Here is a 288,358-nt window from a genome sequence, read left to right on the forward strand (position 1 = left end):
CAGCCTCAACAAATCTATGCCAAAGAACACAAGGGCCAGGAGCCTAGATTAACACACATTTCTCTACTCACTCCAATAAGGAGGCAGAAGGTACAATTTGAGCTACAGTATGTCTGGCATTGCTGTCTCAGGGCCATTTAATTATCTGGGACCCTTGTTACCTGAAGAGTGGAACATTAATTTTCATGAATGGTTGGAAGAATGAACGGAATGTATTAATTAGACAACAAGTTAAGAGTTATTTGGAGGTCATTTGGGATGCCAAAGAGTGAGATCATCCCATGAACTATCAAGCTCTGCTACTGTTCTCCAATACACATCCAAGAATGTACTTGTCAACTTTCCCTCCATATCTCATTACCATTCGTCTTTTGTTTCCCGGAGGTAAAATAACAAGATGACAGAGCCTTGTGATAATTAATGACCTGGTCCAGATAAAGAATGTGATTGCTTCTATAGATATGGTGCATATGTATATATGTCTATGATTGTGTACGTCCTTAGGTAAAGCAGAGAGCAGTGGCTGAATCTTGAGAGAAGATAACACAGACTTCATTAACCATGAAGATTACCTTTCTTCTGATACTTTCTCTAGCAAACTGTTGCTTCTTTTTTGGTAAGACACCTTCACATTGTAGCACTATGTTAAAGTCTCCATAACCAATGACCACTTTATAAGGGGTAGTGGGAGAAATGACATTTTACTGCTGTTTCATTTTTAGGTTTTGTTTCCATCATGTTGTGATTGACATTTCCATTTGTAAGTTACCTTGATCTTGATTTAAGCATAGGAAAAGAAATGTCAAAAGGGGGAGGAGGTTGGGAGAAGCCTATGGCCTAGTAACCACCAGCTTGCATGGGTTTGAATTCACTTAAGCATAGCTGTCAACTTTCCCCTTTTTGCGGGAAATTCCCTTATTCCAGCGCCGTTTCCCAATGCAAAAAAAGGAAGGTTGACAGCTCTGCACTTCAGTTAGTCATCTGTAATGTTTGTCCCAGAGATTTCAGTGGGTCTACTCTAAGCATAGCTAAGTCTGGATCCAACCCAAGATCTCCCCAAGATCTCTCATTGGTAGTGTTTTGAAATGCTTTTTTGAATTGTTTTTCAGGTACTGAAGCTTCAGGAAGGAAGGTCAGTGCATATTTTGTTTAAAAATAGCTTTTATTTCCTTGTTTAACAACCAAATTGTGCTCACATTCTGCACATTAAACTGTCCAGGAATGCATTTTTATATTTCCTTATTTATAAAAGCTATAATAAATGCCCCCAGCAGATGTAAAAAGGAATTAGTAAGGGAAAAGGCCTTTTTAATTTTAGGGGCATGTTTAGTTCTGACTCTTAGTGGATTTTTAAATAGACTGTCTTTAAATGATTCCTTATGCTTTCCCGCTGTGTATTGAACCCAGACTATTTTTGATATAGACAGCTGGGATACAAGTTATGGAATTTTTAGAAAGAGAAGAGTGTTTCTATACTTGTGTGACTGTAGCTGTGGGTGGGGAAACCTCTGGCCCTTGGCTTAATTTCATGCAAACCCACAAAGATTGGGTGACAGGAGGAGGCAGAACACTGCAATGCTGCACACTACCCCCACAATAGGCTTTGGTCCTGCACACATAGGTCTCTGCTTGCTGTGTACAGAATACTGCTTAAGAGCTGTACAGCAGCATTCTTTTTACATTTCTAAAGGAAACAGCATTTTGGACTTCCCTTTATACAACCTATATTGTCATCTGGCCACCCAGGGTGCAGATAACCATGCATGCTGTTGTGGTTGATTTGTCCAAGGGTTTTCTAATGAGGGTAGAGATTCTCATTATCTGGAATACCAACTCATAAAGTGTTTTCTTTTGATTAGCTTCTCTAGAAGGGCAGTTTCCCATATGGCTTGATACCAGTGGCCCGTGTTCACTCCTGACTGGACGTGTCCTGACTGGACGTGTCCCTCCAGTGTCTAGTAATGATGTTCCTGGCTGCTGAGAGTAGGTGGCTTATGATTTATCGCCTTTTACAAGGACACCTTATCTGTCCCTCCCGCCTCATTTCACCTGGCCAACAAAAGGCTTACCGGTAACTTGCTGAGTTAGTATTGTCAAGCTGCATTTGTTTCCACCCTCTGGATTATATATTTATTTATAGGTTGACTGCAGCAGGTATCCGCAGCCACCACCTGGTGATTGCCCACAAGAACACAGGCCTGTGTGTGGCACTGATGGTATAACCTATGCCCATGTATGCATCTTGTGTGCACATATCTGGTAAGTCCAACATGATAAGAAACTACTTCTAAGACAACTGTGAAATACCATGCGCACACTCTACAGCAGACTTTTTCAGCCTTTCGTTATTGTTTATATTGATGATGGTCTTGCTAATATAGTTTTATATGGTGAAATGCCTTGGAAATAATAGGATCGAAAGCTGGGGGAGAAATATATACCGGTATGTGTGTGTTTCTTCCAGCACTTTCTTTACGCCACTTTAGTAATACACACAGCAACTCGAAGTACGTTATCCCCATCAGGATATTAGAGCCCCAGACTTTTGGTGGTCATTATAAATCATTCCTCTGCTATTACAGGGCAACTGGAGTTCAAATTGGCATACGGCACAGAGGAGAATGCAACTCACAAGGTATGTCCAATTCTTAATGTTGATATTTTAAAGCTGAAGTTAACTCAGTATAGCATAAATTCTCACTGAAAGATGATGACTGCAAAACAACAGCTCCTGTGCACCACATCTAACCATTTGCCTAGTACATAATGAGATTCTAAGTTCTTAATATTATTGATTTGGGAAGTGGTATTTGTAGAAGTCAGAAAATTTGCTATATTGTAACAAACAATACAATCCTAGGTATGCTTATGCAGAAATAAGTCTCAATTAGTCCAATGAGAGTTGCCTCTACACCCCAAAATGCATATTTTTGCAGCTAGGTCTACCGTTATTTGCATACAGTTAGAAAAGTGGCTGAAAGTATAAACATGCAAAGTTGTTTGGCTTCTTGACATTTTCTGCTGTCCCATAATCCAAATAAAGAGCTAGTTGATTTCCTATTTTCTTTTCTTCTAGGTTAAGCTGTAGAAGAGCAGGTGTTAATAAGAATGGACAGTATTCCAAAAACAAGGAGTTCGCTATTACAATACTTCTTGGCTCAATTCTGCTTGTCCAAAGGCCTTTATTAAACACAATAAAATAAAAGCAGAAACCTCTCCTCTTTTACCAGCACACCCATACTTATACACGCACCACGCAAATCAAATCCAGGGAGTCTCTGCCTTTCACACCTCTGTGCCAGTTCAGACTCTCAGCAGGCCAAATACCTTCTGTAGCCAGTGGTGCAATGGGCCAATGCAATGCATCACCCTTCACCAAGCATGTATACATGTGTGATGTGGGTGCTCCACAATAGGTCCAAACACATGTAAGCTGGATTGACACCCCCCCCTTTGTTCTCCCCAATGTTTCCGGAGGTTACATTCCATGGGTTGTATCAATTGCTAGTCATAATGAGAGTAGACCCAGAAAAATTAATAAAGGTAAAGGGACCCCTGACCATTAGGTCGAGTCGCGGACGACTCTGGGGTTGTGGCACTCATCTCGCTTTATTGGCAGAGGGAGCCGGCGTACAGTTTCCGGGTCATGTGGCCAGGATGACAAAGCCGCTTCTGGCAAACCAGAGCAGTGCATGGAAACGCCATTTACCTTCCCGCCAGAGCGGTACCTATTTATCTACTTGCACTTTGACCTGCTTTCGAACTGCTAAGTTGGCAGGAGCAGGGGCCGAGCAATGGGAGCTCACCCTGTGCGGGGATTTGAACCGCCAACCTTCTGATCGTTCTACTCGAGTAGAAGTTAGCTAGATACAACTCCGTTTGTGAATTGCTTTTACACATCACCTTATGCACACACAACCTTCCCCCTGCCATGCAAAAATGAGCTATAGTTGGATTGTTATCTATCATTTGTCAGTTTGCAGAGGCCCAAAGCAAGGGTCAGCCCTTCAGTACAAGGAAGAGAAGAGAGGACAGTTTTTACCCACTGTCCAATGTAACTGCCTGAAGCAATGAGATACTATCCAGGAAGGATCTAATTAATAGATAAAAGACAAGGTCATAGGAAGAAAGGTAAACTAGTTCCAGAAAGTTCCTAGTTGTACTGTACATCTTTCCCCAAGGGGTGGAGTTGGGGTAGATGCTACTCTTTCTCCTGTTGTTTTGAACTACCTTTTTGAACTATGACCCATCCGTTCCTCGAGAAACAAGCATGACACAGCAGAGGCCAAACAAAACAGAGGTATCAGAGATATAGAAAAGGTAAAGGGACACAGTCAAAATAACTGTAGAAACCTGAAATTCACCATTAGTCACTATAATCTATTGACACAGAGTGCTGTCACTCTGCCCCCTTGAACCTCTTACTGCCTTTGCGTAAGAAGTCTGAAAAACAGTTCACTTTTAGACCAGCAGTATTAATAAGGACTGCAATGGTGTATGATTCCTACCTTCTTCTAACTCTATGAAAAAGACAGTGGAATGAATACTGGAGATCTGCCGCACACCAAATGGTGATTCTGGCTACAATACTATGCATATTTTTACCTGGGAGAATGTTCCATTGAAATCAATGGGGCTTACCTCTGAGTAGATATGAATAGGACTGCACAGTCAAGGAGAGTAGGAAGAAAGTCTTTTTGAAATGATGTAATTTTATTAAAGACATGTATTGTCACATTTATTCAGTTAATGCAGACTAGACTACCATTTGCTGCTTTATGCAGAGATGCAAAGCCCAGCCCCAGGATACCCTTAAGCCTTTTCCCACCACCACATTGCAGTGGCCATCAGCTACAGCTCAGACTCACCACCAGAGCAGTACTCTGATGGTGGAAACAAGTACAGAACAGATCAAACCAAAAGAAACACTACCCTGGGCATACCTCTCCCAAACCACATACAGGAGTCAGCAGCCCAGGATGAAGATAGTATTAAAGCACCTGCCTCTACTCACCCTAATGTGGAGGTAAACCTACAATCTGAGCTGGGAAAGAATCACAGAGCTTAAAGTTTTGTGCATGCATGTATGTGCATGTGTAACATCTACATCTGGCATTGCTGTCTCGGGGCCATTTAGTACAATTAAACAAATTGGGGAACTATGTAATCCAAGGTGTCTTCAGACAGGGGCATACTCCAACAGTTGATTTAAGGAGACCTGTAGACAATAATTATTTCCTTACAAAAGAAACTGATCACGGAGAATTGCATATCCCCAAACTATGCCCCCCCCCCAATCTTCCTGGCAAGTGAAAGGCACATAATTTGCAATTAAAGGCCTCCTGTCACAGAGAGGTGCCACTTGGAAGAGGCCATCTGAGCAGACTGGATAAACACGGCTGCGATCTCTTCAGCCAGCCAGCCAGCCAACCCCCAGCGCACTGTGCATCAGCGGCTTCTGCGGGGCGACTCAGTGGTCCTTAAAGTTCGCCTGCCTCTTCTCCACGAAGGCGCTCATCCCTTCTTTCCTGTCGTCTGTGGCGAAGGTGGCATGGAACAGCCTCTTCTCTGCCTTATTGCCCTCAGCCAGAGTCATCTCGAAGGCCGCATTCACCGCCTCCTTGGCCATGGCCGCCACCAGCTTGGAGTTCCTGGCGATCTTCTCGCCGCATCCGACGGCTTCGTCCAGCAGCTTGTCCACGGGGCAGACCCTGCTGACCAGGCCGGCCGCCTTGGCCTCTTGCGCCGAGATGCGCTCGCCGGTGAGGATCATCTCCATGGCCAGGGACTTGCCCACGGCCCGGGTCAGCCTCTGCGTGCCGCCGGCGCCGGGGATGGTGCCCAGCAGGATCTCGGGCTGCCCGAACTGCGCCTTCTCGCCGGCGTAGATGATGTCGCACATCATGGCCAGCTCGCAGCCTCCGCCGAGCGCGTAGCCGTTGACCGCGGCGATGACGGGCTTCCTGACCGTGGAGACCCGGTTCCAGTGCGCCAGGAAGTTCCCCGCGTAGCACTCCTGGAAGGTGCGGCCCTGCATCTCCTTGATGTCCGCGCCGGCCGCGAACGCCTTCTCGCTGCCCGTGATGACCACGGCGCCCACGCCAGGGTCCCGCTCCAGGGCGTCCAGCGCCTCGCCCACCTCGGCCATCAGCCCGTCGCACAGCGCGTTCAGGGCCTGCGGGCGGTTCAGGCGGATCACCGCCACGCTCTGCGCCGAGCCGCGCTTCTCCACCACGATGTACTGGAACTGAGGCGCCGCCGCCGCCGCCAGGAAGCGACGGGGAGGCCTCCGCGCGGCAGCTGCCGAGGGCAGGAGAGGCAGGCGGAGGCGGCGGAGGGCGCAGGCGGCGGCCATGCTGGCAGGGCAAAAGGTAAGGGCAAGAGGAGCCCCAGTCAATGTGGTCTTTCAGGAAGATTTCCGGTCTCCGCACGGCGGAAATCCGCCATTGGAGTGGCAAGGGTGGTGGAAACGCGTGTGTGAATGGATTGAGGAGGAGGGTTAGAAAGAAAAAGAAAGGTGGGGAGAGGGAGGGCAGGGTCAGAGGCTCCCCTTCCTTGCACTGCATTGAAAGCGTCCCTAGAATTGTACAGTTGGAAGGGGGTTTCCCCAGGGTCATCTAGTCCCACCCCCCGCAATGCAGGAATCTCCGCTAAAGCATGCTTGACACTACAGGTGACCATTTTGTTGTTTAGTCGTGTCCGACTCTTCCTGACCCCAGGGACCAGAGCACGCCAAGCACTCCTGTCTTCTCCACTGCTTCCCGCAGTCAAACCACTTAGCCTCTACTTAAAAACCTCCAAGGAAGGAAAGTCTACCACCTCGCGAGGAAGTCGGTTCCACCGTCTTGCCGCCAGAAAGTTCTTCCTGATGTTTAGTCGGAATCTCCTTTCTCCCCAGCCCAGCCCGCGCCGCGAATGGAGCGTTTCGATCGAAGCCGGGAGTGACGGTATCTGAGCTCTCTTGTTTTTCTTCACCTCCCTTTGCGGGCGCGAGAGGGAGGGAGGGAGGGAGGGAGCACACGAGCCTCCGGAAATGCCCGACGGCTGAACAGGAAGCGGAAGCGCCGCGCAGCGCTGGGAGGAAGTGTCTCCAGCTGGAGCGGCTCCTCGGATCAGAACCCCAATAACGGGGGGTGGCCGGGCAGGTGAGAGGCTGCTGCGGTGGGTTGTCTCTGGCGGGTCTCTAAGTCCCTGCGCTGAAGGGAGCGCGGAGAGCTGGGCGGGCAGCGGCCGCCGCTGACACAGCCGCCTCCGAGTCCCGCGGGGTCTGTGTTTGAACCACGCACTTTCCCCGACCCCCTTTCCCCCACTACGTAGCTGAATAGGAGGGATGTTTGCGCGTGTCTGTGAGTGTGCGCGTGTTTGTGGCACTTTTAAATACACGGCCCAGGCTGGCTTTCCTCTCCTCGGCCTGCGGCTCTGCGGTCCGTCTGTAGCTTCCTTCCCACCATGTTTACTCGGGAAGAAATGCCATTGTTTTTATGTGGGAGGCTGGCCTTTTTACTCGAGAAGAAATCGGCTGCTTTTGCCGAAAAAAAAACAGAGGCGAAGAGAAGGTATTCGCTTTGTCTCTCTCTTTCCCCAACCCTCACCGTCTTGCTCTTAGGGGTTCCTGTTTCATCTCTTTCGTTTCTAGTGCATTGCTCTCGCTGACTCTCCCCACGCTCCACTCCTTTTTAACGTTTCTTGGAGCAGGGGACTGATGTTGCTGGACTTGCTGGGGCTGATGGGAGATGTAGTCCTACGTTCTCCAGGCTGTCATCACATTCATTATCCCTGTCACACAGAATCTCTGCTATTAATAGGAATGGTGGCCTGGATTTTCAATTTCCTTTTGCATAACAGAAGTGAAAACTAGTCAATGAATTCATTGGACCAGGACTGAAAAGGGAATGGAAAAGCCTGAAAACCTGTGTAAAACATTCCATATTTAAAACCTGACTCAAGACTTTCAGTGCTTATGCTTTTCCAGTTTGCTGCAGCTAGAGACACTGCAACCACATAATTTCTGACAGGCAGGTTCTCTGAATCTCATTATATAAAGATGTGTTTTGGTTCTCTTTCAGATGCCTGACACCATGCATGTTAGTTTTATAGTACCATAGAATATTGTTCTTTTAAACTTGTTTTTCAGAAGTTGACTGCTGAAGAAATTGCAATTAGCAAAAAAATAAAATAAAATTGGGGGGGGGGGGTATATAAGAAGTCCCAGCTGGAGTCTGTTTATTTATTTTATGGAAGTTATACCCTGCTTGTTTGTAGGAAGCCTCAATTTACTATTTGGCTTCTGCTAACTCTGGGATTTCTTTAGTCCTTATTTCTCACTGAGAGATTTTATATATGAAAGAGGTCATAATCTATATTTCCCCCCTGAAATAAATTTATATTTACTATTTATTTTTATTTGTTTTTGTTTTTTTTACTAAATTTCATGTTTATGACAGGTCTTGACTTGAATTTCTGTATGATAGATACTTATAGTCTCCTGTGTCACCATTTTCTCCTGCAGTTTCGCTGTATCTGCCTACCAGCCCTGATCCCTTTAATCAGCAGACATCACCATCATGGGGCCTAGGCGGAAAAATGTAAAAGTATGTTCCACAAGCAGGGGAGGACCCATATGTGTTAAAACTGCTGATCTGAAGGACTATATGAACCAACTTTCACATGAAGTGCTTTGTCATATTTTCAGGTGGGTTGGAAGATAATGTTCTGTTTTTGATGTTGCATTTAATTCACTGTAGTACCTGAGGACAAAGATCAGATTATCTGTTCGATCCTGAAAGTGAAATATGCCTTTAATTTAGCTTTCTCAGATTAACCTTCTCCCTGTATAAAGCGGACCAGTTTCTTCAGACTTATTGCTGGTATTTTTTGGAAATGCTTATGCACATGAGCAATTAGAAATAATAATTTGCAAGATCTGTTATGCTGTACCTGTGATTGGTTGGTGCAGACCATATATCTTTTTTACATTGATTTAGCATTAAGGAGCTGCTTTATGTTTTGTTGCCAGATGAAATTGGTCTTTGCCTTTATATTGTTCAGCTGAAAGGGCTCCCAGAGTTACTTACAAATCCATTTAAAAAGATGACAGTCCCTGCCCTCCTCATCCCTTTTTCCTTTGGTGTTGTGCCTTTTAGATTATTATTAGATTAGATTATTAATCTAGTATTATTTTTAGTACAACAGTAAGTGACTCTGGGAGCCTTTTCAGATGAACATGGGAAGGAAAAAAGCAGTCTCTGTCTCTAGTTATTAAAGTTAAAGTTCTTCTAATGAGCAACCAGAGTGGAAACAGTTCAGGCAACCTAGTGGAATGGCTGGTGCTAGGTGACAATTGAGGGAAGATTTTCTCCACCTAGAGGCTATTTTGAGTGGCTAGGGGCCTATTAGGATGGTCCACTCTCAGAAACTGATAGATCCAATGGGTTTCTGGATGGTTCTGGGTGATTTTTGATCCTGTGAGCCCTCTCCTGCTTTGTGGAGCCTCTTTGACTCCCTTATATACTCCAGAGCTTAGGGCAAGGAAGAGGTGGATTGAACGTGAGTGGAGGAAAACTCTGGTCAAATGCAATTGAACACTGGTGAGGGCTCATCATCGAGGCTACCTAGTGACAATGAAGGCTGCCTTCATCATGGAGGGCTTTCTTGATGGTGCTGCCTGCCTTGTAGAGCACCCTTCCAACAGATGTCAAGGAGACAAGTAACTATACAACCTTTAGAAGACATCCGAAGGCAGCCCTGTTTAGGGAAGTTTAATGTTTTATTCTGTTTTTATATATGTTGGAAACTGCCCAGAGTGGCTGGGGCAACCCAGTCCGATGGGCCTGGTACTACTATTGCAAATACTACTATTACGAATATTACTATTACGACAACTACTATTTTTTAAAAAAATTGTCATGTGGGTCTCAGTTAGACTGACCAAGGTGGAGTTTCAAGTCCTAATGTTCAGAATCAAAAGAGCTAGCCCCCTAAATCATGAAAGTTGGATGTAGCAATCATAGATTTGAAAGTATTGTGAATGGGAGGTGCTTGCTATTTGCATTCCTGTAAGTATAGAGAAATGCTTATAGCTTAGCTGGTTAGAGCGTGGTGCTGATATTGCCAAGTTTGGAGGTTTGATCCCCATATGGGACAGCTGCACATTCCTGCATTGCAGGGGGTTGTCCTTTCCAGCTCTATAATTCTATGAGATTTATTTTGACAAACTGATATATTTTTTATTCTAATAAATCATCCAATTTAATTTTCTGATGAAGTGAATGGTATTAGCTGCAGTTGTATTATTTCCAGTCAAACTATATTAAACTGAGTGCCTTGCCCAGGCATAGGCAAACTCGGCCCTTCAGATGTTTTGGGACTACAACTCCCATGATCCCTAGCTAACAGGACCAGTGGTCAGGGATGATGGGAATTGTAGTCTCAAAACATCTGGAGGGCCAAGTTTGCCTATGCCTGGCCTTGCTTGTTTGATAGCCATACATTATTTCATATATTATTTCAAAGTGCAAGTAGATAAATAGGTCTGGCGGGAAGGTAAATGGCATTTCTGTGCACTGCTCTGGTTCACCAGAAGTGGCTTAGTCATGCTGGCCACATGACCCGGAAGCTGTCTGCAGACAAACGCCGGCTCCTTCGGCCTATAGAACAAGATGAGCGCCGCAACCCCAGAGTCGTCCGCGACTGGACCTAATGGTCAGGGGTACCTTTACCTTTATAGTTTTAATACAATTTTAATACTGTTTTAATACAATAGAACTTGCATCCATTGCTGAATTTATTATGCGCTATGAGTGTGTGTGGATGTGTATAGCAGCATCCAGATTGTCATCTGTTGTAACAGCAGAGGAAAGAAAGAAACCATTTGAGAATTAATCCTATCTTTTCTTCTCCCACTCTCCTTCTGAAGGTATCTTCCCCTGCAAGATATCATGTGCATGGAATGCCTCTCTCGGAAGTTAAAGGAAGCAGTCACCCTATATTTGAGAGTGGTGAAGGTTGTGGATCTCTGCGCAGGCCGCTGGTGGGAATATATGCCCACTGGTGAGTGTTGCTCTTAATCAGGGTGGTGATGCACTGCAGTATATCTTATGCTTTTAAATTTATAACTGTTACAAGCCATTGTTTTTAAAAAGCATTTCATGGAGTCTACATTTCTATAGCACTTTTTGCATGCACCATGGCTTTATGGAGTATTTTCTCAGGACCCCTTCCAGTGCTAGCAACTGTTTCTATTCATAGGAGTGCATCCTCAAGCCACTCCTTTGATAAGAATTGGAGCAGCAGAAGGACTTTTACCCATCTTCAGTTCAGAAGGAGGCATGGCAGAAGTCCCTCTGATGCCTTTTTTGTCATTCCCTTTTGTGACTTGCAGGTGCACTCTGATGGACAATATGGCAATATCAGATGTGACCCTTCCTTGTTCTCACCACAACCTTATGCAAGGTGATGCTATACCTCCCATTTTGCAGCTGGGGAACTGGGGCCAAGAGTGAGTGACTTGCCCAAGACTATCCGTTGAATTTGCTTTGGACAATCCCTCTGCCAAAGATTGTTAGATAAAGTTATGGAATTAAAAACTTCTGCAAACCCTACATGTGCATGCACTGAAGTTTGCCTCTGTGGCTGTGCTTATTCCCCCACCCCATGGTATTAAAAGGTAAAAGTAAAGGTACCCTGACCATTAGGTCCAGTCGCGGATGACTTGGGTTGCGGCGCTCATCTCGCTCTATAGGCCGAGGGAGCCGGTGTTTGTCCGCAGACAGCTTCCGGGTCATGAACAGGCATAGGTAAACTCCGGCCCTCCAGATATTTGGGACTACAATTCACATCACCCCTGACCACTGGTCCTTTTAGCTAGGGATTATGGGAATTGTAGTCCCAAACATCTGGACGGCCAGAGTTTGCCTATGCCTGATCTAGAACAATTTTTTTTCCAAATGTTTGTGCACCAAGATTTCTAGAACTGAGAGATTAAAAATGGAGGCCTTCCTCTTTCCTTTGTATAGGTTTCATTTTAAAGGAAATCATAATAGCAGTACAGAATAAGGAGCCACCAATAAAACATGCCAAAAATATAAAAACACATTATCAAGGGGGGGAAAGGTGTAGATTTAGAGCAATATATGTCACATTTTATTCTCCACTGATGAGATCAGTAATGGCAGATAAGCTTCTCTTAAATATCTTGTCTATTATTACCAATCCTCTGCCTTATGTACCAGTGTGTTTTGGTGTGTTTTTAGTTGAGCACTTGGTTCAAGAAGGGCAACAGTGAGGCACAGGAGGCTTGGCCATGTCCCATGTGAACGTTGTGTATAGCCTAAACTATGCACTGAGTCCTCTTTAAGACAGTGCTTTTGTTGGACAAAGCAGTGAAGAGATTATTGAAAACAGAACATTTGAAACCACTGACTTAGACAATGGAAAATACAAAAGAAGACGTGTTTTCTGCATGTCAAAATACTGTGTAGTTGCTATGATATCTCTCAAAAGCCATTCCTTACATGATTTATATAATTAAAGGAGGAACGTTTATTTCCTGTTCTAAACCTACTGATGGTGAAATAGCTTACATCCCCCCCAATGATTGTAAAGTACAACCAGTATTTAAAACGCCTAATAAAAATTTAGTTGCTGTTTTTTGGATGCACGTAGAAACAAGAGGAAGATCATCTTGAGCCAGGAAGGTTGGGGACAGTTATAATAGTCCAAAGTAAGAAAATAGGGTACCCATCTTTAAAAGGGGAAATGAGAATGGCTGAAAGAATGAAGGGACAGATGGCCTTGGTTTGTTAGCAAGAAAAATGAGTCAAACAGTGTATTATGAGTACATGAGCAGTAACACAATGTGCTCAATTACAAAAGGGGGAGGTGGGGAAGCCAACATATATTTGTGCCGAAAGGATTGTAAAAAAAAAGTTGGCATAACTTAGTCAAAGCATTTTAGTCCCCTCATACTCTGCAAATTAAGCGTCTCCAGTTTAAATCCATAGTGGGGGAAATGCATAACTTTAGCTGGATCATATCCAAACTAGATTCCACCTTTTTGAGTACTCTTATTTCTGTCAAACTTACTAATCAACCATACTGTCTTCTTGTATGTACTCCAATTTTTGTTGTCTAAGCAGTGGAGTACTACTTTTGTAGTTCTTTAGCCTTGCCTTTGAGCTCTAGAATAACAAAATTAAGTATATGGTTCCTCTTTTTGCGTTAGTCCCACGTAAGGGTGGTGATGCATGCAGGGTAAAATAAAACAAAGAAAGCAACACAAATCCTTATATGTGGATTGAAAACGGCACCATCCGTCTTCCTTGCACAACTATACTTCTCTTCTTCCTCAGAGATAAAATATGTGTCATCTTCTCAGGATTCACAGATTCCAGCTTCCTGACCTTGCTGAAGAAAATGCCAGATATTGAGCAGCTATATGGGCTTCACCCCAGGCACCTGGACAGGCGCAGAGTTCGTGGTTATGAAGCTTTCAGCATTCCAGGAGTTCTAGAAGCCCTGCAGGCTTGCCCAAATCTACTAGTAGGTGTTGTGTATCCAAAATCTAAGCATACATATTCAAATGGCAGTTGCCATCCTTGGTCATACTTGGAGGGCGTGAGGGGATGGATATGGTTATACAAAACAGCAGATGGTGCTGTATCTCATGGATTTTGTTCAGTTCCATTCAGTTATATCTATGTATCATATTATTAGCTACAGCAACTGAATTTTAGATTCAGCTATTACTCAGCTGTGCTTTTAATTAAATCTGGAATTCTGTCCTTAAAACCCAACTATTGCAAACAGATGGGCCAGAAATTATGTGACTGGAAAATTGTGTAAAAATAGTTATTCATATAATCACTTATTTTTGTTTGCACAATATGTGGATTATATGCAGAACGAGGGGTGGGGCGGGAAGGTCCAGTAACTGAATACAGGTGATAGAGTGAATTGGTAGCTTCAGAATTGTCATGTTAAAAAGGTTTATCTTTCATCTATGAGACCTATGCATATCCTACTACATTAAAAACAACCAGATTCTCTTGCCTTCTGTAGCAGCTACTGATTTTGACATTGGAAATCAGGGTCTATTTTCCATTGTGAAATTCCACCTATATAAAACTTTTGAAGTCTTTTCTTTGAGGGATTTATCTGTACTTCAATACTTAGGCTTTAAAAAAAAGTTGAAGTATTCCTTCAAACCTTTTGTGAAGTTTCGAAATACTTCCTCTAATTGGATGAATTTCTTTGTGTGTTTTTTTAGCACTTTGTGTTTTTTTAGCATTCGTAAACTTAATTGATGTTAAGATATTCTAGTTACATGTTTTTATTCTTAGTTGCCTGGGATTTATGGAAAGGTAGGTGTATCAATCACTAGCAAATAAAAGTAAATTTTAGAATTTTAGATCTATTCCAGTGTAAGGTAGGCATGAATTATTACAACAGCATAACTAAGAAATGCATGTGTCAATTCAGTTCATTTTTTACTGCTGCTTACATGAATTGAAATAGTATTGAAGATTATTTTTGCTACTAATAGTTACTTGAGAGAGAGAAAGAGCGAGCACTTATGCTAATGATTCGGGATTTCCTATCATTCTATACTTTTTTTTTTTTTTACTTTTTTACTTTAGGGTGTTGAAACTTCCCACTTGGAACTGGTAGAAGCCATTTGGACATACATGCCACAAGTTCACATCCTTGGAAAATTTCGAAATCGCAATGGTGCCTTCCCAATTCCACCTGAAAATAAACTAAAAATACCAATAGGAGCTAAAATTCAGACATTGCACTTAGTAGGTAAGCATTGTAGCGAAATACTTCCAGTGGATACATCATGACTGAAAAGCTGTGAAATCAGAAAGTGCAGTTATTTCACTTCATTGTGCTGAATTCTCAGCTTGAACAATGTTTCATTTGCTTTAGAGTACTAGTCTGCAGGTATTGCTGCACACACCCCTACAAAAATTAAGCCTTTAAGTGTTTGTCCTTGAAGTGTCTGTTTTTTGGACCTGACATGCTGCTTTTTTCCTTGTATTTTAGGAGTTAATGTACCTGACATTCCTTGCATCCCAATGCTGAGGCACCTGTACCTGAAGTGGGTGAGGCTTACTAAACCACAGCCATTTAAAGATTTCCTTTGCATCAGTTTACGCACTTTTGTCATGAGAAATTGTGCAGGTAAAAGAGCATAAGGTTCTTTTCTCGAATTTATATTGGGAGGGGAGGGTATGCTTCTCATTTACTAACAGTGAATGTGGATCTGTGATCAAAGTAAGTTTGAATAAGGAAATAGCAAGTAACTTGCTTAACGACCAAATGACTATTTAGTCAGTTCAGTGTTGTGAGGATTGAACTGCAGTGGTACCTTGGGTTACAAACGCTTTGGGTTACAGACACCGCTAACCTGGAAGTAGTACCTTGGGTTAAGAACTTTACCTCAGGATGAGAACAGAAATCGCGTGGCAGCAGCGGGAGGCCCCATTAGCTAAAGTGGTACCTCAGGTTAAGAACGGTTTCAGGTTACGAACGGACCTCCGGAAGGAATTAAGTTCTTAACCAGAGGTACCACTGTACGTCTTTGCTGGCAATTCTATCCAATATGTTTTCCAGGTGTGTTGTTGCTTTCAACATGGAAATTCCTATAGTACTTCTGCAGCAATACAGAACTATAGCACTGTAAATCTGTTCATATAGGCATTTTCTGCATTCTCTTTTCAGTATTAGTGAGCAAACCATTTCCTCACTTGAGTACAAGGTTTGAAAAGTCATCTGTGAGCAATATAACAATGTTGCTGCTGTACATAAAAATGCCTACCAAGCCCTTCACTAGTGAATGCTGACTGTTGGAATATTTCTGTCTTTTGTAGGACCCACAAACTCGTTGAAGTATGTCCCCTTGGTCACAGGATTGGCTTCTGCCCGAAATCTGGAACATCTAGAATTAGTTCGAGTTCCCTTCCTTGGGGGTCTTATTCAGCATGTTGTAGAAGACAGCTGGAGATCTGGTATGCAGTCTCTTCCTTGGAATTGAGAGTAGAATACCATTTACAGAATTTGTTCTTTGAAACCAACTTCTGACAGTATTTACTTTTCTAAGACTTTGTGGTGGTGGTGTGTGAAAGCAAGTGAAGGTAATAGGTAAATTTAGATCTTTCTCTTTAAAGTTTAAACCAATAATTGGCTTTCACGATGCTGGATACTTTGCCTTAGACTACATGAGAGACTAAGAACTTGTTCACTCATGGCCCCAGCATGTACATTCACCATGCTGTAGGTGATGCTAGCCTTAGCTTGTGCACAAACACACCATTTTCTGTGAACCAAAGCCTCCATTGATACTCAGCTAGATTCTTCTCATGCATTCCATCCATTGTGAAAAGAAGCATTGTGGGTGTCAAATGTCTGCTGTGTTTGAAAGTGCTGTAACAGGGCTTTATTGTTGAGATATTTACCATGCTAGAAAAGGCGGTGGGGAAGTCCTTCTTCACACCACTGAATGGCCTGTGGAGGTTGCAGACAACACATTTGCTGCCATTTAATTAATTGCTCTTGGGAGAAAAATTATATACTTGCAAACATTTGAGAATTTGTGTCCTTTTTTTAACTCCCATGTATGCAGCTCAGAAATAAAGATAGTAACAGCTGCTTCCCAATCTGCATCCATGATGAAAAGAGACACATCATTCCATTCAGATATTGCAGAGCACACAGGGTTTTTTTTTAATCCTGACTTGTATAAGTCATACTCAGTGTAGCCCCATTGAAATTAATGGATTTAAGTTATCCAGGTCCAGCCATTTCATCTGGTCTGTTGTGAGTGTGTTGTAATTGGATACAAGTATTGAGATTAATTCTGTTCAATAAATAGTAATGTGTTGAAGCAAGTTTAAGTTGGTTTCTTTGGTTAGGCTATCCTTTATAGACAAGGAGTGGTGGAGCCTATATTGAGAAGAAACCGTAGAGTTTTGCTTTTGTTTCTAAATACACTGTGCACATAATTCTTCCAAGGAGGCTTAGTATTGATACTCAAATATAGTGAACTCCTCTTCTTAACTATCAACAGGGGGCTTTAGAAATTTGCACACTATAGTTCTGGGAGCCTGCAAGAATGCTCTGGAAGTGGACCTTGGCTACCTCATCATAACTGCTGCACGAAGGTACTTGAATCATTTCAGCAGTCTTTCTCATTTTAATTTTATTTGCCAGTGAGTCACCATTATGTTTATACATGGAAGCCATATTGATAGACCTTTGCATACTAATGTTAGTGAATTCTGTGCACTGCTTTTAATTCTGCAATACCTTATTTTTCATCATAGCTTATTTTAAAGAATCCTCACAATATTGCACTGGCTGCCCACTTGTTGATGAGCCAAATTCAAGGTGCTAATAATGACATAAAGCCATAAGCAATTTAATATTTGAAGGTGCGTTTCCTTCCACATCAACTTGCCTATGTGCCTGGATCAGCTGAGGAGGCTGTTTGGGTTGCTCTGCAGCTAATGGAAATCTGTTGTGCAACAACCAAGGGAAGGGCCTTCTCTGCCATGGTGCCTTGAGTATGGAACATCAGACCTGTGACTGACAACTGGCCCTTAGGAGTTTTCAGTGCTAGCTATGGATCCATTGATATTATCAGGATTTTATTAAGATATTAATTTTTGTCAGGGATGTGGTATTGGTGTTGCTTTTGCTGCTATTTTATCTGTTCCTAGTTTTTTTAAGATTCATTGACAATTGTGGCTTTAAGCCAATTTTATGGTACACTGCCTGAGATTGCTCTCACAGTGAAGGGCATATTCTTCTTGCAAGTTACAAACAATGTAAGTATTGTCTCCTATGTGAATGTGCATATTCTGTGCCTGGAAATATTTGTTAGTCTACGCTTTTCTCATTTTGTTTCATCTCTTTTCAGGTTGCATGAAGTACGAATCCAGCCTTCCCTAACCAAAGATGGAGTATTCTCTGCACTAAAGATGGCAGAATTGGAGTTTCCACAATTTGAAACACTACATCTGGGATACGTTGATGAGTTTTTGCTGCAGTGTATGAAATCCTTCAATTTTTCTTTGGGTTATCTATCAGATGTTAGGGTAGATCTGGATGTTATCTGCCTAGATCGGGGGTGAGCTAACCTTTCACCTTCCAGATGTGAGTTGTAGTCCAACAGCATCATATCTGATTATTGGCCATGCTGACTAGGACAGATGGGAGGCCAATAAATCTGGAGGGCCACTGGTTCCCACCCACAGGTTCCCATCCCTGGTCTATATGCTTCTAATCTTAGAGAGGCCTGCTGCTGTATGATACATCCTTGTGTAATGCATGAGCAGCCTCTAGTTCCCTGCTGATGCTTTTCCATGATGACACCTGCAGATGTCTTACATAGGGAACCTTGACTAAAATAGCTTGTGCAAATATGGCCATGTGGGCACTGGATTTTGTGTTGTCATCTGTTGGTGGTATGGAAACAATCCACATTCTTCAGTATTCTCATGTGAGAATTAAACCTTGGTGTGGAGTCAGTAGTGCAAGAAAACGCTATGATAGTGACGTGCACTATTTCAAGTCAAAATTGGAAGGCAGCTCTTTTTCCAGCCAGCAATTGCTATCCCTCCCTCCTTTTCTTTCTGCCTATTGCATATGAACTGTCCCTCTTCCCAGAAGAGAAGTGAATAAGTGTGCAAGTGCAGAGGAAATAATCACAGCAAGTATTGGCATTTCTCCAGCCATAGAAATACAGGGGAGGATTGTGGCTCCTGCCTCAAGGCTGCTGCTCTTTCTGATTTGCCAGGAGACAGGGACAAACATTTTGACCAGTGCTAGTCTAGGACTGGCACAAGCAAGACTTCAGGAGCAGGAAGGGACGTGTATTTGCCACTTGCCTGCTCACTTGACATTCATCCCAGGCAAGCAGCAACTGTAAATATCCTAAGTCTCTGGAGATGTTTTATGTTGATAGGTGTGATGGGAAGTCGTTTGGAATGTCATTATTACTTCATACCTGCTCCCTTGCACACCCTTGCACACCCAGCCCTGCAATCTGTACCCATTATATCCCTTATTGGCGGGGGGCACAACTAGACATGCTGATTCCCTATAAAGCAAGGGGCAGGGAGATTGCATTGGTAATTCTGATTGATAAGGTTTTTACTTAAAACAAGTGAAAGGCAAAATAAAGGCTGTAACTTTTATAGACCAATGATGGGTGCTCAGTCACTTTATTTCAGCTTTAGGCTCATATAAAACAAAACTAAGACAAATACACACACACAGTTAAATTTAAAAATTAATGACAATGAAAGCCTTAATAAAGATACAAGATTAAATGTGGAAATTATAAGGAAAAATGATGGGTGAATTTGCAACCTTTTGAAGCACTTTGATTTTTAATGGCTTCACTTTACCTGCTTTACTGTTCCCATTGTTTGTATCCAGCAGATAAACTCAAGCACTCATTACTATAACTGTAGCCAGTCCCCAGACTGAATTGCTGTAGAGAATTATGGAAAGAGCAAGTTGCTATTTTTTTCTGTTCTCTTTCCCCCAACCCCAGGTAAAATGATTAATGCGGACCTCGTGAAATATGGCTTGGCTGACGTGGTTGAAAATCCAGGCATCATCACAGACATTGGAATGAAAGCGGTGAATGAAGTGTTCTCTTCCATTAAGTACCTTGTTATATACAACTGTCCACATCTGCACAATCCAAGCAGTTGGATCACAGGTATTGTGCGCACAAGAACACATCTGGTTAAGGGGTTAAAGCACTTTAGCAAACGAAATGCAGCCCCTACTTAATTAAATTGACCACTGTTGGTGATTATTACACTTCTCTGATAGACACCTTTAAGTTTAAGTTCCAGTATGACTTCAGAGTTTAAGCAGGTGGCAACCAGAGATGGGGCCTTAACTGTGTTACCCTAACTGCACACCCTTTCCTGAGATGTTTTGTTTGACACCATCTCTCTTGGCTTTTGATGAAAATTCAGAGTGGTATCATTTATTTTTTTTGAGCTTTCGGTAAGCCAATTTGAATATTCTTTCAGAGAATTGCTGCCATTTTTTTTTTAAAAAAAACCCTTTATTGAAGTTCATTGGTATCATACACAATGTTAAATTCACACGTACAAGTACAAAGAAAGAAAAATAATCTTAAATAAATTTAACGTTAAAGATTAATTTAGACTTAAACGTTCTCTTTCCACATAAATTCTAACTAAACTAAAATAGAATACGATAACATAGAATAAAATAACATAAAATAAAATAAATTTCCCATCATTTTCCGATGTACGTTAATTAACATAATAGTGAATGTACCGATTATTACCTTACTCTTAATATATTTTCTAAAGCTTTCTTACAACAATCACACCTTTTTTCCTTATTTCTCAATATTTTATATTCACAAGGGTCATTCAAATGGTGCCATATTACTTTTTTTTTAACATATCCCATTCTGCCGCTTTTAATTGGCTGCATACTAGATGTCTTGATCTTGTTTTGGTGATGATGATGATTTGATAAATTGTATTGGGGTGTGTTGAGGTAAAAAGGCAGAGTGCCACTATTATAAAGAAATCCGTACTTCCTGGGTATTCTAATACGTTCACATGCTATGGGGGTTCTCCATCTACTCCACCTGCAAGCCACCAGAAATTGTGTACCCTAAAACTTTTGAGATCCCTAGAAGTACAGTGGTACCTCAGGTTACAGACACTTCAGGTTACAGACTCCGCTAACTCAGAAATAACACTTCAGATTAAGAACTTTGCTTCAGGATAAGAACAGAAATCGTGCTCTGGCAGCGCAGCGGCAGCGGGAGGTCCCATTAGCTAAAGTGGTGCTTCAGGTTAAGAACAGTTTCAGGTTAAGAACGGACCTCCAGAACGAATTAAGTTCTTGACCCGAGGTACCACTGTAATCAGTATAAAGGGGAATGCCCCTTTGTTACTGACTAAAATTTCAAGTTTAGCCAGCAGATTTTAATGGGTGGGATCCATTAAAGTATATTCTGTTGGGCTCATAAAGGGGACCTTTCATGAACAGAAGCTCCTACCAGAATGATTCCACCCATTAAAACCTACTGATTAAATGAAATCTTGGGCAGTCAACAAAATTATTTCCTTTCCCTATTTTATTTCCCTTCTAAGAGCTAATTGACTGTGTGTTACACCTCCAGTCTCTAAGAAATGGAGTTCAGTTGTTGTCTATACCAAAATTAAGAGAATACATTTTCAGTTAGGAAGCTAAATTCTTTTGGGCCAGAGTGACAGTTTCTGTTCTGTCTTAGCAACCAAATTCAAAAGGCTAGATTTTATTAGTTTTTTTTGCCATTCTAAGTAGACAAAGGACCTCAGTTAAGAATGGATGCATCAGAATAACCAGGAAGTATACCTTTTTTAGAATGGTGATGATTCTAAATTGAAACTTAGAACTTTAAGTGGGGAATGGTTAAGCAGATTTTAGGTAAGAAATCTGTTAATTAAGTTCATTTATTTCCCTCACTCTCCCCACCCTGCAATAGATCATTCAAGATGGACTCGGCTATTTGATCTCACCTTGGTGAGATGCCATGCAATAAAACTAGACTCATTTAGTCAGTTTATTGAGTTACTGCCAAGCCTGGAGTTTATCTCTCTGGACCAGATGTTCCGGGAACCTCCCAAGGTAAAGTGTTTTTGTTTTTTTAAAGGGTACAGCAGTCCAGAGAGACAGTAGCTTGAGGAAGTTGCTGAGAGCCCCAGCGCCTCCTGCGACATTCGTTTAGAGGGGAGCACGCCATTTCTGTCGCCCCAGTTGCGCGGGGGGGGGGGGGTGGTGGTAAAAAGGAGACAGGGGAGGAGATGCTTGGGGATGCCGAAATTCCTTTGTTGGGGTCACATCCAGAAACCGGCACTCCCGGATTCTGCTAGTGACTAGGACGGTCACGTTTTTCTGTTTCTCCACACTGTAAATAGTCTGCACCAATAAACTGTTAAAAGACAGTTGGGACTCTGAAACTAATGTAACACTAATGTCTCAACAAATGAAACTGATCTATAGAAAATGTAACTTGAAAAAAGAGACATTGCATACTTTGTAAACCAAGAAATCTTTAATAAAATACATTAAAAAAACAATAAGATAAAATAAATGTGAGCAGTGACGGGTACGGCTTTTGTCTTGAAATATAAATGAGCAACAGCAAGGGATTTGGGGAAGTAGAGTGAGAGCTGAAGGCCCCAAAGGACGGAGAAGTAGAGGAAGCAGAAGGCAAGGCAAAGCCAACTACAGAGAAAAGTTGTAGCCATCACTCTTACAAAATTTTATTCACTTGCTTTGCAGTCATGTGCATGTTTACTCAGAAGTAAGTCCCACTGCATTAATGTGGCTTACTGTCTAGTAAGTAGGGTTGCATCCTTAGCTACAAACCAACTTCATGTCCCCTCTTGTATTTCCCCACCATTATGTATTCACCTCCATAAATAGAATAATTTACACAATAGATTTCTGCAAAAGCATGTTGTACTTCCTTGTCTTAATAGTGTGATGACTCTCAACACCTTCCTAATGTTACCTGTAGTGTTCTGTCTCTTCATCTTGAACCAATGGTAACTAGAAAGGTAGCGTTGTATAGCTCACAATATCATTGTAGACTTGTACATCACAACCTTACTGGTTTGGCTCATGGGAAGTGTTCACTTGTCTCAGGGCAGGAGCTTTGAAATGGCCGTGCAGAGATTAGGAGCAGCTGGCAGTGTGGAATTGCTTGCTTCAAATCTCTTTGTTTAAGAAGCAGTAAACTGTGGTGTATGTATCGTGGAAGATATTGCTGATTTCAAACTGTGTCTTGTTTTGGAGCCTCTTGCCAGTTGCTGTCAACAATTTTTACTGCATTTCAGGGTTGTGCTCGTGTAGGTCTTAGTGCAGGCACTGGGATTGGTGTTTCCTCTGCTTTGGTCAGCAATCAGAACTCCAACAATGAAAACGACAACAATAATAATCACCAGAACAATAACGCCAATATACACCATAACAACCACCAGCAACCAAATGACCAGAACGAGGAGAACGAGCTGCGACAGGAGGAGCAGGTGGAAGAACAGCAGATTGCAGCAGAGGGTAAATGCAGGAAACAGTTGTATTTGTTTGTTTTTAGTACAGGGCCAATAAATTGGTCGGCATCCATCTGTCTTGGGAGATAATGGAAGAGGGCGCCTTTGGGGGTGAAGTCAAACCATTGGAGAGTTACAGCAACTGCTGTGTCGGCAGAGCATAGCTGTCAACTTTTCCCTTTTCTTGCGAGGAATCCTATTCGGAATAAGGCAATTTCCCTTTTAAAAAGGGGAAAGTTGACAGCTATGCAGCAGAGACCAATATGGAAGTCATTATTTTTTTCAGATGAAGGCATCCGCTTGTGCTGATGCAGGTGTACCATGGTGTTTCTTCTTTCTGCACTGCTCTCAGCAGTCATTTCCCCTCTGGTCACTGCTGTGGGTACCTGACCTGATGGATTGTCTCCAGGCGCTGCGGACTATTACTGGTTTATTGACCAATAAAGAACACATTAACATCTCCAATTGATATTAGAGCTATTAATGTTCACAATTATATTTCCTAAGTATCTGAGCAACGCCTAACACTTCCATTGCCATAAAATGCTATAAAGCTATTCATTTTGATCTGGCATTAATAACACTTTTCTCATTTCTAGTCAGTATAATGTTGCCACAGCAGGAGGACTTAAAACCAGTTAATGGTATTTTCTTCCTATTAAACAGCTCTAAAGTGACTTAATGCTCCTGGCATAACAACCACCATAAATATTATACAGTTAAATTAGTAGTTTCAGTTTTCATTCATCGGCTTAAATTCACTTCCTTCTTTTGGCATGAAGGCCCCCATTTTCTGTCTGAGAATGATTTCTGTAAAGGGCAGAGTCCTCATCAAAAGCTACAATATAGAAATGGATCTAAATGCCTTTCACATTAGTGGAGATCTGTCTTGTTAAGTTTCTCGGGCAAAGACAGATGCTCCTCCATAGTAGCAGCGCTTTGGAGCCTTCCTAAGATTGTCATGCAATTATGTGTGACTAGCTTCTGCCTCCTTAATAAAGAATGGTGTCTTCATCCTCCTTATCTCAGTCATTCTTATCTCTCTTTGCAGCACTGAATGAAATGGAGGAGGTGGCACAGGAAGATGGAGTGGCTATGGCAGAGAGCCGCAGTGAAGCCTCTGCAACTAATCAGGCACTTCTTCCCATGGAAGTTGATGAAGAACAAGCAGGTAACTTGTCAGGATCTCTCCCATCCATTTGCAGGCTTCATTGACTTACAAAAAAAAGTTTGTTTGTTGCTAAGAGATATCAATAGCATTTATTTTAGAATTAATAATGCAAACTACCGTATTTTTCGCTCCATAGGACGCTCCGGACCATAGGGCGCACCTCATTTTTAGAGGAGGAAACAAGAAAATAAATATTTTTCTGGTTTTCCTCCTCTAAAAGCCCTGTTTTGTTTTTTGTTTTGTTTTTGAGGATCAGCTAAAAGTTTTGCAGCTTTTTTTGCAAAGGGAAAAGCCCTGGGGTTTGGGGTTTTTTTTGGGGGGGGGGGGGAGGATCAGCTAAAGGTTTTGCTGCTGTTTTTGCAAAGGCAAAAGGCCTTTTTTGAGAATCAGCTAAAAGTTTTGCAGCTTTTTTGCAAAGGGAAAAGCCCTAGGGGTTTTTTTGTTTTTGTTTTTGTTTTGAGGATCAGCTAAAGGTTTTGCAGCTTTTTTTGCAAAGGGGGAAAAGCAAAGAGGAAAAGCCCCATTTTTATGGGGTTTAACTCACATTTCTGAAAAATCTTAAGGAAAGGGAGCCATTTCTACTGTTTTCAGACAGATAATCTAATCAGCCAGTCACATGTCCTGGGGAAACAAACAACCTCCCTCTGCAGCACATTCAACAAAGGAGGGCGGGGCTGAAAGGGAGCCGGGGACTCTTATCTCTCTCCCGATCTCCTGCTGATCAGCTGCTGAGCGGGGTCCTTTCAACACTCCCTTTTCTCTTTGTAAAATAAAAAGCACAATCTGCTTTTGGCCCCTGGGCAATTCAGCTCCAGGGACCACCATTCGCTCCATAAGACGCACAGGTATTTCCCTTACTTTTTAGGAGGAAAAAAGTGCGTCTTATGGAGCAAAAAATACGGTATTTAAGAACTGTGAAGTCAGTGAACTTCAGTAATTCTATAGCCTAAAATTAACCACAGTATTTAGCATTTATGGTAATTTCTTGGATGCGATGCAAAAAGTGTTTCGTACACATCATCTCAGAAATCTTGAGCACACTTCCGCTAGGTAAGCCACTATTATTACCTCCATATTGCAGATATAGTGGCCAATAGTGATTTACCTAAGGCCAAATAATCAAGGCAAGATTTGAACTATAGATTTGCAAGCTCCGACTAGCTCTACTCTAATGCCAAGACATTCTTTGTTGATTGATAAGTTTGCAGTGCAGGTGATTGGGGTTCTTGCATGTATTACCTGACATTTATACTTTTGTGTAATTAATAACTTGTGAGTGCTTAAGATGATATGCTGTGTCTTGAGTTGCCTTGGTTGCACGTGGTCTCATGGCCAGTGTTCCTCTCTTTGCAACCTTTTAATAGCATCATAGAGAGGGAGCCCCCAATAGGAGAAGCTGAATTGGTATTAGCAAATTGTACTAATCACCCAAGCAGCTTGTTCTCAGTCACTTATTTTACAGCACATTAGATAACTTTGTACACAGGATCAAAGTCGACCTGATCTGGGAGACTTGGGGTATGTCTCCAAACAGTTTCTGTTTTCAACTCATGCATTTAATTGTGGCGGGGGAAGAGACTCAGACTCTTTCATCTAGGGTGTTTACTCAATCAGAATTGCACCTCCACCATGTCGGTAGCTGTTTTTCCTTCAGGGCTAAACTGATGATGGCCCAGTATGGTTTCCTCTGCAGGGGGAAGAGTAGCCAGGAGGGGGCAGGTTTTGATCACGGTAATATCCTGTGAATACAGTGTTCAGCAGTGCTTCCTGTGCTCCAGTCTGATTTGGAGCTCTTTACAGATGCATTGAAGTCAAACCAAGAATAGTTGTGAAACAGTTCATATGCTTCCATGCTGCTTCTGGTTTGGCCCCGAAAGTCTCTAGGATAGTTGTTGTGTGGTTAATTTCTTGTTTTTAAAAAGTTCCATTTGCAATGTGTGTTCTAATCATAAGCGGCTATATTTGCTAGGTAGGAAAATACCAATTTGATCCCACAGTAGGCCATGGGCTTACTTCCACCCAGTGCTTCTCTGTTGGGTAAATGCTAAGGGGATATAAATGAGATTAGGTACCTCATTTGTTTGCCATTCTCTTACAAATTCATCCTTACTTTAATTCGCTAACTTGCTTTTTCTCAAGAAGTTGGAGATGGTTCCATTTTGCTGCCCAATATCAACAGTGCGGAAATTAGTATCACCAGCTTCAGAGCTACCTCTTCATACATCACCGCACTGCCAATATTTCCCAGATCTATTTCCAGTTTAGGGAATAAGAAATTCTAAAACTGAGCTCTTGCCATCATCCTGAAGTTTGTACAGCTAGATAAAATTTAGTGTTTGAGCACACAGTTGTGTGCGTGCTTCAAATTTTGGGAAGTGTTTCAGCTTTGATTCTGGCTGTGTCCAGACCCTTCTCCTTGCCTTCATTCTGTTACATATCATTTCTCCTCAGTTTCTACCTTTGATCTACATAATGCTCTCCCCCCCCCCTGCTTCTTGAGGGCCCTATTCTGTACAGAGATGCCTGTACACATGTGGCGCCTTAACCAAGAAGAGGTGGTTGTCTTAAAGCCCACCTCTAATTGTAAACATCTTTGCTGCTGTGAGATACCTTGTGGCTTTAATTTTTCTTTGTTTTTTTCCATGTTTGTACAAGAAGCAGTAAGCACCTAGGGCAATAGCCAGCACTAAGTGGCCCTTCTGCCACCCACACATACAAATATTCATCTGCTCCTGAGGGTCTCCTAACTTTCTGGAGCAGATTTGGAGGGGGAGTGTAGAAGGATTGCAGGGGGGAGGGCAATTTTTTTTGTCAATTGAGTCAGTTTGGCTGGTGGATGGACTGTTGGATTTCATCCCTAGTCTCAGTACACTGCCTGCAGTTTATAAAGCACACCGTGCTTTCTAATCGCAGTGCAGATTGGTGGGTTGTAATGTAGGCTGATCAAATTGGTGGGGAAGGGGCTAATAAAGTGAGAGGAGAAGGTCACAGCATAACACTAAGAATAACTCCAGATCCAAACACAACGGAGTACATGTTGTGTTTTGTTTGTTATTTTCTACTCTGTTGTGCATTGTTGGTGTTTGAGGGGAACTGTGAAGAGTAACCTAGCCAGGTGTATGGGTGCAGAAGCTCCTTAAGTATGCCAACTAACCATGTAAAAAACAACTACTTTGGATGCATGTTTTGAAGGAGTAAGTTGCTCAGTCCAGGTGAATTAAAGCACCATGGTCTCTGGAAAGCATGCTAGTTTGTTGCTGAACTTTCTTTTCTTTTCCAGGGCCCAGTGGCCTTCAGCCAAATGTAAAGCTAGCACCTATTACTGTCCACGACTCAGACAGTGAAGATGAGGATGAGAATACAGCCACCTCAAGATCCTGTATTACAAATAGCATTGCACAAAATTACTCAGATGGAGAGGAGAGAGTCAGAGATTCGGTGGAAATCCGGGAGCCCTCAGGTGAGAATTTTTGCTTCTTCATACATGTCGTAATAATATTCCTTGTTGTGTTACAAAGCACAAAATGCACAAACAAGTTTTCTATGTAATGTGGTTCACAGTGGTTGTGGTCCAACTTTAGAAAGATAGATAGATTTCCCTCGTGTCCATTTCTGTTGTTCTTTCCATATTTCTGCAGATCAGCTGCAAGAGTGATGCCTTCTTACATGACGGTGGTGTAGTTGCCACCAAAACTGCTTGTGTGAGGTAGCTCTGCTGTAACTGAAGAAGGCTACTTGGTATTCATAGTCCCTTTGATCACAGTTATTGGGTGGTTGCCATCAATTGGATTGTGGTTCAATTTGTACTTCCAGATTGTACAACAGTTTGATTCTGGTTTGTGTTCTGTTGTTGGACTATGCCACAGTCCCCCAAGTTCATACATAATGAGGAATTGAATTCTAAAGTGAATTGCAGTCCTTTTTGCATGTAGGCTTATTCAGAATTGGCTGAACGACTTCAAAGTCTTTGGATGAAAACTTCCACATGCTTTGCTAAGATTCGACAGGCTAAGCATATGTAATGTATTTCTCTAGCAGATTCCAGCAGATCCCTGAGGGATTTGATCCCAGTTACCTTTATTTCTTCACGGCTTGTGTCTTGCACAGCCTCCCTGCAACCTAAAATGGGGGCAAGGCACATCAGCAAAATAAGGGGCAGGAAGCCAGGATACTGTAGACATTTTACTGTTCCACAAGCCGTACCTTCTGGTCAAAAAGTATGTCAGTGTAAACTTGAGGGGTAAGAGCATCAGGGGTGGTTGGGTGAGCTATCAACATATCTTTTGAACACCTTAGTCCAGGAAGAAAGGAAATTATTTGAAAACTAAGATTCTCATAAATAAAGGGCAGGGCTGTAAATGTTTCTTGTTAACTAGGTAGCTACTGTAAGAAGAAATTGTTTTTCAGTCGTTCAGTCATGTCCAACTCTTCGTGACCCCATGGACCAGAGCACGCCAGGCACCCCTATCATCCACTGCCTCCCGCAGTTTGGCCAAACTCATGCCAGTTGCTTCAAGAACACTGTCCAACCATCTTATCCTCTGTCGTCCCCTTCTCCTTGTGCCCTCCATCTTTCCCAACATCAGGGTCTTTTCCTGAAAGAAGAAATTAGGTGCAACTAACTTAATTTGAGCCTATTAAGCAGCTTGACTATGTGCAGTACAGTGGGTCAGATTCAACTAAGTAGTGCCACCAGTGGAAGTGTGCACAAGGACTTCTGCTAGCACAAAAGACTTCCCCATTCCTTCCACCCTGCTTCCAGTTAGCCCTGGGCAGGGAAGGAACCCCCAGAACCATAGGCAAGGAGAGAAGACAGCAGTAGACAGCTTGTGCTGACTGAGTCTGCTTAGAGCTACGTTGAATTCCTCCGAATATGTTTAAACATACAGATTCAAGGTGTGAACCTCTAGTAAGTGAAGTAACTCAACACATCTGCACAATATCTTATCCTGCTTGGAATAATGTTGCAACAGTTGCAGCAGGTGTCTCACCAGTTTGTCTGCGGTGTGTTGATAACTAACGGTGTGCGTTTACATGACTTTCTATCACTTCGTAGCTCTCTTCCCTTTTGCCCCCTGTTGTTGTTGCAGTGAGCGGTAAAGGCAAAGCTCCGCTGCGAAAGAGGTGCAATGCCAGCCGGGTCAAACTGTTTCTTTCTGAGGAGAGCAGCTGCGAGAAAGGCTGTCAGGTCACCAGTGAGCAAATTAAAGCGGACATGAAAGCGGCCAGTGATGTGACAGCGGAAAGGAACAAAAGCAAGGATTGTTACCCTGGTTGTGGCGGTACTGGGCCTCCGGGGGCCTCAGACACCGCAGCGTCTCCAAGCCCAGATGGTATGAAAACGGCTGATAGCTGCAGCGAGGCCCCCTCCACAGCAACAGAGGACTCCGGGAAGTGTTTCTGCAAGAGTGAAAGCTCCAGCGAGAGGGACAGTGAGGAGAAGCCATTGTGCTCCAGGTGTTCGTGCTATGTGCCCCAGAATCAGCAAAGGAGGACTAATGGCGTCTCAGGTGGTGAATGCCCATCTACCAGTGGAGCTTGTGGTATGAATGGGCCAAATGTGAGAGGGGCGGAATTCTCCCTAAGAACATTACCGAACTGTGGCTCTTCAGGAGAGGCCAGCAATGGGAGGACTAATGAGAGAGTCTGTGGGACTGCTAATGAGGAACGGAGCCCTCCTTCACAGCAAGGGAGATACGAAATGGAATATAATGAAGATTACCCTCGCAGGCCTCTCACGAGAGCCAGAAGCAGACTTTCCCATGTGCCTCTGGTGTCTCAGTCAGGTATGGTTTCATTTATCCAAGTTTTGCATCAGAGCAGTGCACTATTGTCAAAGAAGGCGAGGATCAGCCACATTGTAATGTCAGAGCAGAAATGCCATTTTCTCTCTGTTGTTCTTGTGTTGGTTTGTTTTAGGTGTTGATAGTTGAGCACTGGCTCTTTGAGAGAGTTTTTTTGTGGGGGGAGGATTCCTTGAAATACAAATACTTATAATCTGATTTGAAGCCTGCTTTCAAAATGAAAGCTTATTGATAGCTACTTGGTGAAGAGTGACCGGATTCTGTGACCTTGTAAAACTTGTCACCACACCTAAATCATATTGTTTCTGGTATATGTTTTTTCTAAGTGTAGAGCAGTTCTATGCTTGGTTCAGTCATCCAGGCTCTGGGATGCAGAACAAGTCCAAGTCTTCCTTCCAGTGCTTGAGCTGGAGACTTGGAGTGTTGCTGAGTGTAAGCAGAGAGCAGAAAGAAACTTCTGGCTTGGAACTGCATGAGAACAGTGCAGGTGCCACATTTATAGCTGCTTCCAGGAAGTTTTTACAAATACCTCCCAGTTAGGCGTTCTTTCCAGGAATCAGGGCTTAACTGGTATTTCACCCATGAGAGGGAGCAACCTTCTGCTGAGGCTTTGTTTGGCACATAAATGGTAGGTTCAGCAGACTTGTTACCCAACTCAGATTACAAAAATATATATTTACATAAAACATGGTTAAAATAATTGCAAGAAATTTAGGAACATATTCATTGAGAGCAGTGCAAAAGTCATATATTCTAGAACAGCTTTATAAAAAATAATAATTACTTCTCTCTCTGTTCCATTTCTCCTATAATCGCAAGGTAATTTAACTCCAAGCAAAATTAAATCAAAAGGATCTCTATTCCTTAACCTGATTAAAGGCAGGACTGGTTAAGACTCGCTCCTAAATGTGTGCTCGTCAAAAACCCGTTAGATACCAGGAAAGCATTCATTTTCAGTCGTTCCTATCAGAAGAGACATTTTTCTTGCTGCATACTTGTTCTCAGAACAGTTTCCCTTAAACATAGCAACACCAGATACTTCCAATTCAAGGTGATTCATTCCGGTTCGGGAGATCATCAACTAAGGTCAGACTCTTTCACCCAGAAGGCCAGACTCTTTCGCAAGACACCAGTTGAGTGATGCTATCAACCAGATTGGCTCAGAGGATGGCTCCCGCTGTCACATAGGCATGGTTGCTTTTTCTCTGCGCCTGCTGAGGAGGTGGAGCTTCAGCCACCCAGCAGGCAGAGACTGAGCTGGAAGGGGATAGAGAAAGCTTGTCCCTTACGATTGCCCTGAGGTTCCAGCTTCCTGGTAGAGGCAGAGAAAGCTTTTGTTGCTCCATACAGCTCTGAGCAGAAGAGGAATGGCGGAAGGTGCATTGACATGACCCAGCAGGCAAAAAGGCAGGGAAAACTAACGCACTTCTGCTACCCATCACCAGCTTTTAAGCTGGAGAGAGTAATGGCCATAGGCTTTGGTTTGTGCCAGATCTCATGCTACCTTTCAGAGATGCAGCTTAAGTTTGGGAGCAAGATCCTGCCACTTAGGGTATCCAGGTGGCCTCAAATAACTTGTTGTCACTTGTTGACCCTGATCATATTGATGTTCATATGTGTGCAAAGCAATTGGGAAGATAATGTTGCATTTCTGCTTCTGCTTACTGCAGCGATAGGCCTACATTCATCCCCAGTTAACATTTTGTTGACCTTTGGGGCACATTCTACCATACCAACACAACTACATATGTGTACCTTTAAGCAATAGTGCATGTTTACTAATGTGAATTAATTATCCTGTAATGCATTTTGTCTACCCACTTTGAATGATTGATGGGTGGAGTTTCCCGTTGTTGTTGACGACATGTAATATGGCAATCCCACTGCATGTTTTGTTTAAAAGTAACAGCATAAGCACATGTTTACTTGTGTTCATTCTGCCTCCATAGTCTAAGGCTTCCCTTCATTTTACCCTCCAAAATTCAAGTGCTTATTTGGTGAGGCACCTCTTGCTTTCACAGGTCTTTGGTTTGTTTTCCAAGAGTAAAATTACTTCGGGGGAGTGGGAAGAATTAAGAAATTATCAATTTCATATTCTTTGCTTTAAGTACTTTGAATTATAGTTGTTCAAATAATTTATTTTGTTCAGCATCGGTACCTGAAATATTGAGATTTGCTCCTTTTCTCAAAGCGTCGAAAGAATCACTGCTGTTTTATATGGTGGGAGGGAAAGGGTGATGTCACCTAAAGAAAAATCTTGGTGACTAAAACTGAAAAACAAAAACAAAAAACCAACCTCACTTGGTTTAGTGACTATTTAATGATTGTTTGCCATTTAATGATTAAGGTCTATTAATTTTATTACAACATAAGCTAGAGGTTTCCCTATTCAGAATATTTTCTTACATGTTGTCTGTAATTCTGAGAGAGCCAACACTGTGCCCTCCAAATGTTGTTGGGCCCCAGCTCCCATTAGCTTTGATTATTGTGGTTGATGGGGGATGATAGTCCCCCAACATGTGGAGGGTTTTTATTTATTTATTTTTTAAAGAAATGCAAATGAAATTTATGCTTTGATATCATTCTGCACTTCTTTTAACTTAACATTTATTAAAATATTTAACAAATGAAGACTGTAAAAACTGAGGTTGCTGATGGCTGAATTTTAGTGAATTAAATATTCACTAGAACTATCTAGTTTCCTTGTTGAGATCTCTTTGGACAGAATCCATCAAAACGTTGTTTTTTCTTCTCCATAACATATTAAGTAAAACAACCCTAATCATTCAAAGCTATACCAAATCAAGATAAAAGTGGCTGTATTCCTCTGAGCATCTTTTTCTTTTTCACCTATTGAATTTGTTTCATGTAATATTCCAATTATAAGACTTGTTTTTGAATGGTGTGTGTCTGTAACCAAAGTGCTTCTTTTACTGACATTTTTCTGGCCATCTTGTCCTGCAGGTGCCCAGCAGACTTCAACAAGGCTGAGCCAAAGGCAAACAGAGAAATAGACTTTAACAAAATAATAATAATAATAATAAACATTTATTCAAAAGTTACAATACATTTTCAATCAATATATCCCCTCTACAGACACCTCTGTGATGATGGTGGCATTAAAATATCCTGTTCTTCTACAATAAAAGAGAAAAAGGGAGACATGATGCACAGCATATCATCAGCCGTGTCCCATGCCCAAGTTTTCCTATTGAAGTTACACTTATCAAAAGTTACTCAGCGAAATTATTGCCCAAGTATATTTCCTATGTGCTTCCTTATTACCCAAAGGAAGGATACCGTACATTGTAATTCTAAGGAAATTAGGAATCCTAAATGATTAACTCTTCACTGAACCGTGTTTCTGTGGTTGTTATTTTTAAGTAGGGTAGTCCCTCCCCCGCCCCCGCCTCCCCACTCCTGGGGTGCTAAAAGTACAATGACTTCCCCAAGCACTGCAATTCTCAAACCTTTCTTCTTCTTCCTTGCTGTATGCAGGCGGGAAGATGATTTTTATACCGCATGTCCCCTTCTCTTGTCTGTTTCAGTGAGCAGAGCTCTTGTAAATGTCAGTTCCCTGCAGGTGTGCAGACCCAGGGTAAATATGCATTGGACGTGAATCTAAACAGAAAGAGCACATAGGTCCTAATACCGAACTTTCCCTTCTCAGCTGTGCCCCTTTCACACCATCCAACCACTTTAAAACACATTTGTTGTTTATATTTTGTTTAATGGTTTTCTATATGACCTTTCAACAATTTCTGAAAAAAATACACTGAGGAACTAAGTCTTTTCATGTCTTCATCTAAACAACTATTTAGACAAAAAATTTATTTTTGTAATCTGCTGGCCTACTAAGGCTTTGTATTTCCCTGCAGTGGTGGGAGTAGTTTCAGATTGATATAAGTAGATGATTCAAAGCTAGAGGCTGGAGCTAGAGTTTAGATAAGCAGAAGTCATCTAACAAGATGCTCCCACTGGCAGTAGGGTGGGAGGCATCTTTGTTCTGAGGGCTCTTATTCCTTGCCCCCCCCCCCAGAAACTGTTCTGGATACTTGGGGGACCCTTTAAAATGAGCCTTTGTTCACAGAGGGGCAGATCTGAACCCATCCTTAAAGGTTTAACACCATTTGTTTTGGCTGTTGTAAGTCCTACCACTACCTGAACCTCAGCCTGTTTCCCTTTGGTGTAAGTTCCACTGAGCCCAGAAAGGCTTGTGTCCTGGTAAATATGCTTCACGTTACAGTCCTAGAGCAATTCCAAAATCCACATTAGGGCAAGACATTCATTAGTTCAGTCCAAATGCCATGAAGTACTGTGCAAGTTTTTGTGTTCTCCAGGACCTCTTTATCAAACCTAAGATAGTTAAACATATATTTATTTGGATTTTATATATGTATAGATATAGATATAGATGATATAGATATATAGATAAACACACACACAATACAATACAATACAATACAATACAATACAATACAATACAATACAATACAATATACAAGTGTATCAAATGTATTCAGTATAAAGTAAACTGAAAATAACAATGATTACTAAACACTGCAGGCCAGCTACCTCCCAAGACCCTCATTAATCTAAGAAACCCTTCAGAATGACTCTGCTGTTACAGCTGTTCACCAATAAGAAATGTCCAATCTTTTATTCATTTGTTTTTGTTCCCAGAAGCGACCAAACCAAAGCCCAAGCATTCAGTGAAGCGAAAACGGACGGCCGACAAGTCCACAAGCACCAGCGATCCTGTGATTGAGGATGACCACATCCAGGTAAGGCCTTTTTGAGCCCCAAGCTGGAAACCTGTGCCATCTTACTGACAGCCTAGATGGATGAATGCCCCTAAACGCTGTAGAAAATGTTTTGGTTCAAGGTATACTCTGCAATTGACTGTATTTTTTTAAAAGGGCATTGTCAAACTGAAAAATCACATTCTGTCTTAAGGGAATAGCAAGCAAATTCTTTGGTTTCATTTCAACAGAATTTACTGTCAGTTCTTTGTGTGCAGTGCATATCTTGCTTGTAGTCTGCGCATCTTTGCTGCTGAAGACCAGCAGGCAAGGAGGAAGAAGTCCCTCTAGTAGAATGGAATATCAGGTGGTCCCTTTAACCATCCTGCTTGAGTGCTGTCAAATATTTCCACATCATTATGTTATGATGTTGCTCACACTCTGCAGATGATGTTAGTTGCCCTGATTTCACCACCATAGGTAAATGTTTTGTTTGTCTGTATGTGTGTGGTTCATGTAATGGTCTTTAATTTTGAAAATAATTTCTCCAGGTTCTTACACTGAAATCAAAAAACCTTGTTGGGATCACTTTGACAAATTGTGGCATAACAGATCTGGTGCTGAAAGACTGTCCTAAAATGATGTTTATTCACGGTATGTATACTTTGATTGTTGACATCTGGGAAACTTGTGTAAATTTTCATCAGCCTTGGGACATCTCCAGCTGCACCACAGGGTTTCTTGTTTAATTTTCTGAACATAATGGACTCTAGCCATTGTGTCCCTCTGCTCACAGAAAGCTCTTCAATCTAGCAGAGGCTTCTATGAATGGAAGGAGGTGGGGAGAGATATTTTCACTGTTTGTTGCCTTCCTTCTGCTCTCCCCCGAGGGGAAAATTCTGATCCAGTGGGTTGGGGAACTCAAATAGCATGGGTGGTAGTGCAACGGGAGAAAGGGAAAATTGCAACAACCACTTCCCTCCCCTGGAGCAAAGAGCCTTTCACAAACCAAGAGAGATAGTTGGATACAACCGTATCCATTTCACCAGCTATATTCCATGCTGTAACCCATGTGTTGGTAACCTTGAAGTTGGGTTACTGTAACACATTCAGTGGTTGCTCTAGGACCAGGTTTGGAAGCTCCAGCTGGTGCTGAATGCAGCAAGGAGGCACCTGGCCAACAATATATGACATCATTGTTAAAACAGTTGCAGCTGCTGCCCATCTGCTACAGGGCCAGGTTCAAGGTCCTTGTATTAATTTACAAAGCCCTGAACAACTGTGGTCCAAGCTACCTTATATCTTAGCTCAGTCACTGAAATCATCTGCAGGAGCCTTGTTGATCGTTCCCCGATTTGGTGAAGCTCATTTGACAACAACAAGAAACTGTGCCTGTAGTGTCATTGGCCTGGTATTGTGGCATACTCTGCCAACAGAGATTCAGCAGGTGCCTTCTGTGCCAACTTATAAATGCCTGCTGACAACCTTTCTATTCCATCAGGCTTATGCAGGCATTTAAGAATACATCTTTCCACAATAGTGAACTGATTTTCACTTTTTGATAGTGTATGGTTTTGTGTATGATTGTTGTAATCGTCTCTGATATTTTTAATGAATATCAATTTTTTTAAAAAAAACAAAAACAAAACCAAATGCTTAAGTAATGATTGCTGTTAAGCTTCCACACTCTATTTCCTGATGGGGTTATGATTTTGGGATAGGAGTTGTAGTGCTATAATCAGTGGTGCTTCTGGATTCCTGGCAGCTTCATTTCCCAACTTAATGGGCTAAAGGGTCTCTTTCTTTTCCTTTTTTCTGGGCCACCAGAATTTTTCTGTATAACGATAGAACAGGGAGGTGGAAAAGATGAGAGCAGTGAAGACATAAGGCATGCTTAGATTAAAAAGTTAGTCATACTCACTTTTTATGCTTTTAGTTTTTATTTCCTATTTTTACCGTAGGAAAGCAAATAAATGCAAATTAATATTTTATTGTTGCTAAATGCATACAATTTGGCAATAAGACAACACAGCCTTTCCAGCATTTTGTAATGTGGTAGATTGTCTGTGGCCATATGTATGGCTAAACCTAAATACCCACATATATTATCTTATGGTCTTCACAATTTTCTTGTCCTGGAATATGTAGCCACCAGATGCCGCGTACTTAAGCACTTGAAGGTAGAGAATGCGCCAATTGTCAATCGATTTGACTATGCTCAGTGCAAGAAATTAAACATGGATCAGGTACTGGATCAGATACTGCGGATACCACCAGAGAGAAACCGGATCATTTACCTTCGTCCAATGCAGCAGGTATTCAGATGGATTTCATTTACTTAAAACTGTTTGTATTCTTTGACATCTGAGTCATCCCCCCCCCCCTTTTTAATGAGAGATTTGCAAGTGTGACGTTAAGAAGGCTGGCCTTCAATGCCACGTCTAACTTGGTTGTATGCAGTGGTGTTGCATTATCAGAAAGCAATTCTGCACCAAGTTTTTCTTAATCCTCACTACTCTGATAAGCTTTCAGTTGCACCCCATAAAAGCTGCTCCTGAGGGTTAGGAACTGCTTCAGTACCAAATGGGATAAGGTGCAGAAGTATTGGGGATAAATGAAAATCAGGTGTCCTGATAAGTCTGCTTTTTGTAAGTGTTGGCAGAGCTTTGTTGGAAAACATGTATATCTCTTCATCATATACATGCTATTTTGTTCCTCGCAGCTTTCTCAAAAGAGAAGTATGGCATATTTTATCAGGAAACTAGGAGTGATGATAGGACACAGCTTGTAGATGTCACTGTACTTTCTTCTTTTATTTTGGTTATATTCCATGTTGTGCCTTCCCCCCCACAGGTTGACACACTGACGCTAGAACAGAAGATATTTAGTGGTCCCTACCCATACCACATCTGTGTAATTCATGAATTTAGTAACCCTCCAAATGTTCGTAACAAAGTGCGCATTCGCAGCTGGATGGACACAATAGCAAACATTAATCAGTAAGTCTCTCTCTGAATAGAACTGTAATGGATAAATATATATCTGTGAGTCAGAAAGGTGCTATGCTTCTCTCCCCCCCACCACTCCAAGGATGTTGTTGGATTCCAACTTCCATCAGCCCCAGCCAACATAACCAACAGTCAGAGATTTATGGGAGTTTTATTCAAGCAAGAACTGCAGGTACCCTTCCCCAGCTTAGTGTGACGTAGACATCATTGCTTTTTGGGAATCGTTTAAAAGCTGGTGGTGTTTTGAAACATTGGCGTATTCATTGTATTTTTCTTGTGTGAATGCAGTGATTCATCTTAAGTTTTATTCCGCCTAATCCTCATAGCTATAAGGGGTCTTCCTTATGAGCCAGTGGAATGAGAGTAGGTTCAAGTCCAATAACCGTTATCCTCATTATATTATCACAGCCTTGTAAGTTACTCCACACACACACACACACCCAAGGTATTAGCCTGTTTTTTATTCTTAGGAGGGCCTGCGTTTGGATGTACAGAACACTCCGTCCCTCCTTTGTCTGCCTCTCTTATGAGTGAGAAGCAGGCATGGGAAACATTCTGAAGGCTAGAAATGAGTGATTCCTCCCTCTTCCACAAGCCCATTTGGGTTCTATCTCGATCACACAGAAAAGAGCTTCACCTACTGCATACCCAACACATAAAAACCAAGCATGCTGATGGCAAAGCACATATTGCTTTGTCCCTTCTCCGCCGTCTCCCTGTGTTTCTATGCTGGACATGCAGTGGGGGTGTCCTGCTCAGGAACTAAGCAGAGGAGTTAGAGAATGGCTTTTCCATTTGCCACTGGCTTACTGTATTTCTTTGCTACGTGTGCAGGAGGTTTGTCTGCTGAGTGTTTAGCAAAGAAATACAGAATACTGGCAACAGAAGGAAGGCACGCTCTGTCCTCTGCTACCTTGCTTTCTGTGCTGGGATATTCAGGAGGGAGCGTCACTTTCTGGGGCTGGAGGGAGATGAAGTGCTTCCACCAGCATCCTGCTTGGTTTCTCCGCTGGGCATTATTAATCTGTGTTCCCGCTTGCACCCCAGTGAGTAAAGTGTAACCAGCGAGAAGGACCAGAGGCTCAAGATTGTAGCAGAAGCAAATTAAATGGTTTATTGATCCAAAATGCTCAACATGGGAACAGTAGAGAATTAACATTGCAGGTCTGCAGTACAGAAATAACAAAACATGAATTCAGGCAGTAGGAGAGTCAGAGATAGGAAGTTAATATGAACCAGCAAAAGAATGGCATTGACAAAGCAATCAGTCAGAGCAATTTGAAAGCCATCCTAAGCCTATAACTCTTTGCAGCTCAGATTGATGTGTTTGGTTTTTTATTGTTGTTGTTTTTAAACCCTTCTAAGTTTCCTGATCATTGAAAAACTCCTTAGCATTGCAGAGTAAAGTCCATAACCATCAATGCAGTGCTGAGGGTGCAGGGGAGGAGAGGGTGAATAAAAGATCCTTTTTGCAAACCAGAACAGCAAAAAGGAGGCAAGACAGGAAGCAGGGAATAAAGCTAGGAAATAAAAACAAATAAGTGAAATGTAAGGCATTCTGGAAGTGAGTCTGAATAGAGATAGGGTCAACTTTTTTCACCATTTATGTAATTTTGGGTACTGAGTCAGCAAGTGGATTTGTAGATTATTCAGTCTTTCATGGGTGCCCCACAGTTCTTCTGCTGTAAAGTGTCACTGTTGTCATCTGTCTTGGTTTATTATTACTGCTGTAGGGCTCTCAGAATCCAGTGGTTCCTTGGGCCTAACAGATCCCAGATTTACAGGTGGGGAGGATGCAAAGTACCCTCCTCCACACACAGCATAGAAATGCAGTGGTCTGCCAGAGGAGGAGTTAATCTCTTTTTTGGTACCCCTACTGTGAAATTCCAGGTCACCTATGGTGACCAGCCAAGTAGTTAAAAACAAAACTGTATTATAACGTCTCTTTCTCAGACAGAATTCCATATTTCAGATATTCCATATTTCTCAGATAGAATTCCATGCTTACTCATATTTGTTGTTCTTGTTTTCTCCCCCTCTAGAGAGCTTATTAAATATGAGTTCTTCCCTGAAGCCACGCGAACAGAAGATGACCTGAAAAAATATACAAAGTACCCCTGGGGGAGAGACATGTACACATTAGAAGGTGAGCCTTATGGGGACATTTATATTCTGTTTCTCAAGAAAATACTTGTTTGAGTTCCAACAGATATCGGGGTAGTTGAAGTCTCCCATATATTTATTTATTATTTTTAAATTTCTATTCCACCCTTCATGCAAGGATCACAGGGCAGTTTACAATATAATAACACAAAATACATCACATCATAACGAACAAAAACTATGACATCCCCCGATGCAGCTTAAAATGCCATAGATTGTTAAATTAGCCAAAGGCCTTGAAGAAGAGGAATGTTTTTGCCTGGCACCTAAAGATATGTAACAATGCACCTGTCACTCAGACTCATACATAAGATGGATTGAGTAACTTTATTCAAAACTGCATTACACTCTAGAACTCAGATAAGTAGGATGCAAAATCAGCTCAGTCAGTGCTGTGAATCAAGTACCTAAATTGGCAGAACAGCAAAAATTCTGCGCACTCTTTGGCATGAAAAACCCCATAAAGTAGGATAGCATTGTATTTGTTGCATGAACGAGTAAAAAATACACCAGATAAGCAATTGTTTTAAAGCTTATAATTGCTACTGATTATTTTTCATATTGGCTATTGTCTCTCTCCTTTTTGAATGTTTGGTAGTCTGCTCTAGGAAGGCACCATCCAAGTCCTTGGGTGTCTGTAGCAGTAAGGTCACTGTTCTCTCTCCTACCATTTTTACCCCATATACTCTCAATCTGCCTTCCATGCTCCAGGTTATGGATTTCTTCACAAGTGAACACATCCTTTACATATAATGCTCCTCCTTCTCCTTCCTGTTTAATCTGTTCCTTTTGAGCAGGTTATACCCCTCAGTTTCTACATCATCTCATGTGTGATGGTCAGGTGTGTACAGAGGTGGCAGGCCCAGTGGGTGCTCTCAATCTATCCACCTCAATGCACAGATCTTACCACTGATCAAATACATGCACACAGCTTGTTCCCCAGACTGACATTAAAGGCAGTTGTAGGTTGAACAGGGGGGATTACATGAAGCAGCATGAAAATGTCCTTACTTTCTTTCCAATTGCCTTTGCCATAGGTGTTGTGGATGGCGCCCCATACTCTATGATAACGGATTTCCCCTGGTTGAGGTCACTCAGAACAGCTGAGCCTAATGGCTACGCCAGATACGACTTTGAGGATGATGAAAAAAGTAAGTGAATGCAAATATCTTTACTGATGTAGAACATTTGTGCTGCCCATCTGCTCAAAACATGCCCAAAGCAGTGCCCACCTTTGACATGCAGTAAAGCTTCATTGAAATTAGTGGCTGTCTGAGAGAAGGCCTTGTGTTCCTCCTTGTTCATTCAGATCTGGGAGTGAAGCTTTGCTCTCTATTCCAGCAAGTCAGCAGTTACATTTTGCTTGGGCTCAGGGCAGGCTCTGGAATGCACTAAGGTATGGAAGGCAAGTTGTCAGCATGAGGTGAAGACAATTTTATTTAGAAGGCTATTTCCTAATTGCTGAGTAAGGTAAGGTTATATACGGCAAGGGTGGGGAACCTTTTTTCATATGGAGGGCCATATTTCTAGGCAACCTTCCATGGGCCACATACCAGTGGTGGAATAGTTAATGCAAATCTTATCATTGTACAGTAGACTTGTTTTATACATACCGCTCCCTGTCCACCATAAATGCAAGCAAGAGCCAATTAGAGCTCAAGGACACATTCCAGCTAGGCAGAAAACGTGCAAGGAGGACTGGCGAGGTTAGACGACCTCGAGATCCTTTCTAGTTCTATTGTTCTCCAATTCTGTGGCAAACAATACTAAAGCAATGAAGCTCAGTCATGAGAGAAAGCAGGTTAAAAAGTGTTGCAGTATGTGCTTGGGTGAAAAGAGAGGACAGTCTGAGATTGTTACTATAGCAACTGGAGTGACCTTGAGATTACAGTTACAGAGCCCACAAGGAATGGAACTTAGATCTAAAGGAACTGGCTCTGAAAAAAGGAAAGGCTCTGTTTCCTTAACTCTTCAGGAACAAATGGAGAAATTGGCTGCAAGCGTGGCAGAAATTGCAGAAGGCCTGAAAAGTGTCACCGAAGGGCTGAAGCAAACACAAGAATCGGTCAATGCTATTGGTGCATCAGTGAATACAACAGTTAACTCTGCAATAGAAAAGCTCCAAGTGGATATTAAGGCCGATATTAAAGCCTCCACCCAAACGTTAGAAAAATCGATTGGCCAAATTGAGGAAAACGTAAGAAAGAACAGAGACGAAATTAATAAAATTGGGCAGGAGGTGACCACGTTAAAAAAGGACTCGGAGGAAATTAAAGTGGTCAGAGAAAAAATAAAAAAGGTGGAGGAAAAATTGGACAATTTGGATTTGGAGCAGATCGAAAATATTGGAACACGACAGAGGACTGTGGAAGAGTCTCTTGCTTTTCTGCAATTACATCAGAGAGAAGGAAACCTAAGAATAAGGGGTCTTCCAGAATTGGAGGGGGAAGACCTGAAAGCCTATATTGTGGAACTATTCTCGACTTTTTGGGAGTTAGAAGAGGTAAACGTCTCAGCACGCATAGTGAAGGCCTTCAGATTTGGACCAAGAGGTTCCAGAGGAAAGAAAAGCACTAAAACAGTCAGTGACTGTTTGATTGTGCTACACGATAGACACGACAGAGACTACTTTCTGGATTTACACTATAGAAACAACCTGGTGGTACAGCAGAATAAAGTAATTTTTTACAAGGATATCCCCAGATTCTTTTTAGATAAAAGAGCTCCCTATAACGACCTGGTGACGGAGCTAAGAAGAAGAAAAATCTCCTTCAGTTGGGAATTTCCAGAAGGCCTGGCATTCACGTTTGAAGGGAAAAAGATAAGAATAAGGTCCTTGGCGGATAAGCAAAAGTTTTTGGACAAGCATCTGGAACATTTCAAAGGAACTCCATTGGATCCAGCACAGCTTTACAAGTTTCCAGAAGTATTCCCACCACCGCCGGGACCACCAGGACCAAGCCAAGATCCAGAACAAGATAAGAAAGGACAGGCAACTGGAGGAGAGGAATAAACAAAGAAATGGCGCTCAAGTTAATGACTTGGAACGTTCGGGGATTAAATCAGAGACCAAAGAGACGCAGAGTGTTTTACAGCATAGAAAAGAAGAATTTGGATATAATATGTCTACAGGAAACCCACATAGTTCGGCGTCATAGAAGATTGCTACAGAACAAAAAATTAGGCCAAGAGTTCATATCATCGGATAAGGTCAAGAAGAGAGGAGTAGTGATTTATGCAAAGGAGAAATATAGCCCAAGACAGCTATTTAAAGATGAAGAAGGGAGATACATCGCAATTGAAATTAATGCACAAGGCGAAAAATTTTTAATTCTGGGACTCTATGCACCAAATGATGGAAAGTCGATTTTTTACAAAAAAATCCATGATTTGCTGTTGGATTATTTGGACTATAAGGTAGTTTGCCTTGGAGACTTTAATGGGGCAGTTTCCACATTAATGGACAGATCTCAAAGAACAAAATTAACAAATGATGGGAAACTCCCAAAGACCTTTTTTGAAATGGTGGACAATTTGAACTTGGTAGATTCTTGGAGATTAAAAAATCCCACAGAAACAGAGGCAACGTACTTCAGCGAATCTCAGCAGTCATGGTCGAGGATAGATTATATCTGGATCTCGAATGAATTGGCTCCAAAATTACAAAAAGCAGAAATCGGTCCTAAAACGCTTTCAGACCATAATCCGGTACAGGTAAACCTAAAAATGATTTCCAAGGATTCTTTCAGGTGGAGAATGGATGATGCATTGATGAGAGATACCAAGCTAGTAGAAAGAGCGGCGAAAAAGATGAAAGAATATTTTCAAATTAATTGGAATTCAGATGTGGAGAAAAGGATTGCCTGGGATGCAAGTAAGGCGGTAATGAGAGGATTCCTCATTAGTGAAAAGGCAAAAAAGAAGAAACAACAAAGTGTAGAGATGGAGAGACTGTTGAAATTAATCAAAGAAAAGGAAAAAGAACTAAGAGGACATCCCAGATGTGTTAAAATTCAAAAAGAAATCAAATACTTGCAATCCCAATACGCGAATATTATGAATCAAGACATCGAATGGAAAGTGAAAATGATGAAACAAAGAACATTTGAATCGGCAAATAAATGTGGAAAACTACTAGCTTGGCAATTAAAGAAAAGACAAAAGGCAAATGTCATCAGTAAACTGGTAGTAAATGGAAAAAATGTAGAGAAACCGGAGGAAATCAGATGGTGCTTTCAGAGATTCTATAAACAACTGTACAAGGAGGAGAAGATAGATGAAGTAGAGATAGACCGATTTCTGGAGAAGAACGGATTGCAAAAGGTCCCAGAGGAAAAACTAACAACTCTCAACCACCCAATAACGACACAAGAAATAGAAGATGCAATAAACAACATGCAACTGGGGAAGGCTCCAGGACCGGATGGATTAACAGCAAAATATTACAAGACATTGAAAGACTGGCTATCACAGCCGTTAAGAGAAATTTGCAATAGAATACTAGAAGGAGATAGGGCACCAGAGACGTGGAAAGAAGCCTTTATCACACTGATCTTAAAACCAGATACTGATAAGACTCTAATGAAAAACTATCGTCCAATATCCCTTTTGAATGTGGATTATAAAATCTTTGCAAATGTTTTGGCTACAAGGTTGAAAAGAGTGTTGAAAGATCATATACATAGAGACCAAGCAGGTTTCTTGCCAGGAAGGCAAATAAGTAATAATACGAGAATCATTGTGGACATTTTAGAAAAACTGGAGAGAGACATAAACACAGATGCAGCACTATTGTTTGTTGATGCAGAGAAAGCTTTTGATAAAGTATCCTGGACATTTATGAAAAAGAATTTGGAAAAGATGGGAGTTGGAGAAAAATTTTTAAATGGCATAAAGGCCATTTACACAGAACAAAGAGCAAAAGTTATTGTAAACAGTGTGATATCGGAGGAGATTGAAGTAGAGAAAGGAACAAGACAAGGGTGCCCTATCTCCCCTTTACTCTTTATTACGGTCCTGGAAGTCCTTCTGAATATGATTCGGAAAGATAAACAGACAAAAGGAATTAAAGTGGGAGAGAAGGAATACAAATTACGTGCCTTCGCGGACGATCTGATGCTATCCCTGCAAGAACCAGAAGGCAGTGTCCCCAGAGCCTTGGAATTAATTGAACAATTTGGACTTGTAGCTGGCTTCAAATTAAACAAGCAGAAAACCAAAGTTTTAGGTAAAAATATGAGTGCAGAACAGATCCAAAGAATTCAAGAAGCCACAGGCCTCAATTTTGTTAAATCTGTAAAATATCTAGGTATCAATCTCACAAATAAGAACTTGAACCTGTATAAGGACAATTATGAAAAACTGTGGATGGAGATAAAAAAAGATATGGAGATCTGGACAAGACTTAAACTGTCGTTAATGGGAAGAATAGCAGTGGTTAAAATGAATGTCCTACCAAGGATGCTGTTTTTATTCCAAGCCATACCAATTTTGGACAAACTAGACTGTTTCAAAAAATGGCAAAAGGACCTATCGAAATTTATATGGCAGGGCAAAAAGCCAAGAATAAAATTTAAGATTTTAACAGACTCTAAAGACAGAGGAGGCTTTGCCCTGCCGGACTTAAGGCTTTATTTTGAAGCTGCGGCCTTTTGCTGGTTAAAGGATTGGTTTAAACTAGAGAACGTTGATGTGTTGGACTTGGAGGGACACGATAATATGTTTGGTTGGCATGCATACCTTTGGTATGACAAGGCTAAAATCCACAGAACTTTTAAGTCTCATATTGTGAGAAAATCCCTATATCAGGTTTGGACTAGATACAAAGACTTGTTTGAGAGAAAGACTCCTAGATGGATCTCTCCAGTGGAGGCCAAGGCATATAAGAGACCGAATATGTCTGCAAACTGGTTAAGATATATGGACATATTGCAGCAGGAAGGGGACTCCTTTAAGCTAAAAAGCTATGATCAAGTAAAAAGCCAGGTCCCCGACTGGCTGCACTATTATCAGGTTTATGAAACATTTAAAATGGACAAAAAAGTTGGTTTTCAAGTAGAAAAATCAAAACTGGAAACAGAACTGATAGAATCGAACTTCAAAAACCTTTCCAAAATGTATAATCTTCTGCTAGAGTGGCATACAAAAGATGAACTGGTTAAATCTTCAATGATAGATTGGGCAAAAGATGTCGGACATAATATTATGATGGATGACTGGGAGAGATTGTGGCAAAAAGGTATTAAATTTACTGCTTGTCATGGTTTAAGAGAAAATATAATGAAAATGGTTTATAGATGGTACTTGACACCAGTTAAGATTGCTAAGATGAACACCAAAATGTCAGATGTATGTTGGAAATGTAAACATGCGAAAGGTACCTTTTTTCATATGTGGTGGTTGTGCCCAGTGGTAAGTGCCTTCTGGGACAAGATTTACAATGAGCTTAAGAAGGTAATGAAAGTTACCTTTTGTAAGAAACCAGAGGCATTTCTCCTGAGCATAACCAATGAAGAGATACCCAGTCAGGATAGAGTGTTTTTTATGTATGCCACAACAGCAGCTAGAATTTTACTGGCAAGAACATGGAAAGGTGAAGAGATACCAACGGTGGAGGAATGGCAGATGAAGATGATGGAATACATGGAACTCGCAGAACTGACCGTCAGAGTCCGAGACCAGAGGGAGGGGAAGGCGTCGCAGGAGTGGAAAAAATTCAAAGATTATTTGGTTAAATCAGTTAAACTAAATATTTGAGCAGAATTAAACAGAACATCGGCTTTGGTAGATATGTGTTAGATATGAATGGTAAGAGGAATTGTTGTTATGTGAAAGATGTATGTGTCAAAATATGTTAAGATAGGTTGTTAAGATAAGATACATAGTTATTGAGATATTTGACTAAGTGAAAGCTAAGTATATTAAAATTTGGGTAAAAGTGAATTGAATAATATATAAAGCTACCTTGAAGAAGTATATGTTTTTTGAAGACAGTGGAGGGAACGGGGGAAGTCCCCAAACAGAGAAGTTAGAAACAAGAAATATTCAAAGAAAGATATTGGTTAAGGTTTGTATATGTTATTTTTATGTCTTTATTGTTGTTATTGTTTTGAATGTTGATTATGTTTATTGTTGATTATGTTTAATGTTTATTGTGTTTTTATTGATGTTAATGCTATGTGTTGTTGTTGTATTTTGTTCTCTTTTTTCTATTGGAAAATAATAAAATCTTATAAAAAAAAAAAAAAAAGAGAGGACAGTCACGCATGCCCTGTTGACAGCAGTTGCTTCAAATGAGGGGAAAGTTTATGTTAAAGTCGGTGTTGTGGACCAGGGTCACCAGCATGGTGTTCATGGCAGCAAGGTTCCCTCTCTCCCCTTCCCCACCGAAACTTGGCTTGAAAGAAGCACTCTGTTGTACCCAGCAGAAGAGGCTCTGGTGTCCACAATGCTTATTCCAGTTTTCTCCAAAAAGATGGTGACCCCTGTGCACTATTAGGCTGAATGCAATAGCCATATATATATATATTTTCATTTCTTTGTATTGCTTACACTTCAGTTTGAATGTTTGATGCTTATGCCTGAGAAAATACTCCTTGCTTTTTAAAAGCGGATATAAATTCCATGGATAATTCCTTTTGCTTCTATTTTCTTTTTCTCTATTTATATTTTTAGCTACTATTTATGCTCCCCGAAGGAAAGGACAGCTATCGGCTGACATCTGCATGGAAACCATAGGGGAAGAGATCTCTGAGCACCGTCAAATGAAGAAAGGTGTCTTCCAGAGGGTGGTAGCCATTTTCATCCATTACTGTGATGTCAATGGGGAGCCTGTAGAGGATGATTACATCTGATGGGATCAGGATGCAGCCTTCTAGCCCTTCTTTCCTTTTGTCTGGCGTTGCCAGCAAAGAAAGCAAGTGGATTCCTTCCACTTACCTTAGTGCACTGAGAGGTCTTGGAACTTGTGTCCTTCACAATTGCCCCAATGCCTACTGGGACAGAGTTTGTAGCAAATGTATAATGAGAAGTTGCATTGTACACTGAGGACTCCATGTAGAAAAAAAAATCTTCCTGAAGTTGACTTTATTTCATATGTTTATATTAAGAAATGTAATTTAAAGTTCCATTTTAATGAAGGCAACTAATTATGGCAAGGGAGAAAAGTTTGAATTTTTTTTAGCTCATTTTATTCATAGCAGTATTTTTTGTTTGCCACGGGCAACTTTCCATATGCTACGTTTGGGAGTCACAGGATTCTTTTAATCTGTGCCTTTTTTCCCCTCTTGAGTATCCTTAAGAATCCATTCTGAGTAAATCTGTTGAACAGTCTTTGAGTCTCATGCATTTTTCACTGGGAACTAAATCAGAGGTGCTAAACCAGTTCAAGTGACAGAAGTGGGCAGGGCATGACCTATAGGAAACAGTCAGATTAAATGCAGACACACAAACTGAGAACTTTATCTGATTTCAAAAAGTTTGTGGGCCAGAGTGCAAGATAAAGCAATGCATTCAAAAATGGTTTCTGTTGCAGTTTCCTCCTTCAAGATACACTGCCTTCCTAAAAAGATGCAAATACACTTGATAAAAAAATGTTGGCTAGCTTTTTATTGTATAGAATGGCAAGAAAAGAGATGGGACTCGCCTTCCAATCCCATTGTTGATATTCTATTCTGTGAATAAAAAAAAACCCTCAGAATGTCATAAACCCTGACCCTGAAGATGGAAATTATAGAGCAGTGCATCATCTTTTGTCTCAGTAGCCTTGAGATACCAGATTATGTGAGCATTCTGGGTATTTGCATAAATAAGATTGGCAGTTATGTGGAGTTATTTATTGACACAGGAAGGTTATATAATCAAGGTTGAAGTAAAAGATCCAGCCGTTTAGTAGTAATTGGATATGAACACATTTCCTGTTCAGCAAATGGCTGGAATCTAATCTTATTTCTTCTGTTTTGTGCATCTCTAGAGAGCTTATCTCCCTGCATTTTGCTGAAAGCTGTGTTTTGTGCATTAATTAATGTGTCTGAGTGAATGGATATGAAATGCAAGAGGAAAGGCCGTACAATCAAGGTTGTGTGTTCTTTGGAAGCACAGAATTCAGCACCCTGAAAATCTCCCACTTCCATGGATTTTATTTTCTTGGTGCATGCATTCATATTTAGAAGACCTTCACCCCACTGCAATTTTGAGAATGAGAAGCACCCATTCTCAAATTACAACTTCCTAACAGGGCTTTGCAGAGCCACACCTTCAGCCCTGCTGCTTATGGCAACCACAGCAGAAGGTGTGGGGCAGGACAGTTGGGCAACAGTCACATTGCCCCAACCCCCTCCCTCAGGACATCCAGTTTAAAGCTTTGCACTAGCTCCTAGCAGCAGAGATCCCACCAGCAGATAGAAAGAGGGGAAATAGAGCTGGATGGAGGGACAAAGTGCGATGCAGTCCATAAAATTAAGTAATCAAAAGAGTTAATGCAACAATATTAACCTCATTACATTTAAACAATAAAATTGGCCTTGGAGAATAGCTCCCATTGCCTGCAATACCAATTTGAACTCCAGGAACCATTATGAAAGGATATTTTCAAAGCTTATTTAAAGATCATAGCGAGTGTCTGCCTAACTATTCCCCAGGATAGAATTCCATCAGGAAGGAGCCATCACAAAGATGACCCCTTTTCTTGGACCAAGTACCCAAATAGATTTTCCTGCTGGGCATCTCATTGGGTCCTCCAGTATAGAGCTGAACATATAGGTGAAGACAGTTCTATTTAAGGCTTTAAAAGTAATCACCAAGTTCTAAAGATGTGGAACTTGAATAGCTACTGACTTTTGGTCTCTCCTCCCCTGAGGAGCCCCCCCCCCAACGCAACTAGTGCTGGAGCTTTGAATTAAAAGAGTTCCATCAATTCGAATGAGCTGAGAGAGGGTAGGTCATTACAGTGAATCAATTCTATTAGTTCCTAAGGGTTGAGGATCTTTAAACTGCATATATTCTGCTACACATCTACTGGCAGATTAAATAACCCAGTTTGCAAGATTTGTGGGCCTGTATCCCTCAGCACACAGGGATGCGGGTGGCGCTGTGGGTTAAACCACAGAGCCTAGGGCTTGCTGATCAGAAGGTCAGTGGTTCAAATCCCCATGACGGGGTGAGCTCCCATTGCTTGGTCCCAGCTCCTTCCCACCTAGCAGTTCGAAAGCACGTCAAAGTGCAAGTACAGTGGCACCTCAGGTTTGCACCCCAAACAGTGCGCGAACTGCGCAGAACGCTTCTGTGTATGCGCGGATCGCACGGACCTGTGCAGAAAGCATCCGTGTTGCACTTCCGGGGTAGCAGAGTACGCAACCCGAACGTACGTAACATGGAGCGTGCACAATGGGTATGACTGTAGATAAATAGGTACCGCTTCGGCAGGAAGGTAAGCAGTGTTTCTGTGCGCTACTCTGGTTCACCAGAAGCTGCTTAGTCATGCTCGCCACATGACCCAGAAGCTGTACGCCGGCTCCCTCAGCCAGTAACACGAGATGAGCGCCACAACCCCAGAGTCGGACACGACTGGACCTAATGGTCAGGAGTCCCTTTACCTTTTTATCCCTCAGCACACATAAAACAGCTTTGCACATTTCTGATGGAATTTGTTGAGTCACTCCTAAAGCCAGCAGATTTCCAGTACTGTACAGTCCTGTTACAAATAGTTTCTAATTGGATGGGCTGACATTGTGTTGAGGAATAAAGAACTAGATCAGCCTGTATTTACAAGTTCAGTGGAAATCAACTCTTAAAGCCAACATATGTTCCAGACACTGTGAGGCTATACAATAGCAATTAGTTTTCCAGACCCACTGGGTGTTGATGAGACAACATGCAAAGGACATGGTGAGGATGTGTCTATTCAGATAGTCATTTGGTACATATGGTGTGCAACTGCTTGATGGTCTCTCAATTCTGGGCTGAGGTTTAGCAGTTGCTAAAATTAACTTAGAATTCAGAGTCTTAACATTTCTGCCACAGAGGGTAGATTCTATGGATGTGGTAGCTCTCATGTCTGGCTTTGATAGGCTGAACTGACTGCAAGCTGACAAAAATTAGGGGCTAGAAATCTACACTCTTAACCACTGATTGCAGTGGATGGACACACTGTCTCACCATACTGAGAGAGACTAAAAAGATGCTTACCTGAACACATTTACAGGTATATTTAGACTGATGTGTCTCCAATCTTCACAGCAATTTCATGTTTATCTGCACAGCAATAAATAGATACAGATTTATCAGGTACTTTCCTTCTATCTGGAAAGAGCCTTTTTACCTCTTCAAATGCAATGCTTCCCTGGTCTACCAGATTATGCCTATTGACATACCTATTGGCACACTTAAGAACTCAAAAAGGTTAGTGAGAGAGAACTTACATTTTAAGAAGCCATGTCGATTCTCAGTTGAGAGTTGAGTGATGTGAGCTAGAAGCTGGAAGTAGCTGGCTGGGAAGGCAGAGAGACAAAGTGATGCTTGATTTCTGTTGGAATTCAAGGCTGCAGCTATGGGAAAAGCGAGACCCTATAGGGGTGTTGTTGCTGTGATCCCCTTAGTTGTAGGCTCAGGTGGTATATATGTGTAAATATATAATAGAATAATAGAATTGCAAAGTTGGAAGGGACCTTGAATGTCATCTAGTTCTAGTCCAACCCCCTGCAATGCAGGAATCATGACCCTGTGTGCTTTACCAACTGAGCTGTCTACAAAGATACCACATTCTCTGCTGTACCTCATTCCAAAGGAAACACAAACCCTGGAAAAGTGCCTGGAACCCCAGCAATTTTGCATCATTTGGGAGAGTGGGGGTGGCATGCAACAGTTTGGGCATGCAACAGTATTAATGTGTAAGTATTTTTATGTATCAAGTTCTTAAAGAAATGGGAGTGCCTGATCACCTCATCCGTCTCCTGAGAAATCTCTATGTGGGACAAGAAGCTACAGTTAGAACTGGATATGGAATAACTGATTGGTTCAAAATTGGGAAAGGAGTACGACAAGGCTGTATATTGTCTCCCTGCTTATTTAACTTATATGCAGAATTCATCATGCGAAAGGCTGGGCTGGATGAATCCCAAACCGGAATTAGGATTGCCGGAAAAAATATCAACAACCTCTGATATGCTGATGATACAACCTTGATGGCAGAAAGTGAGGAGGAATTGAAGAACCTTTTAATGAGGGTGAAAGAGGAAAGCGCAAAATATGGTCTGAAGCTCAACATCAAAAAAACTAAGATCATGGCCACTGGTCCCATCACCTCCTGGCAAATAGAAGGGGAAGAAATTGAGGCAGATGCTGTCTAGGTTTGTCATTGCTTTCCTCCCAAGAAGCAGGCGCCTTTTAATTTTGTGACTGCTGTCACCATCTGCAGTGATCATGGAACCCAAGAAAGCAAAATCTCTCACTGCCTCCATTTCTTCATTTCAGCTTCTAAATACAACCCCCAATAGGTGAAGAAGATCATATATGAGCATTAGTGGTAACTAACTGGAACAGTTCTGAGGATTACCCTGTTTCTCCTAAAATAAGACATAGCCATAAAATAAGCCATAGCAGGATTTCTATGCATTTACGAAATATAAGCCGTTCCCCAAAAATAAGCCATACCCCGAAAATAAGCCATAGTGACGTGGTACCTCCCATTAAAACAGCCTGGAGAGGCGTGGCTATGCAGCGTACTGATGCGACACGGTTAAAATAAGACATCCCCTGAAAATAAGCCATACAGTATTTTGTTGAGCGAAAAAAAATATAAGACGGTGTCTTATTTTAGGAGAAACACGGTATCTGTCTGCATAATCTATTCCCTTTCAAATTGTCAATGGAATTCAAGCCTCAGTAAACTAAGAATGCAGTCTGCTTGATTTACCCTTTAACCTTCTGTTTAAAACTCTTCATAAATATGTTGCGAGAGAGCAGAATCCTGCATTCCAGCTACAACAGGGATATCTGCAAAACATTCCTGACATGATTGAAAGTTTTATCATTACAAATCTCTCCCTGGTACATAACTTTGTTAAAACTAATGGATCTCCAAGAATAAACATAAAGGGTTTCATGTTTTTGTCCAATTGCATAAGAAGTCTCAAACGTAGCCAGAAACTCATCTTGGTATCCAGACAAAATAAATTATAAAAAAAATCCATCTGTCAGTGCACTGCCCTGTTCCACCCCTAGATGTAGCTGCATTACAAAACTTAAATCACTTACCTGCTTTGGCTTTTTGGTTTTAAAATATATAAAACTGAACAAAAATAACAGAATACTAAAGTTAGCTACAGGATCACATTTTTTTTCTTGGAGCCGTACTAGAAAAACACTTTATTTTTATTTCGTCAAAGATGTTTGCCTGTAATGCTGTAATCCTGACCAGTTTGCTCAGAAGCAAGTCCTATTGAATTCAGTGGACCTTATTGCTAGGTAAATGGGGTTAGGACTAATACCTTTAGTAAGAATGTAGTGTGTACATGCATATATGTCTAGGTTCTTTCAAATGCTTACAGGTAGGTTTCGGGGCATTTGTGTGTGTGTGTGTGTGCCTGAAAGATGATTGTTGGAACCTATACACTGTATTTATTTGCTGGGTCCATCATTGGGAGTAACTCCTGTGAATTCATGTAAAAACCCTAACTGCCAAGCATTCATGGAGTGAAAATAAGCAGGCAAGGAAGCCCGTGCTGAAGTATTAAATTTGATTTTGCTTTGTTTCTCTGTCACACTCGTGGCTCTCAGAGCTTAGGTGGAGAGATTATATTTTCAGTTTCATGCTTTGCAGCTGAAAGCTTGGTTAGTAAACATACTTTGGTGTCTTGTATTATACTTCCTGAACAGTGTGCTGCAGTTATTGCATCAAATTTGTTATCTACCAAATAATGTTCATGGGTATGCACAGCAGAACCACGTCACTGGTAGGAAATGTATCATCAGAGAGCTGAGTGGGCAGGTAAGATAAATCCTGCATTTGGGGAAAAGTACAACCTAAAATTCCCCATCTCTCCAGAAACCATTATTAGGAAAATCACAGCAAGGCTGGCAGAGTTGTGGTGTTATCAGCCAGTCTTTATCACCACTGATTGATTGTGAAACCTCTAACTCTAAACTCTCAAATGCGGAGTTACTGAAAGGCAGACAGCAAGGATGTAAGAACTAGCCTCAGGGGTGCCTCTTTCCAGCCTGTTTGCCTTCCAATGGTCCATTTAGCTGTAGCAGGAACGCCCACAGCAGATTTTGGCATTACAGAGGATTAGGGAATTGGCTGGGAGGAGGTTGTGTGCCATTAGGCATCCCTCCCATGCATGTCCTCCCAGCTCAGTTTCCTTCCAACTTAGAAGGCAATAAGAGTACATTCCTCCAATTGCTCTTCACATGGCAGGCCCAGTATTCAAAGGGGTGGTCCCAGCTCCATGGAGCCAAGGAGGGTGGGTAGAAGGAGCAAACGAACCCTTTCCTTTGCAATGTCCTCCTCCTCCCACACTGCAAAATATTTTCAGTACATTCAGTAATTGACATCTTGTCTCCATTCAATGTCACCCAAAATCTACTACCCATCACAGTACATCTGATGTACATCTGGATCCTTATCTCCCCAGCCCTGGAGGACCAAATCTGACAGGTCTGCTGTGCTTTGAAACCCCTGGGACTTCAAAACGCTGGGTTGTTTGAAAGCCCTTTTGCAAACAGCCCTATACTGCTCTTTGAACGTCCCCAAGCTGGTTCTTGTGGTTCAAAGAGAAGCATGGGGCTGTTTGATGTTGCAGGGCAGATGACCAGTATTAAGAGTCTAAGGGCCAAAGTTCCTTAAAGTTCCACCTGACTCCTTATGCTTCACTTTTATCACTTAGAGCTCAACCATGCCTAGAAAGCACGGGGCAAATGAAAAACCTCTCGGACCAATGCATTCTATGCATGGGATAAGCAGAAGTGTGAACAAGCCCTGATATCTGCTGATGGGACACTTCTGGTGGTCACCTGTAATATATATGGCTGGCCTTCACTGGAGAAATACCTACCAGTAGAGGTTCAGCAGGAACACTCCCTGACTTCCTTTAGACATCTTCTGAAAACTGCCTTATTTAGACAGGCCTTCACAATACAGATTTAAAAATCAGATAGCAAGTGATGGGAATGACCCCTTGAGACCCCAGAAAACTGCTACCAGTTAAGAGCAGACAATACTGGGCTAGAAAAACACCTGGTGCAATGCAGCTTCCTAGGTTGCTGACTCTGTACACATAATATTGTTAGGCTCATGCTGCTGGAAGTGAGGGATAACAAACTAAGAACATATAGATTTGAAATACAGCAGATTTCAAAGGTGATCTGAGAAGACTTATTAAGACCCACTTTTTTCAAGTTACAAGATGCTTAACCCAGTGTCCACAGAATTGTTCTAACACGCTCAGTTGCCCTGTGGACGTGTTGGGCCTTTCCATTGTTTGCACTGTACCTTTTGAGGTTTTCGTTCTGTGCTGGTGCCTTCCCTTCTTTCATTCTGTAGCAAGATTGGAGCCACAACTTCCTGGGTCACAGAGGCCAGACATGAAACTTGTTTACTATGTGCCTGGAAAGCAAACTGAACAAAAATGAAAGTTGCATTATTTGGTCTCAGAAGCAGTGCCAGATTTTAGGAGGCCTCCGATTAAATACCTGGGGGGGGGGCGCACTACCACCTTGGCACTTCTGGTAGACCCCCCCCCCCATAACTTTTAGTGGATGCTGCTGCAGCTGTTCTTTTCCTGATTGTTACTGCCCATCTTCCAATTGCCATCATAATCCCATTTCTCTTTCTTACCTTTTGAGGAGGGTTGTGGGGTTGATCTTCACCCAAATGCCACTGCCATCACCTGCCATCTCACCACTCCCATCACTCCTGTGGGTAGTGGGTGGATGGTCTGCTAGCTAGAGCAGGTGAGCAGCAAGGGAAGGTGCCTGCCAGCAGCAAGTATGCAGAAGCCCATCACCATTTTAAATATTTTCTGAAGATGAGAGTGGAAGTGGGCTCAGCTACTAAAATGGCAACTTTAGGGATGTGGGACGAATGAAGACACTCAAATAGCAAGAGGTCTACTTGCTATATGCTCCACAGTCCTCCTAGGTACTACCTTTGGGACTGTGGAGCCAAAGTGGATGTAATTACTGCCAGTCTCATCATACAGTAAGTGTGGTTGGGTGCATATTTGGCACTTCCTAGCATGCTACAGCTCGTGGCTATGTGTCCTTCACAACTGCCACCTGTCTGCCAGTTGTCTGAGCCCTGAGCTACGTGTGCAAGATGTATCTATGCCCCTAATGCGGCTAACATAACCTGTATTCCGCCTTCAGGCTGGTCAGTCTTCCTGTAATTCTTCTGGCTTGCAGCAGAGAAACTAAAAATAGTTCTTTTCAGGATAACAAGACAAATGTGTGATCTTCCTAAACTCTGCCTGGAAATTATCAGTTGAGGAAGGGACCAGTCAATGAGCTAAAGCCTTATTTAACTATTAAGCTAAGTTGACAGATCAAAACACTTTCACAGATTCCTACGGAATGACTATTTACAAGCACTAGAAGATTCTGTAGCCATCTTTGGCGTTCTGCTATCTCTATTGTAATTACGTTCAACAAATGCCATGCATCTGCTAAATTTTTCCAACGCCTGACTGCTGTCACAGTTCTGTTTTATGGATTGTGCTTGCAGCATTAAAAATATGCTTATTGTGTCTAGTACATAAAAAAACATAGTGCTATCCCTTGATCACTTCAGCCAACACCCTTACAGTTAAGCAGCTCCATCTGGGGTGAGGGAGGACACATCAAAAGCTTTTGCCTGATCAGACTTTTTATCAATAGCCTTGGGCTCATTCATGCATTATAACTAGAGTCTACTCAGCAGTAAGCAAGAAGTATTTCAAAGAAGTGAAGTGACATTTTGTCCTAGCTCTAGAGAAACTTACATATTGGTTTTGTGTCTGTATCTGTCTCTCCTTTGCTGGATCATGTATTTGTATGATCTTCTAGCATACAAACTGTAACTGGAGAAATGCAAAAAAACCATGACTAGACTTGCCACTGGTGAGGACACCACCCTTATGAAGAAGAGCCAAAGAGGTTGGTACTTTCAGTTTAGAAAAAAGACAACTAAAAGGAAGAAAACAATCATTAATAGTGATGGGAAGTGGATAGACTGAATGGGCTTTCTCTTAAGACTACACGTTTTAGCTCTCTCAATGAAATTAATTGGCAATGAGCTCCGGGTTGATAAAAGAAAGCTCTTCGTACATTGCTTAATTAACTCATGCAATGCATTACCACAGGATGTGTGATGGCTCTAGCTTTGATAGCTTACAAAACAAAAACAAAAAACCACACACAAGTTCATGCTAAATGATCAACAAATAATATTGAGAGATAAATGGAACCTCTCTATTTCAACAAAGTATAAGGCTGAACACCAGATCCCAAAGACAAGCTAACCGTCACCACCACAATCTAAGGCACAAACAACAGGGGGTTGGTTAGCAGCAATACCTCCAGTTGTGGAGTGCGTGCGAACATTTGCAGAGTACCTTTAAAATCAACATCCCCACATATCAGGACTTCATATGGTTAACACTGCTGGAACTGTGTACTATATGCATGACTTCTGACAATTGTACAGTGTGCCAGGTTTTAAGTATATGATTCCCCTTCAAAATTAATAGCTTTGAAAGCATGTATTTCAACACTGAATTATATTCCTCATCTCTTCATTCCCAAATACTAGTTCAAAAAAAATTTCTGTTTTATGGCACACCATTAGACTGGCCGCCTGGTGCACAAAAACTGTGGCAGTCACTTAGCTGAAACTCTCACATAAGCCCGGCAATCTCTGTCAGCTTGTACCCCTGGCATTTGAGAAGCGCATATCCATTTATTGCTTTGCATCTTCCAGACAGGGCTGATCAACTTCTAATTGAAGTGTATGACCTCTCCTCTGCACTCCTGTTCAAATCGTCTGCTTTATATGCATGTCTTCTGTCTGTGAAATGCATTTATTAGATTTCCTTTTACCGTGATTTAGAAATGAACAGAGTTTACTGAGAATGGTGCAGTCAGTGCTTCTGTACAGTATCTTAACAGGTGCCTGTTATTTCCACGAAATGAAGAGCTAGGGTGTTTGTCGCAAATCACATGTAGGAACATAAAATCTAGGAGGCATTGTTACAAACTCCTGTAAAAATCAGTGCTGGCATTTCAGTTTATCACCACAGCATCCAACATATTTGCTTTTTCAATGGGATTCATTGTTTTTCAGTTTATCCCTATAGAGAATGGACCATGAGAAGAAACAGATCACCCTGAACAGTTGCTATAGCTGGGAAGAGTTTTGAAGAAGGACCAACACTTGTCAATAAAACACTGCTTTATTCAACAGGAAATCATGTCCTCCAAATATGTCAGATAAAGGAGTCTGCACTTGTTCACAATAACATAATTCAGCCAAGCTTACATATGAGCTCTCAGTGACACAAATCCCAGACTCAATTTTTAATGAAATCTTGTTTTCAGATTATTGGACAGAGTATACATTTTTTTTAAAACCATACAGGTAGTTTTTAGACATTCATCCAACCAGTGCTTTCCCCCCTAAAATAAATGTTTAGGGGTACTCTCATTTTCCTACTCATATTGAAATACTGCCCCTCAATGAGGCCAAACTTAGATTCACAAAATGTTTAGAGGTATGCGTACCCCTGCGTACCCCCCAGAAAAAAGCACTGCATCCAGCCATGTAAGAGCTGCATTATCTCTAAGCAAGGCTGCTTGGGTAGGTCTTTCTCATGGAATCTATACCTGCTCCTGGAATGGTGCTCATTCCATGAGAAAGATGCAAGTGAGTATCGCCTCTTCACATGGTTTGGTCATTTAAACGTTACCCCAGTCACACAGGAGCTCCTTGTGAATAAGTGGCTTTCATGTGGTTGGGAGGAGTAAGAATATTTCCATGAAAGGTGAGGATGGCTAGATTTCCTGATGAAAACAATATGCTGGCTGTCATCTGACAAAGACAGGGTGCAGGGCAGCAGAATAAAGGCTAACTTCCAGAATTGCCCATAGAGGTAGAGGGGCAGGCAAAGGATGATGTGGTGGTAGTGGCAGCTTCCCCTCAAAAACAAAACAGCATGGGCTGGTCTTGTGGGGTGGGGGTGGAGAGGAAGGTTAAAATGTAAATTTGGCAGCTGATATGTCATTGTTCCAGGTTCTCTAGTTTCTGCGGAGCAGGACAAGTATGAAAGAAGTGAGTCACTCAATCTCAACACAGGGCCACACGGATGGCCCATTTTAGCTCCTCTGGCTTTAAACACTGGTGAGATCATGCAGTCTATTTTTCTCTGGGGTTCATAAAGCTCATGCACCTGCTCACTTCCCTTTGGGTATGGCAGCACACAACAGTGAGCATGCAAAATATCCAAAGGATTTCTCCCCACCCCCAGCTGGGTTACGTTAATCTGTAAAGCTAGTTGCACAGGCTGGTTAGAGCCTACCCAGCAGAATGAAGTACGCTTTGCACATGTGTACAGCAGAGACTGGGCACACTAAAATAGCACTCTAAATCTCCATAGTTTGGGGCCAGCTGCACAAGCAACAAGAGTCTGCAGAGCAACACCAGGGTCAAAAGCCATAGATTCATCCTCTCAACAAGAGTAGACCAATGAAATGTCCTTTGAATTGCATTTGTTTTGTTATAAAAACTGTCTTTTCCTCCTCCTTTTAAAACAGTGAATAGCTGTCACATGGCAACAGAAAAATAAAACTGTTATTTAAATAAAAAAAACACAAAAAACACTAATGAAAATGTTTTAGCTCCTAAACTCAGAAGACGTCCATGGGAAAATAAAAATTCCCTTAAAATAATAATAAATAATGTTTTTCTCCTATACACTTAAAAAATATATCTGTACATAATTATACAATGTAACAAAATACCTGTTGTCCAGAGCAAGGTTGTCATTTTTAGCTTAGATCTTCAGTAAAGGAGAATACAGAACCATGCTTGGATCTGCACATTTCTCTTGATGTGAAAATCAAACTCCCAGAGTCCTTCGGTCTACAGCAAAGCTGATAAACATAACATGCAAAGAAAAGCGGAGCTACCACTAATAAGGAAAGTAGTAACATCTGCATGCAGGAAACTGCTGACATAAGCATGGCTGACATCCTTTTGAGGGACAGTTGCACAGGGAAAATATCTGAAGTTCCAATAAAGCATTAGAAAAGAAAAAAAAAACCTGCAGAGGTGCTAGGGGTCTCAAACCCGGACCTCCAGCAGGCTCCAACATCTTGCCACCAAGTCGGCATCTCTACTGAAGGAGTTGTGGGTACCACATAAACAGCATTACTGGTCCCACCAGCTGACACAGCACCTAGGCAGCTGTCCCAGCCTAGGGAGCCAATGAAGCTTTGCCTGGCTCAATACAGCTTTAGTCCTGGGACCTCCTCATCATTCTGAACAACCCGTCTCCTACCAAGATGGCCATTCCAGAATGCATATTTACTTGTCCCACCCTTCTCACGCAAGCAGCAGCTGTTGGCACTGCAACTGCCTCTAGTGCCTTCTTCCCTGTCTTACATTATGTACTGGATACCCACCTGGGTGCCTGCCTACTCCCTAACTGAGGGCTCTGCTCCTGTTACTTCCTGGGGTCATCAGCAAATCCTGATAAACCCAGAGATACACAAGTAGCTACTGGTCCATCACACACAGTCCCTGAGCCACAGAGCCAGCTTTTGGCAAAATGGGGCAAGTAAATGAGTCAGTCAGTTTTCCAAACACATTCTTCAGCTATAAAGGGTGGTCGAATGTACATGCACGTCAAGATGGCACTTAGTGAACTATTACAGGTGAGTTATTCCTTTCTTAAGAGTTCTGCCTCCTGGCCCACTCTTCCTTCGTAGCAGCACTGCCCAAAGTTTGTCCAGATGAAGATCTCATTGACAACATGTGAGGGGGCAGATGGAGACATCTTAGTGATACATTCTGTGACTCTTCATCGTTTAATCTTCATATTGTGCACAGTAGATCAGTTTGGTGGGAGCTGCAGGACTTCATACCGCAATCAGTTCCATATCCCTAGGCCACAACGTAGTTCTCCTTGGGCTATTCGTGCTCCTCAATATATTTTGGCCAGGAGACATACTAGGGTGGGGGAACATGCATAGCGTGACTGCCACTTTTCTTCTTGCACAGCTGGGGGAGTACATTTCTTGAGTAAAAGCTCACAATTAAAAAGAGCTGAGAAAAATAGTATCAGTTCCTTGTTTCTTTTTGGTTAAGCAAAAGTGTGGTTTGATATTAGCACTTCAAGTCAAATTCTGGGAGAAGATTCATATTGTTGCCACATAACAATACAAAAGAGAGACAGAGACAGAGAGATGTGTACGGACACATCTGTTAAAGCAAATGCAAGAACCATCAAGCATGTTGCTTGCTGTTTGTGCACCACATGCAAAGCACTATGACTTTTCCAGGCATCACTCCGCAGCAACAAAAACAAAAAAAAAGGATCTCCTTCCTTCTCTCTGCAGACTCTGCCTAATCCTTCCGGCTGGTAAGCACATCCTTGCTGTTGGTGCTGATGTCAAATCAGTACAGGAGAGCACTATGACAATGCAGACAACATTGATCTGGCATTAGGTTCCTGGTGCACCATCATCTTGCAACTGTCCTGCACGGCAGATCACATTCTGAGACCTTAGTCAGAAGCAGGACTCTTGGGATTCTGGGTCATTATGGATCGGAAGCTTATCATGTTCCTGGGGTTGCCCATTGTACAAGACTGTATACCTACAGAAAAGGAGGAAGGGAGGGAAAGACCACATCAGAACAAGTGCAAGGAATGCCAGGGGTGGGGAGAGCCTTTCTGAAATGCCTAAGCAGGGTGTCTCTTAACAAGCTACATTTGAGGGGGGGGGAGCCATGACTGGTTAAAGCGATATAAAAGTGCTTTAACTGTATCATGTGGATGTGACCTAAACTACTTGGATGTGGAGAATGACTTTAATTTGAAATGTAGTGACTAAAAGGAAAACCAAGTATTTCTAGTTATCCTGCATCATTTGGATACGCAATTATCAGAAGCAGTTAGCAGATTAGCAAAAATATTTATCCTATTTAGTACAAACACAAACTTTCACACTCTCCTATATAGACAACTTGTGGACATATCACCTCAAAGGATCGGACCCATAAGGGAACCCACCTTAATAATATTGTCCTTGCAATTTGGCCAGTTCCAAAATTTAATAGCAGCACTTTTTACAAGCCAGCTCTGCTTGGTATGCCACATTTTGGGAGGCTGATACAAGCTCTCTGGTGCACTGCCCAGTCTGACTGGGGCAGTTCTGAAATATGATGGCCATTTGTTGTGGGAAGATACTCCAAACTGAGCCCAGAGTTCTACTCCTGCACCAACACAACATCACATGCTGATTTTCTATTGGGAAGGAGGTAGCAATCAGGCTTAATCTAGACACCTCTTTCTGCTATCAGTACACAAACCAAGATGGAAGCAGTGCAGTGTTGATCCTCTATTTTCTGGTGGTTGGAGAGAAAAGCACCCAAACAGTACAGGTATCACCAGCCACACAGATACATCACTTACAAGTTAAACAAGAGAGGGAGGGAATGGCTTAAAGGCATATGGGTACTTTCTGCTAACCTGTAGGTAAAAACGTAACTAAGGATACTTCAAGTTTTAACTAGATAGTCTGCTACCCAGCTCCTGAATTCGAACTGGGGCTCTGGGGAAACTCATGGGACAGAAGGTGCAAGATATAATTTAAAAAAGAAATCTAGAAAAAAGTTGGTGTCAAGTATTATGGCTCGATAATCTTCCTGGCTCACATTTTCTTAAGGTTCAAATATACAACTCTAGAAATCAGTTCCACCTGGCTGCTACAATTTTAAATAACATCCACCGTTTTTCACACTTCCCATCTTGCTAAACCCACTTTACCTTGGTTATATGAAAAAGAGAAAGTAAATAATCCCCAATTCTAATGATTCAGGCTTACAGTTAGCAATTGCTTAGGAGCCCAGACTAGGCTATTTTAGTAGATGTGTTGCTTTGAAATAAGCCTTTCACCATCTGTTCAGCTCTATAATTACAAATGCAAACAACATAATTCACAATTGCATCATAAGAACACAAAGCAGAGAGATTAGGATGACTATGTTTGTTATTGCATGCTGTGAAGCATCTGTTTCTCTATCATTTTAGGGCACAGGTGGGAAGCAAGCCCTGTTGAGAATAGCCTCTGTTTTTTTATGACCAGTCAGTAGTTCACACTGGAAGGTTTAGATGTAGAAGTAGTTGCTGGATGCAGCTGATTTGACACAATTATATGCACATCAGTTAGTGAACATGAGGCACTTTAAGACTTGTACAGTACATCAAGGAACATGGCTCATGTGCTCCTTCTAACCCCATCCAAGGGAATCACCCACTAACAGCACCTCAGTCTTATCAGGATAAAGGTTCAGTTTATTGGCTCTCATCCAGTTCATTACCGATGCCAAACATTGGCCTAGCACAGGCATAGGCAAACTCGGTCCTCCAGATGTTTGAGGACTACAGCTCCCATCATCCCTAGCTAACAGGACCAGTGGTCAGGGATGATGGGAATTGTAGTCTCAAAACATCCGGAGGGCCGAGTTTACCTATGCCTGGCCTAGCACACCCAGTGCCACACCCGCAGGTATAAAGGAGAAATCAACATATCATCAAAACGTATCATCAACATACTGCTGACAATTATTTTTATGCTGATGCTGATGGTGCTCTTCTTACCAAATAACTTGAAGTGACTCACGTTAAAACAAAATTAAAAAGAACAACAGAAGCTTAAAAACACAGCAATACAAGTAGAAGGGTAAACAAATGCACAAGAAAGTCCTGTAGTGGCTTCATGTAGATGTTGAACAGCACTGAGCCCTATGGCAACCCCACATTGAAAGCAGCATGGAGCCGAACAACCCCAAGTACCCTCTGGAGATAGCCATCCAAGCAGGAAGAATCACAAAGGGGATTTGCGTGCAGGAGATCCCAGGTTCAATCATGCTTTGATCTTTTAAAAACTGAATTTCAGGATGTTTTAACCTAATCCCAACCCTCCACTGCCAAGTTATCTAAGAGCTCTCTTTTTACCTGCAATCCCAAGGTTCTATGATCTACAAGGTTTCGGAGAAGAGAAAGACACATTTATTATGAAAAGAAAATGTACGTTTTGACTTCCTCTGCTCTGTAATGAGAAAGAAAAACCTTTATTAAATATATTTCCTCATCTTCTTCCGCTGCTGAAAGTTTACTGAACCTTTTAGTAAACCTTTGGCAGAAAAAAAGAAAGTGGAAGAACAGACATAATTAATATTAAGTCTTACTTTGTTGTGACAGAGTAGAGGAAATCAAAATGTACTGCTTTTAATCAATCTCTCTCTCTCCCCCCTCCTTTTGAACCAGAGCAGCCTGAGACTAGTGTTTTTTGCACGGTGCACTGTGGAAAGCTTGGACCTGCTAAAGTATGTGACTCATAGGAGTCTAAGAACAACTTTCAAAAATTGTCAGAAATAATTTAGCCACATGGGCTTTAAAAACTGGACAAAAGAGAAGCGTGAAAAATCATTTTGCAATACCTCCCCCTCACAGTTTCTTCTCTAGCTCAGTCTTAGGCATAAGGTCTCTCCACCCCCAAAATTAAAAAGCTGTGTGCGTGCACAGGGAAGCAAATACCTGTATGCATGACCGCTAGAGGGGAGGAGTACTCAGATCCATGGGACATAGAGTCAGGTAATTTTTAAAAACAAAGTACCATCTATTTTTTAGATTTAAAAATAAAGCCAGGAGCCAATAATTACAGGGAAAGTTGGCTAAATTCAGCTTTTCAAAAGTCTTTCTCACAATTCTAAGACGTAGTACCAAGGTAGAATTTTAGGAAGCAGTAACTTTAGCATCACAGTCAAAACCGTGATGGTTCAAAGGGCTATTTTGCGTGGTCTTTTATTTATCTCACTTTTTCCCATTACCTAATGCAGTCATTAAATCTGCTTATCAGAGGGTCAGAGATTACTTAGTAGTTTATCTTGCCTTACTTTATCCCAGAAACGGAAATAGCTGTGGAATTACGGCTGTTACTCTACAGTCTTGAGACATTTCAGCAATCGACAATAGAAATAGTTCTTTCCGGAGCTGCTTTATTTTAAAAATGAGACAATCCTCCCATAGCTCTAAATTGCTGCAGCATAACAAAACCCATAAGCATTAGAATACACTTCTGTCAATTTCAAATACTTTGTGTCATCACAGATAGCTTGATGCAGTATTAGTTATAGCATGAAGCTGGTTTCAAATACAGAGGTTTTTATGAGAATTTCTCAGAGCTCACAACCTCCTGTTGAGCATGAATCATCACAGAAAGCTCTCTCTGGGAAATAGCAACATGATCAAGCTCTGACGACTACCACTTCTGGTTTCTGTTATTTTTTGTGCTCACTTAACTCCCATCAAAGCAATAAAATGGAGGACATTCTGTGAGTCTGCAGTCCCTTAATGGTACACAGCCCGCCCACCTCTCTACAGAGTTCGGTGGGGGGAAGTTTCCACTGATCACCAGTAATTACTAGTTTGTGGTTCTGGTGCTGAGTCACCCAACAGCACATTTGCCCTTATTAGTCAAGGCAGCTCCCAGCTGTTATACAGCAGCAGGCTGTGAACAAGAACTAGTCCAAAAGTAGTCAACATAGTGCCCTCCAGATGTTGTTCAGCAATAACTCCCATTCTCCCTGATCATGGGCCAAGCTGGGTGGAGCAGATGGGAAATGGAGCCCAACAACAACTGGAAGGGCACCACGCTGGCTACCCCTGATCTAATTCTTTAGAACCTCTTGATGACGTGCTTCAATTGATGCCATTGTCTTTCCCAGAAAGGGCTGGCCTTGCCATGAGGTAATGTGAGGCAACTGCCTCAGGTGGCAGGATCCAAGGAGGCAGCAGATGTGGGCTCCAAGGAATGCATCAATTGCTTCTGTTGCTGCCACAATAGCTGTAGCACACTCCTTGGCGGCTGAATCTGCCACTTCCTTGTTTGCCCCTCCCCATGGCGGCTCTACAGTGGCCTCTTGGTGAATAGGAGGTGCTGCTGGTTTCTTCCCACCCTGCTTCCTGATGTAATCTTTATTCCGCCCCATTGTTTCTGATGCAACCCTTCTTCCCTGGCAGAAGGGAGGGGTGCCATTTTGTGGTTTGCTTCAGGTGTCAAAATGTATTGGGCCAGTCCTGTCCCCAGAGATTAGATTCAGAGTCATTCACAAGCACCCAACTGGCACTGTCCTAGTTAGGTTCCTGTGAGGAATAGCTGTGTTTTTCAAGAATGCATTCAGCACTCTTTTTACTCCAAACAGGCAAACAGGTTGGATCTCACCTCTTTGGGTGTGGGAGGATGAGGCCATAAGTACAAAGTGGAGGTACTGACTCGCTCAGAAAAAGAAATGTTCAAAACTCATATGCTTATGTGAACTCATCCTAACATTTGCAGTCTTAGGCTGGAAAAGCGTCCAGATGCTTCAGGAGGCTATGAAGAGAGCATGGATAGCCAGCTCTTTCAGAATGTGTTAAAAACCAGCTCCTTGCATATTTGCTGAGAAGCGGGAAGAAAAGAAAAACTGCTTTCTTAGTGACTTACCCTCTCAAAAGTGGCTTATCCACTCAAAAAGTGGGTGAGTAGGAAAGAACACACGTTTATATTCCTGGGGAAAACAGCCGTTTTGTTTGTTTTGCTTGCTGAGTGAAAATATACCATTACCTGATGGGATTTAAAATTGCCACAGTCTTTGTTCCTCAGGAAAATACCGGGTATCCTCAAGAAAAAATCTGTCTCAGTAGCTCACATTTCATTTGTAGGTTTTTATCAATGTTGGTGATTCCAGCGTTAGATTTGAACTTGCTCATTGTGGTCAATCTAACTTTTCCATCTTGGCCAACAGTACTCAGCCTCCTGATCTTCCATAAATTTACAGAGTCTTTCTAGCTTATTTCCCAATTTTATACCTGTATATTATTATTTTATTTCCTAATTTATTCTAAGAAATGGAACGTTAAAGATAACGCTGACAGTAATTTTTCAAACACATGTGTCTAGTAGGACTTGACAACCCCTCCTCCACACACCAGTTTCCCCAAAACATGGACAATGAGAGATATTCTGTTTCTTTCGGGGGGGGGGGGGGGAGAGAAATTTCTCTGAAATTTTCTGGGGCTAGTTGCCCTTAAAATATTGTGGCCTGCCAGGAAATGTGTCCAGCAGAAAGAGAGCCCTGTGCACAGAGTGGAACCTTTTTTAAAATTAAAGCCAAAAAGAGTGGTGGGGGTGAAGGAAAACCCTTTGCCACATTATAAGGCTAAGTAAGATAAGCTGACAGCTCCCTCTCAGACATTTCAGAGACATCCTCCCACCCCGCCACACTCCTCACCACCTGAATAATCTTCTAGGATCCAAAGAATGGACCAAAAGCATAGTGTAGTAAGATGAACAGGAGAATTGAGTTAAGTCAGAGAAATCCTTGGAGACAGGGGGAAATACAGGAGAGAGAAAAAAATCATGGCCAACAACTCTCCTTTTAGGCTAGTAATGGGTTTCTCCTCATTGGGAGGCAACTGCCCTGAATGGAATATGAATCCCACTTGTCTAGTTTGGATGCTGCTCTTGTCTAAGCAAAAACAAAAAAACCCAGCACTTGTGTGTCTGCTGAGGGACATGGCTGTGAAAGCTCATTTAAGTTGCTTAGTAGAGGTCAGGAACTTGCTGCTCTCACTGCATCCATCGCAGTAATCATTACTTGAGCTGGGCAGTTTAAGCATGAAGGGGAAAGAGATTTCTCTGCACCTCCACCTGCTCTCTCACCTAGAGAAGAAGCAGGGGGCTTCCACTCTGTCTTTTCCACTTCCTTAAAACTACATTTTTTGTGGAGTGGTTCTGCCTTCTGCATCTTCAAGCAGGCTACTGAGCTGCAGCGTATGCCATTTGTGCACAGCTCCTGTTCACTGCGGTGCAGTGTGGAAAACTGTTCCCCTGATTCCCCCCCCCCCCCGCAATCCTTTTAATGGCACCTGCCAAGATACAATGTCTATGGGAGCTGTCTGACTCCAATGCCCCTTCCCTGTGGAAATCAACATTCTCAGGTTGGGAGCCGATAGCTCTCAACTGATCACTGAACACATACAAACCACACCAAAAGACAAAAGAACACTACTAAGGGCATTTACACCTGCAGAAAGAGTGCTACCCTGACTCTTTTTTAAAAGTTGGACACTCTGGTCTGCGAAAAGATGGAAGAGCCACAGAAGGTCCACAACTGGGTGCACATTGTGGATGTCCTGCAAAATGTGGGTGGACCAAGCATGGCTGTTGTGGAGTGAAAGCCTTGCGTGGAAAGCACTTCATCCAAGGCTATGAAATTATGATTTATTTTTTTAATGGCACGATGTTAAGGATTCTGTCTTCAACAGTTTGTCTATAAAAAGAATCCATTGTAATAAGTTTTGTTATTGTTACTTTTTTAACAGTGCAGAAAGTTCAGGAGTACTGAAGCAACCTCCTTCCCCCGCAAAGAAACTTGGTTCAAAACTTTGTTCCCTGATCATTTTAAATACATTATCTCCCCTGCAGCCCTAGGTCCTAACCCTAGACAGCTTTCCTGCCCTTTTCGTTTTGTATCTGCATGAGGTTTTAACGCCAAACCAACACCTACCCCTTCTCTCAGAAGCTGCGTTGTGTTTTGCTGCTGACAACTTCGTTCATCACATTCTGATTGTTAACAGTCATTCCGTAACATCACACCGCCAACCATTGTCACAGGCCTCGTTGCCAGAAGTGAAATAAAATACAGATTCATAACAAGCCTAATTAGGAGAGTAATAATAGGTTTTGTGCAGCCTTCTACTGCCTTAGAAATTACACCCTTTCCCAGGAGGAGGAATTTACCGCTACCCACATATATAATGTGGAATAATCTCACAATATGTTTAGTTAAGCTAAAGCAAGCTGGTTTAATTCTGTAAATACTACATGTTATCAAAGAATGAAACCAGGGTAAATAAACATTCTCAACAATAAGTATTACAAAACTGACATAACCGAGCTTTTCATTTCCTGAAAATTAAAACTTATTTTGTAAAGTGTTTCCTGAATCTTTCTGCTACTGGTAATCAAAAGAACAAGGGTTTTTGCTATACCGGATCACTGCTATAGCACTCTGCCTTCAAAACTGGGCAATTATATAAGCAAGCAAGGCTCGATGGCAATAACTATTCCTGGTTGTTTGTTTTACAGGTATCCTGTGTCTGACCAGCTGAAAACCTAACCAGAAGCAGGCCGCATGTCAACATTTTCTTATAGGTCTAACTTGCAACATCTCTGACATGGTTCATTCCAATATTGATGTATGTTGCTTGGATGAGAGTAGCCAAGTTAGCGTAGGGTTGCGAACAAGTGTGATGGCAAATTATTATTCTTTTCCATGCACCTATTGAAATATTTGGAAAATAACTGTGTGTTATTTTCAACACACAGTTTCCTGATAGACATCCAAATCAGCACATAGCCAGAAATTACAGGTGTCTGACTCTTAAGTGCCCTAAGAGTCCAACAAGCAGATGATAATAACATAGCAAACCTAGAACTAAGTTACAGTGTTCCTCAAGCTTATCAAGTTGCATCAAGTTGTTAAATACTCCGGTTGTCAAAACAAACAGAAGCTGAAGGTGAGCTGAACCCTTTAATTAAGAAATGCTACTTCAACAACTCCCTGTAATTGAAGCAGATGAGACTGTGTTTATTACACCAATACAAATTATGATTATTAGCTCAGTGGTGCAAAAAAAAATTCAGTGACCCATTCCAAGACAGTCAGCGGTCTAATAATAATTTTTTTAAAAAATCTTTTAAAAAGGACAGTATGCTTCATGTTACTAATCCTTTAGGCAATGGCTTTGAGCAACTTACACTTGAACCTAAGGGCTATATTGTTAATACAAAGAAGCATTTTAAACTAAAATAAGTCCCCCCCTCCAATGAACACAATAAGGAGCAACCAGATACCCAGCTAATCTTTTTAAAACCCAGTTGCCATGGTTGCATTCACAATCAAGATGCTCACACATTCCAAAAGTGCCTGTCTTTGAGACTGATATAATGCTAAAGCTTGGTGAATTTTTAAAAAAGTATTAGAGGATAGATCTGCATAGCATCCCTTCATGCAGAAGATGTATTCAACATTTATTCCAAGCTATGCTTGGATAGCTACCAAATGAATCATATACTTTGCAAATCTGGTAGCATCTGAAGGGTTTCCTGAGAATGAGGAATCCCAATACAGACTTGGACCTGATATAAGATGGGACTTCCATTATGGACCATTCTGCAATTTGCTGAGCTGCAATTACAACCACCTATTAAACAAAAAGTTTGTTTGATGGAAAACTGCTACACAATAGCTTAGACAATTTCTTTAAGTCATGCAACTCAGTTCATGATCAAGTAATTTGTTAAGCAATTAGTAACTTTAAGCTTTCTATAAGATAGGAGCGATAGGATCTGGCAAATGAGCAGAGGGAGGAGTTTTTTTTAAGGGGGTGAGGCACCTTGATCCACGCTGTCACTTGCTTTATTTCACATAGTGACGGCATTTTGAGCATGGCTCTGAAGATAACTAATAATAATAATAATAATAATAATAATAATAATAATAATAATAATTTATTATTTCTACCCAACCCATCTGGCTGGGTTTCCCCAGTCACTCTGGGTGGCTTCCAGCAAAATACAATAATTCATCAAATATTAAAAGCTTCCCCTAAACAGGGCTGCCTTCAGATATCTTCTAAAAGTCAGATAGTTGTTTATTTCTTTGACATCTGTGGGAGGGCATTCCACAGGGTGGGCGCCACTGTGGTTTTAGCCATCAGTATATTTCAAATGGGAGACAGCTATTCTTCAGGCACTCTAGTCCCAAGCAACATTCTGAATTGTGTCCCAAAACAAACTGTTATCCAGCACGGGTTCTTGAAGATCTGGCAAACTACGGTCTGCGATGCTTCAGCCAGTTGCATTTTGTACCAGTTGTAGGTTTCTGGATACCGGTAATTTTCAAAGTCAGTTCCACACCAAAAACACTGCAGTAGTACAGTGAGGTGTTCCCAGGGCTTGGATTCCTGTAGCCTTGGTTTTCTTCTTTTTTCTTTTCAGTAATAAGAACTTCACTTGGGAAGATAAGAACAGCCGGGTCTGATGAAATCGTAAGTCACAGCTAATGTAGGCACTTACTATCAAATAGCCCTCATAAACTCTAATGTGTAATTTTAGGAGTTGATAACACAGACTTCCATTTAAAAACCAGGAAATTTAAAATGAACCATACAACCATTTCAAGTTTTCAAAGATGTATGTTTAAAAAACAAAACCCCCAAACTACAAGTATAACATTGTGTCAAAATAGCTGCCAGTTTTAATTTTTGAGAGAGGCTCTCAGATAGGTAATAAACAGGAAACCACATTTCCTGAAATCACAGAGGAACAAATCCAATGTACTGCTAAGGTGATTGTTCTGTGAGTGCAAGCATTTCTGCATGCCTGGCTGAATTATCTCTCCTCCCTCCACAAGGTGTTCTGGAGGTTCTCCTGATCCCCCAAGCCAATGTGAGGCGGGCAGGCATGCATGGGGGGAAGCCCCACTGCCCTACTGGAATTCCTTACGTGCACAACTGCTAGTGGAACTAGTTAGCTGAATCCAGCCTTAACGTTGTTGTTCAGTCGTTCAGTCGTGTCTGACTCTTCGTGACCCCATGGACCAGAGCACGCCAGGCACGCCTATCCTTCACTGCCTCCCGCAGTTTGGCCAAACTCATGTTAGTAGCTTCGAGAACACTGTCCAACCATCTCATCCTCTGTCGTCCCCTTCTCCTTGGGCCCTCCATCTTTCCCAACATCAGGGTCTTTTCTAGGGAGTCTTCTCTTCTCATGAGGTGGCCAAAGTACTGGAGCCTCAACTTCAGGATCTGTCCTTCTAGTGAGCACTCAGGGCTGATTTCTTTGAGAATGGATAGGTTTGATCTTCTTGCAGTCCATGGGACTCTCAAGAGTCTCCTCCAGCACCATAATTCAAAAGCATCAATTCTTCGGCAATCAGCCTTAACAGTTTCCTTTAATAATAATAAAAACACCTTACACTCATAAGTTTACCATTTCAGAGATTCCTTTCTACTTTTTGCCTTTTCAAGGATCATAGACAGGTTTTCAAATCTTCTCCACTGCCCCAAATGTAAGAACTTTGAAGGTGAAATACAGAATCCTAGATTCAATTGGTTTCATTTTTACAGCACTGTAAGCTATTGTGGGACAAACACATTCCAACTGCTTTTAGGAGCATTCACACAGGGAAATGGCTTGAAACAGTTTCAGAAAGTGCCTGTAGAAGACATGTCACTTTAGCCAGGCAACTTAATTTGCTGTGGAGCTCTTTTGTTTGAGAGACTGGAATTCTAAGTAATTTAAAGGAACACGTCCATAGTGCTTGTTGAGAAAACTAGATAGAGCCACCCACCTATAGAAGCAAATACTTTTCTCTTAATTTGAAGGGTAGCAATGAGTCCTCTTTTACTGGACCATGTTTATGTTAGTCCTGTCTTTTACTTGTATAGCTGTGTTTTTTTGGTTTCTTACTTGGTTGTTTTTAATTACTTTTAATTGCTTTTGGTGTAAGTTGCCCTGTGGCAAGTGATTAACAAATAGAATGGAATAGAATGGAATAAATAAATAAATATGCTGAGGAAGATCATGTAGGAGGTACAATTTGTACCACTTGAAGTGTGATTATAACATATATTTCTTCCGAACAGCAAAACATATTTTTCAGGGTGGGGATGTGGAGAATGGGATGCTCAGTCTAAATCTTATGTCGTGTTTATAACCTTTTGAAAATAAGAAATAAATGGGAACTTGGCCTATCCTGAAATGAAGCCATTTTGGACATGCCAGTTCCTTCGTGTGGTGATTTTTCCATCCTCCCAGATAATGAATAATTCCATCGCTGACACCCCCTTGTTGCTTCACTGCATTGTACATTCATCTAAATACTTCACTAAAATTAATCTTTGCTGATCTTTTCAAAGTCTCAACATAAGATTTATTGGAATATGTCAGGACTCGGCATGTGCTAAAATAAATGTGACCTTTAAACTAATATTTGGGTTTCTTCCCATCATGGCAGCAATCCTAGTTTTGATATTTTTCACCTTTTCCTTTAGTCATAAAACATTTTCCACCAGGCATGAGAATCAAACTCAGATTGCAAGTCCCTCAACTGGCCGTTGAAAAGCTCAGTTTGGAAATGGAAGGAATAATGAATCCCCCAAATTAGGACTGTGTTAGGGATCCATGTGTGACATAGAGATCTCGCCATTTTGTTGCATAATAGGAAGGGAAAGTCATTAACAAAGCACTGTGACATACTGCAGCTATTACTTGAATTTGATTTTCATGGGCAAAGAAAAGTCTAAAGGAAAGGACACGTGATGCTTTCCCGCATTTAGGGGCCCTCAGAACAGCACAGTTCATTTCATTCTCAGGCACTACTAGCATCACAGTTTGGTGTTAAGCTGTTGTGACATTTGACAAATGCCCCACAGTGGACCTCTTGGGAATCTGTGTTTATTTCTTAATGCCACCTACCTAATAAACCAGGCATAGGCAAACTCCGGCCCTCCAGATGTTTGGGACTACAATTCCCATCACCCCTAGCTAATAGGACCAGTGGTCAGGAATGATGGGAATTGTAGTCACAAACATCTAGAGGGCCGGAGTTTACCTATGCCTGTAATAAACTATTGTTTCAAATGCAAAGTCATCTTTTGTTTATAGCTAAGAAAAAAAGAAACAATGAATTATTATTGTGATCAGCCATCTTAAAAAACAGTGAATAATTTGGGTCTTCTTTTACTATCAGGGGAGCTATTAGCCCATTCATTTGATCTTTGATGTGATTAAATTCCAACATTCAAAGATTTACATGAGCAATTTAAACTTTATTATCTCTGTGGCTGCCTTACTGTTCCATCTTCAAATGGTTTAGAATTGCACATTAATCCCTTGTTCTGTAGATATCTCTGGAGGGTCTTTTCCATGCAATAGCACTTAGCTTTGTGAGATAATAACTGTGTGTAATCATAAAATCTTCATAGCCATCAATAGAACAGTTTGCCATAATGTTAAACAAGATTTTCCAATGGCTTGAGCCAATTTAATAATATACCAGTATAATAATATACTCCTGAATATTTTTACTACCGGGGTCAGTTCAAATGTCAAAATCAAAGACTTTTGTTATGTTTGATCATTTATTTAAGCCATCAGATGTGCATACTCAAAGTATCAACCTGGCCAGACAAAAAAAGAAAAGAGAAACTTCTCAAAATTTAAAAGTATTTAAAAACATTATGCAAGACCTTACCATGATTAATTGCTGCGGTTTTAAGTAAATTCTCATTTAATTCCAATAAGAAACCATGAAGTAGTAACATGTGGATCAACTGGAAATATGGCAGAAGCTACTGTGTAACTGGGACTCTTAAAGTCAGTCTGACCACTATCTGTATTAATGCAATATTTTTCATCCTCCTTTTATTTTAGGCTATAAAATCTTCGATGGAAGGCCCTCCTCTATTTGTATTTTTACTGATGTCCTTATTGATATTGATAATATTTATATAAAGTAAAAATAATCAGTAAGTCAGCTGCATCAGTTTAACTTATATTCTTTTAAAACAGAGTTGGATAACATGCTAAGCCAAACCATGGCTTAGTCCAGCACAGCAGCAAAACAGCAGGGGAGGAGCAAAGTGCCTGTGATCTTTTCAGGAGACTGGATGTTTGCTCATAAGGACTAAGTCCTTAGCACTTACCATATGCCAGCAAGCAGTACATCTCTTAGCCTAAACTAGCAAACAGGGTAATCACTAAGACAGAATAGGATCAATACAGGTACCCCATTTTAAGTTCCTTGGAGGGAAAGTGGGACAAAAACATGACTGGAAAAGAAAGAAGAGCAGGAATTCCAGTGGTCAGGAGCAGTGTTTCAATTACCTTGCCTAGATATTCACTCTCAGTACAATCATTGCACATATATTAATCCACATTAGGTATCTAACTTCACTTAAACTTTATATGGATTGTAATTACCAAGAGCAATCACTGCTTAAGTATACAGAAGTGATATACAGTAATACCTTGGATCCCAAACGCCTTGGTACTCGGACGTTTTGACTTCCAAACGCAGCAAACCAGGAAGTGAGTGTTCCTGTTTGTGAACTTTCTTTGGACCCCAAATGTCCGATGGAGCTTCTGTGGCTTCTGGTTGGCTGCAGGAGCTCCCCACTGCCAATTAGAAGCTGTGCTTTGGTTTCTGAACGTTTTGGAAGTCGAATGGATTTCCGGAACGGATTCCATTCGACTTCCAAGGTACGACTGTATATGTATCTTGGAGCCAGGGAGGTGGGCAGAGCCAAGTGGAAAACAATGGCTCAGAGAGCACAGTCACTCTTCTACAAATCATACAGCAACCTGTCAGCAGAACCCAATTTACTTTCTGCTCACCTGTACTCCAGAATACATTGAAATACTGGGAAGAACTGAATGTTGTGATGTTGCAAACATTCCACCGGCAAAAGCATTTCTGCTTGCTTGCTGGTACAATCTCCCCTCTGCTCTCCTCATGTGCAGTTCTGGGGGTTCTCCTGACACTTCAGAGTGGATTTTGGGGAGGCAGAAAACCCCAAGCTCAAGTCCTTACATGGGCTTCTGCTAGTGGGACAAGTTAGTTGAATCTGGCCCATTTTGTTCTTGTGTATAGGACATCCCTTGGGGATGTAGAATATCTCCAAGGTCAATATCAGCATGCCATCTTCTCATAGCAGGAGGGCAAGCTACATCCAATACTTCCTGCCTTTGAAAGGAAACTGTGCCTGTGCATTAAATGTGAAAAGAGCAGAAAGATAGAATGAACCAAAATGTCACTAAATTCCCATGATGTTCTTTACATGAAACCTATAGTAAACATCAGTACAATAGAATTTCTTCAAAAGCAGACAGAGTATTTGCCTGGCAAAACAGCATGCTCAGGGGGGCTTGCATGGTGAAGCCTGATACGTTGTGCACGGTGCACACTGCATTTAACATGTGTGCTCTTTGACAGTGTGACAGCATCTCTGATGGTGTGACAGTGCTGCACACCAGGCTGCCTTCAGTTCACTGCATCTTTTTTTGTATGAGGTAAAAGTTTTCCAAGGTTCAGTAGTCAATGCTTTTAGAATAAATACCCCTTAGGTACTTCACACAACATTTACTGTCACCAAAGCTTTCTCGGTGTAGTTGATGATTAAACACAGCAGCAAAGAGCTGGCATGTACATGAGAACAATTTCCTAGACAAAATTAGCTTCCATGCAGGCAAATGTGCATCAGACAGCAACTAACGAGTACTTTCAGTGAACTGCAGAAGATCCTCTAGAGGGATAAAAAATACAGTATATATATCAAAGCTATGTCTCTGAAGCCTCTAAAATTCTAATGCAGAAATGAAGTGGGGTTCTCTCTCTCTCTCTCTTCCCTTTGAAGTCTGCTCTGGGATACTTGAGTCATGTTGTGTTTTTCTCTAGAACTCCATGTAAGATAACAATTAGGGAGACCAACAAACAATTAGGTAGGTAGTGTTGTGATATCAGTACAAGCCGAGCTGCAAGAAGCGAGGCACCTGACTTAAGAGTCATGTTTCACACTGTGGGAAATCCAACAATCATTCCACACATGTGATGTCATTGTAATCCTGTTGTATTCCTTGTTTTCAGTTTTGCATCAGGAGATGCAAGACGCTTTAATAGACAGCTCTGAAATAATGAGCTGGCTACGCAGACATTCTGCTCTTTATCTACAATAAAGTAGGTTTTAGCCAAAAGGCTTGTGTGTGTTGTTTTCAAGCTGGGAACAACCGCATATTACAATTGTGCCCCTGGACTCCAGAAGCCAGAGGGCACGGAAGGCTTCGTCCGCCTTGGGGTCAGTCTCTCAACTTGCCCCCACGGGAAGTTTTCATAACAGGTAGACCTGACCAGTGGCAGACCTTGGGATCTCAAATTTCAGTAGTGCCCTGTGAGTCTCTGAAAGTTCCTCCAATCAGCTAACTTCCTTTGAGCCCAGATATAATATGGTCTGCCACAACATAACATGCCAATGACTTCACAAGTGATATAAAGCTTCGCTAACTATATGCTAGCTCCTTACAATACTACCATAGCATACACTGACTATTGCCATCAGATCAAGGCCTGCTCCATACTCCCTCTTTGTGGTGAGCAAAATAATTCTCAGCCACATGCAAGGCTTTTACTGAAATCATTCAACATTTGGGAATGGCTTCCAAGTGAGCTCAAAACCAAGTTCCTCAAAGGAATGTGGAAGAGGTTGCAAAATACATTTTGCATGGCCTTTGGCAATTAAAAGGAAAATTATGGCCATGAGATGTATTTTTCAGTGGTTGCTGTACTACAGCTCCCATCATCCCTGACCACTGGCCATGCTAGTTGGGGTTGATGGGACTTGTAGTCCAAAACATCTGGAAGGCACCAAGTTCAGGAAACCTGGTTTAAACCATGTTGAGTATGCACATGTCTCACATCAGGGCTGGGAAACCCATGGCTCTGCAGATGTAGGACTCCTACTGCCATCAGTTTCAACCAGCATGGCCAATGGTAATCACCAAGAAGGCTACAATTTCCCCTGCCTTATATAAATATACCTTATGCTTCCCTCACTCCATATTTTATTGTGTTTTTAACTGACTTGGTATTGAAGTGCAACTGTGAATTCCTCTTAATTTCAGAGCAGCCACCCCCCCTCCATCATTTCATTGGCAACCTTCATGCTGAGAAAGTTAACAGCCTCTAATTTGGATATTTACATGAGAATTTATTCAGAGAACTTGGAGAGAATGTGTGTGTTACTGAACAGACTGTTCCAGATATACATCTTTATGAATCAGTTTGTCACAGCTGTATCTTTGAGCCAATGAGAGTCATCTGCATTGCTCACTTCCATCCTCTGTTGTAAATCACTTTGCCTAATTAGTTCCAATTAAGTGCTTCAGGCAATCTCTTGATCTCAGTCATTTTCTTCATTTAATTGTAGTAACACATTGTGCTATCCTTAGGATCAGCACTTTTCACAGTATTTTAATCCAGCAGCTAAAGGGGTTAACTGGCCTGCAGGGTATACAGAAGGACATGATAGGAACCTCTGCCCTCCTGTCAGCCTCAAGTAATTAATAATAATTAATTGTTCTTCATACAAAAAATATTTCTACAGATACAGATGCATTAAGATATGGGGGAAATGGCTTTAGTTTTCCTCACTATAACACTGACACTTCTGTCTCATTTTTCAATGTTCCCTTCACATTGCAGTGCTTGTGTTATGGAATTGTGGATTTTTGACAGGTATACTGACATGTCACACTAGATTTCATTCACATCAGTGGGAATGCTGTGACACAACAATCAACACTGGACAACATCATCACCCTCTTACCCTTTCCACATATAGAATCATAGAATTGTAGAGTTGGAAGAGACCCTCTGGTTAGATTATCTAGTCCCACCCCTTGCAATGTAGGAATATGCAGCTGTCCCATATGGGGATTAAACCTGCAACCTTGGTGTTATCAGCACCACACTATAACCAACTGAGCTATCCAGGGTGCTTCTGTTTCTCCTTTGATTCCTGTATAAAAACAACAGAAAACCCCACTTGGTTTTCTGAGTTAAGGTGGCAGCATTTTTTTTTCATGGAATCAAATAACATGGAAATGAACACTTTAAATGCACCATATTCCATTGGTTTTCTTAAAGTGGCTTTTGCATTATGTGAAACTGTAAATATAATGTTGAAATCACAGTTAGGGAAACATCAGAGAAATGGAATGAAGTGTTGCGTGAACACAGCCAATGACATGCAGGTCCGGGGAGGTATTCTCTAATGATTCCCATCAGCACAAGAAATTCTGTTCGTACAACAAGACTTCCCACCCATGCCCTCCATACCATCTACTCTCAAACCTGCTCCAGATGGTTGAGGGGAAATCTAGAGCAGATTTAGGGGTTCACAAGGAAGGGGGGGGAATATTCCACTGTGGAAGCAGAAATCCTTGCACTGATGGAACTTTCGTCTCAGTGGATTCCATCCACTAACGTTAGACATAATACAAATTGCACCCATGTTGTAAGGACTTCATCCTCACACATTCATGAAATCACCACCATTGAATGCTACAAGAATGACCAATTCATTACTCTTCTTATTCTGTAAAAATGACCATGTTCACTGATTTTATAGAAGCTAATGGCTTCAGAGTAAAACAGAAACAAAACCCAATGCACATAAGCAGATTTACCCAAACACGCTATTTTCAAAAAGCACAAATTTGAGATGTGTGTATACAGAACAAGCATGGTGAGTCAAGCTAATAAACTAATAATAAATAATCCCTCACTGCAGGGGTAAAATAAAACACACATTCTTTGCAAGAGCTTCCATCTGTGTTGGAGGAAACACATTCTAGATCAATTTATACTGGTGAAAATATCGTGTAACTTCATTGACATTAGACCACCTCACTGCTATCTCTGACAGTTTGGCGAATGTTAGGTGCACACTACCAACGAAACAAAACCTTTGTCTGGAATTCATTTACGGACTACCACAGCATTGGATGATAATCACTACATTTTAGGTACAACATCCTCACCAATGTATCCATCTTGATAGTTAAAATTAGTCTAGGTGAAGACATTTCTTGTAGAGAACTCACAGTAAAACAGGCTTGATCATAATTAGGCCTGGCAGGAGCAGACTGTCAACAAATGCAAGAAGAACAAAGTGACATATATCTGCCTGCAGCTGTTACAGATGCTGCAGGAAGACATTAAACTGGAAACTGCACTATTTGATTGATGCCTTGAGGCAATGCTCAGGTAATTATTGAAGTAAACAGGGTCAGCACTACAATGGCTGCTTTGATACAAATTGCTGTACCCTTGTATTTTTGAGCGGGCTGAAGATTTTTGATCACACACTAAAAGAAAGGGAAAAGTAAGAAAACAAGTAGTAGGGAAAGGCCCAACAGACTGGCCAAACATGAAGACAGAATTGGCTCTCAGTTGAAAAGGGCGAGTCAAAATTGCCATAAAGAACTAAAGGAGGTTTGAAATCACCTACTGCATTTTATCCCCTGGAGATGTGAAACTTTTATATACAAAGAAATAAAGAAAATGTCTGTTTTATATGTATGTGACTTAAACATCTTTTTATTACATTTAATCAGGAAATGTAATGCCTATACAAGTGAACAAAGAGAGCAACGTGCTAGATGAACAGAGAACTCAAAAATAAATTATGTCTGACACTGAATTAGAGAGAGTGACTTGGAGAAGAGCAGAGAAAAGTTTGCTCTACACCATGGGTAGGCAAACTAAGGCCCGGGGGCTGAATCTGGCCCATTCGCCTTCTAAATCTGGCCCGCGGATGGTCCGGGAATCAGCGTGTTTTTACATGAGTAGAATGTGTCCTTTTATTTAAAATGTATCTCTGGGTTATTTATGGTGCCTGCCTGGTGTTTTTACATGAATAGAATGTATGATTTTATTTAAAATGCATCTTTGGGTTATTTGTGGGGCATAGGAATTAGTTCTTTCCCCCCCCCCCCAATATAGTCCGGCCCCCCACAAGGTCTGAGGGACAGTGGACCGGCCCCCTGCTGAAAAAGTTTGCTGACCCCTGCTCTACATACTCTTGGATGTACAATATGATAGGTCACAATCAACAGCACAGAATGCAAGGAGTCACAGGTTTGAGCAAAGGAGGAAAACTTATTCCAACTCAATTTGCCTATTACAAACAACGTATCTTAAGGGCCAAAAGCACAGGTCTTTTGCATCTACCATTATAACCAGATTGTTTTAAAACTGGAGATGCCAGGAATTGAACCTGGAACCATCTTCATGTAAAATAGGAACATTAGCACTAAGCAACAGGCCCTCCACACCAAGTTAGAGGAGTCTTAGGGAAAAGTGGTCTTTGTTTCACCATGTTCTCTGTATCATTCCCTCTTTCATTACTACATTCTTTTGTCGTGTTATTTTTCTGCATTTACAGCACAAATTATGGGTATGCATGCAGATCTTGAAGGAAATATTTCAAGTCATACCGAAAAGCAGATTTGCTCTGTAGCTTTATTTGAAAGAAATCCATTAAACACCTGCACATGTGTGTGCTAAACATACATCACTATAGAAATACACCATTCATTCAAGCAAACAACCTGCTGGTTATTTGTTTTTATTTCAGTCATTTTATCATTGAGCTGCTGCTCAATGTCTTGTCTGCATGATCAATTTGTTGACATATACTTGGATTTATTGCAGGTGAGAACATTCTTGGAGCATATCCTCTAAAGCTTAACATAGCATTCAAGTTCACTTTAGAATTCAATACACAGTAATTTATGAAGGCAGTTCAGTTGACCCAAAGCCCTTACAGATCTAAATGCTGCTTTTCTGGTACATATGGCAGTACCATTCAAAGAGCTATGACAATTTATACTGTTTATAGCTCTGAAAATGGCGCTGCCATCTGCACCATGATTCGCCAGGAAGGCAGAGTTCAACAGGTGGACAGTCGTTTGGTCTGCCGATCTAGCATGCTAAGTTTGTAGCTATCACCCCAGGAACCGGACTGAAAACAAAACAAGCACAACATGGATTGGACAGAAAACCTTCTAGCTTCCAACTCTGAGAAAGTTCATTTTCCAAATTTGTATTATTAGTTGCTGGAGAAAATTCTATTTTGTTGGTCACAAGGTAGTATCCCAGTAGTCAATAATTTCTCATACACCACCATTTAGCCAGTAAGAAGCTTCACAGAGGTAGAACAAGTTCTTCTCTTTTTAGATGCATCGTAACAGAAGAGGAAAAGAGTATTTGCTTGTATGATGTCCTGTTTGCAGATATATCCTCTTTGCTTCAATGCAGTGTAAAACACTCAATTTTCATGACAATGTTTGGCCAGCATACACATTGGACAATGATTCACAAAAGCATTCCTGTGCTTCTCCACTTCAGTATCTCCTTAAGATGCCCCTCTTTGCTCTGGCTTTTGACACCTGAGTTGTATACTTTTAGAACCCATTTTGTCTTTGTCTTTGTGATTGTAAATTGTTTTTAACATTGTGTTTTAATAGTTGTACCCCACCCTGAGACTTTAGGGTGAAGGGTGGTAGTAAAACAAACAAAGAAATACAGTGGTACCTTGGGTTACATAAGCTTCAGGTTACATACTCCGCTAACCCAGAAATAACGCTTCAGGTTAAGAACTTTGCTTCAGGATAAGAACAGAAATCGTGCTCTGGCGGTGCAGTGGCAGTGGGAAGCCCCATTAGCTAAAGTGGTGCTTCAGGTTAAGAACAGTTTCAGGTTAAGAATGGAGCTCCGGAACGAATTAAGTACGTAACCAGAGGTACCACTGTAATAATTTGCTTTCATTCTTTGTGTTACATTGTATGCTGTGCCATGTGGCTGCTTGTTAACAGGCAGGGGTGTATTGTTGGGCCCTGACTCCACAAGCATTGCCACGTAGAACCAATGCCACTGCTGCTAACAACATCCTAGTTATTCTTTGTACTGGTGTACTGCTAAATCTCCCAGAACAAGGGCTTCTTTCCTTGGCTATGTGAATCCCAAATAAAATGCACCTGTATATAAGAGGCGGCTAGCAACAAGAAAACTTTCCTTCCTAAAATAGTCACAGTGGTTGAGTTGGGCTAGCTATGTGTACTTCAAGTTGAAAAAAAATGCAATTTAAATCCTGAAGTAAGCAAAGTTGGATTCTGCATAGCATATATATGCTGCAAAAGTGATACATATTTTGATGCATTTTATTTAGCACAATTTATTTTGCTCCATGAAGAAGAACAGAGAGCAATGCATGGCATACCAAAGACTGGCTCTTAGGAATGGAAATCCTATTGAGTTCCCCCCTGATTCTTCTGAGATTTAAATCAGACATTTCCAGCAGTCCAAGCATATTGCAGAGTAAGTTACCTCTTACGCCTTTTTGTTTTGTTTTTAAGCTGTGGCCTCAGGATGCTGAGTTCTGTGCTCACTTACCCAGTTTTGCACTTTTCAATGCTAAAGCAGAATGATTCATGGAATATACACAGCCTTGGCCTTAATGGACACACCAGAAAATGCACGAAAGAGGAGAGAACAGAAAAAATGCACTTCTTTTTGACACATTATAGATGCCCATATCCATTACTGAAATAAATGTGCAGAATTTCAGCTTGTTTCAGGCCATTCATCATTGACACAATTTCCCTCCTTGGATCTGGGCTTCATTTGAGCCAAGGGAGATATTTAAAAATAAATAAATGCCCCCATATACCACTGAGGAGCCAATGTGAGACTGCTATAACTGCACATAACTGGGATGAGGGAAAAGGTGGGACGTAAATGCAATAAATAAATAAATACACAAATACCCACGGGTCCAGCTGCTCAGGGTGGGGAGAGGAGAGGGGTGCCAGCTCCAGGTGAGAGAGTTCAGTGGATCCCAGACCAGCTCAGCACTGCCCCCTCCTCTCCCTCTGCTAGTGAAGAGCCCAGCAGCATGTCTCCTGCCTGCCCCTCTCGGAGGTGGAAGGTGGTGATCAGTACCAGAGTGATGCTTGCAGAGGAAGGGACACCACTCAATCCAGCACCCTGACCCCACCCCCACCCAAAGTGTGGCATAAGGGGATCTTGGGTTGCTCTGTAAATAGTGGAATAGTGAATTCATTTGCTACAGGAAATTCTGGGGTAGAGCCATGTGATCCTTATCTTGGAAGCCCCCCAAATAACCTAGGAAAGTTACTGAGATAACATTAAATATTGTTCCCTGTGCACACCCTGCCACCTGTTTGCACTAAAGTCCACGCTTCAATATTATTTTCAAATAGCCTTATAAAATGAATCTCAAGTCCCCTCATATTTCATTTTCCCTTCAGACCAGTTTGATGGAGATTTGCCTTTTGAACATACACAAAATAATAATAATAAATATCCAAGATCAAACTAAATGCTGTGTTTTGTTTATAAATAAATAAATAGCATTAGTTCCCTGCAGAATTTGATTAATCTTATCTGCAGTGAGTGGGCTTGATTACCTTTAATGAATTGCTCGGCAGAAACACAGTCAAACTAGTCCTCATAGTCATTTTTGCAACCTGTACCTGCAAAATAACCTAACATTTTGCAGACCACAACTTCCCGCTTTCCAGCCTGTCAGAGTTAATCATTTCATCACAATTGGTACCTCAGTACAGTTAATTCCCTTCTAAGATGAATCACTCATTTCTAATATTGCCTTAGCAACATGAACGTATTTTTATGTTGGAGTCTAATCAAAGCTGTGACTGAAGACTTGACAAATATGGCCTGTCCTTGTCATTGGCAAATTGCAGACTATGTTCTTGGTTGAACTCTTAGCATCCCACTAAGATGTTTCAACAGGAAAATAACAAGTAGATGAGCACAACACGTCTGGCAGGGTTATGGCAGCTACAAGGTCACAGAGTTTCAACTGAAAGAAAGAAATGCCTTCTGAAATTGGCGATAGTTTTAGTTGTTATAAACGGAACATCTTTTGACTGCCGTTCGCCATCTGTTAATGCTACGTCAATGCAAAGGCCTGGGCTTAAAGTCCCTGTTGTCGGCATACCTAAAATGGAATTTCACACACCTTATATTACAGCTTTGTAGCATAATAACTCATTGGTGGCTACCGGCTAAAGAAATATTCACTCATATCATAGGCAGCCAATGCCATGCCTCCCCCCCCCCCAGAGCCCTAGCCAGGATGGCCAGTGGTCAGAGATCATGTTGGGTACCTCTGGGATTTTGCTGCTTTTAACTGGAGTTCAAATCATGAGTTCAAGCCATCATCAGATAGCTTCAAAAACTATTGTTTATGGTTTCAGGAAGAAACAATAAAGAAGACACTTGCTAACTTCCCACTTAGCTCCGCATGGATCTTTCGCACAAAAATGCATGAATTTTGCATATTCTCGTCATTTATTTTAACATGTACTGATCAATGGGCGTAAGGTAGCATAAATTTTTGTAGCTTATCTTCAAAGCCTCTGAAAACAGTAACATTTAAACTACAAACTGAGACATGCAGATATAGTGGCAGCTTGGAATGAAAAGTAATAATAGTGCGCTCCCCTGCTTGAGTCATTTTGGACAGTTTACTCCAGCCTGAGAAAATGTTCCTTTAAAATACACACAAGGTATTATGTGGACAAAGCTGACCCCATAAAAGGAAATCCTGTATTGAGAATGTCTGTTAAGTGCTTTCCATCTTCCTCCTTAATGAGTTCGTCTTTTTTCAGTAAACTTTTTATTTAAGTGCTCTTTGTCACACAGCATGGGCTGCTAAGATTTTCTTAAACATCAGGGTCAAATAAAAACAACTTTCTTCCACAAGGAGCTGGGTTGATATTTGCCAATAAACATTTTTGCCCATGTACATGAACCTTAGTCATTTTATCAGACTTAGATTCTGTGCTCACTTGCATTATCTTGAGCTCAGAATTCCTGGGCCTTCTTGTAGCCTTTTGTTATGCTCCAGTCCTTGTTTGTAAAGTCAAGACTAAGAAAGTAGGTGGGAACTCATCAGGAGGTAAGTGCAAATGGGTTCAGGGAACTCCTTGAAGCCTTGTCTAGGAGAAATATGCAAAACTGAGGACAATATTAGAGTAGTCCCATAATTTACTTCCTTCCAAAATAATTTTTCAGTAATTCCCTTCTTGAAATACTGAGGTTTAGGATTCTTAACAAAAAGGGGGGGGGTGTGCATAATATAAGCAGGCAAGCATTTGGCGGGGGGGGGGGTGTATTCCAAGCTCTGCATTTTAGATTTCAGAATGAAGAATACAGTACTGTATTTTTTTCCTGAATATAAGGAAGGCACTACTCCTGGCAGCAACATTTAAATAATATTTTGTGAGTCTTAACTACCAGGTTCATTCCCTAAGACATGGGTTGACAAGCAAGATATTAAGGGAAGGATGACATCCTGGGTTGTCCTAACCGTTTGTTCTGCTTTGTGATAAAATTCTTTTAAAATCTTCTTTTGCACATCTATAGATCACCATGCACAACAATATTTGGTCCCTATCACTGTACTTGGCAACAATAATAGCCAGCTCAGAACACTCAGTATAAAATGTGCCGCCCGTCCTTTGGGCTACAAGAAAATGGCACACTCCATAATCAACTGCAAATTCCTTTCACTGAGCCTCCCTTTCTATTAACTTTCTTAACACCCCCAGTGTTTAGGGACAAGCATTCTGAAGAAAAGTGCCAGGTGAGTCAGCCGCCGCCACCTTTATTTACCCATTCTAGCATTTCTCCAGAATGCCTCAGGACCCAGGCCCATGCCTGCCACTGAAGCCCCATCTCCCAATCCATTGCCCCCCCCCCATAAAATTGCTGGGGCCCAACAGGGGGGCTTGGAGTGGTCACTGTAGTGCCCCTTGTTTATGGCTCTTCAGTCCTGTAACTATCTGTGAGACATTGAACAAGAGGAAGTTCTAGGACGTCCATTAAAATGAATAAATACACACATACATATACGGACACACGTGAACACAGAAACATGTAATAAAATAAAAGACTTACAGGATATGTTCAGGGTTAGACAGGAACTGGTCTATTGCAGAACAGCAGGAGGAACTTGGAGATAGTGGAACAGCCACTTTTAGTGCAGGAGGGAGGGAAGGACAGACACAGTGGGACAAGGGAAGAAAGGAAAGAAAAACACAAATTATCACCATTACCCGTCAATTAAATTCCTATTTAAACATGCCTAAGCAATGTGAAAGGTGTGAGTACTGCCAGCACCGTGCCAATGCATCTACCTTAGAACAGAAACATTAATAATGTTATTTAATACAATGTGCCATCTGGTTCATTACTGTTAACACCTTACGTCATTCAAATAATGCTTGTATATTTTCTCTTCTGTAGGAGCTCATGTCTGACCATCACCAACAACCTCCATATCTGATCCCTAGTATGGATTTGCTTTTGGGTGATATGGTAAGGTTATTTAAGATATATAAGAATGCTCCAGTGTAATTGTTCACATTACCTAGGTACAACAATGAATGAAATCCACACCACACAATTGCTTCTGGATACCTGGAACCCACCTTTAAGATAATTGATGGATATTTTTCAAATAGGCTTCATGGTGTTTAGTCCATCTGTAGTGGTTTTACTCTCCTCTCCACTTATCCAATCCTCCCAATTACCGGCAGAACTTAGATAAGGAAGGCGAGAATTTTTTTTTCTTTTCGCTTGGCAATACAAGAATAAAAAAGGTAAAGCTGCCACCACCTCCCTTTTTCCGGGTAACCAAATAGGAGTCCAGGGAAGAGAAATCCTATTACAGTGGTACCTCGCTAGACGAATGCCTCGCTAGACGAAAAACTCGCTAGACGAAAGGCATTCCCTAGCGAAAGGGTGCTTCACTTGATCAAGTTATGCAAGCTCTAAGTAAATAAATATGAAATTAAAAATCACTTCCAATTTAAGACATGATACAATAATAATAATAACAATAATTTATTATTTATACCCTGCCCATCTGGCTGGGTTTCCCCAGCCACTCTTGGCGGCTTTCAACTGAATATTAAAAACAATACAGCATCAAGCATTAAAAGCTTCCCTAAACAGGGAAGGTTAGGATAAGGACTCAGTCAAAAATACACTGGTAAAGCCAAAAGGAAATTCTTTTGAATTCTCATCACGTCTGGCATTTCTGCTGTTAACGGTGTTTCATTTTTTAAGCTGTTTTAATCTTATTTTTGGTTTTAAATTTTACGTAGTCAGCATGGGGAGGTGAGGAAAACTGACCAACTGAGCTGCTTCAGCAAACCCCAGTGTCAATCAAATAAGCTCTAAATATAAATACTAATCTGTGATATTTTTTGATAATGTGTTCAGATTAAGGAATGCCAGCAGGTGATTTATGAAGCAACAGGGGAGAGATACACATTATTTTGTGGTGTGTGGAACTGCAGCAGACAAGAAGAGCTTTGAACTCATTTTGACAATAGACATGATGGCAAGCTACAATAAACTGCCTAATATGCAGCACAGAGAAGAGAAATGCCCCCATAAATGGCATTCTATCTCCCACAATTATGGAGTCTGATGGCATATAGATTAGACTCCATTCCTCATTTGAAGTTAGAGGCAACTGTATGAATGTAGGAGGATAAAAGAAAAACAGAGGATGAGGTCAGAAACTTACTCATCTTGTACAGAGTCCTGTCTGAAATAGAATCCCATAAAAGCTATTTAAGGCAAGGGAGATATGTGAGGAGCTACAAAGCAGATATGGGTATATTGCTTACACAATGTGTGGGCTGCTTTCTTGTTTTAAAAATACAAGATAAATCCCATAATTGCTTCTGTAGAAGTTGAGCCTTTTAAATGAAGGAAAGATGTAGCAAGAACTATCAGGATGTCCCCCTTTCACTTCTGTTTTCTCTCTTAATTCCTTCTCTGGGTGACACTCCCCACTTAAATGTAGTGGTATTTAGTTGTAGGAAAGTGTTGCATAGGACAGAGGTTTCACAACACTGCAAAAAAAAAAAATGCACCTCTGTTTTCATGTCCTTGGAGGAGTGTTTTAGGCAACTCATATTTTGTCTAACGGCAGATCCAAACTGACCTACTGGAATAAAGATGGACAGATTTTATACCTGCACAATTCACTCTACAGAAACTAACTGCTTTAACTATGCCAACCCAAGAATATGAAGCTGCCTAAAATTATCAACAGAGGTATGCAATTCAATAAGTTGCCTGTTTCACCCAAGAGACATAATTTGCATAGAGTGTAAAATGATTCCTCCTAAATATAACTTCTACATTATTTTATAAGATGCCTTTTGAGTTTCGTTCTGAATCCTTTGACATCCACACCTAACACCATTGCCTTCTGCAAAAATAAAAATAATAATATTCATGCTGGAATACCATGACTTTTTCCTTCCACTGTGTGATTAAATCACAGAAAGTTGATGATTGCACAACAATGGCATTGGCCTATGCAAGATGCTGGATATACAACTATTCATATCATTACAACTAAGTTCAGGGATTGTCTTGAAGCACTCCAGCAACCTGTCTCCTGGAGTTCTTTTAAGTCTCTAAAACCAGAGTGACATTGCAAGTCAAATTGGTTCCATTTTTAATTTAATACTCAGTTGTTGCTTTGTATAATCCAAGTAGCTCTTAAGGATACTTTTCTGTCATGAAAATAGGGCAGAACTGTGCTTTATTTTGTACCTAGGGAAAATGGAAAACTGTCTTGAGATAGAACAGCAATTGCTATTGTAGCTGCCATGTGATCAAAGGCAGGCTCTAGACTAGCAAATGGGATCTCAATAATGCTAAAGTGATATCATTTCCCACTCACCCCCCCCCCAGTGCCTGCACTATTTTTGATATAGTTGGGCCTTAAATTTTAACAAATCTATTAAAGAAGAAGAAAGAAATACAATTTCCCCCAGAAATGTTCTGCAGTCAAATATCTGGGCATATGGATAATGCAAAATCTGAGTAACTTATTAAAATATAACCACTGGAAATGATTCCATGAAGATAGAAATGAACTTAAATCATTGGGCACAACTAAATATATCGTGGTTGGGGAAGATGGTCATTTTAAAATGATATTAGCAAAAGAGGGTAGACAGTTTTACAATTACTTTGCTGGAAAACCAAGCCTTTTCATCAAGTAGTGGTGCAATAAAGTGCAAGGCAAACCCTATAGATTGGGGAAATTATGAAATCAATGTTCATAATTTAATGAAGTACTGTAACTAGTATTAGTGGGGGTTGCTATTTGCGAGTGGGTTGGTATTTTTTTCTTCTTGTTATTTTATGTTGCTGTTATGTTTATTTAAAAACAGACCCCAAATACATATATTAAAAATAGCACTTCATCAAGAATCTTCCCGAATTTCTTTTCAGAAAACTCTGGGGAAAGAACCAAAAGACACTTTTGGTAACACTGTGTTTGTAAGCAGCTTTCGTAACAGCTTGAGAGATGAGAATGAAAATGGATGAGCCCTTTATGTGAAATTACGCAACCATCTCATTGTAAAAGCAGCTGCTGAAAGCATTTGCCAGCTTTTTGATGGGGGGGCATGTACATTGTCAGGAGCTCTGCTACGTCAGAAAAGGCTTAGAAGTAGAAAAGGTCGCAAACTGAATACAGGCATAGTCCACCAGATATTTAAAAATAGACTTTGAATGAAGCAAAACAGTTTGTGTTCTGTAGGATAAGAAAAACAAGTTCCTGGAAAAGCGTTTCTTCAGGTAACCTAGTCCTATGAGATGCTGCATTGTGATAGTGCTCCATAGTATTGAATAGTAAGTTTCTTTCTGAGGGTTGGGGGGGGGGACTTTAAATATTCAGAGAGATAACGGTCATTAAGGAAGAAAACAGAGAATCAGTGTGAATCTTCTTGAACTGACTTTCCAGACATCACCAATCCCTTCAGCTCCCAATTTGTTTAACAGGATGAACTACCACATTATATCAGGAAGATGAACCACCAAGATGCTCCCCCCCCCAACAACATGAACTGGGCAGTGGCAGACTTTGTTCTACAGGCCAGCCACAGCTCTGCAACAAGGACGCCATTTCTGACCTTTGGGATCCTGAAAAGGAAACATTTAACACCACTTTGCTCCATTTTTTCCTGCAGCTGTGGAATAACTAATGAGTCATTTTGTGTTCCCTCATCAGAAAATTATCTCATAGCAAAGCCTTATTGAACACAAAGTCTTTTGTTGCTTTCTGATTATTGTTCCTTACTGATGTTAACAATTCCAGCTAGAAAACAAAAGTTCTCAAAGTGTTGTTCTCTCTGACACCCCACCTGCACTAAATCATACAGCAACACTAAAACTATCTCTCTCATTCTGTTCCTCCTCCCTCCCTCCCTGCCCACAGTTTCAATCCTGTGATGGAGACTTCAAGGCTTGCACCAAGAATGTCAAGAGCTACCATGGACTGCTCCTGTCTGTGATTGGTAGGCAAAATGAATACACTGTACTAATCAGACTGGATATAAATAGTAAATAAGGAAACTCTTCACTTGATCAACCTTTGGCTTGGTGCACTTCTCAAGGCAAACTGTTGACCTGAAAGAATCTGGGCTGGAGAGTATACCTTCCTGTTCTGGATTGAGTAATTGCTTCCCATTGCCCAAGCCTGGAATTAATATCCTGAGGTTGCTGGATATAGATTGCTATTGTGTGTTCCTTAATAAAAAACTAAACTGCATTCACAATTAGGCTGGTTGCCTGGGGCACTTTGTTGTTGTTCAGTCGTGTCCGACTCTTCGTGACCCCATGGACCAGAGCACGCCAGGCACCCCTATCCTCCACTGCCTCCCGCAGTTTGGCCAAACTCATGCCAGTCGCTTTGAGAACACTGTCCAACCATCTCATCCTCTGTCATCCCCTTCTCCTTGTGCCCTCCATCTTTCCCAACATCAGGGTCTTTTCCAGGGAGTCTTCTCTTCTCATGAGGTGGCCAAAGTACTGGAGCCTCAACTTCAGGATCTGCCCTTCCAGTGAGCACTCGGGGCTGATTTCTTTAAGGATGGATATGTTTGATCTTTTTGTAGTCCATGGGACTCTCAACAGTCTCCTCCAGCACCATAATTCAAAAGCATCAATTCTTCAGCGATCAGCCTTCTTTATGGTCCAGCTCTCGCTTCCATACATTACTACTGGGAAAACCATAGCTTTAACTATACGGACCTTTGTCGACCATATTTTGCGCTCTCCTCTTTCACCCTCATTAAAAGGTTCTTTAATTCCTCCTCACTTTCTGCCATCAAGGTTGTGTCATCAGCATATGTGAGGTTGTTGATATTTCTTCCGGTAATCTTAATTCCGGTTTGGGATTCATCCAGTCCAGCCTTTTGCATGATGAATTCTGCATATAAGTTAAATAAGCAGGGAGACAATATACAGCCTTGTCGTACTCCTTTCCCAATTTTGAACCAATCAGTTGTTCCATATCCAGTTCTAACTGTAGCTTCTTGTCCCACATAGAGATTTCTCAGGAGACAAATGAAGTGATCCGGCACTCACATTTCTTTAAGAACTTGCCATAGTTTGCTGTGGTCGACACAGTCAAATGCTTTTGCGTAGTCAATGAAGCAGAAGTAGATGTTTTTCTGGAACTCTCTAGCTTTCTCCATAATCCAGCACATGTTTGCAATTTGGTCCTGGTTCCTCTGCCCCTTTGAAATCCAGCTTGCACTTCTGGGAGTTCTCGGTCCACATACTGCTTAAGCCTGCCTTGTAGAATTTTAAGCATAACCTTGCTAGCGTGTGAAATGAGTGCAATTGTGCGGTAGTTAGAGCATTCTTTGGCACTGCCCTTCTTTGGGATTGGGATATAGACTGATCTTCTCCAATCCTCTGGCCACTGCTGCGTTTTCCAACCTTGCTGGCCTATTGAGTGTAGCACCTTAACAGCATCGTCCTTCAAAATTTTAAATAATTCAGCTGGAATATCGTCACTGGCCTTGTTATTAGCCGTGCTTTCTAAGGCCCATTTGACTTCACTCTCCAGGATGTCTGGCTGGGGCACTAGGACTAATAAAAACTGTATGCCTCTCTTGTCTTCTGCTGCCATCTATTTTTTGTTGTTGTTGTCACCTGTCTCAAGAGACAATGGTGTGCACCTCCAGGGCTGAAGTCAAGCTGCTGGAGAATCACAGTGCTGGCTGTGGAGACTGGAAACTCGTAGCTGATGCCTCCCACGTCATTTGTGCTATGTTTGCAGTACCAAAGTGATCTCCCTGGGGCGCACGCCTGGGCAGTGCATATGGAGGTCCTTGGCTGCCTAGACAACAAGACCTACCCCGTGCCGTCTCAGCCTCGCTTGTTACTGTGGTCCAAAGGAAAGCAGACACAGAGGATCAGTTTCAGGAGCAAATGACATTTGGCACCAGCTTAGCTGCAGGACTTGCTGGAAGATGCAGCACAAGATGCAGTCCAACTGTCTTCTGGACTCCACTCTGGATTTGTGTAGCGTTTATGCCTTAACCATCTACTAAAAGCTGAGATACTCATACAGCTGAATGATGACATTTTAAAAAATAGCATCACCAGTGACTGCTACTATGAACTGGCCAGGTTAGTACTATGCAAATCCTACTCTGCATAGAAATTGATACCATGATTCCATGGCCTTTTGGATATCACTTTTTGTGGGGAGCAGAGTCTTATGGGGGGGGGCCCTCAGGCCAGAGAGGAGACAGTTTCTTTATCAGCTGGCAGGTAGAAGTCAGACAGGCTGCTGGTGCAGAGGAAACTTGGTGGCCTCCATTCGTGACAAAATGGCCAGATTTAAGAAAGGCAGTAGATTTGGGAGCTGTGCATCAGTCAGCAACCCTGGGATGGCCCCTCTAATGTTGTATGACTTCCTAGACCAGGAGTATTAAGGGCTGTGGCATGTGTATCCCAGTTGGAATTACTTTTAGCTCCTCCTCTGACCATCAGGCCCAGGGTTGCACCAGGAACTCCAGTCCAACTCACAAGGTTCTCAAGTTTAATCACTGTGGCACCTGATAATGCTCGGAAGAGCAGCTATCATATGCTTGACCTGTCTTCCTCATTCAAGAGTGACTGCAATGGAAAATCCAAGGGTATTTGAAAAGTCCAACATTACCTATCATGCTATGATAATGGTTCAATATTTGCAATCCCAACAGATTTTCCAGGTGGCATGACATCTGATGTAACTACTAGACAAATAATACCTTCCTTTATCTAATTAAGCAGCTTGAACATAAGGTGAGGTTGGTTGATGTGTCTCTTCATTACAGAGGAGAACAGTAGGAACAGAGGGAAAATCTGAACAGGTTTCTAACATTCAACATGAACAAATATTGATCTTGCATGTTAGACAGAAAGTTATCCCTTTGATGTCCGGAGCCAACCAAATTGGACAAACAGTAGAAAGAAGATCTGAGCACCTAAGATCAAGGTCCCCACTTTGTATGAAGCTCTTCACCTAACAGTGATCAAATTGTCTTTGATTCTCATTCTCCAGATTCTCATGGTACTAAACTAACATTGTACAAATTTTGTGCTAAGACCTCTGAGGTACTAAGACATGTGAATACAATGAATAATGCAAAATATATATAACTGTTACTCAAATGAAAGGCCATGTGGGGGGAAACGATGGATTTTATACCATCCAGTGGCTATAAAGGTAAAGGTAAAGGTAAAGGGACCCCTGACCATTAGGTCAAGTCATGTCCGACTCGGGTTGCGGCGCTCTTCTCGCGTTACTGGCCGAGGGAGCCGGCATACAGCTTCCGGGTCATGTGGTCAGCATGACTAAGCCGCTTCTGGCAAACCAGAGCAGCGCACGGAAATGCTGTTTACCTTCCCACCGGAGAGGTACCTATTTATCTACTTGCACTTTGATGTGCTTTCAAACTGCTAGGTGGGCAGGAGCAGGGACCAAGCAACGGGAGCTCACCCCGCCGCGGGGATTGGAACCGCCGACCTTCTGATCAGCAAGCCCTAGGCTCTGTGGTTTAACTGTTACTCAAATATAACTGTTACTCAAATGAAAGGTCGTGGGGGGGGGAAGCAAGGATGGATTTAATACTATCCAGTGGCTATGCTGGTGGCTAAAAAGCATTCAGATGCTATCAGATTAGAAATCCTGAAAACACAGATAAAGTTTTAATTTATCAGCAAAGACTTCTTGCTAATTAAAAATTTCGATTCAAGGTAGCAGACATTGAATAAGGGTTATTACCATTATTGCCAGTCCAGGAGAATGTGAATGTGCTGCCTGATAAGGAGGCAATGTTTCTGCTGACAGAAGTGCTTCATGCTTCATCTCATACCATCATACTATTCTTACACTTCAGTGACTGGAAGGAGAACATTCTGTTATGTTCTTAAAGAAAATTCATGAACACTAAGACTATAAAAAGCTATCAGTCATGATAGCTACATACTACATCCAGAATCAGAGCCAGCTGCTGGGGTACACCAGTGAGAGAGGGCTTGTGGGGTTTCCAGAGTTATTCGGTTGGCTGCAGTGAGATGATGATGGACTAGATAGGCCTTTGGCCTGAGGCAGCAGGGCTTCCTTAGGAAAGGAAAAAGAATATTACAGAAGAATCACAACCCACCCTGAAGGATTTTGTGAACTGGGAAAGCAAAATAGAGATGGCTAGTAACTGCCAAATATGGATGCAGGCAAGCCACTGGGAGCAAGCATAGCTGCCTGCATCTCATCTGTGAGGGAAGCATTAATGGATCACCTGGGAAATTGTTGCCAATGGGCTTCAGCGACCCATAAGGACATTATATTCCTATTATGTGCCAACGCTCCAAAACTGCAGAATGCAAAAATTAATTCATTATGCAAGCTGCTTGGGCAAAGCATATTGAAATAGGAAACAGCCATGCATATGAAACAGCAGAGATATTTAATTTGCTGAAACAATATTTAATTTAAGTTACTTAGCATGCATACTCAAGTCAGAAATACAATTGTCACAGGACTGACAATTACACTGAAACCAAATTGTGGACATCCGGTGCAACCTTAAGCAGCAAGGTCATTGTTTTTCATTAACCTTCAAAACAATGACTCTGTTTTGGAAGGCCTAAAGAGAGATGCCATGCTGTCATACACCTTTACTCCTCACACTAGCCCACTGTGTGGCATACCCAGAGTCCTGTTACTGTAGGTAGGGTGGCACAGGGGAAATATGACCAGGATCTCTCCATGCATGGTGGTAGTAGATTTCAAAGGTACAGGGCAGAGCTTGCAATTGTGCCCTGGCAATCCAATTTATACTTGCTCTTTTCCCAACTAAAACAACAGTGGCCTCTGTCAAAATTGTAGAGGCAGGTTATTAATTGAGTTGCACACTTTTGTTCTTCTCTCAGTTTTTAAAAACAATATATCACTAACAAGCAACCCATGACAAATAGAAAAACAAAATATTAAGCACCAAACATTAAATTGTCAAACTAAGGTGGGGTGAGGGTCTTGAATTGCTGGCATCTGAATTTCAGCACTTCAGCCTCCTGCTGGAGAGCCACAAGAACAGCCTTATTCTAAAGATAGGCATCTTTTCTGTTTCCAAGCAATCTCTGCCTCCAGGTTGGTCAGCTCTATATAAAAGAGCCCACAATACACCTGGGAGAAATTGTCATGCCAAAAGCAGTTCCTAAAATGCAGACTGGCTCACACAGTCTCTGATACTGACTTGACTCTTAAGTTCAGCTCATACCTGTGTTAAAAGGTAAAGGTAAAGGGATTCCTGACCATTAGGTCCAGTCATGTCCGACTCTAGGGTTGTGGTGCTCATCTCGCGTTACTGGCCGAGGGAGCCGGTGTACAGCGCCACCTGGGTCCCTTCCATACCTGCATTACTGCTTGCTAATTCTACCAAGGGCAGATTCACACCACACATTTAATGCACATTTAAAGTTACATGACTTCTCCCAAAGAATCGTGGCAGCTGTAGTTTCCCCATCACAGAGCTGTAATACCCAGCACTTTTAGCAAACTAAGTTCCAGGATTCTTTGCAGGAAGTTGTGTGTGTGAATAATTATGTTACGGATCTGTGCTAAGCCTTGGCTTCTGGTTTGTTGTGGTTTGCCCCACAGACCAATCCAGCATTCTCTTTCTTAGGCTTCCGGGCTACACCTGGCTCAGACACTGACAGCTCTTTCATGCTGCCTATGTCCCAGCGTAGCAATAACAATTTAAAAGAAAGTTGAATGCATCAGCATGCCAGTGGATTCCAGGCTCAAGGTGTCCTGGATGTAAATATATTCATCTTCAGAGTCAACACCACACACAAGGAAGGCTTTATCTCAAATCTTATAACAAAAGGTTTCAGCGTTCAATGTTATCTCTCTCTTCCAGTGTAGACTCCTACTAGAATACATTTAACTTACTGTTGGTATTTTGAAGCTCTAACTCCCATTTGCTACCGATCCTTCTACATTCTCCCATTGTAGAAGATAAACATCTTGATTTTATTCAGTACAACTATAAGTGGTTCTCTCCTTTGCAGGATTTATAACTCTTGCTACTGAAACTTTCAAAGCTGGGTAACTGCAGCTCTCTTCTGAATACTGTGCAACACTGAATGTTAGTGCCCTGCAGCCATAGGTTGGGATGCTCACAGGAGCCTGATTATCCACACTGTCAGAGCATCCAAATGCATAGGAACTGACAGATACAGATGAGTATAATTTGTAAATGGTACACACTGAGGATATTACTCCAGGCACTAAAAGGAATGTAGACTGCTAAAGGCAACAGAAGGAAGTTTTGTTAAGAAGTGTGGATTCATTCATCACTGTGACTGAAGGTAAAACACGTACTAATACACAGCTAGAATACATCTGGTTGGCCACTGTGAGAACAGGATGCTGGACTAGATGGGCCATGGGCCTATGTGGAAGTCTTAAGATATTGTAGGCTAAGGTTTCTACTTCCTGCTGGTAACTTGTTCTTCGTGCAATAGTCACATGGAAGTAGGGTTGGCATCAGCACCTGCCACCCTAGAGCATTTGCCAGGGCCTTGGCACCCTTTACAGGGCTCCCCAGCACTTATTCCCATCCTGACCATAGCTGTCAAGTCTCCCTTTTTTGCGGAAACTCCCTTATTCCAAGCCGTTTCCCGCAGCTATCCCTTATTGTTGATATCCCTTAAATTTCCCTTATTTCCGGGAAGGAGAGTTGGAGTCTGGGGACTCCTTGGGTCCCTGCCTTTCTCAGCCCTGCCTGCCTGCCTGCCTGCCTGCCTACCTACCTACCTACCTACCTCCCTCACAGGACTGTTGTGGGGATTAAATGAGGACTAGGACCAGGGAGCTCCTTGGAGAAAAAGGTGGAATATAAATACCTTATAACAAACAGACAGATATATAAAGAAGAAGATAAAATAGACGAATGTTTCTCCACAACAGGTGCTCCGATTCAGCATTGCTGCCCCGAACTGGAGGCAGAGCAGAGCCAACCTGGCCAGAAGCCATCAGTGGTCCTCTCCTCCTGCATGAATTTGCCTAATCCTTTTCTAAAGCCATCCAAGTTGGTGGCCATCGCTGCTCCCTGTGGCAGGGAGTTCCAGAGGTTAACTGTGTGCTGCGTGAATAAGTGCTTTCTTTTCTATGCCCTGATTTCTCTTTCCTGGTGTAAATTAATTTGTTGCCTGGGGGGGATTACCACAGCGTGGACTGTCCCTGAGAACTGTAGGCGGTCCCCAGGACAGGTGAGGGTGCTGATCCCTTATTTTCAAATCCGAAACTTGACAGCTATGATCGTGACAGTTAAGAGCTACCATGTCAAAATCCCTGCAATATCCCAGAGCGCCCAACACAGTGCTATTCCAGTGCATTTCAAAACATTTGATTTTTTTCCAAATTCAATTGCAATCAGATGGGCCCATAAAGGGCATCATCAAACCTGGAGTCAGCCCTATACACAAGAGTAATTTCATGATTGTGCCTCTAAGGAAATCATTCCAAAACGTTCCCCGCATAGTCAAAAGTTACATGAAAAAAGCTAACAGAGAGGTTGGTGAGTATATCACACCTACTCAGCAAATGCAATTATCACAGCAGCTTTATGAATTTCCTTCATATAAGAAGATTTAGTAAGGCTCATTAATATGTTAATAGACATTCCAAATACTGGAAGGATCAAAGGTGTTAAGATTAAAACAAATCTCAAGGTGATAAACCTTATACATAACACTTCATTGTTAAACCATTTCTAAAAACAACTTTAACACAATTATCACAAGGACAGCAAGATGCCATAGCCGTAGATAATGGGATACCACAATTAAATTCGCTGAACTTCCAGACAGAGTCAAAGTACTTGTACTCTTGTGATTATTTTTTGCCTCAGTAATTGCAACAGTCTTTTATACTCAAGAAATAATTAAAATGAAACTGGATGTATTTTATACATTGAAGGTATTCAGCTTTAGTGCAATTAAACAACTCAGTCAATTTTTCCTGCTTTGATTCTTGAGACATCCAAGAGTGCCTCCCACTACTACCTGCACCTATACACTGATTCCTGCAGGCGCTACTGCCTTGGCCCTGTAATGGCTGGACTTAAAACAGCAGCACATGCCATTTGGGTTAATGATCTGTCATCAATGCGATGCAGCTTGATGGTGTTTATATAATGAAAATTCAGGCTTCACGTCTCCTATTGATCCAGCAGCCACAATAGCATGCTTGACTGTTGTATCTGCAACATTCATGCTGGATCAGATATCCAAGATGCCTGATCTTTAAATGTAAAGCAGAAGAGTTTGGAAGACTAACACAATGCTTGACAGTGAGAGCATTTCTGAAAATAATAAGAAAGAGGGCCAGACATTAAAAACAGCAGCAAACATGAAAGGGAAAGAGACAGAGATCATTGCTAAGGCAGTCAGACAGGTTCTCCACTAGCCTTTTATGTCCTGCTGTGTGCTTTCTCATCTGCCTCTATTTACATTTTCCCCCTCCTAGTGGTGGAGGGGGGGAGGGAACCACTCAGGGTTCACTTCCCTGACAAGGACACCTGCTGCTTGAGAAACCTCAGGACGCACGTAGGTAGGAGCAATGATGATAAAATTACATCTACAGCAAGCAGTTCACATATATTTCAGCAAGAGAGGGGTGACATATTAGATGTTTATACCTTTAGAGCTGCCTAGGTTTTAAGCTTTACAGCTTTTGAAAATGCACAAACGCTCTTTGTAGGAGTGTTGACAATGCTCTTAAGGCGTCTCTGTATTCTAACTGTTAATCTGCAAGAAGATCAAACCTATGCATTCTTAAGGAAATCAGCCCCGAGTGCTCACTGGAAGGACAGATCCTGAAGCTGAGGCTCCAATACTTTGGCCACCTCATGAGAAGAGAAGACTCCCTGGAAAAGACCCTGATGTTGGGAAAGATTGAGGGCACAAGGAGAAGGGGACGACAGAGGACGAGATGGTTGGACAGTGTTCTTGAAGCTACCAACATGAGTCCGACCAAACTGCGGGAGGCAGTGGAAGACAGGAGTGCCTGGCGTGCTCTGGTCCATGGGGTCACGAAGATTCAGACACGACTAAACAACAACAACAATCTGTCAAAGGCAAAGCAATATTGAACTACTGTATATGGAATATACTGTATATCAAATCAAATAAATGGTCAGTTCAAGATCATTGAGTAATGTTTTTCTGTCAATGGCCCATTCCAAAGATATTCTGGACTAGGTCTTAAATACCAGAAATTATATAGCTGTTTCTCAACTTCAGACAGCAGTTGGGGGCTCACATCACTGAATGTTCTTCCAGACAAGCACATTCTCCCTTCACATAGCTGACTAGCTTGCAAGGACAGGAGTTCTAGCCTAATATTTCCAGCACACTTTATACATGCATGGGTATTTATTTTTAATGGAAGAAAATCCAATCATGTGAGCCCTCACCAGGAGTCTGGAGTGGCCGCAAACTCAAACCATCTTTCCCTCATCATAAACTACAGGCTGCCATCTCTCTCCCCTCATGTACCAATGTATGCATCCAGGCATGGTTCCATAAAAGCTTAGTATATCACAGTATTTCAAGTTTCTAATTTTTAAAAAATCTTCAATCAATTTTGCATATATTTTTTTAAAAAAAGTCCTTAAGAATTTCACCAGGATTTAGTACACATTTCCACCAATACATTTTTGCAGTTTTCACAATACTATGCATTTCTGTCTGTTATTTTCACTAACAAATGCATTTACATACATACTTTCCCCTAATATACACATGTTTTGGTTGGGGAATTGCATCATAAAATTTGGAATGTGAATTTCAAAAAGATAACTTTGTTTTGATTCAGAAATAGAGGATTTCTCCTGGCCCTAGGTATCTTCTGTGACTGGCTGGAGTTGCAGACAGCTGTGAAGCTAAGACACAAAATATAGCAATATGCCCAGTATCCTGGAGACACCGACCAATACTGGCAAAACACCTTGTCAAAACAAAAGCAAAAGTGCAAGACAGCTCATTAAAGTAATTCCAGCTTTCTTTTCGTTTCTTATGATGTCTGTTTAATTATCTCTGAAGTTCAGTTCTGGGATTTTAAAATGCATTTTCAAAGTAGAAGTTAATGAAGGTTAAATTCTAAGTAAGTGGGCCTTTGTACCGATTCATTTTGAAATTAAGATGGATAATTAAGAAATCAGGTAGCTTGTGGTGCTGCTGAATTCTTCCTTCCCTTTATCATAACAGCATTTGCTGAGAGATATCTGTACAATATGTTTCCATTAATCTGTAGATACTACCCATACCGCTTTTAGCCTCTTTCATCACCTGCCTCCACCTTAGCCTCTCTTTTGAAGTTCTTGCTTTTTCAGCAAAAGGGCCATGAAAATACATTCAGTTCCCACAGTGGAAAGTCAACATGGAAGCTGAATTTTGGTTGAAGCATAGGCATTTCTTCTGCCTTGAATGGGACAATCAGCACTCAGCATGCAAGTTTGTCTGCCCATGGCAGCATTTGTCCTGATGAAAATAGTTTGTTGCATGCTGCTAACCAAATGTTGGGTTCAGATTGCCATGCATCTCTCCCCAGGGGAAAGATTATTCCTTCATGTGTATTTCCCGTGTTCAGTGTGCTGCCATTGCCCAATATTTTATGTCGGTATTGACTACAAGAAAAATTAAAACACATATTTGTGAACACGAACGTCACATAAGAACAAAGAAATCACAGGCTCTAATAGTAAAATTCTTTTCTTGCATGTAAGCATGATGAGGAATCCCCACAATTTTGCCGTGTAGAGTGAGTACAAACCTCGGGGGAAGAATTGTATAAACAGCTAAAAATTAGAGAAGTATTTTGGAAACGTAAGTTAGGTACTTTGTTACCAAATGGTTGAAATTAAAATATGGACTGGAAAAGGACAACATATACTGTTTCATGTATTGATTTACTTAATACATATTTCTAGCTATTGCTTGTGAGTTTTTGGCTGTGTAAAAAATATTGGGATGGCATGCATTGTATGTACATATATGTTTGCTATGCACTGGAGTTTTAGCTTAAATCCACACACAACATATTAAATATGGACAGAATGAAACTCACTAGTAGTAATATCAGTATTGCATCAGTTTTAAATAACTAAGCACTTCATTCTAGTTTAGATCAGGTGAACTATTATTAATAAGAGATATAAAATAGGCTTATATTTGAGGATGGACTCATAACAGGATACACACACACACACACACGAAATTAGGAGATAATAGTTTACCTTTCAGTTTTTAAAGAATTTACATTGTAATGATTTAATGATATTCTTACAGGGGCTTGCATACTGCTGAATTGCAAGAGATTTACACATTCTTGCATATTGAACCTGCAGCAGCACTATATGCTACATAAGCAAGCCCAAAAATTGTATTGTGGTGAGATTGGAAGATTGTTTTCATGTTACTTAAAAGTACTTTAAATTTTTCAGAGCTGAAATGTGTTTGGTTTGGCAAATGCAGCTTTTGTAATCAATGCATCACAAGGATTTGGACAATATCTTTGGAAATGTTGTAAAACCATGCAAGGTCAACCTGCTATTAATGCATATTCTATTGACTTTTAGCCAAACATTGCTTTTAACAGAGTTCTACGGTAGCATACATGCGCTAAAGAAACATATTAAGTTCATTTGACTTCATTTGTTTATTTGTATTTCCTATGTTCTGCCCAAGCAATGGTATTATCCAGCTACAGTACATTTAAAACAAAAAAGGTCATTGAAAAAGAGATGCAATTTGCACTCATAATCTGTGGCACAAAGATTAATGTTTTTATATCTAGTTCCTTCTCCTGTTAAGGTACAAATTGGGGTCAAACTGTGAGCACACCCTCCCCAGCAATTCATTCCAGTTATCTGTAGCTGAACAAAAGAGGGTTTCTTTCAATGCCAGTTTTACCTTTTTTCTTATTCAGCAGTAAATTTAAGATGCTGACTTCACTAAAGACCAGGACCCACTTCTGTCAACAGTGAAAGAACATGTTTTCCACAGTCCTGGGCTGAGAACTCAGAAATATGAAAATACCAAAGGCTTTCCTCCAACCTGTAGTACTATTTATAAACCAAATGACTATTTTATGTAATGCAGAGTCATTGCGGACCCACTTGCAGTGACCTCTCCCCCAGGGAGCAAGGCCTAACCTATGAAGGTGAACAAACTGGACATGACTCGCCACTCCAGGGGGACAGGCTCGCCTTGGACTTTATTGAGTGGGAATGGACCTCCTGATTATCAAGAGAAATGTGTGTAAGTTCCTCAGCAATGGCACCTGGACAGGTTATTTAGAGTCAACATCCACCATACCCCTGGCGGTACACCTGAGACGCCCACTGTCTCCACCATAGCCTACTACCTGAGGACCCTAGCCAGTTCTATATCTGGCTGAGTTGGCTTAAAAACCGCCATCATATGTATTTTATGTATATTTTAATGAACTGAATGTAGCATGGGGGCGTGCAGAGTGTGTATATGTGCTTAGCTTTTTTTATTAGTTGCTATGTGGGGGGAGGGGCATGGCCTAATGCCAAGGCTGGGTTGTGAGGGCCAGTTGGCTGCTCAATGCTCCCTCACTCACCCACCTACTGTGGCATTGCCAGCCAGATAAAGAGGCCTCCTGTGCCCAGCTTTGGGAAGAAGGCAGCAGGGCTCCAAGATCCTGTCAGCAGTGCTCCTCCTTCCCTAAGCTGGGCAAATACTTCCTGAGCTTGGGGGGAAAGGTGTGATGCTCTAACAGGGTCCAAGAGCCCTCCTTCCTCGCAAAAAGGTGGTGGTACTATGTATTGTTGAGTACCTCCAGGAAAAAACACACTGACTTTACCAGTTAAAAGGATGTGATTTAAAGCCCATGATTTTCATAATGTGGTACTGTTTTGGTGATGATACTAATTAAGAATTAAAAATATGAGTTATGTATGTGCTTTGATACGTAAACAAACAAACCTTTATTAACTGGTCCACCAAGACCCCAACAATTTTCAAGTGGTCTTCAAAAAAAGAAGTTTGAGAGCTACCAGCCTAGAGTTTGTTTTTTACTTAGTTGGAGAGCAAAATCCAACAAGACTACCGGTAAATGTAATGAAGTCTTCCCCACCGAAGTATCAATTTAAAAGCTCTTGAGAGAGAGAGAGAGAGAGAGAGAGAGAGAGAGAGAGAGAGAGAGAGAGAGAGAGAAAGCATACACAACAAAGCAATGCATAGTGATATTTGCAGGCAAGGATTTGAAGAAGAGTTGAGAAAATGAATAAGAGTTGAGAGAATGTAGCAAATGAATGCAAATGCCATTGCTTTGACAAATATATGAATGTTACATGAAAGCAAAATACATGAATTTAATTAAGTACTTGAAACTTCTAATGTTTTCAGTCCTCTAAAGAAACTCTTCTATGTTCAAACTGAGGAAATCAGGCAAGCTGTTTTCTATTGTACAGAGATGTTCACCATTAGGATATACGAAAGGAAACATACCCATGACCTTTGATTCCTTGCAAAGATGGAAGCCTCATTTTCCTCTGTCACTCCTAAACTGCATGCATTATAGTTTGATGAAAACTGAAGCTTGTAACTTAAGGTTTTGGAAGCTACAGATAATTCCTTTCTCTATGCTGGGCTGCATGTATGTAGACCACCACACCCACTCTGGCAACACTAATAACTCACTACAGCTCTGTGGAAAGCAGGATTCAAATGTTATGCTTTTTTTTTACATATTTAATATATATATATATCCAGTTTTTCTATTTTGAAATATCAAAAGTGCATTAATAAATCCATAGACATCTGCAACTGGAACAATCCCAAAGTAGTTAAGAACAAATAGATCACAAAAAGTAGCAGCTAAATTATAGATCGCTTCAGTCATAAGCGAAAACAAAATGAAAAAGTATTAATACCAAGCCAGAATGTTGGTGCCTCGCAAAGCCGACTGGGGAGGAAATTCCAGAAACATGGAACCATCACTGAAAAAGTATTATCTGTGGTTTCCAACCACCACTGACAAGAGCATCCAAAGGGGAGCTTCCAAAAGCACATTTTTGAGGCCAGGGCAAGTTGATATAGGAGCTGGTGATCATTTGCTTAGTATACCACTGCACAGAATCTGTGCACCTGTGTACATGGTGTGATGTTTCAACTGGCCTTCACTTACATTTCTGAGATACCACAACATTGTGCACTAAATAGCTCCGCATGAGAGGAGGAAATTCCCTCATTAAAAATGCCTCATTAAAAATGTTGGCGTTGGCTTTTTGGCATAAACAGTGTAGCACTGCTACAGAAACTGTTTGGGGCTGTTTTATCTGCTATATAATTAATTGCTTCTTACTCCCAGATTTGTTGGTGAAGGAAAACAGCAGAAAAGCTTACACAACAAATGCAGGTCCCATTGTACTCAGTAAGGAAGTAGGAAATGTATGTCGCAGTTATCCACTGGGCTCCAGGTTTAGTTTGTTCACCTCGACAAATCCACCCATTCCATCCATCAGCTGCCCTTTCTAGCTATGTAAACCAAGAACACACTTCCACTATCACTGGCATTCTGGGAGATAGATAAATTAAGCAAGATGCAGGCTCCAAACAACAGAGTAACATCATTTGAGAAATATTTCTACCTTCCTTACAAACACATTTAAAGTTTGTGATAAATAACTAGTGTGGCAGCTTTGAGGGCCAGCAAATTGGAAATCCAAGGAAATGGAAAATGAAAGAGCCGCCTTTGAAATACTGTCCAGCACTAGGAAAGACAATTTAGGGTGAGTGCAAGGTATCCTTAGCTGAACTGGTAAGCTCCCTTCCTACAGAGCTCTATTTTTTTTTTTTGATGGCTAGGAAGAATTTTCCCGAAAATATAATGAATGATTTTATTCTGCCTCTGGAGACTTTCTTCTCCAGGGCTCAGTTTAATGTTGGGTGGGGGGGGGGGAGAAATGTAAAAATTGGAGAGAAGATTAAAGGAAAGCCATATGAAGAGAACAAGGTATTTCTGGTGAACTGTAGCCCTTGAAAGAAGCTTGTCAATTACATCAGAGAGCAACAGGAGGATATATTTTAAAGCTGATTGCCCCATGTCATCAAATGACACCAGTAATAGATGAATAAAATCACAACAAAAAAACTATGAGGATATCAATATACATCTCAGCCTCACGTTTTTGCTTTGTCTGATTTGATGGTGAAAACTGTATTGGTGAGAATTTACAAAGTGAAAACAAGAAATGCTTGTCTGTTACACACTATTTTTTCTCTTAATTACCCCAATATTTTTGTGCAGGTTAACCCTGCTTTGTCGTGGATGTTTAAACCTTGACATTGCCTTCAAATAACAAGAGTTAAGGTTTGCGCCCTTTGCCTGCTAGCTAATCCAAGGCACCAGAAAACCCCAAATCAGTTCAGAATTTAACAACTGAACACAGAATTTTACTTTACAGCCCTAGTAGTACTACACAACCGGTGAAAGCAAGCAGTTCATTGTGCTTTAATGCAATTAATAAAATTCCACTAGTGGCCAGTCAAGCTGCAAATACGAAAGGTCTGATCCAGCCAAAGTTAAGCACCTTCACATTCTATTAATTTCAATGTGAAAGTCAATGTGGTAGTCAGAATTGTCAAATTTAAACACATCAGTAATAATGGAAATTTCAAACAAAGCTGGGGGATAAATAGGCTGGTATCAATTCACAAAAAGACAGTAAGCTGGATACAGCTAATTATAGGCCAGCTGGCTTCCTTTGATGTTGACTCCAAACTGCATGAATCCTAGAACTGTAGAGTTCAAAGGGACCATCAGGGTCATCTGGTCCAACTCCCTGCAATGCAGGAATCTCATGCTCTACCAACTGAGCTATCCTAGCACTCCTTATCTTTCTTTTAAAAATGAACCCTGGGCTGAGCAGAACTCTCTTCTGGTTAAAAAGCAGACTGGATTTAACTTCGACCACTCTACTCTAGGGAACTGATTTTTCCAGAGTAATTAGTTCATGAATATCAACATATAAATGCAGACACTGTTTAATACTTATTGATCTGTCTTCTGCATTTGACTCTATTATTTGGCAGTAGACACCTTGGATAAATATTGGTATGTCTACTTTTGGTAAAGGGCCTGCGTACACATACATATGCAAAAGTTATGTAACCTTTAGTTTTCAGATAGGATAGCTACGTTAGTCTGCTGCTGCAGCAGCAGCAACAACAACAACAAAGTGTCTTGTGGCACCTTAAAGGAGTAGGAAATCTATTTTGGCAGTGGACAGGTACACATGTGGGTGTAGACATGAAGCAAGAGGAATTCCTGTTGTATACATAGGGTCTTTCTCCAATACTGCAGGAGACTCTTGTGGAGGTCCCAGCTGTCAATGCCGATTAAAACCAATTAAAATTTAGCCTAGTGTATCAAAGCTAGATTGCAAGGTAACACTTAAAACTCCATGGTACCACACATGCACAGAGAATTTGGCATATATGTGGAATGAAAATACAAAATACTTCAAGCAATTTAAACAGATAATGAAAAGGTATATAGAACCCAAAAGTAACAACACCTGCTAATATGAAGTGCAATAGTTGAAATGTTGTGAGATATTGAACTAAGTGATTGTAACAGCTGCTCATAAGGAAATATGGAGGAAAACAGGATTTTAGCAGAATTACCCAAAGTGAGAGACAGGCAGCAGGGAAGAATATTGGTCTGAAATCTGTTTCATTATAGGATGCTATCATAAAATGTATATTGAAGGCCAAGCTACTTTCTGCCATTTACGTAGGAGGCAAAGCTAATACAAAGGAACCTAAAATCATAGCAGTCAAGAAAATTATGGCTCTGACTCACATAGAGCTTTTTAAAGGTCACTTTAAAAACAGTGGGGCACCAGATTGACACCAAGTGGTCTTATTTTTTCAAACACCCCTCACAGCAACGCTTGTCTATTCCCCTACTTTGTTTTGGGATGTTGCTTTGCGTTGCTACATTTAATGCTTTGCTTCAGGCAAAGCATTACTGAATGGGTTAAGGTACCCTGCAATAAATCTTAGCAAGGGCTTTCTTAGCTCCGATCACATTAAATCAGCCAGTAGGAGAGAGAAAAGAAAGCACATCTTCACATAAGCACAAGATTTAAAGAATTCCGTGTCATAGTAAATGGCTATGGTTACTAGCTTCTATGGCTTTTCTGGGCTGGCATGTTTGCTATCGGTCAATCCCTGAGTCCAATCCCTATAGCACCTTTTTCCTCTGTGGAGACCCTGGACTTATCATCATCTTTCAGGGGCCATAAGAGACTGCCACTCTTGCCCTCAACACACACAAACCCAGCATATTCCTGATAATATTGTAACGTAGTGCAGATTCGAAAGTTGTTTTGTGTGCCAGTTGCATGTGGAATAAAGTAATTAGCAAATACATTGAAAAGATGGCTTTTAAGAGAGATTCAGTGGGTAGGTCTTAACAACTGTAAGACAGGTTGGCTTGATTAAACCTCCAGGTTCAAAGGCAATAAACCTCTCATCACCAGCTGGAGAAATTTGCCAACATTCGCAAATAATCAGGCACTATTGGACTGTGAGGAACCTATGGCCCTCCATGTATTGTTGGACTACAACTCCCATCAGTCCCACCCATCAAGGACTAATGGTCAAGTACAATGAGAGCTGTAATCCAATAACATCTGAAGTTTTCTAGGTTCCCCATAAAGTAAAGGTAAAGGTACCCCTGACTGTTAGGTCCAGTTGCAGATGACTCTGGGGTTGTGCGCTCATCTCGCTCTATAGGCCGAGGGAGCCGGCATTTGTCCACAGACAGCTTCTGGGTCATGTGGCCAGCATGACTAAACTGCTTCTGGCGAACCAGAGCAGTACATGGAAATGTTGTTTATCTTCCCGCCAGAGTGGTACCTATTTATCTACTTGCATTTTTACGTACTTTCAAACTGCTAGGTGGGCAGGAGCTGGGACCGAACAACAGGAGCTCACCCCGCCGCGGGGATTCAAACCGTCGACCTACTGATCAGCAAGCCCTAGGCTCTGTGGTTTAGACCACAGCACCACCCACGTCCCCATACAGGGTGGATAAAAATCAATGATTTTGTTTTAAAAAAATCGGATTTTTTAAATTTAAATTGGTTTTTTTAATTTAAATTGGATTTTTTTAAAATAAAATGCTTTTTGGGGAAAATATATTACCATCCAAAGGTTATTCAATCATGAAATAAAGATTAGTTTTTTAATTAAGTAGAATAAGGCTGTATATGTTTAATTTTTTGGTAAATAAATTCCATTAATCCATTCACAATGTCATTTATGCTCTTCCAGAGGTTTTTGTAAGATTATTGGGAAGTTTCTCTGCCTACAAGATATTATCACAGATGCTTGGTTTACTTTTGCAGTTCTCAAAACTGAATTTGACTCAGCAGAGATCACATGCCTCTTCTTCACAGCAAAAATGTTATAACATGAACAGAGTTGAGAAAAAGACCTTAATCCTATTGTTCTACAAACCTATGAATACAGAATCAACCCCTTCAGTGTTAAGTTTCAATAAGTTCAGTGAACAGAATAGAAACAATATTTTTCTGATTGTTTGGAGTGGAATGGATCTAATAAATCTATTTGAATTGTTATTATTAAGGTAATGATTATTTTTCTCCTTCCTAAGTACAACAGAAAAGTTGTCCAAATATGAATCATTAACCTATTAAACTGGGGGGGGGGAACTAATATGAAAAGTTGTTATTCTAAAAATCTTCATCTACTTGCATATTAAAGTTATACCAGCAAGAATTTTTAGAAAACTGTGATTTAAATCAAGCCTTACTGACCAGTGATTTAAATTGTGATTTAAATCAGTTTGATTTAAATCAAATCCACCCTGTCCCCATACCTGGCCTAACTGAACTTTAAGACAAGGTGTTCCATGCATTAATCCATTTTCACACTACAGAATAGGTCTAGCTACATGTGGAATTCCATTGTCCTTCCAGTTTGTAGGAAAAATTCACCGGCATTATGTGCTCTACTGACAAGGAAGGAGCAGCAAAGGTCTTCCTGTCTCATTGGATCGTAGGTATCTTGCTTTTGATAATTTTGCACAGCTAGAAGAAGTTACTCTTGACTACTGGCAGTTTCTCTTTTGTGGGTTTAGGGGTGAGTGGATGCTTGCAATTCTCCAGACTGGAATTGAATCTAAGCAGAAGAATTCAGGAACTTGCATTCCTCCCTTTGAATCAAGATTTTATGACTTCTGAGACTGAAGCTAAATATGTTTGCCAGCACCTATATAGTTATTTGCAGTGTAAGTACTGTATACATATACTAGATAGCATTATAATTCTTATATTTAACTGTTTCAGCTTGGTTTCTTGTTGTGATTCCTAGAGAAATAAATCCTGCAAAATTTAGTAAAAGTCCTTATCAAAAGCTTTCTTGTTGTTCAGATAAAAGACATGGTGTGTTTAAATTGATGCATCTTGACTTGAGTGCGATGGAAACTCATGTTTCATTACACTCATTGCTTCACGAGCCTGCTGCTTAGAGCTAGAAGGAACTGAAACCTAAACCTATCATTAGTAATTGTAAAATACAGGAATCAATCTAAACTAAGATGAGTAGTTATGTATGGAATGCATTCAATCATGCCCTTCAGCATAGTGCTGCTTATGATTTAAGTGTCCAAATATTTATATATAATAAATTCATAATGGCTGCACAGATTTCCCAATTTGCACAGATGTATCATTCTTCTCGCTCTATGTTCTCTTCTGTAGCTGTGGATGAAATTTGTTTTGAAAACAGCAGATATCAAAGAATAAATTACTGCTTATTGAAATAAATCTATATTTCATGGCCGGAGGTATTCATGCTTCCGAATACCAGTTGCTGGAAACTGCAGCAGGGGAGAGTGCTCCTGTGCTTGGGTCCCGCTTGCAGGTTCCCCCGCAGGTATCTGATTGGCCACTGTGAGAACAAGACATTGGCCTGGACAGGTCATTGGCCTGATCCAACAGACTCATCTTATATAGCTGATTGGCGGCTGAGTTATTTCATCAGAGCATGACACAAAAAGGCATTGGCAGTCGCTGACTACATTTGACCCCTGGATAAAAAGACTTGGTTTTGCTTCTTTGGGAAGTCTTTCATGAGCGCTGAGAGCATGAAAGTGTTTCCAAATTTTGTCACAAGTCTCAGTCCACAGCACATCTCATTAGTTACTGTTTGGGGCTCCCATTTGTGTGTGTGTGTGTGTGTGTGTGTGTGTGTGTGTGCAGGATCTTCCATCAGCCCCACCCAACTTGGGAAATTGCCAGACCTCTGGCGCTGCCGCCATGGTGAAAAGCAGATCCCACGATAGCAGATGCCAGCCATGCAGTTAATTAAGGATAATCTGGGAGTAATTATGCTTGCAAGCTCCCCCCACCCTGGGTTGGGGAGGGGAGAGCTTTCAGTCGCAGATTGTCCAATAACTGCCTCTCACTCCGATGGAATGCGGGGTCAGGGATGCAGAGTGCATAGCACTGCATGTACTGGAAACTCTCTAATGCGGTTGCCATGAGCGGAGGTACTTCTGTTTCTTTTAAGATGGATATGAATTTGGACTTAAGAAACAGACATGCTCTGGATGAAGGAGAAAGATAACCTGCTAAATGAATCAGCCACCGAGTGCCAAGGTTTTGATCTGGAAAGGGCTCTCGTTGTAATTGGATTGCTATGTAAGCGAAGGGGACTCTTTGTTCTCCTTTTTCATTATATTTGCTATGCTATGATTTGGCAAGCCTTCACTGAAGAAGTAATTAATTAATTACTAATGGAATGAAATTATTAATGTGTCAGGGAACTGTCCCTGACGCAGCGCAAGGTGGTGGAAGGGCTCTCCGGATGCTACAGAGAGCCCCAGTCCCACCTGGCCAGCAGCACCTCCTCTGGCAGCGAAAGGAGTGGCGAAACATCCAGCGAGGAGGGGGATGTTTCTCAGGGGAAAGGGAGTCGAGGCTCTGGGGATGCAAGAGAGACCCAACACTCCCACAGTCCCGAGGGCGATACAGGGGGAAAGCAACTTCCATCACCCCAAAGGCGTCGTGGGGTGAAACGAAAGGATGGAAGGCGGGGTTTTCGTATCCCTAAGCTCTTTTGTTGGGGTCAGAACCGGAAGGGGCCATTCCCGGATTCTGACACCGCTTGATACAGACATGAACTTTTTAGCTCTGCACTGTACATAGTCTTCACAATAAAAGCATAAAAGGAAACAGCGGAGTCCTGCCTGCTTACTCATGAGCAACTAACCGAGAACTTTACATAATGGATTGCAACTATATATGGAATGCATGAGGGATTCAACAAGAACTTTATAATTTTCTTTACTTGAATAAATAGGCTGTGTGAAATACTGTCATGATTTGTGACACTGCCTACTAAAGATTTATTATAGATTTGGCGAGACACCAGCTAGTTAGAAGATTGGAAATGATCAAAAGACGACAAATGCTGGAAGTATGCCAGGAGTCACGGCTGGACGCTGGAATACTTTCTGTTTTGGAAAGGCAAAATGGAGAAGTTGTGGCATAATGAGAACTGAGTCCTTGAAGGAGGGGTAATGTTGAAGAGGACTGATTGCTTACAACATGAAGGAAAGGATGAATGTATTTAATGAAGGAAAAAATAAACAAACAAAATGTGTTCATGAACAATATCATAAGAAAATCACTGTTTAGAATTTGGCTAAAATATAAAAGATATTTTGAACCGAAAACACCTTGGTGGCTATCCCCCCCTGTAGATCGTGAGTGTTAAAAAACGAAATATGGACTTAATTTGGCCAACTTATAAAAATTTGTTAGAAGAAAAAGAAGGTGAATTAAAATTAAAGGAATACGATGTAATTAAGAACTACCTAAGTAGTTGGTTACAGTATTTTCAAATTAAGCAGAGATTTAATCAAGATAAAAAAAATTGGATTTGTGAAAGGAAAATCAAAATTTCCACACAGAAAACTACAGGATATAAATTCCCTTTGCAAGTTAATGGATATGGATTTGTAAAATACGAATGAAAGTCATCACACCAGTGGCTGCTAAAATAAAGGATTAAGATCGAAAATATTGTATTTGGACTAATTAAGAGAATTGGAGCAGGACCAAGGAATAACATCAACTCCTGATAACCGGAACACGGGAAAGTCATTCAAAAACGTTGAATTCAGAACTGATTAATTGGGTCTTTTGATTTTATTATGATTTGGTATGATTTGGTGTTGTATTAACGTGGCCTCCATTGGAATGTTATCAATGAAAAATTAATAAAAATTACTTTTAAAAAAACAACTTGGGAAATTGCCAGGGATTATGGAAATTGTAGTCCAGAAACTTCTGGAGGACGCTGTTGCTCTTCCCTTTTGTAGATCATTAGCCAAGCTCTTTCTTCAGGGTTTTTTTCTCTCCACCAATGTATCCATGTGCACTTTTCTCTTTTCATCTGACAATATATTTTACTAGGAGATAATCCTGTCTACTTTATAAACCCATTGCAAGATATCACATGTAATCACATTTGTTAGCTGGCAGGTCTACAGATAAAAGCAGAAGAAATGAAGAACTTGAATCCACAATTCCAAGAGGAAGAGAAAGCATGTGTGTTTGGGAGACACATGAAGATTAGCAAAGAACAAGAGACAGAAGAGACTTGAAATATGACAAAAACACAGGCCTGAACATACCTTAAACAAAATCAAACAAGAATTGTCACTATATATGTCAATCTCAATCTGCTAAGAAGTCTCATACTTTAACTTCATATTCTCTCTCTCTCTCTCTCTCTCTCTCTCTCTCCAACCTGAATGTGAGAAATCCCAAAATGAAAGTCATAAACTCTGCTGCTAACACTGTCTAGACAAAAAAATAAAAATAGAATGCCCCTTTCTTCCACTAGAAACATAACTTAGAAAGGAAGACAAATTCAGAAAAGTACATGTCACTTAATACACCTTTCATTGTGGATGACTCAGCAGCACAGTGTTCTTACAATGCTGACAAAATCAACATTGTGAGGTGTTGTGTTGTTGTTTTTGACACAGAGATCAGCATAGCTAGAGAGACCTTTACATTTTTGCCAATCCCTTAATGGTGTGTCTCCCCTGGTTGTGAGTCATCATCATGACTTCCAGGTGGCCACAAGCACTGGAAGTCATAACACATGCAATTTTAAACTTCAACACACAGTTTGGACATATTATGATGAGCCCTTGAGGAAAAGGGAATCCATGCTTTTGCTCCCAAGATTTGCTTCTTGTCTTATTCCAATGACACCTTTGGGGGGAAAAAATGTATTCTGCTATTTGACTCCCCACCCACACTTGCCCCAGCCCCCACAGTTTTAAGTAAGCAGAGTGGATCACAGATCACAATTAGACCAGTCTCTATTATCAATCCCCAAGAAAAATTTACAACCACACAGGGACCTAACAAACACCTTCTTCATCAGTTCAGGAAGCTGAGAAAACCAAAACATAATTGCTCTCTGATGAAGCAGTGTGCACAGCAGGCATTCCTGAGCAGCTATGTTCGATCGTTAAAGAGTCTCCAGCTGGGAGGAGGATGGATGGAAGCCTGCATGATGAAGCAAGCTTTTCCGCTGTTCAGTGGAGTTTAATCTTAGTGCCTCAGCATTTCCCAATTTAATATAAACAAGCCGAAGATACACAATCTACTCTGTTCCTTTGAAAGTTTTATGCCTTAGCCATCATAGCAACTAATGTTAAGTAAAAAAAATTAAGGTCATGAGCCCAAATATTTGCAGGAAGGTTGACAACCTGTAGGTAACCCGACAAACCAGGAATAACCCTTTTGTTATCTCAGTGACAGTAAGAAATCCCCATGCCCGTGATCATTGAGATCAGGTGTCCCAATGCACACCCCCCCCCCATGGAACCTGCCCCAGCCAGCTAGGGCCCGCTCCCAGGGCAGCCCTGTCCCTCTCCCCCTAAAAACGAATTAACTTATACAAATTTACTAATTTAGAAAAGACTAGACTTAGAGCACTGAGTCGTGGAACTGCGCTTCAGGGCATCATTCCCGATGTCATTCTTCTTCCTTGTAATAATTTTGCACTGGATTAGCTGTTTCTACACTGAGTCTACCAGACATTTTTTGTACAGCTCTGGTTAATCTTTGCTACTTGTTTTGGGAGATTTTACTTATCACATATCAGAACTGTTCCTTGTTATTTTTACACAGAGCTAGGTATTTCTTAAGCTTTGGCCTATTGACAGTTTCAGATAGATTTAACTTTCATAGGTTACTCTTCCTTTCTCCTTCCTTCCTTCCTTTTTTTTTTTTTAAATCAGGCTTCACTTTTACTTTTGAACATTTTTCTTTGATTTTTACTTGAACTAGACATAGAAACATATATGTCCAGATAACATATATTTTATACATGGTTAAAACTCTTTGGTTGTTCTGAGCATCTGATTGATGTGTTCTTTGCTGTTTCTTCTGGGAAACTGTACTGGATTTTTAAGTGATGTGTTGCTTCTTATGGTCACTGACCCACGTTTAACCATGGATGAAGAAAAGGTGGGCTATACATGTGACGGTAGCCAATGGGTCTCAAACTCTCAATGAGTTAGAGACTTTCCTTGCATGCAAAGACAGGCTCTGGTGGATTAAGTGGATGAGAGCAATAATGGGTCCAACAGTTGAAGGTGGTTTCTGCATGGCTGTAGAGGGAAGTGTGGGGTAGGTGGGGCTCATCAACCTGGAAAGGTAGACCATCTAGAAGAAGGAAAACTTTGACTCTAAACCTCCACTACCTTGCAGAATATAGTGATAAAGCGGGATATCAAATCCAAACTCTTCTTCTTCTCCTCCTCCTTCCAGCAACTCCTACTGCCAAACGTATTACTCTGCTTTCCTTTGGGCCACATCAGCAAGAACAAGAGGAGGATCTTGTCTTCTGGGCAGTACAGGACCTGCATTTATATTGCCCAGGCTTGTGCCCTGGAGAGGTCACTTCGGTGCTGCTATCACAGCAAAAACAACGTGGGAGGCAGCAGTTATTACCAGTCTCTGCAACCATAGCAGGTGCTGTGAATCTCCAGCAGTTTGACTTCACCCCTGAAGGTGCATTCCATTGTCTCTCAAGATAGACAGATACCAACAACAAATAAATAATCACTAGTAAAACATTCAGTATTGTTCAATACCTGCTGCTCAACTTGGTGTGAGCTTTAAACAAAAGGCCTTACTCATTGCCTCCACAAAAACATCGTTATGCATCCTATAGCAACACATCAGCCAGGAAAAATACTGACTTGGTGTTTACAAAGTAAATGATTCAAATTGATATCTGTAAAATAATTCCTTAGGATCAAAACATTTTGATTGATTCCTTTGGAATCCCATTGTGGCATACATATTAGCCCATGCTGAGACTAGACAGTGGCACTGCACCATGTCTCTGATTGGTGCCAAACGAATTTGCAAGGAATTTAATCTTGGCAGGACAATCAACTTTAGTATTAACAAAATGCACATTAGTCAAGTACATGCAGGTGAACCATGTTACTAGATGAGATAACTCTGGTATCTGTGGAGACATTCCTTTCCCTTGACACTTTCTCTTTTCACAATACTCCTCTGCACTCATATGTTCCCCCTTTCCTCCTGTGCTCCACCACGAAGCTCCATTTATAGATCCCCTTCGCAGGATACCTCTTTCATACCTGTTGCCATACTGAGAACACCGAGGAAGATTTGAGTGAGGGAATGTCCATGGCTAACCCACTGAAATGTGCACATGCCAGCTCTTCTAAATCAGGCCATAGCCCTGACTACTTCAGTACCAAAAATCCTTCCCCGCTCCCCATATAGTGGATGAAAACAGAATTATCCTTGCTTTTTTCTCAACCCAGTTTTGAACAACCACTCACCTTAGCACATGTGTAGATCCATTTATAGTAGTAGTGGAACAAGGGACTGTTTGCCCTAAGATGGAAGGCCTTCGGTATCGTTCATCACCACAACACAGGATGATGAGGAAGGCACGTCTGAAAGACTTGTTCAAGAATGCATAAAGGAAGGGATTCAATCCTGAATTGATGTATCCCAGCCACAAAAAAGCAGTCCATATCTTTGCAGGAACTGCATAATCTATGAAAGGGTCTATTACATTTGTGATGAAGAATGGTGCCCAGCATAAACAGAAACACCCCATGATTATACAGAGGGTCTTGGCTGCTTTAGTTTCAGTCTTCATACGGTGAGTGCTGTGCTGGTCAGGGTGGTGTGGCCTCCCATCTGCTGGGGCCCCTGCACGCTGAAGACTCTGTATCTGATGAGCATGCTCCCTGGCTGTAATGTATATCCGGTAGTAGGCTAGCACCATTAGCAGAAATGGAATGTAGAAGGCAACCACAGAGCAGGTGATAGCATAGGGCTTGTTGACCATAAATATGCAGTAAGTTGAGTTGGACATACTGTTGAACTGCTTTTTCTCTACCTGAGGGAGTTGAACAAAAAAAGCAAAGAAAGACAAGGACATATTATAGCTTCTCTGATCATTAGTTGTCTTCTCTTTGCTTCATTTGCCCATGTGTGGAATGAAAAACAACACTGATGAGAGAATCTGGAACTTTCTCCACCAACCCTTGTACCTATTTCTCATTTCCCAGTTATTCTGTGTCTTTTTCGTAACCGGGTCGGAACTCCCTGCCTATTGACACCAGGCAGGCACCCTAACTATACTCTTTTCAGTACCTGATAAAAACATTTTTGTTTAGGCAAGCCTATCCAGACACGTAAAATGTTGGCGTGTGTTTTAATCTGGTGTTTAGCTCATCATTGATTTTAAACATTTTTGAATGTTTAAAGTACTTGTTTTAAACTTTTTTTAATGATCATTTTATTGCTTTATTCTGTTTGTAAACCACTTCTATATTTCATTACAATCAAATGGTAAATAAATATTGGGAAATAAAATTAATAAATATAGTTATGAATTGACCTATTGAATATTTTTTTCTCCATTTCTATTATCTTCCTTGAATGTTTTATGTTTATCATAAAGGTAAAGTAAAGGGACCCCATGTTTATCATACATTGAAGGAAACGTTGTTTATTCTCTGACATTTAAATATCAGGATGAGTAGCAATTCAAAATATAATGGAATCTTTTTTGGGATGGACAATTACACAATGCCCAAATCTGATTGTTATTGCTGAATCAATGCCCATACTGCAGATACTATATTGCATGTGTGTGTATAGAAGCATAGTAGAGGAACGAAGGAATGTTAAATACTGATAGGCTGCTAAAGAAAATAATTCCATCAGTGGAATCTTACAGAAATGTGGCACCAAGCCTATTGCAATGGTTGTGACTGCTTGACTTCATAGAACATTCCTCTGCCTGCCCATCATTCCCTGCTAGCACTGATTGTGAAAGGCAGGGTGATGAAAAACCCCATCTCATTCTTGACAGCTGTAGTAGTTGCATGGTTGTAAATTTAATGGAGCATGAACTGAGAGCAGTTTTCAGAAAGTATCAGGTCTGAGTCTCATGGAAAGAGTTGCCAACAGTCCCTCATGCTAGGCTGACAGCAAGCTTCCTAGATGGTAAGGAGGATCAATTTAAAGAACTGTTATTATGAAGGGTGGCATGTTGTCAATGCACAGAAGTAAAAACAACACTCACTGGAAGGAAGTCAATGGAAGGGGGGTGGAAATAGATAGAAGTAGAAAAGATTATTTCACAACATGTTAGCCAATGGGTTCTGAAGGTATCATGGATGTCACTGTGATCTGTCAATCACCCAGTATCCCTGTCAGACCACAGCAGATATTCACATAGCTGTCAACCTTCCTTTTTCTTGCACTGGGAAACAGCCATAACAGTGCTGGAATAAGGGAATTTTCCACAAAAAAGGGAAAGTTGACAGCTATGGATATTCAGAGTGAGCGTGTAATCATTAATGTCTCCTTCAAGGACTTTCATGGAATTGTAGAGTTGGAAGGGACCCCAGGGGTCATCTAGTCGGGGTACCCTCCACTATTTGGCCTAAATCTTAGCATGCAAAGTGCTCCTCTCACTACACACTTAAATATTTCCTTTACCTTCTTCCTAATGGTTCAGAATGTCCAACTTTATGTCCCACAGCCCAATAAAAAGCTTCTAAATCCAGACATTATGTACTTCGGCAACATGACTAGTTCTCTGTTGCCTTTGTGAACCTGACCCACTGGGCTGAGAGGATCCAAGGTTATGAGAGGATTCCAGATTATGCTTCCAGATAAGGGGGATATATCTGTTAGGGTAGACTTAAATCTATATTTTGAAAATCAGGGTAATACTAAAAAAATGTGGGTGGAAATAAAGATCTGGGTGGCTGCTTTTCTTACTAAAATGCCACTTTGAAAAGCAGAAATCTGGAAGATAAAAGGGAGGGGAAAGCGCTGACTAGCCTTTCTATTGCTTTTCTGAAGTAACTGTCCTGCAGATACGCTTTTCCCTATGAATTCCAGACAGGCATTTACCTTTGCAAGCACACACCTGGAATTCCACATAGCACCATATATATGTAGAAGTGATTCAGAGGGAGCCACTATAGAAAAGTGATGATCAGAAGAAGGGTTAAGCAATCCCTCCCTACAGCACTTAGCTGCTTCAAATTGCTTGCTCTCAAAACTACTTCTAACTAACAAACAAAAGTGCTCCATCAGCGTTTTGCTAGATTCATGCAATATTTATTTCAGCCCTAAAAAGTTGTGAATGAAGTACAGATCATCAATCACTTTGTAATGACTCAGTGCAAGGGACTGAATGAAATGCAACTTTACAGGAACTTCCATTTCTAGGATTCTATGAGCAAGACTTCATTCTCTTTAAATTCACAGTAATGTTATTTCACAGAATCACAGGATATTTTTGGAGGCTATCTAGAACCAACTCTGTCAACTTTAGCTACGAGTGGAACAAGTGAATTGAGCGAATGATAAAATATTCAGATCACAAATGGAAAAGAATAGTGATGAATCCGAGAGTTTGCACGAAGGTTAGAGTCATTTCAGTAAAATAAAATGGCAGACGGGGTTCAGATTTCCAAGGGAAGGTGATAAATCCCTAGGCACAGCAGCCAACACTATGACAGAAGTGAAATTGCCTTTCTGACCCTAAGTTTGGTAATATAAATGGTCTGGAAGCAATTTTGAACTTCTCTTTCAATCTTCTTGGGTGAAACTGTATGCTGTTTAAAGAGATGAGGGATTTGGGTCAATACAAGACCTGCTCATACAGAATTTAACTTCACACCAGACAACTAGGTTCTACTCACCAAGTCCATGATGCCAATGCTATTCCAGCCTTGCATTATAGGGAGAAAAGAAATAAACATTGGGATTACCCAGCAGCCACCCAGCATTAGAGCAATGCGCAGTGGTGTCATCTTATTCCTATAAACCAGTGGCTGGCAGCAGATAGCATAGTACCTGGAAGAGGAAAGAAAATAGAATTAATGGAAACAAGGGACCAACCAGTCCCATCTTTTCAAATCTGTGAAAGCACTGGCTTCCAGCAATTTGCTGAGAAGCACAGGGGAGCAAGTCTAATGCTTCTCTCATCTGTGCAGAAATATGTGAAATTGTACAATCCTTAAGATCCTGGCTATTCTTATTATTAAGTATTATTATTAATACAGTATCATCAGTGTACACAGCACTGTGCGATAAAACTGATGTAAAAGCTAAGGCTCACATATAGCCAACCTGTGTACAGAAGACAGCTTAGCATTAAAACTGTTAATATTTGGTAAACTGAGAAACAGCTGTCATTATTTGAAGAACAGGAAAGCAAGATTCTGAGGAGGATTCTAATGACCCTTGCATCTGACACAGATTTCCCCTCCTGCTGATATTTATGCTAATGAGCTGAAAGGTCTGCACAGGTGGTCACGTACTAGTAGACTATATCCAACAATAAGCACAGCTTCTTAGTATTTATGGATAGATAGGAAAAGCAGATAAAGCTGAGTAGCCTTTTTAGTAGGGAGCCAGGAAAAATCCTAATGTATCATACTAACTTTTAAGCGGGAAGAAAGTAACCGTTCTCTCTCTTTTTTTTTTTTACATTTTTACCAATTTTGACAATAATTTCTATGCTATTTCATTTAAAACACAAGTAATACTATGTCATCTTGATAATATCTTAAAACAGCTTTTTCTAATGTCTATAAATTATAGATTACTATAACTTGTTCAAATGCACATTCATTTTCTAACAGAATGTTGAACATTTTTATGGAACATTTATTTTGCTTATTGCCAAAACCGTTTCTTAGTCATTCTTCCAATTTCCCCTTTATAAGAACAGTTAATTTTGTCCAATAGTTAATTTTTTTCCATGTCTGAAGAGACCCCTACTGGAGAGTGCTGGATAAAGCTGGCTGCTGTGCTAGCAGAAATGGGCATTTTGCAGAGAATATTTATGCAGAATATAGAGTGTTTTCTCTTTGCATCAAGAGAGGAAAGGAACATGATTAGATATAGAAAGAGAAATGAAAGGACAGCAAATTCCCCTGACAATTAACACATTGAATCAGAAGTAGCAAAATGATATAGGAATATTTCCAGATGATATTGAATTAACCACAATGAAGGAGACAGTTCAGCCAGGCAGTTCTGCTACACAGGTTTATCAATTTTTATCATTTGCAGCTGACAGTATCACTTTTGGTTAAACAAAGTATTAAGCAATAGTTAATTCTATGAAAGGGACATCTTGAGATTTGAACCTTCTTGCTGCTTAAATTTCATTATTTGTATGTCTCCATTCATGTCTATCCTCATTCACAAACCTACAAAATGCACACTCACACACATCAAGAACAGACTTCCAGCCACAGAATGTGCTCTCCTTCTCTCCCCTGCCTTGCGACACCCCCTGCCATGCACACTAGGAATGTCAGAAGATTTCATTGCAGACTACTGTGAACGCCCCCCCCACACACACACACACAGAGAGAGAGAGAGAGAGAGAGAGAGAGAGAGGCCCCAATCTGTTCCACTGAACCAGTCCTTGGAACGGACCACAGATCTGTGAACTAAACCTTTCTGACAGCTGGTTAGACCATGGTACTTATGAGATGATCTGAAGGCTTACCGGTACTCTGTTTTTCTTCTTCTAATTTTAACACTGCAAAGCTGCTTGGGGCAGCATCAATGTGTCATTTGCTGCATAACTGTGCATACTTAGACATCCACATTCAGAACCAGGATGGAAAGGACTGCAATAGGATTTCTCCATCCCTATCATACACCCTTTAAATCTGCTCCAGAGGGTTAGGGGATCAGAGGAAAGTGTTGATGCACAAGCAGAAGTCAACTCTTGCAGCACTGAATATAGCCCCAGGGTGCACTAGGTGTACACAAGCCCATTGGAGAACCAAGGAGCTCCCTATATTTCTATCTGGAATGGTTTAATAAATTTCCTACAAATACCTGGGAAAAGTTATAAATTAACGTCCACATTAAAAATCATGTTCAGACAAGTTATTGAACCATACTGCTGCTATTACTACTTGCTCTCTAGTGGTTTTTTAAAAAGAGAGTTGATGAGCTGTTGTTTTAAGGATTACACCATTTTATGAATTTTATATATCCTTATTTGATTTTGTAAAACCTGCCCTATGGCATATGGAAAGGGAGATATATAGATAATATAAATAAAGTGAAAGATTAAAAAATATATTTATTTTACCCCGAAGGATCAAATACGCTTCTATATTCTCACATGCTGCCCACTTACAAGAAGCAAGAAATTCCAATGGCAGCACATTCTAGATTTTAGTTGCCTCTGTAGGGAAGTGCACTGAATATTTATGGCATTTTAAAACACTTGCTTTAATTACAAATATACAAGTAGAGGCAAGTAGGATGCACTCCTACCAGGCAGCAGGTTCGCTACATCCCCATCAGATCACCAGAGATAGATGGTACAGTGGTACCTTGGGTCACATACGCTTCAGGTTACATACTCCACTAACCCAGAAATAAAGATTCAGGTTAAGAACTTTGCTTCAGGATAAGAACAGAAATCATGCTCTGGCAGAGCAGTGGCAGCGGGAGGTCCCATTAGCTAAAGTGGTGCTTCAGGTTAAGAACGGACCTCCGGAACGAATTAAGTATGTAACCAGAGGTACCACTGTACTGTCTCAGCCTTAAAACTGCATGCATGCACACACAAGCATCCACACCCTCACCTGCCCTGCCTTTAGCCTGGGAGCTTCCACAAACCTCAACAGCTATCCCATTAAACACACAGCATGGCCAATGGTCAGTGATAATGGGAGCTGTAGTCTAAAAATATCTGTAGGGCACCACAATGGCTATCTCTGCCATAAACCTACGTTTCCCATCTCCCCATATAGTGTACTACCAAAAGGGGGATTGGACAAATTCATGGAGGAAAAGGCTATTGACAGTTACAAGTCATGCTAGATAGCTACACACCATCTTCAGGGTCAGAGAAAGCATCTTTCTGAATACCAGTTACTGGGGCACAACAATGGAAAAGAGTTCTACTGCCCTCAAACTCTGCTTGTTGGCTCCCTGGAGGCATCCAGGAAGCAGGTTGCTCAACTATGTTCTTAACAATGTGCCAAATAAAAGAAACTACTAATACTCCTAATTAACTAAAGACAGTGCCCCACACCCATTCTTCAAACAAGATCTATTTCAGATGAAACTGCTCAACAGAGCTAAATTAGTCTAACGAGGAATACAAATAAATGTACTGCCAAGTGAAAACAAACAAAGTAAGAGTTCCACGAAGACTTTGGAGAAGGTGGCGGCAATAGTAGCAAATAGAAAAGGGAAAGAGAACACATTTCAAATACTTTTTTTTTAAAAAAAAAAAAAGATTCATAACGTGCCTTGCATGCCTCAGATTATGCCTCAGCCATCTGTTCTGTTGTTTGTTCTTGTGTGGGCTCCCCCCCCCCCCAGTTCACAAGCTCAGCAATCAACGCATTAGGTCTACTTTCTATAAATCCAAGATATTTTGCATTGTAGTCTTGAGCACTACAGAGGAAGGCTTCTAAAGCAACATACTGCATTTATTACCTGCATGAACAGGTTACATTTAGATACTTTGGTCTCAATCCCATTTCTTTCCTCAAAAACTCTCGCTTCCTTTTCTTCAACAGTTCTCCTTCATTACCTCTGAACAGGCATGTTTTAAGGGGAACTGAGTTTATTTGTGGCTGTGTAGAGAACTGAACATTAACAGGACGCTTCGTCACATTTTATCTGTTTTAATTCCAGCCACTGAAAAGCCTTCTTGGTTCTTTTTCATTTGAACAGAGCTTTAGCAGGATTGCCCAGAATGGAAGGAGCAGCAGCAAGCAGGGACTGATTAACACAGTTGCAAAGCCAATCCTTAAAAAAGAATGATTCATGTGGTATTGCAAAGGCTATACTGTACAGTGTTAAGAAATCTCAGTTTTTGCAATTACATTCATTGGTAGTTTGAAAGTTGTCTACTACTAAGAAATACATGCACTGTCTTTCTAGGCTCATTATCTCAAACATTAGAGTCACTTCTGAATATTTTGGGCCTGATCATTTCCTATTCAAGACATAAGACTCATGTGCAAGTAGCTCTTCAGATGACTCATCAGACCCTCCTCTTTGTGTGGACACATTGCATCAGGGCAATCCAGGCAACAGGGAGTCTCTGTGTGCTTCCCATATTCCCATCTATGCACTCATAGAAGTTGGTAGGGGATTCTCCCAAAGACAGAGCAGTTTTCTCTCTGCTATTTTCACAGCATCAGTAAGCACATGAGCAGTGGCTTCAAGGCAATCTGTAGACTTGGAGGTGGGCCTATTCAAGTACCTCCCATTTTCCAAACTCTGCATCTTGAGTAATTACCACTGTGTTTTGAAGGGAAGTCTGCTCTAAATGGGAATATGTAAAATACACAGAGGCTCCCTATTGCTTGGAATGTCTTGATGCAATGTGTCCATATATCTAACAACAATACCAATAACATACCAAAGGTTAGAACCTAAGAATGTCAGAGTTTATTGTTGCAAAAATAGGGATAAATATGAAAGTAGAAAATGAAAAGATTGATTATGCAGGCAATGTACAAATTTGACAGGCATTCTTAGGGTTAATTCAAGAGACAGTTGAGAGAAAAGGATCCCAGCACCTAATGTGACAAGGGGAAAGCAAAAGACCCAAGTGGACATCTGTGGAACTGAGTTAAATGAGTAATAACATCTCCCTTCGCAACGAGGCGAAACCTAGCTTGGATTGCAGTTCTAAGTACTCTAGATCATTATACCTCAGCTCTGCATCTGAGATATAAAAGGCAATGGCACCCTACAAAACTAATAAAGGTATTTCCTCACCTGAAAAATTAGGGCCATGCCCACACCATACACTGTATACTTAAAACATGCATATGCCATTTTAACAGTCATGGAGAACTCTGGGAACAACAATAGGTTAAGAGTGCTGGAAACTGTAGTTCTGTGAGGTCAGCACCCTCAACAAACTACAGTTTTCAGGATTCTTAGGAGGAAGTCATCACTATTAAAGTAGTATAAAAGTGCTTTAACTGCATGGTGTGTGTATGACCTAGAAAAGACAGTACTGAGTTTATGCAGAATGCTTTTGAACCTCACAACCAAAGTATATCAGCCATATGAACATAAGAACATCTCTGTGGGATCAGACCGAAGGCGTATCTAGTCCAGTATCTTGTTAGCCCCCAGGGCCTAACCAGATGCCTATAGATCTCCAACTCTTCTTGTAAATGTGATGCATAAGCATTCATAGATGGCAGTAATAATATTCATATCTTACTATATAATGTTTTTGTAAGAAAAATAAGCTGTCACATTGCAGTTCATGTGGCCACCAACAGGTGGCCATGCAAACTGTAACATGACAGCAGCAGGTGCAGTAAGTGAGCAAAGCAAGCAGCCAGGCTAGTGGCACAAGTGGGCAGGCTGTAAGAGCAAGCGAGCAAGTGGGCAGGCAGGTGGCCCAGGCAGGACTTCCCATGTTGCCATTGTCACCATCTCCCTGCCTGTTTGTGTGCACACACAACAGGGTAATGGAAGCCTGGGATCTGAATGAGTGGGTGATCCAGTTAGGCAAGTGAGCGAGCAGTCTGCCCTGCCACACTTAGGACAGTGTTTCTAAAGTTCATTAATTTGAGCTCCTTCTTCTACACTTACTTCACCATCTCCCTCAGTCTACCCAACCTGCCAATCATAACCCCTTTTCAGACATGACTGTGGCTTCATCGGGCATGCAGAGGTGGTGAGAATAGCACAACACAAGGGAAGTTTTTCCCCCTGCACAACCAAATATGATTCATCCAGGCATCTAAGACATAGATATCACTGGCACTGCACTAGACCTGACAGCAAAGTTCTGCATGAACAGAAGCTGTGACCAGGTGTCACATGGAACCTGTTGTCTCCTGGGGATTCTCTGGACAGAAGAACTTCTACACTTTACCCTTTCTACCATGCTAACACTTGTTCCCTTACAGGCTTCTGCCATCAAGAGTTCTCACCTTAGATCCTGCCTTTTCGAATTATTTTACAGGAACGCATATCTTTCTGCAACGCTCACAATGCCTAAATGTTAGCATTCTCTTTGGGAAGAGGGTTCTGTTTGTGACTTTAGATATAGGCAGGAGGTGTTGATTTATGGTAATGTATTGTATCTATGCTCATTGCTGCCTTTGCAAAACCCTCAAGGCTGCAGCTAGTGGAGGAATGAGGCAGGCTGCTCAGGTGAGGCAGCAGCTAAGTACGAATTAGTCTTATAAGCAGAGGACAAGATGCAAAAAACAGTGTATTGTTTAGAATAGACCAGGAAACCTACAAAGCCAACACCACATTTTTTTCACACTGCTGACCTTCTATGCATCATCTACTCCACCCCGGAATGTGCCATAGCAACAAAATAAAAATAAATCTCTACTATATCTTTTTTTGAGGTGTGGCAACACACATGGTGTTTCAGGATGCAGGGGTGCATACAGAAAGTAAACTGTTGTATTTTAATTTTAATGCAAGCAAAAGGTATTGGTTTTTATTAGTTCTCTTTTTGCAGAATGGTGGCTTATTTCAACAGTTGAACCAATCTACACAGAGAGCAGCATGCATCACGTATCATCTTGATAAGGTCCTCACTGCTGCAGAACTTATGCAGGACTGGACATTAAATTGAACAGGCTCTTTCAGTCCACACTGCACCATATGATTACTTTTTTATTTATTTTTAAAGGAGACGCTTGATTATGACTCTTCCTAATCAAAGCTAGGGAGACTGGCAGAAATTCTAGGACCTAGAAGTCCAGAATCTGCCACAAATATCTGCATCTGACTAAGTAGTGTGAACAGAACACAGATGTTAGGGCAAAATTGTCTAAAGCTTTCAGAATTGACTGTTTTACAAAAAGGGGGGGGATACCAATGATCCAGTCACAAGCACAAATAATCCAGCCATAGTAAGAGTTAGCATTAAATAAATATAACAGAATTATTGCAAGCAACACTAATTTGTGCTCTAAGTTCTTTAATATTAAAAGAAAATCCCAATGTATCCCAACAATTATTTCTTCCATAATCTTTCACAAAGTCTGGGAAACTCTACTCTTCTGACATTGCAATGCTAGGAACTTTCAAATATGTAGGGAGATGCCACCATACTCTGACGTCCAGGGTGTCTTCTGCTTGGGACCTCTCTAACCCAGCATGTAAATTAAAAGTGCTAGGACTAGTAAACAGGAGCAGAAAGTGAAAGGACAAACTTTTGGCAGAGACACTTTCCTTTAATTCCTACCCCATTTACTGACCTAGTATGTATCTTAGGTCCTCACCAGCCATTAAGTCTTTTCCATCAGCAGAAAATGATGGGAGGTTCTGCCACTAATAGAAGCCATCAGGTCAGCTCCTGTCAGTGGATGTGTGAGAGCCCAGATGGCCAGCACTAATGAAATGAAGCTCTCTATAATTTAAGAGGTAAGCCATTAATCAGTTAATCACACAGTCTAATGGAGTAATGGCTTCTGCCCTGATTATCATGAATCCAATATTCCCTATATGGGGACAAATGGACTCAGAATGTTTAATATGCCTATGTTTACAGTGCTAAACAGAAGTTACATATATTACCATCTAGACTGTCAAGAGTATGGGGCATTTATTGAATTACCAAAGGATCCTATCAGATTATAACGGTTACAAAACATTCAAAGGGAAAAAAAATATTTCACAGGTAGCTAGGAAGAACAGTCATGTTATATGACTTGTACTGACAGCTGCTTTTGTACTACTGCCTGCAATGCTCCATTGGCAATGTTACCTTTGATCTGTTGTAGTTATTTTCAGGATTTATCTGTGTAACTATTCTGTCTTTGCTGTGTGACATTCCACAATGCATATACTTTGTGGATTCTAGCACCATCCATAGAGTTTTGAGTGATTCTATCAAGGACCTCATGCATCGTGTCTCATTTGTTCCACCTTGTACAGAAATGAAGGGTGTGTGTGTGTGTTTCTTTACTGAAAAAATTACAGGGAGATTCCTCTGCCCCTTGCTGCTAGGTCTAAGGACAACAGAATAAATGTATATGTATAAATGTATAATATTTCCAATATTGCTTTAGCAACAGAGCCCTAAAAGAAACTTGGTGCAGCCTCTTTTTATCTTATGCTGCAAATTTTAGATCCATTTTACTATTTATTTATTTTAGAACTTTTTTATTATACTGCACTTTTTTATTTGTACTTCTATTCTTTTTAGTCTATTGATTTGTTTGACTTACTTCAATAAAAAATATTTTTAAAAGAACAGTTTCACTACTAAAGAGTTAATGATAGGAACAAAGATAACTTCACTGGGAGACAGGAAGCACTTTGGAAGTGGTGAGCTGAGGAAATAGTTTTACTCGAAGCCATTATTTATGATTGACGTCTATATTAAAAAATAAAAAAAACCCAGACCGGTACAAGAAACATGAAGACCAAAACAGAAAGACTTTCCCCATAATGCACACTTTTATGTGAAGAATGAAAAAGCAGAAATGATCACACATTCCAGGGTGCAAGTAGCAAGGACATCACCGGAGGAGTTGTCTTAACAAATAAGAACCACGAATTTCAATTACATAGTTCGGTGGCTAAGATGAGCTCGATTACCAGTTAAAATTGCTTATCATCTGTAACTGACTTTACAGATAATTATAAAAGAAAACTCTTACAATCCACCCACGTTAGATCACAAGCAACATTTCTTAAAGTGGGGTGGGAAGAAGTAAATTTAAGAACATAGGAAGAACCTGCTGGATCAGGCCAATGGCCCATCTAGTCCAGCATCCTGTTCTCAAAGTGACCAACCAGTTGCTTGTGGGAAACCTGCAAGCAGGACCCGAGCGCAAGAGTCCTCATCCCTCCTGCAGTTTCCAGCAACTGGTTTTCAGAAGCTGTGGAGGCAGAGCATAACCACCATGGCTAATGGCCATTGACAGCTCTCTACACCGTGATCTAGTTCTCTTTTTGAAGCCATCTAAGTTGGTGGTCATCATTGCTTCCTGTGGGAGTGAGTTCCATATTTTAACTATGCGCTATGTGATGAATAATAATTTAGTTTTACTATTAAAGAATCCCATGATGTTCAAAGTATCAATTCTGGTTTAAAGTAAACGATGATTATTCTAATAAGCCAGATTTGTAGCAACATATGTTTCAAGTTAACTTGTTAAGAAATTAAAGAATCCCTGCTTCAAATACAATGACAATTCAGGATTCTTCAAATGTGAAAGTAAACTCCGGTCAAATCCTTTCAGCTGCATAGGAAGAATGAGGAAGAGGGGAGCATTAAAGGCTGATGCTTTGCTCAGATTTGTCCTCTTAGTATGTATTGATAAACCACAATTTAGTGCTAACACAGTCACTCTTTGGTGAAGTAAATATACACATCCATTCTTACATAATATATCCAAGAGGGGAATCCCCAGTCTGCAGGCCAGATATGGCCCACAGCCAGATTCCATCTGTTTTTCTGGGTTTCCTCCCATCCACCAGCTGTTCAGCAGAGAGCAGCCAAAGAGGAAATGAAACTTTCCTCTGCAAGAAGATCAAAGTGGGGTGGGATATGTTTCAGCAGAGACATAAACCTGTAACTTAGTCGCTGATCTGTGATCGTAATAATAAAGATGGATTGACTGACATAAACATGTGTTCCTTGCAAATAATGCAAAGAGTATGTATACATTTTGAAACTTTGTGCATACAATTTTTGGGATCCCAGTGCATTTTTGAAGTTAAGGCATTGAATAGGTGTGGTCTGCTCACACACTGATCTGAAATCCAACTTTTAACATCTTTCCACTGGAGATGTCCAGTAATAAGCCAAAGAAAGATTCCCCAGCTCTGTTCTAGATACTTGAAAATAAGATATTTGAGATAAGCCCTGGCACACATGAAACCTTGTATATAGGATATATTTACATGCCTTTAATTCAATGGTTTTCCTGAAGGAACACGTGAAATTTAACCAGATAAACTTGAAAACAGCAGCATTTTATTTTATGTACCTTTTTTATCCTACCTGTCTAATGAGATACAGCAGAGGTGGAAAATTGATGCTGTTGTGAGGAGGACATCAAGAGAAGTGCGGACTAAACAGAACGTTCTTCCATAAATCCAGTTATCTTGAACCAGCTCAATGGCTCCAAATGGCATCACCAGAACTGATACCAGCAAGTCAGCAAAGGCAAGTGAGACTATGAAATAATTGGTCTTGATTTTCCTGCAAGGAACACAAATGTATTGATTCAGAAAGACATCATCAAGATGACAATTTGTAGGACAGTGTTGCCTTCTGCATTTTAAAACATCCATCCCTTTTTATTTTATCACTCTGTAAATCAAGTGCCCATGTTGAGTATGTAAATTCCTCATGGGGCACACCCTTCTGTTCAGACCAGAGATAGTCCAGGAGATAGTCGAATGTGTGCACCAGCCTCTTTATCCACATATAGATCTCAAATTCACAAAGTAGTAGCTTTTCATTAGCAATTAAAATCCCCACCTGCATTTGTTGATTTGCTATCACTCATGGTGAGCAACAATCTTTCAAAGACATTAACATGCATACATATTGGACATGTGATGCTTCAGTGGTGAGGGACCTTAGCGGGGATGCTGCCAGAAGTTGATTTGATGTTTTCTTTCGAGCTGTTTCCACTGAAGAGACAAGCAGCTGCTCAGTTAGAAAAGTGCCTTGTCTTTTTGACGCAGTAGGAACTACTGCACAGAAAAACAAAACAAAAAAGCTCTTGCTGGGAATGTAGTTCCCCCTTATGCATGCACAACACATCTTTTGTTTAGGTTTAAAGATGTGAACTTAAAAATTCTGCTGCTCCTGCCAATCCAATCCAAATCTTTATTACAGTCACAGGCCAGCATAAGATAAAAGCAGCTACTTTGAAGAAGCCCTTATTTCATTATAGCTTCTGCAGTAATATACCAGTATGTATATTTATACATATGTATATTTAAAGAACTTGCCATATACTGACCATAATACATGTTAACATCAAGATATGAATCAACACTGTAGGCAAAATGGTACTCACATGCAGAGCCAGAAAACAAAGGTCACATAAGCTTGTATGACCAATTATGCTGCTATCATACTGATTCATTAATGTCATTAAAGGCCTTTAAATAACAGGTTGTGCCTCTTCAACAATTTACACAGTCAGATTGCCATTAATATCTACTACTTCCTGATATATGGTCAAATAAGCCTAAAATAAATAAATAAAAATGTGACATATCTAGTAAACTATACATTTAGAGATGTGGAAATTGATTGTGAAATGTGAATGGATGCACTGCTTAAATGTAGCATTTAATTTTTTTCTAATTAATCATACTTTCCATTGTCAAATAAACCCAAAGCACTGCCCTTTCAGGGCAGAAGTCCTGAATCCATTCCATGTCTAATATTCATTCCTGGCATAATTGCACAGTCTGTTACCCATGTCTGTTCTCCATCATCTGCTCTGCTCATTGGAGCTGGGAAATCCACAATGTCATTACAATCAATACATGATGTAGATTTTTAGTGCATATCAAGGAGAAAGAAAACCTGGCAAGAAATTGCTATTTTTGGCAGTGTTTCCTTGTCTCTTGTTACATGTAGCTTCTGCCCTAAAAGTGCAGTGTTAGTCACTTTGGAATTATTTGGCGATTTATGTGTTTTGATGATGCAAATTCTAGAAATGCGGGCACTAGATAATAAAATGATTAATCAACTGCAATATAAATTCTAACTTTGACACTACAGGCAATCAAAATTTGACATTACACTAATAAGCTTGGATGAAAAAAAAAACAGTGAGAATGTTCTTTTACCACATTGTTTATGTTCACAGCTATTTTCACATTTGTCTCTTTGCCCTGGAGATTCAAATATCCCACCCTTGAAAAGCTCATTCTGCCGAAGAGATTGATAATAACATATGCATGGACTCACCTGAGTTGCCTGTCTCTGCATACAGCCACCATCACCAGAAGATTTCCCAGGATAGCCATAAGAATAACAGCAGAAATAAAGGTGAGCAGTGCAATCTTCTCTGCCACGCCAAATCCCTCATTTGAGCTATAAAGGGGAAAAAATATGGGGTACTTCTTGAAAATAGAAGACTGGCAGCTTGAGAGTGACTTGGTTATTTTGAATCCATATGTCAAATTCCATTTTTCAGCCCACAGTAGCCTTAACTGATTTACTGACCCTTCCCCTCAACAATGGGAATACTGTAGATTACAATTAAACAGCTCAGGACCAATCTATTTATGTGACAGGGCGTACACTGGCCGCAATATTAGACTTGCACCTGTAACTTTGGGAAGCAGCCTGATCTGTTCCAGAGCCACTCCGTGTCTTTCCAATTTGACCCACTATTTAGTGTTAAATTATATCTGTTGAAAAACAAAGCTCTGTTTTCTTCCCATTCACTATAATGGGGAATCTAAAAACTGATCAATCTCAATCTAATACCCCCTTTTTGCAAAAGTGGGTGAAATTTGCAGGCATAGCAGTTCCTGACCAGTGGATTAAGTCTGCCAAATTGTAGGCAGATACATCAAGGGATTTCCATGGAAGGTTAAATTTGATGTTTTTTTTTAAGGTTCCAATTTTCTGCCAAACTCAGTGGCAACTTGCAGGCACAGCCAAATTTCAGAATAGCAACTTCTGTGTCCTGCAAGGACAGATTTTACCATTTTAGGGTGGGTGCATAAGAAGTACTATGGGCTGTGGGTGGAAAACATTGGGGAGCATTGATATACAGTGGTACCTCAGTTTAATAACAGCTCTGTTCACGAACTATTTGGTATACGAACTCCACAACATCAGAAGTAGTGTTTGCGAACTTTACCTCAGTCTAAGAACGGACCATAAAGAAGACTGATCACCGAAGAATTGATGCTTTTGAATTATGGTGCTGGAGGAGACTCTTGAGAGTCCCATGGACTGCAAGATCAAACTTATCCATCCTTAAAGAAATCAGCCCTGAGTGCTCACTGGAAGGGCAGATCCTGAAATTGAGGCTCCAGTACTTTGGCCACCTCATGAGAAGAGAAGACTCCCTGGAAAAGACCCTGATGTTGGGAAAGATGGAGGGCACAAGAAGAAGGGGACGACAGAGGATGAGATGGTTGGACAGTGTTCTTGAAGCGACTGGCATGAGTTTGGCCAAAGTGCAGGAGGCAGTGGAGGATAGGGGTGCCTGGCGTGCTCTGGTCCATGGGGTCATGAAGAGTCGGACACAACTGAACGACTGAACAACAACAAGAAGAAGAATGGAATCCGAATGGTGGAAGGGCACCGGCAGCGGGAGGCCTCATTAGGGAAAGCCTCAGTTTAAGAACGGACTTCCAGTTTTGATTAAGTTCGTAAACCAAGGTACCACTGTATTTAGATATTAAACCATTTATCATATAAAATGGATCTATCAAATTCTGGATCTTTCTCAATCCAGCTTGCTCTTCATTGATAACAGAATTTTTGTTGTCCCAAAGCTACAACTTTTGGGAAAGGAACTAGACATATAAGTTGGAAGCTACATTCAGAAGACTCATATGCCACCCCAATTTATTTCTGTAGTGTACACACACAGCAACCACTTTGGCTTCGCAGAGGAAAAAAATTTGAAGCTTGTGGATTAGACAGACAGTTACAATATGGATTGTGGGGGTGATGTTCAAGGCACAAGAAATGAAAATAGTCATCTCCCCTCTATTTATGCTCCTGGCTTTTTCTCCTCTCTTCAGCAGCATCAGAAACCAATATAAATACTGAGTCTATGTACTGCTGCAGGCAGAATGCTGGACTTGGAGCTGTGGTTCAAGTCTCTGACACACAAAGTTCACTTAAATGGCCATGGGCAGCCTCACACTTTTGTTACAGGGATAAAATGAGCTAACCCCAAGGGAGTCAACCTGAGCTCTCTAGAGGAAGGCAGAAAGTCAGGGATTCAAACAAGATAAATAATTTGAGACGAAGTTGGAGACAACATAGCTAAGATGGCAGCAGTTGCAGTGCAAAAATGGTTTCAAAAAATAAGATTTAATGGGTAGAATTTGCTCAGAGTTTGCTTGTCATACCTGAAAGCCAGGAAGGAACTTCTTCTCAGAGAGTTTGACTTTCTCTGTGATGTTCTATACTTAAGAGCCCTACCATTCTTGACTAACCACAGTCTTCAAGCTCCCCCCACCCTCTGCTAATATGCATCCATTACTAACATGAATGCAGAAAAGAAAGCAGAAAAGATTAATTTAGAATTCATGTGGGTAGCCTGACCAATACACATTTCACATTTACGGTATACCACAATCCATCTGAAGCAAGCACCACTTCAAGTCTTACGTTTGAAAGTACTCTTAAATTGGATTGTCTGGACAACTTGCCCTGCAGGCACATTCTTTGCAGTTCAGCTGTTTTCTGCTTTGGGGCCTGAGATACTACAAAACATTCTGTCCAGAGAGTTAGTGAGCAGAAATTCTTGAGGCAAGAGGCTGGAGTTGATAGCCTTCTGGTCTCTCACAGTCAAGGAGAAACTTAATTCAAACTGTGCTCTCTACTTCTAGGCGATCTAATATTGCTTGCTTGGGTAAGCAGGAGAGAAAGAGAGCGAGAGAAGTCGCATGCTGCAGGAATAAAGTCACCTTGACAAGGAAGAAGAGGGGAAACGCAACACAGAATGCCACTTGATCCTGTGAAAGGAGATGGAAACCCTATTCAAGGTCTGCTACCTTGCACCAGAACTATATCAAATACCAGATCTCCTTCACTAGGAGGAAATTGGGAGATATTAATCCATAATGGCAGGGTAGGTGCTGCTAAATTATTAATCAACACTGAATTTAATAAAGGTTTGAAACGGTTAGAAAATGATGACTTTTGCTTTATACGTTGAAGAAAATGCATATGTGTATCTGCGCTCTAGGATTTATTGTGGATGAAGGGCCAGCTATAAATATGACTGATAAATGCTATATCTGAAATAGATTTCCTAATGCTAATAAAAAAAATAATCCTTGAGATATCTTTAATGACTCTTGCTTCTCTGCTTCCTCCCTCTTCTCAAAATGTTCATAGATCCCAAATTGCTCAGTGAGCCATTCATAAACAGATTATGAGCAGGCTTTCACAACAACAATGCTAGCTAACATTCTGAGAATGGGTTGTATCCAATGAAATCATCCCATCAGTGCAAGGAGTTCTCCCACTCTTTGCATGCCCACCCCAATCTGTACTGGGAGTTTCCCCAACCCTCAGGAGCAGATTTGGAGGGCATAGGGAGAGAACTTACAGGATAACTTCATTGGATATAACCTATTATATTTGCTCACTGTGTCCCATTAATGTAAAGTCCATTTCATTTAAAGTGGTCAGAAGAGAAACTAACTTTACAACATGCTCCAATATTTCTATCACTTCATCTATAGGACATAATTACGTAACAGGGTTTTGTTTTGTTTTTGTCTCTTCAACAGGCAGCCTGACTCATACTGGCAAGCAACTTATGCAACACTGCAGTGTAACAGGATAATTTTCCAGACAGAAAGGCAGTTGAGGTCCATATGATAGCTTAGATTAATATCCTGGGAGTTTAAATGCAGAGCAAAAGCCTACCACACTGCAAGGGGCTAGTGTAGTGTGCCTGAGAATACAGACTTTGGACCCCAGAGAGCCTAATCCAATAACCATCGCTGTTAGGACCAAGGATTTATTTTATATTTACTTACAAGAATGATGGAAAACGCACAACTTTTCCAGCTCACAGAATAAAAGGGGAATTTACAGTGAACAACCAAGTAATTGTAGCTACTAAACCCTCAAAGTAGTAATTCAGAAGTGTAATTTTATTAATTCTCTAATAATTGGATAACAGTTTAGTTAATTCGGTAACTATTTTAACTAATACACAATATGTCTTGTATCTATGCTGCCTAACATACATTTGCATTTAATGGCTGGTATCTATCAGCAGAGGGATTGGCCAAAACAAAGATGGACCCTGCAGTCAGTGTCACACACACACACACACAGAGAGAGAGAGAGAGAGAGAGAGAGAGAGGTGCACACACACACACTTTTTTCTGCCAATCAGAGGGAGCACAGACATCTATTTCACACACACCCCAGCTCAGCACTGAGTGAGATTCCTCTCCACCCAGTACTATGATGGAGAGGAGCATTCAACTCTCCCTCCTCTTGCACACTGCCACTGCAAGCAAGCCAGGGCGCTTCTGAAACAGGAAGGATTCACTGAGTAACATGCAAGAGGCAAAAGAGGTACCATCACAGATTTTGCCAACACTGCTATCAGTGGTTTACCAGGCTTACTTCTGCTCAAAGGTAGCAGGATCACGTTCCCAGACATAATTGAAACAGTCCACAAAGAATGGGCAAATCAGGGAATGGGTTACCTTAATTTTTCTGTCAGGATCTCATTGCATCTTTAACACAGTGGCTGGTTTTAGGGTAGCATGACCAGTTTGGCTGCATTGGGCACTGCGCTGCAGGGGGCGCCACAACAATTCTGTAGATCTGAGCACAAGAGGCAGGGGGTGGGTGCCGAATTTTAACGTTGCACAGGGCACTGCAGAAATTTGAGAGCCCCCAAAGCCACTGCTTTAACAGGTAACAAAAGATGAACAGTTGCCACTTTATACATCCCTGTATCTACATGATGGGTTAGCAGATGAACTTTTTTGCCCATTAAATAAGTTAACAAGGTTAAGCCATTGTTAAATAAAATACATACATACATACATATATATATATATATATATATATATATATATATATATATATATATAATCTCCTTGGTACAGATTTTATAATGTGGAACTCCCAATAAAAGTTGCCAACAGCACAAACATTTTCTCTATTAGAGGCTTCAGCTTCAAACATCCTACAGTTAAGCCTGTGTCAAAACTTCAGCAATGAAAATAATGAGTAAGGGTTCCCTTCTGGAAAAAAAAAGTGTACTTAATTAGGCAGATCTGTCTACTGAGCATGGTACAACTTCAGCAAGAGGTAATTACAGCTTCAGCAAGTAATGCACTAGTGGCTGATCAGGCTGCAACCTTGTGGCAAGTTGTCTGCTTCAGTCAGAGCTGCTGACAAGCATTAGTAGTTCCAGTCCAACTTTTTGACACTCACTGAAAAGCTTAGTTTCGGGTCACTGCCTCTTGGTCAGCTAATGAAACGAGTGGGTCTGTTTTTGGCAAATACATTAACTTGACTTGGGCATAATTCAGTGGCTACAGTTAGCTCAACCATTTTCTCCTCCAGTGTTATCTTAGAAACGTGACCAGAACAGTTAGTCATTCAAGTCCTGTTTACAACTAAACTGGATACATTTTACCATACAGTCAAACCTTGGTTGTCAAACATAATCTGTTCTGGAAGCCCGTTCGGCTTCCGAAACGTTCGACAACCGAGGCGCGGCTTCCAATTGGTTGAAGGAGCTTCCTACACTCAAGCGGTAGCCGTATTGGACGTTCGACCTCCGAAAAACCTTTGAAAACCGGGACATTACCTCTGGGTTTTTGTTGTTCAGGAGCCGAAACGTTCCAAAACGGAGCCATTCAGGAACCGAGGTTTGACTGTAACTACAAACTCAGAACCACTCTTTCAAAACTTCAACCTGTTACTGAATTTCTTATGTTTCTGCACAAACCACACCAAATGAAAAAAGCTGTGGTCCACATTTTTACTTTTACTTTTTTTTTACTTAGGCAAAGAAGGCATTCATTTTTTCATATTAATGCAGAAAATAATTGCAAAGTATACGGGAAGTATATCTATTCAATTTCTTTGAAACTGGAATGAAGCTTGGGGAGAGGTTTTCAGCACTTGGGGAAAGAAACATAATGGGCAGGTTCATAAATCATTCCTGGCTTCATAATGCATGGTTTATGAAGCTGGCAATGAGAATCAGGCAGGGCCAGGTACTCCTCACTCTCCACTCCTCTCCCATTACACACCAACTTCAGTGTGAAGATCCTGTTTTGTATTATATGTCAGCCAACAAACTAGGAAAATAAACCAGAATTATGCCTTATCACTATCCTTATGCTTCTCAACTATGGTGCACTTCACACACAAAGCTAAGCCAAACCATGGCTTAGTGAGACTGAGCAAATGTGCAGGTTCCTGGAGAAAAGTTTTAAGATGTTTTGTTCTGTCTCCTGTTGTCATCGAGGCCATGTCAAAACTTGGGCTCATGGTTTATTTTCCCCAAACCGCAAACAGTAAGCCACACAGCAAACCTTGGCTACAGTTTGTGGCTTGTCCGAAACAAGATAAACTCTGAGCACGGGTTCAGACACAAAACTAAGCCAAAGTATGGATTAACTAGAATAATATGGTGGCAGCAGGACCAGAGGAGGAGCACCTCTCTGAGACCTCTGGGTATAGGGCAGTATATGAATTCTAAAAATAAATAAATAAAAATAAATAAATAAATAAAAATAAAAAATAAAATAATAATAATAATAATACAGCCATGATCCTCTTAGGACATACATGGATGTTTCCCCAAAGTCATGGTTTAGCTTAGTATTTCATCTGAACGAGGTCCCCCCCCCCCCACAGTCTGAAATATCTAAACACTGGCAAAAAATAATAAAAAATACTGGTTTTAACTAGCAGGACAATCCTTGTGATCTTACTGTAAAACAAATGCCCAATAATAGTGAAATATTACTCAATGTCTAGCCTGGAGAAAAAGGAAGGTATTGAAACCAATTACATCCTCAGCCCAATTTTCTGGAGTTTCTAGTTTTGATTTTATAGTGTATATTTCTAGTTATCATAACACTGATGTCATCTGTACTCAGTAGCGAAGGAACTGGTATCATGATAACTTAATCTGCATTACAACAGCTCACTGAAAAGGAAGAAGAAAACAGTGTCGATTTAGATCCCATCTGATGTGAATTACTCAGAGCTAAAGGGCACAAGGTAATTTTTCCTTTTTGGAAATTCAAAGAATTCTTCCACTTATTGTTCGTGATAGCTCTGCAGATGGCTGCTGCACAGCTAGGGAAGGTTAGGTACTTGCCAAACACACAAGTTGGGGGGGGGGGTTGATGGTGCCAGTTTTGCTAAAATGATAAAAAAGGAGGGGGCGGTCCTTTTAAAAACTGGTTTTGTGACTACAGGTTTGTTCTTTGTAAGCAATTTAAAAGCAGCCAGAATCAAAGACTGTGTTGATCTGATGTTCCAATTTGAGAAAATGGAGCACACTAGCAATATTCATTTGTGAAACAAAATTTCATGCTTCATGTTGATCATCACTGCAAAGCAGCACACCTTGGAATACCAGTCATTGGGGAACAACAACAGGAGGGGCTATTGCCCTCATACTCTGCTTGTGGGCTTCCTGGCGGCATCTGGTTGGTTGCTGGGGAAAACAGAATGCTGGACTGGATAAGCCATTGGTCTGACCCAGCAGGACTCTTGTGTTCTTAGAAGGAGCATCAGAGGATAAACTATAGCAGTGAGTTTGGCAGATCATTAAAACAGGAGAAAGGGAATTGGACTCAATCATGTTTCAACGCGGGTGGCACTGTGGTCTAAACCACTGAGCCTCTTGGCCTTGCCGATCAGAAGGTCGGCGGTTCGAATCCCCGTGATGGGGTGAGCTCCCGTTGTTCGGTCCCAGCTCCTGCCCACCTAGCAGTTCGAAAGCACATCAAAGTGCAAGTAGATAAATAGGTACCGCTCTGGTGGGAAGGTAAACAGTGTTTCCGTGCGCTGCTCTGGTTCGCCAGAAGCGGCTTAGTCATGCTGGCCACATGACCCGGAAGCTGTGTGCCAGCTCCCTCGGCCAGTAAAGCAAGATGAGTGCTGCAACCCCAGAGTCGTCTGCGACTGGACCTAATGGTCAGGGGTACCTTTACCTTTAACTTTATGTTTCAAAGGTAACTTGATGAAATAAGGTTGATTCAAAATATTTTCCAAAATCCTTAAAGGGAGGCCTGACTTGAACTAGTCAGTAGAGAGCATCAATGCTTTATGAATATCTGATATTTTGATAATTGGCGAGAACTGTCTCAAACCACCACAGGCTCTCAGGCTGCATGGAGTCACAGGCATAGCGTCACACAATTTCTCTCTCTTTACCCTGGCTCAGTTTGATCAGTATACTACCCAACTGTGGACATTTCCGTTATCTAGCACATTGTAAAGCGTACAATATCTTTTCCCAGTTGATATCTATTTTTCTAGACAGGATCAACCGCACTGACAAGTTCAGAAAACTCAGTCTAAGTGGAAATCAAGTTAATGTAGTTATATTCTCTTGTGCCATCCATTTTAAATTTTGGAGAAAACAAAAAGTGAGTTCTGCATGAAATCCTGACCACCCCCACCCCCACAGTGAGAGAAAGAGAGATCATTAAAAGATTTACACTGTTGACAATGGAGATCTACAAGGCATCAATGAACTACCGGTATTTAGAAGGATGGCAAGGCATCAAGGAACTATTTCAAAAGAAAAGGAAAACATACGCAGTAAGAGGAAGAATCACAGGCATAATAGCCACAGCCAAATAGAGAAGGAAATACTAAAATAAAACAATGATACAAATTGTAGGGTTTGGGGTTGGGTTTTTTTAAGCACAGCATTTATACTCACTTGTGCAAAACAAATTCCACTTACTAAACAAATAAAGGAGAGTAGGCTACTGGCTGGATTGCAAGGGCCTTTCCCATTCATTTAAAATCCACTTCCTGCAATGTCTGAATTACAGGGTAACGTTAAGTTATTTCTTCATCCAAAAACAGTGTTTTATCAGTTAATTGCTTGCTTAGAGAACTGTGGGAAATTCAAGTACTGTTAAGAGATATGACATAGTCATTAATCTTATTTCAATGCCAAGAAGTTGGGTGAAGGTATCTAAACAGGAGCCAGTTTGACTGGTTTTGTGTTTGATTAAAAGCAAGGAGAAATTGTTTCATTATGTGATCTGGATGTCAGCCTGTGGATTCTTGCCTACATAAATATTATCATTTTCAGACTCATTTATAAACACTTTTGCAAGATATTCAATGTTGCGTTATGGCAACTGTTCTGTCAGAGCAAACTTTTCACCTCGCCAGGTAGAATGATCCTCCTTTCCTTCTCATCTAAGTCCATTATTTCAGTGGGTCTACCCTCTTAGTTGCAGAGCACATCTAGTTTAGAATCTGAGGCCTGAGATGGTAAACCTTGGTCTGAGCTGTGCAATGTCAGACTTCAGGCTAGGGGGCTCACATAGTTGAATGCTCCTCCACACACACATATAAAACCTTCCATACAGAAAATGAGGTGTCAGGAAGGTGGGCCACAGCTAGGTTTCCTATCCAATAGAATGTGGAAATATTTTCTTTTGTATGGAAAACCATACATTCATATGAACCCTAGCCTGCAACAGTGCACAGGTTTACCATATCAAACAGAAATAAGACAGAGGATGTTACTATCGCTCTTTAGCTGCATTCCTTCTGGAGAATAAATCACTGAGGCACCACAATAACTGTTAGTGCAAAGGATGATTAAAATAAAATTAGAAGGATTGAACTGCCAGATGGTGGTAGAAGAAACTGTCAAGAAAATATTGTGCTTCTGGTTGACCCCAAGGCATTTCATCAAAGGAGAACAGACTATGGTGCTGCTATTAATCTAAACTTGTGAAAAAGGACAAATCATGTCACCAGATAGAAAGCGGATTCAAAAGCTTAAAATTATGTGGATATCTTGTCATGTAGAAATTAATGCACAGAGAGGGAGCGAAATCACGCATGCACCTTCCATGCATGGACTAAGCCTGTTCACAAGGATGGATCAATGCCTGGATGCTGGGAACAAGACTAGTGGGCTCAATCTTGCTCCTCCATGCCTTGTTTCTACACTGCATAAACAACTAACATAGCTAAATTTATACAAATACTGCACCAATTGGGACTCTGGGAAATAAGGGCAGAAACATAACCATTTGCACAGGGCACATAAATCACCTTTCACTAGGCAATCTGAAGATAGGTTTACAATAAGTAGATAACAATGAAGAATTGCATTTTTTCTTTTGAAATACCAGGCAAATAGTGCTAACATTTATACTTAAAACAGGATACATTTGAACAAAGATTCTTATTCAGTTCTACCTCTCATAACAAAGGAGGACAAAAAGTATCACAGTGTAAGTCCCCTATTTCCTGTTTTCTCCCACCTAAAATAAAGTATAGTATAGTTGGATGCCTCCAATGCAAATTAGGTGTGTGTGTGTATGTGTGTGTGTTCTGTGGTTGATATGACCATGATGGTCACAACAGCAACAATAAATAAACTACAATCTAAAATAGCTGAACTAATATAAGCTATATGCATTAATGATGCTGGTCAAGCAAACAGCTGCCTCACTCCTGGAAATCTGCAGTCCTAGTTAGATGATAGCTGTTATGCTTGAAGCAATTAGTATATTTACATCATTCTAGTGACATAAGCAGCATGATGTTCTCATATTGTTCACACATGGCTATTTACATACTGTTATGAGAAAATGGCTGTGTAAAGGTGGAACTGAACATACCAGCTGGGTAAGGGAATTGAGAAGGAAGGAGAGACTGATTGTTAGCAGCACAAACTTTCAAAATATTCTTAGGCAAACCAATTCCAACCAGAAAGGGCTCGTCCCTTGAGTAATGCCTAGAATTCGGGGCCTGCCCTCTTTTACTAGCACAGACAGGAAAGGATGCCTGCCAGTGAACTGCATTTTGCAAGCAGTTCGTAAGTTCATCTGCACTATTTGCTTCCAGTTGCAGTTGGCGAGGCAGACATTGTCACTACTGCAGTAACTGTGAAGACAAGTTTCCCAAGGTGAAGATGGAAGAAGGGAGAAGTTGAGTCATAAATTCATGGGACTGTTAGGGAGCAAAATACAGACCAGACAGTCATGCATGTATAAACAGTCATGGGAATTACATGGTAATCCCTCACAAACAATTTATTGGGAAGGTGTAAGGAACACCAGACATCAAAATCCTTTCAAAGGACGTAAGCAAAATGCATTAAACAAACAAACAAAATGCAATAATGCAGTAGAGCTGCCTTCCTCAACCTGGTGTCCTCCAGATGTTTTGGTCTCCAAATCCCATCTGTTTCAGCCAATAGTCAGGGATGATGGGGATTGTAGTTCAAGACATCTGGAGGGCTCCAGGTTGGGGAAGACTGCAGTAGAGGCTGCTAACAGAACGAGATAGTCTTTTATTTTACAATTTGTGGTTGTATCTCCATTTGATACTGAGATAATATATACAGCTTCTCTTCATTAATACATATACTCTCTCACTCCACTCACCAAGAGAGAGAGAAAGAAAATCTCACTTTGACCAAGAAAAGTAGGCTCAACTTTGTCACACTTTGACAACTTAGGGAAAATCCTCCCCAAACTGCTTCAGATATTGGAACTCTTAGTTTAGCATCTCCTTCCCACTCATTGTCTTACCGAATTGCTTTCTTTACTCCCACAAACATGCATTTGCCATAGCCAACTGTTTTGCACTATTGGCCCATTCCTTATTTTCTATGCATCTCAGTAAGATTTAACCATCATGTCCCATAATCACTCTGCTGCTGTATTGAAGAGGAGGCCAATTGTAAATATTATGATCCCAACAGAGGCCAGTCAAAATCATCATCCCACACTCTGCTTCATGAGGCAAATGCAACAATCTTTCTCTTACTATGTGCTTTTCCCTGGTAGCAGAGGCGCAGTAAGCCTGCAAAGGTCAGGGCTGGAGGGAAACATGGAAAGAAGTAATAAAGGCCAATTTAAACAAGCCAATTTGGAGTTCAATAGGCCACAACTTCATTTATTACAGATATATTATGGTCTTGGCTTAGGCATTGGGTGTGTATCCTGAATCAACCAACCCAATCTGCTGGTTGATTGTTCCTAGTGGGTTAATTCCAGGTTAAGGACCGCCCCATGACACACAGCAAATAGAGGCAGTCCCTCCAGGACACTGCTGGTGAAGGGTCTGGGGACTGCTCACTGTCCACCCCAATTTAGGTATTTGGACAGAGGCACCTCCACTGGATCCCTTTAATGTGATACCCTAGTTCTTTGAAGCAGGAAATGAAGTAGGGGCTTCGGCCTACCACTTATGCCTAGACTAAGGATGCAATAAAATGTCTTATCCACCAACCAGCTGTGACAATTTCTACAAAGTAGGCAAAACCCACAGACAGGACCAATTAGTTTGAAGGCAAATTCCCCCCTAGCCCTGAATACAGAGACCAGATATATCCACAGCAAGGTCAAAGAATAGGCCCTACCCGCTCACCTTTGAGTGGGGGCACACAACCACATTATCAAGAGAGCGAAGGTGGGGAAGGCTGAAGCTGCTATAGTTATAGCCCATCGAGAGGATACCAGGTTGGAAGGAAAATGCCCTACACCAACCCCCAAACCTCTTCTTTAGGAACAGATATCATGTCTCCTAAATAAGATGCAAATTAAGTAAGCCATACGGACGAAGCAATTGCAGCCTTTCTGAAATTGTCACAATAATCCTGGGTATCAGGTAGTGACACATGGCTCTGTGTCAGTATATCACCATGGAGAGGCAGACGGAACTGTGTTCAACCTGTACTGTGTTCTGATGAACAATACAGTTGGACAATACAAAATAGTTGGTTTCTAAACCAACTTCCAAGTGAACAAGAACCCAGTTGTATGCCTCACAAAGATACTCCCAAAATCAGCATGTTGCCATGCTCTTGCCAAGTCTTCCATTAGCAACAGTGGAAGTGAGAACCAGTTTCGTTCCCCATAACTCAAGTCTGGGAATTCATCCAGGGAACATTAAAAGTTGGATACAGCTATCTGTGTTTGTCCCACACCAAAACTGTTAATGAGAAAAGTACACAGAACAGATCTCTTGCTAGCCAAATCAACAAACATATAAGACTGCTTGCTTATTTGTTCAACATGCCCAGTGAAGAATGTGTCTGATTGGGCATAGCTGATACACTTTCTAAAGCAACAGTGGGGAGTTCTGCTGTAATCTGATACAATCTGGAATGTGTGGGTTGGCAGAATTTTCACTTTTGTTATGAAGGAGGGAAGAACTAGTAACGACACCTCCACACCAGAACTTGTTTAACTGTAGTGTGCCCATTAGCCATTTTTATCACACTAGGAAATAATGATTAATAGATGTTAACTTCTCTCCCCACCACCACCACCCAAACTGTATGTGGGGGATGCTTGTGAGGAGAATAAAGATAGGAAGAAATAATAATACCACTGATTGTGTTTTGCTCTGCAGTTAAGAGACATGGTGTGGATTCATTAGTTCAGAGTTGTTCTTGCGTACCTTGCTGCAATATTTGAGAATTTGGCAGTGTGCAGCCTGCTGTGCTATACAATTGTAAGAACAGGTTTTCAAAGACTGATCTGTAATCTGGAAAGTCAGTCCCTTGTGATTTGAATTTCCCAATGCACACCTAAGAACACCATCCTAAAATGCTCTCAATCTTTATAGAAGTCACATGCCAAAGGTGTGATTATATTTCACTACAACAGACATTGACATTTAAGACAAAAACAGCACAGTTAGGCTGATAATTTCAGAGATTTGCCCAGAGTGTCACTTCCAACACACAACGCCCAGTGGTCAGGGATGGTGCACAGTGTAGTCCCAGCAACATCTGGAGGACTACTGATTCCCTGCCTGTGTTAAAAATGTCTGTTATATCTAAAAAAAAACATTGCCAATTCCATACACACTGGCCCAGACATACACTCTCCAAAGTGCTATGAGGCATGTATTACTGCTCCTTAAATCTTCTCAAACTTGGATTTTAATCTGAGGCAAAGAAAAATCTCAGCTCCCATCATCCAATACCCTAAATGCCTTCCCTCCTTTCCCTGCCATTCTGCCATCCTACTTACCAGTGGCAGTGCTCTAGCAACAGTTGTAGCAAGCCATGAAGAGAAGACTCTGCCCACCCTTCTCTTGAGCACCAGACCACAAGGCTTTGTACAGTCCCCTGCACTATAAAGTTTTCACAACATTGCAGGAGCACTTGATAAAAATTCAGAACCCTGGCATACTGCAAGGCCTTGAATGTCGACACACAGTAGAACACTGTGTACCATAAACTAGAGCAGGCACGGCCAAACTTGGCCCTCCAGATGTTTTGGGACTACAACTCCCATCACCCCTAGCTAACAGGACCAGTAGTCAGTATTATAAAAATTATAAAAATTCGGGGGAGAGCCTTAGTAGGGCTCCCCTCCTCTCAGGAGCACTTATGAATAAATAGAGACAATACAGAATATCCCAAAGCAATGCGATAGCCCTTTATTAGAAACTGCTGCAGCAGGGTGTCTTGCAAGCAAAAGACCTCCAACAAAGGCGCGCAAGCTCCTATATAGACTTTTGAAATTGCCCCCCTCCAGCTCAAGACCACCCCTCCATACATTAGAATTGCATCACAAATTGGGAGGGTCTGGTAGCAGTGATCTGAGCATCTTGGACCCTGCCCCCATGTCTCCTCTTGCCCTCCACCAAAACCCATCAAGTGAAACAAAAGATATTTACATTTCCCTATTTCCCAGCCAAGTTAATCACACCCTTTTGTCTGGCACTCAGGTATCAGGATGCCAGAGATTATCACTCAGGCAGAGGGCTGCTGAGTAGCTGGAGGGGCAACCCCCCCTTTTGTTCCTGAGACAAAGAAATACTTGATCAGTTGGGAGTAAAAAATGGAGTGAGGCCTGTCTTCCTGTGCTGTTTTTCAGACATGTGGCCTTATTTGTTTTGGTACATTAATAACAATTATTATATATAAATAAAATACCTTAAAATTCTTACAACATCAGGGATGATGGGAATTGTAGTCCCAAAACATCTGGAGGGTCTTGTTTGGCCATGCCTGAACTAGAGAGTGTTGGAAGCCACCAAGAATGGCTCAGACAACCCAACCAGATGGCCAGGGTATAAATAATAAAATTATTACTGTTTTCAAGTCACTCAGATCCCTCCTCAAATTGATCCGAAACTTTATTATTGGACATGTCCTTTTCTGTCATACTGATGTGTATAAACAATCTAATAATTAGGATAAATTTCAATTAGAAGTGGGTTAATAATTTGAATTATGCTTGCTACATAAATATACTAAAATGCACTGTGGGGCATTCCAGATTTGTTTCCAGTCTCAGATCCGAATGTCACCTTGGTTAGTGCCAATCAACAGGAACATATTTCAGTTTTTGCAAGTGGAAATACCGCCTAGCTTAGGAGACCCAAGCTTGCTGCAACTTAACTGTCTGAGCTGCAAATTAACAATAAGGTAAAATAAAATTCTGTTTCCAAGGCCCACATCAAACATTAATACCCCCCTCCTTGCAGATAATAAACTGGGGTAAATTGCCAGGTGAGCATAAGGCGGATGCTAAGTTGAAGCTCCTGTACCAAGCAAGCAAAGATATTGTTATTAGCACATCCCACACATTATTTTTAAAAGCATATAATCGCTCCTCTTAATCACTCCTATTTAAAGACTTGCAATCTGAAAGGCATTTTGGCTTTTTCTCCAATTCCTGCAACACATGGTATAGGAATATGCAACCAACAAAGGGCAAAAGCTCAACCTAAATTAACCAGTTACAACTCACAAGAGGTTTGGCAAACACTGGTCTATGCAACAATGTACTGTATATCTACCAAAACATATGCATGGAAACAAATTTCAACAACAACAACAACAACAAGAAACCTCAACCACGGGCCCAGGTTTTCAGAAATTATTAAACTGAGTGAGATGGATAGCTTGTAAAATCAAATACAGTACAAATAAGCATAATTACAACTGTTGCTTTTTACTAAAGCATCACTGGAATTTTGAGATAATCTAATTTTTAAAATTCATCCTTAGTATGATACTACCTTTATATAGTTCCAGTGGAAACTTGGACTGAAAATCTAAAATGGACCTACTTATGAATAAACCTCATTGAACATGCATGAGATCTTGCCTGCAAGTCTCAGCATTGTTCCACAGAAGAACCCAGCAATCTAGGTACTCAGGAGTTGGTTGTAGTAAACATTAGAGCACCTCACTGATGAAGTGGAATGATATAAAGAGTATTTATTGTAATAAAAAAAACCTGTATTACAGGACTTTTTCTTTTTTTTAACTTGTGTCACAATAGACAAAAGGGCATTTTTCTCTGATATACTACTTCAAGTAGCAAATGTTCTTTTGTTCTGTAGGGATCCTCCAATTCCACATCAGACATAATATTTCCTCTCCCTTTCATACCTCACATTCTTTATTATAAAGTACACCAATACATGTAAAAAAAGAACAAAGCCTTGTAGCGTGCACTGCTATTATGCTGAGTTGCTAAGCAACAAGTGGTCCATTTTGAGGCTAAATGAAGGACTGCTGAAGCAATCAGAATTGTAAATCTAGATGGGACCTGAAGATCAGTGAACCCAAGGAACACACCCTTCCAACACAATGCCCCAAACACCTCTAGTGGGCTAATTGTTTTTTTTATATATATAGTGTTATCAGTGGGAATGGTCTTTCAAGAGTATAAGACAAGTTATCTGCAACTCAACAAAGGGGAGAAAGAGAAAAGAGTGAGCTTGTTTCAGTTCTAAATTTGCATTTGGTTACAGTAGGTAATGGTGACTATTAAGGAATTATTACAAAGGCTTAATGGATACGGTAGGTTTGGAGGACATGTTTGACGGAAGCAAGAGAAGCAGTACCACATGGATTTTCAGGGTTAAGACATCTTATTTAACCTATGCACGTGCTTTTCACATGAAGCCTCTCTATTCTAAGTGTATAAAAATCATATCTACAATATCTGTACTGCACTACTCTGTAAACTGAATATGTACTAGACAAATGAAATAAATGACTGGGGGCTCTTGCCACAACTAGCTCTAAATTGAACCCAGCTTGTACACCAAACAGCACCGCTAAATTAGGGATGCACATGTTCAAACTACTTTAATATTCACAGGTGCCTCAAGTGATCTGCAAGTTTTATATCTTCCTTCACCATTGACACAGTCTTCTATTCAATTCACCAGCCCCCTCCAAAACTGAAATATTAATTTCAGTGACGTCAGTATCACTGGTCTATTTCTTGTGCTAATCTGGCACTCTCATTTATCACTGTAGGTGGTACTTACGTTTTATGTAATTACAAAACCTCTTGCCATTTAATGATTTATACTAAACTCTACATTACTTGACATATAGGAGTCTATAGTTCATTACTGTTTTCTGACCTCATTGAAAGAGTCTCTGATCAAAGCCCCTTCTTCATTACTTCTAAATTATCTGTTTTTCCTAGGATCCCATTAAAGACATATTAATGCAGTTCAATTTAGCACTTTTTTCTGCTGGTGTTTTCACTAGTTGCTTGCTGTTATCGGTCTGTATTGATAATAGCAATAATTTCACCACTTCTGCATTCCTAAGGAGCTGTTCCTTACGGGACAAAGAATATGTGGGATGAGTAATGGGACATTTTACTTACTGACATTACTAAATGAAGTGGTGAAAAGTGCACTGAAGGGTGATGAAGACTAGACTTTAAAAAGAATGCTCCAAGAAACCTCCCTCCACCCCAAAAAGATGTCACAGCATAACTTGAAACATATTGCAGTGACTGAAAGATGTATAAAAGAAGGGGGATATTTGGTCTACTGTGCCAGAGATAAATGTGCAGAAAGAGACAAATTTCCCTTGTGCTTTTCTCACCGAAGGTCTTAATTTTGCCTGTCCATCAATCATGTTGCCTGGCTCCTGTGGATTATGAGGAGAGAATAAGTCACGGCTTCCCAAAGTGAACAGGTGCCATCTCAGAAAAGACAGAGGTGGCAGGTACAGTGCTGAAGGAAGATATACTTGGTATTTGAAGTAGCACCACAATCCTGGACTGGTGCATCCAAGTGAAAAGGGACTGGCAGGAAGATTGAACACAACTCAGGAGCTTCAAGAGAGGATCTAGTATGTCCAGGCCATACTATGGACTTGAGAACTGGAGATCTTGTGGGATGGTCCTTTGAGGGCATTTCCCAGATACAAATGACAGACAGTTGCCTGAATAAGTTGAGTGAACAATGGAGGTTCTTCACTATCCCATTAGAGGACGGTGTCTCATATCCAGTGATTTTTTTCTTTAAAAAACGTTTAGGGGTTTTCCTACTCATATTGAAATACTGCCCCTCAGTGAGGCCAAACTTAGGTTCACAAAATGTTTAGGGGTATGCGTAGCCCTGCATCCCCCCAGGAAAAAAAGCACTGCTCATATCAATGGACAGCTTGTACATTTGCCCTTTGTGACCAGTCCTGTGACAGATCACCTTCAGGCAAAATGGGAGCTCTGAGTCAGGTTACTAGGAAAACACTCAAAATGGTTGGGAAACATTCTCCATTGGCAATATAGGACTTCCAGCATCTTAATCTTTTCAGGAGCTCTTTGTTTGGATGTCACCTGACTATATAAACTTTCCACTGTTTGTAATGCTTTTCCACAGCTCTGTTAAGATTACTAGAAGATATGTCTGGGATTCAGCAAAGTGAAACCCCTGAAAGACTATGGAAACAGGGCATGTGAACAAAAATGCTTTCTCGCCATATCTGGCAATGCTGCACATTTCATTTTCTAATGATTGGTTAAAACCCAGTCTGATGTTGGGATGCTTTTGCCTAAGTGCACTGGATCCTATCATCAGAGCTGTCACTCATTTCTGCACGTGCACAATATGGGCGCTTCAGTCTAATTGCTCATTCTGTAAACCAGCTGCCCAATTTACATGCAGACAGATCCACACTGGATTCTAAAATGTCACAAATGCACACAGATGTGGTAAACACAAAGGCATATTAAATTGTCTAAAAATCATCAAGTTGGTTCATAAATTTTCTTCTTTTGTCCCTCTTAATGTCATATTAATCTCCATTATTTGTACTTGTAAGCTATTAATGCTATTTTGGGCTCCTTTATGTTTAACTCTCTCTTTTAAAGTTCTCTTTTGTGAAGATGTTTAAGATATGGAAAAGCTGTTTTCACAACTATTTTAATCTGCCCTATAGATTTTACAAGTATCTTGTTTTAAGTTAGAGAAAGGCAAATGTATACAGACTACATCTATGCAAGTTTAACACCACTCAAACATTGGTAACATTATATTGCTGTCTTACCATCATTCTTGACAACTGAGCAACTCAAAAAGTTTTTAATAAGGTAAGAAGCACATACACATAACAGGCAGCTAGAATATAAGCCCAAGGCTGGTCCATGTAATACTAAATTATAATTTAGCATTATGCCCAAGACAGGCCATTGGAATATCTGCATTCTGTTTTAAACCAATCACAGTTTGTTGTTTCATCTGAACTGAGAACTCTTGGTGGTTTAAAATGTGGTTTATTGAAATAAGTCAGGATAAGCCACAGTTTGATCGTGGCTTGTTTCAATTAACCAAGTATACCATACTTTTGTAATCACTAATACAGCAATGCTACCAAAAAATGTAACAAAAAATTAATCTTGTTAGCAGACTAAACAGATCTAGCCTGACACAAAAGAGTATTTACATAGATTAACTGCAATTATTTTTTAATTTCCAGAAACCCAGAAAGATAGATAAGGAGAGGGAAATCATGTTAACAGAAATATTCTCCATGACCCCCATAGTCATGAAAACTGGAGACTGCTTTTCCCTCCTGTCCCATAGAATAGAAAAGGAACAAGATGTGAAAAGGGAGCTGTCTACCTGTGCCAGTCCAATAAACAAACTACTCCCGCAGAGATCTCACAGTAATCTAATAGGATTGTCTAATATTCCTGGCATAGCAAACTCTAAATTAATTATGTACAGCTGGACATATTACTTTTTCAGTTACAAATTTGACCTACTTATATTTCAAAACAGATTTTTGAACACATTTGCAAAGGACAGAGAAGAAATAAACCCTATAGCCAAGATGATGTTGAAGCTAACAAAACAGTAGGAGGTTACAGGTGGGTAGCCGTGTTGGTCTGCCATAGTAAAAACAAACAAACAAAAAAATTCTTTCCAGTAGCACCTTAGAGACCAACTAAGTTTGTACTTTGGCCACCTCATGAGAAGAGAAGACTCCCTGGAAAAGACCCTGATGTTGGGAAAGATGGAGGGCACAAGGAGAAGGGGACGACAGAGGATGAGATGGTTGGACAGTATTCTCGAAGCTACTAACATGAGTTTGGCCAAACTGCGGGAGGCAGTGAAGGATAGGCGTGCCTGGCGTGCTCTGGTCCATGGGGTCACGAAGAGTCGGACACGACTGAACGACTGAACAACAACAAGTTTGTTCTTGGTATGAGCTTTCGTGTGCATGCACACTTCTTCAGAAACAGTAGGAGTAGAATTTTAGTGGCCTATATTTTACTTCATACAGACATCAAATCACTATGGGTAGTGCCCAATTGTGGTATCCTATTTCTACAATGGTCTTCCACTTGTGCAAATGGGGCTTCCCCTTACTCTCCTCTTCTTGCAGCACACCCACACCCACACCACAAAACCTGCTATTGAGGGCAGGGGATCCTCCAGATCAGATTTTGGGAACACATGGGGAGGGAGAAAAGATGGAAACTTCTGTTATCTGTTAGAGCAGGCACCCCCAAACTTCGGCCCTCCAGATGTTTGGACTACAGTTCCCATCATCCCTGACCACTGGTCCTGTTAGCTAGGGATCATGGGAGTTGTAGGCCAAAACATTTGGAGGGCCGCAGTTTGGGGGTGCCTGTGTTAGAGCAAAGCTGGCTTTTGCCCTATGTGGAGCAAACTCCTTGGACTAAGAACTGCACTACAGAGAGGTAACAGGTTATTATTTTCTCCCTTTTTTATAAGATCTGAATTTCTCTTAAGATTTGAGAGCACTTACCTGATGCCAAAATTTGTACTCATTGTTTAGAAAGATTCAGCAGTCATGTCTTTTCTTAATGAATAATTGTCTCTCAGAGTAATTGCAGAAAAACTGCACCATATCAGGAAGATCTTCTAACGGTTGTTTCCTTAAACCAAATCTAATCTGATGCACTTCAGTCTAATAACCAGAATACCAATGCTATTCATTTGTTCATTGGAACTACCACATTTAGTGGAAAGAACTGAGGAATAGAAGAGGAAGTAGGACTGGTTCACCCAGTTCATTAAATCTGTTGTATGACACAGTTGGAGAAAAAACTTTCCTGTGAAATCTCTGTTTGTGTTATCTCCAGATTGCAAACTTGCATGTTTAAGTTTCCCTTGTGTGAGTCATTAATGAATCTTTGTGAAGCTGAAACTTATTTCTAGATTTAAAAAATATATATGATGACTTCCACATAGGGATCAGAAAAGAAATTCAATTCAGTTTGGATTTAAAGGTTTCACACTTTCTGAAACAATATGTAAACCAGAACACATTCAGTCTTCAGAATTCACACTTCTTTGAATTTGGCACTGCAGTTTTCCAGGCAATCATGTGTACAAAAATGCATTATATCCAGGACAATGTGCATTAAAATGCTATATTATTGAAAAGAACATACAAATGCACTGTATTAGGAAAAATGCTTCGGAAGCATGTGTGCATTAGGCAAAATTGCAAATAAAAATGTGCATAAAGGGAAATCTGCACTAAAAGCTCATGAATTTTCTTGAGGGGTTTTTTTTTTGAAAAAAAATTCACAAACTTGTAAAATTGTGGAGACTGAATTAAGACTGAAAAAACAAGCGAGAGAAATCCAAATGGACATATTTGCCATCCCTGCTTACCAGACCCATCTGTACTAACAGGACCTCAACTTGTCTCCTAGAACGCAGAGAAAATTGCCATATTACCCAGACTTGTAGTGCTTCCAGTACAGTGTCTAGACTGGAAACATTGCGTTTATAATTAATTGTAGTCCTGGCATAGCTCTGATTAGTAACCCATGTTTTACATATTTGGTATCCAAAATCATTGTGATATCATTATGATATCCATTTTTTTAAAAGTTTGATCTAAAACTGGCTTGCTTCTCACTTTTCAAGTAGATATTTGTTTTTACATATAAATAATAGTGTGATTCAGAGCTCATGACGAAACACATGTTCTTACTTGAACCATTTTATTTTATTTAAAGGAGTTTCAGTCTCATCTTTATAATTTGTATATCTAGAGAGTGTGAGGCTAAAAAGGACGTGGGCTGTCCACAGGCTTAAGGTTCTATGACACCATGGGACCCCGCCCTAACCTCTGGAGGCACTAACCAAACCCTCAGCCAGGCCAAATAGATGAAGCATTTTTGCTGGTCTGGGTTGCTTTTGCAACTATTGAGGGCAGTTCTCAAGAGAAATGCTAAAAGCTGAGTGCTGGATGTTTTCAGCCAATAGCATCAATATATTTTGCTCCAGTTCCTAGCTATCTTTATATAGCTTTTACAAAAGTTCATAATGGTATATAAATCAAAACTAAATCAAAACTAGCCTGCTCTCTCTGCTTTTCAGCTCAACTTTTCTGTATATTTTATTTTTAGCATCAAACCTGTGTCGATGCCATTAATACAAAACCTAAGTATCTGTCCTGATTTGTTTTTTCACAAACACCTGTTCTGCTGCCACAGTGTAACCAATCCATTTCAAGAGTGTGTCCTTATGGTTGTTAAGTAAGCAGTTAAAGCAATTAAGGCTCATTCAGTTTTAGAGCATTATAATTGAAAAATGATTCAAGAGAACCCATTACCAGTACAAGGGTGGGGGGGGTGTACACGTACACGTACACCACACACTAATGTTGCTGTGTGGAGTACCTCTATTCAAGGTTCCAGAGAAGCAGCTATGGCCTTGTCTAGTGAACTCCATTCCATTGTGTTGTTGTTCAGTCGTTCAGTCATGTCCGACTCTTCGTGACCCCATGGACCAGAGCACACCAGGCACGCCTATCTTTCACTGCCTCCCGCAGTCTGGCCAAACTCATGCTAGTTGCTTCAAGAACACTGTCCAACTATCTCATCCTCTGTCATCCCCTTCTCCTTGAGCCCTCCATCTTTCCCACATCAGGGTCTTTTCTAGGGAGTCTTCTCTTCTCATGAGGTAGCCAAAGTACTGGAGCCTCAACTTCAGGATCTGTCCTGTCTTTGTCCATGGAGTTTTCTTGGCAGGGATACTGGAGTGGCTTGCCAGTTCCTCCTCCAGGTGGATCACGTTTGGTCCAAACTCTCCAATATGACCCTGTCCATCTTGACCTGTCCATAGCTCCCTTGGTAATTCAAGCCCCTTTGCCATGACAAGGCAGTGATCCATGAAGGGGCCATTCCATTACTCCACCATTTTCTACTTCCCCTCCCCACCAAGAGCCAATCAGCATTCAGTGCCTATCGAGCATGCTCAGTCTTCATTGAACTTCCCCAGGAGGGGAATCTAAATATCTTATTTCCCAAGTTTACCAATACAGTGGTACCTCGGGTTACAGACGCTTCAAGTTACAGACTCTGCTAACCCAGAAATAGTACCTCGGGTTCAGAACTTTGCTTCAGGATGAGAACAGAAATCGCGTGGCAGCAGGAGGCCCCATTAGCTAAAGTGGTACCTCAGGTTAAGAACAGTTTCAGGTTAGTTAAGAATGGACCTCCAGAACAAATTAAGTTCTTAACCCGAGGTACCACTGTACATTTTCTCTGTGCATGAGGGGTGTTGATCCACAATACAATAAGGCGTTTACTATCAGCATATGGTACATCATATTATACAACATATTACATGAGGTGACTTGAGTGAGCATGCTGCCATCTCACATTTCTATCAGATTAAAGGACTCAGATGCAGTTGCCACCACCCACCCACTAGCTTAGCAGAAGCAACCAGTAGAACAGCATGGGTGAAGCTCTGTCGCTCTCCTGGCTTCCCAATCCCATAGGTGGCTGCTGCTGCTTACTGAGAGGGAGAGGAACAGGGAGATTACTGCAAGGTAGGGTGGTGAAGCCAATCCAATGCTACTGCTGCCAGACACCACCCTTGCCAAAAGCAGCAGCAACCTGCATTGTTGGGAAGCCAGGAGAGCAGGGCAAGGAATCACTGTGGGCTTATTACAAGGCTGTCCACTGCCTCTGCCTTTTGCAGGGCATCAATTTTCCACATTTGCAGGGAGGGGACTCAATTGCTTGGCTCCTCCGCAATGGTCATACCTGGGGCTTCTGTCTTGCCCTCTCTCATAACACTGTGGGGATGTCTGGAAATCAGCTCCCTCTTTGTGCTTTGCTATGAACGTCCTCTTAGTTCATATTACAGACAAACAGAGGTACTGGGGAGAAACCACACAAGACTTCGCAAACATAAATTACTATTGGCCTCCTAGGGCGCAAAAATCATAAAAGTTACTGCATAAACATTTCCTACCTCACATCCATCACAGGCAACAGGCATGGAAAACTGGGAGTTCAGCATCCATAAGTGGTCCTGAATTGAAAACAGTTAAAAGGGACAATGATTATTAAGGCACTTGGCATTTCATATAATTCATTCAATGTGTTTTTGTCTAAAATTCTTGTAGAGACAATCTGCTTGAAAGGGGGGGGGGAGAGCAGTTTTAGCAAATGCTTGAAAATGATACAATTCCTTCCATCACACAGAGCACAGATGGCCCATTCTCATCTCTCAGCTGCTTTAGGCTTAATCACCCAGTATTCTCAGGTACTGGTTCATTTAAAAGCCACTCATACAAATTGAAAATTCAGAATTTAAGCTATTCCTTGCAGTTTTCTCTCCAAGTCAATAAAGGAGCATCTTTCACCATATCAGCCAACCCAGGCCCTTTGATTGGCAGAGAGGGCTCTTATTCATGTGCCACCAGCGAGTCCACGCTCATGGTATCAGGATGAGGGACAGGGCCTTTCACTAACTGCACCCCAACTGCGAGATGTAGCTGCACACAGAGATGGCTTCATCTTTGATGAGCTTCATTCTCCTTGGTAAAGCTCATCTGTTCTCCCAGACTTTTGGAAGATCTGACTAAGTTGAATCTGGAAGTGAGGAACATTTGTGTTATGCTGCCTGTGGATTTTGATTGCATTCTGTTTTGATTGTTGTGCTGGTTTTATCGTGCTGAAAACTGTGAAATGTACTGCAGGAAGCTCGTGCGTGTAGTCTAGAGTACTGGGAATAGCAGCCATAATTCTAACATCAGAAACTAAGGGATACACCTATCATCTTCCTCATGCAAAGCTACTGTATTTTTCCATGTATAAGACAAGGTTTTATTATTAAAAATTGTTGAAAATGGGGGTCGTCTTATACACGGCGATTGCAGAGGGGGGTGGGGCGATTGGTGCCAGCCAATCCCCCTCACAAAGCTCAACAACTCTGGGCAATCCCCCCATAGGGGAATCATCTTATACATGGGGGCATGCTATACAAGAAAAAATACAGTATGTGGTACATAAACAATCTGATGAGAGGAAAGTATACATAGTATGAGACACTGCTTCATTAATACTTATTCCTTAAGATAAAATAGTCAACATTTTTGCCACCATATAGTTCAATATTCATTGTTAACTTTCAAACAATTAACATTCTGCCACTTAAAGTTGACAATTTTCATTGACCCAAGCCAGCAACATGGTAAATACAGGATTACAAATTTCGCATAGTTCTATCCTCAGTGAATTTACAGGTTAGGACCCAGAGTCTACAAAACAGATAGAAATAACAGCAGGAGTCTAATATGAAAGCGATATGGAAAGACTTAATCAGCAGCAGTATTTTTCTACTTCCTTTTCAACTAATCTTGCCCAGAAGCCTGCATAAAATCATGAGCTTTTAGTTTATGCATCAGTCTGATTTCCCTCTGTGTAAGGCAAATGAGGCTAATTGATTTCTGTTTCCCATGCTCATTTCCCCACAAACACCTGCTTTTATTAGATTTACTCATATGTTGGATCACACCAATAATCATATTTATTTAATTCAGCAACAGTTATTAAAACAAACAGAAATATTTGCTCTTTGGATAGTCATGGTATCAGGGCAACAATCTGGCAATATTGCAGGAGTACTAATGATTTAAAATGAAGTAATTAAATGAGTGCAATAGTCTCTCAGTGCACACTGACCCCGGCATAGCTCCCTCTTGTCCATTTTTGAGAGACCAGGTCCAATGAATAGCATATGGCCTTTTACTAAAAATGTCATGCCATTATCTATAAAAGATTGGTTCCAACAGTCTGTGATAAGTCTTTCTCAGGGAGTGGGCCTTTTTGTCATATATGGTCTAAAGAGAAAAACTCCAGCGTTAGTTGTTACCATAAAAATGTGGGATATAGTGCTGCATTCATTCTTGTATTGATATCTGGCAAATTGCCCAATTTCCTTCCAGTATCTTTGTGGTGGCGGAGGCTTTGACTATCATTCTTTCAACCAACTGGGGAACTGGGAATAAGGGGTGAACAAAACCCAACAGAGCATTGTGCCCAACCGCCACATTGCAGAGCTATGGAGAAAAATATATTATTCCTGTCGTAAACCAGTGGCGTTGCAAGGTGGGGGCGGGGAGGAAGTACACCCCGGGTTCCACAGCTGGGAGGGTGACAAGAAGGCCCCCCGTGGGGTGCTTGCCCTGCTGTCCTGGCCCAGGCGTGGCGATGCAAGCAACCATTGTACCACTACAGCCACATGTGGAGGATCCTCCATTCATGGCTGCAGCCACGAGCAGAGGATACTGCCACTGTCCACATGGCTCTCGGGTGGCGCCGGCGGCAAACTGATACAGTGGTGCCCCGCTAGACGAATGCCTCGCTAGACGAAAAACTCGCTAGATGAAGGCATTCATCTAGCAGGAAGGCTGCCCCGCAAGACGAAAAAGTCTATGGGGCTGCCTTGCAAGACGAAAATTTTTCGTCTTTTTTTTTTTTCAGTCTAGCGAAAGCGCGGCTTGCATTGCCGCTTCGCTAGACGAAAAACCCGCTAGATGAAAATTTTCGCAGAACGAATTATTTCGTCTAGCGGGGCACCACTGTATGTACAATGCATGCACAGTGTCGCACGTATGCGCTGTGTGTAGTGACGCCACACATGTGCTGTACCTAGCTATTTGCCACCGGCGCCACTGGAGCGCCGTACGGACGGCGGTGGGATCCCTCCTCCCTGGCTCGCTGTAAGTGGCTCCTGCTTTGCTGCTTTACAGCGAGCCAGGGAGGGGTGGACGGGAGCTATGGCTCCCCTTCCCTCCCTCCCTCCCCAGCTTGCTGTAAAGTGGCAAAGCAGGAGCCGCTTATGGCGAGCCGGGGACCCCCCAGCCTCCCTCCCTCCCTGGCTCACTGTAAGCAGCTCCCGCTTTGCCGCTTTACAGCGAGCCAGGGAGGGAGGGAGGACAACGGACGGGAGCCATGGCTCCCAAGAGACGAGCGCCCCGGCAAAGCGACATAGCTCCCCCCTTCCGACAGGTCGGGGTACTTGGGAGTCGCAGGGGTGGTGTCGCAGAGGCTTAGGAAGGGGGTGGACATTCGGCGCCCACCCGCGACTCCCAAGCCTACCCGGAGCTGTCAATGTGGGGTGAGGGGGTGACCAAAAAATTCAGTACGAGTACCACCTGGGCTTGCTACGCCTCTGTTGTAAGCCAACAACAAATGTTTTACTGTGTTAATACAAAAGGCCTCCATCACAGTTACTGTTCTAGTTGTGATGTTCCACTGCTCCCTGTAGTTGGCTGCACCCCTTCACTCCTTGCTCCTTCAAGCCCAGCTCTTGAAGTAGCCCAGCTCTCACAATGGACAGATGCTATGTATGTGCCTGTGTAAAGGCAGAACAAGAGGTTCCACATGTCTTGTATGCTGTAGAGATCATGCACCGTGGCACAGAAGTATACTTACGACCATAGGCACCTTAATACATCTTCCAAAAACACCAAACAGTAAAATATTTCTGGAGGCTGCTCTATTAATACCTTCAGGAGAGTAACTGCTGAGTTATCAAGGACATTATTCAACTATGCAAGAAAATAACATGATTCGCATCGCTTGGTAAGAGCAAAACTGGGTTCTGAGAACAATCACTACCACCTGCCTGAAATGGAAAACAGTAGTTCAGAATCTAAGATTTTCAATTTGTCTCTTATGTGGAATTCAGCTCATTAACTTTTATTCATGTTTGTGGTGCCAGAAAACAACAACACTTAGTTACACAAATCCCATTACTGCTTAATGGTGTTGTCTGAGCACATTGGTCTCTGCAATCTCATTCGCACAAGATAAAATTAAATAGAAAAAAATAATAATGAAGAGGGTCTGTGGTGTCTTGTTAGGAGAAAGAATGACTCTGCGTCGGTTCCCTGTTCTACCGCACTCCAATTTGCTTCGGGAATTAATCTTCAGTATTTGAACACATTCATGAATGTGAATACTGCCCCTCAATGAGGCCAAACTTAGATTCACAAAATGTTTAGGGGTATGCGTACCCTGCATCCCCCCAGAAAAAGCACTGTGTGTATGTGTGTGTGTGATATTGCACACCACCTCAAGCTCAGAAAGGTGCGAGATTCCAGGGGTTCAATGTGTCTGTATTTCCTTTTGGAAGCAGAAGTCCTTGTAGCTTCCGCTAGTGCGACTCATTCATAGAATCCTGGCCATTATTCCCACCCACCCACCCCCCAACCCCTAGCATAAAGGAGAAGTCTTCAGAATTCTCTGCATTGTCGTGATAGACAAGTTCCCTTACAAAGTATTTCTATGCGTGTATAGAGTGTATTTTCCCCATGACTAAACTACTGTACTTTCCTGCACATTTTAGAATTCAAGAACGGCCATGGGTTAACAATTGATTTTTCCGTATAATAATCATTGGTCTCCACTGTGTGTGTGTTTCTCTCCCTCCCTCTCTCTCTCTGTCACACACACACACTATTCCATGTATCCTCTCTCTTCCACAATTTACCTCATCCCTGTAACCCAACTGAAAATAACAGATCCATTAGCTCCCTCCCCACCCCCTCTCCAATTCACTAGCACAGTGAGAGGTGGCACTTTAAACATTACCGGTAATCTGTTACTGTCGCAGTTTATCAGTATATTAAGGGAGTCTGCGGAAGACTGAGCCAACTATTTCCCTTACCCAACCTCCTGTCCCTCAACAAACATCATTTGCAGTTTCAAAAGACTTTCATATCACCTTAATTATCTGATCTTCTACCTCCAGGTTTGTGATCCATTTCCCTAGTAATCTGCAGGAAACAGAGAGTAAAACACCTAATTTGCATTTAACACAGAGATTTTAGGAAGAAAGCCCAGAAGGGAAAATATCAGCTCTTGGCTTTTAAAGTGTTATGGTTTTGTGCCAGTTTATTTCCTTCCTTCGGTGAGAACTTAAATATTTGTTTAGACTGCTTACAACCAATCCTTCATCCCAAAGATCCCAGGCTAGGGTGCAACTACCTTAAATACCACCATAGCATCACAATAAAATATAATCTCAGTAAAAAGAACAGGAGCATCTAAACCCACCTCTGTAATTGTGAAACAGGACATCACTATTCAACTCTACACCCTTAAACATGTTTGGGTGAATAAATGGTACCAGAATGCCAGAAGTGTTGTCGCCATGCATATTTCTAAGGGCAGGACAGTCCATAGAAGGGGCATCACTGCAGAGAAGACTCTTTATACTTCCAGTAAAGTGTTCAGTACTGAAAACCGGTCATTTAGATACTGCAAGCATGTCACTGGAAACAGGTACATGTTACATGTTAGATTTCTCCTGGAAATGGTAAACCCAGATTGAATGGTGATGGGGGGAATATCAGCTTGCATTTTGATGCTAATAATGTTGCATGGACAATGCAAAAAACTTGGATGCATGAGGAGCACCAGTTCCACTTGGAAGCACCATATCTCATCACGACACAATAGATCTTCCAGTAGAGGACATCAGCCTCTGGTGATCTTAGGATACAGACAGGATAGTAATGTGGGAGACACTCCAACTTTTCGGGTCCCAAATTTAGTTTTACACAATGGCTCCCTTTCACACCAGCTGCTAGTGAAGGAACCAAACAGTTGTTGGCATTCTTCCCCAGATTCTGGATAGTGGGTTTTCTCATGGCAGGGCTCTGAAAACTCTGGCTGTACCAACAGTTTAATCAGGGGGTCAGCAAACTTTTTCATCAGGGGGCCAGTCCACTGTCCCTCAGACCTTGTGAGGAGCCAGACTATATTTTTTTTGAGGGAGGAATGAACAAATTCCTATGCCCCACAAATAACTCAGAGATGCATTTTAAATAAAATGACACATTCTACTCATGTAAAAACACGCTGATTCCCAGACCGTCTGCAGGCCAGATTTAGAAGGTGATTGGGCCGGATCTGGCCCCCGGGCCTTAGGTTGCCTACCCATGGTTTAAACTGACATGAATACTCTAGTACAGTTCAGAAGAACTATGTAAGCGACAGTTGTATTGCTATAGGAATAAAATCATTGCACTGCTTATTTATGGTAACAATTATGTCTGCTGTTTTATGATGCACTCGAGATAATACTACTTGCCTAGTAATAATTCTGCCTATATAGACTCAAGAAATGGGCTAGCATTTTCAAGTGCGCAATGAAATTCATTAGAACCTGTTTCTCTTATTATTTGCATAATACACATGCATATCTACATGGCACCCCCTGGCAATTTGAATTCTTTTTCATGTCTATTAAGTAAACATAATAGGTATTTCTCCTGAATTTTAGAGCTCACTGTGTTGTCAACAATTATTCAATAAACAGCTATAGAAAGAATCATCACTCTTGCTGTCATATTTTAAAGTATATTTTCCAGAAAACTGTAACTAATGGTTACAGAAGTTCTTCTTCCATCTATTTATGTACATGAATACAATCATTATTGCGTATTTTGAGATTGTACCCCGGCATAGCATTTGGAGATTAGGTAAGAGACTTGTTTTTTAAGTAAGTGTTCCAGTATGCATGAAAACAAACATTGACATTCCAACAAGAAGCGCCAGTAAAGTATTGCTAATGTTACCAGCATTGGAATTAGACATATTCTACACCAATGTCTTTGTCCATGGAGTTTTCTTGGCAGGGATACTGGAGTGGCTTGCCAGTTACTGCTCCAGGTGGATCACATTTAGTCAAAACTCTGCACTATGACCTGTCCATCTTGGGTGGCCCTGCACGGCATAGCTCATAGCTTCTCTGAGTTATTCAAGCCCCTTCACCACAACAAGGCAGAGATCCATGAAGGAGACAAGGCAGTGATCCATGGTGACAGCAGTCATGAAATTAAAAGACACCTGCTTCTTGGGAGAAAAGTAATGACAAAGCTAGACAGCTTCTTAAAAAGCAGAGACATCACCTCGCCGACAAAGGTCCGTATAGTTAAAGCTATGGTTTTCCCAGTAGTGATGTATGGAAGTGAGAGCTGGACCATTAAGAAGGCTGATCGCTGAAGAATTGATGCTTTTGAATTTTGGTGCTGGAGGAGACTCTTGAGAGTCCCATGGACTGCAAGAAGATCAAACCTATCCATTCTTAAGGAAATCAGCCCTAAGAGCTCACTGGAAGGACAGATCTTGAAGCTGAGGCTCCAATACTTTGGCCACCTCATGAGAAGAGAAGACTCCCTGGAAAAGACCCTGATGTTGGGAAAGATTGAGGGCACAAGGAGAAGGGGACAACAGAGGACGAGATGGTTGGACAGTGTTCTCAAAGCTACCAACATGAGTCTGACCAAAGGGTGGGAGGCAGTGGAAGACAGGAGTGCCTGGCATGCTCTGGTCCATGGGGTCATGAAGAGTCGGACACGACTAAACGACTAAACAACAACAACAACAACAACAACAATGTACCTATTTCATTATTTGAGAACTAGAGTAGCTGCACTATTTTATTTTTATTTATTTTTATTAAATCTATATACCACCTTTCATTCATGTATCTCAGGGCAGTTCACAGCATAAAAATACAAGATAAAGACACAAAACAGTAAATTCAGCAAAGAGCTAGGTATGTTCATGTCCCACTGAAGTAAAATATGAGGATACACTAATGCTGTTAAGTGTAGTAAAATATAGCTAGTGCCCCCTTGTGTCACAAGGTGAACATCCTTCCAGAGAGATTTCCATTCAAATGCAAAGTTATACAATCATAGAGTTGGAAGGGACCACGAGGGTCATCTAGTCCAACCTCCTGCACAGATTCCAAAGGCTGCTGAGGCTGTTATGCAAACACAATTAATTGGTTGGAAGAGCAACAGGCAACTAAATGATCTGATTGCCAATCTATATATATAAAAACGTTCAAGATGGGTCGTTTGATGTAGCCGCAATGTTCCATAACCACTTGACCGATTCTCTTTGAATTTGGGCACAACATTCCCATGGGTATATGGGAGTGATCTTATGTACCTGGATTGCAAATATACCACACCTTTCATAGGTAGAAATATGATTTTACATCAAAAAATTACCCCCTCCAGTGGACGTTTGAAGGTATAGCACAGTGCACCCGTTTCTAGCCCCTCCTCCTCTTTTTCGACCGACACTGCCAGTAGCCAATAGAAAGACAGATCGCCCTAAGACATTGCCCAACCTGCACAGACCTGCAAAGCGCCATTTCTGACCTCACGCCGCCCACATGCAGAGTTGAAGCGCGCAAACCGGTAAGCCCCCGTCCACAAGTTGCTCCGTACCCTCGCCCACCTACACAGGCAGTGACTTTTACACAGAGCGAGCTTATTGCATCCCCACCACCCCGTGTACAGAACCGAGGGCCGAAAACAAAACAACCACATTCCCACTTTGTGCCGCTTCCTCCGTCGCCTCCACACAGCCAGTCCGCCAGAAAATCAGGCCTCTGCAATTGCCGCACTCGCCTCGCACGTATCCACAGTCACGGAGCTGAGGCGCACAAACAGTAACCTGCAAAGCCCCCCACCTCAAGTTGCTGCCTCCCCTCGCCCGCCTCCACAGGCCACGACTTTAGAACAATGGAAACACCACCTGTAAAGAGCAAAGGCCGCCATTTCCTCCCTCACCTCACCCACCTCCACAACCAGGACGCTGAAAAACAAAACTTACCGCAAGTCCCGATTTTGGCCGCTTCCTCCGCCGCCTGCACAGAGCCACTCCACCACAAAAACATGCCTCCCCAATTGGCGCACTCACCTCGCATACATCCACAACCATGCCGACCAAAAAGACCAATTTTACTCGACGACGCCTCCCGACGAAGCCTCCACTGCGTGCACAGAAACAAGCCCACCAAAAAACGCACGCCATGGCAACACCTTACCCGGCTTCAGCAAGGGTAGACAACCTAGGGCCCATGGCCAGATACGGCCCACTCGCCTTCTAAGTCCGGCTAACGGACGGTCCGGAAATCACCATGTTTTTAAATGACTAGAATGTGCCCTTTTAAATAAAATGCATCTCTGGGTTATTTATGGGGCCTCCCTAATGTTTTCACATGAGTAGAAGGTGTACTTTTATTTTAAATGGATCTCTAAGTTCTTTATAGGACATAGGAATTCATTTATATTTTTCAGAAAACATACCCCATCCCAAGGACATAGGAATTCATTTGTATTTTTTCCATCCTCTATTCTACTATACTTCCTGTTCCAATCCACATTATTAGCCACAGCAACGTGTGGCCGGGTCAGCTAGTATAACTATAAGATCTTCTTTGAGCTGTTTCCGCTTCGCAATTAATGAAGCAATGGCAGGTGTACAGTGCCAAGAGGGATAATTGAGACCTTTTTCCAATATACGTACTGGTGGAAACTACCAAAGCCAGGTGCAAAAATCCCAGGTGCATACGCTAATGAAAGGAGTAGGAACAGCATGGTTACTCAAAATCCGTATCAGCCATAAATATTAGTTTAACCCTAACCCTCCTTCAGTACCTAGCTACTAAGAACTACATATAAAGTCAAGTAATAAGTACTAGCACCTTACAGATGTACATCATACTAGTCAATAATGTTTCATTTCATCCAATAGTTAGGGCTTCCATCTTGAGAAACAGATCTCAACTAAGACTAGCAAGGCAATAAGCATACCACATTTATAATAAAGAGTCTGCTAATTTAAGATGGAACTTTATAGTGTTTAAGCTGCGTACACACACCTAAAAGTTGCATGATTTTTCTTTTTCTTTTTTTTACTGAACAGGTTGTGTGTGGGGATCAAACTATTCAAGCCAAAAATGTGTTTGTGCTGGCTTTCTTATGATAAACCTTGGCATTAAGAACACATGAGCCAAATGTGATGGCAGCAAGACAGAAGAGGAGATGCAAACATTAACATTTAGCATTGTAGTCAGTTAATGTATACTTCAGAGAGGAAGCAATGCACAGATGATGATGGCTAATTACGCCTGTTTGTTCCAAATTTGATTAAAGCATTTTCAATTTCACATTTCCATCTGCTCCAACACCCTCTATGAGTGGAAGGCCTCAACTTCAGAATGCTTCCTTTTGTCAAAATGTTACTCAGGGCCATGTCCAGGGCCAGATTTAGGTTTGATGAGGCCCTAAGCTACTGAAGGTAATGGGGCCCTTTATATGTCCAGCTGTCCTTTGTCAACAACAAATTGTCGCTGTTTTCTGTGTTGAATATATGCTATATGGTAATTTGTGGACCTAATAGGTATCTAAAGCCATTTGCACATATTGCCATGCAACCAGTCCATGCAGAATGTAGGCGCCCTATATATAGAAATGAGTAAACCAGTGATATTTTAGGGAGCAGACAGGGCCCATTACTTACATCATAGGAGCCTGCACAACACAAAACACTGTTGCTGCATGTATGTTTTATTTTATTTTTTTATCTTATATTTTGGAAATGTACATGCAGTGTTTTGTTTCGTTTTTTCTTCTGGGGGTACTCAAGGGTACGCAGCACTGGTACCCCCCTCCCAAAAAAAGTTAAACATGTGACACTAGACTAACTTCATGGTGAGTACCAGCAACTTTTTGTAAATATATATAAAAGCACTGGTCACAATTGAAGCTACGGTGGGGCGTACTTGACTACAAGCACCATTTCATATTCAGAGTTATTTCATACAAGCACACGGCCACTGTACACAAATTGCTGAGGAGCAACAGAGAGAGGGCACACTATTGCTGGATGCTGAACAAGATGGGCTTTTGGTTTACTCCAGCCAAGGGCATAGTGTGTGGGGTGCCAGGGTGGCTGTGGCTCCGGGTACACAATTTTTGAGGGGGCGTGAACCAGGAGCCCCCAGCACTGCCCAACCCAGTGTTCCTCTCTACCCACCAAGGAGCGTGCCAGCCAGCCAGGCTCCCCACTGAGTGTGCAGATGGCTCAGCACGGCCCTGCTTTGCTCTGGTGGGGTCATCACTCCAGCGGCGTTTGTGGCAAGAGCCGGGCTCACACTCGCCCTGAGCACCAGCAACCGATACTACACCACTGGCTCCAGAAAGGTTTTTCTTATTGCTCTCAAGGTGATGGAGGAAGGGGAAGAGAGAAAGTGGAACAAAGGGGGGCATTGTATAGCAGGTGGGTGGGGGGAGTGTTTCCTGGACTGCAAAGATTAAAGATTACTGTTGTAGAAGCATCACAAATACTGACTGTCATATGATTATTGATGTTGAAAAGGGTAAAGAGGATTTGTTGACTTTTCCTTTTTACAGATCTGCATAGATAAGCATGTAGCAGTGGGGAAATACTTTCTTTTTGGAATAAATCCCACTTGATTTGAATTCATTTATGTTGATATTGAATCATTCAATCTGGCTGCAGTTACTGGGTCAATATTTTACAGTTCTGATTTAAGATACGGGTCTGTAATGAATCCACTTTCCCTAATCATGACGATTCATTACTAATGTTGATTAATGCTTTACTAAGTTGTCAATAAATGTTTTATAGATTACTCTGGTGTTAAGCCAACAGTTTCAGAGAAAGAAAGATTGCTATGCATACTTTCTAATTACAAATCCCACTTCCTCAGTTGTAATTAGTGCGTCCAAGTGATTCTTACCTAACAGGGGAAACTTACTTTTTAAAAAATAAATAAAATTGAAATATATTCCTCTCTATATTTATACAGATATAATTCACATGCCAGTAAGAGATGAATATAGACTACTTTTCCACCATCAACACTGTGTAAGGTATTTAGTGATATCCAATATTAGCCATACTCTGAACAGCTCCAATGAAATCAATAGATTGAAACTGTGTCCACTGCTTTCAACTGGTCTAGGCAAAAAGATGTGATAAGTTGTCAATTCCCAGTGCTGGAGAGGCATAGTAGCTAAAGAAAAGGTTTTGGAATGCTATCTAATAGTTGGCAATTATCCTCAACATGATTAAACAAGACAAACAGATCCAACCTATTAACTACCATAATCTGAAGTACAATATTCAATACCAGAGACTGGCAAGTTCCATAAGAAATTAATAAAATCATCATGGTCTGCTGAACATTTGCAACATCAAAATGTGTCAGCAGGAAACATTTTGTTTAGTCAGGGGGATAAGAGACATTATACTATGCTTCCAAATATTCAAATGATAATCAAATTCATTTACTAAATGTGCCAGGTGTATATTCTGCATATGGATTTTTTATGAAAGAGCATGAACTAATGGGCATTTCCCACCTGATGATTTCACTGACTGCTACTTTTGAAAAAGGGATCCATTTCCTTTCCTTTTTCTAACTTAAAAGATTGAAAAATGGGCTAACTCAAAATGTTTGTGCCTCAATAAGTTAAGGGGTCTTTCAAAATTTAAAGGAACAGTGTTTCTATCAGTCTCACATAACTGTATTATCATAGAAGCATCGAATCGTAGAGTTAAAAGGGATCCCGAGAGTTCATCTAGTCCAGCTCCCTGCAATGCAGGAATCTCAATTAATGCATACTGTTCCTCGAGGGATTTATTTGACCCACAAACTGATGTTCTTGATGCACACATTCTTCTAATTCCATTTGTTTTGCCTTAATAAAAATAGGCCTCCAATAAATTTATGGCTCCAGAAAACCAGGGCAATCTCTCTTGAGATGACATTCAACCTACAAATTCACCAGATTTTAAAAACAAAGTATTATTTCATCACTATTGTTTGCAAGAGTGAAAAATGGGTCAATATCATAACGTGTATGGACTGCAATGATTAGGGTCCCAATTTGAATCTCTTGAATGTGATCAGCAAAGAGGTTTTTAAGTACAGTACTTTCTTATGGATCCCCATCACTGCTGCAACTGGAAGGACTTGCAATTCGCAAAAAAGAAAGAAAGAGAAAATGCACATTTTAAAATAGTTGTTGTTGTTCAGTCGTTCAGTCATGTCCAACTCTTTGTGACTCCATGGACCAGAGCATGCTTGGCACACCTATCCTTCACTGCCTCCCGCAGTTTGGCCAAACTCATGTCATTCACTTCGAGAACACTGTCCAACCATCTCATCCTCTGTTGTCCCCTTCTCCTTGTGCCCTCCATCTTTCCCAAGCATCAGGGTCTTTTCCAGGGAGTCTTCTCTTCTCATGATGTGGCGAAAGTACTGGAGCCTCAACTTCAGGATCTGTCCTTCTAGTGAGCACTCAGGGCTGATTTCTTTGATAGGATGGATAAGTTTGATCTTCTTGCAGTCCATGGGACTCTCAAGAGTCTCCTCCAGCACCATAATTCAAAAGCATCAATTCTTTGGCAACTAGTCTTCTTTATGGTCCAGCTCTCACTTCCGTACATTACTGCTGGGAAAACCATAGCTTTAACTATACGGACCTTTGTCGGCAAGGTGATGTCTCTGCTTTTTAAGATGCTGTCTAGGTTTCTCATTGCTTTTCTCCCAAGAAGCAGGCGTCTTCTTATTTCGTGACTGCTGTCATCATCTGCAGTGATGGTGGTGTTTGAGCCCCACATTGGGCAAAAGGTTCCTGCATTGCAGGAGGTTAGACTAGATGACTCTTATGGTCCCATCGAACTCTACATTTCTATTATTCTTAGTTTCTCTCATACATACATAGAGTTGAATTAATCTTAAATAGTGATTATAAAAAAGTGCTGCTTAATATTGCTCTTTTAAACATGAGCGGTATTGGGGATGGGAGGGATAAGGATGCCCAGCATTGAATTCTGTGAGCCCGGGAATCCCACAGAGAGTTGTTTCTGTGGCTTTGCATTCTGTCCCTGCATGCTATGGATAGAACAGCTGGTGGTTCCTCAGAGAGCCCTCTTTGGAACAAAATACGAACTTGCTGTTTTATGTGGTTCTGCCAAAGTTTCTTGCAGCCTCAACATATTTAAGTGATAAAGTAGGACTTCAGTGTCACACTATCAGCTCCAGATTCTGACTGAGATGCCCACTGTTTTACACATACTTCAGGAGGGGCTCTTTTTATCATCCTCCCCCCCCAAAATAAATAAATCTGTATTTTGAATATAAAAAAATGTTTACAAGTAAATGGAAAGAAATTCATTCTCACGTCTATTGGCAGATCGTTGTTCTTAGCTGTGATTCAATCTTAAAAAAATAGCTCCTTATGAAGGAAAACAAATATTTTATCATTTTTTATCATTAGGAATATATTGGGGCTGAAATGGGAGGCAAAACAGAGCCACAAGTGTCAAGTAAATCAGTAATCTGATAATACACAGCAACCTCCATAGTAAACAAGTTCCACCTATTCAATATTTCACAGCACCCCCAAATTGTACTTTGCTTGTACTTTTTTAAGCTTTCCTTTATAGCCTTTCCACCAAGGAAATGATGGTGACAAAATATTCCTCCTCAAATCCTTGCTTCCTTAATGGCTGAACCATCTGGGGGGAAAGGAACATGTCAATCTGGTTAGCTAAATATAGAAGCACCTCTGTTTTCAGAGCATGCAAGAGATAAAGCAGCTTAATGTAACCCTATTGCTTTTTCTTTTGACTGTTAAACGGGTGCGACTGAGAATCTCTTACCTGATCTGCCTGACCAAGTAGCTTGATTTGGTGGACTTTAGCTCCTGTGTACCACTGCAACTTTGAAATACAGGTCTGTATGTGAGAGGAATATCTCCCACTCAAGAAGAGAGTCATAGTCCAGCAAATGGTTCGGCACATTTCTCAAAGGAGCCACTGATTGAGTGACACATTGCTATACGGAGCACCCTATTTTCTCCCCCCACACACAAAGCTTATTAAGGTCTGTTTTCTGTTCCTGCTAAGATAGATGCTGGCAGCAGAAGCCCTGAATCATATTACTGAAAACCTATACCTTGGTTTCCGGCTTCCTGGATTCTTTACCTTGATCATTTGACATGTGTTGACCAAACAAGTATCTTACTTAAAAAAAAAAGAAGAAGTCATTTTAGTTACCTTTCTCACAAATAATCAAACTCAGATATTACTGGGGTAGGGGAAGCAGAGATGTTATTGGCCTGCTCAGGTCAAGTAGTGCTTATTTCACCCACACCTTAGAGATGGAGTACTGCATGTCCCAAATAGCAGGTTCCACACATAGAATGGTATATTTTTATGCTTGCACAACGGCACCTCCCTGCTCCCCCCTCTCCAGTCTGGGGTTTCCTTCAAAGCTCCAGAGTAGAGCTGGGGAGAAGAGAGGGGGAAAGTTCTGTTGTGTAGCAAAATCCTTGTACAGTACTGGTAAGAACAAAGTGAGTTGGGTACCGCCCATAGAAATTAACAACTGTACCAGGATACCTTGTATATTTAACAGGAACTCTTTGACCCTGCAATATAGACCCAACTGCTGATTTCATCATACAGAGAGGTGCAGGTAGGAATTAGCTTCTTAAAAACCCCAAAACTGTAAACTCTTGCAGGAAAACCTCTGCAGCTATCCTTCTCAAATTTGATAGTATTGACCATGTATGCCTAAAATGCTAGTTTTGTGTGTGGTAGAAGATTTTAAATATGGGGAGCATTCAATGTCAATAGAGGCTCTTCTTTTTCATCAGAGGCAAAGTGCTCTTGAAACTGGTAAAACCCAGCAAAGTTACTTCTCCACGCAGCAATTTCACATGCTATTTTATGAACTTATTGTAGAAAGTTTTTTCCCCCTCTTCATTTGAAGGCTGAGCATTAGTTACACTCTGACACTTCTACTATAATTTTTTGAAAGGGAAAATAATAGTACAGTTACCCACAGAAAAAAGTATCATACTCTGTCCATTATGTGGAGGCGATGTATTGTAGCAGTGCTACTGGGACCATGACTAATGTGAGAGGAGCATTACAGTACAAACAAATGATGGCCAGGGTTTAGCTAATGGAAAGGCCCTAATCTTTCAGACACAGCTTTATCACTTGCAAAGTAGGTACATTTTACTTTGTCACGACTCCCTCTTGCTCTTTAAATAAAGCTGCTCAAAATACGGAATCTTATCCCACAGCATGTTTTCAGAGTTATTACTTCAATTTCAGATCAAGCCAATTCCCACATCATTCCAACTTTTTTCCCTTTATATCACTGGGAACCAAATGCATACAGTCTTGAGCAGTTAGTTATGCTAGAATTTATGTACATCAAATAATGTGAATCACCACCATTTGGAGGGGGGGGGGGAGACACATCGATTTTCATTTAATCATAATACAGCATGAACAAAGTACACAGGAACAAGGATTACTTTTTGAAAGAGAAAAGAAATATGATCAGGAAGGCTAGCATATTAAAGCAGACTATAAGAAAACATACTTTATAGCAAACTGGATAGCATGTGTTTAATCCTTGGTAAAATTAGAAAGGGTACCATTTGGCCTGGAAAACTTCAGGTTTTATCAGACCTTAAGATAGAAGAGATTTGTGCATAACTTTTTTATGACTTTAAAATCATAGTTTATGATTGTATGAACTGGATTTCAGGAACTGAAAACTTCAACACAAAAACCTGTTCATATGCTGAAAGTTAAGGTAATTGTAACATCTCACGCCATATGTACCTCAGCACTACTGCTTCATTTCCTCACCTCTTTTCTGAGTCGTGTGGGCTTGCATTGTGTTACATCTTTCATTTCTCAGTTGTTGCCAATTCCTTCAGTTCCTTATAAAAAAGGGGGGGCAATGCTGCAAATATGTAGTGCAATAATTGGAAGGAGTGGGAATTCACAAGCAAGCCGAATTTGAAACATTTCAGCAGGAAGGAACAAAGAGTCAGCACTTCACTTAAATGGAAAGATCTAAAAAGCCAATGTACTTAATTTAGTTCAGGAAAAAAAATCACACATGAAAGTACCTTAGATAAAGGCTTAGATTCCAACACTAATAATTACAGTTTAATGAATGGAGTTCCATCGCTACAATAGGATTATGCACCCTCCCCATTCCTGCTAGAGTCCCCTGCGCTCCCCAGAAAGCTGCACAACATCTGGAAGGCTCTACAGTCACATTAGACAACAGTTATACAACAATAGTCCAGCTAAATGCTGCATAACTTTGATTAGAACTTTACTCTTTTGCACCAAAATCCAAACTTGCTGTCTGAGCTATTCAACCATGCTGCTCCTTATGAGATTTATGGAGCCTGAACTGGCTAGTTGATTCTCAGTAGCAATGCTTAAGGCTGGCCAATTGCAACTTAGCCCTTCCCAAAAAGCTAGATATGCAACACTATCTGAAGATTAGAAACTAGGAAACAGTCTGAAAATGAAAGCCTCAAATATTTTTACTTTTTTATATACAAGGTGAGTGAAATTATTTCATTTTCACTTTTTAAAAAAACATACACAAAAAAGTCTGGCATATGTTTGTCAGTAAATGTTAGTTCCCTTGTGTTTTTGCCACTAAATTGTTATGCCCTTTAAAAAAATAAATTGCCTAACATTATTTATGTAACCATTTAATGTCTCAATACTTTCATAACTAATGTCAGTTTCCTGATACAGGCCAGCAAAGGAAGGGGACATGAAATCCTAGACATTTAAAAAAAAATATTAAAGTCTTCAAGGCTAATACAAGTGCAGAATTAACAATGCTCTCATAGAATCATAGAATCATAGAGTTGGAAGAGACCACAAGGGCCATCCAGTCCAACCCCCTGCCAAGCAGGAAACACCATCAAAGCATTCCTGACAGATGGCTGTCAAGCCTCTGCTTAAAGACCTCCAAAGAAGGAGACTCCACCACACTCCTTGGTAGCAAATTCCACTGCCGAACAGCTCTCACTGTCAGGAAGTTCTTCCTAATGTTTAGGTGGAATCTTCTTTCTTGTAGTTTGAATCCATTGCCCCGTGTCCGCTTCTCTGGAGCAGCAGAAAACAACCTTTCACCCTCCTCTATATGACTCTCCAAAGATCAAATTTGTTCACTTTTCCATGCAGCATTCAGGAAAAAGTTGCACAGGCAATGAAACTTAAGTCATGAAAGTTCCTTAATTATTTGTATAGGAACACAAGAATGGCTTGTAAGAGTCATGCAGTCTGATCTGTAGCAGCCAGCTCAGAACCTCTACACATGTTGAGCTTCTCTGATTGGCTGAGGTACAGCAATAGGCTTGGTTACCTTTCTCCCTCCTCTATATGACATCCTTTTATATATTTGAACATGGCTATCATATCACCCCTTAACCTTCTCTTCTCCAGGCTAAACATACCCAGCTCCATAAGCCGTTCCTCATAAGGCATCGTTTCCAGGCCTTTGACCATTTTGGTTGCCCTCCTCTGGACACCTTCCAGCTTGTCAGTATCCTTCTTGAACTGTGGTGCCCAGAAATGGACACAGTATTCCAGGTGAGGTCTGACCGGAGCGGAATACAGTGGTACTATTACTTCCCTTGATCTAGATGCTATACTCCTATTGATGCAGCCCAGAATTGCATTGGCTTTTTTAGCTGCTGCATCACACTGTTGACTCATGTCAAGTTTATGGTCTACCAAGACTCCTAGATCCTTTTCACGTGTACTGCTCTCAAGCCAGGTATCACCCATCCTGTATTTGTGCCTTTCATTTTTATTTATTTTTTGCCCAAGTGTAGTACTTTACATTTCTCCCTGTTAAAATTCATCTTGTTTGCTTTGGCCCCGTTCTCTAATCTGTTAAGGTCATTTTGAAGTGTGATCCTGTCCTCTGGGGTATTAGCCACCCCTCCCAATTTGGTGTCATCTGCAAACTTGATCAGGATGCCCTCAAGCCCATCATCCAAGTCATTGATAAAGATGTTGAATAAGACTGGGCCCAAGACAGAACCCTGTAGCACCCCACTAGTCACATCTCTCCAGGATGAAGAGGAGCCATTAATGAGTACCCTTTGGGTTCGGTCAGTCAGCCAGTTACAAATCCACTGAATGGTAGCATTGTCTAGCCCACATTTTACCAAAGGCAGACACAAAACAAAAGCTTCTCATGCGTAGTAATCTGAATTCTAGAAATTACTCTAAAATCTTCCAAATACACTGCTGTTATATCTCAAACAGGAAAGCAATTGAGCTCATGGTTTTATTGTTTTATATTTAATTCAAATAAAATATTGACTTGAAATGTTTTAACATAATATTGAAAAGAAGCCCTATTTCCCATGAAATACAGATTTTAATCTCATCTGCAAAAGAACATGGTTAATTAGTTTCTTCCACACAGCAGCACTAATGGCTCTTGAAAGATGCTTAAGGAGTCATAAATCATACAAAACATGTGCACTGTATAGCTGGCCCTGTATAGGTGGATATCCTGGAGGCAGTCTAGCCCTTTAACCACTCAGGCACCATCAAGGCCACACATGTCTATTTCCTAGCCCCTCCCCTTTTCCCATGGCCACTCACACAATTCATTTACTCTCCTTTCCCATGTCATGCCTTCCACACAATGGTCTTCTGCCAAACGGTTATCCAGCAGAACTCTCACATTTTTCTTGCAGACCTAGCCCCACGTGCAGGCGAAACTTGAAGAGGCAATGGTACTCAGGTCAAATTGGAAAATTAATGGCAGACATGAATTAAGAGAGCGAAAAGGGTGGTTGGCCTTTGTGCACATGTGGACTGTGTGGCACAGAACAAGGAAAGAGTCCAAAGAGCAAAGGGAAAAGGGAAAATATTTGCCCTAAATAATAATGTAGTAGCATTCATTAACTTTCTATAGGGCTGCTTAAAACTTAACCAGCTCACACCATATGCTGAATCTACCCACAGAATACTACTGCACCTTCAGCAGTAAAAAAAATTATTCACAAAAGATTTTATTGTGCAGGCTTTAAATGACTCATTCTTTCCCAATGTTTATAAGGATACATCATAAAGGGACATCTTAGTATTACTACTTCCTTGGTTCCTCATCAACTTTGTGGCCCACACACTCAAAAATAAAATAAAATGCTGACCTAAAAAATAACTGGCCATGCCAACCTCTTTCCTCTGAATAACAAGAGAGCTAGACAGATAAAACTGTAGAGACATTTTATAATTACGTAAGTCAAGATAGCTATTTAGAAATCTCTTACATAGTGCCAACAAGAGATACGTATGGCTAAAGGAGGAAATACGCACAACCAAATAAGACTTTGGGAAAAGAAGAAAGAATAAGAGTGCATATAAACAAAACCTTTTATGAAAATGAAATCCTTTTTATTCTTTTGATTTTGAGTACCTATGTCCAGAAACAGCAATTCAGGCAGGCTTTCAACCTGATCAGATTTTGACTATGTGCTTCTCATTTGGGAAGGTACTCTTACTTGATTTGCAATGTTAATTGTGTTGCAATCTCCCACCTTCCTTTATCTAAGAGTAAACACTGGCTTGTATTGTAAATATTTTGAACACTCCAGTCATCAAGAGTTCAGTATTTTGTTTTGATTTCTTAGTGTGATTCTTAACTTTTTTTCTTTTATGCTTTAGTTATTAACCACATTATATGAAAGACATAATAAAATGAGTTAAGTTTCATACAAAAAAAGAGGGCAGATGGTGATCAAAGACTACATAGAGTGGGCCTCTTTAGGAATGGAAAACCAAAACCTAAGCATGAGCAATAAAGTTACCAGTATTTCTCTCTGCTAGCTACATGGGCATTTTATGTTAAAATGGAAAGGCAAACTATCTTCATTAGTTCCAGTTACAGGTAGGTAGCCGTGTTGGTCTGCTATAGTCAAAACAAAATAAAAAATATATAAAAATTCCTTCCAGTAGCACCTTAGAGACCAACTTGGTATGAGCTTTCGTGTACATGCACACTTCTTCAGATACACTGAAACCGAAGTCACCAGACCCTTTATATAGTGAGAGAGTGGGGAGGGGTATTACTCAGAAGGGTGGTGGGAATGGGTGATTGGCTGATAGGTGTGGAAAACCTGTTAACGACTGCAATTGGTCTTACAGGAAAAGGCAAGGGGTGAGATGGCTAAAGATAGCTTTGTCATGTATAATGAGATAAGAATCCAATGTCTTTGTTCAGACCAGGTCTCTCCATTGTTTTAAGTTTGGTAATTAGTTGCAATTCAGTAACTTCTCTTTCCAGTCTATTTTTGAAATTCCTTTGTAGTAAGACAGCTACTTTGAGATCTTGTACAGAATGTGCTGGGAGACTGAAGTGTTCTCCTACTGGTTTCTCTGTCTTGTGATTCCTGATATCAGATTTATGTCCATTTATCCTTTGGTGTAGGGCTTGGCTTGTTCGTCCAATATAGAGAGCTGAAGGGCACTGTTGGCATTTGATGGCATACACAATGTTAGAAGATGAGCAATTAAATAGTCCTGAGATGGTATGAAAAGTGAGGTGGGAGATTACTATCCTTCTGCAGTTGTACACAAACAGAACATTTCTAAACACAAGACTGAAATGGCGAGGGCTTTAAAATTTAGAGCAAACTACGGTAGTAAAATGACTAACCATGCTCAGGACAGGGTGGAAAAATACAGATGGCGATTTTATGGTATAGTGATAGTTTGATCTACTGCTTTGCAAATACAAGCATCTCTTCTGCTTTGGAAATGCATAAAGGGTCACACAAATCCCACTGTAGTGTTCAATAGCTTTCTTTGTCTCAGCGTATTGGTTTACAACAGGGGGTGGGGGAGAATAATTATAAAGAATCCAGCAGTAGATGAAACTTATACTATGAAAGACTTTTTGCCTCTTTTTCATTTTTGCTGAAGTTGGCTACCAGCATCTTCTTTATAAAACTGTCACATGGGCACTCCATTGAAATTAATGGAGGTACTGTAGCAAGGGTAGATTGTTCTCGGGAAGAATGAGTCACAATTGTTTGCTTACCCTGAAGGAATCCCCAGCCTGTACATTATTGATATAGGGACAGAGGCTCTGCGGTGCCTTGTGGGAAGCTTACAGTTAGTTTGCACCTTGAGCACTCAGGAAAGATTTGTACTTCATGCCAATGGCGAAAGCAGGTGTGACTGCTATATCCATTGGCACTGTTGAACAGGACAATGAAGCCTCCTTCAAAATATGCAACTTTGCTTCATTATAACCCTCAGTGCACTTATGTTTTTTACCAGTATTGCAAGGGCCTTGGAAATCTTAAAGACAACATTGGAAAGACAGAGAAATGCCTCATTCAAAAATTCTGAAACTCAGGCAGCTTGTCCTTAGGTAACCTGGTACTACAGTAATCTGTTTAGAGCTGCATTAGTTATGATCAACACTTTGAGTTGTGCCTTCAAATAAACTGATAGGGTTGCCAAGCTGTTTTATCATGAGAGTTACATGCTTCTTGTAACTAGCCCTGGCAAGTAGTCTGGCTGAAGCATTCTGGACCAGCTGTAGTTTCCAAAGTGTGTTTTTAATAGACAAATCCTATGCATGTTTACTGTGAACTATGCCATAGTTATTTTATCAAAACTTACTTCCAACTGTGCAAGCATAGGCCTGAAGCCTAAAATCATCACAAAATGCATTATTATAGGAGCTGGGCAAAGTTTCTTAACTGAAAATGACTTTTAGATAAACTCAGTACAGTACTTGAAGGCTACAGAAGAAGGGACCACCTGTATTTTCTGTCAGCTGTAAGTAAACTTGAATGATGAATGAAACGTGGCCTCACATTTTCTTTTGTTTCAACATCATAAATTGGCAGCAATCACACATTTAATAACAATATTTTAAGTTATAATTATGAGGGCTGTAGTTCAATGGAAAAAACATGTCAAACAAAGTGCCTGAGGCTTCAGTCATTACAGAAAAAAATCACTGGTAAGCAATTTGCAAAGCTTGATATGCTTGAAAGAAACAATACATTTCTTATGGCAAGAACATTCTTCCTATTGTGTGCTCTCCCACATGACTGGCAAAATTGCCCTACAACAAAGGTTTTCAACTTTTGGGGGCCAATGGCTCCCTTGACAAACTACATTCTGTCTGTGGGGCTCAGGAGTCCAGTTGCCTGCAGAGCTGGAAGCCCCTCACCCCTTTTTAAACACCCTCCCTTGTGGAGTGTTTCCTCAGCCTCCTCTCCTCTCTCCTCTCCTTGGGAGTCCTCTGGGCAGCCGAAGCTGCTGCCTCTGGTCTCTGAGCTTCCCCCTACCCCCAAAAGAGGTGCCTCCTCACACTGTCCCACAGGGGCCTGGGAAGCACCCCCCCCCCCCAAAGCCAGCTCCAGAGGCACCATTTGCCTGAGAAGCTTGTAGCAAGGGCTGCTGAAACAAACAGCTGTGCAAGCCTTAGGAGGCAGAAATGCAAGAGGGCATCAGAGGAGGGAGGGAAAGAAAGAGGGACAGAGGCCCTCCTGACCATCATTCAAGGCACCCCAGGGTGCCACGTCACACCAGTTGAAAACCGCTGCCCTACAGGTTTGCTTCACTAAAAGCTTTATTAACATGATTCTGCCAAGCAAAAACTTGTATAATATTATGTTTTAAAAGATATGCATACTCCCTCTGTCTTACATTAATCATGATGAAATAAACCAACTTAGCTGCTTTGCATGGATTTATGTGCCAAAGAATGTGGCATTCCCATATCAAGAGGAAGTCAGGTAAGCCTATTTTAACAAACCCATTCTGCTTGTTCATTTTGTTAAGAACAGGAGCTGAACAGTCAATAAAACTCATAAGAGTTTTATTTTTTTGAGATTCGGGGGGGGGGATAATCTACAGGGTGCCTGTAAGTCAGAGGACAGCAACCTAAGGCCCATGGGCTGGTTCCAGCCCATGAGCTTCCTGGAACCGGCCCATGGCCGTTCCATTGATCGATGTGGGGATTCCGTGCATTTTTTTTCATGGCCCCATTTTTTCTCTTGCCCCAGTGGCCAAATTCTGGGTCGGAAGAGCGTCCGAAATAGTATGTGCGCATGCACATGGGCGTTCCTCTGTCCCGAAAGTGCACCAGAAATAGCTTGAGCACACGTGCGGGCACGCACTCTCCGGCCCAACGAGAGGTCTGCCGGGGAGTGGACTGGACCGGCCTCAAAAAATGTTGCCAACCTCTGCTGTAAGTTAATAGAACTTTTGAACATGCAAAAGCCTGAAATGGAGCTGAAATTGTTATGTGAAGAAAGCTATGATATTGTGGGCTACCAGGCCTCATATAGCCAACATGCTTAAGTCTTATTAATGCATGAAGGGGTTAATGTCATGGGGTAAGCTGTATTGCCAGGCTTAGCTAGGCTACTCCCCCTCACCTTGGAAGGAAGGTAACCAAGCCTATTGCTGTACCTCAGCCAATCAGAGAAGCTCAACATGTGTAGAGGTTCTGAGCTGGCTGCTACAGATCAGACTGCATGACTCTTACAAGCCATTCTTGTGTTCCTATACAAATAATTAAGGAACTTTCATGACTTGAGTTTCATTGCCTGTGCAACTTTTTCTGAATGCTGCATGGAAAAGTGAACAAATTTGATCTTTGGAGAGTTTGTAACTGTAAGTAAACCATTCACAAACATGGTCATTTTCTATGCTAAGGGAAAAGAGAAGTTTTGGCACTCATAAGGACATATTTAAAGGTCCAGCAGCCTACATTTCCATGCTAGACTTTGCTGCATATTTCATTATTTTAAAATAAATATAAATATATTTATACTTTTATAAATATGACTACAGAGTCCAACGATACTAATACTGTGGCATAAACAATGCTAAATATGCTCTTAGCAGAACAGTCACACTTATCCAAGGCATGTCTTAAAAGGCAGCATTAAATATACAGCTAATGGTGCTTATATCCCATCAACCCATCATTGTTTACAAGTCATTCTTAAATGCCATTTCCCTGATTCAGTGAATTGACTATGCCAAGTCTTTGACATGATTGCTGAGAACACATATAGGTGAAAACAGTAAGGGATGTAAACATAGATTAGAGACAAGTAATGTTGACCTGAGTGGAAGTTCTTAATGAAAATCTATCCAAGGCACTAAATGCTGAATGAGCCAAGAAGCAGCCCACAGCACCAGAGATACTGGCCTACATAATAAGATCAACTGCAATAAGATGTGATATGGGTTGCATCCAACTAAATCATTGCATGCACATAATAACTTCCACAAGTTCAACAAAACATCCCCTCCTCCTCCCGCTACAAATCTGCTCTAGATGTTTCTCAACCCTCCCAAGCAGATTTAGGGCGCAAGAGGGAGGGGAAGTTCCATTGCACTCATGGAAATCCAACAAACAGTTGAATACCTCTGTTTGTTGACCTTATTCCCATTGATTTCAGTGATATAAATTGAACTAAGCTCAACAGCTGTTTCAGTGGGATTGAGTTAACTATCTTACATGGATTCAAATGATTATTATCTAGCAAGTGCAATTGATATACTGTATATTCTGAAAGTAGTATTATTCAGATTATATATTTCTTTGCAAGATCCTGCATTTACAGCATCTGAAGTGGTTCTGTTGTTTCCTTTGCAAATCTACTTCAGCGTTCTAGTCAGTCATTCTACATAACATTCCCAGGCAGTAAATGAAAGTCAATTTATTTCCCTGCACAAAACTCTTGTTAAATGAAGTTGTCTTCTGTGCATGCGCAATGGCTGTCTCAAATGTATACACCTCAGCTGAACTGCATCTTACATTTTTAAATCAGATAGAAGCTGGTCCGAGGGGAAATGCATCAAACAGCATTATTTCTCAAGAAACTATGGGATATATGGATTATTGCTAACATCATGTGCCTCAAGCAACAGAAGTGGAAGCACAATGGATTTGGAGTTACAAGGTACACTGGGCTTCGTTATATTTGGGTGGAGTTAGGGATTTCCTATTACCGGTACTTTTCTGCCTTGCTTAAGACAGTAAAAGTTCTTGTCTAGACTGATAATGTCCTTCAAGTCTGTCTTAAATGTCACATTTTTCTCTTGCTACCAAAGTGGCTGCATTCAGAAGGTACGAGAGGGGCATCTTTTTCCTGTTACTAGTGAATCAGGTGCCTGTCAATGAACCTGCCTATTTTAGCTCTGCAGGGAATTGCTACACAGCAGCGAAAATAATGAACTACAAAAGTCAACAGAAATAAACAAAAAAAAGGTCTAGCAACAAAACAGAAAACATTTGAATTACGATGGACACATTGAAAACATTTGAAAAATGCAAGGTGCTTGTGAGTGACATGCAATTATATTGCAAAATAGAAAGGCAGAAATAACACTCCTGTTGGCTTCCCACGCAGCAGCATAGTGGGGAGGCAAAGCAACAGAGGTGCCACAACTCCACCCACTGCAAGATCAGTGTCTGAACCAAGGAAAAATATATAGGAGCAATGGCAGCGCTTACAAGGCCAAGGGCTATTCAGTCTGTTTCATCCTAAGTTTTCAACAAGCTCTTCTTTTTCCAGGCAGCAAAACTACACTTTTTGGACTAGTAATTGATCATTCTTACCATCGGTTTAAAGGCTTTTTTGTTTTTACACAATGGAAGTGGGGAAGCAAGCAGTGGGATCTATATTGAACAAGCACTATTTAAAAGGTTTTCATAGGTGAGCTGGAGTTAGGAATAAGCAGTACACGTTTGTGGATGACAACAACCCCCCCCCCCAAAAAAATCTGCTGCCTCCTTGTTGCTGTTGCAATAGCTTGCCCTTAGCCTTTTAAGAAACAATAATGCTTGGCTTTCAGAACAAAATTGTGAAAAAGCAGTTTATCAAATAATAAATCTAAAGATGTATGCAAATTACACACCAGTGTGGATGAATAATAGTGATGGCTTTCCCTCTTCCTCCTGTAACTGATTTACGAAAGAAAGAAAAGGAAGACTATCTCTTTGTTGAAACTAAAAAAAAAATCCTGAAACACTTTTGAAAATGTGCTTTATTCTTTTGAGAAAGCACGCTGGAGCTTTTGTTCAATGTTTCATACATTAAGAAAGAATCAATCAAGTACCACTTCAAAATCTTGTTATAATGTTGTTGCCTGAATAAAGAGGGGGGTGGGGGGAGCATCTTTCAGTTTTCCTCAGCCTGATCTTAGGTTTTGTTTCTTATGCAAACATCCTCGCCATATTTGAGGATTTCACACTGGCAGTACATTGGCAAAAAATAGCCAGCTGCAAATCAACTCTAATTACAGTGTGACCTGTTGCTAATTACTGTTTGTCTAACCCTACTGTTGTTCATTCAATAAGAGTAAAATAGCATCCACTTCTCTCCCTGAAATATTTACAGTTTGTAATTGGTCATGCCCCAAAGCTTTGGAGCTGTAGTGATCTTTCATTAAAACCAGGGGTTGGATTCAGAATTTTACATTCACAGTTGGTACAGTAACTTGCTTCCTACTGATAAGCAGCATCAAACAAATCCAGCTACCAAATACAACACACAAGATCACTGCTTGGTTATGTTTTATATATATAAAAAAGGAAAACAAACCCTTTGTATCTTGTATAAATGGGATGCCATAACTGGAGTTATGCTCACATAACTTATTACATACTCACTGAAAATGAGATATTGATTTGTATTTTTCCTTGCAAATAGTTCTATGATGGTAAGCAGCAGAGGGTCTTCAGCATTTTAAAAAGAGGCAGTGCATGTATATAGTATGAGGACATTCATATGCCTAGTTTAATCTTTGTAGTTTTTAATGCTTAAACTATTCTGAAATAGTTTTCTGCTGTGCTATGTTACTGTGTTTATTATTGTATTTTCAGTCTTTCCTGTAAGCTAGTCAAAGAATTCCAATAACACTGATGATTGGGCAGGATATAAAGTTCTAGAAATCAATAAATACTGTATAGAGTACACCACAAAGAAAATGAGGGGTGCTTCAAGCCAACCTGCTTATTGGCTATTCAGGCTGATTTGTTTGCCGGGAGATAGACAACTGCTATTTAATGAGCATTTATTCCAATTTGTTTGCAAGGATGTTAGATGACAAAGCAAGTGTTATCCCACACTCTCCATTGCATTTCCCCAACACCTTCCATATCATAAAAAGTCCAGTCTTTGGGGGGAAATGGGTTTGTTGTGCCACCAAGCTATAATTGCTGAGCCTGGATTTGCCAGTACTCAGCTGCATTGGTAAAAACATTTTTTTTGAAATATAAATGCATTATAACATTGTGACACCAGATGGTGCTGTAGAGCTGAAATTGGAACTATTAATTTTTTCATTGTGAGCTTTGAAACGTTTTTTTTCAGAGCATTTTCAGAGTGTGTTTTTTATAGCTATGTAGATGCACCTGAATCCCATTGCAAAATAGGTAATGACTAGAAGTGTCTTAGATCTTCATAGCTATTACACACAAGACTCTTCCATTTATCCAATGAGGGGGCAACATCAGTTTTTATTCAATAAATTGGATGTATGGAAAATCAAGTCTGTGTTGTTTCAAACGGCAACTTGGTTTTATGCCCAGTCCTCCAAATGTGCCTTAAATGTTTAAATGAAAATTATTTAGCCACAAACAATTCAAGTAAGTATGGATTGACAAATCAGTGTCCTTCCATTCCATTTACAGGTGGGTAGCCGTGTTAGTCTGCCATAGTCGAAACAAAATAGGAAATTCTTTCCAGTAGCACCTTAGAGACCAACTGAGTTTGTTCTTGGTATGAGCTTTCGTGTGCATGCACACTTCTTCAGATACACTGAAACAGAAGTCACCAGATCCTTAAATATAGTGAGGGAGTGGGGAGGGGTTACTCAGAAGGGTGGTGGGAATGGGTGATCAGTTGGTAGGTGTGGAAAACCTGTTGACGACTCTTAACGGCTGCAATTAGTCTTGCAGGGAAAGGCAAGGGGTGAGATGGCTAAAGATAGCTTAGTTATGTATAATGAGATAAGAATCCAATGTCTCTGTTCAAACCAGGTTTCTCCATGGTTTTAAGTTTGGTGATTAGTTGCAATTCAGCCACTTCTCTTTCCAGTCTATTTCTGTTTCAGCCGTTTTCTAATTGCAGCCGTTAAGAGTCGTCAACAGGTTTTCCACACCTACCAGCTGATCACCCATTCCCACCACCCTTCTGAGTAACCCCTCCCCACTCCCTCACTATATTTAAGGATCTGGTGACTTCTGTTTCAGTGTATCTGAAGAAGTGTGCATGCACACGAAAGCTCATACCAAGAACAAACTCAGTTGGTCTCTAAGGTGCTACTGGAAAGAATTTCCTATTTTGCTTCCATTCCATGAGAGTTTTGCATGCACACTCACAAACCCATTCCCATTTCTTTGGGTTTTTTTTTTTAAACCTCACAGTATTTACAGTTACATTGCATGCATTTTAGTACATGCTTATCAGTGCAACCTGAAGACAAGTCTGGGATCATTTTAAAATGTGGACCAAAACAAATTTCATTCATCTCTACACACAAGTCAGTTTGAAAGCTCCCACAGAAGTTAACAGAACAATATTGCTGCCTCTCACACTCCATTTCCAAGCAGGCATTATAAGCCTAGCAATGTATTATCTTAATGAATTATTTCCTACCCATAAAATCCCTTTCTTCCCTGGGTGATTTCATGTTGTAATGGCCATATTCACTAGGCAACAATTACTGCAGCTTGCCTTTGTTGCCATGGCAGAATGTATGCTTACTGCAGAGCATGAAAACAAAACAGCTTTAACAAAAAAAGTTCTGAATATATATATATATATAGGCAAACCAGGACCAGTGATAAGATATGAAGACAAGGGACAGAAATGTGTTTGGAAAACATCCTGGCACCAACCACGATTGTCACACACATTCTATATGAATATTTCCAGGCCTAGCCCACCATTATTGCAAGGTAAAGCTCATGGCTGTCTCAGACAAAGGATTGGGGAAGTTAGAGCTGTGAAAGCCATGTGGCCTACTCTGTGCATCCCCCTAAGCTAACCTGCTGCCCTAAGATAACAAATTAAATAATAATAATAATAATAATTTATTTATACCCCGCCCATCTGGTTGGGTTTCCCCAGCTACTCCCCAAGATATGGTGAAAGATGCTTTCCCATTGCCACTGTTGAAGTAAAATTCAAATACCAATCTGGCTGGGGTTGTGTACATTGTGGGGACAGGGGTTGCCACCTTGTCCTTTGTCTCAGGCATCAAAATGTTTTAGACCGGCCCTAAAGATCATCCAATTCCCATTTAGAAATAACCAACTAAAAAGCACTTTGGTTGTTTAGACAGGCCCTTATAAGCTCTTCATGGGACAATGGCATTCTGACATGCCATCTAGTAGAACAGTTGCAAATTTCTAAAAACCCAAGGGAAGGTTGGATTCCACCAAAGCTGATGGTCCCCTGGATCAGAACTGGTTTGTTTTACAATGTAGGAATAAAGAGGAAGAGGGAAGAACCTAGTTTTGTCACAACATAATCATCATAAGAGAGAGAAAACTTGAGGTAAGACAACAGAAAACTAGTTAATGGAAGGCAAGTAATTTGTTGACTCACTCTTTACTTATTTTCGAGTCTTCCTGTACAAAACGGTTCTCAAATTCAGATGCCTTAAAACACGTTAGAATTTATTTCACTGAATATAACAAAGTGGCCAGAGTGAAGATCTATTAAAATGCTTTTAGATTTTAAGCACTAAACTAGCTTGATTTAATAAAGTTTTTAGTATGAGATCTCGGATGCAGTATGATTTTATAGGGAATTTCTAATAAGCCCCATGATAATTTTATTCTTGATGTTCTGTAAGAAAAATAGCTGCAGCAAATTTCATTTTGGCAACTGCACTTAGTTCAACTGAGTTGCTTACATTGCTGAAAGCTGTATTCTGATTTTCTTCATAAGTCTGTGTTGTCAACTCAGTACAGAGTTAAGTGCACACGTGGTAGCACACGTCTTTCAGACAAGTCTGTAAAGTCTGGTCTCATGATGCAGCGTGTCAGGAGTCACTCAGCTGTCTCACAAACTTCTCCATTGCCCTTTCCCTCAGAAGCAAAGGTAGCATGCCATTGCAGATATTCTATAACAGTTCCAAAAAGTGGGGCTTGGACACAAGGTGAAGAAGGAATGGACATGAAAATCCTGTGCCTGTATTCCCCTACAAGCATTCAGCAGAGACCAAAAGCTGCTTCACACAGTATGTTTCCCTTCACAGAAAAAGCGTACCTAAAAGGAAAATGGTATACATGGGTTGTAAAGTAAAACACAAATTTAATGGCATTCACAAAGGGCAACTTACATAGGTTTTTCTTTAAGGACAATGTATCCCCAAAGAAAAATACTGTTTGTGAAAGGGTACCCAGAAACAAAATATATCCATGAACAAACACAGCTGCTAGTCTTACTTTTGATGTTGGGTGCACTGGACAAGTATGAAGACCACTAATCTCAGAGGAAAGAATGAACATAACACAATATTGTTAGATTTTCTTGTTCTCTGCTGAAATAAAGACTGGGCTTCCTTTCTACGGTATGATGCAGCAGCACTACAGAATTATATAAAGGGTAAAGGACCCCTGGACGGTTAAGTCCAGTCAAAGGCGACTATGGGGTTGCAGCTCTCATCTCACTTTCTGACACAGGGAGCCGGCGTTTGTTCACAGACAGTTTTCCGGGTCATGTGGCCAGCATGACTAAATCGCTACTGGTGCACAGAGGACCGTGACAAGTGCCAGAGCGCACGGAAACGCTACCTATTTATCTACTTGCACTGGCATGCTTTCGAACTGCTAGGTTGGCAGGAGCTGGGGCAGAGCAACGGGAGCTCACCTAGTCGCAGGGATTTGAACTGCTGACCTTCCGATCAGCAAGCCCAAGAGGCTCAGTGATTTAGACCATAGCGCCACCCACATCCCTAATATAATTTATATATAATATATATAATATAATATAATTAATATAATATATCTATTCACCTTATCCTGCTCTGGTTGATAGTGGGTTGTAAAAACCCCTTCAGCTCCATTAACTCAATTTATTTCCTCATGTTAACAAAATGTGGATAGATCACTGAAGAGTAAGGGTATCTATAGTTCAGGTGCTTAAAGTCCAATACATGACTAAGAACTCTTGGGTGGCATCCAGGGTAAGTTTACAGATTCCCACAGGGGGTATAAGTGCTAAATGCACAATCAAGCCTAAACTATCAACTTCAAGAGACATAGATAATGGTGAGCAGTGTGTAAAAGACATTGAGACACTTCACATATGCAGAGGAATAAGCAAAAGTACAGAAGTCTTGGCTAAAACTGAATGTGAGGAAAGTAGTGGTTTATGGAGAATAGTGCTCCAATCATTAAAATCTTGAACAGGGGTGAGGAACATGTCCCCTATCTGATGTTTCTGGATTACTTCCCATTAATCCTGATCATTGGTCATGTTGGCTGTTGCTGATGGAAGTGAGAGTCCAATGAAAGTCTAGAAGATAACAGGTTCCCTACTCCTGATCTAGCAGCTTCACCTGGATAGTTGCTGCTAAAAACTGAAGTAATGGCACTTGGATGTTTCAGGAAACGCATAGCTAAATCTGCCAAAATAACAGATATCCAGTCTGCTCTAGTGATGACTAGGTAATGCTGCCAAAGTTTGTAATTATATGATTAAGAACAAGCATTTGTCTTACATGCATGGAACTCATCTGAATTGTATTAGGAGGCCGGAGGCAACTGCCAGAAGCAACCCCCCCCCCCAAAAAAAAACAGAATCCCTTTTTCTAGAAGGGTTCAGCAGCTTCTCTTCCATTATGCTCAGATGTATAGAATTTTAGGCCATCTGCATTTAATTGCTCTCTTGCATTAGTCTTTCACATTTTGCTTTTTCACATTCTCATTTTGCTTTTCGATTCCTATAAACCTCTCACACACACCTCTCTAAACTAGCAAAAATTGCATGTTCACTCAGTTTTTAAATTCAGCACATACCATGTAAATAGCGAGCTGGAGACAAAGGCAATGTTTGCAAATCTTGCTCGCACCCCTACAAGTATATTCTGTAAACACATGAACTACATTTATACTGCACTTACCTCTCCACAGGCAGCATAACAACTAAACTTCAACGCTATGCACACTTGTTAGGGAACAAGTTCATTGACTGCAGTGGAATTTACACCAAAGTAAAAACGTGTTTTGAATCACACTCTCTTATTGTGCATGTGCTGCATAGAGCAGGACCACATGCAGGCCAGTTGGAGTTATTCATACAAATTGCCAGACTTATACTCCGCTGCCTCCACTTTTCCTTTTCCTTCGTATTTGCCATTGCAATTTTCAGACATGGCTGCTACCATATTTATTTTCTTTAAAACAGGTACATTAATGCACTGTGTGTACGCATTATATGTGGAGCATAAGCAATTCAAAAGTGGTGACAACAACAATAAGGACCAGGGAGCAGTCGAGATGGGTCAGAGGACAGTGGAACTAAACCTAGAGATCAAAGTGTGCTAGAAGGGTTGAGAAACCAAATCTTCCCCCACCCCCACCCCCAAAAAACAGGCATTGCAAAGGACAATGTAATTATTGGTCTTTTGATCAACAAAAAATATTAGATGGTGTATTGCCTCATAACAAAATGGCAATATTACAAGTGCATTATGGGCTTTCAGTCTAGCATCCCGATTCATTATCTGTTTACTCTACCATAATTCAAATGAATCCAATTGACAAATCTAGTAAAATAAAAATAAAAATCCAGTCCTCCTGCTTAAAAATCTATTAGAAAGAACAAAACAATGCTCACTGCATCTTCTATTTCCTCATGAGAACTCAAAAGGTAAAGTACCAAGTGTTTTAGCTAAAAAGTCAAAGGTTGGTAGGTTTTGAGCTGCACAAATCTCAGGACAGAGGAACAGGCAAAGCTCAATTCAGATTTGAAAACTCGACATTCTTATAGTCAATGTAAAATGGTTAGATGTCTCCATCAAGATGGAATTCTCTTTTAGCTTAATGAGAAAAGTTTAATGCTCCCTCCTCAGTGAAAGTAAGATAGTTCACACAGACAATACTGACTCCATACAATGAGTTCCAGGCATGCCCCAGGAATATGACCTGTTACAAGATTTAGGGTTCTCTCATAGCATATGCTGGTGACTGCCATGGAAGGAGATGGCATGCCAGGTCCTTGCAGCAAATGTCATGTCCACACCAGATCCTAAATCCTCAAACAGAGAACACTGTTTGCTTGCCTCTCAGTGGATAAACGTGCAGGAACATTTTATTTAACAGGAAAATCTGCTAAGTTTTCCAGTAATTAATTTGTGAAGCTAAATTTAACTTGGGAATGATCCAAGTCACATTTGATTCCTAAAATATTTAACTTGGTGTTTTTAAATATGTGTTGGATTAACATAATCCAATTACAATGGGCCTAACTCCAACTCCTAAACCCCAAACAGCCAGCCAGCAATAAAGAGACAAATTAAGTATTCACACCTCTTCCTCCACCCCCACCCCCCAAATCCCATTCTCAGGCTTCTTCGGGACAGCTTGTTAGGAACATAGGCCAAACCGAGCATTTTCAGTATCATCAGCAAACCATCAATGTAACAAACTCACTTACAAATATGGTTATCAGGGAAGCAGGAAAAACAGTTGTGTTTTATTTACTCCCTGCAAATGACAACCTATTACCTCACTTTTCCAGATTCACCATTAATCCTGCTCCCATCTCAGATGTCATTATGACATTCTGTATGTGAGCAGCACCTTAGCTAGCAAAAGGTCTGGCTTATTCAAAAGTTTGGTAAGTTACCAAACCTTTTATGTTTATCAATTCCCCCCTCCCACAATGTTTTATCTTTTTAAACATTTAGGTGTTACTTCTGCAGATGAGTATATGGAACAAGTATACAATATTTCTTTGCAGGCATTGCTTATCACTTAAGCAATTTCAACTTGCACTCACTTTACATATCTACTCACAACATTATGCTGGTGGTGGGAGGGAGGGAGGGAGGGGTAAAACCCCAATCCCACCTTCCCATTTATTCCCCACCCCCACCCATTTTTTCCTTGCTTACCAGGGCTCTGGGAAGGAGGGAAGGAGGTGTGAGAGGGCATTCCAGGACCTTCCCACAACTTTCCCAGAGCCTGATAAGCAGCCTTCTGCCTTGCATGTGGTTCTGAGGGCTCCTGACTTTGCACAATTTTGCCTTTGCACACAGACCCCCAGAACCGAACCCTCATATGAGTGGCGGGGCCCACTGCATTGCCCTCATGTTTCAAATATTCAGCAGCTTGAATGTGTTATCAAGCAGGTCAGATAAACAACACACCTTTCTAATTCATTTTACAACTTAGTTGCCTTTAAAATAACAAAGGTCCATTCTTCACTTCTAGAAGTTACAGTAATTCAAGGGCACTATAAATCTTCTGTCACCATAAAATAAATTGTTGAGGAGCATATGGCATATACAGAAGGTACGACAATGGCCCATTAAATAAATAAATAAACAAACACCGCTGCAGCTGTTTGGCAGTGTTCAATTTTTTATTTTTATTTTAAACTTCTCGTGACTGAACTCCCTGCTGATCTGCCCACTCAAGAGAACACCTAAGACATCATGCAACCTTCCTTATTAAAACACCCCTTACTGGTTGGCAAAGGTGTATCACTGATAGTGAAAGTTTTTATGTGATCACCATATGCCCTTTTTTGAGGAACTAAAAAAAGAAAGCACTATCTAAGAAACCATTCTTAGTGCTATAAAAAAATTACCTAAACAAATATTTCCTGGTACTGCAGTTTGAAAGGTTCTTCAAAGGTAGACTGGAATTGTGAAAGAACAATGACAAAGAATGCTGGGTTCTGTGTTAGTATTTCATTAATTTGGCTCAGAGTTTCCCGAACTTGGGTCTCCAGGTGTTTTTGGACTAAAGTTCCCATCATCCCTGACCACTGGTCCTGCTAGCTAGGGATGATGGGAGTTGTAGTCCAAAAACAGCTAGAGACCCAAGTTTGGGAAACCCCAACTTAGCTGTAATTGCATTATGTTGTTGTTGTTTAGTCATGTCCAACTCTTCGTGACCCCATGGACCAGAGCTAGTGGTAAAGTACATGATACAGTCCAACTAATGTGCGGCCATTTTTCTTTTGAATTAAAACAGTCCTTCTAGAACAGGTGTGGGGAAGCTTTGGTCTCCACATGTTGCTGAACTACAGCTCCCATCATTCTTGGCCATGCTTGCTGGGGCTGATAGGAACTGTATTTCAGCAACACCTGGAGGACCAAAGGTTCCTCACACCTGTTCTAGAGAATGTGCAATCAAATTGCTCGGTGACCTGCAATCTAAAAAGGGGAACTATGACATCACATGTTCACAAGTGTAGAAAATATACCACTATAAAGTACGTACATATGTCATCAGTTACCTTTGCTATAAGGAATTTATGCTGTAGACTCCTTACAACTCACATGGAAGCAATTTTCTTATAATTCAGTAAGCTTTACTAGGTTGTGGAGCGGGGGAGACAAATACAGCTTGGCAAAGGCTTTAAATCATGTTGATGAAAGACACAGATTGACACATTGTTTGTAAAATGTCAACTGTATCAATGGAACTTGCAAGGTTTTGCATTAGAATCACAGAATTTGAGAGTTGGAAGGGACCACCACGTGTCATTTAGTCCAACCCCCTGCAATGTAGGAATCTCAACAGCTTCTCCCCTGCACGAGTTTGTTGGTGTATTCTTAGCATTCCCCTTTGAGTGAAGCATTTCCCAAACTCCATATATTTAAATGGTTTCTCCCCTGTGTAAGTACGGTGTGAGAAAGAGTCCCTTTACCCAGAAACTAACAATTCAGGTGACCAGCATGAGTTTCAAGTAACTGAGTACTACCTACAACAGGTGTCCCCAGACTTACCGGACCTCGGGCCGCTTCCTCCAGCGCCGATTGTGCAGTGGGCCGGAGGGCGGAGTGCGTGCCCACACGCTATTTCCGGTGCACTTTCGTGTCAACGGAGCACCGGAAATAGCTTGTGTGCACAGGCCTCCGCAAACCTGGAAGTGCGCCAGAAATGACGCTTGCGCATAAGCTATTTCCGTGGCTCCGCTGGCCCAAAAGTGGGCATCCGCACTACGCTGCGCCGGTAACAGCGGGCGGCGGCGGCAGAGGTCGCCAGGGACCAGATAAATGAGCCCCTTGGGCCACATCTGGCCCCTGGGCCTTAGTCTGGGGACCCCTGACCTACACTTATTGACAGTGGTTCTGCAAGTCATTGTCTTTCCTGGTGCTGCTACCAAATATGCTTTTAGCTGAAGATGCAGATAAGATTTTATGGCAAAGATCCCATGTTCAATGCACACTATTCAACAGTTATGGCTAAACTTAATTGACACAAAAAATACTTTGCTTGGATTAACTGTTGACCAGTTGTATACATGGTAAGTAGTAAGGAAAAAAATGACATTTTCAAAGGGGGGAAAAAGGCAATGTTTCTCAGCTTCATGTCTGAGTGGGGATTTGAACCCTGCTCTCCCAGGTCCTAGTCCAACACTAACCATTACGCCACACTGGATTTGATTTGGGAACCTGGGTTGAAGAGGTGCAGCTGAACGAGTTGTAAAAGGACTATTTCATACACAATACGAGGACCCTGCTGCATAGGGACAGTCCTCTATCCAACAGCGAAGGACAGAGGGGAGAGACTGATCTTGCTGGGTGTCATATCATCCCTCTATCACTGTCACTGGAACCAGATGCTTCTGGCACAACGCCTCTTGACTCACAAGCTACTGCCCGGAATATGTCTCAGAAATGTTCTTCCATTTGATTCAGTACCAACAATATTGCAGAGCATCCTGTACATGATACTATTTTTTGCTTCATGTTTCAACTTCCATGAAGAATGATAATCAGTTTGCCTGGTGTTTGTCATTTTTCTTCTGGGAGGAGCCTTGGTTGCTTGGTGTGTTTTTGTAAAAACTTGTTTTCTTCTTCTGACTTTACCTAAACATGTTCTTCTGAGTCAAGCCCCTGGCGTCTCCCTTGGGTTTTCTTATTTTAGGCTCCTCTGCCTGATTTCTAATAAAATAATAATAATAATAATAATAATAATAATAATAATAATAATAAAGAGATGTAATGTGTCCTGGGGATTATGAAATGCTTTGCAGCTTGCTAAAGAGATGACTTTAGTTAGATGACTTTAAAAAGACAGCTAAAACTTAAGCAAACAGGGGAGGGGTAACAAAACCAAGTACCCATAAACAAATTACAAGTGCTTCTTCCTGTACACAGACAACTACTGAGAGAAACACTGGCTTTAAAATGTAACACTTAAGGAGCCTATTAATTATTTGCCAAGTTATTTTAAGAACTCTACAGAAGACCGTCTCAAACATTTGTCCCTAGTCAGAGCACAGTAGTCAAGGAACTATTACATCAGACAGGAGTGTTGAAAGGTGAACTGTACTTTTTAAAAAGCTCAATGCAGTAGCTGAAATAAGATTACCAGAAGTAGATATATGCTGGATTTGGATATTGTATGTACTTGTAGTCCAGCTCAGCTCCCATCACTACCTTGCAGGCCACCACTGCTTTTTCTGCTGCCACGAGACCTTGCAGGGTGCCGCTGCTACTTCCGCCCCCTCCCATTGCTGCTACGAGGACTTGCAAGCCACCGCTGATTGTGCCGCCACCACCAGGCCTTGCAGGTTGTTACTGCTACTGCCGATACATGTCACAGCAAACTGTTTCTGCCACTGCTGCTTCTGCCTCCTAGCAGGCCTGCTTGCAGTCTAGCAGTCCCAGATTATTTGTATTCACTATGACTTATCACCATACTTTGGATTGTCCTGAATACCACCATTTGGTAGCCGAGCCCAAAACCAAAAGTGCTGTTGGGATGCATTTTGGCTTGCCTGCTGATGAAACTGAGTGTGTGTTGATTGATAATATTGTTATTTATCTATTTTAGACCCCTAAGTAGTAGCAGTTGCCAGGACATTGTCCTGCTCACCTCTGTATAGTTACATCTGTATTTCACACATTGTGGCAGATTGCAGTGTTTAGCTGGTGATTTTGTGAGCTTTAGCTGGTGATAACATTGCAACGTTTAGCTGGTGAGTTATCGCAATGTTGAAAACCAGATATTGCCTAACAATTACACACATTGTGATTCTCAATATATTGCTAGCTCAAATTTTCTGAAACGATTATCACGATGTGAACTTCAAACTGGTTTTGGACTGTATGTCACCCAGCGCCAATATGCATACATGCAGAAATACACAAAACATTGCCATCTTTCAGTAGCTATATCATTGGTCTTCAACTAGTGGATCTGGATCCAGAAGTGGGTCATGGCCTGATCCAAGGAGGGTCGTAACAGAAGCACTACCACTGTGTGGTTAGAATGTTGTTGTTTGTTGTTGTTGTTGTTGTTGTTGTTGTTGTTGTTGTTGTTGTTGCTGCTGCTGTTGTTGTACAAAACTTTAAGATAAACCTCAGCTTCTCAAAGCACTTTTACACAACTTCCAGCTCAAAGGAAATGTTTAGGGTTAATTCTATTACTTCTGAGCAGAAAAATGTTGACACAGCGTTAATGATTTTATCCAATGTAAAGCAATGATATCATCACAGCTTAATAAAAGAAAACCTGGGCACATTCCATAGCAATGACATTGAACATGTGTTTCTGTTGGCTAGTTGTTTTGATAATTCTGGGGAAAAAATATTTCAGTCAGTTAGATTACTAAATAAAGATCAGAAGAACTCAAATCACTGAGGTAATACACAAAGACAACATTTACAGAACACTCAAGCTAAGTCTACATGTTTGCTGAAACGGATGTCAGCAATTGCAGAAGTACATCACTAAACAAATTATATAAACAATCCAATACGTTACCTGGACTTAAGTATAATTAACTGTGTATACTTGCTGCTTTAATACTACTCTTTGGAGAGCTGGAATTCATTTAGGGCAAGTCTTTATGTTGTTGTGGTTTGTTTTTTTAAAAAGCCCACCATTTTCAGACAAAACACTCTAAAAGGCAATTTATGTTGTTCTTAGTTGCTAAAAGAAATCACAGGTTTAAACTAGAGAGAAACTATAACTTTGAACTTCATATTCTGCAGAAGAGATGGAGGCAGTTTTTGCAACTGCTGAAATTAGTAGCACTGAAATCTACATAGGAAAAAAAATCTTTAAGAGTCATGATGTTACTCCTATGCAGAAGCCTCTTAGTGCTCTTTAACAGGAAAAAAGCATGGAAAAAACGTAAGAGTAAGAAATCACCAAACTCAACTCAGTCCTGAGCTGCAGCCTCTGTTTAGAGCAGTGTTTTTCAACCTTTTTTGGGCAAAGGCACACTTGTTTCATGAAAAAAATCACGAGGCACACCACCATTAGAAAATGTTAAAAAAATTAACTCTGTGCCTATATTGACTATATATAAAGTAATTCTCTTGAATAGGAAACAAATAAACACAATTTTTCCCACGGCACACCAGGCAACATCTCGCGGCACACTAGTGTGCCACGGAACAGTGGTTGAAAAACACTGGTTTAGAGAGCCACATATTACCCATCCCTGAGTTGGATGATAAATTCAGCAGAGGGCTGTGTGTGTGTTTGTGTAGCTATAATCTCTCTGTTTGTACATTTCTGGCCTCTTGCCAAAAAGGAAGAAAAGCTATTTATGCATGTGAACGAAAACCCAAGTGCAGAATTTGTACAACTTCCAATGCTTGTAGGATGCCTCAGGTTTAAATTCAAACGTTTTAAAACACAATGTTTTATTATTTTACTGGTGCATTTTACAGCAGTTATCCCTTGACCCACAGTTTTTTTTTTGTCCAGCCATTTTAAAGGTCTTTAGGATAACACCTTGCCATTGTAACTTGACTTCACAACAGAGATATAAGACTTCTTATTTAAGCACTAATTGTTTGAAGTCACCTATTGCTTAAAATACCACTCGGAAGTGTCTATACAACTTCTGCACATAATGGTGAAAAGGGGGCGCAAAGGAATACAATTACACCCAGCTTATACCCATATGGAGAGGGATGCATGTAGCCACCCAGAGCCACTTGTCTCGTCTTGGGAAATACAGTATTTTTCTGTGTATAAGATGATATATTTTCTTAAGAAAGAATTGGCAAAAATTTCAGGTCATCCTATACATGTATAGCAGGGTGGTGGGGGATTTGCCTTTGCAGCCTGTAGAGTGGTGGAAACCCCCCCCAAAAAAAAGCTCAACAACTCTGGGCAACCTCCCTCCCAAAAAATTGTACAACTTTGGTTAATTTCCCTCAGAATTTTTTTTGTTGCAGTCCCAAAAAAATAGGGCTTGTCTTATACATGGGAGGGTGTTATACACAGAAAAAATATGGTAACCAAATAGGATTCAAATAAAATAAAAGCAAATGTGTAGAACCAGACAGAAGCCCAAGTGTGCTAATGTCACACAACCAATGTTATGCCCTTAAGATGGAAAGCTTTAATACAATGGTCTATGGAATAAAGTTGCTTATTTTGACAGTTTTGATGGTTTAACTTTAATTCTTTAGATATTATGACAAATAAATAGAAGGTCAACCAAACAGCCATCTGTACTGCTTCCTAGTTCAAACTCTGCATTCCACTTTACCACCTGCTTATAACACAAGGCCATTGTGGTTATCTTTATTTATCTAGTTTCAGCTATAAAGTCATGCAGGAACTTTCAGGAACTCTCTCCAGTCATTAGCATAGGGGGGTGTCAATTCTTCCTTCAATTCTAAATTAATTAGGCTGGTTTGTTTACTAACATATGAGGCGACTAGTCTAACTGGATATTTAGGACACATTCAAACCTTGGAAGTGGGAAACCTAGGAAGTGGGAGGTTCATAACACCCACTCAATATTGCCATACTTCTGGGACATAATTGAATTAGTGTATTCAAATTGAAAAATACACTTTTTATTTGTTATTTTCTGCTCTTTTCTAGTTCAACCGAGCGCAGGGGAACAGTCAGAACAGACTCAGAAATAGAGTCAAGTGAGAGAGAGGCCGGCTCTGCAGATGAAAGCTGGCTGATAGAGATGAGAAGGGGGGGGTGGTCAAGCTCCCCTTCACGAAGAAGTCACAGACACAGATAGCTCTCAAGCAGGGGGAGAGTTAGAAGGCAGTCAGAGGGTTACTAGGCAACCAGCAGAGAGGCAGAGGATGAAGTCTGTGTCAAGTGGAAGTGGGGAGGGGGAAGTCCAACCTCTCAGCCTCTGTTCTCGGAGACTGGACAAGGTCAGAGTGCAATGGAAGGGCAAGAGGGAAAGGGCAGGAATCTGGCGTCCTTCCTACTGTGAGAGGGGCAGAGATTCAGACTGACCAACTCCTTCAATGGGAGCAGGCTAGAAGCCACACTCTCAATGTGTTTTTGTAAATAAAAGTACCATAAAACTGCCGGAAAGTCAGTAATTCTTATCGAGGCTTGCTTGCCTGCCTAAGATCATTACATTTTTTTTATTTCATTCATCTTTTTTAATGTATGGTTTTGCAAACAATGAACCCTGAAATGTCACAAACAAGCAATTATTTTAACTGTGAACAACCTGATTTTAAATCCATAAATAAAAATACCGTGAATTGATATGTAATTCTAATTATTGTTTTGCACATGCCTTTCAGAACTGCTTAAATCTAATGACCAGTGATCCTTCTCACATCAGCAATCTGATTACAAGCTAGTTAACCTGTTTTTTAAAAGTTTTTAAAAGCCTCTCTCACAAATGAGTATAACTGTGAGGCAGCAGAGGTTTAAGATCAGAGTTTTCCTTCTCCCATATGGGCTCTCAATTCCCTCTACAGCTAGTGCAGAAACTGCCTTCTTGACCATTGGGCCCACTATTGGTCTCGTCTGCTCAATCTGCTGGAGCCTGTCTTCACATGCAGGGGAAATGCCTAGATCACCAAGAGTTTTAACCCATCAGCTACCCTCACCTGGTTTAGCCAGCCAGTTGAAGCCATTCCTGGGGTGTGGTCGCTGTTGCATGCTGACAGCTTCTAGGAGCCACAGGTGAGAAGTGAGTGCAGGGTGGGGACCAAAAGTGAACAAACTACCCCAGAAGGAGCATGACATGTCCTCCACCAGAGGTACTACTCCTCCCTGAACCCCAATAAATAAATAAATAAATAAACAATACCATGAATCTAGAACCCATACCATAAAAATATTAATGCATTCACATATTCTCTATAACCCACACACACACAAACCGAGCCAATTTCCCTTCAGAGACTGCCCAATATGAACCATTAACCTTACCACATAAATCTCAGGGGAGGAACAGGGTTAACCTCTTTTTGGTACAACTGCTATTAAATTTACATCACAATATATAACAGTGCAAATGCCATGTGGGCATACTAGGAATTGCTTGAAGTATCCATTAGGGGTACTTCCTTTATCCTCTTTCTAAACGGCTTAAGAGTTAGAACAGTGATATAAATAGTAAGCTTGGTAACATATATTTTGCACTCATCTTTACTGACTTCATCAATATCCATGTACTCATCTACTGGATAACTCCCCCCGGCCTTAATAATATGACATCATTATACTTGCATATGTTTGCATTCTGTGTAGGTAAAAACCCAAAATTAAGCAAACGGGCTTGCTCAAGGAAAGAGACAGACTCCAGATTCCTGTCTGTTTCCTTGTCTCTTGTTTTAATTATGGCCCTAGTAATTGCTGGTGTTTTATTTCATTACATGTAAACAGGACTGTTGACACTGAAAGGTAATTTTTAACATAAGCCATAACAGAGATGAAGGAAGAGGAGAAATGATACCATGAGAAAATGCACCAGATCTGTGCTGTAGAGGTCATAGCCTTTCTATACACAGCAGTTCACATTTTTTGGTCACAAGCACAACAAGAATGCTTTATGCCTCAGGGTTTATTGGGTACATGAACAGTATATTCAGGACATCAACAGTGTAACAAAAACCTTATGAAACCTCTATGAACATTTTTGTACTACTGAGAAAGACAGTACTAAAAGATGGTTACTGGTCATTTTTCAGACCAATTTTTCAGAATGATTGATCTCTCTTGCTGTTACACATACTTTGTTCCCATGGAAACTGAAGCCCTTGTGCACTACACATTTAAAGCAGTACCATACCACTTTAAATATCCATTACTTTCTCCCAAAGAATCCTGGGAAGTAAGGTTTGTTAAGAGTGCCCAGAGTTGTCCCACCACAGAACTACAATTCCCAGAGTTTCATGGTTAGGCCTGTAATTTCAATATGGGCTATGCAAAATTATTCCAGTGAAGGAAAAACCTCAAAGAAAATTGAAACATGCAATAACTGTCTTAAACCAGGATTGTATCTTATCATTGTGGCCCTTAATTGTGATGCATCATAGACCCAATTCTCACCTACCCTACAATTTAAATGCAGCAGCATGGGGCGTTCCATGCTGTTGATGCCTGAACTGCCAATACTATACCTGCCCAAATACTAGGAATTAATCCTCTAGTTCACAACAGGTGAACTAAAACATTAAAGGGAGAGACCCTGATTTCCAGGAACATCTAGGAAAACAGCCACCAAAACAAACCCCTTCAGAGAGTTCTGCATATAAAAATGATGAAGAGAACATGCTTCCTCCATCCCATGCTCCTGAGAACTTCCCCTTCCCCAAATCCTCAGAGACAGAGGATTCCACCACAGAGTCAGCTTTAGCTCATTCACTGCCAGAATAGACCCAGAAGCTACAGAAGACATACCAATTTCAACAGAGTGAATATCTCATATTCAAGAGCATTGCCACCAAAAGGTGCTCTCTTCCATGGCAGGCAATACTTCAGAACAATGTTGTTGGATTCCGATTAATGCTGTCCCAGGTTCTGATGTTAATCTTATACAACAGCAATAGTTGCATCTGAGAGCATGAAGATGTCTTCCCCTGCCAGCCAAACTGAGCAACCTACACTTCCAGGTACTCCAACCATCTACTATTCAGCACACTTCAATCACAACCCAAATGCCATTTCTGATTTAAGAATGCATTAATCTTCTCCACAACCTGTGCTGAACCTGCGGGAGCTGACAATACATACAGGCTATCCAGGCAATGCTCCTCTGCTCAACCAGTAATTTCATTACACCGAATTCTCTGGACAGGACAGCAACCCCTTATTTCCCCCTTAATTCAACCCCTTAATTCGAAAGCCAGCCTAGTTTTCTCCCTCACATCTTAGCTATCCTGTGTGCTATGATGACTTTATCCAATATGCAGGGTTTTTTGAAGCATGTACTACTTCCAGACCTTCAGTTCTATTATAGTACTTTCCCCAACAAGAGAGTTTTAATGATTTGTCCATCATAACAGCAAGTGTGACTTCTCCACTTTCCCATTTCCATTTTTTTCTTCCTCTAGCACATATTATCTCAATGAAAGTGAATGAACCATCAACAATCAGGACAGAAGTACAAATGGATACTGTGTTTTCCTGAAGGCACCTGATACCTTATGAGCCTATGAAGCAATTGCATTCTTAAGAAGATGGCAGTGTCCTTTTAAGACTGTTTATATATTACATGCTAGTAAATCCAATTAGACAACAACCCTGGGGTATTTTGAGCTACATACAGGATTGGAATGCAAGTTTTGTTTTGCTATTAACATCAGTAGCATACTGTATACCTTCTTTAAGAAAACCACACATTTTGTACTGAGAACAGGTATCTGCTGGAGGTAACTACGCATTACAATGCACTCCCATGTCCTTCTCAGTTTCACAGTACCAGGGAAATAGTTCAGCAACTTTGCACTTATAGTTTAACAACTAACAAAAGTGATCTGAAGGAAAATGGGGCATACCTTAAAATATGATTGATTTAATTTATTGGCTGCTTTTCAGCAGAAGCCTTCAAAGCTTTTTTCAAGTAATGAAATCATAACACACAAACATAACAAGCAACTACAGTGAGGGGGGGAAGTATTTGATCCCCTGCTAAATTTTGCCCGTTTGCCCTCTGACGAAGAAATGACCAGTCCATTGTTTTAATGGTAGGTTTATTGTAGGTGTGAGACACAGAATAACAACAGGAAATACCCCAGAAACCCAGAAGACAAAAGTCCTGCTGTTGTTCTGTCTCTCACAGCTACAATAAAGCTACCATTAAAATTATGGACTGGTCATTTCTTCATCAGAGGATAAACGGGCAAATTTAGCAGGGGATCAAATACTTTCCCCCCTCACTGTAAGTTCAAAACCAGATAAACATTCCAACATGGTGTATTGATGTAGATATTTCTTCAAAATACCAATTTGTTCAAAATATGTCAGTTTCCCTCCCAGCTGAGGAGACTAAGAGACATGTCAAGAAGACCCTGGTTTGAAACTCACCTCAACCATGAATTCACTAGGCGGACTTGGGCAAACCACTTTCCCTCTCTCAGCCCTCCCCAGCTGTAATATGGTAGATAATATTTTCTCACCTTACAGGGTCATAAGGATTACAACAAGATAATGATTTGTATAGCACTTTCAATTGTTCAAAGCGCTTCACATGCATTAACTATATCTACCACCATGTTTTGTTGCTGCTGCTGTAATGAAAGATTGTGGTTTCCACTCCACCTCCCAAAACACACACACACACACACACACACACAGAGAGAGAGAGAGAGAGAGAGAGAGAGAGAGAGAGAGAGAGAGAAGCAAGCTTGCCCCATACTGTGAGACCTGACAACAGACTAGAAGATTACCTTGGTAACCAATGATTTTGCTCTGGCATAGCATTTTTCATCTCAAACTTAAGTCAGAGGCGCTATAAATGTTTACTTCCTTTAGGACTAGCATTGTCCTAAATCTGGATTTCTTAGTCTGCCCTGGTTAGTATTCAACAGCTGTGTCCCACTGGACCGAGGATAGCAAGCCTCTCTCAGGTGCAGACACACATTTCTGAGTTGACAGCCAGGGCCCACGTGCCAGTTTTGGTTTTGCTCAGGAAACAAAAGGGAGTGGAGCAACAACTGCACAAGAATAAAAAGGTTTCATCACATACCACTATCTATTTAAAATATTTTCATACCACTTTTCATCTATAAAGGAAATACCAAAGCAGTGTACATCTCACACAGCAATGCTCAATAATAATAATTTTAAATATCAATAGTGATCAGCAAAAACATTACAGTAATTAATGACACTGGGGACTGGTACCAACAGTCATGGATACTCTTAAGGTAACAGGTATGCCTTCAATTTATGACAGAAACCCATGGCCAGTGCCCACCTGGTATCAACAAGGAAAGCACTCCACAATGGAGAAGGCCCTCTTCTGGACTCTCATCCAATGAGCTGTAGGTTGTGGCACAGTCAAGAGGGCCTCATCCACAGAGCATAGCAACCTAAGCAGTCTATACAGGAGAAGGCAGCCCCTCTGATATCCTAGTTCCAATCTGCTTAAGGCTTCATAGACCAGAACTAGCACATTAAACTTGGTTCAGTAGCTAGCCAACAGCCTTTGCAGTTCCTTCAGCACAGATGACATGTGCACACAGTAGGAAATCCCACTAAAGGAACCAAGTCTCTGTATTATGCATATTTCTCCATCCAGGCAAGCAAAAGGTATTATCACAGTTCAATTACCGGTATGTGTTGTAGTCAGGCATAAACAGTCCAGGAGGGCATGAAGCAGGACCAATGATGGTTATGGCCTGGGGAGAGTCCCGAGGTACCTCAACCCTGCACTAGAATATACCAAAATACACTATGTCTCCAGCACTCCATGCATCAACATTGGTGACCACATGGGAATGCCAACAACTAACCAAATTTCAATGCAAGTGCTACCCAAGGACTAGATCCAAGGGCAAGATGAACATTAGTTCACCCATTTAGCACCTGTGTTTTTGATATATCCCAAAATACTGTTTCAAAACTGGATTTCATGTGAAAATTCTCAAAATAATGTATCTTAACATTTAAGTGATTGAAAATTGTCTAATGGAAAAACACAGTCATGTCATGAAATTTTAACTGACTGGAGAGACTAAACGGAAAGCATAAAGATGTCAAATAAGATTTTCGATCCTATTAAGATGAAATTCTCAGCGACACTAAAAACATACAAAACCCCCTCTTTTTAGAATATGGAAGTATCCCTCCTACAGCACTAGTAAAAATAAACTGAATTTGCTTAGTGTGTCCCAGAGGAAAGCAAGATAGAGTTGAACGTCCTAAGCCTGTACGAACGCGATGCAAATTACCTACCTTGCTTAGGGGTATCATCTAGCAAAGTGCTGCTTATGCATGAACTTCAGCAGGAGGGTGTAAGGAGTTTAGTACAGTCACTGAAGGCTGATGAATAAAGGACCAAAGCTGGTATTGCTGCAGCAATGTGCTTCCTGTCAGCTAGCTTTCTTCTCTCTCACTATAGTGCACAAGCAGTTAAATACTGGCACCAACTTGAAATTAGTTTATTGCTCTTCTCAATGTTCCCTTTGTCTAACTGTGTGCACAGCATGTAGCCAGAGGGCACCAGAACAGCATCAAGCAGCTGTGCTGCGAAGCTATTCTTACCTTGGATTTAATTGGTTGTTTGCCTCCAATCAGCTGCAAAACCTGAGCAATCTGCGATTCTCTATCTATTGAGACCTCATAAAATGTCAAGCAAAGAAATGGGAGGGGGGGATTGAGCAAGCAGTGCCCAGCCATTAGGGGCATCCACACAGAAAACAAAGCCTCTGAGAGTCAAAGTAAACAAAGGATGCTCAAGCTGTACTGGAATCTCCAGGCATCCTTGCATACATTCATTAATTTAAAGGCTGAGCATATACAGTACTTCTGAGAAGATAGGTACAGTAGAGATGTTAGGGTGCAGAAGCACCTAGGCCACATGGGAACTGTGCTCTAGTGCAGCTTCTGTCCAGTCATACTTAAAACCATATTCTTCCAGGTTCCACTTGGTCCAAAGATCTTTAACAAAAATAATTGTCAAGCTATTGCTTTTACAAAAGCTGAAGAAGACACACATAGTTTTCAATCAATGCCGATTTCAAATATTTCTTAAAACCTGAGCAAATGAATATGGTTCTAAATGTAGCACAAATGTTGCCATAAACAGTCAAGAGACTCTGGGACTTAGCACATGTTGCTGGCCTTTGATCTGTTTTGCCACCATGTCTGTTACCCACCAAGTCAGAGGAACTACCTCATTCAAGTACGAGGGCATATAATTTACATGACTCATTCAGTATCAAAAAGTCATCTCCCTACTTTGCTTTCCCTTCTATATATAATGCAGGTCTAGACAGCAAACATTAAGATCATGGAAAAGATGGGAAACAAATGAATATTTTCTGACTATTCCATCTCCCTTGTTAAGCCTGATTAATGTCACACTGCAGATATCCAGCCACCACTCTTAAAGTTCTCTCTTCTGGGCAGACAACAGTCTTCTAGATTTGGCTTCCAGGAGCAGCATCTAGGAGCACATTATCACATCTCAATCTTCATGGCACTAAACTTACGTCAATTACAGGTCATTTGCTGTTCATTTTTAATCCCTTGAGATAATAAAATGTCAAAGAATTTCACATGAGTGGGATGGTGCCTGACAAATGCTTCACATTATTGAAACAAAGGTTTTAGGAATGAAGAACTTTCCACAGATTCAGATGATTTCTGTACATTTCTCCACAGAAAATACAGCTGCTGCTCAGACAGAAGCTGTGACTTCGGCAGAATTAAAGGACTAATTTTTCATAGGGGAACAGTTAGGGCCAGAGGTGTTATCCTCTGAGAGCAATGGGGGCGTTGTGACATCCTGGTGTCACATGTACGAGAACCATGTATCTCTTGCTAAGCCAGACAGAAGTTTCCCAGGCTTTGAGATGGAGATGCCAGGGGAACATTTAGGGGACTAACCTAGTCTCCCTAGTCCAATGATCACATGCTACTGGCTAGCAGCAATAATGAAAATGCATCAGTGTTAAGAACCTAATACTTTATGTTTAACAGTAGCATTTATAGTTACAGGTAGGTAGCCGTGTTGGTCTGCCATAGTCAAAACAAAATAATAAAAATTCTTTCCAGTAGCACCTTAGAGACCAACCAAGTTTGTTCTTGGTATGAGCTTTCGTGTGCATGCACACTTCTTCAGATAGTAGCATTTATAGGTACTGTAGTGTTGGCCCCAGAGTATGGATTGCATGTGTTTGCAGAATGTGAAAGATTATCCTCATGGTATATGAGTGGTTTTCCTCTACTATATTGTAGATGCTTAACTCCTAACACGCTTAACACGCTTAATTTTAACTCCTAACACGCTGGGGTTTCTGACCATACCCTGACTTAGGGCAGATCCATTACACACCCCAAAGTCAGTGAATAAAAGCACACATCTGTCAGCTTCCTGAAGTTGCTCACCACACCTTTAACTCTTCCAAAGCAAGCTTTTTTTTTTGTTTTACATCCCAAATGCAGCATGGAGCATGCTCAAGTTCACCTCTCCTACACTGCCAAGTTTCAAGTTTCTCATTATAATGGAATAATGCAATCCAGGTGACTCACCCTTAACACAGAGTCATAACAGGGGCCCTATAATTTTCAGTTCCTCTCTGAACTGTTTAGCCAATTAGAATGGGTGGGTACATGTCAAATTGTTATCTCCACTTAGCTGCAAGGTAACTAGGATGAACCTCTGTCCATGTTGTATGCAAGCCAAACATTCCTGGAAAGACTTTTCACCCTTCCATGCAAAACTTTGCACCTTTAAGCTTTTATGAACTCTTGCAGCCCCTCTTCTTCAGGAGATCTTCTAAAACAGGTATGGGGGGGGAATTTGGGGCCGTCCAGATGATGCTGGACTAAAACCATCATCAACCCCCAGCCAGCAGAGCCAATTAGCAGAGAGGATGGGAGCTGTAGTACAACAACATCTGTGGACCCAAAGGTTCCCAAAAGCAACCATTTCATAGCAACTGAACAAAACACAAAGTACAGGAATTACCATTCTTTCACACATGTACATGAACTTTCAGTGCTCAAAGAGATTCTGTCTTTGAGGGGAAAGTTAAGTATTTAATTATGTGATTGGTCTTGGTTATACTTGAAATGCTCACAGAGCATTTGATTCAAAATCCACCTAGCCTCATATGCCCACCATGCTCCCATAACCAAAGAATTTAGGACAATTTAAACTAGTTTTAGCAAGCTCTACAGAATATCTTTTTGTTACAGATGTTGTATCATAGATTCCAATTTATGCAAAGCCAAAAGCAAGAAACCTAAAATAATGGCACTGTCAAGACACAAGCAACTACCAGAAAACCCCATTCCTGCGGTATCATGAAACCACATGCGTCAGAACCCCCTTAAGGTTTTTATGATAAGAACCACAGCGGCAGTAAAAACAGCTTTTGATTCAGGACACTTCAATAAGCATTTACTCTAACATTTAACATTTATCGAATCCATATGAAATCTAACTGGGCTGTTTCATGCTACTGCATGAAGGAAGCCAAAATTGATCATTATAATGCCCGCTCAATAAACCTTCTCCACAAATGTCAAAGCAATTTGCTGTCCAAGAAAAAGGCTGAACATGCAAACATTTCCAGGCATACAGCCCTTGCAGCTTCAGTCTCCTCTTCCCACAACATGTTGTTTTTGTTTTTTTACTTAGAGACATAGGGACAATCCTGGGCTTTGACTTAGAAACATGAGTTTAACATTGTTGCTTGCTTATAGATCTAACTGCAATACTGTGCAAGTCGCATATCCAGCTTCAGTTGCATATCTGCTAAAGAATATATGTGTCCTATATCCTGTATAAACAATTAAGGATATAATCCTAATCATGTCTACTCAAAAGTAAATTCCACTGAATTCAACAGGCTTACTCCAAGGTAACTGGGGTTAGGACTGCAACCTATACCAGGCCCATCACCAACCTAAAAGTAGGGGAAGGGACCTAAAAAGTAGGGAGGGAGTTTATCCCAAGATGAATATTGAAGTTTTATTTATATTCACTGAGGCTATATTGATGGTAATAATGGTAATACTGAACATTATGGTTTACCTGCACAGACCCTGCAGCAGCAGTAGGCCAGGCCACATGAGTAGGATTTCTGGGGTTGCCAGAGTACAACACAATCCTCCTCCATTTCCCTCTATTCTTCATCTCTTTATTTTCACCCATCCATGCCTTGCCAGGTTTACTTCCCATGTCTCTTCCTTAGCCCCTTAGCCCCATTCACTTCCTTGTTGCCTCCATTTCACCCTTCCTTTTTATCTTTCAATCCTCATTCTTCTCTCCATCCTTCACTTTCTCTTCTTTCTGCCCTTCTCCATCTCTCCGATAAAAAGTGCAGGGTCCAGGTCAGTTTGCACCTCAAGGTTTTAACTAGCAAAGAGGAGATATAAGTCAACTTCTTGATAGATCTCTTGACCCATGTGTGGTTTAAGTTTTGAGTTTCAGCATGGGTGAAATAAGCCCCACACCTGGAATCTGAAATATATATATATTGAGGGCCAGTACTTTTTAAAAAACAAAAACCCTGGTGCTAGTACCTAGGAGTTTAATTTCCCTACCCCACCCCTCCATGTTTTAAGACTATAAATCTTAAACCCACTGTCCCAGGAGTAAGCCCAACATGTATCCTAGTAATGCAAGGAATTTTGTTGTATGCTTCAAATATGCACCAGAAACATTGTGGCACACATTAAGATTCTGCAGTGCTGAACTGTTTAATAGGCATCCCCTCCTTACCTCAACACCTAATCACAGTGCAAGCTGAGTGCTGATTACATTTTCCATTATTTTCAATAATTGTTCACCTAATTATATAAAACTGGCTTAGCCTAATTTGTCTTCTTTCAAATTAATTTGCTTTTCGGTGTACATTAGTGGATGCGTCTCCCACTGTTACTCGTGTGTCTGCAACCACTTTTATTCATTTAGGGCTATTTTCTCTTTTAAAATGAAATTATTTGGTATAACAATAAGGCTAATAGAATTGGAGAATGTGAACAAATCAGAACCAGCTGCTTTGGGGGGAAAGCAATCTAATCCAGGTTTCCCCTCTTCCTTCACCAAGGGGTCTTTCCATGGGCCTAGCCAAGGGGGGCAGGGAGGGCAGCTGCCCCCCTAAGTAAATAATAAAGAAGACTTAAACTGAGGCTCTCTCCCTGCCCCCCCTACACACACACATAAATCCTGGGTCTATCCTAGGTTACAAAGTGTCTTCTAGAATGGACAAAAAATGTAGTTCTGGCAGTTTCCATTATTTTCTCTCCCCCACAAATGCAAAATGTTATACTGTATCCCATTGCTGATCCACAAACATGTTCTTGAATATAATCATTTCCATTAGTTGCTTCTAAAATAAAACTAGGTATAATTCCATATGATGAGTTTCCCTTCACCAAGTTACTGTGAAACTAAAATAAAATCTGCTTTAATCAGGCTTTCTACCCGAATCAGGATTTTTTTTTTTTAAACCAACAGGCATCCAGCAACCTAGAGACTTTTAAGCATGCGTCCCTAACTCTGGAATCTAAAACCAGAGACAAATCACCATAAAATGCAATATGAAGAGGGAAAGCAAGAGTGTGGTTTTGTTTTCTTAAATTTGTATCCCCCTCCTGCTTTTCCTTAAAAAGGGGGGGGCATTTTAGATCCATAGTAAGTATGTGCGGTAGGCTTGGCTACCAGTAGTGACTTGCCCAAGGCCATTCAATAAAATCATGGTCAAGGTAAGGGATTTCAACCACAGCAAGCAAGCATTATTCATGTAGGTTGGAATTATATTTCAGACCAGTTACCAAAATAGATTCTGAGAAAAGACAGGATCCGAATATTTGATGAATATCGAAAACAATGAGATTAGAGCGATTGGAGTGGGGAGTAAGAATGTTGTCACAAACCATAGCTACACCTCATGGCACCATTAGAAGCGGCACAATGTTGCTGAGTTGTAGAACTGTAGGGGAGGATTTCCAGCAGCAGCAGCAGCAAGGTGGCTGGACTAGCTCACCTGGAAGTCTCTTCCAACTTAGATTCTAAAACGGAAACTTCCAAAGTTTGAGATTCAAGTTCCTTAGTACCCGAGCCAAAACCTCATTGAATTTCAGCTCGGTTCCTAAATAACTTTGGCCCATTCCAAGCTGGCCCACTGCCTTCCCCTTCCTCCAATACTTATGAAGTGGTGCACAAATCCTCAATCCTTACTAAGGACCTGGAAGCCCTGGTAAACCACAATTCCAAACAAACATCCAATGATTCTTTGCACTGGGTACTTTCTGTGGGTAAAACTTTGGGGTCTACTGAAGGGCAGTGCAGCAGCCTCATACACATATGTATAGTTTCTGCAACTGCTATTGTAAGGTAAATTGTGGGGATGGATGCTTGCAAGTAGGGGAGGAGAGGGGACACTGTATGGAAGTTCAGGTGGCATAGTGGAAGTCTTGCAAGGAAGCACTTCCATTCCACCCCCCAAAAAAACCCCACAGAAAAAGCCCTATTTCCACCAACAACAACAACCTGGAAAAAAATGTATGAAAAGCTCAGAAATAATAAGTAGATTTGAAATTGAAAGGAAAGGGGAAACTCCTATTCCCAGTAGTATAGTTATTTCATAAAGTTATGAAAACCAGGATTTATATTGTGTATGCACACAAACATTCTCACACTGAAAACTCCATAAAGAAATTACAATGTAAACAACTATTTAATCCAACACCCAGTAAAACATTTTAAAAATTGCTTCCCTTTTTCTACCAAACGTCATGGCAACAATCTCACTATAAGACTATCCAGAGAGAGAGAGAGAGAGAGAGAGAGAGAGAGAGAGAGAGAATATGGTTTTCCTTTCGGGAGAAAACACCAAGGGTGCGTAGAACTAACTGGTATTTTCACCTTGAAAAATGCTGTGTACAATATTAGCCAACAGCTGCCTAGGTCCAGCACTAAGATGTTTTACAATTTGTACTCCCATCTTGTCCTTTGGTATTTCACAGCTTCCTGCAGAATGCAAAGCTTTTTATATTAGAGACTAACTCCAACCAGCTTTCCCATCAGAGATGCAACTACAGCCAATTCCATGAAGGAGCTTTGGAGCCTTTCCATCTGCCCCAGGAACCTTACCAAGAAAAACGGCCTCCATATTTCCCAAGGAGCAAGAGTCACTGTTATCCCAGCCATTGCCAAATGGTGAGCCACACCTTTGCCTTATGGATAACCTGCAGAAATTTCTAGCAGTGAACACAGGAGGTGAAAGACAGTAGTAAGTAATCAAGTAAACAGAAGGTGAAGCTGCTACTTCTGAACAAACACACAAACACACTCCACATATGAAACACTAAGTACCTGTGCTGCTGTTAGCTATTTTAAATTCTTTTAAATTTTGTGTTTTAAATTTGTAACCTTAGGTTGAAAGGAGGGTAATAAATAACAGTAACAGTAACACATAAGATGAGATACAGCCCTCTCTGGCTCACTCACAAACCAGAGGACGTAGAGAGTTTTAAATAACTTTGTTTCTAAAGCAAGTGGCATCATATGCTCCAAGGGGGTTTCTTCTACCTTTCCAGTGGACCTAGTTTGGGTACCAAGGCCTAAAGAGATGAGGAGGGGTTTATCTAATGTTGGCTACAGAACAGCAGCTGCAATACCCAGGCATTCGATTTTTTTCAGTGACTCGGAGTTGCAGGAGGATTATTTAAGATGCCTCCGAAGAAAGATACAATTAAGACTTTCCAGATTTTTCCCCCAGTGCTCCAATAATTCAAACTCTAATGAAAGATCCATTAGCAGAATACACTTTCACTGCTCAATCTCCAGACAGGCTGCATTCACAGAGTGTTCTCCATTAACTACTCATGTGCCTAGGAAGTGCCACAGGAAGCTGCCTTATTTCAAGTCAGGCCACTGGCTTTTCTAGCTTACGACGGGGTGAGCTCCCGTTGCTCGGTCCCAGCTCCGGTCAACCTAGCAGCTTGAAAGCACATCAAAAGTGAAAGTAGATAAATAGGTACCACTCTGCACGGGAAGGTAAAAGGCATTTCCGTGTGCTGCTCTGGTTCGCCAGAAGCGGCTTTGTCATGCTGGCCACATGACCCAGAAGCTGTACGCCGGCTCCCTCGGCCAGTAACGCGAGATGAGCGCCGCAGCCCCAGAGTTGGACACAACTAGACCTAATGGTCAGGGGTCCCTTTACCTTTTTATTGTCCACACTGACTCTGAGCTAATAGCATAGTAAACTAGTGTCACTTTTAAGTTGACTTTCTCTGTGGTTATTTTTCACTGGGGAAAAAAAATCAAATGAGCAGAGGTATTAATTCAATAACTGGCCAAACCTGAAGAAGCATAAGTGGACTCACAAAATTGTGAGGACAGATATTCCTTGCTGATTCATTACAAGCCACCATGGTGCTTATCTTTGTACTAGCTTCAAATCTTTGTGCCTTCCTTGCCTTTTCTCCCAACAATTCTACATCCCATGCTATCACAAAAAGTCAGCCTATTTTTTTTATCTGACTCTTTGCATGAGTGTACATTGGTGCACTGACTTGGGAACCATGGGGTCTGAGTTCAAACCTCTCAATTCAGCCACAAGTTCGGGGGATAGCCTTAGTTAAATTACCCTGGGCTTCAGTGAACGCAGTCTATAAAATGGAATCAATAGTGACGTAACTACAGAGGTTTATTTATTTATCACGTTTGCATCCTATTGCTTAGTTATGGTGTGTGAGGAAAACTGTACAACTTTTGGATTCTTCAGACATGCAAACCATGAGGGAGGGAAGCAAGTTTTCCTGCCAGCAAGCTAAAAGAACTACTGAGTATACCCCTTGAGTCATAGAAAAATCCTATGCAGTGAAGGAACAGTGTTTTATATTAATTCAGCAGCTACTTAAAGAGCAGACAGTCAGATAAAACAGCAGCTAAAGTCCTATGATCTAACTATGTGCTGATTTGAGTATTAAGCTGGAAGTAGTTTGAGGAAAGGCTGTGACACCTTGCTCTTAGATATGCAAGTCTGGAAATTCTGGAGAGATCTACTCATCATTAGCAGTAGCCAAAGAAAATGAAATTGTGATACATAAGATATGTTTAAGCCTTCAAGCATCTACCAATCCACAGGAAATTCAAACAGAGCTCAGCAGAAAATTCCTTCCTGGCACATATCCAGAAATGTTCTTCCAATTCCACTTTTCTCTACTGCTGATTATCAGTTCAGTAGAGAAAAAAGCTGTTTCACTTGTCCAAGCATAATCAAAATGTCAATTAGGTGACAAACCTATACTTACTAATGAGAAATGACCATTGAATTCAATGGATCTTATTGCGGAGTAGACATGCACAGGATCATGCTGTAATGTTGAAAGACCCATTACTATAGGAAAGCATCAATAAAAAGTTAAAAAGTGAGTGCAAATAAACAAAAATTGTTCTTGAAAAAATTAGTAGTTGAATGTGTATGTGTGTAGCTGGACACCTACAATAATGGCATGGTGGAAAAACAAGTCATTTGAATGTGATGTGTGCACCTGGCCTTAAAATAATCCCTTCACTTATGTGACTATATCTATATTCACAGATAACTGGTTACAAAACTACATGTTTAAAAATGCAAATAACTTTTACCGAAAATGATTTGAAATTGCAAAGCAATTTCAAATTACATTAATTCATATTTGCATTTGCTATATGATCCTATAATTGTGCATGCAAAGTATGACAGCTATGGTTCTCAAATCCTGTGGTGGTAAAGTTGCTCCCTTAATAAGTGGAAACCTAAGACTACTTCTTGCCTTGCTGTGTGGTACAGCATATTATTGAATCCAATGTGTTTTATGTTGAATTTTTAAGTTCAGTTCATTTGTGTGCCTTTTCTCACATTCATGAACTGGCTCCTCCTCCCTATATATTATGTACACACACACATACACACACACACTTTTCTGTGCTTAACAGCAAGGCAAAACTGACTGCACTGAGTTATTTACCAGTACTTTGCTGCAGTTTAATCCTAGGTAGCTCCAAGAAACTGCAGCCCTTCTCCATTAGCATACACTGCTCTTTCTTCCATCCATTGTTCTGCCAAGTAAAAAAAAAAACATCTTCCACAATGCTGTGATCCTCAATACCATAAAAGATAAGAAAAGCATACAGGACATGGGAGCAGCAAATGTCAATGGGAAGTTCCCAATTTGGACCTCACTCATTTCAGATTTTTACACCCATTTCTCTTTCATTACCTTCCCATTTCTTTCACTCCATCCCAGTCTTCTCAGTTTCTGCTGGGGGTGGTAGGAGCCCACCTCCCACCCCAGCTTTGTTCCTGCACACCTCCTCCTCTCACTTTCTACCTCTTAAAGGATACTTTTGTGCTTTGTTGCCTATCCTACATCTGTTTGCACCATGCCCAGTATTCAGTAGTACCTGTAGTGAAGTAAGGGCAATACTGTATCATCAAAGCTTTCTAAATTACATCAGACACTATCTATTATCACCTGGGGCAGCCCCTTGCCAATACACAACTTCCTTATAAGTAATTACAGAGCAGAGCAAAGCACTAATCAAACAAAGTTCAACCTCGGGTCCCTCTTTTTCACGTTTCTCTTTACATAACTAACACACACCGTAGATACTGCAGCATCACCTAGTTACTCGTCAGTGTATGCATTTGCACTGGCAGGAAACTTTTGCTTTTGATAGTCATGCCTTTTATTATTCCTTTCGAAGGGAAAAAACCTTTCTAACGTACCGTTACTTCAGAAGATATCTATTACATCGCGGGGGGGGGCACCCCTTGCCAATACAGAACTTCCCTCTATGACCAGGTAAGAAATTATGGAGCAAAACAAAGCAATAATAAAGCAAAGTTCAAAGTTCTGCCACACGTTCCTTTACCTACCTCTAGCACACCGCCTAAACGCTCTAGCATCACCTAGCTATTAATTCGGTGGCCGCATTTGGACGGACAGGAAACTTGTTTTTGACACCCTCTTTCGGACCAAGGTTATATTTCCTCTGATCTGGATTATTTACGTTGGGCTGCTTCCCAGGTATTGTCATATTTTCCAGCAGGAAGGCTGCCTTCTTTTTAAGAGTCCTCTGCTCTAGCAAATTACTTCCAGGCACTATTTGGAGACAGGCTACCCAGAACCACCCGATAGTGCGTGTACGAACATGCCTTCGAAAGACTCTCCGTAACAACTTCCGGGAAACCTATCAGCAGCGTGCAAGCCAATAGGGGATTGTTTTCAGCCCTGCAAACCGGTATTAGTAGACGCAAGAGTGCCTCTGAACATATGCAGAATACCTCATCATCCCTAGGCAGTCTGGCAGAGCCTGTCCTCATGAGGGGGGTGGAGAGGCAACTCTGGCTTACTTTCCTTTTTGGAAAAGAGATTCAGAGATAAAATAAACAAGCGATCGGAAATAAAGCAACTGGGGAGAATGGGACAAGTCGGCGCGCGAGGGGGCAGCCCAGGAGGAGCGAGGTCTCACCATTGCAGGGAGAGCAGCCCGGACGCCCCCACCATGGTCCAGCGGCCCCGCTGCTCACGTGGTCGGCTGCATCTGCTCCGCTGCGGCTCTTCGCGCCTTCGTCTCCTCCGGGTAGAGGCGAAGCGGGCGTCTCGCACGGGGGGAAAGAGCGCGCCGCCTCCACCATTCGCTCCGTCCCGCTTCACTATCCAGCGCTCGGGCGCCGCGGAGAGAAGTCAAAGCCGCTCAGCCGCCGCGGCTGCTGCTGCTATCTAACACTTTGCGCGCCCCTCCGGCGCTTCAGTGAAGTTGCTGTCCTGAGATGAAGAGACCAGAAAGCCCGCGCAGAGCAGACCTTCAAGCTCCTCCACGGGCTGCCTCCTCTCCTCTCTCTCTCTCTCAGGCAGCCGGCTTCTCTCGCTTTCCCTCCAGCTGCCTTTCTTAGGTAGGAAGCGCCGCTGCCTGCTTTGCGCCGGGCCAGTCAGTGGCAGCCAATCAGAGCGGGCTCCCCGCCGGGCGCCTTCCTCCGCTCCAGAGGGGGAAACGGCGGAGGGAGAATAATCCGTGGGGAGCCGCAGAGCAATTCGACCACGAGGGAAACCAGGCGCTTTCCCTGCTTGCGGTCGGTACCCTGCAGTGTTGCGCGCGCGTGCGCGCGCTCTCCCTAGAGGGAAGGAAAAAGCGCCTGTTCGGAAGCCACTCTTCTCTTTATATCACGATGGGGTGGGGTGGGGGGAGCGAGGCAGCTGCCCCACCTGCGGCCCGCGAAAGAGCCCCGTGGTGTTTTCTGCGTTTCCCTTCGCGCTCCTGGAAGCTCGCGGGCGACCGCGCAGCCAAGTCTCGCGGAAGCGTCTCTGCCTCCTCCGCAAGCCGCAGGTAAAACCGTCAGTGGCAACAGGTGCTGCGTGGGAATGCGCGCGCTTTCCGGTCAACCACAGGCACCTGGCCGCCGAGTTCCTCCAACCGGGAGTTGCTTCTCTGCCCCAGGCCTGCGCTTTAATTGGCTGCAGAGCCGGAGGACAGGTAGCAGGAGGGGCTGCTTCTCTCAGCAGCGCGGTACTGCGACCCCAGAGAAAGCGGAACTTTTTCCTGCCATGCAGCCTTTAACACCTCCGAGACCATAAACAGGTGTACCCCCCCCCAAGTAATCCCCAGTGTGTGGAATCTTCAGGACGAGGAAGGACTAAGGAGTGGAGTCCCTAAGGTGGTTGGAAGATGGCTCCTTGTATGCCTCCTGTAAGCCAAGCTGGTGCCAAGCGAATTGCTCTGCTTTCCTTTGGACCACATCAGGGAGGCCAAGAGGGAAGTATTGTCGCCTGGGCAGCCCAGGATCTCCATACACACTGCCCAGACTTGTGCCCCAGGAAGCTCACTTTGCTGCTGCTAACACAGCGGTTTGATTTCATCCCCAGAGGTGCACTCCATTGTCTTTTGAGAAGGGCGAAACTAGGTTTTATTTCACCCAGGAGCCTCAATGGTGCCCCTCTGGAGGAGGCTTCATCCAGGACAGAAAAGCCAGCTAGCCACCCCCATAGCTACAGCACTGCTTTTGAGACAGACAATTGCCAGCAACAAGGGGCTCTTTACTTTAAACTACAGTCTAAAATAGGTTGGGGGAATCTGTGGTCTTCCAGATTTTCCTGGCCCATAGCTCAATGGAAGAGCACATGTTGCACATGCAAAAGGTCCCAGGTTCAACCTCAAGTGTCTCCTGGCAACAGGCCGCTTCCTGAAAGTTCAGAGAGCACCTGTCCATCAGTGTAGACAATACTGAGCTAAATCGAGCAATGGTCTGTCTCACTGTGATGCAGCTTCCTATGTTCATTTTGGCCATGCTGGCTGGTGCTGATGGAAGTTGGAGCCCAACAACATCTGGAGGGGTTCAGATCCGCCATCAGGCCTAAAGGGGACAAAAGAATAGCATGGGAGGTCAGGTTTTGGCAGCTCTCAGACTTACCTGTTGGGATTAATATTATTTTGCCATAGGAATTATATATGGTAATGGTGTTGTCATAGAAATTTTTTTCCATAACTGAAAGCCAAGGGCTATAGCAAACTGGGTCCCAACCAACAATTAAACAAAAGGGGAGTTCAGATTATAACAGCTTTTTCACGTCTGTTTTCTGAGATAAAGCTCTTTGGTTAACAACAGTAATGCATCATGCAAACATAGCAATGAATTCAGTTAATCATGATTTGCATGGTTTGGTGTAACATGGGCATCTTGGCAGGGCACACTCTGCTCCTAAGAAGATGCATAGTTATCTCCTTAAGCAAGAAGAAACACCTCTAGGAGAGACACGTGCTTTGACACCTGCTGTATAGAGCAGTGGCTCCCTGCCAAGGTATAAATATGTACAGCTTGGAACTCTGCCTTTATATCTCAATTCACTGAGCACGTCACTATAATTTTGCATTATTCAGTTCCTCCTTCTAAGGGTGTTGACTCTCTGGTCCTTTTGGACAACATGCACCCATGCTTGCAGGCTCCTTGTTTCTGCTTGTTGATGCACCTACTCAATTTTATAATGGTAGCACCCTGGGAGACTCTAGTCACAAGCTTTTGCCTCTACATCAGGAACAGAAACTTGTAGCCTTCCAGCTATTGCTGGACTCAGCTCCCATCTGCCCCAGCCAACAAGGCAAATGGTCAAGGATGATAGCTGTAGTCTAGCAACATATGGAGAGCCACTGGTTCCCTGTCCCTGCTCTACATGATCTCTAGAACTGAGGCAAATTTTTTGGTGGATTAGAAACTCTGGTGTATTCTCAGTCCTTGTGGCTCACCGCAATTCCACTAGGAGTATTTCCTACATCAGTGTTTTTCAACCTTTTTTGGGCAAAGGCACACTTGTTTCATGAAAAAAATCACGAGGCACACCACCATTAGAAAATGTTAAAAAAATTAACTCTGTGCCTATATTGACTATATATAAAGTAATTTCCCACGGCACACCAGGCAATATCTCGCGGCACACTAGTGTGCCATGGAACAGTGGTTGAAAAACACTGTCCTACATCATGATCCTAGCCAAATTTACCTGGAATACAATGCATTTAAATGAGACTTATTTTCTGATAAGTACACTTCAATTTGTGGTTTGGGGGTATAATGTTCTGTACCCCCTCCATTGAAGGCCTTAGGTGTAAGTATATGTAAAATAAACCATATTTCTTAAAGTAACTAGTCTCCACTGTGCCTTGATTTCCCCAACCGAAACACAACCCTGGGTGAGTGCCTGGAACCTCCTGGAATCTTGCTACCGCTCAGCAGAGCTTGCAGGTGGCATGTGACAATATAAATTAGCACAAAGGTTTTCTTCAAATCTGCGCTACCTTTTGCCATTTTTCTTTGCTGACATGTAAATAATCATTTGACGATATAGTCAGGTTAGCAATCTGAATGCAGCCTTATCTGAATGGCATGGGAACTACATGGGTAGCAGAATGTCTGTTAAGAGAAACCTTATAGGCCAGGACACTGGTGTAGCTGTTGTGCATGAACGTGGATTGTTATACATTGTTTCTACATGTCATCACAAACACCCCCCACCCCCCAAAAAACATGTAGAGGTAACCAATGACCTCACTTCAATGGGAAAATGTCCCCAGCACACACCTAGCAGCAGTGTGTGTGTGTGTGTGTGCGCACACACACACACACACACACACACACACCATGTAAGACAAGGTCATAGCCTCTCTACTCCATCTGATATTGCCCCCATGCTGCACACCCTGTCATCTCTCTGATATACTGGTGGTGCTGTGCTGTGATTGTGTGTTGAGTTCTGTCCTATCTTGAGCACTGTCAAGGGGGGTGGGGTAGGATGTGATCTGAGACTACTTAATTTCCCCCCTCTTCCATTGAATTCAGTGGGAAAGAAATTCCTTGCACGATGTTGAGGATGGGTGTAAAGTTCTGCCATCAATGGTTGGTGGCAAAGGATTGAAGGTGCACAGGATTTGGCATAAGTGTATTCCTCCATGCCACCTACCCCACCCAACTCTGCATCCCATTTTGGCTGCTTTGCTGGTCTATTGGGGGAGTTCTGCTGATGTATCTCTGTGTTGGCAGCATATCATAAGTTTTGCCCATATAGCAGAGTTGCTCCCAGATCGTACAACCACTTGGCCTGCAGATACCAAATTGCACCCCAAGTTGCTTGTTGGCTGTAGCTGCAGTGGTTGATCAAAGAGAATGCCATTTCTGGGCACTCATTCAATGCATAAAAGATGCTTGTGGCTTCCTTTCACTGTTTATTTGAGTGAATACATTTGTATCAGTGTGTGCTTGCCACTTTTGTGATACAGACTTTCTATTTCACCTGATCCAACTATTGTGGGCTTCCCAGAAACATATTGTTGGCCCCCATGGGAAGCAGGGTGCTGGATCTTTGGTCTGACCCAGCTAGACACTTCATTTGTTCTTACTGATACATCTTTTACAAAGATGTACTACCGGTATGCAGTCTGTTTCTTAAGGTTATGGGCACAGAAACATAAAATGAATGTATAAGCATTTTGTCCAAGCATTTTGTTTAAAATCAACTTGTTTAATTAGGCTACTATTTCAGGCAACTAAAAAGAAATTTATGCCTGTTAAACCTGACCCAATTGAGCACATGTGGTTTGGGAAAGTATAGGAATGAGGAAGGGAAAACATTTCCTTCTCCACTGGCATTTTGGCTGCAAAATGTTGTCTAGAGGGAATATTAATCTGAGCTGCCTAATTTATGTCAGGCAAGAGCTAATGTTGCACTTAAGAGGATGGGAACGGGAAACAGGATGTCCTTGAATCAAATCCCACTTCAGTCATACACAATATTTGCCTACAGAGTTGGCAAATACTTTGCCTACGGATTGCAGAGTTGGTGCATGCTTTGAGCACAAAGCATTATATAAATATAAAACTGCTGTAATAGTCTCTATGGTCTTTTTGGTGTCTGCTAAATATATTTCTCTTGCCTTTAAATGGAGATCTTTATACCAATTGTTACCCATATTAGACTGCAATACCTCAAGGACTGCCTCTCCCCGTATAAACCAATCTTGACCCTGCAATCATCATCTGAGGCCCTTCTTCATATGCTTCCTCTGAGATAGGTCTGGAGGGCGGCAACACAAGATCAGGCCTTTTCTGTGGTGACTCCCTGCTTGTGGACTCCTCTCCCCAGGGAGGCCTTCATTACATATCTTTAGGTGCCAAGCAAAAGCATTCCTCTTCTCTCAAGCTAATTAAATAATCTATAGCCTTTTAAACTGGGTGGCGGTATTGCTTTTGTTTGTTATTGTGGTATGCATTTTGGTGTTTTTATATTGTAAACTGCCCTGTGATCTTCAGTTGAAGGGAGATATGGAAATTTAATTCATCATCATCAAATATTGATATGTAGTGTAGTGATGTGTGTGTGTGTGTGTGTGTGTGTGTGTGCAATATTTGCTTTGGAAGCATCAGACCTTGGTGTTTACATATATTCATTTCCAAAGTGATTAACATATATTTTTTATTTCAGCAATGTATATACTGTTTAATTACAATCATCTCTAAACAGTGTACAAGTGAGAAAAAAATGCAATAAACAATAAAGCAGTCGAAACCATAATATTCAGTTAAATGCATGCTGGGTTGTTTTTTTAAGTTCAGTAGGTGTTGGAAGTTCAACAAGGGAGGAGGTCTTTCTGACCTCAGCTGGAAGGGAGTTCTATAAAAATTGAGCCCACGATACTGAATGCATGACTCCTGGTTGACATGAGTTGTGCATTCAAGCAATGGGGGACCACTAGCAGTGACTCCCCTGAATCTCTCAATGATTGGGCAGAAACATAAGGAATCAGGCAGGCCAGAACTTTCAGGTTTTAAATTCAGTAGAAACACAGAAATGCCCTAAAAAGAGTGGAACTGAATATTCCGACCCAAGGAGTAAGCTGAGCAACTGGTTTGACACTAATACTTTTTGACCGCTGCCAATGTAAATTGTTTTTGCAATTATGGGAACATAAATAAAAATAAAAGAGAAGATAGGCTGCCAGAAATAAACCTCATTGGGGGCACATGCTGCCCATGGCCAACAAGCGGGCAGCCCTTGTACTGGAGCCACAACATTGGCTCTTGACTCAAAACGGCAAGTCTTCAATCAACATGTCAGCCATCTGGCAGCACTGTGGTCTATCTAGGCCATTTAGAGGTAGGGAATCTCAAAGCCGAGTTTTTGTATATGTCTCAAGCCACCAGCTGTCAGCCAGAAAATCCCAAAGTGATCAGGGCAAGAGTCTCTGGTTGTGCTAGCAAAACAGTCAGTTCAACTGTCCGAATTCATTTGAAATGAAAGTTGAAAGGCCAACAGTGAAGGCTGCTCCACTTGACTTCTGAGACTTTGACAGGTTTTTAATTAGCTGAATTTCACTATCCGCCAGATGGGTAGCAAACATGTATAACCCTCCAGTGTCCTTTGCATGGGATGTGCATAAAAGGCCAGAACAAAAAGACATCAATGTTCTATGAGATGCCTTTATATTAGGTACAGTACTGACGACAGGAGAACCATAAAATCATAGAGTTGAAAGGGACCCTGAGGATCATCTAGTTCAACCCCCTGCAATGCTGCCCCATACAGGGATTGAACCTGCAACCTTGGCATTGTCAACACCACACTCTAACCAACTGAAGAAGGTACTCTTAATTTATTATTGAATTTATTATTCGCTCTAATGTCTAAGACATTGAAAGGGTGAGAAAGGGGAAACTTTTTAACCCTTCCTTGTTTTGGCTGATAGCTGGAGCTGGGACAAAGCTCTAAGAGAAAGGGAGCTCAAATTAGAATCAGAACCTTGGAAGAAATAGCAAAGGCCACTGCCTTCATTTCATCTTCGGTCACTTTAAATATCACAGAACCATGTGACAAAGTTTTCCTGGAGTGCCACACTTTATGTTATAGGGCCTAGACTCTAGTGCTTCAACATATTTCCATACAAGCTGCACACTAAAATAATGCAGTCAAGTCAATGCATAACATTTGATTCTCCTGATTATATAAACTGGTACTTAGGGAAAACAGCAAAATAAAATACGACCCACTTCCACGTTCATAATTTCTCTAAAGCACTTTATAGATCCTTGAATGAAGTCAGGCACATATACTGATACAGAGACATAAAATAAGATTATGTTTATTTATAGAGCCTTCCCAGTTATACACAACTATTAATCACAGTATGTTGTAGTAAAATACATTACAGATGGTTATGTCAAAGGTGATACATACACCAGTGAATTATCGTTAAAGGACTTCCCAGGAAGCTGCAGTGGCAGACTTACAAAAATATGAAATCTCTATTAAGTCACTCATTAATCTTTTATAGCTACCTCTTAAAAGGAGCAGCACCGTTAATTTGTTGTTAATTATTAATTACTGTAGTACAGTACGTATAATTTGGAAGGTGTTTTCTGAACAGGAAATGAGATGAGCCAAAATGTGGAACCAGGAAGAATGATTAGCAGAAGGTCTAACACTCACATGATATATAGCCAATTGCAAACAAAGCTAGTTCCCATTGTGTTCTTTCCCACATGTTATGTACTGAGTTGAATAGGATCCAAACTGCAGCAGGCTGATTGGTCCTAGAACAATAGGATTGAGATTGCAGCAGTCTGACTGGTCCCAGAACAATAGGATTGAGATTGCAGCAGTCTGACTGGTCCCAGAACAATAGGATTGAGATTGCAGCAGTCTGATTGGTCTGCAGGAGCCACCCAATCCAGCTCCAGGTGGAAGTGAATCCGCATTCCGATTGGCATACAGGAGTATCCCGGAATTAGCCAATCACGTGGGGCCCATTGTGTAAATAGTGTATATAAAGCAAACATTTTGGGGGAACTGCATTCCTCACTACTATGAGCTGAATAAAGAGCATGAAAATCACACTGGACTCCGAGTATCTTTCACTGGCGACGAAGGTGGGATCCCGCTGAGCTGACTGCCACACACAGCACCGCAGCAACGCCACCTGCCGCACAGCTGCCTCGCACCGTGTATCCAGGCTTCAGCTCCGGGTCCCAAGGAACTCAAGATGGCAACGGACAGCAGCTTCTCGCCATTCAACCCAGCATCAGGAGACTGGGAAGGATACGCCACCCGTTTCACCTTTCTTCTAGAAGCTAAAGGGGTCACCAACGATGCCAAGAAGAGGGCGATATTCTTCAGCGTCTGCGGAGAGGAGACATTCGAAATCGCCCGGGCTCTCCTTGCGCCTGATGATGTCGCTACTGTTCCTTACAAAACAGTAATGGAACGGCTGAAGGGGCACTTCTCGCCACAGCTCTCGGTGGTGGCTCGTCGAAATGCCTTCTATGCAAAGCGGCAAGCCCCTGGGGAAACCACAACGGGGTTTGTGACCTCCCTCCGCCAAGCCGCTCGGTTCTGCAACTTCTCAGAGTTGGAGAACATGCTGCGTGACCGCCTCGTCGGTGGCCTGAGGGACGAGAAGCTGCAACGACGCCTCTATGCCAAGAAGGACCTAACGTTCCAGGTCGCTCTGGAGGAGGCCCTGGCAACAGAAGCCGCCGAGAGGTCGATGCAAGAGGCACGGCCGAGCATGCCGTCCCAACCAAGGGTCCACCACGAGGACCTCATCGACGATTCAGGATCAGACAGGGAGGAGGTGCACAGAGCACAGCAGCGCACTCAAGCCGTGCACACACCACAGCTGCCTCGACCAGAAGGAGGGAACTGCGCAAGCTGCGGGGAGAATCACGAGAGGAGGACCTGCCGTTTCCGCAATGCCGAGTGCAGGCAGTGCAGAAAATCAGGCCACATCGCCCGGGTGTGTCGGGCTCGGCCCATCCGACGCCAGGCATCAGATGACCGCCCCAAGAGCCCCAGGTCCCGGGGCCCAACGCACCAAGGCAACTCGACGGAGACCACGGACTACCAGGTATACCAGTTGCCCCACCCCAACATAGAGAAAATTTATGTAGAGGTACAGATAGAGGGGGCCCCGTGCCGCATGGAGCTGGACACAGGTTCAACCCTATCCATAATCTCGGCACGGACTTTAAGGAAACTGTGCCCTAGTGGGGGTCCCAAACTCAGGCCAGCCCCATTCACCCTCCGGGACTTCCAGAAACATAAGGTCCCCACAATGGGGGTGGGGACCTTCAGGGTGCAATATCGAGGGCGGACGCGGCAACTGGACTTGCTCGTGGTCAAGGGCTCCTACGTTAGCTTACTGGGATTGGCATGGTTTGGACCACTGGGGCTAGCCGTCACCGGGGTGAACCGCACTAGCTTACAAGTGGATGTGGACGCCATATGCAAGGAGTTTCCAGCGGTTTTCGATGGGAAATTGGGACAGTATACGGGCCCCCCTATTGCCCTACAGCTGGACCCCGCAGTACGACCTATCAGGCTCAAGGCCCGCCGGGTCCCGTTCGCCCTGAAACCCCGTATAGACGAGGAATTAGACCGGCTCGTGGAGCAAGGAGTGCTGGAGCCTGTGCCTAATGCCACCTGGGAAACCCCGATCGTCACACCCGTCAAGCCTAATGGTTCGGTCCGCATCTGCGCAGACTACAAATGTACCATAAACAAGGCCCTCATGGCCCACGCATACCCAGTGCCAGTGGTCAGCCATGTCCTCGCCACCCTGGCTGGGTCAAAAATTTTTGGCAAGCTGGACTTGGCCCAAGCCTATCAACAGCTGCCAGTAGATGAAGCCACAGCAGAGGCACAGACAATTGTGACGCACAGGGGAGCGTTCAAGGTAAAGCGGCTGCAATTCGGTGTCAGCGTGGCACCAGGCATATTCCAGAATCTAATGGACTCGCTGCTTAAAGGGATTCCTGGCGTCACCCCCTTCTTCGATGATGTGTTGATTGCCGGGCCCACAGCAGAGGAGTTTGAGGACCGCCTTCGCACCGTTCTGCACCGTTTCCAGACGGCGGGTCTCAAGGTGAAGCGGGAAAAGTGTCTACTAGGAGTGCCTCAGGTGGACTTTCTGGGATTTATGGTGGATGCAGAAGGGGTCCACCCGACTGGGGACAAGGTACGGGCCATTTGTGATGCCCCAGCGCCCAAGGGCAAGACTGAACTTCAGGCCTTCTTGGGGCTATTGAACTTTTACCATGCCTTCCTTCCCCATAAGGCAGCAGTAGCAGAGCCCCTACACAGACTCCTGGACAAGCGGGCCCCTTGGGTGTGGGGCCAGCGCCAGGAGGCCGCTTTCCAGGCAGTCAAGGACTTGCTCGTCTCAAACTCTGTCTTGGCACACTTCGATGAGAGGCTGCCGGTGGTGCTAGCATGCGACGCCTCACCCTACGGCATCGGCGCTGTCCTTGGACACCAACTCCCAGATGGAAGAGAGGTGCCAGTGGCATACTTTTCCCAGACACTCACCGCAGCCGAGCGGAACTACTCACAAATCGACAAGGAAGGTCTGGCAATCGTGAAGGGAGTAAAAAAATTCCATGATTTCTTGTACGGGCGGCCCTTTACCGTGGTGACTGATCACAAGCCGTTGCTTGGTTTGTTTGCCCCCGAAAAGCAGACCCCCCAAGTGCTGTCTCCTCGCGTTCTCAGGTGGTCAATTTTCCTTGCCAGCTACCAGTATGCACTGATTCACCGCCCTGGGAAGGCGATGGGCCACGCAGACGCCCTCAGCAGGCTACCACTACCAGAAACAGGCCCCGACCCAGCACCCGCACAAGAGGTTATGAGCCTGGAGCTGCTTCCCGACCGCCCTATTCAGGCACAAGAAGTTGCACACCATTCCAAGAAAGATAGGGTCATCTCCCGGGTCCTGGACTGGGTGTGGAGGGGATGGCCCAGCAGCAGCCCCGGGCCAGAATTTGCTGGCTACAGAACCCGTAAACATGAACTGTCGGCCCACAAGGGGTGCCTGTTATGGGGAAGCAGGGTCGTCGTTCCTGAGCCCCTTCGCAAAAGGGTCCTTATAGCCCTACATGAGACACACCCAGGGGTAGTGAGAATGAAGGCCCTCGCCAGGAGTTATGTATGGTGGCCAGGAATTGACGGAGAAATAGAGACCTGGGTCAAACACTGCCAGGCCTGCCAAGAATCCCGCCCAGATCCCCCAAGGGCCCCAGTCCAGTCGTGGGAGTCCGCCCGAGCACCATGGTCACGCCTGCACATGGACTTCGCGGGCCCCTTCCAGGGGAAAACATTCTTCATAGTGGTGGACTCCTACACCAAATGGCTGGAAGTCGCACTGGTACCATCCACTTCTACGTCTGCAGCCATCCGGGTACTACGCAGGCTGTTTGCAACCCATGGACTCCCTGACACTCTCGTCTCAGACAATGGAACCGCATTTACGTCAGAAGAATTCCAGACCTTCACAGCGCAGAATGCCATCCGCCACATCCGCTCAGCACCATTCCACCCTGCCACCAATGGCCAAGCAGAGCGCATGGTGCGGACCACCAAGGACACCCTACGCCGCATGACGCAAGGGGACTGGGAGTACCGCCTTGCCACATTCCTTCTAGCACAGCACAGCACCCCTAGCTCAACGACTGGCCGGAGCCCCGCGGAACTACTAATGGGCCGGCGCCTCGCAATCAGACTGGACCGCCTCCACCCCGACAGAGCTCAGGATGAGGTAGTGGTGGGTGAAGGCAGGAACCCCCGGACCTTTGTGGCCCAGGATCCAGTGTATGCAAAGAATTTTGGGGCAGGCCCGGCATGGGTACCCGCCACAGTCACCAGGGTGACTGGCCCCGTGTCATACGAGGTGCTAACAGAGGGGGGGCAATGCTGGCGCCGCCACTGCGACCAGCTACGGCGACGATTCCCAGGAGAAAACCAGGAGGAGGACAGGTCAGAGGAGTCCCAAGGGAACAGTGGGGCATTGAGACCCGTAGAGCAGGAGGGGCTGGCAGGGGAGGCAGAATCAGTAAATACTGAGAGGACCCGCGAGGCCGAAAGGGCACCGGAACCAGACCCACGACAGAGTGAGCTGGTTGCGCCAGACCAAACAGCCCCATCACAACCAGCAGCCTCGGAACACGAGCCAGAACCAGAACCCCTGACCAGGGAACAGCCCAGGCCGCAACGCACACGTAGGCGACCAGCGTACCTTGAGGACTATGGATGCAACCTCCCAGGCACTACTGGAACTTAGAGGGGAGGGGTGTTATGTACTGAGTTGAATAGGATCCAAACTGCAGCAGGCTGATTGGTCCTAGAACAATAGGATTGAGATTGCAGCAGTCTGACTGGTCCCAGAACAATAGGATTGAGATTGCAGCAGTCTGACTGGTCCCAGAACAATAGGATTGAGATTGCAGCAGTCTGATTGGTCTGCAGGAGCCACCCAATCCAGCTCCAGGTGGAAGTGAATCCGCATTCCGATTGGCATACAGGAGTATCCCGGAATTAGCCAATCACGTGGGGCCCATTGTGTAAATAGTGTATATAAAGCAAACATTTTGGGGGAACTGCATTCCTCACTACTATGAGCTGAATAAAGAGCATGAAAATCACACTGGACTCCGAGTATCTTTCACCACACATACTACTAAAGTGCAAGGAGAAGGAAATAACATCAGAGCATTCTCCATTTCTCTATCTTACCTCTTCCCTATTCAGGAAAAATATATATTGTTTCATGCCACCCCAATCTCTGAGCAGTGGAAGAGTCCAGGGGTCCCAGGCACTTACCCAGAGTTTGGTTTTCTCAAAATGAGGGACAGTGGAGACTGATGGTTTATTTACACATATATACAACCTGAGCGTACAATGGAGGGGCTCACATCATTAACACCCCAAGAAGGTCCTGCTTCTCCCATAGCCACAGCCTTGGATCCTAGCAGAAATCAGGCTTGGTTCTTTCTTTCAGCTGCCTAGCCTGCTTCTAGACACTAGCTCTCTCTCATACACACACGTACATCTTGACTCTTGGGCTTTGTCCTTCTCACTAACAGACAGTTGAGGGTGGGGGACCCACCCATTTGTGTTCTGGCACAGAGCCACTTCCTTTGTTACCTTCAGGAATCCTACTTAGGTGGCTATTACCATGAAATTGGACTGGCTATTCCAGCAATGGAATCCTTCGTTACATTTTAATCCTTGCGGGATCCAGGAATTAGAAGGGACCCCACTCCAACAATATCTTGACTGGCTCTCTACAATGACTCTGAAAGCTGGTGTGCACAGAAAATACAGTAATATATTCTTGGCATTATCACAATCAAGAGCAAAATCCATATGTACCACTGTTTCATTTCCATTTTTTTTACACTGCTTTTACATTATTCTGACTTAAGAGATCTTGATGACTTAACCTTATCTGAGGTTGCAGCCCCACAATCACTTATTCAGAATAAGCCACTTTAAATTCTTTTTTTTATTGGAATTTTATTTACAACATAACACAAAGCCCACTCCACCCCGCAATACACAAATCCACACTCATTAAATGTGAACATAACATACAATGAACATAACATACAACAATACAAACAACCAAATAAAAGACTTCCCTTATCCTGTATCTGGCCTCCTTATTTACTTCTTATAAACTGTTTCCTTTATGAATAATTATTAAGATTTTTCTAATTATAAGTTAAATATCCACAAAGTCTTTGTGGAGACAAAGGAGACTTTGTTGAGACTTTGTGGAAGCCCCTTTAAATTCAATGGTACTTGTTTCCAGCTAAGCAAGCAAGCAAGCCTAAAATGATAAAGTATCTGGAAACCAAGCCTTATGAGGAACGGTTCAGGGAGTTGGGTATATTTAGCCTTGATAAGAGGAGACTAAGAGGATATATGATTTGTTGTTGTTCAGTCGTGTCCGACTCTTCGTGACCCCATGGACCAGAGCACGCCAGGCACGCCTATCTTTCACTGCCTCCCGCAGTTTGTATGATAGCCACCATCAAATATCTAAAGGGCTGTCACATAGAAGATGGAGCAAAGTTGTTTTCTCCTGCTCTAGAGGCTAGGACCCGAACCAAGGGATTCAAGTGTACAAGAAGGGAAATTCTGACTAAGCACCAGGAACAGCATTTTGACAGTAAGACCGGTTTGACTGTGGAATAGACTCCCTCGGGATGTTGTGGACTCTCCTCCACTGGAGGTTTTTAAGCAGAAGTTGGATGGCTACCTGCCATGGGTGCTTTAGTTGAGATTCCTGCATTGCAGGGGGTTGAACTCAATGGTCCCCAGAGGTCCCCAATGTTGGTGGACTCCAACTCCCATCAGCCCCAGCCAACATGGCCAATGATGAGGAGTAATGTAGTCCGACACACCTGGAAAGGCATAGGTTCCCTATCCCTGGCCTAAGGATTTTAGACAAGTATGTAGAAGGGTAAGGCTATCCATGGCTACTAGCCATGATGGTTATTTGCTACCTGCAGAAGCATCCTCTGAATGCCAGCTACTGGGGGACAATAGTGGAAAAGGCCTGCTGTCTTAAAGCCCTGCTTGTGGGCTTCCCAGAGGCATCTGGTCTGTCACTATGGGAGATTATCAGCACCTCTGATCATTTTCAATCTGCAGGTAAGGATGCTGATTCCCATGCCAAGCTCTGCTGGTACAAAAGGATTATTAGTTTAGCTGCAAAGTTATCACTGTGCCAAGACAAGGATAGTAGAAACATATTATGTGAGGTGCTTCCTGCTGAGATTCATTTGGCGCTGCGACTGTTGGGAATGTCCCAAGAATTTTATTTTGATGTGGCAAGCCATTTGCACAAGCTTTTCATCTCCATTCTCTTCTTTTCTACCACCACCCCTTTTTTAAAGGAAGCAGGTGATCACCACTAGAATGAGAAAGCGCTAGATACCCATTTGTTGCAAAATGAGGGAGTTTTGTGGTATCTGAGAAATACAAGTGAAAGAAAGATTATTAAAAATAACAATGTACAGTATGTGACATCAATACAGATGTGGCAGCATGGAAGAGATACCTTGCTGCACAAACATTACTCTGTATAAAACAGAACACAGAGCAGTTCTATCTATGTGCCTATGTGCAAATGTACATTTGCTCTAATCTGTTGCTCCATTACTACAAAAAAGTTATACTTATGGAACTACCAATGCATGCAATTAACTAAGATTTTCATGACACACATCTCAGTAAGTTCAGACATGCATAATAATTCTGAAAGAACTCAGAATTCATATGCTTTTATCAATTATTTGGCTGGCAAATACTTAACATCACTTTTTCCTGGTACGGTAGCCACCATTAATCCTAAGAAGGCACCTTAAACTTGAGTAAGACTAAAAATAGCTTTGTTGGTGATGTTCATTTATTCTAGGCCCAAGGGAGCAGAGAAATCAAGCAAATGAGAGCGAGAGCGCAAACATGCAGTGCTATGTGGCTGCGCAAGTTGAAATGTCCCAAGAGTTTCATTAAAAACTTGGAGTTGCTTAAGTAACACCGATCACTGTCAATGTGCACAATTCCCTTCCTGCATTTCATTGCCTGGGAAAATATGACAGAATGTGGCCTGCCTGCATTTTTCAAGACAAATGCAAAGCCAGATTATGGAGTAGCCGGAAGGGGGGAATTCTCCTCACACCTCCCTGAGGGTAACTGGAACTGGGTGTTATGGTCATTTTATGCCTGGCTATGCACAGCGGGTGGCGCTGTGGGTTACATCACAGAGCCTAGGGCTTGCTGATCAGAAGGTCGGCGGTTCAAATCCCTGTGATGGGGTGAGCTCCCGTTGCTCGGTCCCAGCTCCTGCCCACCTAGCAGTTTGAAAGCACGTCAAAGTGCAAGTAGATAAATAGGTACCGCTCTGGCGGGAAGGTAAACGGTGTTTCTGTGCACTGCTCTGGTTCGCCAGAAGCGGCTTAGTCATGCTGGCCACATGACCTGGAAGCTGTACGCCGGCTCCCTCGGCCAGTAACATGAGATGAGCACTGCAACCCCAGAGTCAGACACGACTGAATGGCCAGGGGTCCCTTTACCTTTACCTTTATGCCAATGGCACTGGATCTCAATCTGTTTCCAGACCCAATTCATCTCCTTTCTCTGCTCAAGCACATTACAGCTTAGGGCACTTGAAGGACAGCCTGTGTCCTTACATATCTACCTACAAACACCAGGTAAAGGAATAGTAACAATAAGGAGGCTGGAATAATGCACTTGGCACTAGCATTGGTGGGCCTTGCTGGGCCCTCAGAGTCCAGGCATTTGCCCAGTGGTGCTGAGAGCTGGCACCAGGTGTGTGTGCATGAATAGTTTTGAAGAGTCAGCTCCTGAGTTTTTGCTTTTACCAGTCATAGCTGACAGAAGGGGCAAAGGAAGGAAGTTAAAGTGCACAGCCACAAGATACCCAAAGCTTTGCCAAACCATCATCAGCCCTTCTTGATCACCACCACATGGAGCAACAGCAAAAAAGAAAAAAGAAAATACGCTATATGCACTAAAGAAAAAGAAAAAAGGGAGAAATTGACAGCCCACACTCATTATACCCTTTCAGCTGCTAGCTTGTTAACCAGCCTGTTTGCTGGATTTTCTGAGTCATGCAGTAAAATGAAAGGGGTCTCTTTGGATGTCTGCTTGGTCCTCCACTTTGGCCGGGGAAGTTTGATAATAGCTTTGATTAGTCATGAAAGACTTTGGCAAAATTTGTTTTGTCTTTGTCCTCCTGCAGCACCAAGGGCTTCATTTCAGAGATTGCTTGTTTGCGTAAAGCGTGGGATTTGGGACCAGATGAGAGGGACCTGGCATGCAAAGTCTTGCCTAGTCATCTTCCCTTCCTGCTGCTGCCACCACGTCCATCAGCCCCCTCTCATCCGGAATAGAGATTATGATTCTGAGAAACTTGCATCTCCTATGTGTGTCAAAGGAAATTTCCTTCTCTTTCAGGAATGTTCTCAACAATTTGACTCTTTTGTGTTGCTGCTGCTGCTGCTGCTGCTATCAACATCATCATCACCACCACTATTACTTTTATTATTATTATTATTATTATTATTAAATTCTTTAGCAGAATTTGTATTCTGTTAAATATAAAGCTCATTCAGTTGCTGGAAATGGCAGGAGGTGAGAGGGCTCTTGTGTTCAAATCCTGCTTGCTGGTTGGCTACTGTGAGAACAGCATATTGGACTAAGATGAGCCATTGGCCTGATCCAACAGGCTCTTCTTCTGTTCTTATGTAAACCATAACCTTAAAAAATGCAAAATAAAAATAAATGAAACCTGCTGTTAAAAATATACATTAAAAGTAAACCACATGTTAAAATATACCGGTAGGTCAACTTTACCTGTATCTGGGTAGCCTTGCCTAAACAGAGATTATTTTTTTTAGCAGGTGCTGAAAACAGAACAGAGAAAGTGCCTGCCTAATGTAAGTCTGCTTTGGCCCTCCAGAGGTTGGTGGACTACAACTCCCATCAGTCCCAGTGAGAATAGTTAATGGTCAGGCATGGTGGGAGTTGTAGTTGAGCAACTTCTGGATGATTAAAATTCCTCCATCCCTGTTCTAGAGGAAACTTAGTTGATCTGGATTGTGGGGGATCAGAAGGAAGCAGCATCTATTGTGTAGTGACTAAGATAGATAGGAAAACTAGGAATAACCCTTTAGTAGAAATGAAAAAGAAGAATCACAGAATTGTAGAGTTTGAAGGGACCTCAAGGATCATCTAGTCCAACCCCCTGCAGTGCAGGAATCTTTTACCCAACATGGGGCTCAAATCTATGAAATTGAGAGCCTCATGCTCTACCAACAAAGCTGTCAAGGAGGAGGAGGCAATTCTTGGAGAGTCTAAGAAGAATGAAAATAAAAAAATCAGAAAATCAGAAAATGGAAACAGCCCTCTCATTTAACTGAATCAGCTTGGATAAATGAATAGTGTTTCATTTGGGAGTGGGACAAAGTGTGTGGGAAACCCTGGGGTGTCTTGCCAGTGTATATTTCATATTGATGGCAATGTATCTCACTTTCTCCTGGCATAGTGGGGTCTCAACCAACTTCTATTGGCTCTCATCTGGTGTAACTCAAGTGTCGGATAACTATGTCAATTGACTTTAACTTGTAGTTCCAGCAGTCAATTGGTGGTAAAATCTAAAGCTAAAACACTAGCCTAATGCAGCTGATGAGAGCCAAACATGCAGGAATACTAGAACAACAGAAGTGTTCTCATCACTGACCAGCTAAACAAAGTAAGAATTTAAAATAAGCTGGAGGGTGTTTGCTAGGCAGGTAGATGATGGAACAGGAAGGAATCTTGCACATTTCTTAACACATGTATAATGCAGTTGGGAAAACAAGATCTGCTGAGGACAAACTGTTCTGCCTTCCTCTTCCCACTCATAAGATGGCACAAGAAATGTGTTTAAACTGAAGCGATGCTACATGTAAGAGAAAAATCTCTTGTAAGAAGCACTTCGTGGGACAGAGTCAGTGAGGGGGTGGTGGGGTGGAAGGTTGGTCTTTTCATCTTTGAGCCGGCAGTGCTCCCTCCAAGGCTGGCTATGAATCAGGGCTGGGCAGCCCCAACTAAATCCATCTGCTCAGGATGCTTTTTGATTTTAGCCTGAAGAGCTCTGCGATCAAAATTGAGGGATGTTTTGTGTGCCATGTCATTTCTATAGGAAACTCTAGCAAAGTGTGCCCTCTGTACGCACATCTATTTCAGCTCTTATACAAGGAAGCAGGAATGGAACAATTTGGTGCTATTCAAAAGCTTGCTCGCTTTCAAGAAGAGAAATACTGGGCCATTTCTTGGAATTGAGAGAGAGAGAGATATTAAAAGAAAATATGCACAGCTGACTGCCAGAAAAGTTGACCTTGCATCCTATTGCTTATCTACCTCAGCTGTTTTCTTGTTTTATAAAAAGCCACAGTCTGAATATAAACATATTAAACAGAGCAACTGTGTCTGGTTTCCTGGTCTGAGGTAAAGGTGGTAATACAATACTGAAGGAAGATTGATGGGGTTTGCTTAAGTGTTGCACATTTTTGCATGGAAACTAGACCTGTCTGCTAGGAAAATAATGAGAAAACATCTCTGTTAAAGAAGGTTACTTAGGTGCAGTTCTGCTGTATTAAAGTGCTAAGTTTTCTGCCTTCAGGATACACATCAACTTGTCCACCAAGGCACCCCAAAAAGTGTCAGGGATTGGCAGGGCTCTGGCAAGTGTGTGGCGGAAGCAGGGGGCCCAGAGGCTGACCCAGGAGAGGGAGTCAGTGACTTAGGGGGTTTGGTGCCACCCGAAAAAAAACTGGTGTGGGAGGGGTGTGCCAAATGTTGGGACAACATCTTAGATCATGCCTAGCCTTGTACCCTTAGATTTCTGCTTGTAGACACACATTTATGTAACTTATACTTTGAATTGAAGATGAGACAGTGTACTGATTTCTTGGAAAAACCCTTTGTGATTCCTCAATCCAAGATTCCAAGTAGTATGTCAGAGGGTGGGAAATTCAACAGGTTAAGACTTTTCTAGTATGGAAATACAATTATGGGGAAAACTTTACTATGTCTGCACTGTCTAATTTTGTGTTGTGTCATGCCCCTCTACAGCACCCATGTTGTGACTGTTGCGCACAACACTCTCCCCAAATTCACACTGTAGAGTGGTCCCAAAAGATTGCTATAATCAATTTATCTCACTATTTATAGCTTGTAGCCATATATATCTTGCTTTTTGATATTAAAATATTAAATAAATCTTTTTTAAAAAGAAAAAAGTAATAGGCCAAAATATTAGAATTTATGGATTGAGGCTGTGTCTTACTAAAATAAATAGGTCTTGCTTCTAAATAAGCATAGTTAAGAAACGGCTACTTTGAAGAATGCAAGACTACGGTGGCTCAAATTGCTTCCACTTAATTGGGAAATGGGAATTTAAGATCACATCTCCATACTTCTATCAGCCCAATCAGTTTGTAGGGCACTATTCAAATAACATTCACACATAAACTGCCAGGCCAGACTCTTTCCCTAGCAGTAGCCTAGAAACATTATGAAAATATTGGCGTGGAAGCTTAGGTACTCATAATGTATCATTGTGGATGCATGTACAGCGTCATGCAAATTTGAAAAGCCATCAGATGGGCAAGTAATGTTCTGATATGTTAAATATTATCTCAGCTCCTGGAAGGTCCACAAGCAAAGTGTGATATGCATCTTTATTGGTGTCACTTTTGGTGGCATTGAGTAAGATAAGCTATTGCTTCTGTTCTTCGTCTGGTGAACTTAACAGTAGGATTTTTAAATACCTATTTACAACTGCCACCCAAAAAATGAAAAGAAATCCATTACATGAGTGTCAGAGTTGTGAACATTAAAAAAAATTGGCCCTGGGGAGCCAGCCAGTATTATAATATTCACAGAAAATACCTTGAAACCAAAGATATTTGACCAAATCCCACTGAGTAACATCAAGTGCACAGTCTCTTTAAACACTCTTTTTAAAGACATTTCCCTCTCTATAGCCTATTTCGGTAAGAAAAATGGTCACACTGCAGTTTGCATGGTTGAAGGCAAGTGCCACACCAACTACAGCGAAACAACAGAACAGCAGGTGGGCAGGTGGTGGGCAGCCCAGGCGAGATGCTGAGAAAAGAACAACGTCCAAGGAAGGGGAGTCGGCACTGCAGAAAGAAGTTTGCCAAAACACTTTTTGAGGCCCCATCTCCCTGCTAATGATAGCTGGAGTAATAGCTTAAGAAGGCTGGGAGGTGCTTCAGAGAGTGGTTTGACACACAGTTCTTGAAACATCTGCCGCCTCTATCAATTGTCACTGGAGTAGCATTTAAAGGAGGGCAGGAAGCAATTCAGAGAGGAGTTTGGTAAACTACTCTCTAAAGCAGGGGTTGGCAACCTAAGGCCCATGGGCAACCACTCCCAACAAATTTCTTATAGTAGCTACGAAAAATTATGTACTTCAAGCTTCAATAGGCCTAGGTATGGAGCAACCACAGATAATGTCTCACTGTGACTTCTCGGGCCACCTAAGTTAAGATCATACATTGCAAAAAGTTTATCTCATTTGCCAGAGCCCCATCCAGAAAATCTGGGAACCAGGTTTAACTGGGTGACTTTTGCCCTATTGCTCACACTCCAGGATGGTATACATTACAACCATGTACTAACTTCAACTGAATAAGTAACAGAGAACAAACTTAAAAGTCTTCTATTCTCCCCGCCTCCAGTGCATTCATATACCATCTGGACTAAGGCTTTTAAAGATCCGACCTCATTAATGCTTAGAAATACATTTCAATCTAAACACAGGTGTAGGACTGCTGGTGTAAGCAGAAATATTTGCATGTGTACGTTTATGTATATTTAATAAGTATATTTGCAAGCGCCTGTCTTTGTTTGCATTTCATAACTGATACGATACAGAGTTTCGTGATTACGGCAGTTTACAGATTATTTTTTTGTTTTTCTTCCTTTCTTTACTGCTCTGAGCAGCAACTGATTAAAGGCCCTAAGTGTAAGTAAAAGTTGAACAGCCCGTTCCTGTTTCTCCAGTTTAGCTGCTGTGATGCGAGCTCTTTAAGTAGCATATTGAGTAACTGTGGCAGGACCCCTTTATTACAGTGACTGGCCAATCAACTCCAAAGGGGCAATCCCAGTGCTAATGGGATTAAGACATACCAGTGCCTCCTTTCACCATTAAGTAAGGACTGCTGCCCTAATAATAATAATAATAATAATAATAATAATTTATTTATACCCCGCCCATCTGGCCGGGTCTCCCCAGCCACTCTGGGCGGCCTCCAACAAATACCAAAATACAATACAAGTCACAGTTTAAAAACTTAGGTATTTTCTGAATGTCAGGTAGTTGTTTATACCCTTGACTTCTGATGGGAGGGCGTTCCACAGGGTGGGCGCCACTACCGAGAAGGCCCTCTGCCTGGTTCCCTGTAGTTTTGCTTCTCGCAGTGAGGGAACCGACAGAAGGCCCTCGGCGCTGGATCTCAGTGTCCGGGCTGAATGATGGGGGTGGAGACGCTCCTTCAGGTATACAGGACCGAGGCCGTTTAGGGCTTTAAAGGTCAACACCAACACTTTGAATTGTGCTCGGAAACGTACTGGGAGCCAATGCAGATCTCTCAGGTGGTCCCGGCGGCCACTCCCAGTCATCCAAAAAAAGCATAAGAACAACTTGCAACACTAAAATAAGGAGACAAGTGCTGTCAAACTTATTACAAGTGCTGTGAGCTTTGCCCGAAATCTTGTGTTCCACCACCCCTGGGCAACATAACTTGGGAGTGAGATGTAATTTAAAACACCTTTTCTGTGTTGACTTCTTGCTCTAATGAAGCAGAACCTTGTTAATCCTGAGATTTCCCCCCCCCCCATGTGCGGAATTCAATGTCGTGCTATGACAAACATTCCATCAGGGTACCAAACAGAACAACCCCTCCTTTCCACGCCTGCCCCCTGCTCTGTTCTGTGGGTTCTCCAACCCCCAACCCCCATGCCAATTTTGGGGGGTTGAGGGTGTACAGAGGGAGGGAGGGGGTGGGAAGCCCCATTGTATAAGCAGAAGCCCCGATGGGGCTTGTTAGGTGAATCCTGCCCAAAATATCTCAGTTACTAGTATCTCGTTTCAGGAAGAAATAAATGTTTATTGTCCTCTGTGGTAGGGGTAGAAATATCCAAACCCTGCAGAAACAACACACCTAATTTTTGCTCTAATGGAGCTCCTATAGTTCCAGATGGAGTATTTCAAACCACTGGGATGGAGCATGGGAAACAGATGTACCAGATCAAGAGATCTCAATCTACCTTCCAATAAGGCACTTGGGAGCATGTTAGGACAAGCCAGAGCTGTAGTAATTCCCTAAAACCTCCCTATTTGGTTTTCCTTTGTGCAGGGTTTTGGCACACAAAGATACACTATTTGTTTGCAGAAGTTACAGCCACCCTTTATCACAATTCAATTTTAAAATGCACACTGGCAGATGCAATATGTGTATTTTCGTAGCAGATTAGCAAATTTAAACTAAATTTGGTTACCTGGTCAAATTGCCTTCAGTTTGACAAGGTGTCCCTTTGCTGCCCACCCCCATTAATCTAGTTGACTATTGAGTTTTAACAATTCCAGTGGTTTTCCTGTTTCCACTGGCTGTTCACAGTGTGCACAATATCAAACACAGCCTGTTGTTTCAAGAGCAGCACCAAGAAGATTCCTCTTTGAGCAACCCTACTATTAACATGCAAGTACAAATAAATAAGACTGGTGACTAAGCTGTTCCTGCATACTGAATTTGCAGAAATTTGAACTTAAAAGGCCCATGCCAAGAATTCCAAGCTTCCAGTGTGGTTTCCTCTCTGTATTGGTGACTAATGTAATATCCATTGACACCACCAAGTAACAAAGTAAGGATGCAACTAGACATCCTTAAAGCAGAATACAGGATTAAGAAAACCAACCAACCAACCAACCCCCAAAATGTAGCCTGTCCTCCACAGGCTACATTTTGGACAGCCTCACTTATTGCAAACATAGAGAGATGCAGAAAAAAGAAGCAGAATCTGGTGCAAAAAAGAAAGAAAGAAAAGAACAGTGGCACAAGGCTTTGTGCAGGGACTCAGTCTGGTTTGGATGTTTATTTATATCATATTTTGACTCAAGGTAGGGAACCCTCAAATCTTCCTTATTTCTTCTTTTTCTTCTTTGGTGATCACTTGTAACCGACTAAGATTGTCTTCCATGAACATGGTCTTAACAGTGAGTCTGTAAGTGACGGTGGAGGCTAATTCTGGATCCACATGTCTTTCCACAGTGGGGACATGGGTGGGAGGTGATCATGGCGAGGGTTTGCCAAGCGTGCCTTCCTCTTAGCACGTTTCTCCCTTCCATCTTGAGTTTGAACGTCTTCAAAGTCCATGACATCTTTGGTAAAGGCTGCTCTCCAATTGGAGTGCTCGCAGGCCAATGTTTCCCAATTGTCGATGTTCATACTTCATTTTTAAAGATTTGCCTTGAGAATCTTTAAACCTCTTTTGTTGACCACCAGCATTACACTTTCAGTTTTTAAGTTTGGAACAGAGTAGTTGCTTTAGAAGATGATAAGCAGGCATCTGAACAACATGACCAGTCCAACAAAGTTGATGTTGAAAATTCATTGCTTCTTTCAGTACACTAACATTAGTTCGCCTGTCTTCCCAAGTGATATTTACCCCATTATTTGGCCCCTATAAAGACCTAATGCACACCCAAGCATAAAGTGCTCTTGGTGAAATCAGTTGACACAAAAGCATCAGAGAAGACACAGAAAACTAACTGGGGCACTGAGGAAAGAAGAGTGTGCTTGGAGATAAACAGGAAACTTTGAGTGCCCACGCTGGAGATTGCCTCACCTAGTACTAACTGCTTATAGCAAAAGATTCATTGTTTTCCTTTGTCACGGGGCTCTACTATCTGAATTCCACACTGTAGATTTCTCAGCATTTCCAGCAGCTGCTTGTGAACAATCATCCATTTCCAGCAGCCTTTTCATCCTGGGCAGATATCTATAAAACAATACCCACATTTGCCCAAGAATTGAAATGGTGATGCCTGCACCAAATAGCACCAACATGATTTGCTTCCTGTTCACCTATTGCCCAGACAAGCAATATACAGTACAGTATATGAAAATGTTACTTTAAATCACCCTTTCAATTTTCATGGGCCTGCAAGCCATCACAGAGACTGGAACTCAGCTTCCTTTGCCTTCCTAATTTTCATCACCACTCTTTCAAAAGTCTTGGGTTCTTCAAGGGTTCACCTTAGTGGCAGGGCCTACTGTATATTTTGCATGTTATGGTCTTGGCTTCCATCTGGCTTCCATTTTGAAGCTTCTTGGGCTGGGAAAGACCTCCCACTTCTTCATGTATTAACTTAATAGCCTGAACATTCTCTGAAGAACTGAGACCAGCTAACAATACTGGATAATTGCTGGACAATTGGTCTACGGTAATTTAGTATAAGGTTGCTTCTTGCATTGGAAGGGGGAGCCAATATGCTACCATTCAGTTGCTGTGAGCTACAACTCCCACCAGTCCATGCCAGTAAGCTCAGTGGTCAGGAATGATGGGAGTTGGAGTCCCCAAGATCTGGAGGGCATGACATTGACTATTTCTGGTTTAAAACAGGCCTTGGCAACTGCTGCATGTGAAATGACAGACACACTGCTTGCTGCCTTAGTGCTCATGCATATAAATTTGCAGGACAAGGTACATCCATCCATTCAGAGATTCAACTGCTACAGACCCTGGAAAGGGAGTTGCAGCTGAAAAGTCTCCCAGAACAACTTATATAATATCAATAACACAGTTCCTGCCTACAGGCTTATAATCGAAGAAAGTCAAAAAGGGAACCCCTGTGTTGCAACTTGAACGAGAATAAAAATACAGAGCAACACGAGACCAAACAATGTAATATGAACTCAAAGAGCTTTAGTGATCGAAGAGACAGGACATAAAAGGAGAAATAGATGAGGAGAGAAGAAGTAAGCATACAATCTCAGGCACTTGCTCTTAAATGTTACATCTAAAAACTGTATCAAGCTGTAACAAACCATTCAGGAAGAGACAAAGTTAGCTAGACCCTCAGCAGGGTGGACAGAATAACCCTGCTTCCTATCATTCCCTCTGTGGCAATCCGATGACATACCTGCTGACAACTGAAGACAAGGGGAGCTCAATGGAACTACAGTGGTACCTCAGGTTAAGAACTTAATTTGTTCTGGAGGTCCATTCTTAACCTGAAACTGTTCTTAACCTGAGGTACCACTTTAACTAATGGGGCCTCCCACTGCCGCCACGCTGCCGCAGCATGATTTCTGTTCTCATTCTGAAGCAAAGTTCTTAACCTGAGGTACTATTTCTGGGTTAGCGGAGTCTGTAACCTGAAGCGTATGTAACCCGAGGTACCACTGTAATATTTCAGTAGAGACGGTGGAATAACCCTGCTTCCTATCTCTAGTGCAGGGATAGGCAACCTTTGGCCCTCTAGATGTTTTGGCCTACAACTCCCATGATCCCTAGCTAACAGGACCAGTGGTCAGGGATGATGGGAATTGTAGTCTCAAAACATCTGGAGGGCTGAAGGTTGCCTATGCCTGCTCTAGTGTATTCCCATAATATTGTCTACTTGACATACAGAAATCATTTCCTCTGGACAGGAAAGTGAATGTGTTTATCATGTATTACATGACACATCACTCACTACTTGAAGCTCAAGGTTAGCCAGGGGAACTTGTAGCTCAGCTCTCAAATACCTTTTTTCAGTTTGATGTTCAGAGAAAGACAGTGAAGAAAGGAGGAGCTCACTTGCAAAAAGACTAACACCGTCAGCTTCCTGCTTATATGCTTCAGGGAGCAAGGGGTTAAGGTTTACAATTTCAATCAACTCCATTGCTGACTAAGGAAATTATTCCTAGCCTATTGGGACCTTTCCCAGAAAACATGTAATTCAGTTGGGTGAAAAGTCATTGAAAAAGATTCTGAATCTATCTATCTAAGTTTAGAACATTCCAGTTACTTAGGCATTATTGAAAAAACCTGGCATGCAGATCACTTATTCAGACTAGGAGAACTGAGCATTGTTTGAATAGGAGACAAACTGGAAACTTTACCTTCTGGCAATCTGCATGACCTCTTGCAAGCTTCTTCCTGGAATATAAGCAGCATTGTTCAGACTCTCTCTCAACTGCTCAATCTGTCTCTCAAAAAGTATTACATCTTCCCTAGGAAGCAAAATAGTGCAATGGTGCCCAGAGAGACTAATTGGGCTGTAGCGGCAAGACCTTTTGTGTTGCCGACCCTCCAGCATCAAATGCAAGAAATGGACTTCCGCGTCTGTGAGTCTAATGATAAACCAGGTGGTGGAGCTCACAAAAACTCTGCCTTCTCTGTGCCTATACAACATCAATTCTTAAACAAAACAAAACAAAACAAAGCTCTCCAATGCCAGGTGTCACAAGATTATTATGTTGTTTGTCTTTTTGGTATTACTGGCTGCAGGGAACTTGGTTCACACAACTCTCAGATATGTCACATGGTGGCCACTTCAAATCACAGCTTGCCCTGGGCCCCCTTTGTGCAGATGCCACGTACTTCTAGGGTTTTCCATTGATTTCTACGTACTGGGCCAAATTCAAGGTGCTACTATTAACATATAAAGCCCTGAATGACTTGGGACCAGTCTACCAGCAGGATCACCTTAACCAATGCTATTTTTCTAGAAAAAAGAGGTGTCCGAACTCACCATGAATGCCTCCCTTGTTCTCTTATAATGGCAGTGGTGCTCACCTGAGAGGTGCCAGAACTGAGTTCCAGTGAGTTCTGGCTGAAAAAACTGCCTCCATCTGTGGAACTGGCAATGTTACATGTGCCATGTAATGCCCATTTCACACTTGTAAGGAGACATAGGAGCTCTGCCAGAAGAAAAGTATGGCAACCCTTGGTATCAACCAATTCGCTCCTTGATTTCAGTTCACAAGAGACTAGAAATTCTCCTCAGGTATAAGGAAAAAGTATAGGAAAATACTACAGGAAGGAAATTATTTAACCTAGTAAAGTATGTTTTTGTGGAGGGGTTTGTTGTTGTTGGTTGTTGTTTTTTGTAGCTTTCTTCCCGTGAAAAAAGAGAGGTAACTGCACATATTACTCAGGCATCTGGGTGAATGTGTGATATTTACATATCACATCAAGCTTATAAAGTAAAGTAGTAAGTTTATGGAATTCTTAAATTAGGGATTGTGATCATCATGGTTCAAAGTATGCAGTTTCACTTGTGAATAAATAACCACTGAGATCAGTCACTGACACTTTCTGTAGAGTCACTTTCATAGCCAGGCAGGTATGACAGAACAATAAACTGCCAACCATGAACTAACAAGTTGAGAAGTTTTTCTCCTCCCATGATGCAAAAACTCCATAGCTAACTAACTACACAGAGCCATAGAAACCTTGGCTTTTTGGAAAATGCTCCTTGTCTATGACAGCTGTGCCTTTCCAGTTGATATCATTGTGAAGTCATGATGCCATCTTGTGGTAGTCCACTCAAGTGACAGGGAGCTCAAACATTTCCCCCACATGCTGCACCCTGGCAATCTGTGGTGTTTGTGTGTGTAATTAAATTAGACACAGAATCTAACCTGCCCTCTGTTCTGTTCACAGACAGAAGCAAAACCACATGGCAGTAATTCCCGTGAGTGTGGCAGCTTGAGAAAGTGCTGAAACACAGAGTAGACATGTGAAGAATTGTGCTATTAGTCAGGGGAAAACAACTGCAACTCCTTCCTTGACAAATGCCCTATAAGAATCTGTCTTGACAGTCTCTCTGCTTCACTTACCTTGCCTGAATTTCTACCAATGCTCTCCAGCTGTATCTACAGCAAAAAGAAAAGAAAAGAAAGAAACATATTTCTAGGATGAGAAGGAGAAACCATTCCCTCTTGTCTTGTCCCACCTCGTTTTGAAAATGTGGCCTCGCACTATATTCCACTATTTCTGGAAGTGGATTTTCCCATTGTGTGGAAGCTCATAAATAATACAGAAATTAACAGTTCGGGAAAGGTCAGGAAAACAAAATAAACTGTTTTCTGGTAGGTGCTTGCTTTTAATTAAAGGAACTGGTGCTGTGCTATTTTTTTATTTTTTATTGGAACTATCTCTATGTTTTTAATAGTTTAAATTCTATCAGTGTTTAATTGCTTTAATTATTTTTTTCTATGCTTTTAGCTGTTCCTATATTTATCCATAAGCCACCTTGAGTCCCTGTTAGGAAAAATAATAATAATAAAATTGTCATGCAACAACTGCCTTCAGCTTTTGTTTCAAGCATCAGCCTTGTAAGAAAAATGAGCAGGAATCAGAAGCTCATTAATATGACCTCCCCATAACAAAATTCCAAGAAATTGAGCCTTAGATAAGGATGCCATCTGGCATGAGCTTCACTAGCTGTTTACACTTACATAGGAGTAAGCTCCATTGAACTTTGCAGGGCTTAACTTTGACTAAATGCACACCGCACTGAGCTGAAAATGAAATGAAGATCTCTGGGAACCTTGGGTGTAAATCCCATTGGCAATCCTGTTACATCTTGCAAACTTGTAAAGGGATTTACAAGGGGCTTGTAAAAAGAGCCTTGCCTTTTACCTTCCTCAACAAAAGCTGTGCATCACATGTATGCTTTCAGTAAAGCAACATTTGCAATGTGATGCTTGGTTTAAAAGGAAAAAAATCCTGACATTTCCCCACTGTCAAGAAAAGGACATTTTTGCCTTCGAAGTTCCCATTAATTGGTTTGCTGCTGATAGCATCAAACTAAGGCTAAACCTTTTTAAAGCTGGAAAATAGGTGCAAGGGGAATGCCAAATTGTTTGGGGGGTCAGTGATGTTTGGGGAGTGGCACTTAATTCTTCCCCATACCATTCCTGAAATTGAAATGGCCTTTCCTCCAAAGCTGCCAACCATCTCCCTATGAACTAAACTGTACTCCTTGTTGCTGCTTTTAGGCTTTGAAACACAGCCGATCACAGATCTCTGACATGCTCATACACAATTCACTTGGGGGGGGGGATTATTTTGCTCCTGGGATAGCAAACCAACCTTTTGCCCAGTGTTGAATGAGGCTGCAATCAGTCAATGTCCCCCTTGAATAAACAGCTAGCTTAACCATGAAGCATTCAGTTATTAGACTGTGTGGCAGGTGCCTCAAGAAAAAGAAAAACAGTAAAGAACATCAATTTATATTCAATCAATGTGAGAAAGGATTTTTTAAAAGCACATCCTTCACTTAATACAACTTAACAGATAAGAACGTCTAAGTTTGTGTGACAAACTGTAGCCGTGTTGGTCTGCCATAGTCAAAACAAAATAAAAAATAAAAAAATCCTTCCAGTAGCACCTTAGAGACCAACTAAGTTTGTTCTTGGTATGAGCTTTCGTGTGCATGCACACTTCTTCAGATACCAAGTTCGTGTGATTGCTTTTGTTTCATTATACCCACCAAGGTATAAACACGTTTCCTTTCTACTATAAGGTTGCATCCTGAACCAAATGATATTTCAAGAGACTTATCAAAGGCAGCCTTGCATGCATCACATTACAGATAACATTGCATTACCATATCCAAACACCCTCGAGCTCATCTGCCCACACAACTCGATATAGCTAACATTGAGGCAGGAAGCACATTGTGATGCTGCCAGCTGAACAAAACTGAAGATCGAATGCTGAGCAAGGCTCCTTTGTGGAACACTTTGTCTTGTGTTTAAGGTTAATCACAGACAGTAGTGTGACTAACATGAGCACGACTTTGCAATCATTGCCTGGGCAATATGATGCAGCAGCTGTAACTCACTCTTTCAAGATACAGAAGCACTTCCTGAGGAAGGAAAGGCAGGTAGCGGAGATTAAAAATCAAGTGGATGCGTCATAGGATGGAAAAGAAGTACCATGACCATATCCTTTTCCAGCTTACCTTTCAATGGGGATGGATGGATGGATCTGTCCATTTTGCTTTCTCTCCATTTCTCATTTTTACAATCTTAAGTATAGTTTGTCACATTTCCACATCATTTTGTAATTTTTCTCCTAATATATGCATTTTTGTACACATTGGTTGGTTGGAGAACGTCAGCACCAAATCCAGGGAAGTGCAAATTTGAAAAGATACCTGTATTTTGTTTCCCAAAATAAGAATTAGGTAGGCTTGCTTTAAAATGTAAATCAAACTGAATTCCTCCCCCCGTCCTCAAGTGTCGCAATGCAAAATGGTGGTCAGGAAACACGTTGGCAAAATAATATATTTGCAAGTTGGTGGATATAATGCAAAAAGAGAAATGGCAGCACAACCTTAACATTTCTTCTAATGGGTAATATTATGTAGGGCAGTGTTTTTCAACCTTTTTTGGGCAAAGGCACACTTGTTTCATGAAAAAAATCACGAGGCACACCACCATTAGAAAATGTTAAAAAATTTAACTCTGTGCCTATATTGACTATATATAAAGTAATTTCCCACGGCACACCAGGCAACATCTCGCGGCACACTAGTGTGCCGCGGAACAGTGGTTGAAAAACACTGATGTAGGGACACACACACACGAGAATCCTTGAGCACATTTAAGAACAAGGTGATATTCTTTACCAAGAAACAAGTATTATCTGCTCCACTGCAACCTACATAGTCAAAACAACCACACAGGATAACACAACAAATTTCCCTTTTTACTCAACTTTTTTACTCGACGATTCTAGGAGCCTCGGATTGTCCTACCTGGTTACCTGAGCCTTTGCTAAAATGAAGATGAAGGTGTAGAAGAAGGTGCAACTTCCTATTTAAAGGGCTGGTGCTGTTAAAGACACAGGAGCGGATGTAGCAATCATATATCTGTCAAGATATTAGCAGGTTGACCCATCACACAGAGCCCCCCCCCCCAGACGTCCTTTATATAGTGATTTCATGATGATTTGTTCTAATGGTGGTATCACGACAGTTAGATGCAAGCGCCTGCAATTGGTTCAGGGCAGACATATTTATTGGCTTCCATTCACTAAGGAATATAAAGACCAAAGACAATTGTGTGGTACACGGATGTTGTCCCCATGCCACCAGCTCTCTAGTGCTGTGTGCATCACAATCCCAGCAAAGGATGATATTTCATTTTCTCTACTTCCTTACACAATTCATACAGCAAACACTCAGCATGTTTTAAGTAATATTTTATCCAGTTTTGTTTTTTTAAGAATCCCATTTTTAAAGTTGTTTAAAACATTCACACTCAATATTGCCCCTGAAACCCTCTATCTGACAGCTGGGAAAGTGGGGGTAGGGAAAAAAGAGACAAAACTTTTTAAAGTTTCCAAGGATTTAAATCTACCCGGCTGCTTCCTAAACACAAGTAACAGCTGCTGTACAATCTGCTACCACTTGTAGAGCTCATGATCTTGTCTAAGGTACTGCACTCTTGCAATAAGCCAGCCTATAAATCTCAGTGAATGATGGAGGATTTAGGGTTTCACAGTAAGGAGAAAAGGAAGCTTCTATGGCAGCCAAGGGAGGGTGAAGAATAGGGGGAAACTGAGCAGCAGTAGAGCATGGGTCTTGGGAAAACTCAAAGTAGAAAAGGCAACAAATGCTGTTGATCCAATTTCTGTTGCAGAGCTATTACCAACTCCTGTTTCCTAAGAATGACAATTCTTCAGCTCCTTCCCTCAAGGCAGGCAGTTTGTGCCTTTAATAAGAACATGAGAAAGCCCCAACTGCCCCTCATCCTGTTCTCATCGTAGTCAGCCAGATGCCTGCGGGAAACTTGCAAGCGGGACCCATGCAAAGACCCTCTCCCCTCTTGTGACTTCCAGCAACTGGTATTCAGAAGTATCAGGGATTTGCCCTCTCCTCGCGAGGAGAGCCGGGGGGGGGGGGGGGAAGGTCCTACTCGTGAGGAGAGCCCGGGCGGGAGTACTCCTCGCGGGGAGAGAGGGGAAGGTGATCCTGCTAGTGGGGAGGATCAGGGTAGGGAACCTCCTCGAGAGGAGGTTTGCTCAGGTACAGGGAGCCCCAGCCACTGCTGTCATCTGACTCCTCTCAAAGCCCATCGCCAGAGCTCTCTCCCGCGGAAGAGGAGGAGGAGCCGAAGGTCAGGGATGCTGGGCAGAGACCCAGCAACGCCAGCCAGAGGAGGTGATCAGAGGGGGAGTTGCAACTTCCGGCACCAGCACAGCATCGGGGGGGGGGGGGTCAGGGGACACAGAAGATGTCGTTTCAGGGTGCTGAGGCTTTGGTGCTGGGCGGGAAACAGGAGAGGGGCACTTCTGGATTCTGCAAGTGACTGAGCGGTCATGTTTTTAGCTAGCTCTGCACTGTAAATGGTTATGCACAATAAAGTAATCTTTAGTGTAAGAGGACTCTGTCGTTACTCATGAATACCTCTGTGGAGGTAGAGCTAGTCGTTGTTGATAGCCTGCAAAGGAATGGGCCTATAGCACATCCCTCAAGCCGAAGAATGCTGTGAACTGTATTTTGAGGTTGCTAGGAATTGCAGCTGTGTGTGGGATAAACAGTTCCTAGGATTTGTTGAGGGTGGTACTTTAAATGAATGGTGAATATGCAGCCTATGTTGTATGCTTCTAACTACATCAGGAGGGTGACTATTTTCAGGTGTAAACAAATTTAAAAAATTCCTTCCAGTAGCACCTTAGACCAACTAAGTTTGTTACTGGTATGAGCTTTCGTGTGCATGCACACTTCTTCAGATAGGATCTTCTTCATATCTGAAGAAGTGTGCATGCACATGAAAGCTCATACCAATAACAAACTTAGTTGGTTTCCAAGGTGCTACTGGAAGGAATTTTTTTATTTTTTATTTTGTTTTGACTATGGCAGACCAACACAGCTACCTACCTGTAACTATTTTCTGGTGTGGAAGCATGGAAGGATAAGATACAGTACTGTGCTGATCTTAAGGCCAAAATTAGATTTAATTGGCATAGCTGTCAACTTTTCCCTTTTCTTGCGAGGAATCCTATTTGGAATAAGGGAATTTCCCTTTAAAAAATGTTAAAGTTGACAGCTATGTTAATTGGTAAACTGTTTTGTGCATTGGCCTGTGTAACAACATAGGCTTGCATTGTGAAAGTAACATTGGAAGCATTGGAACGTAGTGTATATATGAATTAATTGTGTGGGTGCAATTAATTCATATATATATATATATATATATATATATATATATATATATATATATATATAGCAGCCACATGGAAGATGGCTGAGCAGCTTCAGGACTCTAGAGAGGGGTGATTCAACTCTTCCTCTCAGTATCATAGATACAAACGCCCACCTCTCTGAAGCTGTTATATGCATTTCAAAGGAAGCCTCTCTTCCTGTGAGTCAGTTAATGGATAGGCAGGTGTGGTTTGGGGAAATGGCCTCACAGGCAAAACTGGACCCCTTGGTGGGCTGAGATTGGCCCGTGGGCTGGAGCATCCCCACAAATGCTGACAGACTCGTAGATATATTTTTGTTTGGGGGACAATGGCAGGGAAAGAGAAAAAGGTAAAATACCCCCTTCTCATCCCATCAGTCCAGCAGTTACTGTTTTGGTAACATACAATTGCCACCATTAGTTTGGGAACAACAAAATGGGGGTCTATTCGGGGGTGGAAAAATGTCATGTTTTACATTCCTTGTGTGACACAAGTGCTGCTGTGAAGATGTCACCTGAGCAGGCATAATCTCAGTGAATCAAAAATAGTGAACAGCTTGCAATCATGTTCTTCTGTGACAATGCTAAGGTTAATATTCATATATTCAGTCTCAGGATAATTCCCTTTTTTACTGATGGAAATTAGCACCTTGAGGTGAATGTATTTTATCACTTGTGCTATTCTCCCTTGGGGAATAAATCATGTTCAGATTGTGGCAGAAATATACAGAAATGGTCCTATCTATGTGTGTTTGCAAAGAAATAAATCCCAATGAAGGCTAAACAATAACTGTTTTTATGAAGTTTAATATGCCCTAAGATTGCTGCTTAGAACAAAGTCCTCACTGTCACTTGCTCTACATTTTATCCCAAAAATCACTTCCTTCAACAGTCACTCTGTTAGTGCTATAGATTGCGTTTTTGTGACATACTCTTGCCCTCTGGTGGTCAGTATAAGGTAATATTATTGATGCATCAGATCATATTATTGATACATCAGGTGTATTACTTTGATAATATCCATATTCTGCCCGTCCTCCAGGATATTTGGGTGGCATATATCTCTTCTCCTCCTCACATCCACCAGAAAATCAAATCCTCCCTCAGCAAAGAAGCTCTCTGGGTAACAGCCAGTCACTCTTAGCCAACCTACCACACAAGGTTGTTGAAAGAATAAAATGGGGAAGTGGCTGCACTACTTGGAGGAAAGGTGGCATATATATTATTATTGATTCCTGTTATTTGTTAAATTTCCATCCCACCATTCCTTCCAAAAGGAGCCCAGGGGTGTAAAGAACAAGTGATATAACAATTTTTAAAATGTGTTTAAAAGATCTTTAAAACAATTCCAATAGAGGTGCAGACTGGGAAAGATCTCGGCTTCAAAGGCCTGTTGGAAGAGGAAAGTATTCTGTAGGCACCAAAAAGACAACAGAGATGGCACCTGTCCAATATTTAAGGGGAGGGAATTCCAATGTGTAGGTGCCACAACACTAAACACCCAGTTTCTTTATTGTGTGGAATGGATCTCCTGATAACATGGTATCTGTAGGAGGCCCTCACATGCAGAGCACTGTGATCAACTAGCTATATGAAGCCTGAGGCGATCTTTCCGTTATCCTGATCCCAAACTGTAGAGGGTTTCACACATGAAAACCTGCACCTTGGACTTAGCCTGTTAGGTAATTGGTGGCCAATGCAATTCTTTGAACAGCAGGGTAACACATAAATGCAATAAATAAATAACATGAAATATACAGACAAGGGGTTTTTTTTTGGTCTTGTTTTTGATTGATTTCATTAGTGCATGAGAAAAGGAAATAGCTGTCAAAAGATAAACTGGAATGTCTTTTTTAGAAAGTAAAGGAACTCCTCCAGTATTCAGATAGACACGTCAGATTGCTAAAGCCTTCTGGTGTTTGTAATGCCAAGATTCACCATGTACTCTTAATTTAAGACTGATCACTCTCCCTGGAGAATCATCACCCTTTGCCCTCCCCCACACACCAGTGTCACTCCATTAGTGTTCTCTAGCATGTCCCCATACCTTGCTCCTTTTTCTTTTAGTATCTACCCCTGACCAAGCTCTGATGCTCTTTTCCTGCACTGATGCTTTCGTTTGGCAACACCCAATTGCTGCAAGCCACTGGGCATCCACGCACAACTGCTACCAGTTCCCAGGATAGCCTGCATGATCTGCATGGCAGACTTGAGAATCTGTAGGGTTGCCGATCCCACTAAAGAAAGCCATACAAAATGGCCCTGCTCCCTGCAATGCATCCACTGTAGGGCGATAGGCCTTGCATCTTGAACTCTGTTGATTTGCAAAGCCAAACTCTGAGGAACTCCTGTGTGAGACAAGCCCTGACATTGAGACCTAACAAAAACGGGACGGATGAAAAGAGGAAATAACCTAAAACAAAACTCTACATCTGAAACAGAAAATCATTTCAAACATGTTTCCTTCTTTCAATCTTTAGATCCACCATATCCACATAGTATCCGAAGGGAGTAAAATATGATTGTTGTCCCTGATTATGCTAGTGGAAACCCTTATGCCCTGGCCATGTGGAGTTAAGTGGTATATAAATTGTTGAAATGAATAATAATAAATAAAGAGGGACTGAAACCTTTGAGAAAACTACAGCATTATCATGTTGTAACCATCCTGAGTTTTAACAGCCCTCTTGAAAGCCTTTCGGCCTGCTGCAAGAAATGGAATGTCAATGTCCTTTTTAGGTCATTCACAGCTATTGGTCATGTGTACCAATCAAAATAAGTATGAAACCATTTCCCAGTCTTTGCCCATTCTGCTCTATCTAGGCCTACAGTTGCCCCTCCAGGCTGGGTGTTATTGAGGTATCATTGTCTTCTTCAGGACTAAGGAAAGCATCCCCTGTCACTTTGCTGTCCATCTGCTGAGTTTGGTGCTGTTTCTCTGCAAACTGCACAGCAGCGTGTATACTGTGGAAGGACAGCAGCTCCGTATCCTCCATCCCAGTAAGCCAGCCACCTGCCTGGAGTAGACGCCGCATGGATGGGTTGCAGTTGGCCAGCAGGACCTGGATGCCAACCTTCTTGTAGTCCTGGCGAGTCTCCTTCAGCACACTGAGGCCCACACTGTCTACAAACTGCATGGCGCCACAGTCAAGGATTAAAGTGTGCATGTCTATGGCTGGACCAGGAGCATCTGATACCGAAACCTTTGCAGCGTCTCTCTTGGTGCCCTTCAGGCAGTTAAACTTAGAAGAAAAGCAGCTTTCCTTCTTGCCCAGGTTTGCTTTCGCATCAGCCTGTCGCCGCAGGGCAGCAACCAGCGAAGGATTCACTCCTGTTTTCTGGAAAAGTGAACTTTTGAAGTAGTCCTTGTTTGCGTAGTAAAGGGAGGTGTCGAAACGGAAGATCTTGATATTTGCAATGCTGCTGATCTCTTTGTAAGTGAACTGGTCCTCGTAGATTTCAGAGTCATTCACCTTGCCGAGGAGCGTGGCTCGGGGCCTCTGGGTGCGGAAGATGATGCAGAGGAGGGAGAAGCAGACGCCTATGAGGAGGCCCAGCTCTGTAGTGATGAGTAAGGAGGACAGCATGGTGACCCACCAGATCACGGTGTCTATCTTGCTGATCCGCCACATCTTCGGGGTGTCGGCAAATTTCCGCAAGGCCCCCCTGAGGTTAACAATGGTGATCACCCCCAGGATGCAGGTTTGCAGTGAGTAGAAGAGAGGGGCAATCCACAACAACACCAGGAGCAGCACAAATGCAGATACCAGGCTTGAGATCTGGGTACAGCACCCGGTGGATTCCTTCAGTAGGGTTTTCGTCAAGGCTGCGCTAGAGACAAAGCAGCAGAAGAAAGATGGTACGAGATTCGCCATGCCAATGGCAATCATTTCTTGGTTGGCCCGAACCGGGTAGCCATGCTTCTTGCCAAATATTTCTGCCAGCGAGATAGTCATGGCAAAGCCGATGATGGCAATGGGCAGAGCATCAACTGCCAGGTTTGAAAGAAGGCTCATATCTGGTACAGTAGGCTGCTTGAAACCAGTGGGAATGGAGCCACATATTTTAGATTTATATCTCTTGTTGAAGTTGAAGAAATACGAAAGCAAGGTCGCCGCAATGACCACAAGAAGCTCCATGGGGAAAGGAGCCTTCATTTTGTCTCTAAAGTAGTTGTTGATCTCCTTCACTGGCACAATGAGGACCAAAGCAATCAGGCTGGTGACTAGGTCACAGATGTTGGTGTTGCCAATGTATCTGAATATATCAACCCACGTGAAGATAAGAGAGCCCACTCCATCATGGCGAGGGATTTTCAGTCCCAGCAGAAGACTCATTTGGGAAGTGAGGATGGTAAGGGAGGATCCAGTCACAAAGCCACTCAGGAGAGGTTCCGAAAGATATACGGATATGAAGCCCAGTTGGAAGACCCCTAGAAGTATCTGAAAGGGAAAGCAAGTTGCATTGATTAATCTGACTGGGTGAAGGTGCAAGAAGCAAATATCAGCATTTGCATTTGTTCTCTGTTACTCTCTGCCTGTTGTGAGAAAATCTCCTGTTCTTGCATTCTGGTTCATGCATATACATGTAAATCACTTGCATGAACTGGCCCCATTGTAAAGCACTTGAGCTTAGAGTAATGTGAGCTGATGTGCCCAATCTCCCAGTGGTGTTTGATCTATCTTACAGGAAAGTTATCACCTGATGCTATTGTCATGTGCGAACTAGATCCACATCTGTGATCACTCAGAAACTAGAATAAAGGAAGCCATTCTCTTTGTAACTTCATATCTAATTCCAACCAGAGTTGTATGCAAGTGGCCTCTCTTAGCCACAGAAATCGGAGGGGGGGGGGAAGTGATAGGATCATTTCACCAAACTTCTTCAAGAGATGAAGGAATTCTCCAACAGTTTCTCAGGGGTCAGGCTCACCATTAGCCATGGCAGTAGCACAGCTTCTCTTGCTTGCTCCTTTCGCAGCTGCAGCAGTAACTGTGTTGACAGGTTTGAATATAGAGTTTAAGCACCCTAAACATTAAGAGAGCACTTGTGTTGTAAGGATCAGGAAGTTATCTTACCTGGTAAAGCCCAACCAAAAAGGTTAAAGCAGTTGCCACAGTGATAGCATAGCAACTTTTGTCACAGACAACTGTCCCATTCAATGTGGCATTCACCGGTATGTCAGTCTCTAACTGGTATCCTGCTAACGTCAGTTGCCGGTTTACTGATTCCCCGACCATCAGGCAAAGGACTCCGAAAGTCCCAATGCAATTGTGGCGTGAGGTAGCCATGGCAAAGTAGATAATGACAGAGAAGAAGTTTGTGTAGAGTCCGTAAATGGGATCCTGACTTGCAAGGAGGGAGTAGGAGATGGACTGAGGGATGCCAACTATTCCAACCAGGATGCCGGAGATGATGTCCCCAAGCAGTTGTTCCTTGATACTGTAGCGGGGAAGCCACTCTACAACAGGAAACAGATTAATGAAGACACCAAGGACACTTCGTCGGTTGCACCCGGAATTATCCCTGGCTTTCTTGATGAGCTTCTTGACACTGAGACCCGGAGGTTCATGCTCTTCAAGCTTGACAGGTACATAATGAGAAGATGACTCTGGTGGTGGCACGCTTGGCATATCAATGCTCTGCTTAGGCATCTGGGTAGCAGTGCCATTCTCCATGGCTCCAAGGCAGCTGAAAGAGGGCAGCATGTGCACTATTAACTGAAGGTACTCCACTCATGCATGATTGCAATTGAATTCTTATCCAGCTAATGATGCACTGTTTCATACTGAGCAAGATTACAACCACAGCTCAGGCACAACCATAAAAGGAACCAGCACTGATAAACCTTGGTGCATAGTAGTCCAATCATAAAAGCCATTAATTGGTTGAGACATTAATTATAAGCGAAGGGCCTCTGCAGCTGCAAACATTATGCCATTATACAAAAATACTGGCCAGATATATTCACAATGACTATGTACGACACCAGATCATCCAAGTGGTTGTAGGATAATATGAAACAGGCTTTTAAATAATCTAAAACTCTCCTTTTGCTTTATCAGTCAGAAACACCTGGAATGTGAACTGACATGCCAGACTGAAGGAAGACTATTCTTGACATTTAGTGATAATAACAACAACTGGGAAGCCCCTTTTGGAATTTTTGTGTGGAAAGGGGAATGAATTAACTTGGGATGTCTGGGGTTGAAGACTGGGAAAATGTTGCCCAGCAGAATGAGGAACAGCTGGATATTACCTTGGAATACTGCTGGATACCATCCTGGAGTGAACACACTGAATATTTTGAATAATCTTTATACGCATTGTTGATAGAGAATCAGAAATCCTATTTATTTATTTCTCGCTTCTCTCTTTTTCTTTTTTATGTTCTTTCTCTTCTTGTCGTTTCTCTTTTCCCTTTGCTATGCTTTTGCTTAAGTTTTGTTTTTTGATGTCCTCTATTCTGGGTTAATGAAGGTACCCACAGGAAGGTGATGGTTGGCAGCTGAAAGACCCTGTGGGAGAGGCAGGGAAGGGAAGATCTCCCAGGGTGGGAGGCTGGGATAAGAAAGGGAAGCTCCCAGGGAGAGCTGGGAGGGTCCACCCTTTTCTATGTGAGACAAGAGTGAAGATTTTACCTCTGAGAGACGGCTTTGTATTTTATTTTATTCCCCTTTCCCCCTTTTCTTTTCTTTCTTCTTCTTCTGTTTTGTTTTTATTTTTATTTAGATTCGTTTTTATTTTATTGTATGTTGAAAAGTTTCAGTAAAATTATATATATAAAAGAAACACATTTTTAATGCCTTAGCACCATTTGGCCCATTTTTATCAGATTATTTGGGGGGGGGGTGCTCTTGGAATGATTAACATTTGCAAACAATGATAAGTAAGTAGTTATTAATAATCTGTCCTATGTAAATATTCATAGTCTTAGAGGACCTTTTTGTAATTATTAGATCTTGGATCACTTGTCTTCTATACTAATAAAGGGCAAGTGTCTCTGCGTCCAGTCCTGTGTCCGTGGGATTGCACTACTGCGCATGTGCCCCACGGACAGCCGTTGGGACTTGGAACGCAGAGGACACTTCGGGCGGGCCGGACGAAACTGTTGAAGCGGCGGGGTTGCGCGCGGGCACGCGGTGGGTGCGCGCTCGCGTGGACGTACTTCTAAGCGGCAACGGCCGTTACAAGTGGCAGCGGTGCGAGCAGTCTGTTTTTAAAAATGTTTCACCACATATGTTCTAGCGCCCGTTAATTTAACGGGTTTAAAGCACTAGTAAATAATAAATACACAAAAATAGTTTAAAGAAGTTGGCACTTGTACACAGCTTTTCTTGTATGGCTATATAGAAAACCTGCAAACCTTTTTTTTAAATAAAAGTGCAACAAATATCACTTTGGATGCTTACTTCATCTAAACATATAATACAACTCATCCCTGATCTTAAGGTCTTTCTAATAAAAAAGAATCACTAAGACACACTTTTTAAAATAAAATGTTTAAACTTCTACTGTCTGCTGCAGTAAAAAAAAGTCTCTTTTGTCACTCACTTGGAGCCACCATTATAGTGGACAGCAGTGTATACGGTATATACTGGGGGAGGAGAGACTTTTAAAGATGTGGGTGGATTGGAAAGTACTATACACATGGTAAGCAGTATTGGTATAATTCACAGATTCCCAACCCTCTTGAGTGGGGGGGACACATCTGGAAATGTAAGAACCTCATTGGCTCAACAAAATACACATTTCACAGAAGAAAAGCTGGCAATGCTCAGAACCCCTCTCTCAAAACAGCAGATAAAACACACACCCAAAGCACCTTCCCCAAAGACAAAATAGGGACAAAATGAAGACAGTGTTTTTACCAAGGACAGGTACCAGAAATCAGGCACTGCCTCTAGTAAATAGTCAGTTAGGCCTTTCTTCTCAAATGCAAATCACCTCTAGCCTTCAAGCCCACAAGCTATCTTGTCCCGGTGGGGGAAATGAAGCAATCAACCTATACAATCTCCAAACCTGCAGTGTTTGCTTCCTCCTCCTCTCGAACTGATCCCAATTCCAGCACAAGAAGACAAGTAGAATTGGATCCCCTTTTATTGCAACTCCTGCCCAGCACTCCAGAGGTATATTTTGAAAACAAACACCACTTAAATTAGAATATTTTTTTATGGGAACCTGAACTACCTATCAATTATGATTTCAAAAGTTTAAACAGTGATGGATGATAGGACTGCCATGCTCTCCTGAGCTTGTGGCTAAACAAAAGGGAATTGCTGGTGCTCAGGTGACATTTCCCATGCACCTTATTGTATCTCTTCACCAAGGGACTAGGTAAGGGATATGATAAGCTGATACACTAGCCAGCACACACGGACTCAGTCTGCAACCAGTGCTAAGCCAAACCATGGTTTAGTGCAAATGTGCAAGAGTGTGGGTCACAGCCCTTTAGATCTCATACCCAGCTACAGGAACAGGGAACTTGTGGTCCTTCAGATACTGCTGGGATTTTCAATTCCCATCAGCCAACATGGCCAATACTCCATGGTGAAGGGAGCTGTAGTCCAACAATATTGGGGGGGGAGGCTCAGGCTCCCCCACCCATGTCATACTGTAACTTGACCTGTAGCCAAGCTTAAAGCATGAAATAGCAACATACTACCTCCCTTTTCCTCCCTTGTTTTCCCCATGTCAAAAGTATTAGTTGTAAGTTTCATGGGGTAGCTCCACACACACTGATGGCAAATAATACAATCAATCACATAGGGCCAACTAAGGGTTTTAGAAGTGGTTCGTTGTAGAACCAGGGGTTTTACGTGGGGCTCTGAATTTCCATGACTTATCCATAGGGGACAGAGAGGGATGTGCAAGTGTGTGTAGGAAACTATCCAGCGGTACTAAAGGTAAGTTTTACGTGAATGTTCTGTCATTATTCCTCTGGCCCCGCCCACCATTGGTATGTCCCCACCCCAGGCTACTCAGAAGGGAGTGTAGCCCTTGGGCTGCGGAAAGGGTTTCCCCTGCTCTGTGGTCAGCATATGTTCAAGACAATCATGTTGCTCTGTGGTCAGCAATTTGACCAGAGGGTTCCTTTGAGAAGGTGTAGTGGACTGAAGTCCTGCTGCCATGGATGTCACTCTAAAACCCTCTTTTGCTCCTGAAAAGTGCAATTGTAGACCTTGGGGTCTCAAATTTCAGCAGTGCCCTGGTGTACCCTCCCACATTCCATTCTGCATAGCTATGGCACCCACTGTGATGCCAAGGCTCCATGCCTAGTGCAACTGAACCCATTGTGTTCCCCTAAATCCACCTCTAAGGAGGGGCAAGCTGGCAAACACTCAAACAGAGACAGCTTTCAACCAGCCCCCCCCCCAGTTGCTGACCTTGACATGCCCACTTACATCATTTGCACAAAGCAAGATGATCTCAGTTTCCTAAGTTCAGGTAGGTAGCCGTGTTGGTCTGACGCAGTTGAAACAAATTAAAAAATTAAAAATTGTCCAGTAGCACCTTAGAGACCAACTAAGTTTATTCTGGGTATAAGCTTTCGTGTGCATGCAAGAACAACAACTTAGTTGGTCTAAGGTGCTACTGGACAATTTTTTTAATTTGTTTGTTTATTTGAGTTTCTTAAGGTTAGGCTCAAGAATGTCTGGCACATCAGAACTATTGGCCAACAGAAGCCAACATGTCACAGATCACTCTATAAAATGTACAATAATAAATGTTTATTATTATTATTATTATAACAGTGTTCTCACGGGAGGGTTTTCACACATACCTGATCCAATAGATCAGGTATCTTCAGCCTTTTTTCAGACCCAGGACCCACTTTTAATCAACCATGCTTTTGAGGACCCATTTCTTAGTCTTTTACAATAGATTTACATGATGGTAGTGCTCCTGTTGCGGCCCACCTTGGATCATGCCAGGACCTACTTGCGGTTCCTGATCTACCAGCTGAAGACCAGTGCAATAGATTTAACTTTACAAAAGCCAGTCAAAGGTTACCAGAGTTATCTGTCATCAAGGAAATGTTTGTTTTCAGGGCAGTCTTTTAAAATACTGCTTCTGTGTAACCAGTATAAACTTGCTAAACTGTGTAGGTTTCCGTTCTGAAACAAGTTTGTGCAGCAAAGAAGCTAGGTACCAACTTGAGCACGACAAGGTGAAAGATAGGGCTCTCCTGACAAAGTGTCTTCTTCAGTGGTACGTTTGGAAATATATTTAGAACAAGCAGGTGACTCAGCCCATTAAGGCTTTTGCTCCCTGAGTTGGGGTAGTGATGAGGACAAATTTATTATTATTATTTATTGAATTTATATAACGTCCTATACCGGAGGTCTCAGAGCAGTTCACAGAACAAAATCAAATAAACAACCACAAAACATATAATCAAAATAGAAACAAACAACCCACTAAATCTCCAACCGCTGCCAAACAACCCCCCCCCCCCATTTTAAAAGGACATAGGATGTAAATTGGATCAACCAAAGACCTGATTAAATGAAGGTGCCAGGTGAACTTCCCTGGGGAGAGCATCCACAGACAGGGAGCCACTGCAGAGAAGGCCCGTTCTCGTGTTGCTACCTTCCAGAGCTCTTGAGGAGGAGGTACATGAAGAAGGGCCTAAGAGGATGATCTTAGGATCTGGGTAGGTTCATATGGAAAGAGGCAGTCCTTGAGGTATTGCAGTCCTGAGCTGTTTTAAGGCTTATAGGTCAAACCAGCACTTTGAATTGGGCCAGAAACTAATTGGTAGCCAGTGCAGTCGGACCAGGATCGGTGTAATATGCTTCCTCCGGTGAGCAACTTGGCCACTGAATCCTGCACTAGCTGAAGTCTCTGAACCATCTCAGAGGCAGCCCTATGTATAACGCATTGCAGTAATCTAACCTTGAGGTTACCAGTGCATAGATAAAGAGTAGTTAAGCTATCCCTTTCCACAAAGGAGCACCAACATACTTAGATAACAGGAGACGGGGCAGGTGCACATCTAACATACTTCCCCTGTGAACACTGACAAGTTATTTGTAGAACTTTATTTAAAACCACCACTTTTACCACCATGAAACATGTATATCATGGTCAACATTTTTGGCCTGGCGAGCCAGCTAGTTATCTGTCTCCAACCCTATAGGCCAACATCATTGTAGATCCAGCCATTCTCCACCTGCCCCACACCTGATGTCACATATTATGTCAAGTATGGGGTAGGTGGCCATGATTGGGGGGATAAATGGCACCATGGGCAAAAGATCTCTGTATCTTTGGTATCTCTCCCTAATTAAAAGCCATGAAGTTCTTCCCTTGGTCTTATGCCCATTTTATCTAGACATCTAATTGAACCTGGGATTGGCCCTTTTTTCTCCATCCCACACCTTTGTACAGAAAATGGGACACAAAGCTGAAGTTCCCCATTTAGCACAAGGCTGTAACTGTTAAGGCTCCCGTATAGCCACAAAACCCATTGGGGATGCCAGATGTCAAACTTAGGTAAGGTAATCGAGAGTGAGGGTAACTCAAAAGGCTTCTTAAGGTAAGGGTGGCATCAACAAAGTCATCTCAATATAGTCTGTTTTGTAAGTAAGGGGTAAAGCTCATATAGGCTGCTTATAGTAAAAATAGTACTATGTTGACCCATACTACTACAAACAGGATAAATAAAAGCCTAGGAGGAGCACTGCGGTCAGCTTTGCAAAGCCAACTAGAGGGTTTATGGGGCCTGGCACTGGTGTGATGTTGGGGACTCTGCTGCTGCCCTCTACAAGCAGCCATGCATGTGTGTATATCAAGCTGGGGGCCTTGAAGCCAGATATGATGTGCTTCATTTTTTTTCTTACAGAGATAAGGGAAAAGGGACCGGGTTATATCTCTCCTGAGCACCTCCTCCAGATTCCAACCCCCTTCCGGCAGAACTTCTTTCTCTTTCCTCTTCTTCTGGTTGTGGCCTGCTGCTGGCCTTCTCCACTACTCACTCAGTAATGATTCTTCCCTTAAGGCCTGGCTTCACATTACTCTTGCAGGCATCCCAGGGTGTTTTTCCAACAGAAGGGAGGTATAGAAATTTAATAATAAAGAAAAATAATACTTTGTATTTGCTCAAAGTGGGTTTTTTATATGAAAAAAATATCCAGATATGCAAAGGAAGGGCCTTCCCCAAAGGATTTTACATATATTTAAGGGACGTGGGTGGCGCTGTGGTCTAAACCACTGAGCCTCTTGGGAATTGCTGATTGTAAGGTTGGCAGTTTGAATCCCTGTGACAGGGTGAGCTCCCGTTGCTCTGTCCCAGCTTCTGCCAACCTAGCAGTTCGCAAGCATACCAGTGCAAGTAGATAAATAGGTACTGCTGCAGCGGGAAGGTAAACAGCGTTTGTGTGCACTTGGCACTCGTCGTGGTCCTCTTTGTGCCAGAAGCAGTTTCGTCATGCTGGTCACATGACCTGGAAAGCTGTCTGTGGACAAATGTCAGCTCCCTCCGGCCTGAAAAGTGAGATGAACACTGCACCCCATAGCTGCCTTTGACTGGACTTAACCATCAGGGGTCCTTTACCCTTACCTTTACCTACCTACATATATTTAAGTGTACAAAGCATCTAGAAAGCCTTGTGCATGGCAAAAGCAATATTGTCCAAATTATTAAACACCTAATATGGGATTTGTGATGTCACAGAGATTAATTAGAAGAAATTTGGGGAGTCAGTATATATGAAATAGTCCTAATGCCCACTGGGCAATAATGTTACTAATTAACTGTGCATAAATTCTGTGTCTAAGAATATTATAGACTAAGGGTGCTTCCAGATTGTCACTATTTGGGGGGTGGGATTCCATCACATCCTAGCAAATTCAGGCTGCACCATTATTTTTATGGTCGAGGATTGGTTTTCAATTGTTTTTGATGTTGTAACCTGACCTGGGAACCTGACAGTGAAGGACAGGTAAATAATAATAATAATAATAATAAGTAACAATGATGATTTGGAGCTCTCGTGAACAAACTGGCTCCCTCCCCCCAAAACTGGGTGTTTGCCATCTAACCTCTCTGTAAACAATTCGGGCTTGTCTGGAAGCAGCCTAAAGGTGCACACCCTTATTCTGCTCTGTATTTGAGCTGCATATCAAAATTGGTCATGTCACTATGGAGGTTATGCAGTTACTGAGTTCTTGATATACTCAATAGAAGAGACAACCAATTGAGAAGTACAAAAACACATTAACAGAGTTATAAAATATATTTTAATAGCAAAAATATTTACAAAGCAATCTTATGAAAATAGATACAAAATTCATTGTCCTGCTCGAGACTTTTAACAAAAGATGCTAGTATTGTATCTTAGCAGTTGGAGCTTAACATTATAGGAAACATGCTTGCGCACTCTTTGTGATTATTGCTGTTTTTTTTTTTGTACTTTGATAAGTCTTTCTCATATAAAAAAACATATAGAGCTACCAATAAAAAAAATAGCCATTTCACAAAGCCGTATTTGGTCACGATGCTACATCAAATAGCAAATTTGGTTTTTTTTAATTCCACAAGACGTTCCAACTTAGTGTTTTCTGGATAACATAGCCAAGAGATATAACCAAGAATAATAACACTTCGATATTGCATTTAATTCACATGGTGGGTATGGGTGTGTGTGTACTCTGACAGCCCTCCCACCATAATCCTTGCAGCTCTGTGATCGTGTGGTGAATGACTTAGCGTTTGTCCAGATGGACAAGAATGCAGGAGACCAAGGTAGTATCTCTCCATTTTCTTCCTATTTGCTTTTTGTGCTCACAAATGCCTGTTACTTCCTGGTGGCTCATTTGTGTAGCAGAAGTATAAGCATGGTATAAGCAACCACATACATAGTCAGACCTAACTAATTAAAACAAAATAAAAATAAAAAATCCTTCCAGTAGCACCTTAGAGACCAACTAAGTTTGTTCTTGGTATGAGCTTTCGTGTGCATGCACACTTCTGCACATGAAAGCTCATACAAAGAACAAACTTAGTTGGTCTCTAAGATGCTACTGGAAGGATTTTTTTTATTTTTTATTTTGTTTCGACTATGGCAGACCAACACGGCTACCTACCTGTAACTAACTAATTAAAGGCATCCGTGGAGAGGGAAAATACTTCCGCCTGTATTTATGGCCAGGAGCTAGTCAAAAGGGAAGGATGTAATAGAGGTTCACTTAAGTGATTTTGTATGTATAGAAACAAATGCTCAAGGCCTCAAAACAAAGACGATTTCTCGAACGATGCTCAAGGAAAATATAACATTCAAGTAAAGGAGATCTCTTTCAAACTCATGGGGGATCATTCATCTATACTTGATATGTAGGTATATACATATTGTGTCTGTGTGTCCCCCAGTTATTTGCAAAGTGATAGACTATAACTGTGTAATAAAAGTACTGTAGTAAACATTTGGTTCATAGCAGATTGCATTTCATAACAATTTTGTAAAGTACAAAGATCTAGTTCCCATCATGCTTTCTGAGATTGGCCTTATATTTTTTCTTTGATTTGGAATCAGTGCTTGAAATTTAAGGCAGGTGTCTCCTTTTGTAATTGAGTGATCTGGCGAACAATGGAAGGAGTTGGAGTGGGGCTTGTGGATTTCACCAAGAGCTCCCTCTAATTTGAGAATCTCTTAATGAGACAACTTGTCCATTTACTCCGGGGGTGGGAGAGAGACAACACAGGTTGGCTCCATTTGATCTACTGGAGCAATGCCAGAAGAACCACCATCCATTTCTTGGAGTATCATAATAAATAATGGCTGATGAAGAGCAAACAGGAAGAGGTCAGGAACAAATATCACTCAAGAAAAAGAAACCCTCTCACAAGTCTCTTTCCTTTTTCAAAAACTACCGTACTTCACAATAAAATTAGATACCAAGAAAGAAATCTATATTGTGCAATAATACCTCTCCATAAAAATAACCTAATATTTTTGTTTCATAAATATTTCACATACAACTCTTCAGTTTAGAGGGGAAGTTATCAAAATCCCATTATCTTTGATAGCATGAAGATAATGTCACACACACAATACTAAGCCATTGGAAATTTCAGAGCAAATATTTGCATAGCTCACAACTGTTCTTCTAAAATGACACATGCACACACAAATCTCTGCCATGTACCCTGAGGGGAAAAAAAATTCTGCCAGACCTTTCAACTCAAGGTATCCTATGACATGTAAGTGAATAGCCCCGTAAGTATTGGAGGGCTGATCAATTCTGTCAGAGTACAAATTCTATATTCATTTTCACTGTGGTATTTTTTTTTAAAGGAAAGCCTTGGGACATTAATTTCAGAAAGCTGTGACTGCTTAATACAGATCATTATAACATTTCACATTATGGATACTAAGCCAGTAATTTGTCTTGAATATTCCAGGTGCAAAACAAAGTTGGTTTTCACCTTAGAGTAACATTTGAATTATGAAGGGCTAATTATCTTCTAATGGTGGATTGGATGAATACTTCCCTCTTTCAGTGAGCAGAGATATTCCATAAGAACATTTCTGAAGCAGTCCAATCAACACATGTACTATATTTCAGAAAGGACATTAGTTTACTGAACACATGGTGGTTAAACAGTCTGTTCCATATTGATAACTTAGATCTGTGAGGCCTACCGGGAAGTAGCCAGTAAATGTCACAAGGCCATGGGGAAGGGTTATGTTGGTCTTAACAAAATAGAAAATTCTTTCCAGTAGCACCTTAGAGACCAACTGAGTTTGTTCTTGGTATGAGCTTTCGTGTGCATGCACACTTCTTCAGATACATGCACGCTTCTAAGGTGCTACTGGAAAGAATTTTCTATTTTGTTTCGACTATGGCAGACCAACACGGCTACCCACCTGTAACTGAAACTATGTTGGTCTTAATTCAACATAGCAAATAGACTTTGGATTGGTTCACATGCAACACTAAACCAGAGTTTGGTATTACACGACCAAATCTCAAGCTCATGGGCAGTATACCAGTTTTCCCGATAACATGTAACAACAAACTATGATTTGCCACAAACTAGGAAATAACAAATTAAGCAAATTGTTAAAGGATAGGGGCTAGCAGTAGCAGACCATTGTCCTTTGCTATGTTTGAACAGACCCTCGAGTACTGCATAGTATCTCTTTTGATCTCGTTATGATTATCAATACAAACAACTGAGCAACTGCTAGAATCTTATAGAATGTTTTGTCTAATGTCCTGGAAGACAACTGAGGATTTTCAGTAACTATTGCCCAGGAGGATCACTATATTTGTGAAGAAGAACCTGGCAGTACTATGGATATTCTGTAGAACTGGCACCACCAAAAATCAAATTTTTCATTTTTGTTCACAAGAGAGATCTATCTATGGCTGCAGTTGAGGCTAAGTCTGATGAAATCTCAGAACCCAAAGAAAGCCGTGATCAAGTTTCTTCACTTTAGGGCCCTACTTAGCCTTTTCCCTTGTTTGACTAGCACAATTTTTTAAATGAAAAATAAAACAAAATTTTAATATATTATACAAGTTACAAAATTTAGCATTTCATTGTGCAGTTTGGGTTACTTTGGTCATAAGCTCCATTACTATTCTCAAAAGTACAGAAACATCCAGGTCCTAAGGCTTAAAATGATCATCTATTATTTTGAAGTGAGATTTAATTTCACACTACTTAAGAGGCTTAGAACTTCATAGTAATAGGGCATTCCGGGCCCTTAACAACAATGTATTGTAAAGCAAAAGCAAAGCACGCCACTGGCAATCTTCCACACTGTAAAACACTAAGCACTCAAAATGAGAAAATTCTAAAACATCCCTAAGGGCCAATCCTGGAACTAACAAGGGAAACAGAGCTGCTGCTTCCTAATGTTTCCTCTTCCTGGGAATGTGTAGTGTAACACAATGTGACATCACATCACACATTGGCCACATTTGCATGTTACAATGAGTCGGGGTCCCCACCCCTTTTTACTTATCATGGTTTCTTGCAGGGTTTGGCAAGCTTTTAAGGCCTGTGGGCACATTTATAAACTGGAGAAACTGTCAGAGACACCACACTCACACCACAACCAAGCATGCGCTGCAACTTATTCCACTGGATGCAACAGAATGCTTTCTTTCAAGCCAAATATCAGCAGGGGGCGGAGACCCTGTGGGTGCCATGAAAAGCCTCTGTGGGCACATTTGGACTCGCAGGTGCTGCATTAATAACACCTGGCTTGTTGTGAATGATCAGTGTGTTGGCACATGCTGCCCAATCGCTGCCACTTGGCAGAAGTAAGAGAAAAAGCAGGAAAACTCGTCTTCCTGGTATGTCCAAACCAAAGATTGTTGTTTGTTAATCTCCCATTTAAGCCATGATTACTAGTCAATGTTAAACTCTTGCTTATTGTGGCATGTGAAAGAGGCTGATTGTGTTATGGGACAGAATGGATAAAGAAGCAAAGAAAGTTTGCCGCTCCTAATCTTTTATTTCCAGAAAAATATATACTATGATTGCAACTTATGCACGTTTTAAAATGTGCAAAATCAACTTTATGTGGTTGAAATCACACAAATGATATGCACAGAAGACAGAGAGCTCCTTCTTATGCAGGGTTTTCTTGGAACAGAAAGAGGTTTTAAACTCTCAGTCTTGCTTATGGGGATCTGGGAGGCTCTCACAAAATCCCATGGGAATTCAGATGACCCTGCAATAGCATCTCGGAGAGAGCATCCCCAGAGTCTAGTGATCAAGGTGAAGAAGAACCACTGGGGGGGGGGATGAATGCTGTCAGCTGAAACCACTTGAAATGAGCATCTTGCTAGGCTGTTCTGCCTTCGCTCCCTTCCTCTCAGGTCAAGGTGGTTCTTAAGCAGCCATCAGTTGGGGCAGGAAGCGTACAGCGCTTTGTGCAATACACTGTATGTAGCAGAATACAAAATAACATAATATAGAATCATCGATTTGTATAGCATGAATTAAGTCACAGAGCATGCCCCTTTAAAAGTGCTTTGAACTGTCCCCAAATAAAAAGATATATTAAACATAGAAAGACATAACAGCTCTATTTACTGTCACATATGTCTTTTTTTGGTAATATGCTACCCGCTGTTGTTTTTGCCAAAAAAGCAAACATAAAATGGCATTAGACACACAATGTAACTAAAAATTCTGTTTATGTGATTAAAAAGAGGAAGGGTTTCAATCAGGAACAGTTGCATGCACACTTCTGACTAAGTATTTATGCTTAGAGTCTTGTAAATGCCCGATTAAAATTAACACCGCTGTAACTTACTAAAATTGCACACATAGTTCGAGAAGTAAAATCTGTTAAGTTATTAAATGCCAGCACTTATGGTGCATTAAATACATTAAGAGCAACAGAAACTGCTATAAACAGCAGCTGTAATATGAGAAAAGATAAATTAAGAGATATTTTAAGTTTATAAGTGAAGCTCTGTGGATATTAATTTCCATAATGCCCTGCTGTTAAAATACAGAAAAGTGCTAAAAATGTAATACTTCTTGTCACTCCAGCTGGCAAAGACCATAATAGGACCTTTTGGCATCAAAAAGGCTGAAGCCTCAGCGGGAGAAATCTGTATTGTTCAATTAAAAGTTCTTCTGCTTGATGAAAACTTGCATATTGTTGAGCAGATTGTACAATCACATACACAAAATCTGGCTCTTAAAAGGGAATTGCTGCATCAAGTAGAACTCACATGCAAAACAAGGTCATGAAGTCAGGATCAACAGCTCTGATTTACACCAACAAAGCCACATTAGTTTGGCCCAGAAGCAGGAGCTGAACTTTGAAATGGGAAAAGCAGCCCTCTCTATCTTGGGATGGGAAAGGTTACCTCTATGCCAACTCTTTGAAACTAAACCATGATGCTACATGCAGATTGATAGCAAAACAAATTGAGTTCAGCAACACTGCAGATTTGAGGGAAAGTGAAGGGTCTGTCAAGCCATTCATTTTTCTAGCTGGGTTAATTCCAATATATGGTGGTCTCCTAGAATTCTTTTTTAACCCAAATCAAATCAGGACATGCAGCACACTTAACTGGGACATGTGAATCATCATAATGAAAGTAATTCCACCAATTTTATTGGCATTAATGGTGAGAGTTAAATGAAACCCATCAACTGTCCTGCTGGACTTCTTTGCTCCTAAATGCAGTATGTAAACCTGCAGAGCACCTTTATGCAGCGCTGGATTTAGGGTGGTGTGGCCGGTTCCCCTGCATAGGGCACCAAGCCAAGGGGAGAGCAACAACAACACCTCAAATTTATTTTAGGATTCTTGCTCCGTGCCTGCAGTCATGAGATTGTTGTCTATCACATGACGGTGTATGTTTTCATTCCACTGTGTGGAAAGTGACGGAGACAGGATGTTTTGATGCTACTGTGTTCCATATAGTGGGACTATTGTCCTTTGTTCTTTCTCTTTGCTGTCTGATGAGAAAGAGGAAGGAGCTAAGACAGAATGCTCCAAGTGTATATGTAAATAAACAGAGATTAGCCAAAATGCTGTGCTACTGAGTTCTGTTACGCAAACTGCAAATACTCTGCAGGTTCCCTAAGTGTGCTGATGCTTCTTGGTATCAGTTGCTGTGATGTTCGGGCTGAGGAAAGCTTTTGAAGTTCCTGAACAACAGACCAGGAGGGAGAGAACTTGCCAGTCGGGCATGTGTCTCTGCCAGGGTCCTACAAGAAAGTAGGGCAATCCTAACATTTTACAGGTATCTACACAAAGTTAGCCCCTGGTCAGATGGGTGACTTGAGTTGTGAGGGGGGGGGGCAATTTAGGGGGGGTTGCCACATTTTGCCCTTGCTCAGGGTGCCATATTACCAAAGTCCAGGCTTGATTTATGGAAGACAGAAGTACTACTGCCTTGAAACTACTTCTCATCTTAAGTTTCGGAAGTTACAGGTGTACTCTTGCATGCAATTCTCATACTTCTATACAAAGCATGGGAAACAGTCATACATATGTATATCTGTTTCCACAAAACGACTGGCAAAATGCGCTCACATCCCTTGGAGGAAAATATCTCAACTTTGGAATTCCTGTCTGCACAACTCCGCTGTTGGGAAAAGGTCACAATCCTACCTTAAACACAAAACTTCTGTATGAATTTTGTAAATGTGGTGGGAAACTACAGCAGGGGTTATATGTTGTGTATGTGTTACTTCTAACTTTTTATTACAGAGTCTCCTGAAGGGGGAGCCCCTATGACACAGAGATCAAATAACTGCTGTTTCCCTCCCCAAGTTAACAGAAATTATATTCCTATGAAGAAAAGGAAATGTTGTCACAAGAAGGAACTGTCAGCATCCACAAGTTACTTGCCTAAACCACTTTAGCCCTTTTTTAACTGGAATTAAGCCAGTCAGCTACCCAGCTTCTGCTTAAAGAGCTCTCATGAGAATCCATCGATACAGTCTATTCCCCTGCTGAAGAGCTCATACCATCAAGAAGTTCTTCCTAATGTTTCGTCTACATTCTTTTTCTTGAAATTTGAACTTCTTGCTTCATGTCCTACCCTCTGGAGGAAGAAGTCTGCTCCATTATCTACACGACAGGCCTTCATGTATCTGAAACTGGCTATCATATAACCGCTTAAACATCTCTTTTCCAGAAAAAGACACCGAACTCTTTCAATTTCTCTGCATAGGACTTGGTGACCATCTTTGCCACCCTTCTCTGGACATGTTCATTTGTCAATATCCCTAAATTGCAGTGCCCAGGAGACACCGTATTCCAAGTAATGTCTGGACAAAACAGAATAGTGCAACCTAGAACTATTTTCACCCCTTTTGAAGAAGGGGAACACATCTCCCTACCTATTTTCTTGCTCACTGGAATGATGCCTAATTGTGCCTTCAATATCTCTCTTCTAAAAATTTCTTCTCCTCCAATATGTTCTATCCATGGGATTGTACCTGGCATTTCTTTAAACTAGTAGAAATCAGAACAGCTATGTTCAGAGTCGGACACGACTGAACAACAAAATGTTCAGCTTTCCCTTTCCTCAGTCTCATGAATCCCTAATTTGTTTTTTTTTTTAATTATGCAAAATTATCCTCCCTCCAAAACAAAACAAAGCCCCTCATTGCAATTGAACATGCACATTCCCAATCCAGTATTTAAACAGCTCCACCACCACTAACACGTGATGGAAATAAATATTTAACTTAAAAGTGGCTGGAAAAGTTTTTTTATTTCATTCTCATTTGCTTATATTTTCCATACCTAACCTGCAAGAACTTGAAAACAACCAACTGATCTTATCTCTGCAAAGACATTTGGGTCATGCACAATAAAAAGTGCAAAGAAACTCTATCCTTGTAGAATAGTTTACCTTATGCATTATGTAATAGCAATTAGCTGACAAAAGAAAAAAAAAACTACTTACAAAATGTCCTGTAACCCGCTCCGATTACCCTGCAGCCACCATCCATTGGTTTTCTTAATAGAAGCGTCAGTGCTTTATTTACCAATGGAATGTCTGAGAAGTTGATTAAGTATCCATACACTATGAATGACACAACCAGAACCCTTAGTTATGAAACAGCTAACAACATGTTCTTTCCATTGTTTACAGTCCTAGTAAAGGCACTTATGATTGGCTTTAAACAGCATAAAGTTTTGTGCATTTTCTTATCAACAGGTTAGAGCAGGACACATATCCCCCCCCAGTAACTTATCAGACAGATCAAGGGGTAAGTCAGCAAGCAACTGCTCTCCCCTGAATTGTGCAGAATGATTAGCTGAAACTACAAATTTGATCAAATGGCACAAGCTTGGATCTTAAGGTAAGTGAATGGAACGAAAGTTCCCTATTCCATCTTCCGCCTTGCTACTGCCTGGGCCCCCTAAAATGCCTCTTCACAGTATCTGGGGATCCTCCTGAATAATGTGAGAGCCTGCTGAGGGAGGGGAGAATCACCTCATATTGGGCAGATTTCCAATCAATCTTAAAATATTCTCTCCTTCCCCAGCAGCCCTCAGTGCCTCGTCCACTTTGTTCAGAAAGGGCTCCTGACCCTCTGTAGATTTTTTTTTTGAAGGGACCCAATAAGCAAAATAGGACAGAAAACCTTCCTTCCATTAACTTACTGTTGTTTAGGATCCAAACCATATTTATTACTTCAAGGCGGGGGGAACCACCCAGAAAGGCGGCACTATTTTCATATGCCAAAGTGGGCTTCAAGGCGAGGTGAAAAATTGAGAACATGAAAACACTAAAAGGAGAAAGGGGTGTGACTATGAGGCACACCTGGAGTTAAAGAGTATTTGTTCTGCTTGTCTGTCACGAGAGCTTGTGGACATAATAATCCACCTTGCCTCTCACCTTCTTAATGTTGTGACCAACAGAGCAAAATTAAAGCAACAAAACTTCCCACAGCGTATGAATAAAATAATTAGCCCTTTAATTCTGTGCAAGTGTATGCCCAGCATTATCTCTCTCACACACAAGTCTGCCATTACCTGAATTTGGCTAATATTCACCATTCACTCTTTAGTGAAATTAGGCTTTGGAGGCGCAGAGCCCATGCTGCCCATGAGCACACAATGCGTATTCCACAGCTTGGTGCACGCTATGGAAGAGGAATTGTTCCTCCCCCTTTTTAAGGTACTCCCCTCGGTCTAGGGATTCCCTCACAGAGGGATTGCAGTGAGCCAGCAGCACTTGGATGCCAATTTCCCCATAATCCTTGTGAACCTCCTTGAGCGTGTGGATCCCTGCTGTATCTAAGAACTGCACCGCACAGCAGTCAATCACTATAGTGTGAAACTCCAATGGGTGAGCGACAAGCTGTACTGAGACCTCTGCCTGGTTTCCGTTGGCATTGACCATTTTCTTACTAAGCTTTCGCTTTTCCGCTTTTCTCCTTGCTGCCAACACCCACAGAGGGTTGACTCCAGTCTGCTTGTACAGCATGGACTTGAAGCTCTCTTTATTAGCGTAGTAGATGGGTGCTTCAAAACGGAAAACCCTGATCCCTGGTTTCGTCTGAAGGTTCCTATATTCGGGAAGGGGTTCATAGACTTCAGATTCTGGCACCCAGCCCAATAAGTGCCCTTCTGGTCTCTGCGTCCTCACAATGACACACAGCATTGAAAAGCAGACCCCAATCAGAAGGCCAAGTTCAGTACTTATCAGTGCTGAAGATAACATGGTGACGAACCAGATCGCCGTGTCCACTTTGCTTAACTGCCACATTTTGGGCAGGTCACTGAATTTCCGCAAGGCTCCTCTGAGATTGACAATGGTAATGACCCCTAGCACACACTTCTGGAGGGAATAGAACAGGGGAGCAATCACAAGGAGGACTAACAAGATGACCAAGGCAGACACCACACCGGAGATCTGAGTCCTGCAGCCTGTCGACTCTTTGATAAGTGTCTTGGCAAGGGCTGCGCTAGTAGTGAAACAATGGAAGAAAGAAGGGATGATGTTGCAGAAACCAATGGCATACATTTCCTGGTTGGGTTTAACTGTGTAGCCATGCTTCTTGGCAAACATCTCAGAGAGAGATACTGTGATGGCAAAGCCAATAATGGCTATGGCCATTGCATCCAGAGCCACATTGGGAATCAGACTCCAGTCTGGTGATTGCGGTGGCAAAAACCCAGTAGGAATATGCCCAGAAACACTGGAGCCGTATTTCTCTTTTAGCTTCCCAAAATGAGATGCCAGGGTGGCTACCACCAACACCACCAACTCTGTGGGCATGGGCGCCTTAAGTTTGGATTTGTATCGCTCGTTCAGCTCTTTAGCTGGGATAAGAACAAGAAGGCACAAGCAGCTGGTGATGAGATCGCAGAAGTTGGTCTTGTGGATGTTTCTGAATATGTTCATCCAAGTGGTTATCAAGGAACCAATGCCATTGCTACGGGGAATGTTTAAGCCCAAGAGGTATTTGGCTTGTGAGGTAAGGATGGTGAAGGAAGCACCTGTAACAAATCCGCTGAGCAAGGAATCAGAGAGGTATACAGCGACAAAGCCCACTTGGAAGAAGCCCATGGCAACCTGAAAAGAAATGCACGAAAGATCAGAAGACAATTTTGCAACCCAGGATGGAAGAATATGACTAGACAATGCCTACATCATTTCAGTCGAAACTATCAGTTCATAACTATCAGTCATGGTGGGGGAACCAGTTAAATCGGTTTGTGTTTGTTTCAAGTTCTTTATCAGAATTTCTTTCTCTTTTTGGCTTTTGTTTATTAACCTTTTTGGATTTGCAGGTTTTCCTCTCCCCAATATTTTATTTAAAATTTTCAAAACAGCACAGCAAGTGTGTACATATGGGTGTGCACATGTGCATATTAAATTGGGGCTGATGATTTTCTTGTAAGGAATGCATTTTATATTATTTAGTTATGTGTGTCTTTACAGTGTTATTAAACATTAATTTGAGTTGTCTGATACCATAACAAAGTTTTGACTATTGTGATGAGTTGGCTGGATCAAGCCTGTGTTAGACCTGGGGATTTGTTGTGGTTAACCAATGTAATGAAATAGCCCGAGTATGTGGGTTGGTTGGGCGTATGCTTCCATTTTAGGTTAACCACTGCTAAACATCACAGCCAAATCCCAAACTGTGGTTAATCTTAAATTTGGTTTGTTGAAACAAGTCAGCTTCTTAACTATGGTTTGAAGTTGTCATGTTTCCACAAACCATAATGAAAATTTGTCAGTTTGTTTAGTACATACAACACAGTATCCTGCAGTTAAACTAAAACAGCAGAAAATCTTTCAAGCTCCTCTTCTCAGCCACCTCAGGACAGGTAGGGGCAGTATTTAAGCCCCAAAGTAGCAACTTTTCATTTCCCATCAACTACAGTTTAGCATTACATCTGAACCAACCCATCAAGGTAAAGGGCTAAATGGGGTTTGGAATCTAACCATTTACTTGCAAAAACAAAATTCCAAATCACCATGCATATGCTTAATTTACGAGGCTGCATTGAAACTTTGGTACCAGTCTGTCACCAACCTCGTCTTGGAAGACAATGAGAGGAAAACTACAAGAAGCCTATAAAACAGATGCCCTTTGGATTGTCACCTCTTACCTGGTAAAGGCCAGCAACAAATGTCACCGTGGCTCCAACACTAATTGCATAGCAACTTTTGTCACATAACAAATGTGATGTCTCATTTGCTGTCAAAGGCCCCAGTGTGCTGTTATTTACGGATAGATGCGTGTCTGAGTTATAACTACTAGGAACGTTTGCTTCCAAATCATACCCAGCTCTCTGTACTTCACGGTCCACTACTTCTCCTATCATCAGGCACAGTACACCGAAAATGCCGACAGAGATGTGACGGGAAGTTCCAAACAGGAAATAAATGAGGCCTGCAAAGAACGACGTATAAAGGCCATAGATAGGTTCTTGGCCAGCCAGCAGAGAATAGGCAATGGACTGCGGAACCAGCAAGATCCCCACGATCAAGCCAGACATTAAATCTCCCAAGATGTTCTCTTTCAGGTTGTACTTGGGGAGCCATTTAAGCACTGGGAGGAAGCTGAAGAGCAGGTCTTTGGCAGCAGCTGCGGTGCAGGTGCATTTTTTCTTCACTTTCTTCAGCACACGTGCCTTGATATCTGTGCTCTTTTCTATACGTTCCAGGCAGATCCTGGGACGGCTGTTTGGTGTGCCATCATTTACTTCTGCCATCTCAAACCCTGAATGGACATGATTGGCTTCTGCTGCCATCTTCAGGGCTCACTAGAACGGTGGGAAAACAGAAGGAAAAGAAGACAGACTTATTTTTTTGAACCGACATACAGATTTCAAGCTTATTAAAGCAAACATAACTATCTGAAAAAACTAACAACTTACCAAAGAAAACCAACAACACCCTAGCATGGGTCAGAAGCAGCAGCAGCATCTCTAAGCCTAAATAGTTCCACTGATACACAGAAGACACAAGAGTCCTCTATGGAAGCAGACTTTGACACTGACTTCAGTGTTGGGGCCAGGTACACGTGTACAGTGGGCGAAGGCAGCAATAGAGACATCTTTAATCTAGTGTCAGAAATTCCCCAGGCGCCAGGCACATTTTGCAACCACATGGAGATCTCTGCATGCCAGATTGGCGACTGATATCTCTATCTGGCTGGCCCCTCCAGCTTTCTTAAGCAGGTAAGCAGAATAGCTTATTTATTGCATTTATATCCCACCATGTCAGTTTTGTCTCTTACTTCTATGGAGTTCAGGCTAGCATACACAGAATACTCTCATTTTTATCCTCAAATGAGGTAGGTTAGGCGAAGAGCCACTGATGGTTCCAAAGCCATTCAGCAACAGAGCCAAGTAGGGATCTGGGCTTGGGTTTCCAAAATAAACACTATGCAACACTGGTAGGAAGGGGGGAACCCCAATCAATTTGTGCAGCTGAAATTAAACTACAGTACTTTAAAACAAGATTTGTATTGGCTTTAAAGGTTATGACTGACACCTTAAATCCAGCTTTGTAAAAGGATTCACAATTCCAAAATCAAGGCTTCAGTGTCAAACATGACTACCTGTCCTGTCTCCATGGTCATCTTTTCCTACCAAGCTTGCTCCCTGTCCTTCTTTCCTTATCCATACACCTCTCTGCTAGAAAAGCAATACTACAGTATAGGCTACAGCTCAGCTTAAAGGACATTTGGGCCACTTCCTTCCACACACCAAAGCGAATAGTGTAGCCTCAGCATAAAGCCCTATATTTCAGGGGCTGTGGATGGGGAGTAAGAACAAGTCACTGAGTCAAATATCAGGTGGCTGAAACGTATGAGCCTTGACTCAGTTTTCACTGGGTCAAGAAGATGAAGTCAGTGGCCAGCTTCTCAAGCATCCTTCATAACCACTTTTGCTCACTGCCCTACTCAGCAAGACCAAATGACGTGACAAGAGACCTCATGAAAACAACACCATTTTAAGAAAGAATATTAAAGGAATAGTAGCAGAGTGAGAGAAAAAGGAAGACTGAACTTTGGAACTATTTGCAGACGTTCTTTCCAATATTTGCACTAAGTCATGCCTTACAATGCTCTTATATTGTGATATGTGAGTCAACCCAAAGGCTTTTAAAAGCCCTCATGTCCAGGATGGAAGAGAATCAAAGTAAACTGAAAATGTATAGTGCTGGCCCAATCAGATACAGGTAAATGAGTATCTTCCCACTTTCCTTTCCCTGCAGCAGATCCTTCCATTGTGTCAAAGGCTGCTTCTAAAGTTTCCTTAAGAATCAGGAGCATATAGTCCACTGTATCACCGTTATCAATTACATTGATAATCCACCTTTACTGAAAGGCATTCAGCATGGTGTACAAGTTCTCCCCCCTCCCATTTTTTCCCTTACAACAACCCTGTGAGGTAGGTTAGGCTGAGAATTTAGTTACTGGCCCACTGAACTTCACAGAAGAGTGGGGATTTGAACACAGGTCTCTCTTGGTCATAGTTCAGCACTCTAAACACTTCAGCACTCCCAACCCAGAGGTGTTGTGGTACACTCCGAATGCACAGTGGTGCTTCCAAAAGTGATCTCTAGCATAGTGTGCTGGAGGATTTGAGTCCTCTGGATTCAAACCTCTGGATCTGACTCCACATCACCACAGTATGTTCAGCAGTAAATCATACATGTTACATTTATGAGGCTCACTAACATGGGCATTCATATTTGAAGTCCTCTTCAAATATGAAGTAATATTCAGTGTAGCTTCTCAGACAGCCTGGAAACTATGATTAATTCCAACCGGAGTGCCTGTATTAAAGAGCCTTTTATTCTAGCTTAGTGTCCTTGAATGCACATACATGAAAACAGCTTATTTATCAATGAATGTTGAAGAGTGTCTAGACTGCAGTAACAGACTTCTATCCTAAGTGGGGGGGGGGTGGCTTGTGAGAAAGCTGCCTGGCACTGAAGTTGGTTTGCTCACATTACACTTCAGTATGTACCACTACACTTTCATTTTGTAGAGGAGAAAGTATCTTTTTTTGGACAAGCAGTTTTAGTTTATAACAGTATATGGCCAGTTATAAAAACATTGGCAGCTATGGTTTTATACTTTCTCTACAGTATACAAACTGTCTTACAGCTTTTGTCAGTAACTTTTAATTCCTAAAGATATGTTAAGTTTAGCTAAATTTTTCACCCTTAGAATTTGCCCTGAGTAGCCTGAGCAATGTTAGCAGGAAAACACCAGGACTAAGATGTCCATGTGATGAGTCAAGAACCTTACCTGGAAGTGCTTTTTTCCAAGAAAGGACATCATTTTGCCTAAATGCAAGATAGCCTTTTAAAAGGCTGGCTATTGTTTATTTTTCATTTTCATCAATTTAGGTATCTGGAATACAGAATTCTTCTTTAAAAAGCATAAGGCAACAAGAAAAAAAAAGATGTAATGTTATTTCATTTCTGTAGATTTGTTTAAGGGCATTAGTGACCAAAAAGTTCCAGTTTTTTTCACATTCCCACCACAAATGTATAAATTTTCCTTTCTCTCTCTTACATTGCGAGCATCTACCATCACCTCTTTCCCCAGTTTTGTGAGATTTCCATTTGACCAGTGCCACTGGAAATCCACTTTAATACAATTTGCTCTTTAGTTAGTAGCTAAATATGTTGCATATCTATGTTCCATTTCTTTTTAAAGGCTATTTCTGTTTCTTTCTGTTTATAAAATGTCTTTCTCTATTGGAGCACAATCACAAACCTCCTGTTTCAATGTGTACTATTGTCACAGTTCACCCACACTTGTAAGAGGAGGACTGAATGTACACAGTCAGTTCAAGCTTACTCATCTGAAGCATATTCTGATTATTTAATTTCTACACTGCTTAATATATTTCAAAATATCTCTAAGAAGTGTATGGAAAACGGAAGCAGCAAAAGACAACTTAAACAAAAATATTACAAAAAAACCCCCACACAATTACATATAAAAATGCTAATTAATACAAGGTTACAAATGTATATAAATAAATAGGAATTCATTTTCCTTCTAACTTATCTTCCCTCTTAGTCTCCCTCCGGGTTCTCTCCCAGGGTCCAACAAACTCTCAGCTCACCCACAAAAGTCTCACAATGAGAAGAGTTCCTGGAAAAAGGGGGAATCACCCTAGTCTCTCACTCTAGACTTGTTTTTATGGGCAAGTCCAAGGTGGATGGTACTTCCTCAGGCTGCCTAAAGCTCTGTCTCATTTAACTGCATTCTCCATACCTGGCCAGTTCCAGGTGCAGCAGGTTTGTTGTGCTTCCCAGAGTCCAAAGGATGGGGAAAGGACCCCCCTCCACTCATAGTTCTTTCTTCACCCTCTGTCCTCTCCTCCTCCTCCTTGAGTCTGGGTCAAAATAACACTAAGAGGTCTAACGGATCCACTGACCTGGTAACTATTCAAAGCAGAGGGCCAAGTTCACATAAGCAGCTACCTGAATTATGCATGTACACACAAACAGTGAGAGGATATGCAGCTTTTGACCAACCACTTTCAAACATTTAACAGGTAGCTTTGATTGCTTGTTAAAACGCACATTAACAAAAATAAAAAATAAAAAAATGCAACAATTTTCATGCTCAGATCAAGGCCTAGTTGAAGGAAAGCATATGACCTTCACAAGCAGCCTAGCTAAGGCTTCTCTCATCTGTGGCAGTTATATTGAAGTGACAGCCTAAGTGTTGCGTATTACCTGCCAAAGAGATGTGGGACATCCCACATGTCCCACATCTGAATCACAAGCATAGTGGAAATGTGCAACTTCCTGCTTCACACATGAGCACTGCTCCAAGGATATTGGTGCCAGTTCACGTAATTCTAGACGTTACCTACTTTTGACTGATTAAAAAATGCTGCTGCACGGGATGAACAGAAAGTACAGGGGATCAATCAAAAAGCATGAGAGCAACCCTGTTGTATCAGATCAAATACCCATTTAGTTCAGCATCCTGTTCTCCCAGTGGCCAACTAGATGCCCATGGGAAACCTGCAAGCAGCCCCCTCTGCATTTTTTATTCCCCAACAACTGGTATTCAGAGGCATATTACATCCAATACCGGAGGCTGTACACAGGCATCTTTACTCATAGACCTCATTGACAGCCATATTTTCCATGACTTTGTCTAATCTTTTAAAGTCATCTTAGTTGATGGCCACCGTCACTACATCTCTTGGGAGTTATTCCCATAGTTTAAACTATGCGCTTAGTGAATAAGCACTTTCTTTTGCCTGCCCTGAATCTTTCAACATTCAGCTTTATTCTAACATTATGAGAGAGGGATAAAAACTTATCTCTTAACTAATTTCTCAATGCTATATGTAATTTTAAACACCTGTATCATATCCCCCAACAACTGGCCTTGTTTCCATATGAAAAGCCCTAAATGTTGTAACCTTAATCATTTTGGTTACCTTTTCTGAACCATTTCCAGCTCATTTTGAGGGATGGCTCTACATCAGGGTGGGGAATCTCTTCCAGCTACTGAACTGGACCCTGGTTCTGCTGCCCCAAATTGGACTACTATGACAGGTGGACAGGGCAATGATGTCAGATATCCCATTTTTCTATTGCTTGAATTCAAGCCACACTGCAAAGAAAGATTACCGGTAATGTGGAGCTTGAAGTCAATGCCAATCAGTCGCTTAGTACAGTTCAAGCCTTGCTTTCTGCAGGGGGAGGCTACTGCTAGTTACACGGGGTGGATAAAAGCTAACACAATGTCATGTCACACATTTATTCTTTTACTATAAACTACCATGGAGAAATGTGATAGCATTTAGTGTCCTCATAACATGTAGTTTGAACCCCAGAGTTCATGGCTTGCCTATGACCATTCAACAAGTTCATGAGTGAATGAATCTACATTTGTACCTGACTGCCAGATTAATGTTTACAATTGTGACTACATCACCAGTGAGACCAGGTGTAAATCAAACAGCAACACAAGCCAATAGAAATAAGACAGACTCCTATAGATTTAACACTAGGGATCCACACCTCCTACTAAAGCGCTGTGCTTGATTGCATCCCTTTTCTTTTGCTCTTTTGCTAACACTTGGATTCCTCTTTTTCTGACATTAGTTTGCTCTCTTTTATTTTATTATTCCTACAACACTTCCTCACTAAAAGACCCACATGTACCTTGGCTTTTCCAGGGTAAATGTTATTGTTCTTCCCTTCCTCTTTTAGACTGCAACCCTGCAGGCAGGATCTGCCTTTTATTTTTACCTACTCATATAAAGACCTTGGTCAGTTCTTAGGACCTTTAGAAATAAATAACGAAGCTTCCAAAATCTGTACTGTATTTCAGATTTGACAACTAAGACTTGACTTACAAAGTCAATTTCCCTTAATACTGTACAAGCATTCATAGTCTGCCTTTGGCATCATGTGCCTGAAATTATGCATGGAAAAGGTTAACATGAATAGGGCTATACACAGAATGCAGTGAGCTGCAGTTCTTTTTCTATGAGTTGCACAGTATCTGTTGCAACCACGATGCTTATGGAAATTGCTGCAGTCCGATCCATGTACAAATATTTATCCACACAAGCTGCATTCCAAGGATGGACAGTGACTGCTTTGTATAGAGAAAACTGACTTTATGAATCAACCCTAAATGTAAAAACACCTGGATATAATAATGGAGGATCACGAATATCCAAATACCCATGTTTATAACTGAAGCTTAACAACTTCTTCCAAAGATTCTGTGAAGCAGTCTCTCCACAAAAAGAGAAAGAACACTAACACTGTGATCAGAAGCAAATGTCCACAGGTAAATTCCACAAGGTAGCAGTAAGTTACAACAGGTACATTCTTTTTTTTCCCTTTTTTTTGCCAGACCATGCCCTTGGCTTCCACTACACTTCATATGATAACTAAAACCACAACTTTTTTTTATATAAAAAAAGTATGCATCATTGGGGGTGATGTTATCCAAACTTTCCTCCAGAGTCCTATGTATTAGATTCCAAACTTGTCACTCCTGTTTAAAAGATGTTCAACTATTTTATATTCAAATAGATCTTGAAAAATGCTGTTCTTTCCCCCTGTACAAAGGTCACATCAATCTCAATCCAATTTCTGAAATGTTCTTTCTTGTCTGCCTTAAGAATCCACTTTATCTTTCTCTCCCATTACTGAATTGTGCATGTATTGCAATTTCAAGAATTGTTTCAAACATTACAAGGAAATGGGAAAAGCAGCAACCTCTGTGACTGATGTTTTTTTGCCCCAGTTCCTACCTTGATATCCAAATTGGGAAATCTGTGATCATTCTTGCCCTGGCTACAGGTGAGATGTGTGACTCTGAATCCTACTTTGGACACTATATATTAGAGAGGTGGGGAAAGAAGCACTATTGATTTTCCTGAGCTTGTTTTTTGAGGGTGTGAGAGATTATACAGGGCAAACATTCCAAATGAAGTGGGTGTGTTATTCCAGTTCTGAATGTATGATAGACCCAAACAGATATTTCAAAATCCTTTCTTTCACAATCAGGTTCTCTTTTAGCCCCCCCCCCCCAACAAAACAAGCAGTATATAAATTTTCTTAAATAATACTATTAAACGTTAACCAATCAAACTCCCTCTACTGAGGGATGAGAACCGCCAAAAACACAACAACAATAATGAAGGCCAAGGGTGCTAAGTGCTTAACTGCATAAATTCAGTTTAAACAGCAGCTTTGTTACGACTGGAGCGCTCCCGAGTTTTTATGAAGCGAAGCAAAGAAGACGAGGCAGCAGGTTATCTTACTCCAAATCCTCCCAAAAGTGCTCAGAAGACCCTCACCAAACTCAGCCCGAGGAGAGGGTGGGCTGTGGGTGCGCAAGAAGACCCTTTCAAGGAAGAAGGAAGACACGACCCCCGAGTTGCCTCCTGCTGCCCCACTCCAGACCGCCCCTTCCCAACCGAGATACCCTCCGAGGAGAAACGCACACGCTTCAAGAGCGCTCTTCTTCCGCCCCCTCCGGCCGCCTTTCCTCTCTGCGCTCCTCTCCACGCCGGAGCCTTAGCTCAACTCAGCTCGCGGGGGCGGCGCGCGACTCACGCGGCGGCCTCCTCGCTTCCAAGAAGCGGCGGCGGGACTTGCTCGGAGTTCCTGCCAGCGAGCGGCCCGGGGAAGGGGAAGGAGGAGGAGGGAGGGTGGGAGGGAGGTCCCTCCCCGCGCCCTGCGAGGCCGCCGCCCCCCTTGGCCGCCAGCTCAGCGACCTTGCCGAGAGCGGGCCAAGGCTCCGTTCAGGCCTCTTGTGACGCCCGCCTCGGCCCGCCTGCTGAGAAACCTAAGCAGGGAGGCGCTCTCCCTATCCGGGCGGGAAGCGGCGGCCTCCGTGGTCTTTTTACGCGGCGGTGGGGACGGGAGGCGCGGAAGTGCTGTCAACTTTGGATGAAAAGTAAAAGCGAATCTCTGGGTGTCTTCAGCCTCCCCCCGCCCCTGGCGAGGCCTTATTAAGAGAGCCATGTGCTTTTAGCTCAGCCTTAAGCGGGCTTACTCGGGAGTAAGTGATCTGATATGCCTTGTGACTGACTTGGCAGACGTTGCGACCTCTCTCGCAGAGCAGTTCCGTTTAACTTTACGCCGAACGGTCCGCGTTGCTTGGCATGTGACCTATACAGTATTAAGATTTAAGAGCGCAGCATGCATCATCAAGTAATTTCAGAGTTGTATATCCAAATTCAAATTACTTCTTTTAGACAGGTCACTGTTGTACCCATTTCACATATGCGCTTCTGAGGCTGGCAGAACCAGAGGGCGGAAGTGGGACTTGAGCCCATATAGGCCGACTCTGTTATCACTTATGTACACATGATACACGTGCTTATAATCTGGGATCATTTGCAGCTGGCTTGCACAATTTGTGGAGCATATTTGAGCATTGACAGCAGCTCACCCTAAAGGTTTGGTGAAGCTGTTTCTGCCTGCCTGGGAGGGGGGGCGGGGGGGGTGAGATTGGAATCAGCCATCTGGCAGCCCATAATATTTCATTGTTACTTGTCTGGCTTGTTATATCATGAGTTGTATGGGACCGATTGAAATGCTTTGCAGATTATATGGTCGTCATGCTTTGAACAAATGTTAAGACCTACCGGTACTTGACTAGGCAGCACAGTGCAGTCTCAGTCCTGTAGCCTCAAGTCAAGTGCTTAGTGCAGTGTTTCTCAAACATGGGTGGAATCAGTCTTAAATTAAAGCTATAAACAGCCAAGGATGAGGATGCGCTCAAAGTGTGGATCATGACTCTGCAGGTGTGCTGGTCCCGTGGGTCACCTGAGAGGCGAGGTCCAAGTCCTGTCAGAGGTGCAACGTGAAGGCAGTCCGTAGTATCCGAAGCTGGGTGCAGGGCAAGGAGGCAGGCAAAGTTAGGGACAGGTAGGCAAGCAGGGAACCAGGGTGGGTCAGGAGCTCAGGCAGGAAAGCAGGACAGGTTTCAAGCAGGAACACCTGCAGGTACTGGTCACCAACAATGTTGCTCCTGCGGGCTGGGGCTGGCCGGCTTTTATCTGCCCTGAGGCATAGGGCGGCCCCGATCCTCTGGAGACTCGCCTCTCCTGGCTTGGAGGCGAACACTCCTCCTGCGGGAACTCTTTTCCCTTCGCCTCTCTGTCCTGAGCCTCTGCAGCTCAGGAGAGGCTGGAGGGTTACACGACCCAGAGGCAACCTCAGCTTCTCCTGACAGGGCTGGGAATGGATCACCTGCAGGCAATGGGTCCTCCATCCCATCAGGAGCCAGAGCAGACTCAGCAGATGCCTGCACCTGAGGATCCAGCACAGGTGAGGAGGACCCTTCAGACTCAGGCCCTAGCCCCGGCTCTGCTGGTTCTGGAGGCAGGGAATCCTGTGCAGGCTGGAATCTCTTAGGTTCAGCATCTGAGTCTGAATCCCAGGCCATCACAGCAGGGATTATTGAGAGGAAAGACAGAAGATGCAAAGTGGCAACTTCTGCAGACTTGGTTGTTTCAGGATGGCGATGAATAATGGCATGGGGTACATAAGAATGCTAATAAGGACTAGTTCACACACGTCAGCTGATTATTTTCCTCACCTATATGCAAATCATGTGCAGAAAAACCTTGGAGTGAACCAGCTACACACTGGGGCTGTAAACGAATATGGTGTACAGCAGCCATCTATCTCTTGAGGGAATGTCACTGAAATTGAGTCAAAACAGTGGAGCACATGAGAATACTGGGACGTTTCCCCACATTTCTGGGCAAACAGGAAAATTATCCCTGTCTTCCTGGCAGGGTGGATTTGATTTAAATCAAATCAATTTTAATCACTAGTCAGTAAGACTTGATTGAAATCTTTTTTACAGAAAGGTTTAACCTTGCTGGCATCCTCTTAATATTTACAACCAGATGAAGGTTTCATTTTTGGAACAATAAAATTTCAGAGTAGTTTTTACAGTTATATCAAAAAATACTGATTTGGTTTTATACTATCAGAAATACATAGACAGATAATTATGAAATTATTGTTTATATGTGGACTTTTGTGCTGTACTTTTTTGGAAGGAGAAAAAGAATCATTTCCTTGATAACAATTTAAACAATTTATTTAACTAAAACAATAACATTATAGCATATGTATCCATGTTTGTTAACCAATGTGGTTAAATGTTGTTGTTGTTTTTTAAACAACTTAGGCTGAGTTTTAGCACACATGAAAAACTTTAAACAAATCCTTATTTCCTAATGAATAGCCTTTGGACTATAATGTAACTTAAATAGAAAACTACCTTGAAAGGACTTCCGGCTGGCGACGCCATAGCGGGTGGTCGGGGCTGCTTCGGCTGCGAGGCGCCCGATCCATCCCGGGGGTTAGGAGCCCCGCAACCGCAAAGCGGGGCTCCGGTTGGGGTGCGGGAAGAGCGTCCCGCACCCTGGGCTCCCCGGCTGCGCCCACGGAGGCTCCGAACCCTTCCCTTGCCCCCCCTGTAAAGGGGGAGTGGGGGTGAAGGGACAACGGAGCCGGGCTTACGGGGATATGCCCCAACCGGGATGCAAATGCGGCGACAAAGCCCGCGGTGAGCGTCTTAGTTCTACCTTTGAAGAATGGAGCCAAAGGAACCCGGTGGTCGTGAGTAACTAATTTGACCAGAAATCGAGCTTTTGGAACGATCCGGGGGGAAGGAGAAAGGCAGCCTGCCTTCTTCCCTTCGAGTTAAAGAAGCTAACCAATTTGAGCAACTGCTGCTACAGGACTGCTACAATGTGCTTAAAATTGATACATGAGACTGGCAAACTTTTTTCTTGGGAAGTAAATTAGTGGAAAATATCTCCATTTAAAGTTGCGGTATCTGCGCTCCAGTTTAGGAAAATGGCGATGAACAGAGAGGCAGGAGTAGAAATTTGATACCCACTTCCTCCCCCTCTACCAGTATGCTGGGCTTCGTCCTTGAACTGGTACTGAACTCTGGACTAACGGACGAACAGAGGCTCACTGCTTTGAAGGTGGAACTGCTGTACAGGAAAGTCAAAGTCTTGTGTGGGGGTCTGAAAGAGAACCAATTGCCCACAGAGGAGGCTTTTAAAACTTTTAACACTTTGGAAGAAAGTCTTGCCAAAGAGCTGAGAGGATGTCTGGGAAGATGGAGAGAAATGAGTCAGCTACTTCGGAGAAGAAACTCGCCTTTTGGGGGTGGCAGTCCCAAGGCGACGGTAAGATTTGTTATATCCAGTCCCTGAGGTGTGAGCTCGGGGGCCAGGGACAGAGAATTATGGTTTTTACAAGAAGAAAAGGAATGCTACAAAGAACCGGAGAAGCTGAGAGACGACGAGATGGACATCCTGGAGCTCGTGGCAAGGAGAGCTTTGGACTGTGCCTGGATCTGTGGACGCTTGGAGAGGGAAGCCACAGGGAAATTCAGTGTTGAGGCCACCAGGAGAAGAATAATGGACAGAGGGGGTGTGGGGTGAAACACTAAGTAAAATTTGAAGTAGCCTGTCATGGAATTTTGAAATCGGAGGGTGAATACTGTCAACAATCTTTCTGTTTTATTTTTTGTTTGAATATGAAAGGAGATATTTTGAGTTACTATGTTATTAGCAGCAGTTTAAAGGATAGAAGAGATAGATATGATATAAATGATTGGTGAAGATTTCAATGGAAGAAGAATTATGATGAGATATTACTACGATGATGCATTGTTAGTTAAATGTTGAATATATAATTGTGTGTAATTATATAATTGAATTTGAATTTCAGGAGAAATGGTTATAAAATAGATTAAGGATATGAACTCGAAGGAGAAAGGGCAGGGGAAGTCAATGGTCAAGATATGGAAATAGAAATTTTCTTTTTAAAGAAAAGATGCAACAAGAAAACTTGACACTGTTTGTATTTGTTTTATTAATGTATTTGTTTTGTATTTGTTTAATTGTAGGTGTGGGTGTGGGTATATGTTGTTATAAGAAAAAGGTCAATAAATTCTTATAAAAAAAAAAGAAAACTACCTTGAAAGATTTTCCCCCCAAAAGCATTTTATTTTAAAAATCCGATTTAAATTAAAAAAATTGATTTAAATGTAAAAAATCCAATTTAAATAAAAAATCTTTTTTAAAAATTTATTTTTTAAAAAATCATTTATTTTTATTCACCCTGCTTCCTGGCAGCACAGCAGTAGTATACTGCATAGGGCCAGTTGCCTGGGTGACCCTTGCTATCTTCTCAGCAGCTCACGGGACAAGTTTTAAGAATTGTTTGATTAGGCTGGAAGACATGTGCCGTTTGGTCACACCCCACCGAGATAATCAGGCAATTTACTTTACCTTCCAGTGCCACTTTAGCAACTGTGAAATTTGCAAGCAGTCATAAAAATGCAAATAAAATGCAGGGTGTGGGAAGGTTCAGCCATGTACTATGCACTTCATCATCCACTCCCCCTTGGAAGTATTGGTTCAAGCACTTCGCTGGAGCAACCCAGCCTGGCTGACACTGAAATTTCTCCATGCATCTCTCTACACAACAGGATCAGAAGAAAATAAATGGCCCTCAGTGTTTGAACTATCTGCTGTTAGCCACAGATCTTTCA

The 288,358-nt window shown here is 41.7% G+C and overlaps 6 protein-coding genes across 17 annotated transcripts in view; 2 read left to right on the forward strand and 4 right to left on the reverse strand.

Moving 5' to 3' along the window:
- LOC117042293 (ovomucoid-like) overlaps window positions 1-2,311 on the forward strand; it is a 26,895-nt gene extending 24,584 nt beyond the window's left edge. The window contains exon 5 of the mRNA XM_033141840.1: window positions 2,141-2,311. Within this exon, the coding sequence (XP_032997731.1) occupies window positions 2,141-2,263 (123 nt within the window). The 3' untranslated portion in view covers window positions 2,264-2,311. The remainder of the gene's footprint in view (window positions 1-2,140) is intronic.
- A 2,381-nt stretch (window positions 2,312-4,692) lies between these two features.
- ECHS1 (enoyl-CoA hydratase, short chain 1) lies at window positions 4,693-6,390 on the reverse strand. Its single transcript, XM_033139872.1, has one exon. It carries the CDS (start codon window positions 6,353-6,355, stop codon window positions 5,471-5,473), a length of 885 nt encoding a protein of 294 aa, XP_032995763.1. The 5' UTR covers window positions 6,356-6,390; the 3' UTR covers window positions 4,693-5,470.
- Window positions 6,391-7,026: 636 nt separating this feature from the next.
- On the forward strand, window positions 7,027-48,324 carry FBXO38 (F-box protein 38). Of its 4 annotated transcripts, none has more exons than XM_033139873.1 (22): window positions 7,027-7,145; window positions 8,510-8,692; window positions 10,916-11,049; window positions 13,376-13,539; window positions 14,637-14,802; window positions 15,046-15,183; window positions 15,873-16,010; window positions 17,069-17,162; window positions 17,921-18,051; window positions 19,562-19,732; window positions 21,536-21,678; window positions 22,893-23,112; window positions 24,157-24,276; window positions 27,557-27,736; window positions 29,367-30,062; window positions 34,764-34,864; window positions 35,374-35,476; window positions 36,971-37,137; window positions 37,676-37,821; window positions 39,873-39,976; window positions 41,031-41,144; window positions 47,668-48,324. In XM_033139873.1, the coding sequence occupies exons 2-22, from the start codon at window positions 8,565-8,567 to the stop codon at window positions 47,844-47,846; spliced, it is 3,537 nt and encodes a 1,178-aa protein (XP_032995764.1). In that variant the 5' UTR covers window positions 7,027-7,145; window positions 8,510-8,564; the 3' UTR covers window positions 47,847-48,324. The 4 variants fall into 4 exon arrangements, with proteins under 4 accessions (XP_032995764.1, XP_032995765.1, XP_032995766.1 ...); XM_033139874.1 differs by lacking the exon at window positions 7,027-7,145 and adding an exon at window positions 11,381-11,497 and having other exon boundaries at window positions 8,556-8,692; window positions 13,350-13,539; XM_033139875.1 differs by lacking the exons at window positions 7,027-7,145; window positions 8,510-8,692 and adding an exon at window positions 11,381-11,497.
- A 13,224-nt stretch (window positions 48,325-61,548) lies between these two features.
- Window positions 61,549-216,929, reverse strand: HTR4 (5-hydroxytryptamine receptor 4). 6 transcript variants are annotated; one of them, XM_033139881.1, is made up of 8 exons: window positions 216,696-216,927; window positions 157,379-157,438; window positions 132,902-133,027; window positions 130,967-131,167; window positions 120,663-120,816; window positions 117,264-117,832; window positions 86,861-86,936; window positions 61,549-61,837 (listed from the first exon to the last, which is right to left on the reverse strand). In XM_033139881.1, exons 2-7 carry the CDS (start codon window positions 157,387-157,389, stop codon window positions 86,876-86,878), a joined length of 1,122 nt encoding a protein of 373 aa, XP_032995772.1. In that variant the 5' UTR covers window positions 157,390-157,438; window positions 216,696-216,927; the 3' UTR covers window positions 61,549-61,837; window positions 86,861-86,875. The 6 variants fall into 6 exon arrangements, with proteins under 6 accessions (XP_032995772.1, XP_032995769.1, XP_032995770.1 ...); XM_033139882.1 differs by lacking the exon at window positions 61,549-61,837 and adding an exon at window positions 84,319-84,758 and having other exon boundaries at window positions 216,696-216,929; XM_033139883.1 differs by lacking the exon at window positions 61,549-61,837 and adding an exon at window positions 85,437-85,899 and having other exon boundaries at window positions 216,696-216,929.
- A 35,751-nt stretch (window positions 216,930-252,680) lies between these two features.
- On the reverse strand, window positions 252,681-272,239 carry LOC117041281 (sulfate transporter-like). The gene is made up of 3 exons (XM_033139884.1): window positions 271,738-272,239; window positions 255,408-256,020; window positions 252,681-254,771 (listed from the first exon to the last, which is right to left on the reverse strand). The coding sequence occupies exons 2-3, from the start codon at window positions 256,005-256,007 to the stop codon at window positions 253,155-253,157; spliced, it is 2,217 nt and encodes a 738-aa protein (XP_032995775.1). The 5' UTR covers window positions 256,008-256,020; window positions 271,738-272,239; the 3' UTR covers window positions 252,681-253,154.
- Window positions 272,240-272,728: 489 nt separating this feature from the next.
- Window positions 272,729-283,398, reverse strand: SLC26A2 (solute carrier family 26 member 2). 4 transcript variants are annotated; one of them, XM_033139889.1, is made up of 3 exons: window positions 283,375-283,398; window positions 275,406-276,062; window positions 272,729-274,359 (listed from the first exon to the last, which is right to left on the reverse strand). In XM_033139889.1, exons 2-3 carry the CDS (start codon window positions 276,048-276,050, stop codon window positions 272,854-272,856), a joined length of 2,151 nt encoding a protein of 716 aa, XP_032995780.1. In that variant the 5' UTR covers window positions 276,051-276,062; window positions 283,375-283,398; the 3' UTR covers window positions 272,729-272,853. The 4 variants fall into 4 exon arrangements, with proteins under 4 accessions (XP_032995780.1, XP_032995776.1, XP_032995777.1 ...); XM_033139885.1 differs by having other exon boundaries at window positions 283,263-283,387; XM_033139886.1 differs by lacking the exon at window positions 283,375-283,398 and adding an exon at window positions 283,116-283,175.
- Window positions 283,399-288,358: the final 4,960 nt, after the last annotated feature.

The sequence above is a fragment of the Lacerta agilis genome, chromosome 2, assembly GCF_009819535.1.
Source record: "Lacerta agilis isolate rLacAgi1 chromosome 2, rLacAgi1.pri, whole genome shotgun sequence".
NCBI lineage: Eukaryota > Metazoa > Chordata > Lepidosauria > Squamata > Lacertidae > Lacerta > Lacerta agilis.

Bases quoted from the DNA above. Each gene is read 5' to 3' on its own strand.
- ECHS1 (XM_033139872.1), bottom strand. From the start codon at position 6,355: ATGGCCGCCGCCTGCGCCCTCCGCCGCCTCCGCCTGCCTCTCCTGCCC.
- FBXO38 (XM_033139873.1), top strand. From the start codon at position 8,565: ATGGGGCCTAGGCGGAAAAATGTAAAAGTATGTTCCACAAGCAGGGGA. The intron at 11,050-13,375 runs GTGAGTGTTGCT...TCATCTTCTCAG, and splicing joins GTGGGAATATATGCCCACTG to GATTCACAGATTCCAGCTTC. The intron at 15,184-15,872 runs GTAAAAGAGCAT...TGTCTTTTGTAG, and splicing joins TGTCATGAGAAATTGTGCAG to GACCCACAAACTCGTTGAAG.
- HTR4 (XM_033139878.1), bottom strand. The intron at 120,817-130,966 runs GTAGGATAAAAA...TTCCTCTTCCAG, and splicing joins TGCTGTATCTCATTAGACAG to GTACTATGCTATCTGCTGCC. The intron at 117,833-120,662 runs GTGAGTAGAACC...CAACTCCCTCAG, and splicing joins GCATTGGCATCATGGACTTG to GTAGAGAAAAAGCAGTTCAA.
- LOC117041281 (XM_033139884.1), bottom strand. From the start codon at position 256,007: ATGGAGAATGGCACTGCTACCCAGATGCCTAAGCAGAGCATTGATATG. The intron at 254,772-255,407 runs GTAAGATAACTT...TTTCCCTTTCAG, and splicing joins TTTTGGTTGGGCTTTACCAG to ATACTTCTAGGGGTCTTCCA.
- SLC26A2 (XM_033139889.1), bottom strand. From the start codon at position 276,050: ATGGCAGCAGAAGCCAATCATGTCCATTCAGGGTTTGAGATGGCAGAA. The intron at 274,360-275,405 runs GTAAGAGGTGAC...ATTTCTTTTCAG, and splicing joins TTGTTGCTGGCCTTTACCAG to GTTGCCATGGGCTTCTTCCA.